Below are 243252 nucleotides of genomic sequence, written 5' to 3'. Positions count from 1 at the left end.
TTTTTTTCATAAAAAAACACGACCATGTATAGTAAGCCGTTTTTGTTTCCCTTTTTTTTTTTAAATTTTTTTTTTTTCATAAAAAAACACGACCATGTATAGTAAGGCGTTTTTTTTTCCCTTTTTTTTTTCCCCCGTTTTTTTCATAAAAAACCCGACCATGTATAGTAAGGCGTTTTTGTTTCCCTTTTTTTTTTTAAATTTTTTTTTTCATAAAAAAACACGACCATGTATAGTAAGGCGTTTTTGTTTCCTTTTTTTTTTTTTAAAAAAAATTTTCATAAAAAAACACGACCATGTATAGTAAGGCGTTTTTGTTTCCCTTTTTTTTTTTTTTATTTTTTTTTTTCTTCGTTTTTTTCATAAAAAAACACGACCATGTATAGTAAGGCTTTTTTGTTTCCCTTTTTTTTTTTTTTCCGTTTTTTTCATAAAAAAACACGACCATGTATAGTAAGGCTTTTTTGTTTCCCTTTTTTTTTTTTCTCGTTTTTTTCATAAAAAACATGACCATGTATAGTAAGGCTTTTTTGTTTCCCTTTTTTTTTTTTCTCGTTTTTTTCATAAAAAACATGACCATGTATAGTAAGCTGTTTTTGTTTCCCTTTTTTTTTTTTAATTTTTTTCTTCGTTTTTTTCATAAAAAAACACGACCATGTATAGTAAGGCGTTTTTTTTCCCTTTTTCCCCCCCCCCCCCGTTTTTTTCATAAAAAACCCGACCATGTATAGTAAGGCGTTTTTTTCCCCGTTTTTTTCATAAAAAACCCGACCATGTATATATAGTAAGGCGTTTTTGTTTCCCTTTTTTTTTTAAATTTTTTTCTTCGTTTTTTTCATAAAAAAACACGACCATGTATAGTAAGCCGTTTTTGTTTCCCTTTTTTTTTTTAAATTTTTTTTTTTTCATAAAAAAACACGACCATGTATAGTAAGGCGTTTTTTTTTCCCTTTTTTTTTTCCCCCGTTTTTTTCATAAAAAACCCGACCATGTATAGTAAGGCGTTTTTGTTTCCCTTTTTTTTTTTAAAATTTTTTTTCTTCGTTTTTTTCATAAAAAAACACGACCATGTATAGTAAGGCGTTTTTTTTCCCTTTTTTTCCCCCCCGCCGTTTTTTTCATAAAAAACCCGACCATGTATAGTAAGGCGTTTTTTTCCCCTTTTTTTTTTTTCCCCGTTCTTTTCATAAAAAACCCGACCATGTATAGTAAGGCGTTTTTGTTTCCCTTTTTTTTTTAAATTTTTTTTTTTTCATAAAAAAACACGACCATGTATATATAGTAAGGCGTTTTTGTTTCCTTTTTTTTTTTTTTTTTAAATTTTCATAAAAAAACACGACCATGTATAGTAAGGCGTTTTTGTTTCCCTTTTTTTTTTATTTTTTATTTTTTTCTTCGTTTTTTTCATAAAAAAACACGACCATGTATAGTAAGGCTTTTTTGTTTCCCTTTTTTTTTTTTCCCCGTTTTTTTCATAAAAAAACACGACCATGTATAGTAAGGCTTTTTTGTTTCCCTTTTTTTTTTTTCTCGTTTTTTTCATAAAAAACATGACCATGTATAGTAAGCCGTTTTTGTTTCCCTTTTTTTTTTTTTTTTTTTCTTCGTTTTTTTCATAAAAAAACACGACCATGTATAGTAAGCCGTTTTTGTTTCCCTTTTTTTTTTTTTTTTTTTTTTCATAAAAAAACACGACCATGTATAGTAAGGCGTTTTTTTTTTTCCCCGTTTTTTTCATAAAAAACCCGACCATGTATAGTAAGCCGTTTTTGTTTCCCTTTTTTTTTTTTAATTTTTTTTTTTTCATAAAAAAACACGACCATGTATAGTAAGGCGTTTTTGTTTCCCTTTTTTTTTTTCTCTCGATTTTTTCATAAAAAACATGACCATGTATAGTAAGGCGTTTTTGTTTCCCTTTTTTTTTTTTTTTTTTTCTTCGTTTTTTTCATAAAAAAACACGACCATGTACAGTAAGCTGTTTTTGTTTCCCTTTTTTTTTATTTTTTTTTTGTTTTCATAAAAAAACACGACCATGTATAGTAAGGCGTTTTTTTTTCCCTTTTTTTTTTGTCGTTTTTTTCATAAAAAACACGACCATGTATAGTAAGGCTTTTTTGTTTCCCTTTTTTTTTTTCCCCATTTTTTTCATAAAAAAACACGACCATGTATAGTAAGCCGTTTTTGTTTCCCTTTTTTTTTTTAATTTTTTTTTTTTTTCATAAAAAAACACGACCATGTATAGTAAGGCGTTTTTTTTCCCCTTTTTTTTTCCCCCCGTTTTTTTCATAAAAAAACCGACCATGTATAGTAAGCCGTTTTTGTTTCCCTTTTTTTTTTTTTTTTTCATAAAAAAACACGACCATGTATATATAGTAAGGCGTTTTTTTTTCCCTTTTTTTTTTCCCCCGTTTTTTTCATAAAAAACCCGACCATGTATAGTAAGGCGTTTTTGTTTCCCTTTTTTTTTTTCTCGTTTTTTTCATAAAAAACATGACCATGTATAGTAAGCCGTTTTTGTTTCCCTTTTTTTTTTTTTTTTTCCTTCGTTTTTTTCATAAAAAAACACGACCATGTATAGTAAGCCGTTTTTGTTTCCCTTTTTTTTATTTTATTTTTTTTTTTCATAAAAAAACACGACCATGTATAGTAAGGCGTTTTTTTTTCCCTTTTTTTTTGAATTTTTTTTTAAATGACCATGTATATAGTAAGGCGTTTTTTTCATAAAAAAACACGACCATGTATAGTAAGGCGTTTTTGTTTCCCTTTTTTTTTTTTTTTCATAAAAAACGCGACCATGTATAGTAAGCCGTTTTTGTTTCCCTTTTTTTTTTTAATTTTTTTTTTCATAAAAAAACACGACCATGTATAGTAAGGCGTTTTTTTCCCCTTTTTTTTCCCCCCCGTTTTTTTCATAAAAAACCCGACCATGTATAGTAAGCCGTTTTTGTTTCCCTTTTTTTTTTCCTTCGTTTTTTTCATAAAAAAACACGACCATGTATAGTAAGCCGTTTTTGTTTCCCTTTTTTTTTTTTTTTTTTTTTTTTCATAAAAAAACACGACCATGTATAGTAAGGCGTTTTTTTTTCCCTTTTTTTTTTTTCCCCGTTTTTTTTTCATAAAAAACCCGACCATGTATAGTAAGGCGTTTTTTTTTCCCTTTTTTTTTGAATTTTTTTTTAAATGACCATGTATATAGTAAGGCGTTTTTTTCATAAAAAAACACGACCATGTATAGTAAGGCGTTTTTGTTTCCCTTTTTTTTTTTTTTTCATAAAAAACGCGACCATGTATAGTAAGCCGTTTTTGTTTCCCTTTTTTTTTTTAATTTTTTTTTTTCATAAAAAAACACGACCATGTATAGTAGCGTTTTTTTTCCCTTTTTTTTTTTTCCCCGTTTTTTTTTCATAAAAAACGCGACCATGTATAGTAAGCCGTTTTTGTTTCCCTTTTTTTTTTTAATTTTTTTTTTTCATAAAAAAACACGACCATGTATAGTAGCGTTTTTTTTTCCCTTTTTTTTTTTTCCCCGTTTTTTTTTCATAAAAAACCCGACCATGTATAGTAAGGCGTTTTTTTCCCCTTTTTTTTTGAATTTTTTTTTAAATGACCATGTATATAGTAAGGCGTTTTTTTCATAAAAAAACACGACCATGTATAGTAAGGCGTTTTTGTTTCCCTTTTTTTTTTTTTTTTCATAAAAAACGCGACCATGTATAGTAAGCCGTTTTTGTTTCCCTTCTTTTTTTTTTCCCCGTTTTTTTCATAAAAAACACGACCATGTATAGTAAGCCGTTTTTTTTTCCCTTTTTTTTTAAATTTTTATTTATTTAAATGACCATGTATAGTAAGGCGTTTTTTTCATAAAAAACACGACCATGTAAAAGAAAATTTTTTTTTTAAAAAAGGAAACAAAATCGCCTTACTATACATGGTCGTGTTTTTTTATGAAAAAAACGAAAAAAAAAAATTAAAAAAAAGGGAAACAAAAACGGCTTACTATACATGGTTGTGTTTTTTATGAAAAAAAAAAAAAAAGAAAAGAAAAGGGAAACAAAAACGCCTTACTATACATGGTCGTGTTTTTTTATGAAAAAAACGAGAAAAAAAATTTAAAAAAAAGGGAAACAAAAACGGCTTACTATACATGGTTGTGTTTTTTATGAAAAAAAAAAAGAAAAAAAAAGAAAAGGGAAACAAAAACGCCTTACTATACATGGTCGTGTTTTTTTATGAAAAAAACGAGAAAAAAAATTTTAAAAAAAAGGGAAACAAAAACGGCTTACTATACATGGTCGTGTTTTTTTATGAAAAAAACGCCTTACTATATACATGGTCATTTTAAAAAAAAATCAAAAAAAAAGGGAAAAAACCGCCTGGTCGCGTTTTTTATGAAAAAAAAAAAAAAAAAGGGAAACAAAAACGCCTTACTATACATGGTCATGTTTTTTATGAAAAAAACATAAAAAAAATAAAAAATAAAAAAGGGAAACAAAAACGGCTTACTATATACATGGTCGTGTTTTTTATGAAAAAAACGGGGGAAAAAAAAGGGAAAAAAAAACGCCTTACTATACATGGTCGTTTTTTTATGAAAAAAACGCCTTACTATACATGGTCGTGTTTTTTATGAAAAAAAAAAAAAAAGAAAAGAAAAGGGAAACAAAAACGCCTTACTATACATGGTCGTGTTTTTTTATGAAAAAAACGAGAAAAAAAATTTAAAAAAAAGGGAAACAAAAACGGCTTACTATACATGGTTGTGTTTTTTATGAAAAAAAAAAAGAAAAAAAAAGAAAAGGGAAACAAAAACGCCTTACTATACATGGTCGTGTTTTTTTATGAAAAAAACGAGAAAAAAAATTTTAAAAAAAAGGGAAACAAAAACGGCTTACTATACATGGTTGTGTTTTTTATGAAAAAAACGAAAAAAAAAAAAAAGGGAAACAAAAACGCCTTACTATACATGGTCGTGTTTTTTTGTGAAAAAAATTAAAAAAAAATAAAAAAATAAAAAAAAGGGAAACAAAAACGGCTTACTATACATGGTCGTGTTTTTTTATGAAAAAAACGCCTTACTATATACATGGTCATTTTAAAAAAAAATCAAAAAAAAAGGGAAAAAACCGCCTGGTCGCGTTTTTTATGAAAAAAAAAAAAAAAAAGGGAAACAAAAACGCCTTACTATACATGGTCATGTTTTTTATGAAAAAAACATAAAAAAAATAAAAAATAAAAAAGGGAAACAAAAACGGCTTACTATATACATGGTCGTGTTTTTTATGAAAAAAACGGGGGAAAAAAAAGGGAAAAAAAAAACGCCTTACTATACATGGTCGTTTTTTTATGAAAAAAACGCCTTACTATACATGGTCGTGTTTTTTTATGAAAAAAACGAAAAAAAAAATTTAAAAAAAAGGGAAACAAAAACGGCTTACTATACATGGTTGTGTTTTTTATGAAAAAAAAAAAAAAAAAAAAGAAAAGGGAAACAAAAACGCCTTACTATACATGGTCGTGTTTTTTTATGAAAAAAACGAGAAAAAAAATTTAAAAAAAAGGGAAACAAAAACGGCTTACTATACATGGTTGTGTTTTTTATGAAAAAAACGAAAAAAAAAAAAAGGGAAACAAAAACGCCTTACTATACATGGTCGTGTTTTTTATGAAAAAAACGACAAAAAAAAAAAGGGAAACAAAAACGGCTTACTATACATGGTCGTGTTTTTTTGTGAAAAAAATTAAAAAAAAATAAAAAAATAAAAAAAAGGGAAACAAAAACGGCTTACTATACATGGTCGTGTTTTTTTATGAAAAAAACGCCTTACTATATACATGGTCATTTTAAAAAAAAATCAAAAAAAAAGGGAAAAAACCGCCTGGTCGCGTTTTTTATGAAAAAAAAAAAAAAAAGGGAAACAAAAACGCCTTACTATACATGGTCATGTTTTTTATGAAAACATAAAAAAAAAATAAAATAAAAAAGGGAAAAAAAAACGCCTTACTATACATGGTCGTGTTTTTTATGAAAAAAACGGAAAAAAAAAAAAAAAGGAAACAAAAAAGCCTTACTATACATGGTCGTGTTTTTTATGAAAAAAACGGGGGAAAAAAAGGGAAAAAAAAACGCCTTACTATACATGGTCGTTTTTTTATGAAAAAAACGCCTTACTATATACATGGTCATTTAAAAAAAAATTCAAAAAAAAAGGGGAAAAAACGCCTTACTATACATGGTCGTGGTTTTTTTTGAAAAAAAAAAGGGAAACAAAAACGGCTTACTATACATGGTCGTGTTTTTTTATGAAAAAAAAAAATTAAAATAAAAAAAGGGAAACAAAAACGGCTTACTATACATGGTCGTGTTTTTTATGAAAAAAAACGGAGAAAAAAAGAAAAAGAAGGGAAACAAAAAAGCCTTACTATACATGGTCATGTTTTTTATGAAAAAAACGAAAAAAAAAAAAAAAAAAGGAAACAAAAAAGCCTTACTATACATGGTCGTGTTTTTTATGAAAAAAACGGGGGAAAAAAAAGGGAAAAAAAAACGCCTTACTATACATGGTCGTTTTTTTATGAAAAAAACGCCTTACTATATACATGGTCATTTAAAAAAAAATTCAAAAAAAAAGGGGAAAAAAAAAACACCTTACTATACATGGTCGTGTTTTTTTATGAAAAAAAAAAAAATTTAAATAAAAAAAGGGAAACAAAAACGGCTTACTATACATGGTCGTGTTTTTTATGAAAAAAAACGAAAAAAAAAAAAAGGGAAACAAAAACGCCTTACTATACATGGGCGCGTTTTTTTATGAAAAAAAACGAAAAAAAAATAAAAAAGGGAAACAAAAACGGCTTACTATACATGGTCGTGTTTTTTATGAAAAAAACGGGAAAAAAAAGAAAAAAAAGGGAAACAAAAAAGCCTTACTATACATGGTCGTGTTTTTTTATGAAAATAACGAAAAAAAAAAAAAAAAGGAAACAAAAACGCCTTACTATACATGGTCGTGTTTTTTTATGAAAAAAAAAAAAAAAGGGAAACAAAAACGGCTTACTATACATGGTCGTGTTTTTTTATGAAAAAAAAAAAAAAGGGAAACAAAAACGCCTTACTATACATGGTCGTGTTTTTTTTATGAAAAAAACGAAGAAAATGTTTTAAAAAAAAAAGGGAAACAAAAACGCCATACTATACATGGTCGTTTTTTTATGAAAAAAAGGGGGAAAAAAAAAAAGGGAAACAAAAACGCCTTACTATACATGGTCGTGTTTTTTATGAAAAAATACATACATGGTCGTTAAAAAAAAAAAAAAAAGGGAAACAACAACGCCTTACTATATATACATGGTCGTGTTTTTTTTAAAAAAAAAAACGCCTTACTACATGTTCATTTAAAAAAAAAACTAAAAAAAACACCTTAGTACATGGTTGTTTTTAATAAAAAAACACAAAAACGCCTTATTATACATGGTCGTTTTTATAAATAAAATAAAAAAAAACTTTATAAAAATAAACAGCTTACGTGGTGTTTTTTTATAAAAAAAAAAAACGCATTACATGGTCGTTTAAAAAAAAAATAATCGCCTTACTACATGGTTGTTTTTCCACCAAATGAACGTGATGATGATCAAGTTCCACAAAACAGGAAGTTGGTGTTAGAAGAGGAATGTGTTTATTATGATGACATCACTTCCTGCTACTGAGAACTCCCACAGAGAGCTGTCAGGAAGGACGTGGTGATAATCCAAAATTGTCAAATAAAAAACTACAGCAGTGACTTGAGACACAAGTTGAATTTCTTTCATGGACACACTCCTCAATGAAAGCGCACACATTGCCAATGAGCCTTCCCCACTAAAATGAATGCAAATGCCATCAAGTGGTTCCAACCTCCCCCAAAAAGTTTCTAGGAAGTTTATTTTGGGACGATATAATATCATTTATGAAAACATACAGTAATAAAACTATTAAATAGATCAAGAGTTTTTGTCCCACTTGGTTCGAATGGGGCCGTTTACGATATTCAACGCTGCAAGACGATAGATGCTAATTGTTAGCCCGCTTGCCTATGGAGTTTCCCGTTCTATGTTAGCATCAAGCACGCGACGGCTATGCCAAGCTGCCAATCATCTGCTGAACGATGACACGACTCGGCCTTCTCCGGCCACGTCGCATCTCCAACCAATCCCAAAGCGGAAGGAAAGTTGAGCGAGGCGTCACAAACCCACAGAAAATTCCTGGTGCAGCAGGAAGCGGATCAGTCTCCCGGGAAGCGCCAAGTGCTTCAAGCGCCGCCGCCCCACCAGCTGCACGATCTGGATGCGGCACAACTGCAGCAGGCACCGCGGCAACGCTGCGCACAAAATCACAAAATGCATTTTCCTTTTCATTTTCCTAATTTTGCAATTTCAGCTTTCGTTCTTTGGTTAGTTTTCGTTAACTACCGCTGATTCTTAACTCTTTGACTGCCAAAGACGTTAAATAACGTTTAGTAAAATCCTATGGAGGAGTGCCAAAGACGTTAAAAGACGTTTGTTTCAAAACAGAGGTGAAACTAACCATTTTCTATTGTGGATTACTGAAAAACGGAATAAGGTAGAAACAAACTTTTTTTTCCTGATGAAAGATGAGAGTCCAATCTTTTTTTGGTAGTATGTGTGTTTCCATAGTCCAAACACATACTTTTCTATGGACCTTGAAAGATCAGTCAAAATGCTTAAAATCGGCTGGCACCCACGGCATCCCTTTTCTGAAAACGTCTGGCAGTCAAAGAGTTAACAGCTGTCAATCATTGTTCAAGCGTGGCGTTTGCCGTTTACTCAAAGCGGCAGATGCATTTCCTATTCTACCAAAATGGTTGCGCAAACGGCCATTTTGGGACACGTGACGTCGACATCAGGATCTCTATTGGTGGCAGGCTTGAAGAAATGCTGAGCCAGCGCAGTGCGCGCGCTCCTGCCTGCTTCCATTGCTATTCTTTGACCACTAGATGGCGCTGGGGACCACTGAATGTCCCTTTAAAGAAGTTGAAAGAAAAGGCAAAGTGCGACGGCACGGTGCATTATGGGTAGCGGCGTCGTGCATTGTGGGTACGCTAAACTACCATACGGTCATTGAAAATGAAATGGATGCAAAATGACATTGCAGCCGCTGATGTGATGGATTTCAGTGTCGGCAGATTGAGGATGAGCAACATTATCAGTGAAAGAGTGGAGGGGAGAAGGGAAGTGCAGGGAGTTGATGGAGAGGAACAAGTGGTGAAGGAGGGCAAGAAGCGCAGTAAAGAGAAGAGGAAAAAAATCAGTAAGTCCTCCTCGCCAGTAGTTGGCGCCATATCGCGGCAGCTTGGACACAGCGAGGGTTCGTCTGTTTTCCGGCGGCTCACCGGCTTTGTCTTTGATGACGCTCCAGTCGTCGTAGCTGTCCAAATGCTCCACGAGTCGCGAGCAGAGCGTCACGTGACCCACGTAGTCCAGCAGCACGTCGATGATCGGCCCCGCCCACCGACTGATGCTGGGCGCGGAGATCACTTCGCAGAACTGCGGGAACGCACACGTACGACACTTGCTTGCTTGACTGCTGAGGTCGATACCAATACTGGAAATCTTTTTTTTTGCGTTCCAAAAAAATTTGCTGACTGCAGAAATCAGACATTTACAGTTGAGAGATTGAAATGGCAAGATTTGGACAATTTGAAATCCAACAATGGCTCAAAGGTTTTAAACAATTAAATGATGACAGGCCTTTAATTAAGACCCCCTTTATCGAGTCTAAGTTAAGTCTGAGTCACAAAGGACCGAGTTTACAAGGTCTGAGTCCAAATCACATTTCAATCACAATCACAAAAACATTTTTGGAGTCCGGACTGAACTCCAGCCTGGATTGATGATCAAAGTAGTCATCAATTGATTCGATCATGAATTAGTTGTGCATTCATCAATGAATTGTTGCAAGTCAAGATAGCGGCCTAAGAAGGTTTTCCCACCCCCATCACCTGAACACCTGTTGTGACGCCACCAGCCGGCCGCCGTTCTTCAGAGTATTCCAGGTGGCCCGGGTGCGACCTGCTGGTTTGAAGCGGCGGATGCGGGCCGCTCCCGTACACGCACTGGAAGCAGGAGAGGGCGTCGCCGCCGTTGTCCAGCAGGTACTTGAACATGGGGAGGTACTTCATGGAGAACATGAAGATGGCGGGGAAGGTGGTGGGGTGGGTGGCGATGCGGGCGTTGATGTCGGCGCCGTGCTCCACCAGCAGCGTCACGCTCTCGATGCAGCCCTGCCTCGCCGCCAGCAGCAGCGGCCCAAACACGTCCAGGTTGGGATCGGCGCCGGCGTGCAGCAGCGAGCGGACGTTGTCCACGTTGTAGTTGGCCACGGCCAAGTAGAGCGCCGTGCTGCGCCGGTCCTCGTACAGCCGGCGCCGCTCCTCGCACAGCTGGGCGTTGACGTCGAAGCCCGCCCGGATCAGCGTCTCCAGCACGCCGTCGCGGTTGTGCTCCGACGCCACGTGGAGCGGACTGATGCCGGTGCGGCGGACTCTGGCCTTGCTGGTGGCCGGGATCAACATGGACACGATGCTGGGAAAGAAAGAAAACAGGAAGTTGCCGGACGGACATTGGCAACTTCTTCCCGCCATCTGCTACGAAGGGCTGATGTTTATTGATCTTTTGGGGCCAATGCACTTCCTTTTAATGATTATTATCCTGGCCCACCATTTTTTTTTGCGGGACTAGTCAGGGTTCGGGTAATCCAAAAACATAACCCAACGGTGTGTCCTGCGCAGGCTCACGTCTCGTTTTCTTTGCGTGCGGCGACGTGAAGCGGCAACAGTCCGGCTTTTCCTGTAATGTTGGCGTCCGCTTTCTGGGAAAGGAGGAAGTCCACGATTTCCACGTGCCCGTTTTTAGCGGCTTCGTGAAGAGCCGTCGCTCCGTCGGCGGCTTGGCTGTTGATGTCTGCACCTGGGGTCAAGGGGTCAAAGGGTGAAGCGGGACACGTTGGTCCGCCGTGGTCCGAGGGACTTACCGTGTCTGAGCAGGAGGCGAAGCGGCGCCACTTGGCCGCTCTGAGCGGCGATGAACAACGGCGTGATGCCGTATTTATCCACGGGGCTGTGTTTTCCCGCGGCCTTCAACAGCATCTGGCAGATCTCCACGTTGCGGGACGCCGCCTCGTGCAGCGCCGTCCAGCCCTGGAAGCATTTGGTGTTGACCGCCGCTCCGTGATTGAGCAAGAGCGCCACCAGCGCGGGGTTGTCCCGCTCGCAGGCTGCCGTAGCAAGCGATCAATGAATACCATTGATTTGGGTCAGTCATAAAAGAAGGGGGGAAAAAAGAGCACACACAGGGCCGTCATAAAAAAGAAAACACACACAGACCGAAAAGGAAGAAGCTCGCGCTTATTTTCGACTTTTCACAAGATCAAAGCGATGAACTCAAATATCACATAAAAGATAAGAAAAACAAAACAAGATCCAAAAAATTTACATTTGCATATTTTTCAGTAACTTTACTTTTGTTGGATCAAAAATAACCCAAATTGGGTCAAAAATGGACTGACCCAATGTTTTGAGTTATTAAACAAATTAAATGAATAAATGATTAAAATACAATAATAATAATAAAAATAATCCACAAAACAACCTTTTTGTGTGTGCTTGTTTTGTGGGTTATTCATTTGACCCAACTTTTGGGATTAATTGAATATCCCAACTGAATTTGGTCAAAAATGAACCGACCAAACTTTTTGAGTTATTTAATCCAAACGTTGGATCAAATTAAATAATAACCCACAAAGCAACCCATATTGTTGTTTTTTTGTGGGTTATTAATATTTGAGTTGACCCAAACTTTTGGGGTAAATTAAATATCCCAAATGAATTGGATGAAAAATGAACTGACACAACTTTTTGAATTATTTAGCCCAAAAAGTTGGCTAATATTAAATGAATAACCCACCAAGCAACCCAATTTGGGGGTTATTGTGTAGGAGTAAAAGTAAGACGACAACCGACGAGACGGCTGTTTCCGTACCTTTGTAGAGCGGAGTCTCGTGATCCCGATTGGGGGCGTCGGGGTCGGCGCCATTTTCCAGCAGAAGTCGAGCGCACGGCAGAAGCTCCCTGTCGACCGCCAGCAGCAGCGCCGTCTCGGCGTGCTCGGTCCGCTTGTTGACCAAACCCGGCTGGGCTGAGTTGCGCCCACGCGGAGTCGCCGGCCCATCGGGAACACAAACAAAATAGCTTAGCTGGCTAGCATGTTAACTTTTAGCATCGTACAGCTGGCTAGCATGTTAGCTCTTAGCATCGTAAAGCTCCTTCATTGTCGATGTTTTTTTCGTGGTCAAAAATAAAGGCACCGACTCCAGTCCGTTTGTTTTGGCTCTATCTCCACCGGTTCTCTTCAGTTCTGCTCCGAATGTCAACCAATCAGTGACTGCCGTCAAGTCCAGCTGTGTCTGTTTCTTTCAGTGGGTCCTGATTTGTCGTCTTACGTCCAATGTCAAGTCACGTGGCGTTGCCTGCTGTCCGCGGCGGTGAGCGCGTTACCCGCCAGGAGGACCCTCAGGCAGGCCTCCTGATCCAACCACGTCGCCTGATGGATGGCGAGCCAGCCGGGCTTGCTGGGCGGCATCAGGTCGGTTCGAGAAGACGCGATGAGAGCCTTGAGGCGGCCCACGTCGCCCGCGCGGATCGCTTGGAACAGGGGCTCCTCCTCCCTGACCGGCACAGCAAACAGATGCACACGTGACCCCTGACTTCCCATGACCCCACCTGATCTGATTAGGGATTAAGAGTTAGGGCGCTATCTAAGGAGAAGATTCGGGTTAGGGTGCAGGAGCAGGCAGAGTCCTCAAATTGGGACTCGGTGGCCAGGGTTAGGGTGCAGGTTTAGGTTGAAGGGTCGGTGTAGGGTTAGGGTACAGGAGCAGACATACTCCTGAAGTTCTGGCGTGACGTGGACCAAAGTGCCGTCCCATTTGCGATAAGCCAACATCTTCTTCCCAGCGCCGGACGTGAAACGGCTGACGCTGCCCTCAAAAGTTTGTCTGCAACTCAACACACCACAGGAGAGCCTGGCTTAGTCCTGCTCTACTTTTGGTGGCTTTGGGCCGAAGCCGGGTGCGAGCCATCCAGCCCCAAACTGCGACCGAGCCATCATGCACTTTGGCGCGTAGACATCATCACATCCCTTCACATTTGCTGATGACATCACGGAGAGCAAGCGTGCAGCGCGCCGAAAGGGCGGGTGGGGGCGGGCCCTACACTCTAAAAAATGCTTGGCTCAAAAATAAGACAAATTGAGCTTTTTGAGTTATTAAACAAATTTTTTTCAAACTTTTTTTTGTGAGTTATTTTATTTGACCCAACTTTTTGGATAAATTGAATAACCCAAATGAATTGGCCGAAAAATGAACCAACCTAACTTTTGGAGTTATTTAACCCAAAACGTTGAGTCAAACTAAATAATAAGCCACAAAGCAACCCAATTTGTTGTTTTTTGGGGGGGTTATTAATATTTTATTTGACCCAACCTTTTGGGTAAATTGAATAACCTAAATGAATTAGGTGAAAATGAGCTTACCCCAAAAAAAATTATTTAGCCAAAAAGTTGAGTAAAATGAAATGAATAACCCACAAAGCAACCCGATTTGTGCTTATTTTGTGGGTTATCAATTTGAGCCAAGTTTTGGGGTTAATTGAACAACCCAAAAAGTTTTTGACCTAATTTGGGTTATTTTGGACCCAACTGTTTTTAGAGCTGCAGTGGTTCCTTGCTATATGAGTACATTTTGTTTTCTGACCAAGAACACTCAAATGATGTTCAGGGTTTTGTTTCTTTGAACCTTGAGTTTTTGATGACTTTCTTAATTTAGAATTCTTCATTTTCAAGATTCCTCCCTGCGCTCGGGTCCTCCACTAATCTGATGGAACGAACCAACAGAGGTTGAAGGAAAGCAAGGAAACAAACTCTAAAATTAAAATTAAATCTAAACCAAACAAAGTCAGCAAAAACACAAAATAGAATGCATTTTTTTTTAAGATGAATTTTCTTTGAATTCCTCATTCTGGAGTGAAATGACTTTTTGGTTTGTTTTTTTTAAAGGGCAACAGAAAAAAATGTTTTATGACGTTTGTGTGGCAGGTGGCGATACGTACACTTCAGGAGTCTTTTGGCGCGGCGGGTTTGGCGAGCTGTAGTGGGCGGGGCCTGGCTGCTCGGGTGCAGCTTGCTGAACTTTGCTGACCTTTAGGTGGGGAGGTTGCGGGCCGCGCCGGCCTGCGTCGGCCGCCGAGTCGGCCAGACTGCGCTGGACGGCGAGCTGCAGCAGCTCGTCGTCAGTCAGGTCGCCGTACTCCGAATAATCGTCCAGTCCCGCCGTGTCGGCCGCCATGATGGCGCTGAGACCCGTAAAGAACCATCCAACAAGTTCAACCTTGTGACGCGCACACAAAATGTCAAGAGGAGAACATTTCTCACCGTTGTTTCAACGTTGTTGTTGAGAGTCGTGTGTCGTCTGCGAGCGGCGCCGTTCTTTTTTTAGCAGCCGCTTCTCGTCTTACAGCACGTGACCTTTTGCCCCGGGTCGCGTACGCCCCCTTCGAGCACACTTCAGTATTGGACAGTCATCATGACGAGGAAAACGGAAGTCTTCCGGAGCCTTGAAAGCGCAACAATGTGTCTTTGATGTCGGCATCTCGCCAACCGTTTTTAACACTGACAAGTTATTTCTTGGGTGCTGAGTAAGGAAGGACTACCGCTATGATTATTTTTTATTATTATTATTATTACACATCCATATTCAGGGTTTCTGCAAGTCTAATTGAATGCTGTTTTAATGCAACTTCAAACAAATGTAATGCCTACGTCGTACACACGCACACACATACGGTTTGTAAATTAGGGCTGTGAGTTGATTATAATTTTTAAATCGGAATTTATCGCATGATTTCCATAGTTAAGTCACGATTAATCGCAAATGAATCCCATGTAATATCTGTTCTTAATGTACAATAAAAAAAAATAGACGTTTTTTATACTCTTGGTAATTAACATAAAAGTGGACATATTGTTACTAAATACAAACGTGGTTGTGTCTTTTCAACCACGGTTGCAGTAATTTCATAATAATTAATAAAGTTATTTGAAGTTAAAAAACTAAACAGTTAAAAAGGAGTGTAAAACATTGAGTCATACATTTTTGTTTCTGCCACTAGGCGGCATTAGTGTTTCATGTTGAACGTTGGTGACAAGAACAGCACATTTTTCTCTTCAAATTCAGAGCAACATGAAGCAACTTGTGGACTTCAGGCCATTTTGTTCATTGTCAATTACAACTAGTCACCAGTACCCACAAACAAATATTTTTCCAATCACATTTAATACATGGATTTATTTGCACAACATTGAATGTCAAATAAAGCATAAACAACGGTATTAGATTTTTGAATGCCTCTGGACATGGTGTCGAATGCTTTTGAACGCCATTCAAAGATATTAGAGAGGATTTCACCACAAATGAAGTTGTCTGATTCGCTTAAAAATCACTTTATCGACCTGTAACAGACTTGTACTTATTATTCTTTACGCATGCGCATTATTGACAAAAGCACAAAGAGTTGTTGAGCTGCACGTTCGCTGCAGAATCCTCTCTAATACCTTAAGACCTTCATTGGAGTCAAATCCAGTTCATGACTTTTAACGCTTTTTTAATGGACTGCAGAAACCCTCATACTGCTCACAGCCACCAGGGGGCGTATTTGCATGGGATCTGAAGATGGTGGTTATAATAACCCTCCATAAATATGTTAACTTAGTTAGCTGAAGGAAATCCAAACGGACTCTGGCTTTGAACTTCATTCACGTGACACCATCCGTGTTAATGTTTATTACAGAAAGTTCAGCACAATAATACTTTTTTTTAAGACAACATCATCTGGAATCACGCGGAAGGTGACGCGCTGCAAAAGGGGCCGGCGTGTTGTGCCGGAGATATTCCCAATAAAGTGGTTACGATAGCGAAGCATGCAGAGAGCACACAAATGGCTCCGCCCCTCTGGACACTTTGGATACTGCGTGCGTCGGATAAATAACGGAGCTTAGCAACGACGAGCCGTTTTCTTGGTGAGCCGCAAAGATTGAACGGAGGCAACTGAGGACGTTTCAGCTTCAATCCAGAAAGCGTCTCAGAAATGTGAAGGGAGAAAAAATGGATTCTTTCTCAGCTTATGGACCGGACTCAATGCTTTGGTCTGCTGACTTGGGGAAGCCCTTCTCCAATTGGCTAACAAGTTTCAGTTCAAAATCTCCGCCAATAAGCTTGGAAGGGCCGAAATTGCGCCGGGTTCCACCGTGTCTCGAATGAAAAATGGATTTGATAGGGAGGAATTTTGAGGCCTGGAAAGTTTACTAGCCGTCCTCTCTTTGCACAATTTGGACGTCTTCATAGGACCGAATCAGCGGCTGACTACGGACCCGAAGAACCCGCCCTCCTACGTCGTTCCGAGCGCTTGTGTGAGGGTTTCCAGATGTTTGCCGTCCTCACGCACAACATTACTCACGTCACTCTGAGGGAGTTTGAAAAAAAAGAAAAAAAGAGGTCGCTACGTTACGTTCGGAGTCCAGTTGCCTCGATTCAACCTTTGCCGATGACGGCAAATCCACGCGGGCTTATTTCTTGGTGGGGTCGCGCAGTCGTCCCATCAGGAAGGGGGCGCCGCTGGTCTGATGGTAGACCACGAAGAGGAACGGCCGGTTGACGGTCAGTCGAGGAGGAGGACTGGAGAAGACGCTGGCTCCGCCTCCCGAGGCGTCTCCTTGGCTGCTCTCGTCCATCGCCGCCACGGCTTTGTGAAGAACCTGTGGACGGACGGCAGCCATTTTAGGATGGTGGCACGTTTGGCTTAGGGGTGTCGAAATCTGCGCCTGGACTGGCGGAATTCCAGCCGCAACGCAGAAGACGCGCGTCCACGGCGACGTTTTGCAGCAAGAAATGTCATCGTAATGCAAATATTTGTGGAGGCTGCGGTCAAGTTGCATTCGACCATTTTTAAAATGTGACTTCACGTTAAAGATTAGGCAGCTCTTAAAGCGATACTTGACTCATTTTCTGGAGCAAAAAGTTCAGATTTTGTCCAGAATCAATTTGGTAACTTCATATTTTTTCATGCTTAAATGCCTCATTTTTCCACTTGCTGTCGACTGAAGATGACGTCACCGTGCTGAGGACGCAGGTAACGACCAATCGTGAATCAGTTTGCTGACCGATCAAACCCAGAAAACAGGTGAGCCATGATTGGTCGTTACCTGCTTCCTCAGCACGGGTGACATCATCTTCAGTTGACAGCAAGTGGAAACATTTGCTTTTAAAGTTATTAATTGTACAAGAGAAATAATGAAGTCATCAAATTCATTTTGGAGAAAATATGAACTTTTTACTGCTGAAATTGGCTCAACGAGTCAAGTATGTCTTTAATATGAAAAGAAAAATGCACTGAGCTGTCACCAATGTCTTACAAATGCAATTATGCCATCTAGTGGCAGAAAAATGACATCAACACAAAATCAATGTCACACTCGTTTTTACAGTACAGTACATCGTTTTAATTTTAACTCAATTATATGAATTCTTATGAAATGACTGTGCCGATGACTAAAAGAAAATATTTCATTGTACGTTTAGAATTGATATAAAATTTGGAGTTAACTATTGAATACTTGACCTGTGACACTTTGGTGCCTTGAGGGACGCCCATGTCGCTGAGCTCGGCGTCATCCTGGAAGATCTGGACCACGCCCAGAGTCCGCAGGACGTCCCTCAGCGAGTAGGAACGATCCAGGAAGAAGCGCGGCAGCTGCACCTCCAGCTTCCTGTTCCGCAAACATCAACATTTGCCCACAAGTGGCTCGAGCTCAATCAGGGTTCGGTCCAACCTGCGGAACTCACGTCTTCTTGAGCTGCCTGATCCAGGCCCGGATCTTTTCCGAGGTCACTTCCTCCTCCAGCGTGCCGATGTCCGCATCTTCGTCGGGCAGCACCAGCAACATGGCCGTCCCGTCCGTCATGGGCAGCTTGAGCACGCCCGATTTGAGCGAGCGGTCGTAGGCCAGGAAGTACTTGTCGGCCCGGAACATCATGGGGACCGTCACCACCTGGTACTTGTTCACGTAGAAGCGCTCGTCCTGAGTCACGCTGGCGTTGAACGCTTGACTGAAGCGGCCTGCGGAGAACGCCGACGCCGCGTCACAATTTTTTGGATAAATGAACAATTAATTGATTATCAAATTAATTAGCACCTATTTTGATCATAAATTAATTGACATCGATTCTGATAATAAATGGAGAACTATTTAGATTAACTAATCAACAACTCATTAAATATCAAATTAACAACTATTGTTATAGTTAATTGACAATAAATCAAAATAAGACATTTTCCAACATCTCCTTTTACTTTAAAAAACAATGACTAACAATTTTCAGATTTTCTGACAGATGTTGGCGTTACGGTTCAAACATCATCAATTGATATTTGGTTTTATTTGCTATCATGTCTTGTATTTTTGGGGGGGGAAAGTCACCTTGGTAGGAGGCAGCAGTGGCGAGGAGCAACTTTGTCTGAGGGTCCACATCGGCCACAGTATCCTGAACCTGATCTGCGGTTTGCAGGCGGACCCACGCGTTGACCGCGTCCCGCGCCGCGTCCACGGCCACCGTCTTCACACTGCCGCCGTAGTCGCGCTGGAGAAGCTCGGCGAACGCCGCGGACGGCTGCGCGCTGGCGTCGCCAAACACGGCCACGCCCTGCTTCAGGTTGCTCGTCGACGGCACATCTGAGGAAGGCGAGGTACAAAAAGCGCAATTGCTTCTGTGACCTTGCTCAGAACTCAAAAGACACGCGTGCTTGTTAGCGTCACACACCTGGGATGTTCTGAGGGTCCAGTCCGGCGAGTCCGAGGGCCGTCTGCAGCTGTTCTCGCGTCGTGCCGCCGCTGGCGCCGAGCAACGCCGCCAGGCCGCGCCAAACCGACACAGTGGATACCAAGACGTTATCATCGGTGCGGCTCGCAAGCGCTCGATACAAACGCACTGAAAAGTCCGAGCTCCTGCTGATCAGGTCAGCGGCGGGCTGACAGCTGAGCGGAACCGCCAGGCCAAGGACCACCAACACAGTCAGAGGGATGGACGACATTGTGCTACCAAACAAAGAAATAAAAAACACTTTGTTGAGTGGTTTTTTTTTTTTAAATAGACATTTTATGCAAACCAAATAACAATAATAAAATAAAAATAAAAGAGCCAATCAAAATTCAGAACTCATTCACTGTAATTTGCCAGTTAAGTGTTAAAGCTCATTTGGGTGCAAAATGAGTCAACAGCTTCAGTTGAAAAAAATATTGCTTACGAATTAGAAGTATTTTGATGTCCACATTTGTAAGGCAGGGGGACAACTGTCTTGTAATGTTCAACTATATGGTCTGCTCTTCCAAAAATGTTGCTGCCGGAATTCTGGAACGACTCATATGTTCTAAAACGCTTCACATAGTAAAGCTTGACGCCACTTAATGGCCGAAAACTGCAATTGATCGTTAGCAAAATGTGTACAAATCTAGTGATGCCCTCTTCCACTTCTGAACATATTCAAAAGATCGTCCCAATATTTTGGATTTTATGGACAAAAGTTTTATCAAGCAACATTAATCATTTTTATTTTATTTCTTTACGCTTACGTTGAGCTCTCAGCCGCTAGGAGGCAAAATGACGCCGCTAATATGTGCTGCTGCAATGTACGTTTAAAAAATAAAAGATTTATGAACGCTTCGATGTACGTTCGATCACCGTTCGTTTACAATCGGTGACGTCACTATGCTTAATTCCTATTTACATCCTGGCTCTTGTGTATTTTTTTTAGAACGGTTATCGAACATAGATGAATACAAAGATCAGGTAGACCAATTTAAATGCTCACAAAATGATATACAAACAAAAGTAAATCACATCAGCCTGGCTCTTGTGTAATGGAAGCGAACGGATGATGGATGAGACCATCGAAGTGCCGACGGATCAAAACATCCTTCGGCTGCCGGAAGTCAACAAAGAAACGAGCGACACACCTTGGAGAGGGTTTTTCTTCTCCTTCGTTTTGTTCAGATAAACAGCCAACGCCGATAGCGGATCTTCAGGGTGTTTGTTCGTCCGTTAAAAACTGCGTATCATCGCCAAAGAGCGTACACCGGAAATAGCCGCGTCTTTTCCGGTGTGCCTTTCCAAATAAAAGCTAATCTACATAAGGTGGCCAAACTAAGTGCGAAAATTCGAGCTGACCAGGCTGACTCCCATATATACAGTAACTGTACATATCTTGTAATTGATATTGATATTCATACATGTAACATAATCAATGCGATCACTTTATAATGGCGAACAAAACCCAAGATGTCAAAGATTCTGCTTACCAGATATTGTTTACATTAATCTGCAAAGTTGAAACATTTAAAACATTGCATCTGGCGCCGCTATTTCTAAAGTTAACTTTGTGAGAATGTGACACCAATTCTTGTCTTATTTACTAAAAAAAATATGCTGCTATATATTCTACTTCATAACTACAATCGGAAACGCGGTCATTTACAAATTGTGAGCCCAGGTTGATGTACGTTTTTAATTAATTAACACGTTTAAAACTTATTCCACAAATGCAATATTCATTAAAGTACATTTGATGTTTTTTAACACTGAAGTTGTAATGTGAGATTGAGAATAAGTGACAAAGTCAAAAAGTCCAGCTCAACTGTTTGTTTTGAGCATTCATGATATATCAAATATAAAGTTGTTTGTGTGTTTGATATGACATGACAACACACCGTCAGCTGAGCGACACGTCGGCGCCCTCCAGTCCTCGGACGCCCTCCCTCCACACTGCGGCGTCTCGTCCCGCTCGGGCTAGGTGAGGCGCGAAAACCACCTCTAACCTGCGGAGGGCGCTGTCCTGCTCGCCCCTGGTCACCGTCCCGCCAAGGCGCCGCATCATCAGTCGAACCATCACCTGATTGGCCCAGGCCAAGCCCAGCGCCGGACACACACTCGAGGACGAAGGACTGGTGGACACAAGCGAATCGGCGTTAGATGTTAGCTAGCTTAATTGCTAGCTGGTAGGGCCCAAGCGATTCATTGGTTAGCCCATTTGAACCCTTTTTAAAATAATCCGAATTGGCCAGATTTGTGCTGATATTCTTAATTTCCCATGAAGGAGTAAATGCTGTCAAATCTTCTGCCGAATGCTGTCCTTGCACTGTTTGTCCACTAGAGGGCATAGAGCATATCCCTCATGTTCTTAAATTCACATCAATAAAACTGAAGGACAAAGTACTGTAAAACAGTCAAATATTTTGTAAGTGCATGTTAAGAGGCAAAAAAAAAGTTATTTTATCATTTTCATCCAAGTAATCAGTTATCAGAATTTTTTCTGCAAATATCAGAAGACATCCATATCGGCTCATAGCTAGCTTGTATGCTACAAAATGTGACGTTACCCCGTATATTCTTGTGAGCCGCTGAAGATGTCGGTCACCTGCAACACACACGTTTTTGGTTAATGTAAATTCTGAGTGTTTGCGTGCATGTGTGCGCGAGTTACCTGGTTGACGCAGAGCACAGCAGAATTAAACTGCTGGCAAAGGTGGTGCAGCGTCGACGAGAGCGACAGCAGCTGCTTGGTTCTCTCCAGCCAATCGGCGAGCCCGAACTCCGACCTGAACAGCGACGCCACCGAGTCGATGGCCACGAAGCGGACGAGACGGCGAGCCAGCAGGAGTCGGACGCGGCGCCTCAGGCACGACTGTAGGGACGTCTGACCACAGAAAAAAACAAAAAACATTCCAATACAGATCAAATGAGTAATAACAGTACATTGAAGCAGTGGTAGAAAATACAAATATTAATAAGAAAATAAATATTTTTTTAGTTAGTTAATGATAAGTCAAATTGTTGTCTTCCTCTCTGTTGTCTGATTCTGGTCTGCTCGCAGTAGTTCCTCTTCAAAGCAACAGATAGGACCAAGCAACACAACAATCGAGTCAAGTTGTAGAGGAACTCAAACGTTACGTTCCCCCTTCATTTGCCGATTAGCCTGGGTCTTAAACATACGTGGCCAAAACATGCCTAATTCAAACTGAACTGCACTAATAACCTTACCACCAGAGGGTGCTGAAACTGCACAAATGGAAACCAACAGACGACGATGATATGGCAATCTTAATTGCGATATTGTCGTTATGACACGGCCCATACGCAGTCGGGGCACCCACCAGATCAGCGGCGTGCTCGACGTAAATCCGGTCACCGAAGCAAAGGTCGCTGGTGACGTGCGGAGGGACATCGGCGCGAAGACGCGATTGTTCACGGATCAGCTGCTGCAGACGTTTGCTGGGAAAAACGTCTTCCGTGCACACAAACACAGCTCCTAAACCAAAATAAAGAACACATTCATTGTCATTTTTTCATCTAAGTAACTGTTGTTGCTAACTATTGCTAAATGACGTGAAATTTGCTGCTAGTCAGGATTTGTCCCCTGATAATTGAGCCACTTGTGAAGACTAAAAGATGGCAAGTTTCAGGAGAACTGACCTGAGTCCAGCCCGCCATGACAGACCGGGTACTGTACAGACAGACATAGCTGCAGAGCCAGCTGAGTCTTCCCCACGCCGCTCTCTCCAGACAGCTCGGTGACGGCCCCGACAGGAAGGCCGCCTCTCAGTAGCCCGTCCAACACGGGGCAGCCCAGGCTCAGCGTGAGCCCGGACTCGTCCGTGGCCAGAACTGCGCACGCACACACGACTGACTCAGTTAGCGTTCCGCAAGTGGTGGCCTTTCCGGAAGAGGTCGGAGGTCACCTGGTAGCGGGCGGAAAGGCCTGCAGAGCATAGCGGCGGCCGTCAGGAGCCGCCGGACGTCGGTGGCTGACAAGGAGGTGAGCCTCTGCAGGTCTGGACCCGACATGCACAGCACGTGGCTGACGGATCGGATGCCAGCTGGGGGAGAAGCAGCATCACGTTAAGCGCACAGTAAACGTCACAAGTTACAAGAAGGGCTGGGTTGGTTGTAGAGGTCTAACAATTCATCCATAACTATTTGAAAATCGATTAATCGGTTGGCAGACTTAAAATTGTCCAAATTCCCAGATTTCAGCCTTCACTAGTAAATATTCTAGACCAAGATGATGTGCTTGTGTAACTCAATCAATCTCTGAAACTAAACATTCGACCTCTGACCCTACAATCGCCCCGTGTGTGATGATCATTTATTTCAATGTGGTGAAATATAAAAATGTGTTCACCTTTGTCGATGGCGCTGATGATCCTCGGGTGAAGATCCAGCTGCCGCCACAAGGACATAATGTCATTCTTTACAAGTTTGCCATGGTTTGCGACTCCCAAAGTTTATTTTCTCTGCAAAAAAATCCCCCGCGCGACCCTACGTCATCATCTTGCGCCATTTGGAATGTTCCATTTGAGCTTGTGGGAAATGGGTGAGGGCTGTCGTATCAAACAGTCCCGATTAAAAAATAAATAAAAACGCGTTTTCTTGCTAGCAGTCCTGCATAGATATATTCGGTTAGTTGTTAGATGAAGAGAATGATGATTTAACTTAAAAGCGACGAGTTTAAGCAACTGTTTCAATCCCTCATTACTATCGTCAATAAACACAACCAGGAAGATATGACGTCATCAATTCGCGAATCAGGAAGGCGGAAAAAAAGCCCAAACGTTGATCGCTTTTCTTTTTCACAAGTAAATAAAATGTGAAATCATTAAATTTGAAGAAAAGTCAGGAGTTCAAATGAAGTCTTGAACGCGTTGAGCGAAAATGACGACGGAATCTCGAAGGGATCGCTGATGTGTATCAGCGCCAATTTACACTCTTGTTGCAGTTCGACATTAGTAGTGAGTCAATAAGATGTCTTTGTTAGAATTCGACCAGATGGAATGAACATAAACCGTTTACATTTGTTTTGTTTATTGTACGGCTTTGTATCCGGCCAGTAAAGTAATACAGTGTGTTTATTGGGTAGTCGGAACCGCCGATTTAGTTCAGTGGGTATGATCCGGTTTAAGATATCGGAGGAGTGCGGTTCGAGCCCAACTGCAAATGAAGTGTAGCAGTTTCGTGTAATGCGTTTTTTTTGCATTTATTCTGCAGTATACTTGTGTTTTGACAGCGTGCACAATATCAAGACATGAAAATATGCTTGCACCAGATTTATCGATCTGTAGTCCAGACAATAAATAAAACAAATTGTGGTGCAAAACATCTAAAATACTCATAAGTATGAAATAAAAAGCGAAACATACAGTGCAAGGATAATGACGTTTAAAAAAAAAAAAAGGAAAATAGCAAGTTTAACATGTAGCAACATTTACATTGTTACAGATTCCATGTAAATACCAACCTTTGCAATTCAGTTTTAGAAAATTTAGAATTAGAGAATATTTTTTAAATACCAGAACTAGCAATTCCCGGCAACTTGATTGTTTTTCGCACTTGAAATAACACTGGCATCTTCATTTCCGTCATGTTCCGATGTCCTGATGCTCACCCGCTCCCACCTTTGTGACCTTTGACCTCACCTTAGCACAATGAGCTCCAGGCTGTGCAGGACCTGCGGGGGGGCGGACATCGATGTGGACCAGGCTCGGGGCAGCGCCGTGTGCACGGGCTGCGGTTCGGTTCTGGAGGACAACATCATCGTCTCCGAGGTCCAGTTTGTGGAAGGCAGTGGAGGCGTGTCCTCCGCTGTGGGACAGTTCGTCTCGACTGATGGTGAGCAAAAAAAAATAAAAAAATCACACCTTTCCTAAACATTTCATGTTAAAGGCCAACATGAATATTATGCTGCCACAGACTTAAGTTCACCAAAAACACTAAGTTTCTCCACAATGCTGAATCTGCATCAATTGGCAACTTCAACTTGTGGACCTCGTTTCATCGTCCACAAAAAAAATAAAATCCTTTGTAGTGCTTGCTGAATAAGGAATGAGCGACGATTGTGAACGCACCCAAACACTAACGTTTGCAATCAGTCATTTCAACTCCCGAATTTGCAACATGCAAGTTTTCCAATCTCAAAGTCTGTGGAAAAAGTTGGATTAGTTTGGAACAGCCACTTGAACTGGAGTAAAATGCACCAAAGTTTGAAAATTGGTTCTGGAGAGGGGAAAAAAAAGAAAAAAAAAGCGTTTAAGTATTGAGTGTCGTTAAAGGGAAGCCTTCTCCAATTGGGTGACAAACCTCAATTCAAAATATCCACCAATCAACTCATACGAACCGAAATGCAGTTTCAACATAACATTTCACACTGCGTTGCGTGCCTTCAAAACTGTAATAGCGCAAGGTCTTCAACCTGCATAATGTAAAGTTTTGTCTTGGCTCAGCACAAGCAAAAGACAGACACTTGAACTTCAGCACAACTTTGCTTTTATTGAAACTGGACAAGACTGCTTGAGAAAAATCACAATTTGCAGACGTCATCTTAACGTTGCATTTTCGAAGACAGCCTGCTGTTTTCAGCAGTCGCACGTTCAAATCCTTCCATGGCTCGTATGATTCCCTGGTGAACGCTTGTTCCGTGCTGAGCCGCCAGTCCGCGACAGTCTCTTTGGTCGGAGGTCCTCGAGTCGACACCCTTTGCACCTGGTTGGGAACCAGTGGACCCGATGTTACCTTCCATGGCGTCCATGTAGCGAGTGGGTAATTCTTGGTCGCTGAATTCTGGACCACTCAGGGACGACATCCTGTCAGACCATCTGGGTGCTGGTGGCAAGAATCCTCCATGAGCAGGTTCAGTCATACTTTGAGATGGACCTGGTGGGAGAAGGAACCGTTAATGAGCAACGTTTGAAGAATTTCTAATCATTGGGGAGTAGGGAACGATTGGTTCATTAATCCTCAATCACAACAGTTCCCTAAAAATCCCCGTCTATGTCAGGCGTGGGCAATCCTGGTCCTCAAGGGCTGAAGTCCTGTAAGTTTTAAGGAGTTTGCCTCCAACACACCTGATTAACGATTGGGACCATTATCTGGCTTCTGATCATATGAATCAGTTGTGTTCAAGGAGGAAAACTCTTAAAACCGTCCCTCGAGGACTGGATTGTCCACCAGATGCAACTTTTTCAGCCTTCTGATAAATTTGAGTTCATACCTGCTACTTGGATGACGTTCATGTTGGGAGACTTCCTCCCTGGACTGTTGCGGGTCTCAGCCAAGCGTTGCCAGTTTGCTGGTTGGTCGAACAGTTTTGTACCTTCTGGATCTTGCGTCTGGTGCTTTGCATTGCCGACAACAGTTTGACCGGAGCTTTGTGAATAAATTCTCTGGTTGGGATTTTGAAAAGTTAGTCTTCTGTGTGGTTTAATTCGGATATTTTGAACAGACTGGTCATGGGCCAATGGTTTGTTTGGGGGTTGGATGGATTCTGCAGGGATTTGGGAGACTGGAATCCTTTTAGAAGAATAAATATGAGGAGTATTGCCAGGTCTCCTGTGTTGGTTTATGTCTGTGTGAAACGGGCCCTGTTGAGACACACTTGGTTCCTTTAAGGACCACTGGGGCTCATTTAGCTTAATAAGCTCTGATTGGCTTACAGGAGACCAGTTCCGTATGGGAGCAGAGTCTTCCACACGTTTGACATTGGAAACAGAGTCGCCGTACAACTTTTTCGCGACATTCAAACCGTAAATCTGCTGCGATGGCTGAAAACGGCTGTAATATGTCGAGTCGTCATATTTCAGATGAAATCCATCCTCGAGTTGGCCTTGAGGCGAGACTGTGGTCTGAATGGGAGGCGTTGGAACGTACTCATTGCGCTTTGTAGCAGTTTGCTGGTTTTGGGAGTTGACGTCCATCTCGTTTGTGTGTCCTGGTACTGAAACAGAATGGCTTGGTCCTGGCGTGGCCAAGGACCCAGCTTTCCCCGGTCCCTGGGTTTGTTCAGTTTCTGATGGGATCATTTCAATTCTAGAAACATGCGGTAAACAGTCAGGGGGCAGATTCTTTGGATCTGTGGAGAGAGAAAAAAAAATATATATTTTTTTAAGACAATTGAATTTAATATTCATAAGTGTACACATGCACAAAATGCTGACCTGTGAGGCTTCCGAAAACGTCGATTGAACCAAATCCAGGAGTTTCTGCTCTGGAGACCCGATCCGCCGTTAGTCTGTTGATTCCGCTCAGTGGATAGAAGCACCTAACAGTTAACCTTTGGAGGGGAAAAAACAAAAACGTTTTAATCCCAGATCTTTGAAGGGACTATAGTACTTGTGTCTTCCTTTACTTGAACTGAGAATCTCTGGAGATGAAATTTGGTCCATCTGCAATGAGCTGCCTGTCATGAAGGATCTCGTTCTCATAAACCATGTAGTCTCCAACCTGTAGAGCAATACAAACTTTGGTTGATAGCAGGGTACTCTTAATCCATGAACAAGTTCTTGAGTTATACCATGGTCCTGGTCCCACAAGAGTCCAGCTTAAATTCGAAAAGGACCCGAGTGGCGTCAGTCTGTTTGGGTCGACAAGTGGGGTCCAGTAGACTGGTACTTTCCGGCTGTACTTTGGGCCAGGTTGCCGTAGGTGTTGTCACCACAGTTATGGTTCCATCTGCGGAACAGACTGACCACCACAGAAAGACCCACAACATCAATTTACATTTAGAACATCCTTGGCTGTCAAGTCAAGCAAACTTTTGTTGCTACCTTACCTATCAGGTCTTCAGTTTTGAAGAGACAGTGTTTTGATGTGGAGGTCTGAACCTCCAGAGTTCTGGCATCTCGAAGAAGTAGCTTGAACGTGCCATAAAAGTTTGACAGGTTAATGTCCTGAAACAAGGCCCAAAAAACCCCCAGAAGGTTAAGAGACATTTCACTCACTGCATTTGGGCGTTCGTAGCTCCTGGACTACCACAGTCACTTACTTCGTACGAGTATCCTATGGAAAACACCGGAACCTCCAAGCTGATTTCCTGACTGTCGTTGAGACGTTTGTACCCTCTCTGATCCGCCAATTGTGTTGTCAGCGGTTGACTGTCAACGCCCACCTCCCAAAGTGACTCTGCTCCGGGGGGCATGACGACACTGAAGAGGATTCCTCGGTCTAAACACTGAGCTGTGATCTTTGGTGGATCTTAAGATAGTGGTATAAAAAAAAAAAAATTAAAAAAAGAGAAAAGGTGGATACATTTTCAGGAACGTGACTAGGTACCGTCGACATGGTCTTACAAGCACTGAAGACTTGAGCTGTGATCAAGGTGTTATGATAGTAGGAGTCTGTCTGGGGCATCCTGGTCAAAGTGAAGTTGACATCAATGGAGTACTGGACCACACCTGCACCCATGTACTGTTGGAAGACAATTTTCAGGCGCTTCCATATGTGATCTCTGTGCAAAAACTCAAAGTGCCAGAATCCTTACCGTCCTTTGGACTACGGCATCTGAAAACGGAAGCCGGAGTTTGTAAGCTCGGCTGCCGTTCAGGTGGACGACAGGTGTGACGATTAATCCACTTCCTGTTGCCTCCAGGAGTTCCTTCTTATTAACTTTGACTTCTTTCAAAACAACATCACTTGGAATGTTTCCCAGGTAGAAGCTGAATACCTCCTCGTCACTGTTGGTCTCTACAGGAAGAAATGTATGACTTGGCGCTTACCAAAGGAATCAACGAATTAGACTTGCAACGTTACATTAGACCAGTGGTGTCCAAACTCGGTCCTCGGGGCCGGTAGTCCCGCAGGTTTTGGATATTTCTCTCCTCCAACACAGCTGAAGCTCATCAGCAAGCTCTACTAAGCCTGATAACAATCCTGTTGATTGAAACAGGTGCGTTGGAGCAGGGAAACCTCCAAAACCTGCGTGACTACTGGCCCCCGAGGACCGAGTTTGGACACCACTGCATTAGACCCACAGTTCAGCTGGTCCAGTAACATGCTCATGAAAAAAAACATTTCACTTATATCATACGTCCCAAACTCTGGTCCTCAAGGGTCACAGTTCTGCATGTTTTAGGTTCCCCTCCTCCCACACACCAGATTCAAATGATCAGCAAGCTCTGCAGGAAACTGATAATCTTTTGAATCTGGGGATCCTAAAACATGCAGGACTGCCCCTCAAGGACCAGAGTTTGGGACCTATGACCCTGCAACAAATTGTACAAGCACGACTGGACTTTAACTTGACAGACGTACGGTCAATGCTGAAGGGTGGCCGACAGATCAGTGGAGTTTGGAGAACCCTGAGAATTCGAAGTTTGGTTTCAACACTGCTACCATCTTGATACGTCACTGAGAAGCGGTGCTCATACAGCAGAGAAATCACAAACGTCTCCTTGTACACGTTGTTCACCACCAAACTCTGGAAGAAAATATAGACGTCACAAGTCTTTGACAAACGGTAACTGGTCCTAGTCTGAAACTTTGATTTTACCTCTCTGTAGCCGCCCTCTGCCCCAAAGGGTACCAAGATTTGGACCAGTTTCTCTTGTCGGACCAAATTGAAACCCTTAGCAGCAGCGCTCTGCTCATCCAGCATCACGCCTGCCACCTCCAGACGATGCTTCAGACTTTGGACCGCTGCGTCCTCGTCAAGGAGAGGCCTCAGCACTCTGGGGACATCCCAGACCAGCTGCTCTCCGTCATAAGAAGCAGAATCTGAAAAAAAGGGGACAAATACAATAGTCGGTTCCACGTAGCAGCCAGACGCTGCCCGCCCTGTTTTGACGAGAACTTACTGACGGTGCAGGCCATGGACATGTCGATCATTGTCACTATCAGATGCCGCTTGTAGAACAAAAAAACGCTAACAACTACTACAGGGACGCCATCCACCTGGGGATTCAAGAAAGGGAGCCGAAAATTGAACCAAAATCAAGTGGAATCCTTAAAATCCAATACTCTTAAAACAGTCGAGTCTCCTCAATCCACGTCAGGCGTGTGAATGAGTTTGTTTTAGCGCAATGTGACGTGCGCCGCGACCTACTTGGATCAGCTGTGCAGCCGCAGCTTTGTAGGGAGCTCGAAGCACCGCCCTCCCGGCAGTCAGGGTCAAACTGTAACCTCTACTCTCGGCCTCCGTAATCGACACCGGGGTCAGTTGTCCATCTCCCTGCAGGAACATCAGCTGAGAAGCCGTGCTGGCCGCCTTTAGAGCCTGAAGCACACAAAAATGGTAAACATAAGCCAGCCGCCGTCGCTTTGAGTATCTGGCAAAGTTTCAGTTCCAGCTGAAGACAAGTTACCTGCGCCACTTTTCCAGCTGGTCCCGGCTGAACTGCGCACGAAGCCTCCCGTTGGACGTTCACCTGACAAAAGAACCGAACACTCGTGAGGTGCACACCCAAGCTTTGACCAGAGCGCCTTCTTACCTCCATGTAGTCTTCCTCGCACACGATCTCTCGGTGGACCAAACTCAGACCAGAACACACGGCTGAAACCGGTTGGCTCACCCACTCTGAACCGCCGTCACTCACCATCACGTTAAATTGGAAGGTGAACACCTGGTCATCCTGAAAACAAAAGGAAAATTCAACCTGGCGCACCAAGTACCAGAGTCCCGATCTTGATGCGCGGCGCTACCTGGATCACAGTGAAGCAGGAGTAGTACGAAGCCCTGAAGGTGCTGTAGCCACTCTCCTTGAAGGCACTGACGGTGTAGCCACAGCGCGAGGCCACCGAATTGCTGATGGGGTGCACGCCATTGGGATCTACAGCACAAAGGTCACGAGGTCAACCTTGGCGCTGGCGCAATCGGGTCAATGTGTGACCTGACCTATGGCCTCAAACTGGACCGTCTCTTTGGAGATCACATGAATCCACAGGTAACGATCCCGACAGGCCCACTCAACTAGGTTCACAGGAAATTCAAAGGTTAGGGCTGCAACAACAACAAAAACGAAGACCAGCAAACATTTGCCACGCTAACAAATGTTAATTTCATGTCAGGGTTCATTTAAGGTCACGGCGTTTGCTAAACCGTCTTATTGGGTAAAGGAACTTTTCAAAATTTCCTTGCAACAATAAAGACCGTTAAGACCATTTAGGAAGATCGATTAGAGAATGTTTAGGAAACGCTGCGACCTTGAACAAACCCTGATGCGGGCGCAACATTTGTTAGCATCATAAATGTTGGATTATTTTTAATTTTAATCAATGAACCAGATTTAAAAAACAACAAATAAATTTTTAAACTTCTCCTCCATGTAAAATGATAGGACTTCATAAACCAGAAGATTTACCGTCGTGAGACTGACAACTTCAGGCTTCAAACCATTAACATAACAAGTCGCGGCGAAATAAAAATTAAAAAAATTTAAGCAGCGGTGTCCCAACTGGGTCCACCAGGGCCGGAGTCGTGCAGGTTTTGGATGCTTCCCTGCTCCGATGGACGGGATCGTCATCAGGCTCGCTGATGAGCTTCAGGTGTGTTGGAGAAGACAAACATCCAAAACCTGCAGCAGTCCAGTCCTCCAGGATCAGGTTTGGACACGACTACCTCATACGGTCATCATTAGTCAGGCTTTACACGTTCAAAAGGGACCAGGAAGAAGAAGAAGAAAAAAAAAAAAAAAGCCAATTCATTGTTGCACCACGGAAACAACAAAGCGGTTTTACCTTCAACCCTTCCATCGGCCAAGCACAGGAAAGTGACAAAAGTGATCCTGGAAACAAAAGCAGTCACTTCAGTTTGTACGCTTTCTGTTTGGAATGGAAACAAAAGGTTGCAAACTCACCCGAGCAAGGCAGCGGCAGCCGTCCTCATCTTGCAATGAACTCAACTCGTGTTGAGCCAAATTGACGCTTGGGCCGTCAGGTGGGCTAATAAGCAGGTGCTAACGAGCCAGGCAGCCACACCTGCCACTGATTGCGCTGGGGAGTGAGTGTGTGTGTGCATGTTCCTGTCATCTTGTGAGGACAATATTACGGGGTTTTACACTCATTGTGGGGACCACCGGTGCGTTTTGGCCGGTCCACAACTCAAGACCTCTTTTTGAGGGTTAAGACTTAAAACTTTTAGAGTTTAGGGTTGAATTGGGTTTTGCGTTTGAGTCAGGTTTATGATCAGGCAATCAGTTGTGATGGTTGAGGTTCGGGAAATGCATGATGTCAATGAGATGTCCCCACTAGAAATGTAGACCCAACATATGTGTGTGTGTGTGTGTCTCAGGTCCAGCGAAGACTCCTCTGCTTGGTTCTGGTTTCCACACGAGTGTCGGGAAAGAGTCGCGAGCGCAGGCGCTGCAAAATGGTGAGCTTTTTTCTTTCTTTTTTTTTGGGGGGGGGGAGTCAAAGGTCGTTGACCTCTCCTGCGTGTGCGCGTGTCAGGGAGACGTCAGATCCATCACCTTGGCAACCAGCTGCAGCTCAACCAGCACTGCCTGGACACGGCCTTCAACTTCTTCAAGATGGTGGTCAGCCGACATCTGACGCGCGGCCGCAAAACCGAACACATCATCGCCGCCTGCCTCTACCTGGTGTGCCGCACCGAGGGGACGCCACGTATCCCATCATGCCTTGCGTGTGTTGTTGTGGTGTGATTTGCTGCTGATGTTTCTTGAACCGCTTGCCAGACATGTTGCTGGACCTGAGCGACCTGCTGCAGGTAAAAGTAGCAGAAGAAGAAGGAAACATCCGAATAGGTTCACTTTTTGAAAATGTTTTTTTAAATTTTACATGACGCGTGCAGGTGAATGTTTACATCCTGGGGAAGACGTTCTTGCTGTTGGCGCGGGAACTCTGCATCAACGCTCCCGCCATCGGTGAGAATGGATTTACAAACGATCTTCTCGCTGCTCGGGTGCAAATTTCATCATGACCAACATTTAAAATACAAACATGTCGTGTTTAGTCTATTAACCGACAGTTGTAATGTGTAAAAAACAATCTTTGAAAATCGGCGAGCCGATTAATTGGTTGGGCCCAAGGATTTCGTATTTTGAATGTTGGCAATTGGTTCTCAATACATAATTAAAAAACAACAACATATAAACAGTATATGTATTGTGAGATTGCTTAATTTCCTAAGCTTCGGTTTTGGTGCTTCTTTTTTAAACTACTTTTTTTTTACATTTGTAACTTTTTGTAATTGGTTGAAATGGACATTTTTATTTTTCCTACTGGAAAGTTTGTTTGTATTTGATTGAGTAATTCTTTGACGTACCACTAGGGGTCCTCAGACCTCACTTTGCAAATGACTGATTAGCGGGTCCTGATCTCGTGAGCTTCTGGACTACGTTCTTGTATCATCCCAGTTCTCTGGTGTTGTTATATTTGTCCCGTTTGTGTTGTTTTGTTGAGATCCGTGTCTGCTGATCCCTCGTTTTGCGCACATGTTGGAATTCGGCTTGAAGACTCACGACGTGTCCATGACGGCCCTTCGTCTGGTCCAGAGGATGAAGCGGGACTGGATGCACACGGGCCGACGGCCCTCGGGACTCTGCGGCGCCGGTACGAGCTTGTCCAGCTTTGTGGAGAACGATACTCCCTCCCTCTTCTCAGTGCGCAACTGCTCGCCCCTCCCCTCTCGCCTTCAGCCCTGCTGGTGGCGGCCCGCATGCACAAGTTCCGTCGCTCGGTGAAGGACGTGATCGGGGTGGTCAAAGTGTGCCAGGCCACGCTGAGGAAGAGGTGAGACGTCCGGCTCGGGCGACGCTCGTCCACATCCTTTTGGAGACGGCTCATCTGGTCTCGCAGGCTCGTGGAGTTCGAGGACACGCCCACCAGTCAGCTGACCATCGACGAGTTCATGAAGGTGGATCTGGAGCAGGAATGCGACCCGCCCTCTTTTATTGCCGCTCAGCACAAGACCAAGATGCAGCAGGTACGCCGACATCCGTTTTGGGCTCCGCCCACGACGTCCTTCATTCTGCTTTTCCTCGACAGCTGGAACGAGAGCTGACCAAGAAGTTGAACGAGGTTGAAGGTCGGACCCGAGTTCTGCAGCAAAAGTGGGCGTGACCCCGAAGTCCTGCTGATGTTTTGGTCTCATCCCTCAGGAGAGATCACTTGCTACCAAGACCAGATCGAGAGCGAGCTGGAGAAGAGTCGACCCAAACTCCGAGGAATCTACGCCGCCTACGTGGACAAAATGGGTGAGAACAAAAAAAGCCCAGTCCTGGTCTTGGAGGGTATGTTGGTGGACGGAAACATCTCAAACCTGCAGGACTCTGGCCCTCGAAGAACAGGATTGGGGAAGCCTCAGGATTTCGAACAGGGCTCCCCAATTCCGGTCCTCGAGGTCCGGAGTTTTGCAGGTTTTAGATGTTTCCGCCTACCAACACACGTGAAACTAAAGATTAGTTGATTAAAAATGAAAATAGTGACAGTGCTACTGATGAGCTGATTATAGGAATCAGGTGTGCTAGTGGGCGGAAACATCTTGAGGACCGGAATTGGTGAACCCTGATTTAGAAGAACCTTCCTTCTCTTGGTAGACCTTCAGGGCGAGGAAATCCCGAATGACTTGACCGCTGACCCTGAAGACTGCGACCTCCATAGCGCCGCCCGTCACCTGACGCAGAACTTCCTGTGCCGAGTGATGCAAGAAGAAGAGGAAGGCTGGAGCCCGAAGGACGGTGAAGAAGCGGAGGCGGCGCCGAAGGAGTCCGAGGCGGCGCCGCCTTTGCGGCAACCGCCCTCCGTTGCCGCCCTTCTGAAAAGTTCTGCCGCTTTGGACCTGCAGCAAAGCTTCCAGATCTTCAGCAAGGACAACGTGGACCGGGACGTGTCGGGTGAGCTGAGCGAGCGCTCGCTGTTGTCGCGGACCTCACACGGTTATTACCTTTGGCTTCTTCTCGTTGTTTTTGACAGAAGACGAGAATTCGGAGGGCGGCGAACTGGATCTGGACGGTATCGATGAGCTGGAGATCGATAAGGTGAGTTGAGCAGAGCGAGCAGTCAAAGCGGGAAGTCGGATTGTTTGTCTCCATTCCTGCTTGTCTCCTTCAGTACATCCTGAGTGACAAGGAAGTCCAAGTGAAGACTCAACTGTGGATCCAGCAGAACCAAGAATACCTGCAAGAGCAGAAAGGTTCTCCTCACACACAAACCCTCAACAAAAGACGACCGGCCATGGATTGACGGATTGATTTGTACCTTTCAGAAAAAGAAGCCCGGATTCAAAAAGAGAAGGAACAGGGGACCTACAAGGAGGTTTGTGTCCCGCGGCGCCGAGCACCCGCCGCTCCCGCCATTTGACGGCTCGTCTCTTTGCAGCCCAAGACGCCCAAGAAGAAGAAGAAGAAGAAGAAAGACAGCCTGCAGGCGTCCACGGCGGGCGAAGCCATCAAGAAGATGTTGGAGAAGAAGAAGATCTCCGCCAAGATCAACTACGACGTCCTCAAAGACCTCAACGGCGGGCAGGCGGGAAGCCAGGGCGGCGGAGGTCCCGAAAAGACCGCCCCCGAGTCGCCCATCAGACCTTCCAGGAAAAGACGGCGCCGCAAGAAGACGGACAGCGACGTCATCGTCAACATGGCCGCAAAGACCACCATCATGGGGAAGAGGTGACGTCAAAAAAGAAACGTTGCCGTCATTGTCATATCATTCAGAGCTCGTGTCCAACATGAAACACTAATGCCATCTAGTGGCGGGAACAAAATGACCTGACAAATCTAGAACTCCATTTGGACTGTTTGGTGTCGCTTTCATTTTTGCCGGTACCTGCAGAAAGCCTGTGAATGTAAAAAAAAACAATGGAGGGCACATGGTCACATGACTCGCGAGCTCATGATTGGCATTTTTTTATGTTTTATTGAACAACTGTTGCAATCTGACAAGTTCAACGGCAGAATTCTTTTGTTGAGTCGTCGGTCACGCGAGCGTGTTCCGTATTTGTTGCAGGCTGGGCCCGTTCTTCTTGGGACCACCAAAGAAGAAAAGTCCGCTCAAGGTGAGTTGGGATAAATTTAGGGATTTGCTGCAAGCAAAGCCAACATTCTTATTTTTTGATACGTGTCACAAATGGGGGAAAAAAAGAAACCAATACAAATCAGAATTGAGCTGCCAAAAACGAACTTGACCTCGCAGGTTGTTTCCGTGACGACGGACAGCACACCGGCAGAACCGGAGCCCGAACCCGAAACCGAAGTGCAGTCCGGCTGCAGCCCCGGCCAGGTGGCGAGGGCGAACGAGGACAAGGGAGAAGATGATGAAGAGGAGGAGGAGGAAAAGGATGAAGATGAGGAGTGTGTCAGCGCTCTGCAGCTTGTTCAACGTCAGCTTGAACGTCACTTCGAACCTCAAATTCTCAAACTTTGGCCACTCGTTGATTGACGTTTGTTTTGTTGTTTTTGTATTCTAGATTTGAACTGTTTGGCGGACGAAGAGGAGGAGATCTTCTAGCTCGCTTCTTCCTTGGCTTTTTAAAACTTTTGATCTGTCTTTTGAATGATGTAAGTATGAAATGTTGTCGATTTGGAGCGCAAGGTCGCAAGTTGAAGACCCGCCGAGGACGCGCCGCTTGATCACGTTTGTTGTCAATGTCTTGTAAAGAAAAGCGGTGTGCTCACCTGTTGGGAATGAAATGAAGTGAATCCACTCTGTCTGAAAATGTGTCTCGGTGGTCTGTTGATTACGTCATCAGCGACTCAACCCAACCAATCAGCTTGTAGAAGCTTTCCTACCGCCTCCGATTTGGAAAGGCTAGTCACGTGACACCCACTCGTACTCGACTTGCAGCTGGCAGGAGAACGTTTCACATGTGGCGCCCCCTGGTGGACAAAATACTTTAGGTAGCCAAAGTGAACATCCGGTTTGGAACAGGGTTTTAAAAGGTTTGGATTTTTCATTATAGTTAGTTTTTATTTAATTTTTACTTTTGCTGTTTATTTTATTTATTTTTAAAGTTAGAATTTTTGTTAGTTCTTATCAGTTTTTTTTAATGCTTTGTTTTAGTTTAGTTTTTATTACTTGGAGTATATGTCAAATGTAAAACAATATTTTGGAATAAAGTAAGCTTAAACTACAATTCTCACAGATAAATGTGTTATTGTTATTATTATTACAGCAGTACCAAAATAAATGTATAACATTCTTTGACAAGGACGAAAATGTAGAACATATTCGCTAGAATTTTGATAAACGTTTGATTTGTTTATGTTTTATTTAAAGAAAATATCTGCTCTCGTGTGTACTGAAATAGTGAAAGTTTAGACTCTTATTTTGAAAGGAGCCTGACGGTGAGTGCGTTTCTTAGTTACGTGAACGTGAATGACTACATTTCCCGGCAGCCTCCGCGTGCGGCCGCAACCTCCTCACACCGGAAACGCAGCTGCTGCCCACTTCTTTTTTTTTGCTCCCCAAAACACCTTTTGAGGTCCCCGTCAAGTTGTCATAGAACGCAACGTTTGCCACTTCCTGTCCTGAAGTCGGGATTTGTGCGGACGTGAAAGCAAACGCGACGCTTGCTAGCGTGCTAACCAGTTAGCTTGCTGGTTTGTTTTTCTTTGGCCAGAAATGATGAAGAGTCGAACAGATGAGGAAGACTACTGGAACACGTCCAAGTTTAAAGCTTTCACCTTCGACGATGAAGACGACGAGGTGAACCTGTTCAATTTAATCATCGTTGCCTCTTATCATGTGTTAAATATATAAATATTCACAGCGGACACAATCACTCACGTAAATTCCCAACATCCGGGCATTTCGGATATTTCCGCAATGCAACACAATGCACATGCTTTGTTTATCAAATCAAAAATAATCCTCAGCGATCCAAAGTCCAATGCTTTTCAATGAGTGGAGAGCGTCCTTTCACCGAGGATACATGCTGCATTCGTGGACAGTGGGAAATCGGAATGATCCCACTCGGATTGTGTCAGTTCCGACCAAATGTAAATACAAGACATATATTCACCTGACACGACCTGTTTTGGAATGAGTGCGTTAGTCAGCCATCTTTGTTTACATTTTCCTCAAACGCTTTGAGGGCGGAAACTGGGACACTTTGAGTGGGATCGATTTGATTTCAAACCTTCCTCGAATGCAGCATAAGATGTCATTTCCATTCATTTATAATGCGATTTTGAAGTTCAGGCAAATCTAATCGTATCTTGCCGTCCAAACAAAATAAAAGATGTGGTCAGCATCCGTTTGGCGTGAAAGAATCGAAAGTTTCCAACTTTTGTCACCTGCAGTTGAAAGAATCCAAAGCGGCGGTGAAGAACCTCCCGCAGCTGCTGGACGAAGACGAGCCAGACGAGGTGGAGAAGGTCAGCTGGAGCGGCGAGCCCGTCGGAAGTGAGAACCCGGGGCCTTCCTTCTTTTCTTGTCGTCCGTGGTGACTCACACCCTTCCTCACGTCCGTCCGTCCATTCGTCCGTCCGTCCTCCTCAGGCATCTCGTGGTCCGTCCGAGAGACGGCGGCGTCCGATCGCAGGGTGGACGGCGATGCCTCCTTCCCAGCCCGGATCCACACGGACGCCCCCAACCTGGTCAAGGTCAACTCGGGCTACTCGCTCAGCTTGCTCTTTAAAGGTCAGACGGGTGCAAAGGTCAGAAGGTTGCGTGATTGCGCGTGACTGACTCTTTGTCCGTCTTGTCAGCAGGAAGAAAAAGCGCAAATGTTGCAACGTTTCCTGACGGTGAGTCGCACACGTGATTAGACGTGCAAGAACAAATTGATGATCAAATTCATTTATTATTTTACTATGTTTTGAATTGTGAGCGCAGACTTGAGATACGAGCGCTTTATAGTGCCAGTTACCTCAAGCAGCACTTTAGCAGATTGATCCAAACAGACCTGGCCTGGCTAGCTTAATGTTAATTAGCATCTATGCTTCCACTCTGTCATGTATTCTTTATCCTCTGCGTAGAACGTCCAATATTAGAGTAAAGTCAAATTTAGGAAAAGCTTAAGGTTGAACAATCGTGTTTTTTTTTAAGCTTTATGCGATCCGTCAGGCAGAATCGTGGCTCCGGAAATCCAAAAACCCAAAAGTGAAAAGCAGGTACGCCACCGTCCAATCACGGCTCGATCTAACGAGCTTGTCGATCGCGCTCGTGACGATGTCGTTTGCCGTCAGGATCTGGTTGGCGACTGGTCGCCGCAAGAAGCCGTCAACAGGATGCAGCAAGGAAAAGTGTGTGTGCATGTGTGTGTCTTGTGTGCGTGTGTGTGTGTGTGTATCCTCATTGTGTGTGTTTGTGTGTCAGGCGGCGTCCCTGGAGCGCTTCCGATGCCTGCAGGACAAAATGCGCCTTCTGGATTCGTCCGTCGGAACTCACGATGGGAACGTCATCACGGCTGTAACGATCGGCGCATTTTCAAAAGTTTGTGCCATCGCGGAACTTGATTAACGGCAAACTTTGCTTTGCAGGTTTTAATTTATCTGAAGAAAAGTTTGAGCAAAGGTGAGTCAAAACACATTCCAGAGAGCAAGAAAAGTTGCGGAGACCAGAAATGAGGATTAAGAATTGCGGATATTTGAGATGTTTGTTTTGAATCGGCAAAAGTGATGGATTTTGTGTGTGTGCGCGTGTCAGAGGTTTTGTTTGGCGAGCTGGCGTCGCGGCAGACGGCGCTGAGACATTTCATCAACTACTTGAGCGAAAGCCGCGAGGACGTCCTGCTCATGGACGTCTACAGGTGATCGCTTAACATCACGTCCGCCACCTATGCGGGACCGAGTGGCGACATTTCAGCAATTTGCGCTTACAGATCCGTTACCGATTTAAAAGCGCCACATAAGATGCTATTTGTTAGCCTGTCTTAGCATTAAGCTAGCAGATTTCAGTAAAGGGGCTTGTTGTCATTCTCTTTTTGTTTACCGTCATTTTCAAGTCAACTTCAGTTGGAATTAAGGAAGAAAAAAACAATCGCTTGAGGCCTTTTTCCAAGAATTGTTACAAAGCTAGCTAAAATATTCAGGTTAGCATTAATAGCATCCAGTCAGTATCTTAACGGACAACTTTTTTTTTTTTTCTCCCTTCCTCAGAACTCTCGGACGTACGGAGGACGCTGCGGTAAACTTGATCAAACGCGCCAATCAACAACTGTTACAGGTACTCACCTTGTGTGCTTTTGTCTCCACGGCAACAGCTGCTTCAGTACAAACAGCACCTGAGCATCTCGGATGAAAAAAAGAGGCGGGACTTCCTCAAGAGCTGCCTCAGGTGATTGACAGCTTGCGGTGGGCGGGCTTCTCACAAAACTGGCAGGAAGTTCATCTTGGATTGAAAATGAGATTTTTTTTTTTCTTCTTCTAGTCTTCAGTTTTCTCCCGAAGACCAGGTCCAGGTCCAGGACCAGGTGTCTCTGCTGGAGCGGCAGATGGTCATCGAGGTTTGACCGCCATTTTGGACTTTTCTCAATCTGATGATGGGTCGCCGTACTGATTGGACTTGCGCTGGCTCGCCAGTCGACGGACCGGCAGGCCGAGCAAGGCGGGAAGGTGGAGATCTTCCACAGGTTCCCGCGCAGGGCTTCCGTCCTCCACATGCCGCTCGTCACCACCTTGTACTACTGCTGCTTCTACCACTACGGACAACCTGAGGTCAGCTCGCGCCCGTCCGGACGAGGGCGAGACGATGGCGGAACACAACTGAATACATTACAAATAAAAACATAAATAAATTAAAGTAAAAAAATATAATTGAAAAAAATAAATAGAAATGGGGCGGGTGTATGACAGCGCGTCTGCAGCATGATATCAATGGGAGAGCGGAGTGTTTTTATTGATTGTTTAATTCTATTTCTACATTTATTTTTGTATTTATTTCTACATTTATTTTTATTTTTTGAATTTTATTTTGTATTTATTTTTTGCTTTTGTTAATTCATTCATTTATATAGTTTTTATTTCCAACTATATTTTTTGTATTTAATTTCTTAATTTTTTTAATATCCGTTTTTAATTTTTACTTCTATTTATTTTTTTATATCTATTTGAATTTTTTGAATCTCGTTTTTTTTTTGTATGGATTTTTTTATTATTAGATTTTTTATTTATGACTATCTATTTCTTTTTGAATGTAGGCAGTTTTGGTCCTCCGCAGTCGACCAGTTACGTGTCAGGCTGAAAATCAACCTTTGACGTCGCTCGCCGTCTGTGGCAGCGAATGTGTTGAAAGTCCCGAGAAAAGTACTGAGATGACATTTTGTCCACAGGGGAACTTCAGCAGCCCGTTGAACGTCCGGCAGAGCTTCAAGGTGAGCGCCGTCCCCTCGGATGGACGCGTCGGGGGGGGGGGTTCCCGCGCTCTGATTGACGGCCGCGCGTGTCGCAGATATCGGAGAAGCAGTTCTTCGTGACGGCGCTGAGCGCGCGGGCCAAGCAGAAGTCGTGGAGCGACGTGGACGCGCTCTTCACCAGTCGCAGCTGGTTGGGCTTCACCAGGAAGAAATCGCCGCTCGCCTTCCAAAAGGTCGTCGACATCCTGCAGAGAAACTCCGCCCCCGTGCAGGTGAGTAACTTCCCGTTGCCGGCCAACGGGACTCCTTCCATTTCGGTCTTTCTGACGCAGATTTTGCATTTTTGGATTTGCCCGTCGACCGGCAGGTGCTGCAAGATTACGTGAGCCTGGTGGACGACGGCGAGGCCAAGATGGCGCTGGCCCACAAACACAAATGTCACGACCTCGTCATCAACGTGAGAGCTTTCACGTCAGTCCGTTTGATGTGTGGCGACCTCACGTGACCCCTCTCTCTCCTCCAATCAGACGTACCGAGACCTAAAAGACCGGCGACTGCTGCAAGGATACCGAGAGAAGGTGGAGGCGGGTTCGGCGGCGGAGAGGAAGATCGACGAGCTGCTCAGCAATTCGGTGAGGAAGACGAGGAGTTCATCTTCATCCCGTGGCAGCTTTTCAATTTTTCTTCTTCTTTCAGCAAATCCGGTGGAAAAATTGATGGCCAACTTTCATGCCGTCAACATTTTCATATCTCAACGTACTTCAAATAATAAAATGAACATTTGTAAACTTGTCTTTGATGTTCCTCCGCCACATTCCAGAAACTTTGCTGTCAAATGTGAAAGCTCGTTTCCCTAGCAACGCGTCCAGCAAGTAACTCCGCCCCCGCCCTCAAGACAATGAGCAGGTGGATCATTCAAATTCAATGAATTCAAAATCAAAGTTTGCCTACCATCAGGTGTTTAGTGGCTGGACGTCAACTTTGATTGGCTCAGCTGTTTCCAGGCAGACTGAGCGCTAGTTGGTGTAGTTGGTAACCCAGCAAAGACGTGAGGATTAAAAATAAGGTCCAACACATTCGATTACATTTTGGGAGACTGACTCTAATATTAAAAAAATGTTGTTTTTTTAATGGTTACAATACTTTCCTTGTTGGACCAATAAAGTTGTAAAATGATGTCAGAACGCTGCTTATTAGATTGAATGGAGTCAGAGCGCCCTCTTGTGGACAAATGGCGCAAGGACATCATTTTTGCAGGAAACCATTTCATAAGAAAGAATACATTGCCAATTCTGCAGAGGTGGCAAATCCAGGCCCAGAAAGTAAAAACCCTGAACTTTAGCCCCAGGTGCTAGCTAGCTAGCTAGCTCCCTAGCAGGTAAACAAACACCCGAGGAGCTCGCTATAGCTAGCAACTGGGGCTAAAGTTAACTGTGACAGTTTTCACTTTCTGGACCTGGATTTGCCACCTCTGAAATTCTGATTGTTTAAAAAAAAAAAAAAGCTCATTATCGGCTGACATAATCAAACCAATCCTAGTTAAGAATCCGGCATCTGATTGGTTCGCGGGTCAAGGCAGCGTAAAAGTTGGACCTGTCAATCAAACAGCTTACACTATCAGTAGATTCTTTTATTGTTTGTCATCATTACAAAGTCGTTTTTTTTCTGGTGATTCTGGGAAGAAAAAATTCAACAGTAGTGTTTGCCTGACCTGAGAGGTCAAAGGTTAAGGGGCGGGACCCGGTGCAAGAGGATAAATGACAACAATGTGCAACTTGGATACAGTGTTTTTCTTTCTGTCGTTTGTTTTCTTTGTTCGCGCCAAAGTCAAACAGGAAATGATTTCATGAGTACAAATTAGTGATTGACGGCCTCGAGTCAAAGGTCAAAAGAGGTCGCCGTGTTTCCTAGCAACAAAAGACTTAAAACTCCGATAAAAGCAGGAAGCTCACTCACACCGCCACAATAAAAGGGGATTAAAATGCAAAAGCACCCGACGGGCCTCGTGCCTGCGTGCGTTTAGTGTTTGCGTGTGTGCGCGCACGCAGTGAGAGCTCGGCTGCAAAAATCAATCAATCAATCAGCGGAGGTGTCCGAAGACAAATCGATACACGACTCCACGGTCGGCGTCACCTCTCGCTCCGAGTCCGGCTCCGCCTCCTGAGTGCTGACGGGTGAAGCTCCTCTCCCAAAGTCTACCCCAAAAAAAAAAAGACGAGACCAATCACAGCCAAGCTAGCAGGCTACGTTCTCATCTTGCTAGCCGCTCGGAGGCAAATGTTAGCGAGGCTAAAGTGAAGCTTACCTGAGGCCGTGCGCGTCATGTGTGTTTTACTCCTTCGGGAGATGCTCGACAGTGGGCGGGGCTTGTCTTTGACCGCATCCTCTTGAGAGGACGACAACACGCCCTGCACACACGCACACGCGCACGCGCAGGTCAAATGACCGGACGACAACACAGTATGCGTACATACGATATGACCGACATGAGCCACCATTTTGGAAAAAGGTCATGCATAGACAGCACCCACCAATAAGTAAACAATATCAATTATTTGACATTTTCAAGCTTCATGCAGTTAATACCAACATAAACCCACGTGAAGTGCAGTCGTGATTTTTGTCCACTTGAGGTCGCCATTAGTCCCGTCGAATCTTTTTTTAAATCGATTCTCTGATCGTTATTCCATCGATTAAGCAGCCATTTTGACTGAAGCAACCCCCTTCGCTCCCGGCTGTTTGACTGGATTTGGACTGATTTTGCCAGGCCCACAGACTATTGTGTTCGATTGCTAAAAGAAAGGTTCGAGCCTCTTCTTTCCTCGGGAAGAAAAAAGTATACTTTGATCTGTTTCAGCTTTGCAGCAATTAGCATTAGAATATGGCGAAGTTTTATTGTTATTTACAAATCTGTTGAAAACAGTGGGCGAAAGAGCTTTTTGCAACATGGCCCTGGTTGATTTCTCATACTCTGCTGCCACCTTCTGGCCGTTTTAGTAATAACTACCATTACTCCAACCGTTCTCTGCAGTTGAGAAGACAAAAAAGACGTTTTTGGGACCATGCTAATATTTGAAATAGAACGGCAGCAAAAATGAGTTCATTGTCGGGCATTATTTTGTGATTTAAAAAACAACTAAACAATTCAGAGCATTTGGACAATTTGAAGTTCCCGAAACGATGACTCGAACATGAACTCATTCACGGCCAGCCCAGTAAAAATCCATCTTTGACGTCTACGGCAGTGAATGTGTTGTCGATGACCTTGATAATCGATTAGTTGTTGATTGATTAATTGTGTGTGCATATGTTTGGGGGTGGGGTCATTATTACCCTTCCCAGAGAGCAGATGGAGGGAGAGGAAGAGGAGGAGGAGGAAGGCTGCAGGAGGCTCTGCTGGGAGGAGGACGAGGCCGAGTCTTTCAGCAAGAAGACGCCGGCCGACGACGACGTCATGTGATACACGTGTTCAAAGTTGGAGGGCGAGGAGATGAGGGTGTGACGGGAGGTGGACGAGGAGGGGGAGGGGGACGGGGACGGGGAGGGGGAGGGGGGAGGCACATCACCGACCTGGAAGTCAGGGAAGGACAGGAGCAGCGGAGGACGACAAGAGACCACCAGTCAGTCCGAGGAACGGGAAGGAGGACCGCATGCAGGTGAGGTGGAGGAGGAGGACGACCGCATGCAGGCGGGAGGAGGACGAGGAGGACGAGGAGGACATGCAGACAGGGAGGAGGGGCTCTTACCAGGGGGAGGTCCATAAGGACTTGCATGCCGTCTCCTGGTCCCATGTGAGCCACGTGGTTGAAGTTGGTGGGATTGGAGATCATCCTGGACCTCAGTTCAGGATCTCGGAGCATCTCCCTAAAGGGGCGACACGAAACCTTGAGGAATCCGGATGAGGGTCACGGCAGGGGCGGAGTCAGGGTGGGGGCGACTGCGCTTGACCTGCGCTGCAGAACTCGTTCTTCCTCGGGAACTTTGAAGAGGAACTTCCTCTTACTCCGAGTGCGAACCATCAACTTCCTGCTGTGCTCGGACATCTCCGGGATGGTCAGGTCTCCCTCTGAGGACGGCGGGAGATAAACCGGGGTCAAAAGGGGCGTGGCCTACGAGAGTCACGGCATCCGGCCTCACCCGACGACGCGTTGCTGAAGTAAATGAGGCGAGGGGCTTCTGAGGTGAGCAGGTTGAGGGTCCCTTCCACATTCAGCGGTCGGATCTGAGGAGGGACACGCGGGTCACGTGCGGCGGCGCTTCGGGGGCGCGGCGACGTTACCTTGCAGAAGGAGATGGTCTGCACCCACTCGGCCGTGTGGATGTCGAAGACGTCCACGCCGTACTCGCTGTAGACCGTCAGGTGGGAGGAGTTGGAACCTACGGCCAAATGTGCTCGTTAGGGGATAACGTGGGGGGGGTTTTGTACAATGTGGGTTGTGGGCAAGCAGACGTACTGCACGCCAGCGGCGTGGCGGGCCACATCAGCTCCTGCGTCCGCGAGCGGCGTCCCTGCCCGTCCACGAAGACGCCCAGCTGGCTGAAGCACAGCAGCACCTCGGCCGATCCCACCTCCAGCGCGTGCAGGGCGTCCAGCGGCTGCTGGGCCAGGAAGGCCAGCGAGGGGTCGGCCGGGCTCACCAGGCTGACGGGCGACGAGTCGCCCTGGAGCGCCAGCAGCGCGAAGCCCGACGGGTAACCCATGCACAGGCGCTCGCGGACCATCCCCAGCCACTGCACCGTCCCCGGGGCTTGCACCTCCCACAGACGTCTGTAGTGCGGTTTGGCTCGGGTGACCTCGAAACACAGGACCTGCGAGGGAGACCAGCCGGCGGTCAGAAGGCGGAGACAGAGAGGACGGAAGACCGAGAGGACGGAAGACCGAGAGGACGAGGAGCGCGGCGCCGCCCCGAGCGGCTGACCTGACGTTTGACGGCGGCGATCAGGCAGGCGGGCCCGCCGGGCCGCAGCAGGCCGGCCGTCAGGGCTTGGCATCCTTTGGTTTCCGTCAGCTTGATGTCAAAGGTGGCCTCGCTGCCGTCCAGCAGCCCCCACGGGTGAAGATGCACCGTGCGGTTCCGCCCGCACACCAGCGCCAGCATCTTCTCCTTGGGGATGAGCTCAATCTGGTGAACTTTCCTGCTGTCCGCCGCACGCACGATCACTTCAAGACAAAGCCGGCAAATCTGTCAGCAGGGGGACGTCCGAGTGGGATACGTCCCGGCGGGATACACCTGATCGAGCGCCAACTCACCGTCTCGGATGACCTCCACCACAAACAGTCCGTCCTCGGTTCCCAGGGCAATACGCTCCCGGTCTGCAAAAGCAAACACGCGACCTTGACTTCATTCCCTAAATAAGCTCCCACCTCAAGGTACGAGTATTTCAGGAAAAGAAGAAGAAAGAAAAAGGAGAAGAAGAAAAAGCGCTAAAGAATGCAAATGTGTCGAAGAAGAAGCGTCCGGACCCAGCACGGCTCCGGAGAGCGTGGACTTGATGATGGGCAGCGAGGCGTCGTAGGCCTCATGCAGGATGTGGACTTGCTGATTCTTCAGCGCGTTCTTGGCCACGATGCTCTGCAGACCCTCCAGGATGCGGACCCACTTCCTCTTCTCCGCCTCGCTCTCGGCCAGAACCAGCAGCGACACGCAGCACAGCAGCGAGCTCAGCTGCGACGACGTCACCTGGACACAAGCGCCACATCGGCGTCATGGCGGGCTTCCGCTGCGAGATGGGGACGGGGACGGGCCGTCCTACCCGGAAGATGCACGGGACGTCCTTCCTGGAGGCGTGGATGACATCCGACGCCAACACGGAGCTGACGGAAAACTCTTCGTCCCTGCGAGGAAACGTTTACGTGCCGCGGACAAACCGGCGGTCGTTTGCACGGCTGCGATGTTGGTGCGGGTTTTACCTGAGATCCAGAACCAGACTGGCCACCACGCCGGGCTGCGTGGTCTTCCCCTCTGGGACGTCGTAAAGAAAAAGCTTACAGTCCGAGACCACGGCGAAAGCTCGCTGCCAGCCTTTCTTCACGCCGCTGGGCTTCGGAATCTGATGGGACGAGAAAGACGTGAAGAAGACGTGAAGAAGACGTGAACGCAGCATCATGAACGCGGCATCATCAGCAAAGCAAAACCGCAAACTGAAAGTCTTGCCAAGTTCTCACACTGGGCCAGATGTGAAAGCGTTAAACCCAAAGTGGGGAATCTACGATTGATGTGAACCCACGTCAGTGATGGGGCTCGTTCGGATCCGGTTCTGTAACTGTACAAAAACGTGCTTCCTTTTAAACGAGTCTCTTCTCGTTGTTCTGGTTGTGTGAAGTGGACCTCCGTGAATTTTTGTGTCCTGGGAGCTTACAAAAACTGTTTGATGTGGTCTCTCTATATTGCGGATTTTCGGGCAGCGCCGGCAATGCGGGTTGCCTCGAAGCTGCCACCAGGCGTCGCGCGTAAGGTGGCAAAGTCCCCCGTGAGCGTCTTGTGTGCTCGTACCCGGACGTATCCTTTATAGGCAGTGCCGATGCCTCTTTGGACGTCGATGCCCTGCGGTCTCTTTGCTTGCTCCGCCGGAATCGGGCACACCAGGGGGGCGTAGTCTTTGCAGGCCACGTGACAGATGAAGGAGCAGACTGCGGAGACGGAAATGACATCACAAGCGTGCGAGCGAGCGGCGGCCGGACCGAGCGGCGGCGGCGGCGGACTTTGACGTACCTTCGCAGGCGTACCCCTGCCGCATGAGGCCCACCATGAGGGACGTGCAGTGGGTGCACTGCGTGGGACTGGAGAAGGTCTTGATGCTGAGCTGGTGAGCTTTGAGCTGCAAAGGCATCGCACCAATGAGACGCAAGACAGCAGGCCCACCCGGACCTTCTTGTTCGGTTCCCGGCGACGTACCTTCAGCGAGCTCATTGAGGGACTTTGGTAGGTGGACGAGGGGCTCATCGGGAACGACAAGGACTTCAAGTCCTAAAGACAAACACAGCGGGTGTCAAGATGGAGATCTCGGCGTTCTTGGTCGTCGTGGGAGGCTTACCTCGTTCTCCGAGGCAGATGAGGGCGGCGTACTTTGGGATCTCAAGGGGGTGCCCTCGAGGTCGGAGGTCTGCAGGTCAAACACATCCAGGACATGAAGTTCACTTCCTTGATGACATTCACCAAGTGCACCACCTTGACGAGCTACCGATCTCCAAACTTTGTTTACTAAAAAGTTGCCCGACTATTTACAGGAGGGGCGGGATTAAAGTCTGGGCGTAACCTACAGATGCGGTAACTGTGTTCTTGGGTCTGTTCTAAAAATAGTCTGACACCTGAGAGACATCATGTGACCTTGTTCCCAGTCACTGTTTGGAAGGATCAGACGAACGAATGGACAGACAAACTCACTCTGAAGGTCAGGTCAGGCGCCAGCGGGGACGTGTTGAAGTATTCGAAGATGGAGTCCTGGAAGTCCGGAAGGTTCAGTGCTGCACACAAAGTGAAAAGGTCCAAGTAGGTCAAGACTATGCTACGCTGCTAATGTTAGCTACCAGCAAGTAGGAGGAGTCACCAGGTGTTCTCACCTTTGTCCGAGCGTGATCGTCCGTCCTCCATTTCCTTTTTCAGATTGTCAATCTGGGACGCCATCTCGCCGCTTCGCTCCTCCGAATCCTTCAGCTTACTGCGCATGAGCACCGCGCAGGCGACAACCAAACCACGGGAAAGGGGACCGAGGAGAAGGGACAAAGAGCGAGACGGCTTCTGTTAGCCGGCATCGATCCGACATGACGACGACGGCTGAAGAACAAATGGTGACCTCTCCAGCGCTACGTTGGCGGCCTTGATCTTGCGCAGTTCTTGGTGGACCATCTGCTTGGCTCGGATCTCGGCATCCAGGGCCGACTGAAGCTCCAGGCGGGCCGACATGTCCAACTTCTGACTGCGGCGCACCTTCCACAGGGGGTCCTGCTGGATACGTCGGATCCGAGGGACGGGTGAGTCCCGATAGAAGCCAAGACCCTTACGGAGCGCTCTTGTGCGTCACATACCGCGGTTCTGCTCCCCAGGTTGGAGGTGCGGAGCGTCTCCAGCTCGTCCGTCATCTTGGTGGCCAACGCTTGCAGGTAACCGCGAGCGTCTTTCTCGTCGCTCACCCTGAACACGCTCGTGGTGAGAGAGCGCCCCCCAGTGGTCATCGGCGGGTGACGGCTGCCGGCCACTCACCACTGAATGATCTCGGCGATCTGCGCCTCCCAGTGAGCCACGCTCTCCTTCTTGGAGGACGCGTCCTGGAGCTCGTCTTCCAGCTGGCGATTCTGAGCGGTCAACTTGTCCACAAATGAACACAACTGGCGGAGGACGTTCAGGAACGCGGTTAGCAACACGCCGGAGCGGCACGCGAAGGCAAAGCCAAACTCGGCGAGTCACCGACCTTGTCACTTTCCGTCAGCAGTTTTCGGTTTTCTTCCATCAGGAGGTTTTTCTCCCGCTCGTGTTTGTCCTTCAGGACGCTGACCGCTTCGTCCATTTCCGCTTGTCTGCGCAAAAAAAGAGGCAGAGCGTCAACGCCGCGAGTCCAGCAGACCGCGTGCCGGTCTGAGCCGACTCACCTGTGCCGCTTGTCCTTGTCCAGCTTGTCCTTGAGCTGCAGGATCTCCTTGTTGGCGGCCTGCTGCAACGTCTCAGAGTCGCGCAGGTCTTTCCTCATCTTCTTCAATTCGGACGAGTGCGCAGAGTCCCTCCTCAGCATTTCCTCCTCGTAGAAGACAACTTTCTTGTCCAGCTCCGCCTTCAGGCGGGACAGCTCCTGCTGAGACTCCACCCCCACTGTTGCCGCTCCTCGTCCCTGTTGAGACTGAAAGCAGGACCACCGTGACTGCCTCACGCGACGCCTTTTCCGGTTGAAGACGTTGACCCGTGTTGGTAACTTTGTGACCTCTGACCTTGAAGCACTGGAGCTCGTCCTCCAGCTGCTTGGCGTAGACTTCGCTGTTCTCCTTCAGCTTCTTCTCCTTGGACGCTTCTGCAGTCACTTGGTCCAGCTGAGCCTCCAGCTGAGACGAAAAGCACCGAGACATTCACGTGACCCGATCCAGGCCCTCCAGCGGCGCAAAGGCTCCTCCCTCACCTCTTTGCGGTTCTTCTCGGTCTTGCGGATGTCCTGTCGCATGACCTCCATCTTCTGAAGGAGGGCGTCCGTCTCCTCCTCTTTGTCCCGCAGCTGGCGAGACAGACGCTGCTTGGAGGAGCTCAGCTCGGCCGTCTTTTCCGACAGCTCCGAGAACTCCTGCAGGGCCGATCGTCTCTGGGAATGCGCCTCCTTCAGTTCCTTGGACTGTGTCCTCAGGCGCTCCAGGGCCTCCACCATTTGCTGCTCACAGGATCAACAGACATTTTTTTTTTTTAGCAATGCCCGTCACTTCCCAAATAAATCTGGACTCGCTGGACAGCGCTCACCTTGTGGACGTCATCCTTCTCCAGTTTAAGGGTCTTCACCTGCCTCTCCAGGTTCTTCAGCTTGGAGGCGGAGCTGTCGTAGTCCTGCCGCAGAGTGACCGCCTCCTCCAGCTGGTGCTCCAACCTATCGGAGTCTAGCAGAGCGGAAGGGGCGTGGTCAGCCGCGATGACGTCATCCCGCCAAGACGAGCGCTCCTTTTCTCACCTTCCAGCTTTTTCTTCAGACGCTCGATCTCCTCGTTCAGCTTCTTGATCTCTTTGTCCCGACTCAGCGTTCCTCCTGAAGGCGGGGCCTGTAAGGCCTGTGTGGACTCTAAATGCGGTTGGACGATGTCATCGATTAATTCAGAGCAAATGCTTTCATGTCGGATCTTAAAAAGACAGCAATAGCAAAGAGTGTAAATAATTGAGTCGTACATTTGCGTTGACATTTTCTGCCACTAGTGACATTAGTGTTTCATGTTAGGCGTTGGTGACGGAAACAGTTTTCAAATTCAAAGCAATTAGTATTTGGAACATGAAACTGGTGGACTCCGGGCCATCGTAAATCACAACTCGTCACCAGTCGCCATCTCATTGCGCATTTTTTTTTTTTTTTTGAGAATCGAATTGAGACGCCGGCCACTCGTCAGGTCGCCGTCACAAAGTCTGGTGAGCGCCGAGTCACCTTGCAGTCTGCGGTTGAGTTCCTGCTTCTCCTGCTCCAGACTGCGGATCCTCCTCTCGAAGGCCTCCACATCGCGGCCGGCGCCCGCCTCCCGCGGAGCGCCGGCGGCGCGGTCCGAGAAGGAGCTGTCGGTGGTGTAGGTGAAGCCCACGAAGGGGAGGTGCTGGCCGGTGAAGCCGCTGTGAGACATGGGCGGGCTGATGTCCTAAAGACAGCCACGACCGGCGGGACCGCGTTAGATCGTTAGCTAGATCGGCTTCAGCAACCGCTGTGGTAAACATGACCCATTTTAGCGAATCGGAATGTGATGGACGGAGGACGCCTCACCGTCTTGAGGACGTCGTCGTCCACGTCAAAGTTGGAGGTGTCGGTGGGCGAGGACACGTCGGGGATGTACGGCGCCTCGGCCGTGCGGATGTTGTCCCAGTCGATGCCGCTGAAGAACGGGTGCGACTTGAAGTCCGAGATGCCTTTGGAGCCCAGACGCTGCTCTCGGGAGCACAGCAGCCGCTGGATCAGGTCCTTGGCCGCGTCCGACACGTCCCCCACGTGGGACGGGAACTGGAAACGCTCCTGCGGGACAAACCTGGTCACAATCTCACTGCACGGCAGCGTCAGGTTGCGTTCTAAGAGCAAAACGGATCGTCTCAAAGATTTCAAATCAACCATTATTTACAAGTTTCATCACAAAGGGCTCCTATTTGTAGTTCTATAACTTGAAAATGTCCCACTGGGTCAAATTGACCCGGGCTATGTTACAAAAGCATTCCGATGAACATTTCATTGAAAATATGCCAATGTGAACCACTTTAATAGATGAGAAATTTCATAGCAAAAAAACAAAACTCATTTGTATCTTTAATTTTAAAATGGGTCAATTTGACCCGGTCTCTGTTTAATGTTACATAAGCATTCCGATAAACATATTATTGAAAAAAAAATGTAAGGTGAAACATAGAATTGATTTGATGGTAGGTTTCATAGCAAGAAATTTTATTTTTATTTTAAAATGGGTCAATTTGACCCGGGCTTTGTTTACGGTTCCAAAATCACACCCATAAGCACTAGTAACTGTTTTCATTTAAAAAAAATATCAAAGTGAAGCATCTTAATTGATGACAAGTTTCATAGCAAATAACTACCCACTCGTCTCTTCAACTTTAAAATGGGTCAATTTGACCCGAGACATGTTTAACATTCCAAAAGCATTCTGATAAAGACTTACTTGAAAAATATGTCAATGTGAACCGTTTTGAATGTATGTTGATAAGACGTTTGCTAAAAATATTTCTACTCTTTCACTCTTAAAATGGGTCACTTTGACCCGGATTGTTTAATATTCCAAATTAAAAGCAGCCCAATAAACATTGTTTCTAGCTTAAGTGTTTTCATTGCACATACATCAAACTTCACCACTTCTTCTGTTGATGTCACGTTTCAAAGCAAAAAGACTGTCGGGTCAATTTGACCCGCTATTTGCTCTTTCTTTCAAAAGTGTTTTCTTTGCAAATATGTCCAAATGAAACTTTTTATTTTATTTATTGTCTGTTGTTTGATCGTGAAAAGCTAACATTTGTTCTTCAACGATGAAGTGGGTCATTCTGACCCACAACATAACTGAACGATTTCGCAACTTTCGATCCTGGTCTTTTATTGGGTCGTGCAAGCGGATGAAACAAAATGGAGGCCGCTTCCAATTTAGAAACGAGGACACGAGGAAGAAATGAGGACGCGAGCCCGGGGACGCGCGCAGGACAAAACGCGAACGGCGCAAAGCCTCCGATTGCTGACCTCGTGGTTCATGATCTTGCCGTAAGTTTCCACCAGCGACTCGGCGTAGAAGGGCGTCTCGCCGTACAGCATCTCGTACACGCACACGCCCAGAGACCACCAGTCGCACTCGGGACCGTAGCGGCCCATCCCGTCCTCCATGGCCTGCAGGATCTCGGGAGAAATGTAGTCCGGGGTGCCCACCGCCACTGACGACTGCACCTGCGCAACAGACGATGCGTGCGCTCGCACCTCTCGCCACGACGTGTGTGTGTGCGTGCGTGCGTGCGTGCGTGTTACCGTGCCATCCTGCAGCATACGCAGACAAGATCCAAAGTCAGCCAGACGAATGTGGCCATTGACGTCCAGTAAGATGTTGTCGGGTTTGATGTCTCTGGAAGCAAAAATAAAAAAAATGATGGACGGCTTTCTAATGGAATCCCCATCTTGCTGAAACGATTCATCCAATTCTCTCCAATCACTTTTTAGGAGGTATCGGATGCATCGTTTAAGCCCGAGAGTTCACTATAAAGGACTACATAAAATCCCTGTGTAGTGATTGGACAGTATTAGAAAAATCGTTTCAGGTCTAGAGTCAACGATATCAAAATCCCCATATGGTGTTTAGGGAGCATTCGATTAATCGTTTCAGGCCTACTATATAAAAAGCCCCCCACATGGTGATTAGCGAGTGCTCGATTAATCGTTTCAGACAGAGTCAACTACGTATATAAAATCCCTGTGTAATGATTGGACAGTTTTCGATGAATGGTTTCGGGTCTCGAGTCAACGATAAACAAATCCTTGAAGTCCACTCTGGATGACCGTTTTTCCCAAGCCGCCCTCGAAAGTGGGCCACGCCACGGTTTTGCCGAGCGGTCGCGCGCCGTTCAGTATGGCGCTCGTACCTGTGGATGTAGCGCTGCTGGTGGATGGAGTGCACGGCCAGAACCATCTCGGCCACGTAGAACCTGGCCATGTCCTCCGGCAGACGGTCCTCAAACTTGCTGAGCAGCGTCAGCAAGTCTCCGCCCACGTAGTAATCCATCACTAGGTACTGCAGAGGTGGGCGTGGCCCAGATGAAGGGGAATCAGCACAAGTCAAAGGGTAGTAGAAGAAGAAGAAAGGTGCGCGACTCACAAGGAAGTTGTCATCCTGGAAGGCGAAGTGCAGCGTGGTGATCCACTGGCTGTCTCCTCGCACCAGCACGTCTCGCTCCTCGCGGAAACACGCCGTCTGCGCACACGTCAAAATCAGCCAGCGCTGAGGACGCGCCGCTCACGTGACCCCGCGACCCCGTTACCTCGGCCCGCTTCAACATCTCCCACTTGCTGAGGATCTTCATGGCGTAAACGCGCTCCGTTTGCTTCATCTTCACCACGGCAACCTGAGCCACAAACAAAAGCGCGACGTCAGCAATCGGCGCGCGGGCTGCCGCGTCCGTCGCAGCGGCCAATCGGAGAAGGGCTTTCTCAAGGGGCTGGCCAAACCAAAAGGGCGTGTTGAAGAAGTGAGGGCAGCAGTAAGAATCCAATTGGATTTTCAGCGCATCAAAACAAAACCAATCAAATCCTTCCACTTGACTCCAACGTCCTCCTTCTTAGAACCACGTCAATATCGTAAGGACTGCAGCGAACCATGATTTCAGTCGATAAGTCGATTATTTTTCGATTCATTGGTGAATCTGTTAACCGACGATTACTTCAGTGATTGTTAATAAGCCGATTATTTTTCAATTCATCAATGAATCTAATATGTTGATTATTTTTCCGCTCTGCCAAACATTGACGATTGTAAATACTACGGATTTTTGGGAGGATTTGGACAACTTAATGTTCTGTAAAGGAATCAAAACTATTCATTGAAAATCAAAATGCTTGTCAGCGGACATTTTGGGGAAGCAACCAGGTCAACAAGCTCATCAAAACATTCCTGCAGGCGTCTACCCACGATGCATCACGCCCTCCTCGCGAGGGTGTGTGCGCGCGTGTGTGTGTGTGTGTTGGTGCCCCGAGGCCGCGAGAAGGTGTGGCGGCGCACCCGCCCAAAAGGTATGCGCCGAAAAAGTACAGACGCCAAACGTCATTATGATGGCAAAGGCAGACGGCTCCCGCCTGCGTTTGTTTGTTTGTGGAATGTCGGGCTCGGCCCCGCCCACAAAAGTCAAAGACGGGAAGCTGCCAGCCGCAAACAGGAAATGCGCTGGAAAGGCTCGCTGTGGCTCAGGAAGTGTGCGCGTGCGTGCGCACGCACAGAAAAGATCCCAAAGAGGAATGGTTACCTCGCCAAAAGCTCCGCGTCCGATCACCTTCAACATCTCAAAGTCGTCTCGGTGCAGTCGCAGCTCTTTGATGGTCGACGTGAACGGTTTCACTGCACGCGCACACACACAAACACACATTGTCATTGATTAGTGGCATTTTCATAAGGCTGCAAATTGCAATTATTTTAATAATCGATTCATCTCCATTTTTTGTCAATTAATCAGATTTGAAAAAACTAATTTTCATTTCCATCCACCTTCTTCAAAAATACAAAAACACAACATCATTAATAGCATTTTATTAGAGCTGCAACTAAAAAATAACTTTAATAAATCGATTAATCTTGATTATTTTAATAATAATAATGCATAGCGCTTTTCTGAACACTCAAAGACGCTTTATAGCAGGATACATTATTCATTCATCGTTTAAGTAATCGATTATCAAATGAATCAACAACTATTTTAATAACCGAGTAATCATTTGGAGACATTTTTAATTCAAAATGGTCAAAATCCTCTGATTTCAGCATTTCAACAGTCATTTCTGTAGTCCTTGATGAAAGAAGACTGATTAATCTTCTGTGCTGAATCCAAATAAGACATTTGCAAACATCTGTTTTTACTTACTTACTGAATCGGCAACATCAATCCCCCAGTTTTTTTTTAAGCACTATACGGATACGAAGTACAAAATAACCACCAATCACTGGTTAATAAACAGTAATCAGGGAAACAAATGCTTTTGTAATACACTTCGATGCAAAATTCAAATGAATCCGATTAGTCGATGAATCGAGTGAATAATCAATAGATGAATCGATTCTAAAACGATTCGATAGAGACACAGCCATAATTCACGCACTCACACTTTGACACTCGGGTGACGGCAAACTACGCAAGTGGTCGCCACCGCTGCCCCAGGGCCGAGGCGGGAAGCGTGGCTGCCAGTGTGCACCTACGGCACCACCAAACATTCGCACCTCACACAGTTGTCAATTAATCATTGCAATTCGACATGTCAATATATCGTCCGGTAATCAACAGACAAAGTCAGACGTTCATACACAAACAAAGTCATTGTTGTAACAATCGAGTGGCAACTAATCGAGGACTTCAAATTTCCGCATCTTGAGCGGAAATTTCTGCCAATTTTCTGTCCTGTTTGATAAACTCAAGATTTTTTTTTTTTTAAATGGAAAACAATGATCAACATTTTTCCAATTTCTCAAATCATCAACTTATGTTTTCTCGTGGTCTGTTCTCTTTTTTGTTATCCAATTCATCAATTCTAAATCGACAGATTAGTCGATGATTAGAATCATTGTTCGTGGCAAGCCTAGAATCGATCAGAACTCAATTTTGGGTCATGTGGCTTTGTTATTGATGATCTTGAACGGGATCAATCAACCCATGAGGATTTCATTGCAAGCTTCAAAGACTTCTTTGACGAGCCTCGTCAAGGTTCGAAAGACGCTCGCTCGTCAGCTGGCCGCGCCCCGGCTGCTTCCCAAGCGTGCATCTTGGGTTCGGTTGGGTTCGGTTCTTACCCCAGTCGAGGAAGTCCGTGACGTGCTTCTCCCTCTTGAGCGGGCAGTTGGAGCACTCGCTGGTCACGCAGACGAGGAGGTCCAGCAGGGTCTCGACGCTCAGGCAGCCCGGTACCGTGCGCTCCACAAGCATCTCCTCCAGACGTTTGAGGCGGACCGGGGCCGCCTGAGCCTTCTGGGCCTCCGACATGCTCGCTCGCAGGCGGTTCTGGCCCGGCCCGGCCTGGCCTGGCTCAAAGGCTAACAAGGTTCGCTGCTAAGCTCCGCTAGCTCGTTAGCTCCCAGCAAACATTCCCGAGCGCTTCGCTCGCTCGCTCGTCTTGTGTGAGTGTGTGTGGGTCCGGTTCTGTCAGCCCGGTTCCGCCAGTCGCACGTCGCAGACGTCAGCTTTTGCTCCACATCGGCTTTAATCCCGAGCCGAATGTCCCGTCGTCACGTTCGCCTGCGCCGGCGCTCCATGCTCGCCGCCGGCGGCCTTATCAAGCTCGGGACCTCGTCCGGCGGAAACGGCACCCACCAAACGACCGACCGGACCGAACCGAATCGCTTGGCGCCTCAACCTGGGACGATTAGGGAGCGTTTTTCGGATCTTCTCGACGGGAAGACGGCGACGCCAGAATCCAGGTCGCCTCCCTCGCAGCAAGTTAGCTGCACTAACTACCACTTCCGCTTTCGCAAGGAAAGTTTTCCTTTTTTTTTTCTTTTTGCACGCGGGAAATAACTAGCTCTATCGGAGTAACGACTACCACTTACATACTATCCGTTAAATAGTCATCTTCAATCATCTTAAGTAAAGCATGTAAATCTGTAGCTACGACCTGCGTCGATGCACGTTACGCTTTTGTTTTGAAATACAAAGCGAAAACTCCCGGAAGTCGTCCCCTCTATGCCGCTGCCCAGCGATGAGCCGGGATCACAGGCTCCGCCTTCCCTGTGGGAAACGACATGGAGACGTGACGTCACGTCATCGGCCCTCGGGGAGCCAGGAGGAGACAGGAACGTGACGTCATCACAGCCAGCGGGCAACTGGAGCCTACGTCACGGGGGTGACGTCCCCTGAACGGACGCCTTACAACAAACAGCGTTAGACAACAATCACAAAGGGCCCCGCTCGCAATGCATGCTGGGAAGAGGGAAGGAAGGAAGGAGGCGAAGAGATTACATAAGGAAATGGACAATTCCGAGAGTTTACGCCTCAAATCAAAATGGCAGTTTTATGCTGCATTCGAGGACGGTTTGAAGTCGGATTTATCACACTTGAAATGTCTCAGTTCCGCCCTCACAGTGTTTGAGGAAATGTGAACAACAAACATGTCTGATAAGTTGATTGTTGTTCTGGTTAACGCAGTCGTTCCAAATCACGCTGTGTCATGTCAACATATGTCGTGTATTTACATTTGCCTCGAATGCTTTGAGGTCGGAACTGAGACAATCCGAGTGGGATAAATCCCACTTTCCTCGAGTGCAGCATTTTTCCTCGGCGAAAGGACGCTCTTCACTCAATTACAAATTGTAATTTGATGTGTGAGGATTATTTTGATGAGAAAATGTGATACAATATTATTTGACTACTATAACAATATGCCAGGCTGGTTTGTATGCTATAAATGCAGGCAAAAGCAATACAATGCGGCATGGAAATGAATGCAATCAACATTTTTAATGTCTCAAGTGTCACAAACTGGCTGTGTGACGATGAATGCCTCAACAAACAGGCTGTTTTGTTGTTGTTTTTTGGTCATTTGTTTTTGGCTTTTCTTTTGGAGATGTGACGATTCCGCCTCACACCAGCAATTGTTCACATGGGCATGGAAGTACACTTTTAAAAACTTACCTCCAAATATCACGTTTTTAAAAAAAATCTTTTCAACTATTAAACGGCAGGTCAACATTTTCTTTATAATAATACATTCCCCCACTCGTCTAAAGAGCTTAAAGTGAATGTCACATGACCAAACCCAGAAAACAGGTGATTCGTGATTGGCTGCTACCTCAGCCCTGTGATGTCATTTCAAAATGGCCGCCCCTGAGATGGATAAAACGGGTGGATTTTGCTGATTCATTCATATTCTGCAAACGTAATATTCACCAGAATGTCGTGTTTGGACAAGCGTGGCCACATTATTGTAAAGAAAATATTTTCATATTCATTTTGCATTTACATGCAATCTCGCCAATAAATATGCTAAATCTCATTGCTTCATTTCTCCACTAGGCAGTGACACACACACACACTCACAGCATGACAGCAACGACCAATCACCAAGCAGCTGGTTGTCATAGTAACAGTCACATGGTCCTTTCTGTCCCAAATTACCTCCTCGCCCCCACCTCGCTTTAATCCCCGCCCCCTTTGTCTCTTGATTGCTTAGTTGTTGCGTCCGGCTTCCTTCCTTCCTCCTTAACAGCCAATCAGCATCACTTGATCGCCAAGGGGCGGGGCCTAGCCTGGCTCGGAAGCCATTTGATTGTGTATGATTGAGTGTGCGAGCTTGTTGGCTGGTTGTCATGGCGACAAAAATGAAATGGGGTCAGACTGATGCTGGCTAAATGTCCCACAATGCACCTGTCTGTCAGCCACTTACATAACCACCAAGCGACCAATCTGAACAGAGAGGCTGCAAGAACACACACGCACACACGCACACAACAAAAACTGCTTTCTTCATCATCCTCATCCTCATCTTCATCTCCATCATGGATTGTATCCTTCCTTCATCCTCCTCTTCCTCCCCAAGGAGATTAGTTTTGTGTACCTAAACTGCCTATTAGCAGCCCAGGAGGTCAGCTTATGTAACACACACACACACACACACGCTTGCTTGCTTGTGGCTTTTGTTGCAAGTTTGTTAATATTCACAAGGCAAGCGCAGACTGCTGAAAGGGGAAAGGTCACCTATTGAGAAAGTCATCAAGTGATGGAGGCCCAGCCAGCGTGAGGAGGAGGGGAACGAGGCCTGTGATTGGCTGAGAGCGGAGACGTTTGCTGTGTCACCCCCCCAAAAAAAATGGAGGATGAAGATGATGCAGCCGCCAGAAGGCGTTGCCAAGGAGACGTGTGCCGGACATTCCCCGCGGCAAACGCACGCAAAGATCGAACCGATCGAAGCTGAGTGAGGAGGTTCCGACTCAGCTCGGTTCTTCGTGCCAAGTGACGTCACGTGACAGGAGCGAGAAGCAGCTTACCGTCCAATTGAATGAATGGACCGCAAATAGGAACCAATGGGCTGCGAGGGGCGGGTATAAATAGGTGGACGCGCTCTAATCCGCTGCCGCCGCAGCAGCAGAACCGAACCGGACCGGACGGGTTTCCTTATCGCACCGCATCGCTCCACCGGAACTGACCGCAGGTAAGGACTAAACATCCTCACCATCTTCCAAACATCTCATCAGTGCTGTCAAACAAACAAAAAACCCTCATGCGTACACGATGTACCCCCCGTCCCCACCCCCCGCCCCATCTCCCCCCGTGTCACCCCCGTCAAGTTACGTCACCACGGGTGGGGGGCGGCCAGAACAAAGAGCCGCTATTTACGCTTCTTTTCTGCCATTTCCTGTTGATTTCTTTACGCTTATTTTCATTCTCCTTCGACGCGCATCGAGATGGCGTGTGCGCCTCGCGCGCGCGCGCGCTTTCGCGTGCAGGTGCTGCGCAGTCAGCGCAACTGCGCGCGGCGGACGCGCGCATCGCCGCTAATCGTCTTTGCGCGCACGCACTTTTGGCAGCCGCCAGCACATCGCGTGACGTGTCCGGCTGCACGTGAGAAGGTCAGAGGTGAAGGTGAACAAGGTGAGGGGGGGAGAGGCCCGCACGGATGCTCGTGCGCACGCACGCGCGCGCTGCTGCGTCACTGCGCATTTAAGCTCAGCTCGCTGTGACCTTCAGCACACACGCAAGCGATCAATCAATTGTGGGATCGATCAAGGAGGACAGCAGGTGCACTGCAAGCGAAATGGGACTTGGGGCCTCGATTTCGGGCAATAATATTAATGATTGATCGTTGAATTTGCCCTTGACTGATGAAGAGGGGAATAAATTCGGCTACATTTCCAACATTCCCAATTCATAAAGCACGAAGAATGAATATAATATTGACGAGAAGAATTTATGTGAAACAATTCAAGTTATGCATTAAGAAAGTCATAATAATACAATAAAAATAAACATAAAATAGTTATTATGATGGAAGAACACAACAAGGTTTTAAGCAATTAAGTCAAAATAATACAGGAAAAAAGCCCAAAAAATATTCAAGACAAAAGATGGAATACTAGAAGAAATATTTATTTTTAAAAATAGAAAAAGAGAAAAAAATATATAATACATTAAAAACATTTGTCATTTATCAAAATATATTTAAAAAAAGTAATTTGACAGGCATAAAGTCAAAAAAATTAGTAATGTGTCAAACTGTCGCTTAAAATGTTTTGCATGTAAAAAATATTGAAATGATGAAAATGAAAAAAGTACAAAAATTGTACCAAAATAAAAGGTTAAAACCAAACACTTCTTAAAGAGGAAATACAAACGTCTTGAATTTCAAAGAGAAATACAACTGAAACTACTTGGGCAGTGATTCATTTGTGGACCACTAGAGGGAGCAAAACTTATCAAGGCCTACTAAAAGTCATAAAAACGACATAGAATACGTTGCTGCAATTACAGTACGCGTCATATGCTTCTTTTTGTGTGTGTGTGTGTGTGTGGGGGGGGGGGGTTAAGAATATACTGCAATGCGCAAAAAAATACTAATCAATAATGAATTACCTGAAAAAAAGTGACACAAAATGATTTCAATCAACAAATACTAAATTGGAGGCTTTGAAAACGTGCGTTTGAAAAAAATCCAAACTTTCCCTGCTCTTCCCAACTCAAAGCGGGAATCGAACCCGCACCGTCTACATAAATAGCAGCAGCTTGCGCCGCAAAAAATCAATACATCAAAAATCAGTTTATGTTTAAGTACTTAATTAACTAGAAACATTTCCGCCGAAATTAATAATAATGAAATACTACTCCAGGCTCTGTGACCGTTGACTGCTCTCAGATGCCCCCTAGTGGTTGAGCGGCAGGTGCTCGGGTGTGATGCGTGTCGGTGTGTGTTCAGCAGCAGTCGCCATGCCTTTCGGGAACACGCACAACAAGATGAAGATGAACTACTCATCGGAGCAGGAGTTCCCCGACCTGAGCCAGCACAACAACCACATGGCCAAGGTTCTGACGCCCGACATGTACGCCCAACTGCGGGAGAAGGAGACGCCCAGCGGCTTCACCCTGGACGACATCATCCAGACCGGCGTGGACAATCCAGGTAAACGCCGGCCCCTCCCTGGCCCTGCCCCCAAAACCCAAATGAACTCGCTTGACTCAACTCAAACCGTTGGGCCGATTAGAAACTTTAATTGGATCCGCGGCTTTATCGCCGCTTTTTGCCTCTTAATTGGACTCCAACGGATCTACCTGGAAATAAGTCCTTTGGCGATGTCCTCTGAATTGGCCAAGAACCGTATTCAACAGCAAGAATGATTTTGGCTACTCAGGTCATCCCTTCATCATGACGGTGGGCTGCGTGGCGGGAGACGAGGAGACCTACGAGGTGTTCCGGGACCTCATGGACCCCATCATCGAAGACCGCCACGGGGGCTACAAACCCGATGACAAGCACAAGACCGACCTGGACCCGGAGAACCTGCAGGTAACCCACCGCTAAAGTCAACAACAACACAAACGAAACAAACAACAGGGCTATTCCAGACGCGGGTTCGACACACGTGTGGTCTAAACCTAAGCTCTTTGTGGACTTCCTCTGAGATGGAAAACTGAATATCCAGCTGATGAGTTCAATCCTTCCAGACGGATTCCAGTTTTCAAACTCACAACTCGTGCCCATTGAGGTCGAGAAAACTGCTCATTGGATGCTGGCAATGACCCCAGGGAGGGCCGGATGAAGTCGGGGTCCCGCCCCGTTCTCCGCATCCGACATCTGACTCCTTAACCCATTGATTGGCAGCCAATTGGGCTGAAGCAACCCCCTTCGCTCCCGGCTGTTTTACTGGATTTGAACTGATTTAGCACGGCCCACAAAATATTGTGTTCCATTGCTATAAAAACATGGAACTTAGCAAAAGAAAGATTAGAGTCTCTTCTTTCATCAGGAAAAGTATATTTGCAGCACTTAGCGTTAGGGTATAGCTAAGTTTAATTATTATTCACAAATCTGTTTAAAATACTGTCAAAAAGAGCTTGTTGCAACATGGCCCTGGTTGATCTCTTATACTCTGCTGCCACCTGCTGGCCGTTTTTGTAATAACTACCATTTTTCAAGTATTCGCTTTAGTTGAGAGGCTGAATCAAAGCCTTCTGTATGCTCTAGCATAAAAAAAACCAAAAACATAATACACGTATAAATACGTCTTTGGGAGCATGGTAATATTTCAAATGCTGCGTTGCGGCAACGTCCCCAGCAGTAAGATGAGGCTTTGGACTTGAACTCACCTCAAGGTTTTTCACCTAATCTGCTTTGTGGAATATCGCCCAGCCAGGAGACCACACTTGTTTCTCTCTTTAGTCTCTTCTGTCTTGACTCGCATTCACTGAGGTTTGGTTCTTCGGCTTGTTTCAGGGCGGAGACGATCTGGATCCAAACTACGTTCTGAGCTCTCGGGTTCGGACCGGCCGGAGCATCCGCGGTTTCTGCTTGCCGCCTCACTGCAGCCGCGGAGAACGCCGTGCCATCGAGGACCTCTCCATCCAAAGTCTGACATCACTTCCTATGCGCCGTCTGCGGCGCCCCCTGCTGGGCAAATAGATCATTTTGTGCTTGTGATGACTTTGCAGGTCTGGACGTCTTGGACGGCGATTTGAAAGGTCACTACTACGCCCTGAAGAACATGTCCGAGGAGGAACAGCAGCAGCTGATCGACGACCACTTCCTGTTCGACAAACCCGTGTCACCGCTGCTGCTGGCGTCCGGCATGGCTCGCGATTGGCCCGACGGTCGCGGCATCTGGTCAGGACGCCTCCGACTTTTTCCCGCCGGCTCCAAAGTGTCGCCACCGCCTTGACGTTGACATGCGCTTGCAGGCACAATGACAACAAGACCTTCCTGGTGTGGGTCAACGAGGAAGACCACCTGCGTGTCATTAGCATGCAGAAAGGCGGCAACATGAAGGAAGTTTTCAACAGATTCTGCACCGGACTCACCAAGGTCAGTTAGTCCAGTCCGAAGTCAAAATGAAAACAGAGTGATTAAAGTATGCTGATCTTTATCAGATGCTCGAATCATTTTGATAATCTTCCATTAAACTGGCCAGAATTCTCAGGTAATACCAAACCATTTCCATTTATGATTCCCAATCTGGGGTATGTCCAACATTGCCCAAATCAAATTCCCACGGAAATTTGCCATAAACTTTCCAAACAAAATACAGCGTGTCAGTAAAACTGATTGACTGAAATATGTGACAAGCAAAGCTGACTAAAGGCCTCGACCACACGACTCAGAGAAACTCATGCGCCCGTCTCCGTTTTGTTTTTGTTGCCTAGATCGAGTCCCTGTTCAAGGACCGAGGTCACGAGTTCATGTGGAACGAGCACCTGGGCTACGTCCTCACTTGCCCGTCCAACCTGGGGACCGGCTTGCGTGCCGGCGTCCACGTCAAACTCCCCAACCTCAGCAAGCACGAGATCTTCGGCGAAGTCCTCAAACGTCTCAGGCTGCAGAAGAGGGGCACAGGTAGGACCTCGGTCGGGGGGGATGGAGCTGAGGGGGTCTTGAGGAGGAACCTTTGGCGGGGGGGCCCTTTGTGCAGTCTGCTTAGCCTGAGGATCTTTGGTGGGGGAACTCGGCTGGGGTACCTTTGGTGGGGGGACTGTTGGTGAGGGTACGTCTGCGGGGCCAACTCAGTGGGATCGTTTTGGTGAGTGACCTCAGCAGGTACAACTTCAGTGGGAAGGAACTCAGCTAGCAGACCTTTGATGGGCGGGGGACCTTTGGTTGGGGAAGTCAACTTTCAGACCTTTGGCGAGGGGACTTTGGGGTGAGGGCCTCTGAAGGGACGTTGGACAGGACCTTTGGTGAGGGCACCTTGGCAGGCAGACCTTTGGTTGGGGAACTCAGCTAAGGGACCTTTTGGGGGATGACCTTTGACTTTGGCGGCAGGGACCTTTAGTGGGGGGATCTCGGCTGAAAGTCCTTTGGTGGGGGAACTGTAAGGGGCCTTTGGTGAAAAAACCTTGGCAGGGGGAGTTTTGCTGAGGTCCTCAGGGGGGGTATCACGTAGTGGGGACCTTTTTTGGCTAGAGTACTCCCTGCCAGCTCAAGCACACTTATGTTTTTGTTCAGGGGGCGTGGACACTGCAGCGGTGGGTGGAGTCTTTGACATCTCCAATGCAGATCGATTGGGTTTCTCCGAAGTGGAGCTGGTCCAGATGGTGGTGGACGGCGTCAACCTTCTGGTGGACATGGAGAAGCGCCTGGAGGCCGGAGACGCCATCGACGACCTGATGCCCGAGCAGAAGTGAACCTTTCGCCTCTGACACCTCGCACCCCTCACGTAATCTCTCGCACCCGTAACCACACCGACCCCTCGACCATTCCCGCCCTACACCGCCGCACTACTGACGCCACCCTCCCCCACATAAAGAAGACGCCGTCTTACGGGACGGGATGTTAGTGAGCCACGTAGATGTCTGACACCTCCTCGATTTTCTAGTTCCTGTTTGGAGCAGCTGAAACATCCCATAATAATAATGATGATGATGATAATAATAATAACGATGATAACAATAAAGTCTGTGAAACACCTCTAAGTCTTTATTACACACGCACGCACCCACAAGCACTTTGCTCACTAAGTAGACCGCGTGAAGTACCTTGAACGGCGAAGTGCATTTAAATCCCAACTCATAAATTCTGCATGATGCCTTCAATGCTTATATTAATAATAATAATAATAAAAAGCCATCTGTCTATCACACACATTTTGTGCTGTCAAAAATCATCTTTGAAATTGGAAGCAATCAAGTTGCATCAGTTGGAGTGGCCGTGGTTCTGACCCATTTGCCGCCTTTGAGCCCGGAGAAGAGCGCCGACCTCTGATTGGTGGAGGTCCGTTCCTCCGACACGCCGCGCCTGACGGAGCGAACGTCAGCGGCCGAGATCTCCGACTTGAGGGCGAGCAGTGCCGATAGCACCGGGTCACTGGGGGGGAAGAAGCGCACACCTTGTTTGTCGTCACGTTGTCACGGTAACCAGGTGTCGCACCGTCTAGTTTGATTGGCCAATGAGAAGAGGAGCACACCTGAAGTCTGGGAACTTCCTGGCGAAGGCGAGCATTTCTTCCCGAATGCTTCCTGCTCGGCGCGGACGGATCATGTCGGCCACATGGCGAAGCATCGGCCCGAAGCGTGAGCGCTCACCGCCGCCCTGACCGCAACCGCGTCGTCACGTCACACTTCCGAACTCCCAATCGACTCGACATATCACGCGATAGGACACGGTCTCACCGTCGCCGCGTGGAAGAAGTCGTCCATCTTGCCAGCGTCCTCCGCCACCCGCTCGGCCGCTTGCTCCTCGCCGCCGCTCTTCAGGCGGCTCTTGGACATCCTCCTCACGTACGCCGACACCAACTCCCGCTGGAACGTGCGCACCAAGCTCTGCCCACAAACACGTGACGGACGGACAGATGACGGCGTGGACAGACAAACGGACGGCAAACAGAAAAGTGGGAGGCGAGACTGACGTGTCTGCAGGACGCTTTGAGGTGACGCAGCCGAAGTTCGAATAGTTCCGACAAAGAATCCAGCAGCAAGTCCATGACAGGAAGTGAGCCGTCCAACCAGCCGAGCGTCCACAGCTGCCTGCGATATACCTGAGCACGTGCACGTGTGTGCACGTGTGTGCGCAATTGCCCACCGCAAACGCGAGCTCGCTTTCCTACCTTGAGGTGTCCGTGGATGGGACGAGTAAAAGTGGAGTAGACAAACTCCCTCAGCGCATCCAAAATGGCCTCACAGCTTCCCTTTTGAGGTCTTGCTTGACTTCCTGTTTGACTTCCCAGTCGACTTGCTGATTGGCTCTCCAATTGACTCTCTGTTTGACCTCCTGGTTGACCTCTGATGTAATCTCTGTGGATGTTACAATTCATCAGTCAACTTTGGCTGCATCTCAACTTGTTCAGTTCATTCAGGCTTCCCCAATCCTGGTCCTCGAGGGGCGGAGTCCGGCAGGTTTGAGATGTTTCTGTCCTCCAACACACCTGATTCTAAAGATCAGGCTCGTTACCAGGCTTCTGCAGAGCTTGCTGATGAGCTGATTATATGAATCAGGTGTGTTGGAGGACAGAAACATCTCAAACCTGCAGGACTCCGGCCCTCAAGGACCAGGATTCTGGAAGCATGAGTTCATCGATCATGTCATGTGAATCCTGAGAATTCATCAACCACACGTCAAAATGTTTATTGGCGGTGACGGGATTACCGGAGTTGCTCTTCGCAGGCCAAGTGCGCCTTCATCCACGTTGACGCGTGCTCGTCCTTCCTCTGCGACAACTTCTCCAAAGACTTCTTGTATCTGAAACACGCCCCTTTCAATGTGTTGCAACGTTTGTCATCCCGCATCCAGCATCGGTCGTAGCGTACCTGAGGAGGAAGCTCTCCAGGTGAGTTTGGACCCTGTGAGATTTGGTGTCGTCGTCGCCGATGAGGCAGCTCAAGTCCGCCAGAAATCCGTCCGTCACCTGAAAGGACATCAAGGACGGTTGGCAGACGAAAGCGTGAGACACGCGTGGCGAGCGGCCGCCACCTGAATGACATCGACGGCCAGCGGACAGAAGAAGTAGTCATCCAGGACTTCCGGCATGTTGGTGCCGGTCCAGTTTTCTTCTTCTCTCTGCAGGACTTTATGCAGCCACAGGGACACCTGCGCCTGGTCAGGAAACAAACGCTGACTCCAGGCTAATTGCCGGGTCTTACTGACGGGCTTTTTGGTGCTGACCTCCTTGTTGTTCACGTGCTGCTCCTCCAGCTGCCGCACCTGATCCTGCTGCAGCAGACCACCCAGACACCCCGTCTTTAACTTCCCACGCAGTTCTTCATGCTGCAGGACTTCCCTGCACGTGTCCGGTTTGTGAGTTGGAGGTTTTGAACGCCATCAAACGACGACATCCTTACTGTGGGTAGAACGTGTTGACCCAGAAGAGCAGGTAGGCGGAATCGTGGGCTTCCAGCCCGCCTTGGATGATGCGGCCCAGTCGGGCCGAGAACCAACGCTGACACAAACCGGCGTAAATGTTGAGCACGTCCACGTCGTCCACGTCGTCCCCGTAACACGGCCGCAGCACGCGCACGCACCGCAGCAAGTCCGCCTTCACGCGCTTGCCCACGCGGCACACCTGCGCGCACACGCGACGACAATCACCAGAACCTTCCAGTCTGGGGACAGGAAGTGATGTCACACCCTCACCTGCCTCTTGATGGGTGTGGAGAGCCCGCCGGCCCCGTCCTGGTCCCCGTCCTGGTCTCCGTCCCGGGCGGCCTCCTCCAGCCTGGACTCAACCACGTCGGCAAGCAGCGTGTTGTGAGAGCCCAGACATTTGAGAGGTCGCCAGCGTGGCCCGCTGCCACCCGCCCAGCGCCGGTCCCGTCTCTCCTGCAGCTGCATGGCAGCCACAGCGCTCGTCAGACCGCTGCCGAGGTCATCCGAAGTCAAGCTGTGCTGGACAACCATCAGGACCCGCAGCTTCAGGACTTCCAGGTCTCGCTGAAGCTGGTCCACATCCTCCTCACTGGGCTGGGCCTGACTCAGGAGCGCCTCCTCTTGGACAGACAACTTCCTGCTGGTCTCCTCCAGGTTGTCCTCCGTCTCTGACAATTTCCTGTCGCTGTCCTCTGACTCTGCGTCAAATGACAAATTCTCTGTGGTACTCTTCTGCGACGCGTGTTCCGGTTCTCCAAGTCCACGTGCTGCCTGACCTGTTTTTTGCTCTTGCGGCCTGATGTTCTTCCGGAACCTTGACGGGAACTTCATCCACTTTCTGCTTTCTGGCTTGTCCTCCATGACAAAACTTCTTTCTCCTGAAGATCTCGTTACATTGGTCAGAAAGGAATTAGCTTGTTGCCGTTCAATTAGAAGTACAATTTATTATTTTGTGCAAATTGAATTAAAACCGACAAGGGTTCTGAGGTCAGCAGACTCGGGGTCAATTAGGGGAGCCCAAGGTTCAAAGCAAACATGGTGAATCAGCATTTAGCTGGTATGCTGCACACAAATGGAATAAGTTGCCAACAGAACTGAAGTTAGACCCAAATATAAATACTTTTAAATCCAGTTTTTCCCTATAAATTTGATGAAGGTCTACAAGCATATAAAATTTCTCCCAAATCTTGTTTTCTCTCTCTGTCATTTTAGTAAACTACTTTTGCATTTGTGCACTTTGTTTTTAAAACTCCTTCAATCCCAGGGACATATTTGTATGTTTTATAAATAAAGTTGCCTTCCTTGCCATGTAAATGTAATGTGTGACGCACACACGTTACTGGTGTCATGTCACGAAAGCTGCGACACAACGACATCACATGATCAACTTTTCAACTTACGTGAGGAGGCAGTGACGCGTCGTCTTCAAAGTTTTCCCTTCTTGGGAGCAAGCGGTTGAGAAAATGGATGCAAGTTTTTCCTTCAAACGTCTGGTGAGTGACAAAAAGTCCCTTCAGAATTAAAGACAGCGGCGGGGGTGGGGCCGGCAGGTGGAGTCGTGTAACTGAAACTTGAGCCTCAAAAGCACAACAAAAACGACACGACACCTTTCGCAACGGGGCTCCCGACACACAAAACTCTTCAAGAGCACACACGCAAAACAGATGTGAACATCGGGAAAGTCAGAAAACACATTTCAGGCTGCCCAATTTGAGGAATTGGAATTTACAACTAACGCGTAACATCATCATCATCATTTGGCGTCCATTTTGTTTACATGAAGACTTTGTACACATTTTTTGTTTGTTTTTGTTCCGTTTTTAATTGTAATCAATGACACTGAAGAACATTCATTTGATTTCATTTCATTCTGACGTCACAGCATTCAAGTCGCACATCAAGTAATTGCACCAATCGGCAGCCGGGGGCGTGGCTTGATGGAAGTCCGACAACGAGCTTGCTAACAAAAGCGTGGCTGTCGCCGCAGCGACCGAGTGACGACGATAACATCGACACCAAATGAGGAAGCGTTTGATTAACAAAAGCGTTTTGTCAAATGATCGCTCACCACAACAGACACAATCGGCGGCCGACAGTACGTTGGCACGGCGTACTTCCACACACAGACACAGGGGGCGCCGTCTCACACTGGAGCTAATTGGCATATTCCTCTTGCTACTTTTGTGCACACAATTAGGAACACGTTTCAGCATTTTCACAGCATGTGGTGCCGCGTTTTCTGGGCCACGCCGTTTTGTTTGCCGCCACCGGCGCCTTTCTTTTCCTTGGAAGAGGTCCGAGGACTTTGGCCGGCGGCCTGAAGAGTCCCGGCCGGATCCACCACCCAGTTGATGACTGCGGACACACACAGCCAGCAAACACTGCAACATCCACTTGTCAAAGTGGAATGAATGAAAACGAAAAAGCGCTTGAGCGCAAGACGGTGGACCTCAGGGCTCTGTCGCGGGTCCGTGATCATTTTGATGTGAGGGCCGGCGCATGGACCTGCCAAGCCTTGGCAAAGGTCAAGTGTGTCATAAAATAGTCACCCCGTCTATATCGTGCTCGATCGTTCACGGTGTCACCAATTTTGAAATGAAAACTATACATTTTAAAGACGTGGTCGCTCTATACTGTAGATTGTTTAATTCACTAATTTAATTCACCACACCCTAGTTTTTTAATGATAAAAACTAGAAATATAAATAAACTTAGGTTTAAGAAATATTTCGAAATGAATATATAATAAAATGAATAATAAACTAAGAGTAAATTACCATAATCAAATTAAAACCAATGAAAAGGAAAATGTAACATTTTTCATAACATTTTTAATGATAAAACATGAAAAACATAGTATAAATTTAACTCATTTCATGAAAGTGACGATGGATTTAATGCTGCAATCCAATTGATTGCGCTGCTCCTTCTGGTGTGCTCGCCTTAGCCAACAGGGGGCACTACATTTATTTGAAGAAGTATAAATAAATAAATAAAGAATAAACAGACTTCTTCTTCTACTACTGTAAGTGAATTACTTTGATGCTGTAATATTAGTGTGAGTATTGTTAGCATGTACGCAGACTGTGACTATTGATGCTAACCATTAGCATGTCATTAGCGCTCTACATTGTTTGTTAGCATTAAGCTAAATTTACCTTTCAAAATGCACTTTCGGTTCAGTTTTCTGGTAAACAAAAACAATTTCAAGTCTCTTTTTTGATGAAGAGTTGACTAATTCTATGTAGTTGACTGCTCGTATCTCAAGTTTAAACAATTCTAAGCATTAAAAAATATATCTATATATATTTACCTTCCAACTGTCTTTGGACTCTTGTGAGTTCGGTGACGATGGACGAGATCTCCTGCAACGCAAAGAAAGCCAACATGAGCAACCGACTCGTGAAGTTTGCTCTTTTATCTGCTCGCGAGTGCGCGCGCCACCTGACTGGACGTCTGAAGGGCGGGAATTTCGCCGTCCGCTTTGATCTTCTTGTCAATCTCCTCCCACACGTCTTCTTTGTTGTGGAACATCAGCCTGAACGCAAACGACAGCACGCTTTGAGACTTTTTGGGAAAGAGGAAAAAAAAACCTCCAAGAAGCAAGCGGGCGGATCGAACGTCTGACTTGAGTTTGGCGGCCAGCTGCTCCGTGTTGTCCCGGATGGCGTGCGACAGATGCCGCAGCGGGCTCAGCGGCTGCGCGTCCTGCAACGCCACAGACACCGTCAACACCGGCAATGAGGCGCGGCCACAGAAGCCGTCGAGTCAAATGAGGCCAAGCAAGCGGAAGAAAGAAAACAAAAGAGACTCAAATCAAAATCAAGTAACGGAAACGTCGCATAATCCACATTGACATTTTCATTCCGCTGGAGTTGATTAGCAAATAGGATGACAACATCTCGTCAATCAGTCAGTCCATCCGCCAACCAATGAATCAATCGATCAGTGAATGGTGAGAAGAAAAGTAGGCGTGGCTTAAGAGGAATAAAAGCGCGACCTCGCCACAGTCGCACTCGGCCCGATTCATGTTTGCGTCCAGTCGGGAGCCGGGACGGTTCCGGAGGCTGCGCGTGTCGTCGGGGACCGGTTGGAGCAGCTGCAAACACAACACAAGCGCACAACTACACAAACCTCAGCACTCTGCTTGCATGCGGCGCTGCCCCGTGTCTGCCGTTTGACACCCGTGCTAATTTCTTGTAGCCTGTCGATGAGGTTTTGCATTCTATGTTAGCCGAAAGCTAGCAGACGAGTTCGGCAAATTGAGTTGCTATTTCAGAGGCTAAAAGAAAATGACGTGAAATTCTTTGGTGAGGAAAATCCTTGAAATTGCTACAAATGCTTCAGGACCGAGACCTTGACAAGCGAAGGGGGAGGTATCGACTTCCTGAAACACTCGGCGCCACGACACGTCGTGCTTTGTTGCGTGGTCGTGTTTTGTGTGGTTTTGGGCTCACCTCCTCGCTGGCAGATGCGGCGGAGGCTGACGTGTCCAGCACGGAGCCGGGCGTGGCGGCGGCGGTGGCGGCGGCGGCGGGAGAGGGGCCGGCACAGTCGCCGTCTCCGGCGACGTCGTGGATTTCTTTGGCCAAGATGGCCAAGTCTTTGGCCAAGTCGTGACTGAGCCTGTGGAGGACGAAAAGCACGTCAGGCAAGACCGATCAATCACTCCAAAAAAAATTGACGTTTTTGTTTTCCCCTAAATAGCCCCCCCATCCCCGCCCACCCGTACTTGGCAATCTCGGCACTGTGCGTGGACCAGTTCTGGTACGGGTCGCTCCGGTCCTCGTCCTCCTCCGTCTCAAGTGAGACGGATTTGGAGCGGCCGGCGGCCGTCCTGCTGCCCCGAGGAGTCTGGGCGGAGCGTTTGGCTTTCGTAACGTTAGCGCCGCTTTTGTAGTCTTCGTCCGATGAAGAAGAAAAGTCGGAGTTTCTGTGCTTGGGGTGGACACCTGGAAAGGTTGACAAAAATCATCTTTATTGATCGTTGTTGTGGTCGGATGAAAGGACGGTTGTTTTCAGTGTGAACATTTTAAGGTTGTGTCTCTTGCAATATGCATATGTTTTTTTTTAGAGATCCACAGGAAACCACAGGAGGGGGACTAAAAAGCCACATGCGGTTCCAGAGCCGCAGGTTGCAGACCCTGCCGTAGCTGGTAATACAAATGGTTGGCCTTCAAGTGACGGCACGTAACTGGAAAAACTCCACTGAAACCGGATGTCTGCGGATACTTTAGTTGCACAAAGAAAAACTACTCAGACTAGATAGTTCAGTGTAAAACTACAAGGAGAAGAAAGGACCACACCCAAAAACTGTGTTCCTTCTGGGTTGGGTCCGATGTGAAACTCACCACTGTTTGGATACTTGGCTCCGCTGGAGCGGGTGCGGCTCAGCGTATTCTTGCCCGGACCGCCTCCCACTCTGCCAGCAGCCTGGCGGGTGTCGCTCACCGACGACTTCCTGGCAGTGGGGACCGAATCGACGTTCCGATTGGAGAAACCGGAGCGGCCAACGGAGGGTGAGGTCTCGTTGTCGCTGGGGGCCGTAAAAGAACCGGTCCTCTTCCTGGGCAGCGCCAAGATGTCCAGTCTGGACAGCTTCTTGGCCTCTGCCGCCGTTTTTGGCACCGCAGTGGCATGGTCAGAACTTTGGGAGGCCCGGTCGGTCTCGGCGCCTTCGTTATCCGAAGCTTCTCCCAGGCGCGCTCGCCGCAACATGGACGCTCGAGTGGGACGCGGCGCCGACAAGCTGTTGGAGCGAGTCAGGACCTGCGTCTTGCCGTTGTCCTCCTTTTGAAGCGAGCTCACCTTTTTACCGCGGCCGGATGATGTTTGGGTGGCTTCTTGATCCGAAAATGTGGTTCCGGAAGCCTGCTGGCCCTCAGAGGAAAGATCCAAAGATCCGCGGCTGCCGGCGCTGCGGCGCATCTGAAAGCGCTTGGCCGCCTCCGCCTTGTTTGCGGGGGTGACGGTGGCCTGGTTTCGCCGTTTCTCCGAAAGTCGCTCGCGAGCCGAGAGCTGTCGAGCCTTCTGCTGACCGGAACCGGAGGAGGTCTTCTCCTTTTGGAGACCCCCGTTGGGCCGTTTTTTGGCAGTGGAAGTGACAGACATGTTTTTGCTGCTCACCTGGCTGACGGTGCTGGCCGTGTCCACGTCGGACTCTCCAGAAAGAGAATCGTCAACGTGGCTGGATGAGCCGCCTTTCTTGGCCGGGAACTTGCCGGCGACCTGGAGGAAGGGCTCCGCGTCCAGAAACTTTTCCGTCCTGTGTTCCAGGTCTCTGATAGACGGGTGACTGGAAATGTGGGGAAGCTTCTTGACTTGGTCATTTTGGCCAGGCCCGGTTTTGGTGAAACTCTCCTGCCGTACGAGGGACGAGGTGTCTTTCGTTGGGACGCAATCTTTGCTCGATGTTTGGAGGTTTGGTGCGGAGCTGTTTGGTTTCATGCCCCCCCTTCGTGGTTCCTGGCTGCCGAGATGTCGGATCAGGACGGTGGTCGGGGGAGTTTTGGTGTGGGAGTCCGGGCTCCTCTGAAACTGGGCCGAGAATCTAGCTGGCTCAGGTTTGGTTGGGTTTTTAGTTGGATCTTCAGAGCCGATGTAGAAAATGGTGGATTTTGTGGAACCTTTTGAAGGAGCCGAAGTTTTCAAAGCAGCTTGATGGTTCTTGGCTTGCTTCAAACTGGGTCCGTCTTCTGAGCGGCTGGCGTCACTCAGACTGTCTGGATCCAGTTCATCCTGGACAGACAGGCACTGCGCCGAGTCCTGTTGGCGTCGGGGAGAACGAGGAGCTCTGTCGGTCCGCTCCTGGTCTTGGGAAGATTCGTGTCGTAGAAGAAGGCCGGGTAGGGCACCGTCCAGTTTTTCGGGGGGAACCTGGGGCAGAAGCCTTCTTGTCCTGGAGCTGTGGCTGGACTCCGACTCTGAATGGTCGTAGCTGTGACCTTCAGTCGGATGGATTGGTTTGTGCGTGTCTACAAAGGTGTTAAATATTCATTTCAGTCCATGTGTTACTTGATTTTTCTCAATTGGTGCTCATTGGTAGTACTTTTTTCAAAATCAAATCGTGTCTCATGAAAAGTACCTTCTTGAGGTGGTGTGGAACCAGTCGCAGCAGAGCTGTCTGCCAGACTGGCCCAACGGGAAACCCACTTTGGTCCTTCTGGACCTAGAGCCTGAATGGACACAATGATACGAATGTTTTGATGTCATCTACTCATTAATGTGCAGTAAAGGTGATACTGTGCTGGTTTTTACCTGCGAGGGGATCACCGTGCTCGCAGCCAGACCAAAGTCATGCAAAATCATGCAACAGCTCGTAACGTTAGCATGCTCATCCTGGCTCTCGTCTATCACAGGCCTCGGCGTTCCCGGGCTCAGCCCAGCGTACTCCGGAGAGTCCAAGACCCCGAAGACCTGCCGAAGATGTTGACAAGTTTGTGAGTGACATTGGCGGCGGAGGACAAAAGACAAGGTCACCTGGTCGATCATGCTGCGAGCGTCGTCCACTTCCTGGTCGTGAGCGTCCATGTCGATGGTGTAGGTGCCGGCCTCGCTCACGCTGTCGTCCTCCTCGTTCCTCAGCAGCCTCTGGCACCCTTTGGGCTCTCCCCCAGGAAAGCTCAAGGGCGGCGGGGCGGGTCCCGAGGAAGGTGGAACGGGTCCCGAGGAAGGTGGAACGGGTCCCGAGGAAGGTGGAACCGTCACGGACGGGGCTGACGGTTCCGGCGGCGAAGGAGGTGACACCATTACCGGTGGCGCCGACATGGGGGGAGGTGAAATTTGCTCCCTGGAAGGAAAGGAGTCCGGACTAGAATCCTTGAGGAATTCTGCGGCAAACTCCTGAACGTATTCTTGAACCAGTTTGGACTTCTTCCCAACGCTCCCAAAAGGACGAACAAAGATGGCCGAAGTGGAACGAGAGGTCTCTGCGTCTGCCGGTTCCCGCTTCAGAGAACTCGATCTCTGTGGGACTCCGTGGCCACCGGGACCTTTGAGCGGCACCGTGACCTGCTGGGTCGGGGCCACGTGGCCGTGAACGGACGCCGGACGCTCGCCGCCTTTGCGGCGCTCCAGCTTGGTCTTGAGGGCGGAGTACGAGTCAGCGTGGGCGGGGTTATGAGTAAAGGACTGCGAACGCTTCTTACGAGGGTTGTCGTCAAAGAACTCGATGACAAAGGCCTGCTGGCTCAGGCGCTCGGGGGGACCCGGCTTGGATGGGTCCGTGACGGGCGAACGGGCCCGAGGGGGGCGTTCCGGAGCAATGGGGGAGGCCGGGGACGTGGGTTCGGGTTGAGTCCAGGTTTCAGAATGCTGAGATTTACCCCCCCGTCCTTTGAGTGCCGGGTCCTCAGAGTCGCTTTGCGTTCCGTCGTCATGGTGATGACCTGCAAACAGGAAGCGCTCACATGCTAATAAAAGCAGCATGATAGCATTATCTCGCTAATTTGCAAATGCAGTGTTTGTTGTGTTTGTGTGTTTCAGCGTGTTGACTGTCTCGTGTGTGTGTGTGTGGGGGGGGAGTGTCCTAGTCACCTTTCAGCGATTTGATGTTAATGGCGAGGTCGCTTTTGGTGCTGTAAACATCATCGCAGGTGGGCCGCTTCCTCATCATGCTGACGTCGCTGTGGACCAGCCAATCGGCCACTTTGCTCTGCGATGACATCACGTCTGGGGGCGTGGTCTTGGAAGGGGGCGGAGTCTTTCTGTGGCGGGAGGAGAACTTGGTCACGTGGTCTTTGATTTTGATTTTGCCCGGTGTGCAGTCGTCAAACTCGATGGTGAAGGAGGCGTGGCTCTGGACGGCGGGCGGGGTCTCGGTAGGAGTGGGGGGCGTGTCCTTGGTGGGGATCACTTGTAGCTCCGCCTCCACCGACTTGGGGAGTTGCAGGTCCTTGGTGGGAATCTCGAAGTAGCTGGCCTCGCGCTGGTATGCTGCGAATACGGTTTTCGTTTGGGGACTGGAAAGGCAATCGGGGTAATCCGGATCCACAGACGTAGCTTCTTTCGACGCTTCTGAGCAAAAACACAAAGTGAAGCTGAGGAGGGACTTTCTAGAACTGAACTGATGTAGTCAAAGTCACCTGGTTCTCGGATCGTGAGTTCGAGGCTGAAATTGAGAAGGTTTCTGAGATTTTACCTGAGCGAGGGTGATCTCTGTGCGGGTCGTCTTTCTGAGGTTCATCTCTGCCATCCACTCGACTCCCACAATCCTCCTCTCCCCACCAAGATGGCTGCCCATACAGCGGAGTGGGCCGTGGAGCTGGAACCTCTGCGACTAACAAACACAAATGGACACCGCACATCAAAATTCTGCAGTCCGTCAACTGGTTTGGTTACGTACCTTGCGTCAGACTCTTGTTACTGGTGTTCTTCTCCAGTTCTGCTTTCTTCCCCTGAGACGCCTTCAGGCTGATCTGCAATTGGCTGGTGTACTTCTCATGCTGCAACAACAGAGGGCGCTAATACTCAGTATCGACTTTTCAATGACTTCTTTGCCAAGCTCATTGACGTCCCGTGGCTCAAGAATCAGTCGCAGAGGTGGCAAATCCAGGTCCAGAAAGTAGAAACCCTGCCACAGTTTGGCTTTAGCTCCTGGTGCTAGCGAGCTAAGTAGCTCCCTAGCAGGTAAACGAGCACCATGGGAGCTAGCTAGGGAACCAGCTAACTAGCACCTGAGGCTAAATCCAAATTGTGGCGGGGTTTTTACTTTCTGGACCTGGATTTGCCACCACCGGAGTCGTTAGTACTCTTGACCTAACCCCACCTTTCCTCCACGTTCACAGGGACACTGACGCCGTCTAAAAACTGCGCGGCAGAGACGCTAGCTACTCGTCCACAGTGCCTCGTGTTTCGAACGCGCCGACACGAAAAAGCACTGACCTTCAGAGCCTCTTCGGGGACTTTGTGTTGACTCTTCTCAAGAACGTAGACGTGAGAATGTGCGTGCAGGTTAAGGAAAGAGAAAAAAAAAGAGGAACCAATGACTAGTGCACACGTGCTTCAATATACTGTAGTCATGTAACAAATGATTCGATGAACATTTGAAACTAATGCCACTACATTTGTTGAAGGAAAACAGCTTGTAAGTTCTTCTTGGCAAAAACGGTGCTGTTAGGCATTCCACGTTTTCTTATCGGTCTGTTTCTGTGATGCACTTTTCGTGGCAGGAGTCATTCAAATCAACAACAAAGTCAAGACGACGACATCAGTTTTTCCATAGAACTTTCTCAACACACGCTGGCAAGATTTTGATCCACTTGTTGGACTGCCTCGCATTTGCGCCCAAATTCTTTGCAGGGGTTTCGGCACTGTGGCTGTCCTGCTCCAACCTGTCCTGTTCCCCCTTTAAACGCAAGACTTTCAAAAGTCAAGAGTTGCTGTTGTAGTTTAAATGTGCAAATCTTATTGGCTGTTAAAGCTACTAAATATTTGGTAGGTGTGCAGCAATTATTTTCATTCATCGACAACTGAATTGTTCATAGAAATTGTCCAAATTCTCAGAATTCTCTCTACTTCTGTAATACTCCATGAAAGCAGACTAGTTATCATTGTGTGTGTTTTAAAGACAAAATCTGCCCATTCTCTGGAAAACAAGGATCAAGATTTTCCCCACTTGTTTGTCAGTAAGTGAATCCGAATCAATTTGTTTTTTGAATTTACTGCTGCGTCAATTTGTGGCCGCAGCAAAGGATATCGTATCCGAAGCGAAGGATGTCGGACACTTTCAGCGTCATGTAGGTCTGGTCGGGAATCCTCAGGTCGTTGACGAACGTCTGCAAGAAATCCGCCATTAGAAGTCAGCTGTGACAATGACGGCGCTCCCGACAGAGAGCCTCTCACCCCGTTCAAGCTGCCCAAGTCCTTGACCAGGTGCTGGTCCGTGGTGGCGTTGTAATTGATAACGGCATGCTGCTTGTCCACGCTGCGAGACTGCCACGGGGAAACCGTTGTCGTCGTCAACATCGTCATCAGGTGTGGACAGGATGAGGGTTGGGGAGGGGGGGGGGTGCGGGTTCTGACTCACCTGCAGCATGAGCTCGCAGTCCTCCCGGCCCACGAAGATCATTTCCCTGGGGAGGCGGTGGCGCGTGCCGGAGCTGCTCACCAGGAACCACGACGTCACGCTCATCTCGTCAGGCGCAAAGCATTCTGGGAGGTACAGCATTATCATCATCATCATCACCTTCACCGAGCCCCACCCACAGGACACACGCGTGCCTCATGAGACAACCTGGCGCAGTAGACGTCAAACTGACAGCGTCCGGCACGCAATGTGATGAACAGCTGGTCTTAACCGAGCAGCTGAGCTGACAGTCAGGCCAGTCCTTCCCTCCCGAACCCCCCTCCTCCACGCCCCGGCCCAGCCCAGCCGCTCTCACCTCGGCTCGACAGGATGCTGAGCGAGGACCTTCGTCTCCTTTTCCGGAACGGAAGCGCAAGTGTGTCGGTAGGAAGGCTGATGCTGCTGACGATGATGATGATGACGATGATGATGATGAAGACGCTGCCGTGGCACCTGACGCACAAGACCGAGACCAGCAACAGAAACAGAACCAGAGCAGACGCCACCCGCCCGCTGCGTCAAGACGCAGCGTGTAAGCCACAAGCAGGAACAAACACTGCTAGGCCTTCACAATAAAATAAAGAAGGTCTTCTCGTCTTGATTTGACCGAAGAAATGTGTCGAAAATGACCTCAGTGAATACCTACAATAAATTAATTTTCTGTGAACTAAATGCGCACTTCTTGCTTTCACACGTTGCAGATTTGAATGATGAGTAAGCTTTTATTATGAAAGTGCGCCGATTTCCGGCGCATCTTCAACCTGCTGCAACACACGCACGCACGCGCGCGTCCACTGCTTCTTAGCTTGTAGCTCCGACATGCTAACAAAAACGCTCACGTGACCCTCATTTTGACAGACAAGCGCGTGCATGAGGTTGAGTGAAGTCATTTGCATTTGTAGAGCCAAGTCAGTGTTTTATTTGTCAAATAAATATTTAGTGCTGTACAGTTAACATAAATAACATAATGATGATGACGTCATGTAGTAATGGCCTATGAATGTTACCCAAACTAATCTATTCTATCGGTATAAAAATACTAATTTGCATAAGAAAATAAAAGTCATGACCGTAAATGGACGTTAATGTACTTGTTTGCTGTTGCCATGGAGACGAGGCCATTGTGGCCTCCAGTCACATGATATCGTCATGACATTGGAGTATTTATTTAGCCTGCTAGTTTCCATTCAGAAATCAATTTACCCACTGACAGATTTATCCTACTAGTGCACTGAATTGTTATGTACAAGCACTAGTAGAACTACTTGTTAACAACATGTTACTAGTAAGGCAAACAATGCACAAATTTACCTCTACGTGATCTACTAGTTCATCTAGCACTTCACTAGTAGCACACAGATGTCAATTAGTGCAGTTTTGTCTCACTAGTAACATGTAGTGTCCTACTAGTGAGGACAGCGTGTACAAGTACATTGACCTCAAACTGCATATCCTTGATAAGTTTGCTACTAGTGCATGACAAATGCCTACTAGTTGAGCCCAGTAGAGTTACAAGCTCAGCAAAGTGGTTTACTACTAGTGGTTAATTCTGTACAAGTAAGCCAAAAGTGGCACTGTAGTGGTAAAAATGTTAGGAGTGCACCCGAGTCGTTCTACTAGTGCACCTAATCATCAAAGTGTGTCCTAGTTCATGAACAATTCAGCACACTAGTGGGATATGTAATCATGCTGCGGCACGTTACATCAGAATTTTCATTTTCTGCTTGAGTGGTTTTAGGAGTTGAGCTTCTGGAACTTTTCTCGGAGATTTTTCACTAAGTTTTGCTGTCCGGCCGCCTGGATTTGGTTTCTGGCGGACAAAGTTTGAACATTGTCATCGGCAGTTTGGAAGTGGTCTCCCGAGGACAAGGTGGTCTTCAAGCTGTCTTGAGACTTGGCCGACTGGCTTCTCTGTTTGTACTCATCCGACTCTTGGTAGGCCCGGCAGCGGTCCATGACGGCCAGGATGGAAATCTTCTCCCGACTCGTCGGCGATCGGATCTCCACGTAAGCATCGTCGTCGTCAGCTGCTTCGGGTTCTGGCGAAAGCTTCCCCGTGGCCAGGAGGTGCCGCGGGGGGAGCTTCTCTCGCGGTGCCTCGGCCGTGATTGGATTACCGCCACCGTATTCGGCCCACTGCTCTCGGCTCGCGCTATGCCAAGGGTCCAGAGAACGAGCTCTGTGAAGCCCCTTGCGGGATTTAAGGTGGCCGGCGCTCCAGGTGGCGTAGGACCGGCGGGGCGGGGCCTCATTCAAGGAACGCCGCCTCGACGCCACGTCAAACACCTGCTCCGCGCAATATGAACTACGGTCCGCTGCGCTCCGGTCTGAGTACTTGGACCGCAGTTCTTGCACGTCAGGCCAGTGAAAGCCTTCGGGAGGAGCGCCAACGGGACTGCGAGATCGAATGCAACCCAGAGAGACGCTGGCAGGCTCGCAACTCTGCGACGGCACCTGATCCACTGTTGGACCTGCAAAACAATTCGAGCAAGAAACATGAGCCACCTTTGTAAATATGCTAATAGATACAACATTTTTTTTTGTATTTTTCCAAATGGTAACTATCCCACGGTAATGTTCTACAGCAGGGTTCACCAATTCCGGTCCTGGAGGTCCAGAGTCCTGCAGGTTTTAGATGTTTCCGCCTACCAACACCATCTTATCAACACTTGATAAGATCAGGATCGTTATCAGGCGTGAGCTGATGATATGAATCAGGTGTGCTAGTGGGCGAAAACATCTCAAACTTGCAGGACTCCGGACCTCCAGGACCGGAATTGGTGGACCCTGTTCTATAGGTTGACACAGGTCTGTGCCTGGTCCAGGAGCTAAGCAAAGCCCAAGCTTTTCTTACCACTGAGTGGGCTTTCCTCCAGCACACAAGACAAAGTCTTCTTAAAGGTCAGGTTTCCGCAACTTTGCTGTCTGCCGAGCGGTTTGACGCTTTTGATGCGCTGGCTGTACTGTCGAGCGAGATGGCGGACCTTGCTGTCCACTTTGTCCCCCGGCAGATTTGTGTACTCGTCTGTAGTTTGCGTCCCAAGTTGGGCACCTTGAAGAAGCTGAGCTCTGTGGACACGGGGAGGAAGGCTCAGATTTCCGTCACGGATGACGCCGCCGGGCTTTTGTCTGCGGCGTGAAACTAGGGCGGTCTCCTCTGAAATGCTGTCCAGGTCCGACTGGGCTCGATCCTCTTGAAGTCTTCTGTTTGTGACGTCAGAAAGGTAGGACGTCCCGCCGAACTGCTGCTCCATCACCTGCCAGACTTTGAGCATTTCGCTGGACGGTTGGAACTCGTCATCCTCTGCATTCTGTTGCTTCTGCGGTCCAGACCTGGAGAACCCTTTGGCACTCAACCCAGAATCTTTGGGATCTGCGTTTCCCTGAGTGGCCTTTTGACCAGCCATAGAATCAGTGGAGACCACGAGGCCTTTGGAATTTAGTGGCAGGGAACGCGAGTCCACATTGGCGGGCGTGGGGTCCACCTGGTCTGGGATGCTGTTGAGGCGGCTGATGGAGGTTTTCACGAGGCCCGCCGGGATGTACGTCAGACTCTCCCTGCGCTGGAGGCCGAAGACGGCATTCTGGTTCTCCGAGTTCTCATAGTAAGTCTTGATCTTCCCAATGAGAAGTTGGTCCCTGCTGGAGAGGGTGGAGTCTCGTCTCCGCAGGCCGCCTCGTTCCTCATCAAAGTCAGCGTTGCCCCGAGGAGACAAGAGCATCCGGTCGGGTTCGCCGAGATCCGAGCCGACGCTGTTGAGCGGCGACGACGGTCCAGGTCCGGCGTGTCTGCCGCTGAAACTGAGTCGGCCACCGCTCGCGACGAGTAAGCGCGGCGAAGCCCCCGGGGAGCAGACGTCGTCCGAGACCGGAGCGCCTCGCTTCACGCTGCTGAAGTGCTGAGCGATGGCGCCCGCTTTATCCAAGACGGACGAAGGAAGGATGCTGCCGTTCCCGTCCGCTTCCTTGCCGCCATCCTCATCTTCAGATGATTCGCCGCTGCTTCCAGGTTTGGATTGCGACTCTGGAGTGGCGGGCGCCGGCTCCTCCGTGGGGTGCTGGGCAGGTTTCAGGACCTTTGACACGGCTGGCTCAGACAACGGGCGGGACTCAGGAGGGAGTAGAGAAGACAACACGTCCTTTTCTGTGGACATCTGCAAAGGAAAGACGGAATTCCTTGAAGCGGGTAACGAGAGGAGTCAAGTGAAAGCCTGAACACCAGATGTGAGTGACTTCAGTTGCATGAATTGACTCAAGTCAGACTGAAGTTGGCAATCTTAGGACTTGGACCGTTCTTGGCTGAAACTTATTCAAGACTTTTCTTCTACATGGAAATAAAAATCTGCATTTTCAAGGTCTATTTGTTTTGTTTTGCTACAAATGGACTTGCTTGATTTTTGCCACCGAAATTTAGACCTGGCTTGAAACGAAGACTTGAGACTTCCTCCCACCTCTGCTGGACATTGGAGGTCTGCTTGGACTTGAACTGACCTGCTCACAAGCTGCTTCGGGTCCTCCTGACTCCTCCTCTTCACCGAGGCCACTTTCTTCGTTGGAATCGTTGAGGGAAACGTCACTTCTGTCCGTCTCCTTCAACAAGTCGATGAGTTCATTAGTTGCCGTGACGACCTCAAAACTCCCAAAACACAAAAGCTCTCAAGTGGAACTCTCAAAAATCCTCCCACGTTCAGCATCTCAATTCATCTTTTAATGCAATCATCAATCACTCAACAACAACAATCAGCAAAGGTGGGAGTAAGTCACATTTGTGCAAGTCGCAATTAGATCCCAAGTCAAGTCATGACTCGGGTCACGCAAGTCATAAGGTCAGTCCACAAGTTTTAGAGAAGCACGTCTCAAGTCACATGACGCGAAGACTCACACATCTGCAAATCAGCCCTCAGAACAAGAATGGAGGCGGGGTTAGCCTCCTTTAGCACAGAGGCTACACTGTTGTTAGCTTAGCTTTGCATTGATTTGAGAGTAGGGAAGATTTTGAGTAACTAGGGTTAGGGTTAGGGTCCAACAAGTCGAGATTGCCAATCCAAGCAGAGATTTTGATGAAATCTTCTCATGTGGCTATCGCGCGCTTAGCTTGGCAGACTCAGCAGACACTGCTAGCCTAGCATAGCACGTAGATGGAAGGCCAAATGTCAGTTGCTTACATGTTGTTGATTACATGAACAATGGATCGAAATGACTTTTAGCATTAGATGCTAAAGTTAAACAATATAAAAACGGCACGGTCCAGTTAGCGGCAACCAACATTAGCGGTGTAGCATTTAGCGTGTTTGTTACATTGTTAAATTGGCACACGTTTGCTCAGGTTGGAGAGCCGCACTCACCACGTAGCGCCAGCAAGATAAGGCGCCCAGCACAGAGCTAGCAAAGTCGGGCGACGAGCTAACGTCGACCTCACTTTCGCCGTCATCGTCGGAAAGCTGCGGAAAGACCTGACCTTTGACCTCGTAAAAACGTGCACTCTCAAACTGCCACCGGAATGCCGTGATTTTGAAAATCCGAATGTCACCCCAATTTACCCTCATCGATATTTCAATCAATCATTACAAATTCCACACCAAGGCGAGATACGCAGTGGAGCCTTGAGATACAAGCTAAATACATTCTGCCACTACACTCGCAGCTCAAAACGCTCGCCATTAATCTGTTCCAGCCACCGCCCACACAAAAATGACAAATATTCTTCTACTTTGTATTTTAATGAGGAAAACTATCAGTCCAGAACTCATTCAGTGCCATTGACGGCAATAGACGTCAAAAATCCAATCGAAGTGGTCTGGCAGGAAATGAGTTCATAATGTAGAGGCTTCTCTGCCTTTGAGTTTCATTCTGTTGTCAACAATTCTAATTTGACCTTTCCACGATTTTCATGTGCTTCTTACCTTGAAGACGATGTCCACTTGTTCTGCAAACAACAACAAGCCGATGATGATATGACGATGGCGACACGTATGATCAATAAACAATAAAAGGCTTTTTTTTTACCTTTGGCGTTCAGCTCGATGACCTCGTTCACGTCTGAAACGGAAATGTCGGCATCAAGCATGTCGTCGCTCATCCGTCACTGATCACGTCCTACACGTGCGTGTGCGCTTACCTGCCGAGCGCGGACGCGGGAAGTCGTCCGACGGACAGGAAGGAACTTTTTGGAGCCTGTCAGGACAGTAGCGATACCTGCGAGGATCTACAGGGGGCGACATCAGCCACGTTATCTCAACTTACCAGGTCAAACCAGCTCAACTCACATCTGGAATTCAAGATGGTGTCTTTGGCCTGCAACACACAACGGGAGAACTTTGTTGACGTCGCATCAAAGCGTGAAGCGTGAAGGCGGCGTTGAAGGCGGTCGTGACCTTCTGCGGGATGATGGCGTGGTGGTTTTCCAGAATGACGCGTTTGATGTGCTGGGCCCACATCTTCCTCTCCTCCACAGTCTTGGCCTGAGAAATAGGGCGACGGGTGGTCAGGTGATGCGGTGAAGCCCCGCCCCCCGGTGACGGCGCCCGCTGACCTGCACGGTGTGCGGCTGCTTGGGTTGCTTGTAGTGCGTCACGCTGAAGCTCAGACTGTCTTTGGTGCTCTCGATCAGCATCAACGTGGAGCACTGACACCAGCACAACAAGCAAGCACATTCCATTTGTGTTGGATGTCTCATTAAGGGGTGTGGCCTAGCGAGTCGCCAGGCCTTCGCATTTCACATCTCGCCGATCTCACCGAGATGTGCGCCTTGTAGACGTAGTGCTCGCCGCGCCGTTTGGTGATGAGCAGCACGCGCTCCAGCAGGAAGAGCGTGCGCTCGTTCTTGGCCCGGTGGACCTTAAAGTTGCCCTCCAGGACCAGCTCGCCGTACGTGGTCAGGTCCGGACCTTTCCAGTTCAACAGCAGAGACTGCACTTCCTGCAAAAGCACAGACGGCGAGTACAAAGCGCTCGAAAAGGTCAACTGCTTCTGACAAATGTGAGACGATCGAGTCGCAGCGTCGCAAGAAGACAAGATCGGGTCGTGCGACGAAAAACATGCACAGGAGTCGTCGGACTCGTCGGAATTTGAACCTTCATCAGCACATGCGGGGGACAAAGTCAGTAAACACGGAGGCCCGCATGGAGACAAACGCCGCTGCGGGATGACTTCAGAAAGAAAGAAAGGAAGATGAGGGAAACAAAAAGACAGAAATAAACAAACAGAGAAGGAAAGAGAAAACGAAAGACAGAACGTAAGCGAGCGAAAGAGAGAAAAAAAGATGAAAAAAGAAACAAAGACAGAAAAGAAGGACAGAAAGAAAGAGAGAGTGTAAAAAAGAAAGTTGTATTTTAATTCTTCTCAGTAAGTCACAGTGTCCCATCATTGGTGAGCTATTTTTAGAACAGACTCATAGGCCATTAAAGTTGTCCTTGAGGCTAACTAGTAGCCGCTGGCACTGTTTTTTTTCTCTCTTTTTTTTTTTTTAAGTGGAAGTCATCTAAAAAATGTTCATGTCCAAATGTTTTATGTGTCTAAACACGGCTTTCTGGTATTTGTGGAGGAACCGTTTTCAAGCAACTCAAGGGGCGGCCATTTTGCCAATCAGTGCTCAGATAATGACCAATTGTGGTTCAGCTTCAGAAAGCAGGCGAGCTGCGATTGGTTGTTACCTGAGCAACTGTGACGCCATTTTCAGTCGGAAGCGAGTGGCAAAATGGCCGCCATGCTCTTGCCTTTTGTCCCGCCTCCCCTCTGCTGCCCCCTGCTGGGGAAAATGCGGCCGTTTATCCCCGCCTGACCTGCAGTCTGACGGCGTGCTCGTGCTTTCGCTTCATGTCGTTGATGTACCAGGCCACGCCCGTCATGGTGACGATGGCCTCGTCCACCATCTCGTAACCTTCCTCCTCGGGGTCAAAGTGCTTGGCGATTTCCTAGAGACAAACACATTGAAGTTCCCGCGGCGCCACGGCAGCTGTGTGAGGACACGCGTGCCGTCACCTGTAGCAGCAGGTGGTACTTGAGGATCCTCTGGACGGGTTTGAGCAGGTAGGAGCCCAAAGGCAGCGGTCGCTTCAAGGTGGCCTGCCGCTCCCGGAAGAAGACGGCCAAATTCTTGTCTTGCATGCAGTCCGTCAGCGCCGCCACCGAGCTGTAACCGAGCGCACGGGTCAGCGCTGGGTCAAAGGTCAACACGGGCACCGAGGCTGGACTCACTTTGGGTAGTTGGTGCAGTACTGAGTGTAGATGTCAAAGTAGTCGCTCTGAAAGAAAAGCCAGCACATGTTTGACATTCCCCAAAAAAAAAACAAGCCGCGAGACTCACCTTGATCACGAAGCACCTGGCCACCCCCACCGCGTCACGCTGGCACAGGTCCAGATCCTGAAGCAGCTCGCTGACCCACGACAAAAAAACACGGCGTAAGACGACGACAAGCCAGTGACGCCTTTCGTCCGTCCTCACCTGTTGAACTCGTAAATGTCCTCAATGTTCCCGAACAGGAAGCACACCTGCTCCGGGCGGATGCTCAGGTCCGCTTGGTCGATGATCTGCGCCAGGTAGTCCTAACGGAACCCAACAGGAATGAATGGCGTTGAAATCCCCCAAAATCCAAACACCCTCATGTCGCTCACCTCCACGATCATCCGCAGGTCTCGCACGTACGTCCTCTCGGTCTCGATGATCTCCGAGACCACGCGGTCCAGGTACGTCAGCGCCATGACGGCGCTCAGGTGACGTCTTGTCGGCTGGCTCCGCCCCTTCTAGTCACATGGATCGCGTTTGTCCGGCACTCGGCTTGGGATGGTCCGACCCGAGGACAGCGAGGAGATCAGGCTGATGGAGAAGGATCACTGGCGCCCCCTGTTGTTAACCTATATAAGTCTGCAACAATTTTTCCTCCTGTTTTTTTTTTAATGACAGAAAAAAATATCCAGTAAAAAAAAAATACACAAAAAACAAAGCTCCGCAAAAAAAAAAAAAATTGTCAGAAAAACAGGATTCTTTTCCCCAAGTGAATGCAATATACTTTGGTAGATATTAGTTTTGTTTTCATGGGAAACAAAACATAACATCACAAAAAATGGAAAGAAAGAAGGAAGGAAAGAAGAAAGAAAAAACATAAAACTGCCGGCTATGCAAATGGAAACATTTGGAGGCCCGGAAGTGTGCCCTGAGGAATCCCTTGCCACAGAAGCCGTCCTCAAGCGCACAACGTCGATTAGCCGGTTAGCCTCCACACCACTGGGGGGCGCCGACATGCACATCGTCCTGCAGAAGGAGCTTGGCGTGACATAACCCACTTAGCATGGGCCGGTTTCCATGGTGACTAAGAGTCTGCTCGTGTCCCCTCCTGAGATTATCGGCCTCCCATTCAATCCATGCTGACCGACCGACGGACAAAAACTCAAGCACGGTACTTGACAAAAATCCACGTCAGCCCAGTGAGCAAATATTTGCATTTTGAGAATTCAAAAGCGACACGTGGAAGCTCCGACTGTAACTTTTCCATCTCCAGATGCAAATCAGGCGCAGGCAAGGACGAGACGCCGCGGAAGCTCACGCGCGTCGCACGAGCAACACGGCAAGCGGAAAAATACAAAAAATGAGCAGGATGGCAACATTATTTGTGTGCTTTTCTTACCGTCAGGGCGGTCGGAGAAGCGAGCGGGAAGCAGATGGAAGACGAAGTGTCAGCCTGACGCTGATCCAATTAGACGCAAAGTCGCCGTGAGACGCAAAGTCGCCGCGAGACGCCGCCGCCTGCCGGACGCTCGCTTGCTGCCAAAATCGAATGCCATTTGCATTTGGAACTCACCTTAACATCAAAACATGTAAACACATGCGAGTGTCATCGGCAGGTTGACGGGGAGACTGGAAGAGTGACAGAAAGGAATCCAAGCGGTCCACCTTGCAAATGCCAGCCCCAAAATTTGCTTTTCAGCCGCACGGTTGATTTTGTGGACACACAGACAAGCGTTCTCTAGACACACTGGCGTCCATTGTGCATTGTGAGGGATGCCGGCGGCCGCCGCTTTCACCGCCAACCGCCCGCCTTCGCCGCCACCCGCCCGCCGCTCCACAACAACAACACCGACTGACTACATTCGTTTTGGTTGCCATTAAGTGTGCTTGTGTTTGCACAAAAAACAAAACCTTTTGCTGACTTCATGACCTTTAAGTTCAAGCCAACTGTCATTGTTGCCCTTTAACCCAACGTGCCTCCCACATCGACAAAGCACGACTTGAACGCATGCGGATGTCAGCAAAGGAACTCCAGCTTCCTTCAGGCCTCACCTGTACAAACACAAGTTCGATTGTGTCAATGGAGCTGATTTGAAGTTTTGGCCACGCCCACCCCACCGACCTGCGAGATGCGGTTGCCATGGTAACGGGCGTCCCGTTCTGGCCTGCCATGGGAACCGTGGCCCACAGGTACTCTGTCGTCATCAAGTCGACTGACAAAACCAGTTTACTGACGTCATCGAGCATTGTTTCGAAAAGATGCTAAAGTTGATTTCAACTTGGCCAAATTGCAACATTTTTCATGTCAGACACGTTTCAAAGTTCTTCTGGTTCTTGTTCTTTGCGCGGTCACACCTTGTGTAAACTTTTGGCTGACAAGTTCCAGCTTGAACTTTTGACGCAAAGCGACAAAAGTTCAACACTTCCTGATTTCCGTGTTGACTGACGGCAAACATCGTCGACAACCACATTTTCTTTTGCCAAGTCTTTGTTTTGAAATGACTTTAGAAACAAACTGTGCGTTCGGGACTCACCCTGGCGGAGGTCACGGAAGAAGCAAGTCGGCAAAGTTGGCCAAAGTTGTCGCGCTTGAATTTGTTCACGTCGAAGGAGTGCTTGAAGCGCCGCCACCCCTGCGCATGCGCACATTTAAAAAGCCCGTTCAAATCAAAATTCTCATAGCGGGAAGTGCACTACTCACGCTCGCCAGTAGGGGGCGGCGCAGCCTCACAAACTTCATGTCAAATCACGTTTTCATAATCACAAGAAAGCTTCTTTTTTTTAATTAGTATTATTATTATTATTCAGAGGGGGTGTTCCTTGGGGGAGGGCTGCGAATTTCAGGATCAAAAAATGAGCTAAACATCAATCAGTTTTGGCAAGGCAAGCCAGTTTATTGATATATTTCATACACAAGGCCACTTGTGCTTCACATAAAACAACATTTAAAAACATTTACAAAAAAAAGAATTTAAGACCAAAAAAAAGAATTTAAGACCAAAAAAAAGCAACGCTTAAGTTATGATTTTAAAGAAATATCAAGCTTGGAGGAAATAAAGTTGATTTCTTCCTACTCCTTTTCAAATATGTACAATCTAACTTTCACCGAGTTGACCGCCATTTTGACTTGTGACGTCATCTCGGAATTGTCAATTAATCCATAACGTGTAATAACGTCATGCACACTTTGAACGCTTCATTTAGTGATTCTGTCGCGTACCACTGGAGGAAGCCCGTGTAGTGCATGTGGTACCGATAGTTTCTTTGGTGATTATTATTTTTTGAACTGCTTTATTAACAATAACAAGGTATATGAACAGTAAGAGTGACTTCTTTGGTGATTCTTTATGGCACAATTTTGATTGCATAGATGTCCACTGTCCAGTCGTGGATGATGTGGACGTTTAACGTTTTACATTTGATCACGCTCGTATCTATCAAAGTTTGCAAAAGTGCCGAGCAAAGTAGCCACGCACCTCGTGACTGCAAATAGCAGATGGAAAGTGAGCGAGAAAGCGACCTCGAACCCAGATGATCATCTGGCCAAAGTCACACATCTGGATGACGTTGCTATTTGTCGATTCAACTCATTCTTACACTCACTCAGCGACGCCTTCCACCAGTTTATCAAGCAGGAAAAAATGTGATGAGGATGTCAATCGTCGCCCAGCTGGAGACGGACGGTGGCATTACAAAGGTTTGGTGGTGCTGTTATAGACGAGCGTGTCCTGCTCCGACGCCACCTGGTGGGCGGCGGGGGCGTCCGCGCGGCCACCCGAGCTCTTCTTCCGCTTTTTCAGGAAGCAGTAGCCCAGGATGGCCAGCAACGCCAAGATGGCCACCGACAGAATCACCGCCAGCGCCACGTTACCTGCAGCGAGGTCAGCGAGGTCACTTCCTGTCCCCAGACTGGCTCGGGTTCGGGACTTTGGCACTTACCCGAGCTGCTTTCTTCCGCTTCTTTGTCCTCGAAGCGTTCAAACATTCCTTTGGCGAACACGTCGTGCTCTGCGATGGGAGATGACATCATCAGCGCCGTGTGCAGTATGCGGGCATGTGCGCGTGCGTGTGGGACGAGTTTTAATTCATTTGATAACGTCACAGAAAAACCGGAACATTTGCTTTATTTCATCACTGTCAACAAATCATGCGAGTGATTTGCTGTTGCAACATCTAATTTTATTGGACAAACCAAAATCATTTATCATTCTATTATCTCAAAATAAGAAATAAAAAAAATACAGAAAAGTTTTTAAAATATTTTAATTTTTTTAATCGTTGCGATGTCTAATTTTATTGGATAAACCAGAAAAAAAAGTTATTTTGAAATTTCAAAATAAAAAATTTTAGAACAAATTTTTAGAAACATTTTAAAATGTATTTTATTTTATTTTTTTATTGTTGCGATGCCAAATTTTAAAAACATTGGAAAAATTTTTTTTAAATTGTTGGGATCTCTAATTTTATTGGCCAAACCCAAATCTTTATTTATTCGATAAATTAAAAATGAAAAACATTTTAAAATGTATTTTTCATTTTTTATGTAGATTTTTTAAAATGTTACAATTCTTGCTTGGTGCGTGAGAGGCCCCGTGTTTAGATGGCCGGCCAATGTTCTGACCAGCTCTGCTGCACTTTTCCACACTTTTGTTTGTTTAACTTTAAAGAGTTCATATTGAATTGCTCATATTGCAGTTTAATATGAAGCATTTGTCTTGATATTTATTCCAATTGACTTGAAAAGTAAGATTTATTCGTAAAACTGAATTGTACTGATAGTGAAGGTGAAATTTGGCGCCCCCTAGAGTCCACGGTGCCCTTCGCATTTGCCTGCGCGCGTACCGCGTACCTGTGACTCCGTGGCAGGATGCGGCGCACTGCGTCTCGGCTGCAAAGTTGTTGTCGTTTCCGTGGCAACCGCCGTACGTGAAGCGCTGGCAGTGCGTGTTGAGCGGGTCGTAGTACCAGCGCTCGTGGCTGGCGCGGCACGGGCCAGTGAAGGGGGGCTCCGTGCAGCGTGCTGTCGGGGGCGGGGCCATGTTAGCGCGCAAATGATTAGCTGCATGCTAACTCACACGCGCATGCAGACAGCGCAGTCTCACCTTTTCTCTGGTTGACGTCGATCTCCAGAAGCCGAGAGAACGTCTCGTTAACTGCGGGGGGGGAAAAAAGAACGAGGATGACCCGTGTCACTGCAAGCGTGTGCGCGTGCGCTTACGTTGGTTGCAGTGCGTCTCGTCAGCGCCGGAACTGCATTGCGTGATGCCGTCGCACTCCAAACTTGGGTCCACACAGCAGGCGTTGCCGCAATTGAGCTGAGGGTGAACACATACACCACCGCATACCTCTGAACACGCGCACGCACGCACACACACACACATACACACTCAACATGGCATCCAGGGGATGTGAAGAGGTGCATTGAGAGACTGACCGCCAGCTGGCAGAGCGTTGCGCTGAAGTGCTGATGACGTCACTGCAAGGAATCAAGCACAACATCTTGCTGCGTGTGAACGTGTGTGCGTGTGAAGAATGTGCGTGTGAAGAATGTGCGTGAGATTGCGCGCGTGTTACCCGTGACTCCGGCGCAGGCCTCGTCGCACTCTCCCTCGGACAGGAAGTTGTTGAGGTTTCCTTTACATCCCCCGAAGATGAACTGCCGACAACGTCGCTCGCTGGCGTCGTAAAGCCAGCGAGGGAAGGCGGCGCGGCACGGACCCACTTTGGCCTCCGGAAAGCAGTAATCTTAAAACGTCGTCACCACAAAAGTTTGGTCACAAACGGCAATAACGTTTCTTGCGCGCACCAAACACTTTTTGTGACACTCAAAAAGTTGGCTGCCTGTAGATCCCTCCAAAAAATGAGTAGAATTTAAGATTTTTTTTTTACATGTTTAAACTTTTAAGATAACGTATTCTTTAAATGAATTAATGATTTACATGTTTAAAATATATATATTCCCAAAATGTCAGAGTCCAAATTTGTAAACGTCAGAGAGACAAAAAGTCGATGAAAAAGTTTTTGGGGGGGCTCGAAATGTACAAAAAGGAAGAGGAAAAGCAAAAAAATTACCATATGATGTACACAAAATCGTCACCAAAAAAAGTGAGAATTTTTTTTTAAAGATAGAAAAAAGTTCAAAAAAAGATGGCAAAAATTGACCATAAAATGTCCTCAAATTGCTCCAAAAAGTGAGAAAATTCTTTCTTTCTTTTTTAAAGAAAAAATGTTCAAAAAGTATTAAAATGTCCAGACACAAAAGAAGAAATCCCCCCAAAATTAGCATTAAATTTTCACACAATTGCCCCCCAAAAAAGTCAGAAAATTGATTTTCAAAAAAAAAGGCAGGAAAAAATGTGTATAAAGGAGCCATAAAATGTCGACAAACAAAAGAAGAAATCCCCAAAACGACCATAAAATGTCCAGAAATTTAACAGCAAACAAGGCAGGGAAAAAAATCCAAAATGAGGAAGAAGAGCAACAGGAAATTCACATATGTCCATAAAATTGCCAAAAATGTCAGAAATTTGACAGAAAGACGGAAAAGTCTGCAAATGTATGAAAAATGAAGTCCGGAAAATTACCCCCGTCAGAAAAGGCATCCTGAAAAGACTTCAACGCCCTGAGAAGGTCTCACGAATGACCTTGAGAGCAGGTGTGTTCAATGTGCATCTTTTTTCTTCCAATAAAGTCCCAAACACGAAGGAATGTGCGTCAATCCCGGCGAGCACTCACGCGCGGTCAACTCGGTGCTCAGGACGAGCACTTGGACATCGGCGCTCTGCGACAGCTGGTTGGAGTCGGTGACGGAGAGACGGAAGACGTAGCGTCCCGCCTCCAGGTTGGACACTTGCACCTGCTCGGGCAGCAGCGTCTTCTGTAACGAGACGTCACAAGCTGATGACATCATCGACCTTCCATCAGCAAGCGTTCATAAACATCACTAAGCGTGCCCGGAAGAAGACAAAAAAAAAAAAAAAAGATTTGATAGTGACAGCACTATTTCGTGCTATATATTTGTGGATTTTTTTTCTTCTTGTTTTTCAATATTTTTTTTCACATTTTCAATGTTTTCCCGTTTTTCTAAGAGATTTTTATTCGCATTTCCTCCCATTTGTTGTGGAAAACATGCATTGAATGTTCATCGGTGTTTTTTTGCTGAATATTTTGGGCTTGAAAAAAAAAACACCCCCCAAAAAAAATCAATGGAGCCGTTTATTTTGGCCGATGTTTGAAGGGCCATGGGCCCCTACTGTGCTCCTGAAAAATGGGAACCAAAACAAGTGTTGTTTCTGTTTTGTCTTGTTCGGCCCATCACCTCGATGACGACACTGGCGTTCCCGCTCTGCAGTGACCAATCGTAGTCGACGACGCTGGCGTCGCCAATGGCCAAACTCTGGATGCCGTCGAGCGTGACCTTGGCGCCGGGCTGCACCACCTTGTCCACACCCGCGATGGCGATGGGCGGGGCCAGCTCATCTGCGGAAGCACGTGCTCGTTACCTGTCGAGTTTCGACCATAGTGTACTGTATCGCAAGCGGGAAAAAAATCACCAAACTTGATATTTTTCACGACAATCATTTTTGAAGTGAATTGAAAAATATGTATTTCTTCATCAAGATGACACTACCTTTTGAGTGAAGTGAGCAAAACTGTAGCTTACTAATGCTAGCTGAACTATGCTAGAAGAAACAGCTTATATTTCATGTGCACTTCAAACACTTTCAGGTCAGCATGCAGGAACAGTAAGACAAAAGTTTGACACATTTTTCATTTTTGGTTTACAGCACATGACAGAACACTTCCAAAAAGCACTCAAAACTGGGGGGGGGGGGCTACAACAAGTCAGAAAGAGCCTACTAGAACATCTGATTAGGGTTTATGGTGAGTTTATAGAATGTGTTCAAATTATTTTATTTTTGATATCAGAAAAACGTGGCATTCGAACAGGGGTGTGCGGACTTTTCCTACCCACCTGCATCCTGCGGCCCTTGCATGTACTTCCGGTACTCCAAGTTCCTGATGAGGCTTTGGTATCCGGGCCGGCGGAGGAAGCGGCACACGAATTTGTTTCGGGGCGCGCAGTCGAAGAGCGTGCACGTCAAGGTGGCGTCCATCTGCGCGATGTTGCATCGCGGGTGCGCGCAGCAGGCGTCCTCGCACATGCGTATGTGGCTCACGTCGGCCACGGCCAAGAGAACCGCGCCCTCCTTCACGGCGTCCTCCACGTCCACCACGAAGTCCTCCTGGCCGGACCGGAAGCCGCCGTAGCAATCGGTGTCCGCGCGCGCGCCGCCAGGACGCGCCACGAGCAATAGGATGAAAAAGCGGAAGAGCGGCGACATGTTCACTTCCGTCGGACACGCGAAACTCGAATCCCAGCCGTTGTGGCTCTTCTCACCTTTCCGGTTTCTTTCACCTGTTCGCGAACAGGAAAAGAAACAAGACGCTGGCCCCGCCTAGTTCTCTGACGTCACGCAGGTGATTCACCTGAGCTGAAGGTCGTTCGTTTTTGTTTGTTTCCTTCGAGAATACTGACAAACAATGTCATTAATGGTTCCAGACAAACAGACTGGTCGCCAAACAACATTATAGAGAAGAATTTCCTCGAGGCCAAATCTTGATCTTCAATGAAGCTAGCATGTTTTTAGGAATGTGGGAAGATGAATCCTGATACTCAAAACAGTGTTGCCTTAACATAAGCGTTTATTTGGTAGCAAGACATGTAAAACATTTTTGACGATGTATTAGGACCACGTATAAAATATATATTTAGAGAGGGGGGGTAATATCCCCCCTCCCCAAAAAAACTAAGAAATTTATGAGGTAAAAACTCAAATATTCACATTATAAAGTGGAAAATTTGCAAGATAAAAACTCTCTGAAAATATATTTATACGTGGCTACTCCGTCATTCATACCTGGTTTTAAAAAAAAGAAAGAAAAAAAAGAGTGGTTACAGACTGTACGCACTTTGGCCACATGGGGGCAGCATACAATCAGGTATGTGCAAGTTTTGTCAAACAGATTCAATAATCTGCATGTGTATGGTTTGTTTATGGGTTTGCAATTTGTTATTCTGTTGATGGCGTTTTGTATTATTTGCTAGCATGAAGCTTTTCGACATGGTCAGGGCGCCACGTGTCAAACAAGTTTATCCTTCAAGAACACAACAATGGTGACAAAACGTTCAAAGTTTAATTAACAAAGTTTAATTAACAAAGTCAACAACATGTTGGTGCGCGCGTGCGTTCAGTGTGTGGAGAACTTGGGCAGCTGGTTCCCCAGGATGACGCGTCTGTCCACGCCCTCCTCGGAAATGGTGGCCATCCGGATGACGCCGCCGCTGGAGCCGTCGCGCTCCATGGCCAGCGACAACGCTGACGGTCAGAAAAAAACGCCGTTGAGCGTGATGTTGTCATTTGGGGATTTTGCCTGAGCACTGGCTCGTACCTGCGGTCGTCAGCTCCAAACATTGCTCTTTGTTGAGTCCCACCTTGTAGTTGGAGTCCATGAAGCCGTAAATGTAGGAGCTGCCGCTGCCGCCGACCGACACCGGCTGCCTCACCAGCATGCCGCCGATCGGAACGCAGTACACCTGAGACGCGCGTCACAATGACAAATTCTCATCAAATGACTTCAATTCGAACCAATTCCTGGTGAGTTTGGCTGATTGGGACGTTTTGAAAGGTTACCTGCCCGCCCTTCCGGCGGTCCCAGCCGGCCACGATGATGCCGGCGGTCAGATCCTCTCTGTAGCGGTAGCAGCTGGCTCGGAACAGATTGGCGGCCGTCTCCACCAACGGGGGCTCGTTCAGCTCGATGCTGGGACGACGGGACGGGACCAGAGCGGGAAAATAGTTTTCAGGTGGAAAAACGCTCGTTTGTTCAATTCACAGGAACAACAAATCATTAGCAACATCAATTTGGATTTATAACGACGGTGCATCGATCATAAAACGGCCGTGCAATTCATGCAAATTCAATTACAATTATTACACTCCACAATTACAAAATCAGCATAATCGTAAACAAAAATTAAAGATTATTAATACAAATTATGAGTCGTTTAAATGTATATATTTTTTTATATTTTAAAATGACTAATTTAATCAATCTTGTTTAGTCCAAAGGAAACTTTCATAATTATAGTGTTTCAAAGAAATGGATTTGTCTCTATTAATTTTTTTTACACGTTTAACATTTTCTTGTTTTGTACCAAAAAACAAATGATTGTCCTAATCGTCATTTCAATTATTACTGTGATTAATATTCTCTTCATAATCAAGCAGCCGTACATAAAACACAACTGGATACGTTTGAAAATGCAACGATTCAATTCAGTTCAATTAAAACAAAAGCCATTTTTCAATTCTCTCTGTCACCATCCTTGCGCTAGGCTAACCATCCTTGCGCTAAATCCTACATAGGCCGATTTTCCCACCTGTGAAACCCGAGCTGATAGGTGACCACGTCAGCAATGGCCTGAGTGTCGGCAGCTGATCCAGATCTGCAACACAAGCACACACACGTTAGGAAGAAGAAGGTGAGGATGGGCGGAGCCTTGAAGAAGAACAGGAAGTGGCCTTCACTGACCTGCAGCAGAAGATGCGATCGTGGATGGGCGTCAGTTTGTCCGTCACTCTGTTGGCAATGTACGCTCTGACAGACGACACAGATGATACAGTTGGCACTTTTCTATGCATACGCACGCACACTTGACCAAGAAACACAACAAGATGGTCACCCAGTGGTGGTACGGGAGTCGGCGCCGATGACCACACCGCCGTCGTACTCCACCGCCATGATGGTGGTCTGCCACACAAACAAGGGACAATATACTAATGGCACAAACACAAAAAAAGTATTTAAAAAAAGAAGAAGACATTATTATTCTGCTATATGACTACTACACGTACACACACACACATACATATATATATATATATATATATAACGCCAGTGTTTCCGCCGCTATTTCACGTTTCATCGTTTCCATTTCAAGTATTTTTCCCACAACAAAATGGTGAACATTTTGTGACTACTGTAGTCGTTACTTCTAAATGATTAGGCCACGAAATGTAGCCTGCGCGCCCCACTCATGTGGTACACGAAATCTAATTTGTTTCGTAATATTTGAAAAGGTTGAAGACGTGCAGAAGCCTGAAAAAAGGTTGACCGAATGAAGTTTGACATTCGCTCCATTGCGCTTGTAGCATCGTCAGCCTCGCTAGCTGCTCAACATTTGCTGTCTCATCCAGCCGCCGTCCAGTATTAAATTATCCTCCGCTGAAAATGGACGACGTTAGGATTCAGGTGGAACAATAATTATATATACTGACCCCGGTGCTGACTTCTTTGCCAGTCCAGTCTGGAATTTGTTGAGTTTGTGGGTAAAAATTTTGCTCGAAACGCCGCATAGCTGTTGATGCTGCCGCCATCTTGCTCCTACTCGCTTCCTTCCTCATGAAGAAAGCAACGGCTGCCTGTTAATACCGAAACATTTGTTATGCAATTGGCCAATTTTTTGTTTGTTAAGTACTTTTATTTTACCTACACAGTTTCATTAAATTCATTTTATATTCATGCGTCTATTTTGATACGATACAATGGTACATTTACTTGACTTTTGACACTTTTATTTCAGGCATATTGACGGACGTCTCTAGGGGGGGGACTTGCTGCTGTCCCGGGACTCTTATGCCCGAAAACGAATCTACTGTACAGCATAATAAGAAATATCCACGTTATATACATAATCTATTATCTACAAAGATAACATATTTCTTTAAATGCAAACAATGTGATCAGACGACGTTGTATTTCTGTGGGGCGGAAAAGTTCATGAAACTTGTACTGATTTTATTTGTCCAGAAGCGGTAGTAGCGAGCACAATAGCATCCACACCGCGCTGTATTTAGAAGAAGAAGAAGACCCGCCTGACTTCAAAATTTTGAATTCGCCTGATTTTGACTTTGAACAGTCTCAGGTGAGGGAAAAGGGATATTTTCTATTTGATGCGCTGCATGTTGTGTTGAACTTAATTCTCCTGAAATCTCACTGGCGCAACGTTATTAGTAATTAGGTAAACGATATACGTTTACATGCCAATGGAGTAGATTAATCTGATAGTAATCTGATTTAACGAACTTGTTTTCCTTACTACAGTTGTAAAGATGTTTTAACAATGACACGCTGGAATCTCCTAGGGTGATCAAACGTGTCCTCTTTTGGGACAGACCATTTTCTTCCGTCCTGTTCGGGCGTCCGTTAAAAAAATAAATAAAATAAAAACATGAAAATGTCCGGCTGGCATTGGATGACTAATAGGAGGTGAAGTAGACTGTGTAACTGCGACTGGTACCACTTGACTTGTGACAGGATGTCAGAGGCGGAGCTAAGCGCCAACCATGGAGCTGGTCTCGGAGGTGCCACGGCTTTGCCTGAGCGCACTCAGGTGCGTCTGAAACTGAAGCGTGTGGTAAACTGAAGCACGTCCTCACAAAATGTCTCCATCTTCTTTCATAGCTTTTCAACCGCGGGCCGGACGTGATCCAAGACCAGGACGTGTTCAGTCGCACCCAGGAAGTCAGCTTCAGCCGCCGAGGTGAGACTCCAACAGGGGTTCCTTGACCTACAAGTGCCCCCAATTAAAAAATAAATAAATCACGCACCCTAACTCGCAAGAGGAATTTTCTAAGGCTTCAGCATAAATAGCGGTATTTATTTTCAATGGAAGATGAGCACTTGCCATTTGGAACGCTGCCATGTTTCTTCAGTGGGCGTCTGCAGACCATGGACCATGGATCCCTGCAACTTGGACCTACGGCAGCAGCTGGTGGAGCGTAGTGACATCACTTCCTGTGCCGAATACCACGCGAAAGCACAACCTCTGCCGGACATCGGAGAACATGCCATCGTGTGGCTTGGTACGTTGCTCCCTCCTCGCTTGTCACAGGACAATCTGGACCAGTTTTTGGGATTGTGGTGATTGCAATGACGGCGATCAAACAATTGTGACGACATTGTTGACGGTTGTGAGTTTTTGTCTGCAGGCGGCAAGTGCTACTCTACGTGGTCCCGCTTCTTTGAGAAGAGCGGCGTGTTGGCCTACGAAGGTTTACAAGGAAACATCCCGGTCATCATCAAGGTGACGCCGTCAACTTCCCACAGTCTCCGTGGCAACCCTCGTGACTTCCTGTTTGACTTTCAGGTGGACCGCTGCCCTCTTGCGTGGGATTTTTACATGTTCAGACGTCTGACCGGAAACTCACCCACCGCCGACCTGCCCGTGGTCCGATGTTTTCAGTTCCAGGATGGCTGCGTGACGGTCTACGTGGCCCCACCTGAGCACATGTTCTCAGTCCGTTGCTTCCACTGATCTGAATATGTGACTCTGATAGCCGATAGGCCAAGACTTTTGAAGTCGCGAGGCCGCCATATTGCTCCTCCCAAGAAACGTTTCTCAGCATACGATCCTATACATTTACAGTATGGAAATTGGAGAACATTTGAGACAGTATACTTAAATTTTTAAGTATACTGTAACATAAACAAGAGGACTTCAGACATTTTACAACTTTTTAGATAGGAGGAGCAAGATGGCCGCCCAGCGGCTTCAACGGCTTGCACGGGCGTGTACGGGCTATCGGCTATCCAGTCATATATTCAGATCAGTGGTTTCTTCCCGTTGGCACGTATCTGTCATGTAACCGTCAAGTGACCGTGGCTGTGTCATGTGACCTTCAGAAGCTGCCTGATTGTGTGCTGAGCGAGGATTCGGCGGTGGAGGTGGCGCGTTCCTTACTGAATTTGACGTCGGCATTGCAAGCTTGCGACGTGGCGCATGCGGCGCTGCGGCCGGACGTGCTCGTCTCTTGCCACAGGTAAGCCGATTTTGTGGGCGGAGGTGGGTTTGGTCGGCGCTCCCATCAAGTGGATGCTTTGACGTTAGTGTGAGAGTGTCGGGGGATTCCAATTGGCTGTTTCCCGTGGACTGGCATACGGCTGTGGATGTGCGGGAGGATGTCGTGTCGCTCAAGAATCTACATGTAGCCGGTGACATCATGCAGCTCGTCGGCATCGGCCTCTTGGACGACGACGCTCCTCCGCAACTGGTATGTCACCGCCAAGCCCGCCGTCAGACATCCAATTGGCTCATCCTGACGCTTCGTTCTTCTTCTCGTTAATCAGCTGGACCTGTTGGGCGTGGCCCAAACGCTCAATCTCCTGCTGGCCAAAAGAAAAATGGTGCCTGTTCGAGATGCTGGAGGCTGGACGGCAGAAGGCTTCCAGCAAGTCAAACCTGGGTAACTCTTCTGCTTGAGATGCGAGTGACCCGACTTGACTTAATGATGTGATGTGCCTGCAGGGCTTTGATGGGCAACTTGTGGGGTGACGTGTTGCGCTCGCTGCTCAACGCCGACGCCAGCTCGTGGATGGCGGTGACGTCGGAGCAGTTGGAGTCGTTGGCCGCATTCCACAGATAATTTTGTGTTCATTTTTCTTTCTTTTAATAACTGTACACTTTGTTCAATAAAAGGTTTCCTTATACAATCTTTCGATTCCGACTCTTAACTGTTGGATTGCGCGGACTGTTTCACGCAATAATCATATTTTATACTCACTCTCAAGCACATTCATATCTATATTATATGCGCAGGGTCTTGTGACTGGCTTTGATGGCTATACGCTCTAAAAAAACGTTGGACTGACAACTTCTTGAGTTACTCAATTACAGTGAAAAGTTGGGTCAAATAAATAACCCACAAAACAACCTTAAAATCCGGGTTATTTTGTGGGTTATTCATTTAAATCAGTGGTGAGCAAACTCTGCATAAGCCTGATAACCACCCTGTTGATTGGAATCAGCTGCGTTGGCGCAGGGAAACATCCAAAACCTGCAGGACTCTGGCCCTTGGGGACCGAGTTTGGACACCACTGATTTAAATGGACCCAACTTTTTGGGTTAGTTGAATAATTAAGAAATACCCCCCCCCCCCCCCGCTAACAGACAGCAAAGGTTTCAAATTATAATATGAGTGAATACCAATTGGATTGGAAAATTTAATAAAATAAAACAACGCGTATTTTGTAGCGAGAACCGGAAGTAGTACGAAGAGTGAGCAGCAGCCCGTGGAAAACACTTGCGAAAACCCCGTACGTCGTGGAGGCCTGCGGCGGCGCCATTTTTTTTCGTCCGAAGTGAAGAAAGAAGCTGGTCGTCGGCATCAAGCAAACTTCTTCACAATTTCTTTCGCCTTTTCCTCAAGCGCGCTCCTTCCGGCGGATCCGCATCGTGTCGAACGCCTGTGGTTGGTTCTCTCTTCTGCTTCGACTCTGGCTGTTGAAGCCGCTTTGATGCACAGCGACATGGGATACGTGCTAGCATGTGTCGTGCGTTGCTAGCCGGCATTTTGTAGACGAAGCAGGCCCGCCCGGCCGCCATCTGATTATTAAACGCTCAAATCGCGTGGGCCATAAATACTTAGGTATCGGTGAGCATTAGGAATGTGTTTGAATTCATAGGCCGACCGCTCTGAAGCCTTTGTGACAACCTTAAAGCGATCTGTAGCTAAGAAGCATGTTTGCTAGCAGAGGCGTGGTGGATGTCCAATCGGCATGTGTGGGAAAACTTCAAAAACGAGTTGATTGACTTGAAACCAGCATTATGGAATGGAATGCATCTTTTATAGACGATTTCGGTGTTGGAGGGAAAAAATGCCAACAGGAGGAGTCTGGGGACGATGTCGAGCATGACCTGCGTTACTTTGAGAATTCAACAGCAGAAGAGTAGACTACTTAACGTCAGTTCATGCGTTGAAAGTGTAAACAAGGTTGTGCCTGTATTTGCGAAGTTATATTCTTGTGCGCGTCTGTGAATTAAAATATGGAGATTGATTACAAACGCTCCATGGGTTCGCAAATTTAGAATAAACCTAGTTGGCACTTTAGATGTAAGTCTTGATTCAAGTGTTTTTTTTTTCTTTTTCTGTCGCCCTTCTGGTTCAACCGTGTAGTTGGTTGAGGATTGATTCACCGGCGCCAGCCAGCATACTTCATTTTTTGTCGACTATCTGCTAAGTTGCTGTAATATTGCAGATATCCGGGACATGGCCTCTGATCACGTCAACGGGAACGGAACAGAGGAACCGATGGAGACGGCGGCGGCAACAGCAACAGCCTCGCGCTCAGAACATTTCCAGGCCTTGTTGGAAGCTGACTTGCCTCAGAAAGTGGCCGAGAAGCTCGATGAGCTCTACATTGCAGGTGACCACGCACACGTGCGCGCATGCACACGCACACACAGTGCGCTTGCTGACGATTAAGATACAATGAAATAATATGTGAAAAGTATGGCAGCCACTAGTCACATTGCTGCAGTAAGAGAAGCTTAAGAAATCTCATCAAAACAATTACTTTTACGATTGGTGTAACGTGCTCCCGCCATGTGGGTTGGACGTGGTCATTATTGCGCTGTCCTCCCCCAGGTCTGGTCGCACACAGCGACCTGGACGAAAGAGCCATCGAGGCTCTCAAGGAGTTCAATGAGGAAGGAGCCCTGCAGGTTCTGCTCCAGTTTAAAGAGAGCGACCTGTCCCACGTTCAGGTAGGCCTTTGAAGCAGGACCAATTTGGACCTCGCCGCCCCGTTTACATGTTTTTGTGTCCAGAACAAAAGTGCCTACCTGTGCGGAGTGATGAAGACGTACAGGCAGCGCGAGAAACAAGGGGCCAAGGTCGCCGATGCTACCAAAGGACCCGATGAGGCCAAAATCAAAGAACTCTTGGACAGAACCTTATACACTCTCGATGTGACAACGGGCCAGCGCAAGTATGGCGGACCTCCGCCCGAGTCTGTGTACACGGGGGTTCAACCCACCGTGGGAACAGAGGTACACCACGCACTCCATTTATGGCGGTCTTGAAACAGGAAGTTGGCCGTCTTCAATGTTGGCTGCGTGTCTTGTAGATATTTGTGGGCAAGATCCCCCGAGACCTATTTGAAGATGAGCTGGTTCCTCGCTTTGAGAAGGCGGGGCCCATCTGGGACCTTCGGCTCATGATGGACCCTCTGAGCGGCCTGAACCGAGGCTACGCTTTTGTGACATTCTGCACCAAGGAGGCCGCACAGGAGGCTGTCAAGCTGGTAAGTGAACGGCGTGTTGTAGTGACACTTTGGGGTTATTCCGATGCACCTGTAATGGTGGAAGGCGTGTGATTGCTTAGTTGCCGAATGACTCACTTGATCTTTCCAACCTCTTCCGCAGTGCAACAATTGCGAGATCCGCCCCGGCAAGCACATCGGCGTGTGCATCTCGGTGGCCAACAACCGCCTGTTTGTGGGCTCCATCCCCAAAAGCAAAACCAAGGAGCAGATCGAGGAAGAGTTCTCCAAGGTCACAGGTCAGTCGTCACTCGCGCTCCCGGTCTACGTCTCGTTGTGCGACCAATCACGCGTCCGTCTCGTCTGCCGTTCATCCAGAGGGCCTCAGCGACGTCATCCTGTACCATCAGGCCGACGACAAGAAGAAGAATCGAGGTTTCTGCTTCTTGGAGTACGAAGACCACAAAACGGCCGCTCAGGCCAGGCGCCGCCTGATGAGCGGAAAGGTGAAGGTTTGGAACAACGTGGTGACGGTGGAGTGGGCCGACCCCATCGAGGACCCGGACCCCGAAGTCATGGCTAAGGTAGCGGCCCGAACACTCCAATCTGCTCTTTGACACCGATGGAATGTTGCGGTCTGACGGCGGCCATTCCTTTGCAGGTGAAAGTGTTGTTTGTGCGCAATCTGGCTAACAGCGTCACCGAGGAGATCCTGGAGACGAGCTTCAGTCAATTTGGAAAAGTAGATCGAGTGAAAAAGCTCAAAGACTACGCTTTTGTTCACTTTGAAGAGCGCGACGGCGCCGTCAAGGTACGGGTGCCGCCAGCGTCCAAAAACACGATGCACGCTTTGTACAGACGTGTGCTGCTTTCAGGCGCTGGCTGAGATGAACGGCAAGGAGCTGGAAGGAGAGCCCGTCGAAATCGTCTTTGCCAAGCCGCCGGATCAGAAGAGGAAGGAACGCAAAGTTCAGCGGCAAGCGGCCAAGATGCAAATGTAAGCAAGCGAGTCTTCCGTACAGAAGCCGTCGCTCGCGATTCATGAATCGGCCCCAGCTTTTGAGCCGTGCGGGTGCTAACACAAGTCCTGAATCTCCAAATGTTTCTGGCTGTTTTGGGCACTAGAGACACAGACGGGAACTCGGGTCCAATTGCGGCTGATATAAAAAAACAAAACAGACATGTAGTGCTGTCACTGCCAAATATTTTTTAGAATCGATGTTACACCGATTTGATCATTGCTTTCCAAAGGTATGGTTCCATCTACTTGTTTTTGATGACCCTTTTCTGTCCTCAGGTATGACGACTATTATTATTACTCCCCCCCGCAACACATGCCGCCTCCCGGCAGAGGAAGGGGCCGAGGCGGCAGACGTGGTGTCGGCAGCTACATGTACACACCCGACTACTACGGCTACGAGGACTACTACGACTACTATGGCTACGATTACAACAACTACCGCGGCGGCGGTTACGATGACCCCTACTACGGCTACGACGAGTTCCAGGCCCCCGCCCGGGGCCGCGGCGGCAGCAGCAGGGGCGCCAGGGGCGGCGCCTCCCCGGGACGAGGGCGCGGCGGCGAAGCTGGCCCTCCCCGAGGCCGAGCCGGCTTCTCTCAACGCGGCGGGTTGGGACCCGGACCTGTCCGCGGATGCCGCGGCGCCAGAGGCTCCGTGCAGCCGCGAGGGCGAGGAGGGGTACGTGGTGCGCGGGGCGTCCGCGGTGCAAATGTAGGAGGAGCGAAGCGCAAAGCCGACGGGTACAACCAACCCGATTCCAAGCGGCGCCAGACCAATAATCACAACTGGGGCTCCCAGCCCATCGCTCAGCAACCGCTCCAGGGTGGCGACCACTCTAACTATTCCGGCTACAAATCTGACAACCAGGAATTTTATCAGGATTCTTTCGGGCAGCAGTGGAAGTAGACCGCCACTAGGCTTTTTCTTTGGCTTTCTTCTCATCCTTAGAGACGTGTCCCCATTGGCTCCAAATTGGTGACATCTGGCAAGAGATCTTTTTGTACATATTTTAATATTCCTCAGTAGTCACACTCGGTGTTTTTTTTCCTTCCTTTTATAAATGCTTCGTTTTAGCTGGTCATTTAGCTTCTAGCGTTTGTCTGTTTTTACACCCTCTGCTTGCCATGTTATACTGAAAATGAAATACAATTTGTACTGTCACAAAGTAATGCGTGTCTTGTTATTGGAGAAAAAGAAGAAAAAAAAAAAGGTCCGCCGTTGCGGTCCAAACTTTTGGCTTGTATTCTCTGCTGTTTGTCTGCTTTAATAAACGTGCACACACACGTGCACAAAACCAACCGTTGTGTTGCCAATTCCTCCAATTGAACCAAATTCTCTGTTCAAATTGCCCGCCGTCCGTCCGTCAAAGGTTTGCCAGTGGTGTCACCTCGCATGCAGTCCAACCAAATCACCCTCAGGTGCTCATCGTCATGTCTCGTCCAATCCGATGCAGCGGCCGCCGCTCCGATGCGGACTTAAATGTTGCATGTGTGTTTGCATGCGTGACGTGTTGTCCGCTTGAGCCGAGCTGCTGTTGTGAGACGCCGTGCCCTTTCCTTGTCTAATTGCGTCCTTTTGTCACGACTAGCAGGGGGAAGGCGTCTGGGCCGACGACGATGCGTCGCCGTGATGACCGTGCCGCTGCGGGACGCCGTGGTAAGGTCACATGACTCACTGCTCCAATGCCGAGACTACTTGATTGGTCCTTCCCGTGACATGTGACTGACGTCCGTGGAGGACGAAGCTACCTCACGCTCTCCAGCTTGTTTGTTCTTCCGGACCACGTACGCTCCATCGCAGCTTTGCCGGCTGAAGAAGCGCTGGCGAATGTGACGAGCGGAGGTTGACGTGCTGTTTGCAAGGTCCGCGACCGGTCGCTCTCAGGACGCCACGTTCCCTTCACGTTCGACGAGGTGTCGCTTCAACGTTTGTTTTAATCGACTGGTCGCCGTCCATCTTCTCTAGCCATCAGTCGGCTGTCGATCACCAGCATATATATGCATTTGAGGGCGTGGTGGGAAATTTTGATTTAAAATTGCCAAATGGTCACACATGACATTTCAGGGGGGGGGGGGGGGGGTCTGGATTGAGCAGCTTGCTTTTGATTCCTTTGTAAAGGCTGTCTTTTTTCTTTCTTTTTTTGTCAAAGAAAACATCTCTTTGCAAATTTGTACTGTACAATAACTTCTACCTATTTTTTCTAATAAATATGTGGCGGAAAACCAACAAACTCCTTATTTTTCTTTTTCATGGCAGCAAAAACTGCGTTACAAGTGAAGATTTTGCAAATATATGAGTGAAACTTGTGTCCTTGAGTACCTTATTGAACTTGTCACGATGAGAGGAAGTGACGTAATGAAATGTTGGTTGCCATGTCTGGACATGTAAGTCTTCCTTTCTCTTGATCCTGTATGGAAATATTGGAAGGCAAAGAGTTAAACAACGGCAAATTGTTATCATTTATATTTGACAACACAACGTTAGCTGAATCTCGCGTATGGTGGGTGATAATCTGAAGCAACCGGTTGATATGATTGGACTCGATTTGGCAACCCAACGGGAAGCAAGAAAACATTCCGTCTGTCAAAGAAGTCTCTTAAGGACGAACTTGGAAAATGTTTCAACGTTTAGGAGGCTCTAATGAAGAAAATGCTTTTTGTTTTTTTGTGACGAAACACGACGCTTCTTAAGTCGCTGTAAGTGTGCTTAGCCTTAGCGAACTCCCTTTTTAACTTTTGTGTTTTACTGACGTTGTTTTCCAAAATATTTCCTGCTCGTACTAATTGTCGTTTTCACTCGTGAGCTCGTACTTTATGTGTGATGTTGTTTTAGGGGCGAGGATGGCTGTTTTGTCGGCTTTTTTGCGAGCTCTGCGGCTGGACGCGTTCTTCGCTTCGGCTCGTCAGTATCCGCTCGCCTGCTGCCTCCTCGCCGCCATGTTGGCCGCCACAATCCTGCTCCACAGGTCAGCGTGCTTACGTCACAGCATACTTACGGACGTTAAATAAATATAGTTGTCACAATGGGTCCAGCAATACATGGAGCGATCAATCAAGTATTTGGTGTTATTCATTTTCAAGTTTAATGCGTTCACTTCAACATAATGTTAACTTGAGATGCAAAACATCCGGGTATTTCTGACATTTCCGCAATGCTAATACCTGTACTTCCTTTACACTGCGACAACTAACAGCGTATTGTTTTGCCCGTGACTAGCATACAAACAAACCAGGCAGATTGGTATAGTAGTCAACGACATTTTATCACATTTTGAAATAAAAATTAATCCTAACAAATCAAATGACAACTATTCACAGTCCAATGCTTTTCAATGAGTGGAGAACTTCCTTTCACCGAGGAAGACTGCCATTTTGACTTGTGACGTAAGATCGGTACTGATTTTACTTGGGGTCACCATAGTATCTAATATCTATGGCTATATTCCGTTAGCTAACGGCTGCAAGGACATTCCGTCAATTAGCTGTACTGTAAAATTTTAAAACTTGGCAATGCAGTGTGAGCGACTACAGTTTTGTAACAAGTTGTTCCCATGCTGCTTGCAGGTACCTCCACATCCTGATTGGCTTGTGGTCCTTCCTGGTGGGTGTGGTCACTTTCTATTGGGCTCTGGAACCCGACTCGCTGCTCCCAAATGTCTTGTTTGCTAGCATCGTGCCACGCAAGGTGAGGCGCGTCGACATTGCCGAAGATGATGCTCATAATAACGATGACGTGTTTGTATGACAGCGTCAGGCACCCGAGTTGTTCCCTTCAGGTCGCAGCTGTGCCGTGTGTGGGAAGGTGAAATGCAAGCGGCATCGGTATGTTTGTGTGACAACACCAGCGCCACCTAGTGGGCATCTATCACATCTCCACTTCATCGTAACGCTCGACAAGTCGCACTGCGTTTTCTGCCCAGTGAACTTGTGCTTTATCGCACTTCAGTGTAGCTTCACGTTGTTGTGTAATCGTTGTGACGTTCAGCCCGACGTTGCTGTTGGAGAACTACCAGCCGTGGTTGGGCCTCAAGATTCACTCCAAGGTGGACGCTTCCATTGCAGAGGTGAAAACTTGCTGGCAAATTTCACCTTCGTCATCACCGTATTCATCTTCACCGTTTCTTCTGTTTGTGGTGGGAAGATGTTCGAGCTGGTTCTGGAGAACTTTGTTTATCCGTGGTACCGGTGAGTCCCTCGGCGTTCCTTCTTCTTCTAACAAACGCGACGCGTTGACCTCCTTTGTGGACCGCAGGGACATCACGGATGACGAGGCGTGCGTGGACGAGCTCCGTTTGAGCTTCCGCTTCTTGGCGTCCGTGTTGGTCCGCCGAGCTCAGAAGGTGGCGCCGCGCTCACGTCGGCTTGCCGCTCGTCGAGATGGCGCGTGCACCGCGGTATTGAAGGTAGCTTGTGTCTTCAGGTGGACCTTCCCGCCGTCTTCGCTGACCGCGTGATGAAGGCGGCCGTCAAGCACGTGGAGGTTCTCGCTAAAGCCAGCGCTCGAGGTGAGATGGCGTCGGCGTGCCCAAATGTTGCCGCGTTTCATCTTGACTCTTTTCAGTCCGTCAAGGCCAGACGCTGCAGCAGGCGGCTCTGGAGGAGTACGGCGGCGACCTCCACGTGGCCGTGTGCAGCCGGCAGGAGGAGCTGCTTTACCTCAGGAAGCTGACCGAGATGCTCTTCCCCTACTTGATGCCGCCAAAAGCGAGCGAGTGCAGGTACGCCGCAGCGCTCGGCCCAGCGTCGTCTTCCTCCACACCCGCTCTGCTCAAGTGCCTGTCGGGTGGTGTGGGCGTGTCCCGCGTGCGTGCAGGTCGCTGGCGCTGCTGCTGCGGGAGGTCATGTCGGGTTCCGTCATGCTGCCAACCATGGACTTCGTGGCCGACCCGGTGAGTCGGGCTCAAGCCGCAGCTGCCGTCAGCTTGTCTCTCTTTTGACGCCGACCTGCTTTTCATCCATTTTTCAAGGACACGGTCAACTTGATGGTGCTCAAATTTGTCGACGACACTCCAGTAAGTACAAATAAACCATGAAAAACCAGTGAACTCGGGCTGTACTTTAACCTTGAAGTTCTGTACAGCCCACTTTTGGGCTGTTATTATTATTCCAAAATAGAAGCTGCCACTCGGTTTTAGGTGTTCATCACTTAACCAGTAGAGGGCAGTCGTGCACTAATTGTTCCCAGAAGAAGACAAGAACAGGAAGTTATTGAGCTCATTATAGCTAAGACAAGCATCTTCACTTGTTTTCCCATGGATTATTGTTGAAGCACCATCTGGAAATCGATGGCGTAATAGATTTGACAAAAAGATTATTAAGATAGAACACAGCGACGGCATGATTGGCAGCTAGTTTTTTTCGATATGCAAATCCTCCACGTCGTTACCAATTGTCAACTGTGGGCTTTTGAACCCCTTTGAGACTAAATGAATAAACATGACTTGTCAGCTCCAATGGAGGTGCCCTTGAGCAAGGCTTAGCTCACCCTATTGCCGAGAGATGTTGGTGGCCATTCACAGGACTCGACGGTGTTTGTTTGCAGCCCGAAGCCGCCTCTGACCCGCCGTCTGCCGTCGTACCTTTCCTGCACAAATACGCAGACTGCAGCAGCGACAAGCCCTCAGTCAGTACTTGTAACCGCTCCACAGCGTTGGGCTCGTAGGTCTACGTTACCCACAATGCAACGGTGTGTCTTCCGAGCAGGTTCTCAAGTTGGAGTTGAGGGTGATCCGAGAGCAGCAGGACCTTCTGTTCCGCTTCATGAACTTCCTCAAGCAGGAGGGCGCCGTGCACGTCCTTCAGTTCTGCCTGGCCGTGGGTGAGTTTGAGGGCGCGCGCCGACGGCGTTGAGCCGCCAACGTGACGCTGGCGTTCCTCCAGAGGAGCTCAACGACAAGATCTTGAGTCCGGAGCTGTGCGACGCGGAGCTGCGCCGCCTGCACGGCGAGGTGGTGCACATCTACCAGACGTACTGCGTGGACGACAGCATGGACAAGATCAACTTGGACCGCGCCACGGTGGACGACATCAGGAACGGTAAAGCCGGCCCAATAACGCAACCGTTGATTGTTTTGTCACGTGACGAGACCTCCCGTCATCAGTGGCCGCCGGTCCGTACGCCGCCGTGGTCAAGCTGCAGACCATGCGCTGCCTCTTTGAGGCGTACGAGCACGTCCTGTCGCTCCTGGAGGACGTCTTCACGCCAATGTTCTGCCACAGCGACGAGGTAAGGCGGCATCCTCGCACCCTGCGTCCTGACTGGAAGGTGACCGACTGTGTGTGCGCTCAGTACTTCAGACACCTGCTGAAAGGAGCCGAGTCGCCAGCAAGGAGCTCACGAGTTAGCAGGTTTGTCACCACATCTCAAACCCAACTAGTGCCGTCAAACCCATCCTCCTTTTGACCGTGTACCGCCGGTCCATTTTTGTCGACTGATCCGACTTTCCCCCCTAAACTCAACCATTGAATCACAACTCAACCCCGGCTGATAACGTGTCCAGGAACACCTCCAAGCGCGGCGAGTCATTTGGGATCGGCAGGATTGGCAGTAAAATCAAAGGCGTGTTCAGGAGCACCACCATGGAGGGCGCCATCTTGCCACCCAGCGCCATGACGGACACTGACGACGACGCGGTGAGCAATCTCGTTGTCGGTGGTTCGAAAGCACAAGTCGTATCCACCAACAATTTATACAAATGAATGGAAGGAAATAAAGTTTTTTTTAAATGCAATCAAGCCAAACGACACAATCAGTCAAATTTGTGTTGTTTGCATTTGAACTCGTCTGACACGCGACCATTTTGCCGCGTTACTAAAACTCTGACGTAAAAGTGAACGTAACACGTCTGTGATTGTACATGAACAGAACATTATGAAATATAAAAGAACAGGTAACAAGAAACATTTAACTTTAACACTTGGAACTCCCAGAAGGCTTTGCGGCAGTTAGTTTTAATCAAGTGGGCGGAGCTTAGTTTGATTCATTCTGTAGAGTTTAACATCTGATAAATCAACAAAACACTTTTTAGATCAGTGTTTAAAAAATAATACAATTTGGGGGTCTTGGACTTGCGCACCAGCATTTTGATGGGAAAATATTTTTCAAATGTATTTTGTGTTGTTTGGCAACCATAGCCAGCAATCTTGGTGGGCGTGGCCTCCCTGTAGCGAGCTGGTCATGTGACCGAGCCACTGTCATCCAGGTGGAAGAGGCCACGGTGGTGCTGGAGGACGACTCTCCTGCCGCGCCCGTCTCGGCAGCCGGCAGCCTGAGGAAGCTGTCGGCCTGGACCATCGCCATCCCCAACGTGGACTTCTACGAGGACGACGCCAAGCGGGAGAAGATTCCCGTTTTCTGCATCGACGTGCAGCGCAACGACAGGAAGGACGGTAAGCGGGTCCCGTGGAGACGTTCCATTTTCCATTCTGCTTTATCGGATCCGATTTCAGCTTCATTGCCATTAAGGGACTGAAGTAAGACGTGATGAATCACTTGATCAAACAAGCGACCATTAAATCCCAAAAAATCTAACCATTTTTCAAATTGCTATCCTGCGCAGTTGGTCACGACCCCGAACGTTGGTCCGTGTACAGAAGATATTTGGAGTTCTACGTTTTGGAGTCCAAGCTCACAGAGTTTCACGGTAATGCCTGCTTGCGGCCTGCGCTTGCGTTCAGCTTGGTTTGCCGGCAAATCTCTTGACGATGGCGCGTGCGCAGGCGCTTTTGCTGACACGCAGCTGCCCCCCAAACGCATCCTGGGACCCAAGAACCATGAATTCCTCACCTCCAAGAGGGAAGACTTTGAGGACTACTTACAGGTGAGACCCCGCAGGTGCAAGCGCGTGATTAACAACATAACGTGGTTTGCGCGTGCGCAGAAACTCCTGCGCTATTCGGAGCTGAGCAACAGTCAGCTGCTGGCCGACTTCCTGTCCCCTCACAGCGCGGGGTCTCAGTTTGAGGACAGGATGCTTCCGGACGTCAACTTGGGTACTTCCAGCAGGGAATCAATCCCCGGGCCACTATTGATTGCATTGATTTCATCCCAATCTTTATCCGCCTGCAGGCAAGATTTTCAAGTCCGTTCCAGGGAAGTTGATGAAGGAGGTGAGTGTCGTCTTTCCAAAGATGCTGTTCCTCTTGTGGCCAAAAGGGGGCACTGCATGCATCCAAACAACATGCACGTGACTTGTTTTTCCAGAAAGGTCAGAACCTGGAGCCATTCATCCAGTCCTTCTTCAACTCTTGCGAGTCTCCCAAAGCCAAACCCAGTCGTCCCGAGCTGACCATCCTCAGCCCCAGCGCCAACGCCAACAAGCGGGTACCGACGGGTCGTGTGATTTGATGGCGCTTATCATGCCGGCGATGTGACATCATTGTGGCCATCTTTGCGTGCAGCTCCTCAACAAGATCTTCACAAATGAGCTCAACACGCCAGTGAAGGCGGAGAGGCCGGACGGCCGCCATTGCTTCGTGGAGGTCGGCGTGGACGGCATCTACGACTACCTGATGCACATCGGTAAGTTGCCGCGCTCTCGTCAAGCGGTGGCAAAAGCGTTTGCTCCAAAACGGTTGGGGCAAGAATGAACCGACCCAAAAAGTTGGATCAGATTAAATTCATGACTAACAAAGCAACCCCATTTTGGAGGGTTGTTTGGTTTGTCATAACTTTTTGCTTAATTGAATAACCCAATTCAGCTTGGCCAAAAACTTTTGGAGTTTTTTATAAGCCAAAAGGTTGAGTCAAATTACATGAATAACCTACAAAGCAACCCATTGTTGGGTTATTTTTGACCCAACTGTTTATACAATGGCTCAGCACAGCCCAAAATTAGCACCAAAAACAAAGCAATGCAACCCCCCCCCCCCCCCCCCCGTTTGACTTTAGGCCGTCTGGTGTTCCATATGCCGCGCTGGCTGGATCACTTCCTGTCGGCTGCCAGGATCTTCCTGAAGAGCACCTTTGAGGCCTACATGGAGCAGCACATGCGCGCCAAGATGGACGCCATCCTGCAAGAGCACCGTCTGGTCTCGCTCATAACGCAGCTACGAGGTCGCGCCACAAAACGCACCACAGACATTTTCGCCAAACAAATGACATCTTTCCAGATTGTACACAAATCGCAATATTTCGAACGGTCCGATTGAGCCCGTTGCCAATTTCAACATTTTGGAACGTCACCTTCAACCCTTCCTGAATGCAACTTGTTCCCACAGACGCCATCTTCTACGAAAGCGTGGAGGAGCGCAGCAGCCTGGCCAAGAAAGCGCGAGCCAAGCAGACTTTTGAGGCGATGGTCGGATATCTGCCTGGTAAGATTTTAACTTTTTTTTTTTTTTGGGAAAGACTTTTGAGTCACGTGACATCAGCAAAGATGGAGGCCTTTGATGGCGCTTTGTGTGACATCAGACGTGGTCGGGAAGTGCATCTGCGAGGAGGCCAAACGTGAGGGGGTCCGGCTCATCTTTGAGGGTCTTCAGCAGCCTCTCCTCAACAAGCAGGTCCAAAAATAAGTCCCAGCTGATGACTGATGTCTCGTTGAGCAGACCTTGATTTCTCTTTTGTGTGTTCAGATGTCGTACGTGCTGCTGGACATCGCCGCGCTGGAGCTTTTCCCTGAACTGCGCCAATAAGCCACGCTGCCGATGTACGCAAAACGTTTCCTCCGATGCACGGAAGGATTTAGCAAGCCGAGCACAAGCTCTGCCGTCAGTGGCCACTTTGAGCGCGTTTTGGGAACAATTTTGCTGAGAGTGAAGTGGACCAAATAGTTGCCAATCGTAGCTAATCGGCGGGTGAACAAGTTGGAACATGTTTTATTTAAAAGCCTCTTTGATATATTTATAGTTTGTTTGAAATATTGAGCAGATAGCATTCAGATTGTCTTCCGAAAATAAAACACATTTTGAATTGAAGTTGTCATTTGTGTATTGACTGAAAAAATGGCCGATTTTTAGGAATGGTCTGTAGCAGAAGATGACAGGTTTGACGACGCGGCTAGCATGGCCACTCGCCACACGGTGACGGCAAAGAGCGGAAATTCATGCCAAAGGGCAAACATTTGCTGTTGTAAGCGCCGCAGGCTCGCCATCTGCTCGGACTTCACCTCTTGCCGCCATGACAGCGGCGAGTCGCTCAGCAGTTCCTCCAGAATACTCAGCAAGCGCAGAGCGTTGTGGTACTCGTCCACGGGAACCTCGTCCACGCTGGCGTTCTCCTGGAGACCAAGGCCACAAAAACGGGTTTCAGTCGAAAGAATGCGTGAACCAAGCGTGATTGAAAGGCAAGACAGTCAAAAATGAATTCAACTTTAATCTCTCAAGGCACCAAAGAAATGATCCAAACCCAAAAGTTGCATTTCTATTTCCCACCCTCGCTCCAATGGAGGATCTGTGAAAAGCTCATTTTACAAACAGATTTTGGAAAAGATGATGAATAAAAATGAAGAAATCCATTTTAGCCAGAAACATCCCAAGAGTCCTTTTTGTATGGCGTGTGTGCGCGTGTGCAATTACACGGATTACGCGGCACAGTTGATCAGCCAGCACGCTGACCTCGGACAGGATGTGACCCACCAGGAAGGACTTTGCCATGCGACTCCTCCCCAACGCCACCAAGCACTCTGCCAGCAGGTCAACCGTCTGGAAGAAGACGCGCATGGTTTGCATGGGTTGCGAGGGCGAAGGGGTCATATTCGCCCAGATTCTCATCAATTGAACTCACGGGCTGCCGCCGTCTGGCGTGTAGCAACATGGCGGTGAGCTCCCTCAGAGAGGCCTTGAGGCACGACGTCAGGCGGGCGGGGGGCATGCTCCGCAAGGAGAACATGTCCGTTGCGCGGCTGGACGCCTGGCAGGCCTTCAAGGCGAGTTGGCTCGTTCCCACGCCAAGCCAGCGGTGGCGGAATGTGGCCACCAGCCCGTCCAGGAGCTCACACAACGCGTCCTCAGAAATGTCGCCGTCTCGTCCCGGCCCGAGCGGCGGCGGGTCGGCTCGCTGGAGGGCGCACAGCGAGTGTAGGATGTGCTCGTGGGGAAGCCCCGCCCTCTGCTGAGCATCCCGTTGCTGATTGAAGGGTAGCGGCGGCGGGGGCGGAACAAGCTGAAAGAGTTCCGGAGTGTCCGAGTCGCTGCCTGGAGCGCACTCGCTCTCCGTGGTCACATTGTGACCTGACAAACAGACACGTGCTATGATGCTCCACTTAACTGGTGACTATTACGGCATCCCAGCTGTCGTCACCTGCGCTTGCTGTCGCCGTGGCGACGAGCAGGGCCTGTCGTAGCCCGAGCACTTCCCGCTGCAGCTCTTCCGCTTTGCTCCTCCACGTCTGGTCGCGCTCCTTCAGCCTCGCCGCCAAAGCCTCAACGTGCTGGCTGACGCTCGCGCCCTCCGGCCTGCTCCGGATCACCGACATCGCCACGGCCACGCTCACTTTGGCCAAAAAGCACTCTGATACGCACAACATTTCAACCGTCAATAGTTGTGGGGTTCGATCACAAAAATGACCCCCAAGCGCAAGCCCCCGCTGCTGCTCAGTAGATGCGGAGAACAAATTCTAGCCCACTTAGACAGCCGTGACAATCGGCAGTACTTTAAGTACCGGCCAAATGTTGAAGTCTGCATTAATGCCTCACTGAATGCCTCTAAAAATGGCCACTCAATGAGCCGCACTAACGTGAAGGCTGGATTTGAGTGACGGCAGAAGCGTTGTTTTCGCGCTTTTCATCCTACCACTATAACCCACGAATGATGACATACAACAGGCGCGCTAGTTTCAACCACAACTTTCTCAAAGGATCAAGTACACACGGTTCAAAACTCGGTCAGCGTTCTCCAAATGTGTACCCCCTGCAAAAACTTCAAATCCAAATATTGCACATGTTTATTATATATATTTTTTTCTCTGTTCCTGACAAATTGATCAACTTACACATTTTGGGGGGTTTCAGTTTACCGGCGGTCCGGGTCCCTTTGTGATAATGCTCGGACTCATATTTTATCCGCTCACATTTTCCATTCATTTTTAGTGCTAATTTCATTATTATTTTTGGCGAACTTTAAATGCCTCTAAATTTTTTGATTAGATTTATGCCCCTTAACAATATTTATTCTTTATGATGTATATTAATTTGTGGAGTTTGTTCATTATCAACTCTTAAGATTTTTTTATGCATGGCATTACATAAAAAAAAAAGACATAGCAATAACAGAAATGGTTTTGCTTCATTTGCTGTGTTCATATTATAAGTGCATGATTATTACTTTACATTTGTACATATTTACAGAAAGGAGACTTTAAATGATTCTATGTTGAAAATGTCAATGTAATATGCATTGTAGTTTTCAAATGATTGTTTTTGCTACACCTACTGTTTCACATAGTGACTAGAATGATTTGATTATCTAATTATGAATTAGAAATAATGAACATCATTATTTGTTGTCTGTTTCTGTGTTTAGCAAAAGCATTTGTCTTTAGAAAATAGGATGAAGAACGTTACGGACGTTTGAAACTTCATCATACAGTAAATTGATATCACTGGAATCATCTTGGCTTGACGAAGATGTCCAAATACCATAACGTTGCTTGTGAAGTAGTTGAACAAGGTGTAAATTTCAAGCAATTGTTTGAAATTACCTTCCAGACGTCTTTGGTGGCGCTCCATTCGACAAGCTAACGATGCTAATTGATGCTAGCTTTAGCCCACATTCATCGACGTCTACATTGAACGTTTACACAGAACGTTAAGCGTACGACACTCTTTGTTCAAGTGATGGACTGTAAATTAAAACAACTTACTTTCAATCGACGTGTCATAAATACAAAACAAATTTGAAATGTTTGAAAGCAACAGCTGAATGGGTGGAACACTAAATGGGTGTGACGTCACGTCGCTGAGTGACCGCCATGTCGACCGCTTTTTTTCCCCCCGGTGAAACTTTATTGAACACACAACGCGTGTCCTCGAGGGGCAGCCATCTTACGTTGCCAACTTTTGTTAATGAGAGCCAAATGAGCCATCTAAAGGAAAGGTAAATGTCAATACAGATCAATATCCCATGTCTTGAACGTGAATGGATTTGTGGCATACAACGTGGAATGGCTTCCTTCAAAGTTTCAAAAGCTGTCTCAGAAAAGATATATATATATATATATATATATATATTTTTTTTTTAAATGAATGGCTGAATTTGAGGCCCAGTACATCCCTGCCATGGATGCATGTGTTGGCTTTTTGCTGAACTTGAGAAAAGCACAAAACAACAGAAAATTCTCTTGCGGCCGACTGCCACCATGTTGCGCGTGAGGTCATCAGAGTGGCGAGGGAGTACGAATGTAGTGACGGTGTACAAACATGTGATGTTTGTGTGGTCCAGACGTCGCCACCCGCACATTACTCTTAGTCTTCAGCTTAAACGCGGAGAAAATTAACAGGATTATCAGCGTCGGCGCCTGGATTTGATCGCAGCGCGCGCACAAACACACAAACACACACACACACACCGAAATAGCCCAACACTGAAATTGAACTTTTCCGGTAGTATCTTGCTCCAAGCGCTTTGACGCCGTCTCCTCATTCCACCGACTGATGACACAGCGTCAGGAGAAAACTGGGGGTCAGTAACTTGCTCAAGGACACATCAACACGGGAATTGAACCGAGAACCTCTGGGTTGGGAGACGACCACTCTGCCACCTGAGGTATACTGCCCCGGTTAGCAGGTAGCCTTGAGCATAAACATTACGGCGATTCCAGGGAATGTTGGCCTGAAGAGTTTGTAATGATTCCAAGAAATCTTGAACAGGAAACATGAAAGTGATTGCGGGCAATCTTGAGCAAAGATTTTGCAGTGGTTCTATCGAATCTCGAAGAGGAACGTCAGCGTGATTCCGCAGCGTGTTAAACAGGACTATTGCGGTGATTCTGGGGTTCGCGTTGCTGTGATTTCGGAGCACGTTGAGCGGCAACGTCGCAGTGATCCCGGGGCATCTTCCTGGCTGGGGGTCCAGCTGGTGCAGCGGGTGAAATCCACTAACAGGATGAGGGCAGCGAGCTGCGATGCTAAAGCGGGATTATGTCTGAGCAGCAGATAAACAGATTATTCCCAAAACAGAGTCTACTTTTTTTAACCCCGTGGCCGTCCCACAATTCCTTTGGGGCGGAGCAAGCGGCACTTTCCCTCCGCCGCCGCCGGCCCATCCCACAAGTCCTGAGGAGGCTTCAGACGGCGGACGCTCATCGGCCTTCATGTGACGTCCGCCAGCGGAGCAGAGCACCTCGCTGTCCGCCTACGTTCACATTTTCCACAATGCTCGGGTTCGGGGTTTTGGGACTGCTGCTGCTCATCACCTGGCAAGTCCAAGGTAAGTCATTCTTTTGCGTTTGTGGAGATTGCTGACATTGATGAGGAAGACAAAGACTCTGGAGACTTTTTGAACTGGGAAAGCTCATTAGGATTGCGTAAGTAATCCTTCATCCCGCTCAAACACGATGCACAAACACTGACGGGAATCTTAAGTGCAATTCACACTCCTGCCATGTTGCTGCTGCGAAAAGGGACTTCATTGGCGGACGGCTCACGCTCCTCATGATGGACTCCTCTGGACTTGGGTCCAACATACCCATACAGGTGTCCTGAAGGACAGTCTGGGCAATTGCTTGGTGTAAACAAGACAACAAAATATGTGAGCCTTTTGCCACTTCAAGCATTATGAATATAAAATGCTATCTGATCTCCATTGAAGTCTTCAGTATGAAGACCCTGAGAACGGCTTGACCCCCTTGGCAGTAATAAATTCACCCAGGCACTTCCTGTCATTTTGGATCAGGCTGACACATCGTTGAGCAGGATTTTTGTTGGCCCTTTCTTCCTAGCACAACTGCTTCATATTCTTTGGACGTCTTCACGCCAATCCAGAGCATCTCATTTGGGTTGAGGTCTGGCCTCTGGGTTGGCCGTCCAAAAGTTGGAATAGATTTTTGTGAAGCCATTCAGTTGTGGACTGCTGCTGTGTTGGGTCAGGGTATGGTAGAGTTGGGTAGCCTATTTCCAGCCTCGGTGTTGTTCCCCACTGCAGGCAGGGTTGCCCCGCTGGACTTGGGTGCGAAGGAGGAGGTGGTCTTGCCGTCCGCTCCCTCGGCAACATTCTTTAAGTCGCAGCCGTCGCGCGCCAGAGGGTGGCCATCAGAGCTCGGCAGGCGCCGATCCAAGAGGTCGGTTTTCCTGCACACCGGAGTGAGGATCTGCCCTCAGGAGAGCGTCAGCGAGGTTCTGGCCAGCCATCGAGCGTACTACCAGCTCCGAGGTGCGCCGGTCCACACCTTGATCGGTTCTTCGTTTGTCAATCCTCATTTTTGTCTTCGTTCTGTGCCAGTGTGCCAGGAGGCCGTGTGGGAAGCCTACAGAATCTTCTTAGACAGGATTCCCGGGACCACCGAGTACCAGCAGTGGGTTCACGCGTGTCAGCAGGAGTCGCTGTGCATCGCAGACATCGCCAGAAATTTCAGCAACTCCGAGGAGCACCTGGACTTGATCTACAGGGTGAAGGCCGCCAACAGCAACGGCATCGTCGTACACGCTAGCAAAGCACACGCACGTTTCAAGTGAAATTGAAAATAAATGTCATGTATCATACAAAAGAGCGTCACAAACCATCCTGCCAAATCTGAACGATTAAAAAAAAACGAAAACGTCCAAGTATGTAAAATGAGGTCAAAAATGAACCCTTCTGCTCTTCAATGCTGTGGTCGAGTCCACTCAACTTGAAACGGTCAAATATCACACAAATCGAATCCTACATGGAAGACAGTTGTACAGTAATGCTTGACTGTATTTATTATCATTTCATATGTACAGCACTTGGTGTAAAGGAAGGCAAGTTTTTAAAGGGGCATTTATGCCCAAAACAAAGTGAGTCATAAGGAATTTATAGACCCCGCCCCCTTTTTTTTTTGCATGTTTTCAGTAATTATCTTCAAGTGTTTAAAGTAGAAAAAACTGAATTGACTCGGCAGTGTTTTTAAAAATGTTGCCTTCTCAGCACAAGATTAAAAGATAGAAGCTCGCTTGATGAAAATGTCATCTAAGCATAAGTAGTAGTCAGCAGCAAGTAATCGACTTGGCATGAAAATGAAAAGTTGATTGCGCTAATCCGCATTTGCCGACGACGTGCGTGACAACATTTGGCAAACGTGACTCACTCGGTCGTTGGGGTGTTTTGTGTGTTTGTGCAGAGGATGAAGCGCCTCCGATTCGAGCGGCCGCCATCAGGGTAAGCGGCGACGCCCTTTCTCTACCACGTCATCGTCTCGTTTTCATATCTTTATGACATCATCTGTTCATAACCAACGTATTCTTCCGCAGAGGTTGGCTGACTCCAAGTCCCGCCTCTTCTGACATACCAGGTAGAAGAACTTCACTCCTACTACTTCTTCTTCTTGCCACGACCAACAGCTGTGGTGGCTCTGACCCGTTTTCTGTTGGTTACAGAAGTTCTGACCACCAGCGCCCTCCCCAGCCAGGCCACTTCCTCGCCAAGCGCTCCCCCTGATCAACAGTGGACAACCACGGTGCAAGTCGAGGAGGTCGGCGCAAAACTAATTCTGGAACTAGTGTTCGGTCTTTCTGGACTTGGGTATTAAAATTGTCTTCTCGCTCTCTTTTATGGCAAAGGACTCTGACATTCCTAATGTTGTCCCGGAGAGTCCAGCGGAGCAGAGGGTGGAGTTCAGCATTGACCTCGTGGATCCGGGATATAGAGAACTGCTGGATGACCCCGACTCTCCCCAGTACATCGACCTGGCCCACCACCTACAGGACCAGGTGGGTTCCATAGAACTTGAAAATAAGTTCTGAAGAACTTCCAGAGACTAAGATAAGATAAGATTCACTGATTGTCACACCCACCGAAGTGGGGCGAAATTCGTTCTCCGCATTTGACCCACCCCCTGAGTGAGCGGTGAGCAGCAGCAGCAGCAGCCGCGCCCGGGAATCATATGGTGATCATTGCTGAGTGTCAAGCAGAGCGGCAATGGGTCCCATTTTTTATAGTCTTTGGTATGACCCGGCCGGGAATTGAACCCACGACCCCCCAGTCTCAGGGCGGACACTGTACCACTAGGCCACTGAGCTGGCTGAACTACAGAGCTTCTGGAGAATTTCTGTATCAATTTCTGAAGATAGGGTCTCATTTTCTTCCTGACTTCATCCCAGATGTTTGTCCCCGTGAAGTGTTTTCAAACGTCTTCTTTACACCTTCAAGTTTTCTTAACACGATAGCTTGAAGGCAAAATCTCATCTCTACACACCAAATGTGCATCGGCGCCGCTGAACAGCAGCCATGTTGTCCTTTGTTGTCCTCATTCTGATGACAGAAGAAGTGCTTGGAATCGATAAGAGTCACATCAGGTCCAATCACAGCAGGAAGTCAGCTGATTACGTTCCAAAGAACATTACGTCACACCAGATTCCAGCTGGCCAAAGATAGACGGCGGCCATTCATGTTCTTCCACATGTTGGCGCCGTGCCACGTGATTAGCGAAGGCACCGGAGACCTTGAAGATGCTCAGCGTTGGCGTTTCTTCCACAGATGCAGCATGTTTTTGACAAACTTCCGGGATTCAAGAGCATCCAGGTTCTGCGGATCAGGTAGGGCCCGCCCACTGTTTGTGGCTTTGTGTCTGATAAAATGTCAACAGCGGTTTGATGAATTTCTTTGTTCCCGATGCAAGTGAGACACGGGAAGCTGACAGGTAATTTGTTTACCGCTCGTCTTTCTGGTGGTTTGTGTGTTTTTACAACTGAAGTCGTCGTGCTTCCTGTTCAGTGTTGGCGGAATCACGGTCCACTACTCCCTGGTCTTTGAAACCACTTTGCCGGAAACGCGCCCTGCCGCGGCGGATGCCGCCGCTACTGCCACAGCCGACTCAAAGCTGAGAGAGCTGGTGAGAACAGCTTTGCGTGAGGAGGCGTCTCTTCCGGTTGACCTGGAATCATTGAACTTTGACCCTGGTACGGCGGAGGTTGAACCGCGTGAGTAAAATGTGGAACAAGTCAAGCGGATAACTGCGATTGCTTTTTTAGTGGCAGAGGAGGTCCTTCCAGCGCCGATGTGGTCCTCCTCGCAGGAAGCTGGCATCGAGGTATTTAGTAAAACGGGTGAAGATGGACCAGGTGGGAAAAGATGGCGTCTGATGATTGGCATGTGACTTCTCAGGCCAGTGAACCCGACTCCCACAACGAATTCGAAGTGTTCCTGGATGACCCGGAGGTGGAGAAGCTCCGCCCAGTGGTGCCCCTGACCCCCTTGGAGAAAGAGAACGCGCTGGTCACGCTACTGGATCCCACGGATGAGGATGAAGAGGACCTGAGGTTCGAGCCAGATGCACTGGAGGCATCCGATGAAGAAGAGGAGTTGATCATTTCTCATAAAATTGAGACCTTTCATCATACTGAAACTGGACAACTTGTCCGGGATTACACACCAAGCCCGCCAACAATGGCCGAGCTGGACCTAAGTTCTGAGGACAGCCGGACGCTCACCATGCGGGTTTCACTGACCTCGTCTCCTGCTGACGAGGAACTTTTGAACTCGGGTCTTATCGCCACGATGCGGTCTCCTGCCACAGGCCACGTGTCCACTGAGACGATGCAGGTTCTTGCAAAAGGTCATTCCCGACCAGACCCGGGTCTTCCACAACTTCATTCACCCAGTGAGGGCAGTTTGGAATTAGAGGCGGAGTCAGCAACACCACAGAAAGAGATCGCAGCCACGCCTACTCAAGAATTCCTTCCGATTTTGGACCAGACGTCCGCACCAACTGAGGTTTCTAAGCCGGTCGGAGAGAACGATGACAAGCCAGATGAGGAGATGACGGGAGGAAATCAGGAAGCTGTGGTGGATGCTGAACAAGCAGAATTAGGTTTCGATGGCCCAGAAATAGGGGACAAGGAACGTGAAAATTTAAAGCCACAAGGAGGTTCAGATGATGTCGTGGAACAGGACGGGAAGGCAGCAGAACCGCATGGAGATATGGAAGAAGGAGAAAGATTTCCCGTGACAGAAGAAGCACACGAGCAAGATGTCGGACCTCAAAACGTGATTTCAGAGGAAACAACAACTGCTCCTGTTAAAGAACCACCAACTGCTTTTTCAGAAGAACATTTAGAAGCACAAAACATTGCAAATGAAACATTCAATTCAGAAGAACTCTTGCCTGACGTTTCAGTGGAAACAGCGACAGTTTCAGAGGAAGCGGCGCCAACAGGTTTCACAACACGTATGGAGCAAACCACTGATGTTTCAAAAGCAGTTGAAGAAGAAGAGCTTGCTGGCGTTCCAACTCCAAAGGACTCATTCGGTGATTCAGAGGAGCCACTTGTTGACCATCCTTCAGCGTCTCAACCACAACCAGAGACAAATGCAAGGGAGGAGAATGGAACCGATGAGGAGGAAGTTGCTGAATTGCAAACACACGCGGGAGTTTCAGAACTCAGTGGCGGAGTTCAAGTGGGTGTTGGACTTGACCCGGGAGATCCTGTCAAAGCTGAGGAAGAGACAGAAGACGTTCCTGAGTCGGAAGCAGAGGAAGAAATTGACACTTCAATTCAAGTCGTCGAAACAGGAGAGACTGAAGTTCCAGAAGAAACGGAGGGTGAAGCGCTGGTCGACACGGCAGATCGAGAAGAGGAAACAATCGAAAGTCCTCATGCAAATGCAGAGGAACCATTTGACGTTTCAGAACCAGTCCCGGAGCATGGCACCACTGAACCACAAGCCGAATCCATTAAGGTGTTTGCACCGTTTGACGGGGAAATAGATCTCTTCGGCGAAAATAATGGACCAGACCAGGGGCCTCTGGAGGAGGATCATTTGCCCGTCATTCCGGCTGGGGAGGACGTCGGTGGAGCGGACAATCCAATCATTGACAACTTGCTTTCTGAAAAGGATGGTGTAGACTATCAGGCGGGGCAAGACATCAACTCGGCAGAATCAGCCAAGACTGATGACGAGCCAGCAGGTGAGTGACACAACTTGGAACCTTGGAAAGATTGATGTTCTGATTTCAGTTAAACCAGCCTTTTCTCCCCATCATTTCAAAGCCACAAATCTTCCAGATGGGGGTTCTGCGCCAGAGGAGGACTTTGTGGTGGAGGCTGAAGAAGAAGATTCCTCCCTAGAAGGTGCTGCCAACGACCCAACGGTGGACTCTGGACTCTTTGAGGTGGCGGGACCTCACGAACAAAGTGCACCGTCCGTAATCATCATTGAGGAGGACATGAAAGAAGCTGAAAAGCAGATGAGCAGACCCGTCACCGCAGAGGACGAGGCTGTCAGGGACCTGGCGGAGGAATTGGGTCCAACCATCCCAGTGACCACGGATCCACCGGACGAAGGGAGCGGCTTTTTGGAGGAGCGCACGTCAGACAGCGTCACGGTCACGCCCACTGCGAGGTACATGACCACGCCCACCATGACAACCGCCAGTCACGGCAGGGAGCTGGTGGTCTTCTTCAGCCTACGCGTCACCAACTTTGACTTCTCGGAGGACCTCTTCAACAAGACGTCGCCTGAGTACAGGTCCCTGGAGAACACCTTCCTTAACGTGGTAAGTCACAACTATTGTGGAAAACGGAGTGAGCCGCCTCTCGTTGAGTCCAAGAAGATCGTTGAAGAACATAACCGCTGAATGGAAGATCTTTCATTTTTTCCAAACCCCCCCCCACACTTTTTGTTCATTATCGTTGTCTTTATGTGGTCTCAAGATGCTACCGTACTTGCAAGCCAACCTGACAGGATTCCGCAATTTGGAGATCCTGAACTTCCGCAAAGGCAGCGTGGTGGTTAACAGCAGGATGAAGTTGGCCAAGTCGGTGCCGTACAACATCACAGAGGCCGTCCAGTGCGTCCTGCAAGATTTCTGCTCCACTGCTGAGGCACACCTGCACATCAACATTGACAGCCGCTCACTGGACGTTGAGCCAGGTGACCCCCGTCCGTCTCGCTTAAGTAGTTTCCTACTTCTGATATCAATTTGTAAGCAGGTGAGCGGGACCTTACAGTTATTCCAGCAATATCCCGTAGTTAAGGTCTTTTTTTTTTTTTTTTCATCAGTAGCGCTATCGCTAGTCTGCCTTAATTTCATTTATGTTAATTAGCACAGGCAGGAAGTACTCAAGTGATGTTACGTCCGCATGAAGAATATAAAATGTTACTCACGCGATCTTGCGACTGGTCCCCCGCAGCGGACCAGGCTGACCCCTGCAAGTTCCTGGGCTGCGGGAATGGTTCTCGCTGCGTCCTGGAGCCAAAGAGTTCTGCGAGGTCCAAGGAGGCCCGGTGCCAGTGCGAACCGGGCTTCCTGTCCATGGACGGCCTTCCGTGTCGGAGCGTCTGTGAGCTTCAGCCCAGACGATGTGGAAATGACGCGGCGTGTCACGTGGAACCCGGACGAGGCGCCGTGTGCAGGTGATCGAGAATGTCTATGCTAGTTTCCGTTAGCTCATCTATGGCACTTCAAATTGGACGTTAGCAAGAAGCTAGCAGACTTTCATCGTTATAGCCTACTGCATGTTATGTTGTGGGTCAAAATGACCCACTTTCAGGTGAAAGAACAAATGCTAGCTTTTCGCTATCAAACCTAGCATCAACAGACAATTAAAAAAATTTTTTTATTTCAATACATTTGCAATGAAAACAGTTAAGACACTTTCGAAAAATCGAGTATACAGGACGCTTTTAGAACATTCAATATAGCCTGGGTCAAATTGACCCATTTCAAAGTGAAAGCAGTATTTCAAGATGAAACTTAACTCTTTGACTGCCAGACGTTTTCAGAAAAGGGATGCCGTGGGTGCCAGCCGATTTTAAGCATTTTGGCTGATCTTTCAAGGTCCACAGAAAATTATGTGTTTGGACTATGGAAACACACACACTACCAAATGAAAGATTGGACTGTCATCTTTCATCAGAAAAAAAAGTTTGTTTCTACCTTATTCTGTTTTTGAGTAATCAACAATAGAAAATGGTTAGTTTCACCTCTGTTTTGAAAAAAAAAAAACGTCTTTTAACGTCTTTGGCACTCCTCCATAGGATTTTACTAAACGTTATTTAACGTTTTTGGCAGTCAAAGAGTTAAAATATTTGCAATGCCAGCAGTTCATCTTTATTGGGATGCATTTTTTTTTAATCATTTAACACCTGGGTCAAATTGACCCGGGACCATTACTGCTGTTCCTAAGAAACCAACTTAACAGGAGGGTTAAGTTAAAAAGTGCTTCGATAAGTTGAAATGTTTTTTTTAAAGCGCGTAAACCTTCTTCATTAATATGGTCCGTCTTGGACTTTCACCTGCCAAGGATTCTAATTCATTTTATTCCCCGCCATAAAATGGTATCATTTAATTGGCCCATCTTCTCTCCAAATCCTCTTTGAGGCGATCTTGCCCATTGACTCAAAACGTCTCCAGTAGGTGTCAGCACAGCTCCGCCCTTACCTGACGCCGCACGGCTTCCCCCTCCTGAAATGTCCGACAGTGGAGCAGAATGTCCTCAAACTCCTCCCACTCCCTCGTCTTTGCCTCAGCAAACACATTCGCCGCATTCGCTTTTGCGTGTCACGGCATGGAACCAAAAGCCACTCCGACTCAAGTGTCTCCAAAAGCCAGCCGCCACTGGGGACGTGCTTGAAGTCGGCGTTCCTGGTGGACTGGACTCTGCTAGGAGTTCCCTGCAGAGACTCACAAATATGTGGCTGAACTGTACAAACATACAAACATCTGTTTTTTTTTTTGTTGTGTCGTCGCGCAGATCCAAAGGCGGCGAGCGCCTCCTGGCGGCTTAAAACTTCAGACCTCCTGAAAGTCCTGATCTCATGACAGCAGGTGAACTTTGACTTTTGTTTTCATTTCGGGTTCCCTTGAGAATTCAAGATGGAACTTTTTTGTCTCCGGCAGACTCGGCGCCTCCTGGACTCGCTGCTTTCAATCAAGGTTTATCATCTCAAGCGGACCCAGGACCCCGGACCCCCCCCCAGAACCAACAAAGCCGGCCGGCCGAAAATATCACCAAAAGAAAAACGCTGGTCGGAGCAGGACGGTGGCGCCGTTGTACCGCCCTCTTCAAGCAAAACTCATCTCAAGAGCATTCTAGGCGGGAAAAAGAGAAAGTTACACTTTGTAGTTCTGCTGCTTTTTTTTGTCTTTCTTGTTCAACTTTTCCATTTGACAAAACAAAATGTCTCGTCTTTTTTGTCTTACTGCTCACCTGGTTTGCTTCGGTCAACCCTCAAAAAACACGCGTAACCACGTTCACAGACGCTTTCAAGAACACGTCCACATGCTCAACAAAGACAAACGCATGCGGACACGTCCACAAGGTCAAAGACTCGCTCACAGGCGTCTCCTATTACTGTAAACCGAGTGTAACGCTCGACTGCAGGACATCAAAGAGTGCTTATCGTCACAGCGCCATGCGAAGACATGCAAAGACGACACATTTGAGGACTTGTCCAAAGACATGCAAAGACGACACATTTGAGGACTTGTCCAAAGACATGCAAAGACGACACATTTGAGGACTTGTCCAAAGACATGCAAAGACGACACATTTGAGGACTTGTCCAAAGACATGCTGACATGCTTCGGGACTTGATGTTCCGGACGCCGCATGTTCAAAGACCCACTGCAAAGACACTCAAAGACACGTTGAACGGCTGGAGTCAGGTGACACACGAGTTCGTTTATTGAGTGTTGAGGAGAGACGTGACATCCGTAGGGACGAAACCTGCATTCACGGTTGACATTTTCCACTGGCAGTCCAGAAGAATTATCGTGGAGCGAAAAGGTGTTGGGATCGGGCGGGGACGCACTTCCCGCGTGCCAAACCGCTGACGTTGTTGGCGAGTACGGCTCAGTGGCGTCACGTTGACGCGCGTGCGGCTTCCGGTAACGTCGCCGCTCGCAGAGGCTTCTTCCCCCCAAAAAAGTTGTAGAAAAAAGATCCAGTGTGGTAGCGAGTTTCCAGTTCAAAAATGGCTTACAAGGTCACCTGACGAAATCATCAACGTTTGATTGGTCGTTCAATCAATCACATTAGCAAAAGATTAAACGGCGTTCCACACCTGACATGAGCAGGCCACAGCTAGCCAGTTGTAAGCTTGCCATCAAAATGTGACGCTAATGCAGCTAGCCACTAGCCCAGCAGCTCCATACGCTAATGTAGCTAGCGGCTACGGTCGCTTGAACACGGCCGGCTGCTAGCGCGGCGGCAGGAAGAGCATCGACGTGCTAATGTTAGCGTGGCGCCTGTATGGCTAATGTTGCTGGCAAATGCATAGTTGTGGCGACAAACAAAAAGAGAAAACATGGTCATTATTGGTCATTAATTCACATTTGCAGGCGAGATCACGAAACGCGATTCATTAGTGTCCACGTTCAGGCATCATTAATCGCACGCAAGGGAAACGAGAATCACCGCGTTAATAGGTCGAACCTGATGTTTCCGAGCACGTGAACTGGGGTGTGAGGAGGGGGCGGGACAAGCGCTCGTTCCGAACGCTCATTAGGAGGACGTCGGTCCCAACAGACTTAAGGCCTCGTCGTTAAGCCCCCGTGGAAAAGCAGAACAAAAAAAAAGGAAGAGGAGGAGGGGAAAAGAGGGAAAGAAGAAGAAAAAGGGGATTCCCTGCCAACCGGTCTTGGTGGTCCGCTCTCACTTGAAGGTGGCCTGCAGCATGGCGGTGGCGTAGGTGGGCCGCGCCTGCCGGTTCTGGATGGCACTGCGCAGGTACTGGATGCCGCCGCAGCGCTCCCAGATCTCCTCAAACTGCCGGGGCAGGATCTCGGCACCCCTTTTGCGCGACAGGCCCGTCTCGTCCAGACTCAGCTCGCACATCTCCATGTCGTCTTTGCCTGAGGGCAAAAAGAGCGGTTTCAGCGTTTAGTCCATATCGGACTTGCGAGAACCCTCCAAGTGACTCGTTTAACTCTTTGACTGCCAAAAACGTTAAATAACGTTTAGTGAAATCCTATGGAGTACCAAAGACGTTAAAAGACGTTTGTTTCAAAACAGAGGTGAAACTAACCATTTTCTATTGTTGATTACTGAAAAACGGAATAAGGTAGAAACAAACTTTTTTTTTCTGATGAAAGATGAGAGTCCAATCTTTCATTTGGTAGTACGTGTGTTTCCATAGTCCAAACACATAATTTTCTGTGGACCTTGAAAGATCAGTCAAAATGCTTAAATCGGCTGGCACTGGCGAAATCCCGTTTCTGAAAACGTCTGGCAGTTAAAGACTTAAGGACACTTTTATGCTCCAGTGTTTGTGACGGTGCCTTTCCGTGCTTACCGGCCACGAGGATGATGGGGTGCTTGTCGGGGTGCAGCTCCATCTGCCGAGCGATCCAGGGCCCGTCAAAGTGGGCGTACCACCAGCCCTTCTTCTTACCCTGCGGGTCTTTGTATTGGTCGCCCGGCCGGATGAAAGGAATGCGGAAGAAACGCTGCTGCCGGTTGAGGGACACTTCATACTGGCGGGCCGGCACAGGGGGGACCGCGTTCTGCTGGGCTGTGGGGGGGGGGCACACGAGGGAGAGGCATGAGAGTGGGTGGCGGCGGCTTTTTGGGGATCAGCAGAACACATTCTGGGACGGCCCCTCTGTCATCACTTTGCCTGCGGGAAACCCACAAGTTACCCGCTAGCTCGTGACTACGAGTCTGCCTGTGAGTGTCTACACGAGAGTCCATGAACTTGTCCAGGAGTTTCCCGCACGCAAGTCTGTCTACGAGTCACCCAAGGGCTGTCCAAGTTGAACACAAATCGCCCGCGGGTGTCTGCAGGCGTATCTTTTCATGAGTGCTAAATTACTTTTTCCAATTTGGGCTTCACTGCAGACGGATTCCCACAAAGCATTTCACCCGCCCAGTCTAAAATGATTGCGATTGCCGTTTCATTGGACGTCTTCCGTCCAACTACCCTGCCAATCAAACTATTCATTAGTCCCACATTGAAAGAGCGCCATAAGATAAAGCTGCCACAACACACGGAAGACGGAAGGACGTGGCACACTTCTCAACGCAACATTCCACAAGGAGCTAACGGGAGCAGCAAGTTGAGCAACCATACAAACTAAAAACAGGAAAAGTGCAAACTTGGAATGGCGGAACATCAATCAGGAGAAGTCCGAGTGTGGACAAAAACAAGATGAGAATGTATTTTGTCTCTTTTGACTGACAGCCAATTTGACCTTCCCAATTATAATAAAAATAGGAGTTGGTTCTTGAATTTTTCTTCCTTTCTTTTTTAACGCAGGAATGTGACATGACCCTCCTGAACCAGTGGCCAGACCTTCCTTAACTCTTTGACTGCCAAAAACGTTAAATAACGTTTAGTAAAATCCTACGGAGGGGTGCCAAAGACGTTAAAAGACGTTTTTTTTCCAAAACAGAGGTGAAACTAACCATTTTCTATTGTTGATTACTGAAAAATGGAATAAGGTAGAAACAAAGTTTTTTTTCTGATGAAAGATGAGAGTCCAATCTTTCATTTGGTAGTACGTGTGTTTCCATAGTCCAAACACAACATTTTCTGTGGACCTTGAAAGATCAGTCAAAAATGCTTAAATCGGCTGGCACCCAACGGCATCCCTTTTCTGAAAACGTCTGGCGGTCAAAGACTTAAGGATATCTTGCAGGTCATGAGTTAAAAGGTTCGAGTAAGCTTAATAAAAATCTACTGTCAGACCATCCGGGCCAGGAGACTTGTGGCCCCTCAGAAGGAGAAAAAAGGGGAAGTCAAGTCCAAAACTTGCTCTCCTTTCTGGTGCCTGTCTCGCCTTTCCCATCCAAAAAGTCGTCTTGTGTCCGTCTCTCTCTGATTGCTGTGGCTCAAGCGGTCCAGTCTTGTGGAAGCCCGGCCTGCCCATCCACAGCCTGTCTCACTATTTTGACTCCAAATATATTTGCTCAATAAAATCTCATTCTTGACGCTGTCTTACTTTACCAAGTTCTTTTCTGTTAAGACACAAATATGACTACTTGAGACGGGGCTGCTTGGCGGACGTCCGTTCCTGCACAAGATAAACTGCCAGTGGGCATTCAACTCCAAAATGCTTTCAATCTATGGAGGGCCAAAAAATGCCAAAATAAATAAATAAAAGTGAAAATGAAAACAGATCTAAAAAAAAATAATGAAAAAATTAAATACAAAAAATATATACACCGATAAATGGAAAACAACCAAAATATACATAAAAGTAAACAGAAATAAAAAAAATAAAAAAAGAGATTCAAAAAATACAAATAAATATATAAATAGAATTAAATATCAATCAATAAATAAAAACGCTCTGGTCTCATTTATTTCATGCTGCAGACGCTGTCAGCATGAAATGCGTCAGGAAATGATATTCAAATAAGAGGGCGGTCCTAAGTGTGTCGTGTTTATTTTTATTTTTTGAATCTCGTTTTTTATTTTGGTATTTCAAGGTAAAAACGTGGCAAGCACAGACACGCACACACTCACACGCTGGTATCAGCACAAGCAGGTTACCATGGAAACCCTCACCTTCCATAAAAGAACCCATAACAATAATAATAAAAAAAAAATCCCAGTAGCACAGTGGGAGCAGACACCATGAAGGGGCGGGGTCAGTGTGGGGAGGCAGGGGCGTGGTTAGTAGTGCTACGCGCTAAATGCTAAAACAAACTTACACGTACGGCCTTTAATCACAGGTGGTGCACCACCTGAAAATAAATATGGCGTTAAACACACACGCGCACGTACATGCGTGCACCAATGGCAGGAAGTGAGGAAATACACAGACACAGGAAATGGAGGACGTGTCAACTTCCTGTCAATTTAAGAGCTTCTGCGACATGAAATCGAAATGACGGGCTTTGGTGGCAAGTCAAGCCAGACTGTCACCATGGCAACAGCGACATAACAAAGGTCATGAGCGGTCGCTAGGATACGCGGTCATGTCACGAGCGTACCGTAGTCGGTGACTGATTTGGGTGCCCGCTGCTCCGTGTCTGCATTCCTTTTTTTGTTCTTGGACTTCCAGGCGTGGTAGACCTTCAGCCGGCGGTGGAACTCCTCGCGGCACGCCGCCAGCAGCTCGATGTCTACGGGACGCGTGCAGGCGTCAACACGCACGCAACACTGCATACACGCGCACCCACATGGAGGCGCCATCTTACCACAGGAAGTGTTGATAGCGTCCCTGAGTTCGGCGTACTTCCACTTGCTAAGTTGATGTTTGCCGTTTGCGCCGCTGGCCGCTTTGCTCGCCTGAACTTGAGGACCTCTGACGACGAGGACAACGAGGACACAGGAAAGACACAAAAAAAGATGTCAGCGCAAAACAGAAACCTCAAAACGCGCCGAGCCCGGAGTCAAAGCTGTGAAACAGGAAGAGGAAGACGACGGCCGGAGCCGACGGAGGACGTCAAGTTCCGCTGACAGGAAGTCACTTCACACACTCAAGTCACTTCCTGTTCTGGCAACCGTCACCATCACCATTCGTGATTCAGTGGATTTCAAAATAAAAGCATTGGACGCTTGATTGATGACAAAATAATCAATATGTGATCAATGTGACAGCTCGAGTGGCTTTGCAAATCACTGGCCGGCCAATCAGTAAGCGAGACCACACCCACCAGAGACCAATCGGGTGAGAGCAGCTGATCAACACAAAGCCCGAGACGTTAGCACGCACCTCGCCAGAAGCTCGCTCATTTCCTTCGCCATCTCCTCCCTACAAGGTTTCATCATCATCATCATCATTCAACAAAATGGCCGACTAACAGTTCAGGGTGCACGTTTTTTTGTTTTTGTTTGTTTGTTACCTACATGCTCAAATTGGACACTTTGGGCTCAGCAGAACCGCTGAAAACACAAAATCAGACCGCCGTCACACAAACACAACTGACGTGAGCATGTGACCCTCGGGTCCAATCAGAAGACACTTCCTGTCGGACTCCACGGCATGCAAGGGTCAGAGGTTAAGAGGGTTGTGGGAGTTGTAATGCGAGTTCAAAGTTCTTACGCTGCTCGTTCAGGAGACGACGGAAGCGACGACTCGGTGCTGCCGGGAGGAGAACAACGAGACGTTAAAAACAACGCCCATGCTCACTTGCGCTAGCCCGTCGATGGCGTTGGACATGACATGCTAGCATTAAGCTAGCAGCTGATGTTCTGGCACGGGGATGCTTTTACCTGCGCAGTGCGGCGTCGTTGGGCGACTCGTCCGGTATGAGTTCGGCTTCGCTCTGCGCGATCCTCAGCGCCAGCTCTCGGTCCCGCCTTTCCTGCTCCAGAACCGCCTGCCGCGCGATTTCCTCCTCGCGATCCGCCTCGAGCTGCTTCCCGATTTCCAGCTACACGCACACACAACGTGACGTTGTCTCGTGAGCCTCCGGCGCTAGCCCCAGCCAAGCATGTCAGGAAGGGCCCACTAGAACAGCTGAAGTTGATACGGGCGAGGCATTTGAAGACACACCTGCAACCTCTTCTCCTCCTCTTCCCTCCGCTTCCTCTCCTCCTCTTCCTGCTTCCTCTTCACCTCCATCTCAGCTTTGCTGCAGGGAAAAAACAAAAACATTGTCTTTGTGTGTTTATTTTTTTGTTTTGTTTTGTAGGGTTCATTTCGGAGAGCTAGCGAAAGGTTTTAGTGAGGGTGTATGTGGCTTTTTCTCTCTTCACGTGATCTGGAGACTTACGCGCGTCTCTCGTCTTCCTCCTCCTGGCGGCGGCGCTCTTCCTCCTCCCTCCTCTTCCTCTCCTTCTCCATCTCCTCCTGTATGTGGCGCAGACGCTCGCGCTCTTCCTCCTCCTTCTTCTTGTTCTGCATGTCGGTCAGCAGCTGCTCCGAGCGCACCACCAGGGCGTCGTATTCGTGCTGGATGTCCATGCGCCGCATCTCGGTGGCCTGGCGGCGCCGAGCGCAACGGGGGGCCGGGTTGACGTGGCAGTCGAGTCGGGTTATCGGGCTGGACTTCGGCGACCCACCTTGATTTTGAGCATGAGGGCGTGGATGTCGGCGTCCAGCCGCTCCACCTGAGCGCTCATCTCCTCTTTGCCTTCCTTGAGTCCCGCCACCACCTCGTTGAAGAGCTCCATCCTCTTCTTCAGGTGGCGCACCTTGACCAGCCCGTCGATCCTGAACACACACGCAAGTTGCACACGCATTACACACGCGCTGCGCGTGGCTCAGGGTCAGAGCGCCGATTGGCGCTCATAAGCGGTGGACGTTGAAGAGGAAGATAATGACGGTGAAGAGGAACAAAAAGTCGCGGGGGCGTTGAAGAATAACGCAGAGGGGGAAGATGACGACGGGACGTCTTGGGGCGGAGCGGAAGAAGACGACGCGGGTGCGAGGATGAGGACGGCGAAGGTCCACGAAGCGACAGGAGCGAGCCACCCACCGCGGTTTGTGCTTCCTCTTGCACAGCCACATGCGCACCGTCTTCTGCATGACGATGCACGCGCCGCGCCGGTACAGCAGCTTGTTCTTCACTGCACACAGACACACAACAGCACACGTCAACGACACACGGGCCGCGTTCTGCGACGTCCGGGACGAGGACGAGGAGGCGCAGCCTGACGCGGTTTGGACTTTTGGTCAAAACTGCGGATGAGAGGAGGCCTCCTTGGACAAGAAAAGGGCTCAAGGAGGAAGAGGAGAAGTCTGAGAAGGCCAAAGGGAAGCTAGATGAGGAGGAAGAGTCGGAGAATGAGGCGAAGGATGAAGATGAGGAAGCTGAAGACGACAACAAGGATGGCGAGGAGGACAAGAATGTTGGCGAGGAAGCGGACGAGGACACTGAGGAGGTCAAGAAAGTGGATAATGTTGAGGACAACATTGACGAGGCCTAAGAGATCGAGGACGCCGACGACAAGCGACGATGGCGAAGGTGTAAAGCGTTGCCATCAAACTCAATTTGTTGCTACGGCAACAAGAAATATCAAAGCCGCAACACGCGCACGTGCGCGCATACGTACGCTTGATGACGGACAGCGCGCACCACTGGACCTTCTTCCAGCGGCTGTGGATGATCCAGGTGTTGACACGCTGCACCAGTTCCGCCAGGTGATCCGGGTCCGACTTCATAATCTGGTCAAACTCGGCAAACTAAAAACGCAAGCGAGGCAAAAGAGGAAACGCGTCAAAGTGAGACGACGCTTTTTCTCCTCGTCGGCATGCGGCGCCGCCAACCTTGCCGGGTCGGAAGAACACCCGAGTCAATCCAAACTTGTAGTCCTTCTCGTTCAGTCCCAACGCTTTGAACAAGGCCTGAAAGAGAAAGCAGAAAATCATGTCTGCTACGGGACCGAATGTCAGCAGCGACTCCTGCTGGCCAAGAGTGCAACAACAAGTGTCTGAAAATGATGTGAGCAGGAAAAAAAAAAAAAAAACGTGCGCGGTCAACGTGCGACTCGGGATGCCCTCAAGTCTCTTGTGGTCTGGACCGGTTGGAGGACTGACCTTGCAGAAGAGGCGCGGGTCCAGACGTGCCAGTTTGGGCGGCATGTACTTCTTGTACATGTTGTAGAGTTCGTGGAAAGGAGCCCTGGAGGGGAAGCCGCCCTGCATCAGGTCCAGCACAGACACCATACCTGCTCGACAAGGATCATCCGGACCGTCAACACTCCAATTTTTTGAATCATTCAAAATGGTCTCTTGTCTGTGGCGTGCCAAATTTCACAGTCAAGCACAATATGAATGCAATTGATGAGGCCACCCGTGGCGCTTTTCACATCCTGCTGATGGCAGCCTGCCCTCAGTATGAAGAGCGTGCGCGCCCAGCAGGGGGCGCTCTAAGCCGTGCGGTGCCATTACGGACCTGAGCACTGCAGCTGGGAGAGGATCTGCGCGCCTTCAAACTTGTGACTGACCATCTTCAAGTTGGGCTTGATGCAGCGGATGAAACTGGAACCCTGAGGCCCGAACGACAGCAGCGGCGTGAGGTCACGTGGGGCCGAGGGTTAAGGTTAAAAGGTCATGAGCGCTACTGACCGTACTGCGCAGCTTTTCCAGCAGAATATTCAGCTGAGTCTGCGTAAAGAACAAACGCACAACTTTAGCGGCATCAACGTGTTGCCCGAGTTACAAAGTGGCTGCAACGGATCACAAAAATCACAGATGGGGTCACGATTTGGAGTCACAGATCGGATTGGAATTTTTTCCGATCAGCAAAACAAAAAAAATCCAAAGATAAATAGAACTTTGTCTTCATTTATTTTATATAATTTATAAAATTGCCCATTAAATAAAAAAATAAAAAAACATTTAAAACTTAACTCAAAATGTCTAATATGACCGTTTCGATTTTAGGAACACAACTTTAAGAGCAATATAAGGCAGAATGCATTCTTATTTTATATATGGTCCATGTATAAAATAAGGAATCCTGTCTTTAGTTACATATAATGCATCTAAAGTTGCGTTCCTAAAATCGAAACGGTCATATTAGACATTTTGAGTTTTTGTCATTATTTAATGGGAAAAAGTGTTTTAACTTTGTTTTTTTCTGCTCGGAATGAAAAAGGCCTTAAAGTGCAATTTCAAGCACATTCTATTCTTTTACCTCATTCACTCCCAGCAGCCATTTTCACGGAAGTAACCCCCTTCGCTCCCGGCCGTCTTACTGGATTTGGACTGATTTTGCAAGGCCCACGGAATATTGTGTTCTATTGCTATAAAAACATGGAGCCTACCCCAAAAAAAGATTAAGAGTCTCTTCTTTCATCAAGAAAAAAAAGTATATTTGTATCTATTTCCGTTTTGCGGCAATTAGCATTACAATATAGCTAAGTTTCATCATTATTCACAAATCTGTGGGAAAAGAGCTTTTTTGCAACATGGCCCGGGTTGATCTCTCATACTCTGGCGCCACCTGCTGGCCGTTATCTGTAATAACTACGATTGCTTTAAGTGTCCTCTTCAGGTCAGAGACGGCATCAAAGCCTTTTTATATGCTCTAGCATAAAAAAAAACATTTAAATAAGTTTTTGAGAAGTGGCAATTTATTTTTTATTTTTTACATGTTTTTGTGAGCAAATGAGTTAAACACGGAGAATGAATTACAAAGTAGCCTCGGTCCACAAAATTGAAAAAAAAAGTCAAGAAAATGTGAGATGAAATAAGCGGCGTGTAACCTTGAACTTGTTTCCCACGCTGATGAATCCGAGTTTTCCGGCCCTCTGCTTGGCGTCGTTGGCGTTGTTGGCGTTGTTGAAGAGTTCTCGGATGAATCGGTCGCTGGACTCGCTCAGCAGACATTCCAGCGAGGTGTGCAGGGCGTCGTTGTTCTTCTCCACAAACTTGTTCTGAGGGCCGACAACGCAACGTGTCACTCGGCGGCGGACGTCTCGCTTTCTCGATGGATTTTGACGCCGGCCGCAAACGCACGGTCTCGTAGCAGACGGCGCCTGCGAAGTGCCTGATGATGAATCCTTCGTCGTCCCTCACGTTTCTGTGGACCGTCAGCTTGGACTTCCTCGGTATCTGACGCACACACGCACACGCACATGCAATCCCACGCAAATGCCAAAGTTTTTGTGAGGAGGCCCCAGAAAACTTACGGTCAAGCGGAAGTGGTTCTTGTGCTTGTTGTGGACCGTGTCGGTGAAGTGCTGGTCGCTGGGCTGCGGCAGCCGGTTTTCCTCATCCAGGATGTCCAAGATCCCCAGCACTTTGGCCTCCACCAGGTCTGCAAGGCAGAGAGGTGCACGTCTCCGGGTCTGCAGTCTCAAGTCAAGAATCTTGGAGACGCGCTTTTCCTACCGATGCAGTCCTGGTTGTCCACGTAGTGAACCTCGTTGACTCCCAGACCCTCCCTCTGGTACAGTTCTTGTTCCTGCGGGTCAATACTGGATTTTAGTTCAAATGTTTCAGTCACTTGGAAAGGTGCTGACGTCACAAATGTCTCAGCTTGAAACACGGCGCCTCGAGAACCCGGCACGGAAAGTCTTTGGAGGCTTTTTAAAGGGGACGTCAACCCCCGAAAAAATGATCCGCACAAATATGTTCTACGCAGCCCCACAAGTCTAAATATTAATAGAATAGAGTCAAGCAGCAAAATCCGGCAGTTTTGATCAATATCAGAAGGCGGCCATTTTGCCACTTGCTGTCCAGTGAAAATGACATCACGGTTGCAACCACCAATCACAGCTCAGCTTCAGAAAACAGGTGAGCTGTGATTGACAGCAAGTGGCAAAATGGCCGCCCCCTCACGTGGATTAAAAACAGATGGATTTTGCTGCATATTCTACAAATGTAATATTAATCAGAATCATGTTTGGACTGGTGAAGTCACATGTAACATATTATTGTCAAGAAATGTTTAAGGCCAACTTCTTCTTTAAAAAATAGACCAATTGAAAGCAGGTCTAAGTTGTGGCGCAGGCAGGTTTTTATAGTTTTGAGTACTTTTTTAAATATTTTTTTTAGTTCGTTTTGATTAGTTTAAACTCCCTTTAAAGTCCAGTGAACAGCAAACTGTCACATTTTAATAGATTTCAATTAGCCTGTTTACACTGAAAAGTTTTTTTTTAGAAAATGAGGATTTTGCGAAACCTCGCACGTCGAAGAGAACCCAAGGCAGCGCTCCCACTAATCACAACAAGTCCATTCGGCGGACGGTGACTCTGAATTTGTTTCTCTGCCAGCCGGTCCAAATCGTTGCGTTGTTGTCTGACCTCTTTGAGGATGCGCTCGTTGAAGAACTGCTGCAACTTCTCGTTGCAGTAGTTGATGCAGAACTGCTCGAAGCTGTTGTGCTCAAAGTACTCTGCGGGGGAACAGGAAGCGCAAGAGGTCAGCGGCAGGGCGCCGGCAGTGGACGGCGAGCGCGTCCACGTACCAAAGCCGGCGATGTCCAAGACGCCGATGAAGTTGGCAGACGACTGGAAAGGGAAGCACTGGTTGACCCTGGTGACCACGTGGTCGAAGAGCCGGCTGTAGACCGCCTTGGCCAAAGCGTCGCGGGCGTTGTTGGCCTGCTCCACTTTCAACGGAACCCTGACACACACGCGGGTCAAAGCGACGATCAGCGCTAATTGACAGCGCGCACGCACGCGCGCACTCGGCCGCCTACTTGATGACGGTTCCTTTGGCGCCCCCTGCTGTGGTGAGCATGACCCTGGAGGTGAGACTTCCTTGCAGGTCCAGCTGGTCCAGACCCAGCAGCTCAGCGCACTGTTGCAGCGTTTGACCCGACTGCTTCTTGATGCTGCAGCCGCCTGACACAAAACATCCATGGAGACACCATTGGAGGAGTGGGCTGTCCAACATGTGGCTGGGGGGCCATTTGCAGCCCGCCGTCCGTTTTTTTTCAGCACGTACCAGAAATGACATACGATGAGGCAGCCCACAAGAAAAATTAAAGTGAAGAGTGAAAAGTGAGGGTGGCGGAAAAAAAAAAATAGATGCCACTATTACTTGCTTTTCTATATATTGTCAAAATTATTTTCATTTTTTACATTTTTACATTTGAAACGTGTGAAACTGAAGGCATTGCAGACACGCCAAAAATGTAAAAAAAAAAATATATATATTTTTTAAAATCTATAATAGCTAAACAATTAAGAAATGCTTTCTTTATTGATTTATTTTATTATAAGTCAAAGCAGGCCTTGGATTCTTCCTTTTTCCTGGATTCGGCCCCCAAATGAAAAAGTTTGGCCATCCATGCAAGCAGAATCACGAGTCCCCCGTGCCCTCTGACCTACAGTACTACCTAAAGTAGCTAACGTGCTAACACTCCACGATCTAATGCCACGTGACACGGTGGCCATGTTGCTGCAGTGTAGCCCCGCCCCCCTCACCTGAGGTGCTTCCCGCCTCCTCAAAGTCGATGTTGCCGAGGTGCAGCACGCCGGCCACCACGCGGAACAAGTCCAGCTTCTCCGCGTCGTCCAGGCCGATCTTCTTCATGGCCACCAGCATGCGCTGGAAGTCGCCGTGGTCGTCCAGCAGGGGGTCCTTCAGCGGGCCCGCCTTCACGTGCTGTGGCGGCGACACGCGCGCGCGTGGAGGTCAAGGGAGCGGGACACAACCACAGGAGAGTCACAAAATGGACGCTACCTCCGAACTCTTGCGGTTCTCCAGGATCTGCTTGTCCGTCTCCTTGGATGCGAAGAAGCGAGTGCATCCTCTGTTCAGATACTAAAACGGATAAGCAAGAGACCATCAGCGGCGCCGTCAGCTCGCTGCCGCTCACGCCAGCTGAGCCGCCGGGGGTCATCGGGGGGGTCACGCCGACGACTGTCCTCACCCTGAACGTATCCGGCGAGCTGAGGTGAAACTTGAGGCGAATGTCCTCGGGCGCTCCGGCGCAAAGGCGGTAGAAGATGTGGTAGTTCCTCTCCTCGCCGCTCTGGCGGCAGATGCGAGACTTCTCCAGAAGGTAGTGCGACACGAAACCGCCAACCACCGCGTTCTGAACGCACACACGCAGGGAATCAACGCTACTGGAAAGAGCACCTGTAAATGGACGCATACTAGCAAAACGCTACGCATACTTGAATGCTGCTTGAATTTATTTTGAGGGTTTCAGGCGATTCATTTTTTTTTCCCGGAATTAATCACATGACTTCAATAATTAACTCACGATTCATCACAAATTCGATATCTGTTCTAAATGCACAATAAAAAAAGTTTTCGCTCTTATTAACATAAAAGTGGAAAAAATGATAAACTAATGGAACCATGGCTGCAACTTAGTCATTGACGCAGTCATTCCATAATCAAATTTGAGTTGACTAAGAAGATATTCTGTACTGTAAAAAACGAGTGTGGCATTAACTAGTAACTAACTAGTAACTTTTGAAACATTTTTCAAATTGTCAAATCGATTGCTGGCAAATTCTGAGTGGAATTCCCCCAGTTCAGGCTTTCCAAGTAAGCGGCGGCCATGAATCGCATTAAAACTAATTTGTGTCGTTAAAGGAACTTGAAATGAACTGAAAATGAAGGCACTCATTTTCACACCCGAAATGTCTTCACTCATGTCGTATGTAAATGAAGTCAAGTTGTGACGTCACACCTTTTCATTGAAGTGTATTTCCACAAACTTCCCAAAGCGGCTGCTGTTGTTGTTCCGAACCGTCTTGGCGTTCCCGAAGGCTTCCAACAAAGGGTTTGCTGATCCAGAAAAGCAAAAAAAAAAGAAGTCAGAACGTCGACGGAAGCGAGATCAGCTGCCAAAGTCCCGTACCCTCAACAATCCTCTCGTCGATGTCCTGACCCGTCCCGTACGACGACGTCAAGTACCTGTCACGGGAACGGCAACCATCATCACCGCTGCCAGGCTTCCGCCGCCGCCGCCGCCGCGCGCGCTTTGGGCCTCACCTGAGCACAAACTTGGTGTTTTCCGTCTTGCCGGCGCCGGACTCCCCCGACACCACGATGGACTGACTCAGCTTCAGAACCTTCATGTCCCTGTAGGCCTTGTCGGCTGCGGGTCAAGCACACCCAAACGGACGCTTGTTAGCGGCGAGTGGCGCCCGGCGACGGCGCCATCTCTCACCGATAGCGTAGACGTGCGGCGGGAGCGTCCCCAGCGAGCGTCCGCGGTACTGCTGGATGGTCTGCTGCGAGTACAGCTTGGGGATGTCGTAGTACGGGTTGACGGCGATCAGGATGTTGGCCACGAAGGTCTGAGCGCGAGCGCAAAAGTTGTCACGGTTAGCGGCGGGTGCGCCGCAACATCATCCACCCGACATCCTTTAAAGGCTCACTTCAACACACTTCATTTTTCCACGCACACATTTCGGACATTTTTGGCACTTTTTGGGACTTGTGGTCATTTTATGCCTCTCTTCTTTTTGGACTTTATTTCCTGCCTTTATTTATCGATCATTTTTCTGACATTTGTGGACATGATGTGGTCATTTTCGGGCTTTCTTATTTTGTTTTTGGACTGCCCTTAAAAAAAAATCTGGCTTTTTGGGCAATTTGGGGGACATTTTATGGTCATTTTCATGAATTCTTCTTTTGCTTTTTGACATTTCTTGAACATTTTATTTTCTAACTTTAAAAAAATAATAATTTTCTGACATTTTTTTGTGTGTGTAATTTTCTGCCTATCTTCTTTTGCTTTTGGACATTTTATGTGTACTTTTAAAAAAGTTTTCCCCCCTGCCTATTTCAAATAAATGTTCAAACTTTTTTGTTAAATAGTAATTTTCTGCTTTTCCTTTTTGGACATTTTATGGTCACCTTTTGGACATTTTCAGGTATTTTTAACGTTTCATCTACCTTTCCTTTCTCTTTACTTACACATTTGAACTATTTTGAACTTTTTATTTTAATCTTAATCATGAATTCATTTACAGAATATCTAATCTAAAAAATAAGTATGTAAAAAATAGATTATTATTTTTTTAAAATATACAGGAAGCCACAGGAGAGGGACTTAAGAGCCCCACATGGCTCCAGAGCCGCAAGTTGCACACCCCTGGACTAGTTGACTATTACTCCACGATGACTTTTAGAGCTTAAAGTTGTTGCCATGGAAACGGTGTCTCTGGAATGTCTCTGTGCACAGCTTCCGAGCTGTCTCAGGCCCAAGATCATCATCATCATCATCATCATCATCATCGAAAAAGAGTCAAATGGAACTCACGTAGATTTTGTCTTTGCTGTATCGGACGCGCACGTTGTTGAGCAGCGTGGCTTCGTTGAGGTACATCAAAGAACCTGAGCAAGGACACGCCCACGCGTCGTCATCACAACATTCAAACCCGGGCCGCGTCGCCAGAGAGGCAAACTCACAGTTGTCCTCGACGTGTTTGTCCACGTCATCCTCGGCGGGGAACACTTGATTGACGGCAGCCACGAACGTCTGCGCCGAAACATCAAAACAGCAGAAATGCTTACAGGCCGCTTTTGGCAGCCGGCGCACTTGCTGGGCGGGGCCAGACGGCGCCGGAGGGCAAATCTTTAGAAACATCGAGCAGCCCCACCCAGACGCAAAATGTTTTTCTCTCGCTCGGCCTCATTCCAGATGTGAAGTGCAAAAAGAGGGACGAGCGACAAGTGTGAGGGAAGGACCGCCGCCCATGTTGCCGATTAAGTGAATCATCATCAATTTATGTTTGCATATTTGAAATAATGTCTTGTTTTTGAAGAACGTTGAATCAAAAAAATTATCGACAGATGAAGCGATCATACAAATAATCATGAGTTAAGATGACTTGATGGGTTCATGCTTGTCGATGCTTGATGATCCTCTTTGTTGTTTCTAAGTGCCGAACTCTGACCTTGCCATCGCGCTTGAGGGGCTGGACGGTGAGGCTGTCGGCGCCGATGTCCACGATGGTTCCCAGCTGGAAGCCGTCGGTGGCGTGCGGCGCCCACACGGGCTTGCTGTCCTCCATCTTGAGTCTGGAAAACAACAGCGACACGGCTTAGCCTTCGCCAGGACGAGCCGGCGGCTGCTCACGTCAACGCCCCCAAGTCTTCGCTGTTTCCCCAAAAGTTTTCTCACGCCGGCTGCCACATTACGGCGCAACTTTTTCAAAAACGTATATGGCGGCGACGCCGCGTGCCGGAAGAACAACTGAAGGTTTTTTTTGCGCAAGTCTTTGAGCTCGTCGACAGACGCGATGTAGCCCTTCCTTGCTCCTGCACGGAGCACATCCCGTCACATGACCTTCACGGCAAACCAATCAGATGCGTATCGATCGGCAGCCCGCGGCACGGCCATGGCGACCGTGCAACCTTAGGGGACGAGGACGCACGTGACCGCCCTCATCTGCTCGATCATATCATATCAACGCTGACCATCTCTGTGACATCACTGGCAGATGACATCACTGACAGACGATGTCATTCGCGTCAGTGGAAGACAACGCCGACCTGCCAAATATGGATGGAGGACATCCGTGACGTACGTCATCGCTAATGAATATTCAGCACGTATGACATCACTGATGAACGACATCAGTGACAAATATGACATCACTGAAATGACGTCATTCATGTATGACATCATCTACGTCCGCTCTTCTCTCGTTGTTAAAGCAGAAGTTTAAAGGTTCTACATTTTTCGCCGCCTCGAGGACACCTAAAGCCGGACGTCTTGTCAAGGCGCACACGACCTTTGGCCTCTGCTCATCTCTCTTATCTTTACGCCCGGCGTGACCACGCCTGCCCTCATTTCCTCTTCAAACTCCACTTGGATGCTTTTGGTTGGGTGGCCCGCCAGCGAGTCATCCGCACATCCCATAAAGCGCGTTAAACATTAACATCTGTCATAAACGACAATCATCTGCGCAGCGGTTGCCACTTTCTGTGTCACCAGCGAAAAACGCACTTTGGCCCTCGCCACTCACGTGACTTTTGTGACAGGTCACATGACTGACTTCTTGCCTTTTTCGCTCGTCTTCGTTGAGTCACCACAGGTGCAAAGTAACAGAGTACAAATACTTTTTTACTGTATTGACTTCTCACGTCTCCATACTTTACGTGAGTCATTTTTTTACAGACACATTTGGGCCATCTGTGTCATTTTGCTCACCTGTGTCATTATTGCCATCTGTGTCACATGCTAAACGTGCGCGCGCATCCGTGAAAAGAGAGCCTGGCTGTCTCACGCACGCGCTTTTCAAGGCAGTTGGCGTTGAGAAACCCACAAAGTTTCAACTTAACTTAGTTTGCAGCCGCACACCGAAACCCCCCCAAAAGGTTCCGTCACGTGTTCGGATGCCGAAACCTCCCATGTACAATTCGGCGTCGACATTCTACGTTTGTGTTGGACTGAAGGTTCCGAATGAAACCGGGCTCCTTTGAGACGGACTTGTCGTTCGAGCTCTAAGCTTCACTCTGACAGCGCGTCCAAGTTGACGCTGTTTCCAGAAGAAGCTCGAACCGCTCGCTTCATTAGGCGGATGCCGAATGTCACACAGGTCACATATTTAGCCAAAGGTGTGCCCCAAATGCTAGGCTGCTGTTAGAAAACGCTTCCAACAAAGCGTGAAGCGTAAATACGCGTTCTCTTGAAGGCGGTCTGGTATGTAGCAAACAATGTTGCCTTTGTCATGAACGACACGCTCCAACGCGAGCCATAATGGCAGCAGTGTTACAACTCGACAAGAAAGCATACAACAAAGCGTGAATAGTGCGCGAGGAGGCCGGTGGCTCGGCCGGCGGTTCGGCCGGCGGCTTGGTCGGCGGCGTCCGCCTCCCCCGACCCGGCCGCCCGTCGTCGGCGTTAGCTAACTACGTCGCTCGCTCACCGGGCCGGCGGGCGGCTCATTGTCTCACCTTCTGGTGTCCGGAGGGCCGCGTCGATTCCCGACTAAATCCTCCTGGAGCGAGGCCGGAAGTGCAGGTGAGTCAACCGAGGCAGCCGCTGCCTGCGTGGCCTCCGCGTGATAGCCGTGCAGTCGCCGAGTGTGCGGCCGCCCTCGTCGCCTCCCAGTCCCGCAGCCAGCCTGGGAAAGTGGCCGCGTGACGTCACGGGCCGGGAACACGTTGCGGCTCGGCTCTCGGCCTCTGGGGGGCGCTGTGTGGCAAAAGCAGAGCCTGGAGTCCCAGCGGCGTCACCAGGCCACTTTTGCTGGGCTGCAGGCACCCCCAAATTTCGGCTTAATACAGAACAAATGCCACCTGATAACTATTCAATCATGTTCAACTAGATTCACATTCCGTTATATTTTCAACTCCATTTGATATATTCCAGCCAATGAATGTAACAGGTGTCAGAAATATCCCCCCCGGTAGGAAAAATGTGCAGACAGACCACCATGGCAACATTAACGCTGGACTTTTATTCATACAAAGTAAAAGGTGTTGTTGGAGGGAGATTGGGAAGCAGATGCATGTCAGCAGCGTACAATCCAAGTCCAGAAGGGGTGTCGGCTGAGTTCAGGGGCTGAGCGGAAGGTTCGTGTTGACATGAGTGGAAGTCTCTTCAATGTCGGCCTCTTCCGAGGAAGCGGACGTGGCTTCCAGCTGCTTGTCCGCTTCCTGTCGTGTTTGGATGCTTAGGATGAGGTTGGTGATCTCCTGCCGTTTGCTCTTCATCCTCTGCTGAGGGAACCACTCGGACAGGTTGACGGGCAGATGGAAGTTTGTGATGGGATTCTGCGTGGGGAAAAAGTTCATGTGTTCAAAAACCAAAGAGAGGAAATTGCTGTATAAGTGGTCACATGACAAGTTTCAAAGTTCTCTCAAATATCTTTGTAGCGATTCCGGAGTGGACAGAAAATGTGTTCAAATTCAGTCAAACCTGATTATTTCTCCTCAACCCTTTGGTTTGGTCTGCTTTTTGAGGATGCCCTTCCCTGATTGGCTGACAAGTTTCAGTTCAAAATATCCACTAAAATGACATGCGGAAATTCCAATGGGTTCTCCAAGTTGACGTGTCAAAATGAGCTTAAAGTTCCGGTAAACGTTGTCACTTGTCCTTAACAATCGGCCTAAATTGCAGGAATGGAACCTCATTAGTTGTAATATTTATTTTATGTTTGCAGATTTGTTCACGGTGGACGATTTTGGAGGCCCCTGAAGTGCTCATTCCACGTTTTGTTTTGAACAAGGAAAAGTCAAAAGTTCCTCAACATGCTGAGGGGGTGATTCTCAACCACTGATTTTTGCCATTTTCCAATTTGACTAAATTGCTGTAAAAGACCCTGACCCTAAAGCACAAGCTTTTTCACCTGCATGCAATATGAACGAGGGAGTCTTGTCGATGGACAGACGTCGTCTCCGCAAGGCTCAACAACAGTCATTTTGCATTTCAAGAGCATGATAGCACTCGTGGTCGGGGGTGTGCCTCCAACTGTGAGCACGGGTGAGAAGCGGCCATGAAATGTTCACCTCGAAGAAGCTCTCGACGTACTGCAGGATGTAAACGCCGCAGTCGCTGAAGTTGTCCTGCTGAGGCACACGAGGACTGGAACCTTTCATGACGTCTTTCCCGAACGTACGCTGGCTGCCTTTGCGCACTTCCCACTCCACTTCCAGGTACCTAAAAGCCAAGTGGAGTTCAAACCGCGGCGTCCATCTCAGGTGCGTCCGGCTTAAGCGGGCTCACTTACTCTCTCAGGGTTTTGACCACCGTGGACCTGGTGGGACCGCGCAGGGAATCCATGATGAGGATGCAGGGCCTGCGGACGGACGGACAAGTGTTACAGCAGCACCACCTGCAGGCCAACGCGCGCCAACGCACACTCCGGCCACTTACTGTTTGCAGCGGTTGGCTTTCCAAGCCCAAGTGGACGCGTCGGAGGCCGAAGCCAAGTCCGAGGCGTCGGAAGCCGAGGCGTCTTCTGCCGGCGCGCCGCCGTCATCGCTTAACTCGTCCTGCGAGGTCACAATGTTAACCTGGTGTAGCGACGTGACCCTTGACCCCCCCCCCCGATCGTCAAGTGCAATGCAGAAGAGGCGACCGCCAGTACCTGGCTCGTGCTTTGCTCGTCAGACGTCGAAGCGTTGTCGTCGTCTGCGTAATTCATCCGGATTTTCTGCAACTCGCCTGCAACACACACAGAGCGACAAAAGTCAACTTGGTGACAAAATCGGGCAAAAAAAAAAATGCTGAGTCAGGTTCGAACGGCTACTTCAACTACTGGACTTCGGTGGTTCCTAAAATGTCCACTAAAAGTCAAGTAGCCCTGACGCAGAGCGCAGTTCGAGGTGTGCCGCCACGCGAGGTGGACTTTTTTTTGACTTTTTGAGTTTGACTCCACCCATATGGATTTTACAAAATGGTTTAAACCATTTTTTTTTAATCAACAAAAATTGCAGATTTTTATAATGTGCTGTATTATCTTTTTTTTAATGCATTATGGAGCATCGAAAATGACACAAACTTAACCCTCAGTCAGTTGGGGCGGCGCTAACTAAATATGTTATGATGAACATTTGGGATCCAAGACGATTTCACATCAACTTTTCTCTTATCTTTTGGATGAAAAACAACTTGACTTGTATCAACAAGTGGCTAATACTGTGTCCATTTTTGAAGTGAAGTACATTTTCATCTCTTCATTAGTTCACGAAAATGCACACTGATTGAGTCCCAGTTATTGTTTACTAATCAGGGTTTTAGTCAAGTTTGAGTCCGGTGAAAAATGCGCATTGAAGAAATTATTTTTGTTCAGTTTTCGTTGACAAAATGAACAGTAAATGGTAGTTGTTGCCGCAGAGGACTGACTGGTGTAGTGCAGCTCAGCCTGCCCCCTGGTGGTGGCAGTGGAGTCATGCGATGGCATGTGCTGCTCGGACGGGGCATCATGCGGTGTAGGGTCTCCAGGAGGGGTCGGATCCCGTTGGGGTCCGTCCAGCATGTCTGTGTCCGGGGACAGCGGGCGGCAGTGGTCCGGGAGCTCCTCGAGCGCGGGCTCGATTCCCGGGAAGCAGATGACCGCCAGGTACCAGTGAGCCCTTGCGGGGGACGAGAAATGAAATGAGCGCACATGAGATGTCGCCCCCTGCTGGTCCGGAGGCCGCAACTCACGACTCGTTGATGGGAACGAAGACGAAGTCCTTCTCGAACAGGTCCACGTGCCGCGTCCACGTCTTCACTCTGTTGTGCTTGCGTTTGTGGATCCTGTGGAAGCAAGCGGCCGACAATTGAGGGAAACATTTTCTACTGTCCTGCGGGAGCGCTCGCATGCAGGCACTGACGGGAGGTTGTTGCTCCTATCGGGAACGCTCCCCTTCTCCCTTTGGGTGAGACGCTTGTAGAAGAAAGAGCTGAACACGTGGATTCTTTGGGCATCCTCTTTCTTCAGTTTCTCCAAAACTAAATATCTACACACACACACACACACTAAAGCATTACAAATAAGAACGAGGGAATGCAAATTATGTAGAAATTTCATGTGAATGTTAAAAAATGATGGCGATCTGAAATGTAAAAAGTAAATTCCTGAAATGTAGATTGTGAGATTGGTCCTGAGATTAGAGACTGACCCTTTTTTTTTTTTTGGGTGGGAAAAGTGTGAATTTTTACAATGTGTAAACTCATTCCAAACACGTCTTGAATTTTCTGAATAGCTTGAATGTGGAACGAGAAACGTGCGAAGCAGGCTTACTTACTTTAAATAAAAATCTATGATAACATCATTAAGGAACTCTCCGTCGATAAGGCAGTGGAGGTCTTCGTTGGTGACTAGGATGCCCCCTTTGGCCGGAGGAGGCGGGTACACCATCAACCTGCAAGACAAGCGCGCATCAGCAACAGCGTCGGGCCAGAGGCGTCGACTCGGGCGCACTCACTTGACCACCGGCCCGGTGAAGGTGGGCTGCAGGTCGGCCACGTCCTGGTGCTCGTGCTCGATGAAGCTCGGCGCGTTCAAAGTCCTGCCGAGCTGCGGGCACCGAGATGCGGCCGGGACGCCCTTCGACTGCACGCAGGACACACGACTTTTGGAAACATGCTTCTTCTACCCTTTGGAGATCCCTCAACTTTGTTTGATTTTTAAAGAGGTCTAGTGACTGTTTTTTTTAAAACTCTAATACTCAACAACCCTAAAAGTAGTTCAATAAACATATTCTTAAAACATGCACGCACATACACCAAAAAAAAATACAAAAATATATATATATATATTAAAAAAAGAAAAAAGGAGAGCAATGATGATGACATGTCAAATCGGTAAAATTACTGAATGAACAATACTGAGCTCTCCAGAAAAAAAAACAAACAAAAAAAAAAAACATTCTTAACTCTTTGACTGCCAGACGTTTTCAGAAAAGGGATGCCGTGGGTGCCAGCCGATTTTAAGCATTTTGTCTGATCTTTCAAGGTCCACAGAAAATTATGTGTTTGGACTATGGAAACACACATACTGCCAAAACAAGATTGGACTCTCATCTTCCATCAGAAAAAAAAAAGTTAGTTTCTACCTTATTCCGTTTTTGAGTAATCAACAATAGAAAATGGTTAGTTTCACCTGTTTTGGAAAAAAACGTCTTTTAACGTCTTTGGCACTCCATAGGATTTTACGAAACGTTATTTAACGTTTTTGGCAGTCAAAGAGTTAAAAATTTAAAAAATGTAAGAGCTGGAGTTTGTATTTTTTCAAATTTTGATGCCAATATTTTTCCTTTTAGAAAATGAATATCGGCATCAAATATTGTTTCTCGGCCGTGACAAAACCCTCCCGACCTCTCTAGCAAACGCGACCCACCTTTTTGCTTATTGCTGCGGACGGCACCTTCGCCTGCTTCTGCTTGTTGGCCTTGTTGAAGTTGACCAGGCGAATGTTGGCCTCCTCAAAGGGCAACTTGGCGGGAAAGTTGCTGATGTTGTTGTTGTGTCCGATCTCGACCAAGATGTCCTCCAGGATCATGTGCTCCTTCATATCCAGGCCGTCCACGAAGATGAGCACGATGTACTTCTCGTCCGATTCTGAGCACACGTTAGCAACGTTGTGGGCTCCTCACTTCCGCAACAATCGGGAGGCGGAGCCACGGCGGCACTCACGTTGTCCCGCGCAGTCGTACCACTGCCCGCCGTGGTCTTGCGTCATGTTGAGCTGCGTGCGCAAACGGACGCACTCGTCCTGCGTGGTCTGGAAGAACAAGACGGGCAGCTTGCGGACGCTGCACCACTCGCAGCTGACGAGCTCCGACGCCCGCAGGGACACGTTCTCCACCGTGTTGTGCTCCGGCCCTGCCGCAGCAAAGACGCTTACATGAACGGGTTCCGAGAACGGGTCCCGAGACAAAACCGGGAGAGGAGCGGCGTACCTTCCGTTTCCAGCAGGATGTGCTCTACGGAAAACTGCAAAAAAAAAAAAGAGAGCGACGATGACATCAAATGTTTTTCTTACGTTGCGTAAAAAAAAAAAGACTGACCACCACGGGCTTGGTCACCATCCTGCGCAGCGTCCCCACACGGACACTCCGACACTGCAGGATGATGCTGCTGCACTTGCCCGACTCCACTTTGGAACGCTTGCTTCTGGGAGAACTTGGCTGCTTTCCAAACTAAAGCACATTCAATAATAAAAAAAAAAAAAAAAAAAAAGAAAGAAAAAGTGACTCACTTGTCAGTTATTGGTACGACGGCATATTAGAGCCATGTAGAAATATAAAAATGATCACCTGGTCCTTCATTCTTCCCCGGCGCGGGATGACGATCTTCATGTTAATGTCCTCAAAGAAGTCGAGGCTGAGCTCTTCCTGCTCGCCGCCACTTTTAACGGCCGCCTCCACTCTGCCGCCGCACGGCGCCGGCGACGAGTGCGCCGAGTCGGCGGGCTGCGGCGAGACGCTGTCGAGTCGGCCCGCGCTCGCCGCGCTGCCATCGTTGGCCTCGTCGTCGCTGGACAAGACGACTGCGGGAAAGCACAGCGAGATTCTCGTCCTTCCTTCACTTTCATCAGGACTGAATTCTACCGCGACTGCGTTGACCGCCACAGACTCACTGGGGTGGTTGATCTTGTTCTGCTGGGCCACGACCTTCCGCCTCCCTCGGGGCGACTTACGGTTGCCGTAGCAGCAAGACGCGCTAGCCAGCGGAGGAGATCGACCGTTGGCGCCCGTGAGCCCGGCGGGCAGAGCGTCTGCGCGGGGGGGTTTGCCGCTGCCGCTGCCGCCGGTCCTGCAGAAGCCCTGCAGGCCGCACGCTTGAGATCGGAGGGGGGCTCGGTGCAACGGGGGCAAGAGACAAGCTTCCTGCTGACGCGGCAGACACGCCGGACTGTTCCCGCAGTGGCGGCACTCGTTGCTATCTTCGCACGGCCTGCTGCACTTGCCGCACACCGTCTGGTAGACGGGCGCCGTCTGAGCGGCAACAAATGACAAAGGATTTTGTCACTTCAACAGAAATCCATCGTCAACTTGGATGCTGGCCAGACTTTCGTTAAGCAAGAGATTGAAATTTCCAGTAAGCGTTATAAAATTCTACTGGTACGCCATCCGGGCCAGGAGCCTTGCGGCCCTGAAAAAAAATGTATTTGTAGGAAAATGCATTTGCAAATGGAAAGAGAAAGGTGTATGAGAAATAAGAACAAGAGGAAGATTTGTGAATTATTTAACATCATAAATGGCAAAAGGTGGAACACGAGGGAAGAGGAAAAACAATTGTCCCAAAATCACAATTTAGAAAAGACGTTAAAAAACAAGAAAAAGAAGGGTCCAAAAACACTATTTACAACAATAAAAAAAACAATTCAACAAGGAGGAGAATTGAGAAAGAAGAACAAAAAGGACGAAAGGAAGACAATTTTTATTTTTAGAAACACTACTTAAATAAGAACATTTAAAAAGAGGAAGAAGGAAGTGGGGAAAGGAAAAAGAGGAAGGCGAGAAAAGGACGAGAAAGGAAAAAGAACATTTTTAATTAAAAAAAAAAAACTATTTACTTACAAAAGAAAATTCAAAAGAGGAGGAAGAAGGAGGAGGACAAGGAGTAAGAAGAAGTGGAAGAGCGCGGCTGGTATTCAAGCGGCGCCCCCTGCTGGCTAGTTGGCTCTTACCTCCGACGCTTTCCTCTTCTGCTGGGCAAGACGATTGATGTTCAAGCTGTCGTCATCTGAAAGCACACAAACCAACATTATTTTGGATCGGAAAAACTAACATCACATTGACGCCTCCAAACCCGACGGGGTTCTTCAGCATTAGCAAAAAATGAATAAAAGACGCATTAGCGTTGTGTTGTCATTTCATTTCATTTCCAACGCTTGAAATTGCTTGGAATAATAACAGACTCATGTAGGAAGTGACCAATCGCATGAATTTGTAAAAACAAAACTTCGTTAATAGAGCTAAAACTAGATCCAAAACACGAAGCCAAACGAACGCAACGAGTCATGTGAGCGATGCAAACAAACCTGACTCGTCGACGCAGGTGAGCACGATGTTGTCCACTTCCGCCACCTTCTGCTCGCCTCCACTCGAGTTGTTCCTGTGGAGGAACAAAAACACGGGTTTGTCATCGGTCCTTCCGCTAAAGCTCATCTTCACGATGATGACGACGACATCGTCCATGAAGTCAACTCATGCGGAAAAGGTCAGTCACCTTTGGATGGGCTTGCTGAGAGCAGAGGTCACCTGCGCGTGCTGAAAATGGCGCCCCTGCAGGACCAGCCCTTGCGAAGGGGCGGGGCTTATAATCAAATAGTTGCTTGCAGTGACCGAGGACGGAACTAAACTGCAAGGACAGAAAAACGGACAATTTGCCTTAATCAAGGACACGATATTGCGTTTGACTGGCAAATGTTGTATAGGCCGTCGCAGCATGACGTGAACCCGGGTGGCAGAGACCCGAGCCGGCTTCACGCGCTGACAAAGCCTTCGAAATAACGCTAACTTGGACAAGTCTGTGAATTTCAAACCCCAAAGAAGTCGCTCGACATGCGGACTTATGAGCAGGTGAGCCAGTCAACAGCTGATGCTGACACCCACGTCACTCACCAGGCCAGGCAAAACTAAATGCAAAATATATCTATTCATTCAGCCCACAATATAAACGGCTGTGCAACCCCAAACAACAGCTTTTTGGTTTGACTTCAGGTCAGCAGTTGTCGATGACTTTTTTTTCTCAATTGCGGCATTTCCACACATGATGAAAATTGTGAGGGGGGGGGGGGGGCCCGTACCTGAGCCTTTTGGGCCTCCCGACAGTGCTTGAGTGCTTGTCATATGTCTTCACGGGGTCAGCGGAGGTCAAGTGCCTCAAAGAGGGAGCCTGTGTAAACGCACATCAAATCAAGTCGAGACAGAACGCCAGTAAAGGACAAAATGTGAAATAAGAGACGCGAGACGGACATTTACCTTGCTTGCATCCGAGGACGCGGACGCTTGCTTTTCCGTCTCCTGCGTGGTCATCACGCCGGCGCTGAGGAGGCAAGCCAGCGCGTCAACGTTCCGAAAGGCAACAAGATCTGGGAAAAGGCTGCGGCACAAACAAGCCGATGCTTACTAGCGCTCGTCCTCATCTTCGTGGCCGGCGTGCGTCGGGAAGCTCCACTTGTGCTTGTAGCCGGCGTCCGGACGAGACTCGGATCTTTCTAGAGCTTGACGTCCATCACAAACACAAAAAGCTCATTTCATGACTCATGACAATTCAATCATCCGGTAGTTATCGATGACCCTTCGGTCGTCTGTGAATCCTTTCAATGAAGTGAGATGTATTTGCTGTCGGATGTCGTCTCTCAGCGAGCCACATTCTTGACCTTGCAGTTTGAGTTGCCACTGAATCCTCGGATGAGATTTTAGAGCTCACAAACGCCCCTCAAAGACTTCAAGGTGGGTAAACGCATTATTTCAATCCATACGCGCATCTTCGTTTTCCACGTCAGCAAAATTGGATGCAACTTGATGGTTCCGCAGATACATTTTTGGAGCTCGCCGGCGTCCAGGTGCCGGCGTGAAGGTGCCGGCATGAAGGTTCCTTTGCTCCCAATGTCAATTTCATGAATTTCCGTCCATTTTCTTTTGCTTGTCGTATTTGACCAACTTATGGAGAATCTATTCATTCTTCACTTTTACATTCTGTTTGAGTGCTAAATTAAAGCACATAATTGCCTGAGCGCCATCTCCAAACTGTTTGGCTCTTGACCAATATTTGTAAATTTGGTGTAAACCTGAGCACTTGGCGTTCTACAATTACTTGAACTTGTCCATTTTTTTTCTGTTTCTGTGTTTATCAAGCTTACCAATGATACAGACAGGCCTTCTGAAAAATAGGACAAAAATGTTTGAAACTAGGAAACAACAAAAAAAAGGTCACATATCAAATAACTTGTTAAATTGCTGTATTTCCATCTCTTCCAAAGAGTCATAACGCTCTTAATAGCTGTCACAGGGAAATTAGATACAGTATGTGACTGGAATCGTCACATTCGTTTTGTTTTTTTTTCCAAATAAACATACCGACAACTTCAGCAGCAGCTACGTGACATAAAACGACTCTTGCTTATTGTTTGTGTGCATTAAAATGAGCACGTTTGTGTTTATTGTAAGCTTAAAATGTTATCTCTTAAGACGAGCACGCGAAGGCCTCCACAAGTCCAATCTGCAACAGCGCAGCTAGCTTACACTTGCTAGCTCGTATTGCTCTCCAAGTCCGGCGAACAGGGCCGGACCAGGTCGGGCAGGACCATGTTTCGTGTCCAACTCAGTCAGGCCGAGGCAGTCGGCGAGCCTTGGTCAGCTTTTGGGCTTTACGGCGTTCAGGCAAGCGAGGCTAACGTTGTCCACTTAGCTGCTGCTGCTGCTCATATTTTGTTTGGACTGACGAGGTGACACCGGCGGACGAAATGTGTCTCGTCCAGCTCGAACATGACGACTCAGGCTGTTGTGAGCTTACCGTGTAAGAATTGGCCTGTGTTGTGGGCCATGTTTAGTCCACCTTCTTCTTGTTCATTTCTTCGATTGTGTTTGCTTTTTTTCCTCTCTACTCTCTTCTCTTCTTCACGGCTTCAGCTTGGATGCGCTAAGCAAGTTAGCGGTACAATTGCTCTCATCGCCGGAAACCAAAAACACTTGCACTTCACAATAAAAGTACTTCGGCGTTTTGGGTTTGCGATTGAGAGAGCTGCTCGGCTTCAGTGACTTTTTATGCCCCCAGCAGCAACGCTAACAGGTCATATCAAATGTTTTATGGTATTGTTTTATAACTGTACTTGTTTTTGAATGAGCACGCCTGGTGTCTTGGCACGTTGATGAACAACGAATATCTACTTCCTGTACCGACATCCAAACTTTTGGTGGAACTTGACGTTTCCCAGTGCTGTGGTTAATCAAATAAAATTGTTTACGCAGTCTTCTTATCATGTTCAAACATACCGAATAATATATGTTTCCAAAATAAGGAGAAGCCTGGATAAATTAATTGTATCAATTTGCGCCACAACAGTTTTGTATATGGACAAGACCAGAATAAATGGACGATTTCTCTTTTCACCAAATTAACTGTAATAAATATCTAAAGCTTTCTTAAATTCAACAGATATACATTGGTTAGGTAAAATCTATTCATATGAAATCTCTTTAATTTTGTTTGCAATTAAAAATGTATGTGGCAAGCCAGGTGAGGCAACTTGATAGGTGCGCTCACCGTCTCCGTTATATGACGTCTTAGTGCCAACTTCCGGAATCTCCTTAGAATATTCTCACGTCCTATTGTTGCCTGGCAACTTCTAATTTAGAGCTGAACAATCAAGAAATCATCAGTTATCAAAGATTAATAAAGACTTTGCACATTCTGCCTGTAGGGGTCGCTCAAGCACAGATATACAGTCTGCTGAGAAATGACTTGGCAGACATAAAGATAAGACAAAAAAAAGGAGGATGGGTGGGGTGTGGTCAGGGTGACAGTGGGCGTGGTTAAATGTTTGTAAATGCTGTTGTGTGACTGGAAACTTCAGGAGCTGTTTGGACTTGCTTTCACTACTTTGACACCATCAAGACCAATCAGGACACTTTTTTAATTTTCATTTTTTAAACATGTGACCAACAACATCAGGACATCAACAAGCAGGTAAGATAAAAGACAGTAAGTCCTCTGACAGACAGACAGAAAAATAGAGCAATGAAGAAGATGGAAGTGATGTCAGCAACCTGACCAAAGTTTGCAAGGAAATCCTGATGAATGGCAGAACCCGAGGATGGCGCTTTAGACATCAAATGAACGAGTCGAGAGAGAGAGAGAGAGAGAGAGAGAGAGAATGGAGTGCAGGTACTTTTGCCAGCCCCCAAAAATGATTTCTTCACGTTGACAGCGACGGGGCAACGTGTTGTCATAGTAACAGCAAAGTTGTTTGGTGTTGGGGAGCGGACACACAAATAAAAATAGGAATAGCTCCTCTTGAGCAGCGCCCCTGACCAGTTATTAATAACCAACATGGTTGCTGCCGCTCAACTGGCAGGATTCTCCGAGTCTGAGTCACCAGCTGCTTTCATCCACAACATCAGCACAAGCCCCCAACGCCCTGAACCCGGGACCACTCGCGATGCCGTCATTGTATATCATTTGGATGACGGCATGTCAGCAGCAAAAGACTTACTGACACATTTCTGATGATCGATCCCGCAGGTCAGCATGCGATCCAGGACATGTACCATGGACAGCCAAGACGATGGACCCAAGAAGCCAAAATCCAAAGGCTCGGCGAGACCGGAGGAGGAAACAACAGCAGAGTCTTCCAGAAAGAGGAAGGCCAAAGTCCAGCGAGAGGAGAAGGACAGAAAGTCGGAGCAGAAAAGTCCAAACGTCAACTTGTCCAAAAAGAAGGATTTGCTCCAGCTGCTGGGAATCATGGAAGGTGAAGTCCAGGTGGGGCTCGTCTCAAGGAATGCCTGCAATGTTGACCAGAGTGAAGGAAACCGTGTGTGTGTGTGTGTGCACGCTCAGGCCCGAGAGGATGTCATCAGCCTGTTGTGGTCTGAGACAAGTGGACCAGAGAAGCTGGAGTCCCGCTACGGATGGTCCGTCCCCTCCAAAGTGCTGCGGGCCCTGCAGAGGGACGACTACGCGGTCGCCCGTCACAGCCGCCCGACGGACGACGTGTACGAGAAGCCCATGGCCGAGGTGAGCGCGTCCTCCGGAAAGACGTTCTGCCGACATGTCGCCCATGCTCGTAATCGTCCGACCCGTCCCTAGTCACTACCCCAGGCATGTGGACCCTGGTCTTTATCCCGTACAAGACTACATTTTCCGTCCCTTCAGTATTCATTCCTATTACTTAGCGACACCTTTTGGTTATTTAATACAATTTCATGGAACAAATATTAGAATGACGGCTTCAAATGTTGTCCAACGCTTTATGCCAAACGTTTGTGGTCAGCTGGAGCGTCTGGAGGACAAACAGAGGGAGACGTACCGCCGCATGCTGGAGCAGCTCCTGCTGGCCGAGAAATGTCACCGCCGCACGGTCATGGAGTTGGACAGCGAGAAGAGCAAACATGCCGACTTCATCAATAAAAGCGACGACTTCACCAACCTGCTGGAGCAGGAGAGGGAGAGGTGAGTCCGCGCACAAAGACCTGGATGGGAGATGGTGCCGGCAGGTTCCTGATGGCATGCGCTTTGTTTTCAGACTGAAAAAACTGTTGGCGCAGGAAGAGGCCTACCAGGGCCGCAAGGACAAAGAGCACAGCAGGCGGCTGGAGAAGCTCCGAGCCCAGTTGGTCAAGCTCAAGTCCTTTGCCCTTTTGTTGGTGGATGAGCAGCAGGCGCACACCGAGCAACTGGACCTGCAGACCCAAAAGGTTCGAGAGTTGACTCACAAGTTGCAGGACAAAGAGCAGCGCTTAGCCGACATCACCAACGTGGCAAAGCAGGACGCCCAGAAGGTCCTCAAGCTGGAGGCCGAGCTGGAGCACAGGGTGGCAACTTCCATCCTGGAGCAAGGGGAGATGACGGCCAAAGTGTCCGAGCAAGAGTCCCAAAGCCGGCAGCTGAGACTGAGGCTGGCCGGACTCGCAACCCAGATGGAAGAACTGCAGAAGAGCAACACGCGGCTGCAGCAATCGGATGAGGAACTGCAGGATCTGCGGCAAAAGATCAGCAAAGGCGAGTGCGGGAACTCCTCCCTCATGGCTGAGCTGGAAAGCCTCCGCAAGAAGGCCCTGGAGATGGAAGGCAAGGATGAGGAGATAACCAAGACCGAGACTCGCTGCCGGGAGCTCGCAAAGAGGCTGCAGGACCAGGAGAACGTCAGCGACGAGCTGAGGCTGGAGATGGACACGCTGCAGAAGAAAATGGCTGATTTGGAGAAACTGGAGATGGCTTTCGGCAAGAGTCAGACGGAATGTTTGCAGCTTCACGCCAAGCTGGAGACAGAAAAGCAACTTGCCAGCAACCTGGAAGGTGAGCTGGAGACGCTGAAAAGACAACTTAAAGACCTGGAGTCCCTGGAGGCAAAGCTGGAGAGGGCAGAGATGATCCTGAAAGATGATCTCATGAAGCTCAAATCCTTCACCGTCATCCTGGTGGACGAAAGGAAGAACATGGCGGAGAGGCAGAAACAGGAAGAGGAGAAAAGTGAAGAGTTGACCCGCAAGTTGAAAGCCGAGGAATGCAAAGTGACCCAAGTCACGGAGAAGCTGATCGACGAGAGCAAGAAACTCCTCAGATTCAAATCTGAAACGGAGGCCAAAGTGACGAGAGCCAGTGAGGAGAACGAGGACTTGAAAGGTCAACATCGGAGAGAGCAGGCGCGAGGTTGCCGGCTCGACGCCGACCTGCGCGAGATGAAAGCCACGATGGAGGAGATGCGAAAGGCAAAGACAAACCAGGAAGGTCACATGAAAGAGCTCACACTGGAAACGGAGAAGCTCAGGAGTCGACTCCAGCGGCTGGAGGTCGTGGAGGGGGATTTGATGAAGACCGAGGATCAGTACGAAGTGCTGGAGAAAAAGTTCAGGACGGAACAAGAGAAAGCCAATTCCCTCGCCAAGCTCGTGGAAGAAATGAGCAGAAAGACAAGCCAGCAGGCCAAAATGGAGGAGGCCAAAAGCAGAGATCTGGAAGCGCACATTCAGGCTTTGAAGGAGAAGATCCACCAGCTGATGGCCAAGGAGGACCAGTTGTCGCAGCTTCAGGACGAGTTTTCTGTCCTCCAGCAGAGCTTTCTGGAGGAGGAAGAACGGAGGAAGAGTGCCAGTCAGGAGGCGGCCAACCTGAGCCAGGAGCTGGAAGCCAGTCGGCGCCACGGCCGCGCCTTGAGGCCCGGCGTCACCGGGCGGAGAATGTCGGACGCTCGGCTCACGTCCACAGCGGTGCAGACCGACGCCTCCGCCGGGTGTTCTGCGGACGATTTCATTCGCGAGTCTGTCCTGGAGGAGAAGCACCTCATGAGCAACCTCAGGCAGCGCGGTCTCAAAAAGCCCGCCGTTCTCCAACGCTACCCGCCTGCAATGGCAGAACCCGAGGCCGCCAGGATAAGGAAGACCCCTGAGAGGGGGCAACTTCGCCCCCCGGAAGTGTCCATTTCCCACAAGCCGGGCCAAGCACTTCACATCCGGGTGACGCCTGACCCCACCGACAGCACCGCTACGGTGGAGATCGCCGGCCCGCGAGCCCACGACTTCTTTTCCAGCACCACCGTCATCCCGACGCTGGGCCTTCGCCAACCTCGCATCACCATCGTCCCCAAGGCCGCCGCCTTCAACGCAAAAGGCAAAGCGTGCCACCTGACGGATCGGGTCCAATCCCCGGTTACGATAACCACCATCTCCAGAACGTCAAGTCCCCGCAGGAGCGATAGTCACCCGACGCCACTTTCCATCGTTACGGTCAGCACCGGCCCGGCGGCCTGCGCGCGAGCCTCACCCCAACTTTTGCCGGAACCTCTCCAAGGAACCGCGGCCCCCATTTTCAGCGGCAACGTGGTCACGACAGAGGACAAGAAGATTCACATCCGCCTGAGGACCCTCGACAAGCAGGACAACGAAAGCGTCCCGAAAGCCTCGGGTTCGAAGATGACCGAAGCCGCCGGCAAAATGAGCAGCAGCTTAACCATCACGCCCGTCACCGCCGCCACGTGCAGGTCAACCGCGTCTGTGGTGAGAACAAAGCTAGCTGTTCCCAAAGCTTTCCCAATGTTTTGCTAACTTGGCTAAACGGTATTTCCCGCTGCAGACCAGCTGGGCGTCGAGCACGCGCATCCCCGTGTCCAAGATGGCCGACAAGCCCGCGACAGAACCCCGCGAGAGTCAAGTGCTGAAAATCGAACTGAGAAAGTCGCCTCCGGCTTCTTCCGCGCCGTCGGGCCACAGCTGAAGCGTCCGCACGTTGCCGTGGCAACCGATCCACGGGACGACACAACTGCGGCACTCGTTCTTGTGTCAAGTGCGTGTTCGAAAGATTGATCAAATGGATTTCACCATTCGCTCGTTAATGCTTCATTAAACGTTGCGTTTCTTGTGAGTGTTTAAACAAAGCTCCTGAAAGTATTTCTTGCAGCAGGCGGGGCATCGTATCCATGGCGACAGTCAGTCATGTGAGACTTCGCTGACAAATACTTCATCAAGCACATTCGCGTGCGTGTGTGCGTGTGTTTGTGCACGCACAACAAAAGCATATTGATTCCAATATTCTTCTTCTATTTTGTTGCCTAGCAACCCAGTCCATTTTTGACGTCTATAGTCGTCAATGGCAGTGAATGAGTCTCAATCTATGAAGAGTTTGGATTTATTTCACTGGCAAATTGCATACATTTGATCTTTTTTTTTTTTTTTTGCCAAAATGTTGCCGGTATATGCATTTATTTCTTTTTACCCTTTTATTCCCACATATTTCCTTAAAAACTGACCTCTACGGTTCATTTAAAAGTTTTTATTTGAAATGATTTTAAATACAAATAATATACTTTTTTTTTTTTTTAGTTCATTTACAATGACAGTTCATTTTGTAAACAAGAGTGGCTGATAGAAGACGAGGAGTTGTTATCGTTGGGGTATTTTTGATTGAATACAGGAAGTCGGTGGCGGTTGAAGGAGAGAAAAGTCAGAAAGCCGTTTCAACATCGCTTCCAAAAACACGACTAGTGCGCGCAATTGTTCTACTGGTAAGGACAAGTCGTGTACTAGTCAAATAAACGTTCAGACGGCTTTCTGTACGCGGCGTCGCTGCACGCTTGTCCAGCCGGCATTTAAAAGTTATTATTTGACATAATACAAATAATATACTTTTTTTTGTTTGTTTTGTTTCAAAAATCCATTTACAATGACAGTTCATTTTGTAAACAAGTGGCGGATAGAAGAGGGGGAGTAGTTGGGGTACTTCGAATACAGGAAGTCTGTCGCTACGAGGGGCTCTCGCTCCCATACCCGACGAGTGTGTGGAATTCTTCTACTAGTCACGAGCGTGCGAGTACAAAGCCATGAGAGAAACGCTCAAAACGGTTTTCCCGACGAGGCTTTGCAGCACATTTGTCCGCCCGCCGTCACATCACCGACGCGACATTCTATCGGCAGGCCGCGCGTACGTACGCACTACACTATCAGCGTATGTGCCACCTCCTCGGTGGGTTGTATATGCTGGAGACCCCCCCCCCCCAAAAAAAAGAAATAAGGTGCCCATCCCCGTTTTCAACACAGCTTTGAAGAGAACCAAAAAAAGAAGAGCCTAACTGTGTGGTATCCATGTTGACACTAATTAGCATTGAAAAGAAAATCACGCAGACAGGGGGCGCTAAAGTCTAACTACGCTAACTCCCCCCCAAAAAAAATTAAAAGAAAAAAATACTGCCGAGCCGAGAAGAATGGCGAGTGCATGGCACCCAAGTGGACTTTATTTTTTTCCATTTTTGATTTTTTCCTCACACTGCTCATATTTGTAAGGCTTCTCAGGGCGGCGGCGACGACACGCTGGAATGTGCTGCGACAAAACCGGACCGGACCGGACCGGACCGGACCGGCTGGCTGTGTACTAAGTCGAGACGCAACAGAAGGACTCGATGAGCTGATGAGAAAAATTCTAACGGTGACACTTCCGCATTTGTTGTGAAGGCGTTGCCGAGCGATTGCGACAACTGGAGGCCAAAAGACACAATTTAGTCGCCGCACGCGCAAGATGGCCGCTGCGCAAGATGGCCGCTGCGCTCCCCACTCGATCGCACCTACCTGCACACATTCTCGCCAGGTTAGAAAGACGAGCGCACGTAGAAAAGAGGCCAGCCGGCATGTCGGCGAGGACGTGGAGGGAGCAGCGTGTACAAAAATGTCCGCGTGTGTTGAGGAAGTAAGGGGGCGGGGCCGTGATGTGGGGGGGAGGGGGCGGGGCGCGGACAGATGGCCTGTTTCAGTCGTTGTCGTCGTCGTCTTCGCTCTCCTCGATGCCGTCGCTGTCCTCTTGCTCCTCGTCCTCCTCCTCCGTGTCGGGGATGTCCCACTGGGGGTGGTTGTCCAGCATGGCCTTGGCCTCGTGCACCTCCAGCTGCCACGTGCACACGCACGCACACGCGTTAACAGCGCGCTCACATCGTTTTCACACCAAAACACGGAGGGGGAAAAAAACGGCCTCACTCACCCTCTCACATTTATTCATTCATTGTCAACTGCCACGCATTCGCTCACTCACCCTGCCACAATCATTCATTCATCCACTCATCTAACTCACTTTAACCACATTCACTCAATCATTTACTAAATCACGTATCATTTTGTCATATATTCATTAACTCACTTGCGCAATCATTCCTTCCTTCACTCATTCGTTCGTCCGTCCGTTTGTTTGTTTGTTCACCTTGAGCGGTTTGATCTGGTCCAGTCCCAAGTAGGAATCCGAGCGCATGATGACGGAATATTGATAGTTGCCCGTTTTGGAAGGTGCCGGAAACTTCAGCTCCACCTGGACAACAAAGCGAGGCAAACATTTGTCTGGCGTGGGCCCGCTCGCCTCACGACAGCGTTGGGGCAAATGGCGGCGGCTTGCCCACGCCGGACAACAACTTCCTTACAGAACGCGCACGCGTCCATCGCGCTAACGAGGCGCTCGGCCACATCGGGAACGCGACATGCCGCATGCCAAAGCGCTGCTACGTGAATGACTTCCTTTTTGATGTATTATTATTATTGTTGTCTTTGTTTAACTTCCAATTTTGCTTTAGGTCTTAGGGTCCATTTCTAGGTGTCTCTCAACCAACCAACAATGACTCGAGACTTGGTCTAACGGTTACCAAGCACGCCAGACAAAGACAGGAAGCATCAAATTGCACGAAGCTAATCGTCTCAATTCTCTTTTTGTGTCCATTTTGCGACAAACGGGGGACGTTTCTTATGATGATGATGATTATTGAGGCCCCACCTCCTCGGTGTCCTTGAGCGTGCAGACGTGGTAGGGCATGGAGACGAGCGTCTGGTCCCGCCGGTCGGCGATGTAGAGCCACCACCACTCCTGCTTCTCTTCGGGGTAGTAGAGGCTGTAGGCGGCGTGCGTCACCTTGGACTTGGTCTCCAGCAGGGCGCGCTCTCGCCGCTGGATGCTCTGCTGCAGCGCCTCCCACTCCTTGCAAGGGTCGCACGGAGATGGTCTGGGTCACTGACAAGGTTAGGGGGCATTCCAGGACCGTCTGGTCAAGGACCGTCCGTTGCCAAGGGGTAGGGTGGAGTCTAGGATCATCTATTGTTCAGCTAAAGGTGGATTCTAAAATAATGTATTGCTAAGGTTAGGGTGTATTTTAACTCTTTGACTGCCAAAAACGTTAAATAACGTTTAGTAAAATCCTACGGAGGAGCGCCAAAGACGTTAAAAGACGTTCACCAAGTTTTTTTTTTTGTTTTTTTTTAAACGGGTGGAGGAAAGCAAAACAGAGCATTTGGGTGAAACTAACCATTTTCTATTGTTGATTACTGAAGAACGGAATAAGGTAGAAACAAACTTTTTTTTCTGATGAAAGATGTGAGTCCAATCTTTCATTTGGTAGTATGTGTGTTTTTAACTCTTTGACTGCCAAAAACGTTAAATAACGTTTAGTAAAATCCTATGGAGGAGTGCCAAAGACGTTAAAAGACGTTTTTTTCAAAACAGAGGTGAAACTAACCATTTTCTATTGTTGATTACTGAAGAACGGAATAAGGTAGACACAAACTTTTTTTTTCTGATGAAAGATGTGAGTCCAATCTTTCATTTGGTAGTATGTGTGTGTTCTATAGTCCAAACACAACATTTTCTGTGGACCTTGAAAGATCAGCCAAAATGCTTAAATGGGCTGGCACCCTCGGCATCCCGTTTCTGAAAACGTCTGGCAGTCAAAGACTTAAGAGAGTTGAACTATGATTAGAGCGGATCTTAGGCTAAGGTTATGGCGTCTTTAGACGCACATTTGGGCTTATCCTAGTCTCGTGCCATCACTAGGGTGCAGTTTAGGATAGCACATTTCATTGCCAAGGTAAAGTTTGAGTCTATTCTGGGATAGTCGAGCACACAGCTACGATTCGGTCGCATTTTAGCATCATCTTGTCTTGCATTCTAGAGTCGTTTGTTGCCAAGGTTAAGATGTGTTGTAGGATCATCTAATGCTCGCTTCAAGGTGTTTTCTAGGGTAACCTATTGCTAAGGTGAAGGTCTATTCTAGGATGGCTGCATTTACTTTTAGGGTTTGGGTATATTACGGTTAAGCTTAGATAATATCAGGTGTGATATAAGACAGGTATGGTGAGGGTGCATTCTAGGAGAGCGGAGTCGTTTTTGGTCATGGCAGGCGTGTGGCGCTTTCCCAACCTCCTCGTCGTCTCCCGCCATCTCGTCCACCTCGGTGTCGCTCTGCTTGTCGCTGTCGTCGTCTCTCTCGCTGGGAGAGTCTTTGTTGGTCTCGCCCTCGTCCGACTCGCTGCCCTTGTCCGAGATCTCCTCCTCGGGCGCCGACGCCACTTCCTGCCACGTGCGCAACAGCCGCATTATAGCCGCGGTCATTTCTCGAGGCGCGATCGGACGACTTACGTTTCCCGCCACGCTGCCGTTGGCCTGCTTGCTTTTCGCCGCCGTGGGCGTGGCCTTTTTCTTGGTGAGCTTTTTCTTTTTGGATTTTGCTGTCTTCTTGGTGCTTTTGCTCTTGTTTTGCCACACTTGCTTGGATTTTGCTTTACTTGCATCTCCCTGCTGTAAAAATAAATTAAAAAAAACCTCACTAAATGCTCAAGTGGCTTCTGAAATGCATCGCTAGTTGGTCCTTACCACTTCCTCGGTGGGGGCGGCTTCGTCTCCTGGGCATGTTTGGGGATCCTGCTCCTTTTCAAACACGTCCTACAACAAGTACAGGCACAGTTAATGCACTTTTACATGGCAAATGGGCGACAGCGCCCTCTGGTGTTCATCTGGACAAATGCTCATGTGTCTCAAAAAGAAGTTTTGTGTGTGACTTACAACAAATGACACCTTTTTGTTCAGCAAAAAGTTGTACTTGTGGGTTAGACTTTGTCCCATTCAATAATTGCGCCTTTTTTTTTTCTTCCTTTCTCAAATTGTCAAAAAAAAAAAAAGTATGTTTCCATTACCATCATTCGCTTCCTGGTCAACGTGACGGTAACCGTGACGATGGAGCCCGCCGTGATGTTGTTGCTGTCTTCGTCGTCGAGGACTGCAGAGGACGCGGACGGAGAGGAAGTCAGCGGGCCGTCAATCATCCCACGAGACGCGCGCGCATGTGGCGGCCCCCCCCACCTTGTAGTTTGGTGTCCATGGTGATGTGCGGGAAGCTGCCCAGCACGGCCATGACCTCGTCGTACTTCTCCTCGCCCAGGAAGCGCAGCATGCTGCGCCGGTCCGAGTCCTTGAGACTGACCAGGTCCTGCAGACTGCGGACTTTGTACTTCTTGGAGATGCAGTAGCGCAGGTGCTCCTCCTCAAAGTGGGGCAGCTGCAGCAGCGGCGACTTGGACTCCTGCAGGCCCTGCACGATCATCTGGGTCAGCTTCATGCAGTTCTCGATGGTGACCAGACGAGGGGCGTGGAAACCTGGACAAACATTGCTCACATTTCACTCTTGACTTGAGGCCATTTGATCCTCCCACGTGAGCGAAATATATCGATCGTGCATGCGTGCGTGCGTGCGTGCGTGCGTGCGTGCGTGCGTGCGTGCGTGCGTGCGTGCGTGCGTGCGTGCTGACCTCCTCTGCTGTTGGCCATCATGGTGAGCTGACAGCCCACGTTGATCATCTCCTGGAGGAGAGCCGGACTCTTCCTCGCCACAAATCTCTGATCTGAAGCCAAACACACGCCTCGTCCGGGTTAAAGGTTGCTTTCCAAGGCCACGGCGTCTCCTTGACATGTACACAAAGGTCGGACCTTCCTCCAGCTCCTCAGACACGTCCATGCGCGCCATGTGAGCGAGGACCAACACTCTGGCCTTCAGACTGTACGGGTAGCAGAAGGGGGGCTCCTTTTTCTTCACGTTGATGTTGCCCAGCTCGCGAATCAACTACAAGATGGGGGAAAAAGAAGGCGGCGTCTTTCATTCAACATATCCTATTTTATTTTTCAATAAAGAAGGGTTCTGTGATTTTGCACGGGTCGAAGGGAAAGTCAACCGTAAACATTTCTTGACAATAATATTTTATATGTGACCTCACTAGTCGAAACAACATTCTGATTAATATTACATTTGTGGAATTTGAGTCACGAAGCAAAACCCAGTCATTTTTATCCGTCTCAGGGGGCGGCCATTTTGCCACTTGCTGTCGATTGAAGATGACATCACAGTTGCACAGGGCTCAGGCAACGGCCAATCACAGCTCACCCGTTTGTTTTTTTGCTGTGCTGTGATTGGTTGTTACCTGAGCAACATTGATGTCATCTTTTAGTCGACAGAATTTTTTGGGGTGTTGACTTCCCTTTTAAGAACTGATTTTAACTCTTTGACTGCCAAAAACGTTAAATAACGTTTAGTAAAATCCTATGGAGGAGTGCCAAAGACGTTAAAAGACGTTTTATTTTAAAACAGAGGTGAAACTAACCATTTTCTATTGTTGATTACTGAAAAACGGAATAAGGTAGAAACAAACTTTTTTTTCTGATGAAAGATGAGAGTCCAATCTTTCATTTGGTAGTATGTGTGTTTCCATAGTCCAAACACAAAATTTTCTGTGGACCTTGAAAGATCAGTCAAAATGCTTAAATCGACTGGCACCCACGGCATCCCTTTTCTGAAAACGTCTGGCAGTCAAAGAGTTAAAACACAGCGCTTTTTTATTTGAAGGGGTTTGAGCGACACACTGAAAAAAAGAATGAAAGAGTTGTAACCTGTGGCACTTCAATGTTGTCGGTGGGTCGGATGGTTGCTTCTTTGTTGCTGCGAGGGTCAAACTCGAACGCGGCTGTTAGCACCATGCCCAAGCCTGAAATGACCCCAAAAATAAAATCTTCTACTTGCAAATGATAAATGTTGTATTTTGATGCTGTTTTAATTATATTCTTGTGCGTGCATGTCATCTGACACAACAAAGTGTTGATAGCGTACTTCTGCATATTATTGCCAACATTTGCAACTTTTCGCGCCGACTCAAGAAAGAAACGTACGCTTCATGTTCATGTTGGGTGTCTTGTACATGAAATGCATGAAGAGCTGAGTGGTGTTGATGAGGATCTGGTCGCCGCTGTATCGGATGGAGCGGTACCACCACGTGCCCTGCGCCACACAAACATCAGTACAGAAGAAGAAGAAGAAAAACCTTTCTTGCGACACTCACCACCACAACCGGGAGGATCACCATAAAGGCCAGCCCATACACCAACAGCACCTGCAAGACCACAAACGGGGGCTCATTGTTACGTCGACTGACGCGTTTCATGACCTCAGCGCTTTGACATGATGAAGAAGATAAAACACCAGCATGGAGTTCTTCTGGTCCACAATCCAGGCAGGCAGAGCGATGCCAAAACTGGTTGCTGCAAACACAACGAGGTTTTTGAAAAGCAGCCAACGGATTGACTCAAATTGTTTTGTCGTCGGACCAGGACGCAAACTCACCGCCTGGACCGTCCGGGTTGCCGTACATTTCCCAGTTCTTCCGCGACTGTTCATTGGTGAGCCTGCCAGCAAACAACGGACACTACGTCAAAGCGGAAGCCGCATTTGCCGAGCGTGACGATGCGGACGGACGGGCGGGCGAGCGAGAGAGAGAGAGACGTACGCGGCGTAAGCTTTGGCGATCCTCATGAAGGTGGCCTCGTCGCCGCGTCGGTCCGGATGATATTTGAGCGACAGCACGTGGTACCGCTTCTTGATTTCCGACGCCGACGACCCCTGGACAACAACATCAGCGAGTTCAGCATTTCACAGGTGAAAAGTTGAATTCTGAATTTGATGTGAACATTTTGTACTTCATTAAAAAACAAAACAAAATTGTTTTTTCCATGATTAGTCTAAAGTGTGATATTTGCGAATAAATGATCATGCCACTTAAGTTTTAATTTAAACAATTTCAAAAAGTCTTCATTTCAATATCATAAGGATGAAGAAATTTACCTGAAAAAAGACGCAATTTCATGAATTTTTTTTTACATGAAAATCCCAAAACTTTACTAGTAAAAATGAGCAATTAGACAAGATTTTTTTTTTTGTGAATGTCAGGAGGATGTTGTAAAAATGTAAAGAAAATGTCGTAATTGTGCTTTTGACAATCTTTACGTGGATGAAGTTTTAATATGAGGGGAAAAAAAAGGTAATTTAGCAAAAATGTCACAATTTTATAAGGAATCAAAATTGTAAAAAGTCCAGTTTATTTGTAGCATAAAAAGTTGCTATGTTACAAGAAAGTCATTTGAATTTTACATTTCACGTAATGGCACTAAATTACTGTGAGATGAGACAGAATGTACTTGCCCAAATAAGTCAAGCCCGCTTTTCGAAAGTGTTTGACAAAGTGTATGCAAAAGTACCGGGTCCAAGTTGAGGACTTCGTAAGGATTGTACTCCTGGTACTCCCGGTCCAACTTGGACACTTTGTATGCAAGCAGCAGGAACACGACCCAGCCAAGTAACAAGGCAGCTTTCCTGAAAACACACACACACACACACACACGCGTGCACACACGCAGCTTGTTCACGTGTTACAGAAAGCGTGACACTTGTAAACATGAACGTTTGCGCAGCATCAACTAAACGCGGCCATCAACAGGAAATTCTATTTAAATGGTTGGATGGAGATTGTTGAGACTTTACAGAACAAAAAAAAAATCATGTTATGCTATCAGGAAAAAGTTGTAATGGCATAAAAATTAAGTCAAAATTTTGGAATAAAGTTCAAAAACATACCAGTTGAGATATGAGGAAAAAAGTTCCAAAATTCAAGTCGTAGTATTATGCAACTTTTTTGGTAGCCAATCAAAAGTGAGCGTTATCTTGTAAAGGTCGAACATTGAAAACATTTCTTGCGTAGGCTCCTGATGGAAATAATGCGGCTGGATGTAGCATCTTCCAGGTTTGAGACTTTTGGCATCCTTGCGTGGAAGTTGAACTTGTTTCCATGACAATAGCAAAGCCCGCAGGCCTGCGCTGCATCAGCATCTGTTGCCATGACGACCCGTCCTCCGCTTCAGGCCAGTTGCAACAAAAACAAAACCCTGACGGACCAAAGCCAGAAACGGTGACGCGGCCGCTCGAAGCAGACGGACGCCGTCGTCGGCCGCTTCGTGAAAGACATTTCGCGCCGCCGGCACGCGGCGGGAACATTTTGGTGGGACGAGACTGGGGCGGGAGGGGACGTGTAAGGATAAACCGATCAACAGCATGACAAAGGAATACTGAACGCCAGCCCACTGGGGGAATCGCGCTCCTGTCCTGACGCAAGCAAATCCTAGTCCTAATGTTAGGGGGGTCATCAAGAAAAAAAAAAAGTTACAGAAAACTACAAGTTGCAGTGTCTTTGATTTTTTGTGAATAAAGTGCCAAATACAAGAATAAAGAAAACAAACATGGCACAGCTACATGAATTGTTTTCATTTCAAGCAAGTCGAAATATGAGGGGGAAAAAAAAAGTCAAGTTAAAAAGTTGGAATGTTACAAGGTAAGGTTTTGCAACATTGTAAGGATAAGGTTGTAAAATTAAGAGGGGGAAAAAAAAACTGGAAAATTAAGTCATACATGTCCAGCACAAAATTCCATAAGGAAAAAAAATGATTTGGTCAAGGAAAAGTTGTCATTTTACAAGAAAACATAAAATGCCATAAAATTTAAAAAGTCAGTGTTAAAACAAGTTTGTTTGTTTTCAGAGAAAAAAAGTCCTAACTTGTCGTTATAATTTTCTGAGACTCGACACAATTGTATGAGAACGAATACTGCAAAAGGACGCGAAAAATACGTAATGTCGTTAATACAACAAGAAATGTCGTACAACCATAAATAGAAGAAATGCACGCCATTCAAGTCCAAATTTATAGAACACATCTTTTTTTCTGGTAATCATTCTCATGCTCCCGTACTGATCATCGCGTCGTATCTTCTTGTCAGCTTCCTCGTCCCGAAATAGCGACACACGCATCTAATTTTAGAGCGCCGTCTTTTTGTAGCGCAGCACCGCGAGCGTTCAAAAAAAAGGGGGGATGTGAGGCCGGGACATTTTGAAAAATGATTCAAGATCGTCTACTGTGCGATTCCCCTGAAGAGGATGTGCAAACGCTCACTTGAGTGTGGGGACGACGCTCTGCTGAGACTTCATCAGTCGCAGTCGGTACCACAGGCACCTGCCGTGCACCCTCCGCAGGCTCTTCAGGCGCAATTGTTCTGCAAAACACACATCAACATCGTTTCAGTAAGCAAATACCCACACCTGACTTGTAACAACGTTACTAGTTACGTATCTGCTGCCTGTGATGACACGGCAAGAATGCCAGTCAAGCTTGGTGGGATATGTTGCAAAAAGGCCGGAAAAGGAGGGCCCATTTTGTTGACAAGCCCTTATCAGAGTGATAAAGCCGGCTGTTACGCAAATGGACCAAACGCCACCTCCCGAATCACTACCTTTTCGTAAACCTATAGATAGTAGACTAAAAAGTCACTATGGCGTAATTCGAGAATCACACATTTTACTAACATAAAAGTGGACACTTATTGTTACCAAATACAAATGTGCTTATATTTTAGTTCATTGATTCAGTAATATTGAGTCCATAGTTATTTGAAATGAAAAAGATATACTAAACAGTTGAAAGGAACGTGAAACATTGAGTCATTGATTTGTGTTGAAGTAATTTTCTGCCACTAGGTAGCATTTGTGTTTCATGTTGGACATTAGTGACAGGAGCAGTACGTTTTTCTTTTCAAATTCAGACCAATTGGTATTTGGAACATGAAGCAACTCATTGTGAAGTACAACTAGTCATCCGTCCCCACAAATATTTTTGGAGTCACATTTATTATTAATAAATCGTATTCTATTGATTGATTTGCACAAGGCTGTGTGTATAATAAAGCATGACAAACAATGTATTTACATCCAATTGTACTTAAATATTTACTTCCAATGGACTTTGTAGTTCTTCTTAGTAGCAATTTAAGGCCTTGATTTGAGCAAAATCCAGTCAATTACTTTTAATGACCCGCATAATACAATTCGTATGGGTTTAAGCCATTTGGAAAAATATGAACATTAACGAAGGACAGGTTCCATCATGTCCTTTAAAAAAAGAAAAAGAGGATAGCGAGTGATTCGAAATGCAGCCTTTGCTTCAAGTAGTCGCTTCGTTAGCCAGTAGGATTACATGTGTGAATTAACTGGGATGACAACACGTTAACAAGCGGTAAATATGACTTTATTGTAAAGTTGACGGGCTATGTGTCGGTAAAATCAAAATCAAGTGTCTGCCAACGATACTTTCCCTTCGCACTAGTTATATGGCGAGTATGTCTTAAGAGAACATCAAGAATACGACACATGACATGACACAATTCTACGTGTTAACAACACATCGAGTACGACTAGTTGCGTGCAGAAGTCAACTAGTGCGCAATCCTGCCTCACTAGTCGCATGTCTTGGTGATAAGCACAAATGTCACACAGTAGCTTTGTGTAAAGCGATACTAGTGCGGACAAAGAGCGTCCTAGCGCACGGAGCTTAAGCTTAATTAAGGCCAGCGAATAAAAGCACAAGCTGCTTTGGGGACACTTGTCGAAGTAAGGGACGCCTTAGCTCAGCTCAAGTTAGCAACCGAGCCCGACGTCGGTCGGGGCCTTACCAGCATTCTGATCCCGGGGCCAGAGGTAGTAGGTGGCCGGGATCACAATGAGTCCCACGAACGACGTGAGGAAGTAGAAAAACGTGTTGCCGCTGTCGTCGTACTGGAACTGCTGGCCGGCCATTTCGTCAGTCGCGGCCGTCCGGCGGGTGTCCAAGCGTCGTTCGCCGCCGCGGCACGTCCCCCCGTCGCTGCTGCTGCTGCTGCTGCTGCTGCTGCTGCTGCCGCTGCTGTTGCTTCTGCCGTTGAGTGGCGTTAGCTAGCCGGCCAGCTAGCTAGCAAGCAGACAGATGAGTTAGAAGCATACGTGGTGTACGCATGCGCAATCGGATCTTTCTTCTTCGTTGGTGCGCGTCTCGCTCTGCTCCTTCTGTTGTCTTGACCACCCCCAGCAGGTTAAACTGCGCACAAGATGGCGAAAAACACCCATTCCTCCAAATCTTAGAATGCAAAAGCAATAATATGATAACGATACAATAACTGTAATTGTCATTGTGAAAAAATACGATCATAAAAATAGTCTGTTTAAAAATGTGTATTTAGAGTTTTGTAGCGATAATGGACGCACACTTCACACCGCGCTTTGTAAATACAGAGGTTGTTGCCTTTATTTGCTGTAGCCCAAGTATTTGATGATGATAGACAAAGACCAAAGGACATCTCAGATTAAAGGGCACGGTGGGTTTTGGCTGACAGCTGAAGACTAGTTTGTTGATAGGTGTGAATGTAAGAATGAATAAAGGACACAAAATAGACATTTCTGTTCATAAATCTTTCATTCCGTTTTGGGATTTCTTCCCTCAAATGTGCACCAAGATGTCGTGCAGTGGTTTGCGCTTGAGGTCAGGCACGGTGGCGTCCTTGGCGGGGTAGCCGACGGGAAGCAGCATGAGCAGCTTCTCGTTGGCCGGTCGCTTGAGCAGCAGCCTGAGTCTTGGGCCGCAGTTGAGAGGCGTCGACGTCACAGTGACAAGACCCGCGTTCTGAGAACACGAAACAGTCAACTCCATGTTTGCACAAAATGGCAAGGCATCAATCATAAACCAAGTTAGCGCCTTTTCTCGAAATGACACTTGATTATTCAACACAAAATTACTTTTTTGTCCTGTAAATATTTATTATTTATTTTCATTTAAAAAATTGTACATTTATTCTCTCATAAATATTTTTGTAATATTCCACTGTTTTTTTCTCATAAAAAAAAATCGTATGCTCTTTTTTTCCACATCTTTTTAATCAGAAAATTTGAAATTCTGATTAGAAAATATTATTTTTTCCCTTGATGAAGATGACCACTTTTTAGAACAAAAATACAGCCCTGATTTGGGTACAATGTTTTAAATTCCATAGAAGAAAATTATTCGTAACTCAGAAAAAAAACTCATGTGAAATTAAATAAAAATACAGTAGATGCAATATTACGACTTTACTCCTAATTCATTTTCATAAACGTTTGTTTTCATAAATGTTTTTTTTTTCTTGAGAAAAAAAGCATGTCGCTGTTGCTAGGTCGACTTCAAACGGCCACTTAACTGTTTGGTCAGTCATGTCCTGGTTAGTCAACCAGGGGCTCTGTATTCAATATAAAATTGCAGCGCCGTGTTATTTGACCTGCAGTGCGGCCAGCAGGATGCCGCATGCGATGGACACGCTGATCTCATTGTAGTAGTGCGTCATCTTCTTGCTATCTGGTAGGTTTCCGTACACCTGCTTGAAGACCAGGATGAGGTACGGAGCCACGTCCAAGTACTCTTTGATCCAGTTTGTCCTACGGCGGACAAATAGCAATCGTCACATGTGAGGACTCGTCGCGTACGACCGATTAACGTCAACAACGGCGCGTGCTCACTTTAACGGCGCCAAGTCGTTGACCCACTTGTCTCCCATTCGCTGCCGGTAGTTGACCTCCTCTTCTTCCTCCACAATCAGCCGGACGCGGTGCTTGATGTCCGGGTTGGAGACCACCACGAAGGTCCAGGGTTCGGTGTGCGCGCCGCTCGGTGCGGTACCTTCCCGGGTCCGTTGAAAATGTCTGACTTTGTTGTCAGGTTTTTTTTTTTTTACCAAATGCAAACAAGTGGCAGGCTTACCTGCGGTGCGTACGACGTTATGGATGACTTCCCGCGGCACCGGCTCCGGGCTGAAGAAGCGGACCGACCTGCGCTGGTTCATCAGCGCGTAGAAGCGCTGAGATCGGTGCAGCATCTGCTCCTCGTCGTGGCGCTCAAGCGAGAAGGGCAAATGCGCAACATCTTCCTGCGTGCTCAAGTCCATCCACTCGCCTTCGCCTGGAACACATCCAGCCAGGAAAGCGTAAAACGGTGAAGTTGCCAGTCGGGGGAGACCGGGGCTAATTTTATCAAGGGGAAGTTGTCACATTGCAATTGTCTTCCCCACCAGAGGGCGTAACAAAAAAGTACTCAAAATACTCGTTTCTTTGTATAAACGGTCACGGGTTGCATACTGTCTGAGAAGTGGCAGTTATCTGTTTTGCACAACCCAAAGACACATTTTTCAACGTCATATATTTTGAAACGGACGTCGTACATCGACAAAATCTAGCAGCAAATCATGTGGACTCGTTAAGAGGAGAGATTGAGCCATCATGTCATGAAGCTAACTTTAAACTAGAGCAAGAACTTGCCAACATGGTAGCTTGGGGCAAATTGGGGCAACTTGTCTCTGTCGTTTGGGGCTTTGTTGTCACATATGCAAAGAATGGGCCAATGAAAAACGCACCTCTGGCAACCCGGTTTACGTATGCCAGAATTGCCCTTCAGATGATGAGTCTGAAATGCTTGCTAGATTTTGTATCATTGTTTAAAAAAACTACAGTATGCCCACATGGCAGGACTGGTTTAAGTTTTATGATGAACCATCTATCCATTTACCGATGGACTATGACCTACATGCCAGCAATTCCTAAGAACTTTCATCTCTTTCATAATATTTTATGTAATAGGCGGCTCAATGACTACGGTCAAGTTTTTAGTTATGTAAAAACAGACAAAAACAAAACAGGAGAACAAGGATCATTTTGTCCTTGTTTTATTAGTTGCAAAATCCAGTGTGACATCTTACCCCATATAGTGTGACAACTTACACAGTGGTGGGGCAACATGTCACATGTTCACTCCCTCTTTTTGACTCTGCACTGACACAAAATATTAGAATAACATGAATACAAAAATATACCGAAGACTTTTCGTGTTCCAAGAAATACATAAAAGTCTCAAAAGTGACACAATTAGCCCCGGTCTCCTTAATTGAGCAGCAAAGGGTGAATCAAGGCAAGAAGTATATGATCACAAAATAGCCGATTTTCATATCATTGCAAAGTTATTTTCCAACATTACCCTTAAAAAATGAATTGAACATGAGGCTAAACTTAGCTCCTCCCCATCAGTAGAAACGTATCCCTTCATGATACGTACATCCTTGACACCAATTACACTTGGACATGTTCCAAGCCTCCGACTCACTTGACTAGCTGTCCGCGACCGACCACTTGAGAATCACTAGCTTTGCAATAGACTGCCATGAAACTCGACTATCTTTACCGTCATGGCCTAAAATGTTATGTAACTTTTTGAAAACAGGATTTGAGCAAAAAACATAAAACCCCCAAAAAAGTGTCTTTAGCGTTCGATAATGAAATGTCCCAAAGCATACCATTGTCTTTTGTCTTGGCTTGGCTGTCATCCTGCAGGTCCTGGTCCACCCAAGGTTTGCTTTGTCCCCCGTGTGGATCGGCGCCGGTCTCGGTCTCGGTCTCCCGACTCCTGAGCGCCAGGAAGCCGATCAGCAGGCACAGCAGCGACACCAGGACCGGCGTGAGGAAGGACATGGCGAGCATGACTGGACTCGCACGGCGGGCCGCTCGGCCGCTCAGAAAGAAGCTTCGGCTGAATTGGCGTCACGGCAAAGCGGGAGCTGCTTGGGTCGGAAAATGTCCAATCAGCTGGCAAAAGCTTGTTGAACTGAAATAAGAGAAGACCGCTCAGGTCCAAAGTTCACAACGTACTAGTTACTGTACTGCGACAGAACAAATGAAATGAGGAAGTCAAGGCACTACTGACTGAACCTAAAAGAATAAAGTGAAGGGATAGAGGAATTTTGTCCTCCTTGCGTGTTCAAAAATGAGGAAGAGTTTGCTGTAAGAAGAATACATCTTTGCAAAAATGATTTTGAATCAATCAGAGATCTCTGGGACAAACAACAGTTCCAATTACATCACTTAAAAACGTGGCATTTCAGAGCGTCAGAAATGTCTCCCTCTTCCGGGGTTGCTGCGGCTTATATAATTTTTTGGGAACCTCCCCTCGATCGTTTGGAGATTAAACATCCCTCAGTAATTTTCCAGAGCAGGTGAATCAACAAGGTCGGATTTCGGCGCGTGTTCTTCTGGGATGCAGTTGAAGGATCTAATTTTTTTCCCCATAACAACATCTCATAAACAAGTTGAATCAAATTTACGGTGACCGTGACTGATGAAGAAAGTAATAAGTGTGTCTGTGTGTTATTTCAAAACTAATTCTGTTTTCATGACCGAGACGTGCGCGTACAAATAAAACAAGGAAATTTTGGACCAATCAGTGTGTAGCAGATTCGAGGGCTCAATGTGTTTTCCGCACAAAAAGTGCTGAGAAGGAACTTTTTAGACTAAACAGTATGTCCCAGTTTAAGGCCAGAGCAAACGAGGTCAACATCATGTGCTCTGCTCAGGACACAAGACACTTCGACAAGGTTAATATGAAGAATTAAAATGTTCATGATGTGTAACAATAGTTAATATATGAAATTAGGTATTAAAAATGTTATAATATCTTTATACAGAGAAAAGTCATATTTGGAAAAAAAAAGTTTGCAAAGTTATGAATTTAGTTTTGTAGTTTAATGCTATGAGTTGTTGTATCAGGTTGCTTGCTGTGATAAGAACAAAATGAAAAAATTCATAACTCATAATGTCGACGTAAAAAGAGTTAATCTGCTCATTTTAAATATTAGGAAATAATTTTGCGCTTTTATTTTTTCAATGTTCATTGTGATATTACGAAAAAAAAAGCTTACAAAAAAAAGCTCATATTTTGAAATAATCATCAAATATTATCAATTATCCGAATGTTTATGTGTGATAATTTTTGCTTGATTCAAAGTACGAGTAAAGTATAAACGTTTAAAATGTAAAAGTTATTTTAAAATGATTGTTCTTTGAATCGGCCAAAAGGTGGCGCCACTGACTCAAGACAAGTATCGACATACAGTAGTACTGCCGTTAAATCGTTGTGTTCAATAAAATGATTGATTGGCCCAAAAACATAAACGCCTGCAACACGAACACTGAGCGAGATAAAGATACGAAGTGCAATCAGAAGATACTAAGCACAATCAGACAAGCAATTGTTTTGAAAGTCCACAAATGCAAAACACTTCATTGGAATCGATAGACTTGTAAGGAGATGAAATGGATCAACATTTCTAAAGACACTCATTCGTCACGGCCATTCGACGATTAATATCTCTCTTAAATTGATTGGAATATCAATTCCTCGCGGTGCAAGCCCCGCCCCCTCGAACCGTCTGCGCTTTAAATAGCAGCTGTTCAAAAACCCCACGTCCACTCCACAGTCTGCTGCAGTCGACGCGCTGTGACCGAACCGAACCGAACCGAATCGAGCCGAACCGAATCGAGCCGAGACGAGACGAGACGAGACCGAGAGCCATGTCGGCCGCCAGCACCGAGACGAGCGCCCCGCCGCTGAACGCCGCCGCCGCCGCCGGCCGCGTCTTCTTCCAGGCCGCTCCCGGCGTGGGCTGCGCCGGCTCGGCCCCGATCGGCGTCGTCGGCGGCGGCGGTTCGGACGACCCGGTGCAGAAGCGGCAGGGCAAAGTCACCGTCAAGTACGACCGCAAGGAGCTCCGGAAGCGGCTCGTGCTCGAGGAGTGGATCATCGAGCAGCTCAGCGAACTCTACGACTGCGAGGTCAGACCACAAAACAAACAAAAACAAACAAAAACGCTTTCTTTGGGTTTTACATTTTAAATTGGAGTTCGTGAGGTCGTCCGTTTGAAGTCCTCCCAAGAGGATTCGAAAAAAATACATTGAATTCAATGTTTATTATTGTCCTACATATTATAATAGAAAAAAAAATACACAATACAAAGAATGAAGTCTCAATATAACCTAAACTTACAAGTTAAATTCATCTCACGACCATGCTCGTTAGTCAAGTCGTTTGTAAGTCAAATCATGTTTCCCCACACAAATGAGAAAAAAGGCCAATCATTCGTTCCAGTCTTGCAAAAGCACACCCTGAATTGCTTGCAATATAGTTTTAAAGCAAATAATAAATAAGCGGGTGATCAAAAAAAAACACGCACACCAAAAAGCAGGGAGAATCGTTTTGAATCATTTTCCCAAGAGGATAAAGAACGTATGCCTGTGAGTGTTGCTATATGCACTGTCTGCATGTTTGCACTGCTTTGTTCAACTCTCAGCTGTAACTATTGTGGGAGTGATGCTAATTTTGTTAGCACATCAGGCATTAAAAACAAGCAGGAGAAGTGTGCGCGTGTGTACACGTGTGTGTACACGTGTGTGTGTGTTGCGTGTGATGCCACACGCTGCCAGAGCTATGCAAAGAGACAAAAAAGTGGCGTTGATTTTTTTGGGGGGGGGGGGGGGGGGGGCGATGAAAAGAAGGTCAGTGGGTTAAGGACGTGCTGATGCTGCGACCGGTCCCCTCGCCAGCCGCCGGAGAGCGTGCGCGCTGGCAAACGCGGCGTGTGAGCGTTGGTCGCCCGACGCGCCGCATGCAGATGATTGACGCCTTCTGTAGCGCGTGTGAGTGTGTTTTGATGTCATCGAGTAGTTTGCAAAGTTAACGTTCGATCAAAAGACCCTTAACGCTTGCCCAGTGTTTCTATTTTACAGCCTCATTTGCAAGTTTGCACACTTTTAGTGCTACTAAATAAATATATAATAATAACAATTTTGGCCGTCTCTCTAGTCAAGATTTTGCCATCAAGTGCTGGTTGACTCCAAAGTCGCAGTTTTAGGGTTATACACTCACGGTCTACACTGTAGTATCTGTGACTTTGAAAGCGTGTGGCTTTAAAATGCTGGGCCAAGCCTGGTGAGTGACGTGGGAGCCGGCGATTGAGAGTGGAGACGTGGACGTTTTGCTGAGATTATTTGTTCCATAATCACGTTTTTGAGTTCTTTGAATGATGTGTGACAAGCAAAACTGAACTGTAGCAGGAATTGTGTCTTAAATCTCAAACGCCCGTTTGAGCAGCTTCCCGTTTGCGCGCCTGTCACGGTCGCTTGGCGCTCACGTGGCGTCCGTTGGGATTTCGCCTTCACCTGCCCAGCCTTTTATTTCAGCGTTGGATGAAAGTGCCCTCGCTTGCGTGACTTCCCGTGTATCCCTTTTGTGCCTTTTCTTTGACATTTTCTGTAATTTTCTCACTGAATAATTCATGATTTTGTAATGACGAAAATCAGCCGTGGGTGGTGTTGCAGTTGGCGCTGATTCAAATTAGGATTAGGGCCTTGGTGGAGGTCAACGCGCTGCAGTTTTAATTAAAGTTCAGGTTCAGTGGCAGGCCGTATCATGCATCAGTTCGAAATGATGTGGACAAAACCAGTGACGCCTTGAGATATGAGCGGCCTGACTTGAGAGTTTTTCAAGACACAATGGAGCAGGTTAAATGTTCATCTAATAACATGACAAAAACAAATACTTTGTACATTCTACTCACTAGAGATGCTGATTATTGTGTTATTTCATAATCGATTAATTTGATTATTTTCTAGGACTTTTAAAAACATGTTTTCATTTCCATCCCGGGGACATTATTTCAAATTGACATTGTAGAAAATGGACAAACATCAAATTAGTTATGATTGAGTTCATGCTTTGGTCCATAACGTCAGAAAATTGGCAAAAATGATTATCGTTGTAAACACAAATGTTTCATTTGGATTCAACACTACAGAAAGCGGAAAATATTTACCGTTGAGAAGCTGAAATGCCAATGATTTAGATTATTTTAAATTTTAAAAGATATCCAAAACGATGAATCGCTTGTCAAAAATAATTATCGATTAGTTGTCGATGAAACGTTGCACCTCTAATGCCGATTACGAAAAGTAGCGTGCGCGGGGATCGCTCCAAATGTGTTCGAGCAATCAGAGGACACAAACATGACGACATCATCAAAGCCGGAGACGAATCCGAAATCCGATTGGATAAAACAAACAGTCCCAGACAGAACTACTTATTCTGAAGGCCCCGCATGGTTTGATTTTTGGATCTCGGGTTCGATGCTGAGATTGTGCAGGATAGAGTGTCCCTAATATTGTGGCCAGTAGGGAGAATCTCTCGACACGTTGGTGACAAGTGAGGCTCACTTTCATCCCTCTGTCGTAGCGACGTGCGAGATGACGGCCTTGTTTGAGCAGGTGGCCTTTTAACGCCTCACACACACACACACACACACACACACAAATAGTGCTGATGTTTGGTCACATGGTTGTAAAGAGGAAGTTGCACTGCCGCCACGCTCGTTAGCACCTCACTGCTGGCTCCTAAATTAGACAGGATGTGTGTGTGTGTGTGTGTGTGTGGGGCGCTGACGTAAAGGTCAAGCAGGCTATCAGTTTCCCGTGCAAAGCTAATAGAGCACAAGAGACGCTCATTGACGTCCGTTTATGTGTAAACGTGTATTAATGCTGCCGACTGTCAAACTAAACAATGACAAAATGAGAAAACCACACCACTATTTAAAACAATCAGTCTGCTAGCTTAATGCTAATTAGCATCACTCTTGCGGTGCTACTCAAGCAACGGATTGAGCACACACAAACGTAGAAAGTTCTCTGCAGTGATATTCTTCATCCTCTGCGAAGAGCGACCGTACTGACGCCCGCGATGATGAAGCTGAGGACGTTTTGACACAAATGGATGGAGGGCTTCCTCCGGAAGTGTGAGTCGGTGCGTGCGTGCAAGTCGCGCGGGGAACAGTAGACGCTGACGTGTCCTACTTTTTCATGGCGGGAACGTCAATAGAGTCTCGCTCGCAATGAAACGTCGTCACGGGTGCACGCACTCGCACCACAAAAAATGGCGACTGCTAAAAATAAAATGTAGAAATTGGAAAATCATTTTTTTAAGCATGAGTAAGCATGGATATACCACCTAATAAGCATTTTTCACCCAAAAGGGGGGCTGGTCCCCCCCCCCCCAAAAAAAAATATATAGAAAATTTTACTTTTTTTGGGGGGAGATTGGAACAGATGAAAGACATTCCAATGTATTGTTTCGATTCAGAAATAAACGAGTGTACTATAAAATGGAGCTGACTCTGACGGCGAGCACTTCTGCCTCCTCGCAAGGTTGAAGGTATTGCTGGTGGGCTATCGAGCGTTTTCTAACGATTTGGCGCCGTTTTACTCGTCCTGTGTGACGGCGCCGGGTTCACATAACACGCCCATGTCGGCCTTTCCTCCAGTCAAAGATAGAAAAATGCGGGAAAGGCGAGCACGGGAACAATCGACAAGGTCACGGGGGAAGTTGGGGTGGGGGGTCGCGTCAGGAGATAGATAGCGATATCTGGAGTGGAAAAACACATGAGAGGGGTGCGAGAGGGGAGGGGCTGCCCACAAGTATTGCCTGGAGACGAATGCTTGATCCATAAAGCTTCATGCCTGATTGTCAACGAATAGATGCTCTTCTCATGGCATTTGCTCCAGTTGCTTTCAATACAAACTTTTGTGCTCAATGCTCATTTGCTTTTTCAATCAGGTGACGTAAAAAAAAATAATAATTTTTTTTTTAAACGTCAAAATTTGTTTGTCCAAATATGGTCAAAATATTTTTTCACAAATCAATATTATTGCTTTGTCTCCACATCGTCTTATTTTCATGCATTATTAACGCATTCACTGGCAGCCATTTTGACTGAAGCAACCCCCTTCGCTCCCATCTGTTCTACTGGATTTGGACTGATTTTTGCAAGGCCCACAGAATATTGTGTTCTACTGCTATCAAAATATGGAACCTACCAAAAGAAAGATTAGAGTCTCTTCTTTCATCAGGAAAAAAAAGTATATTTGTATTTGTTTCCGTTTTGTAGCAATTAGCAATAAGAATATAGCAAAATTTCATTATTATTCACATTCCTGGTGAAAAGAGTAGGCAAATCAGCTTGTTTGCAACATGGTTGATCTTTTATACTCTGCTGCCACCTGCTGGCCTTTACCATTGCTTTAAGCCACCTCTTCATGTCAGAAGCTGCACCAATGCCTTCTGTATGGTCAGGCATAAAAAAATATATAAAAAATGTATAAATAGGTTTTTGGGTGTGAAGGATAACGTATTTAAAAAAACATATTTATACGTTTTTGGGTTCAAAAGAGTTAAGAAATGATGAAGAATTAAAAGTAGCCTACATTTGATCGATCCGACTTCATCGTCCAGTCACAAGGGTTTACTTCACATTGGCAGATCCACGTTTCTGTAACAAAATAAAGCCAAAATGTCGTTGCGCTTTCAATTGCTGCCTGCCAGTTCTGCTTGTGGCTGGAATTTGAAGTTGAAATCAAATATTGTGCATGCTGGCCTCGAAAGAAACCTTGCCATGAGATGGACCAGCTAATATTCCAAAACTTCATGGCCCGCGTGACTTAAACGTGAAATGATTGAGCGAGGCTGACAGAGGCGCTCGCTGGCAGGTTCAAGCGGTCGATGGGCCCGTCCGTCCCCAAATGACCTTCATCTGTTTATGGATCGGACACGGGGAAGGTTATGGTTTGTGTGCGGAAGGCAAATCGTTCTCTGGCTGTCGTTTGAATTGCTTTTGCATGATTGCGTTCAAAGAAGCGCGTCGGTGTGTGTTGACACGTTTCACGTGGCACCTGCGGACGCGTTCGGACGCGTGCGGACGCGTGCGTCTGCCGCCCAACAAATCAAGCGGCCGACAGCTGTTGAAGTGCTTCCAAGCACATAACAGAAGCCTCAATTATTATTCGATTAAACCGAGGGTAAAGGTAGCAAATGTAACAGTAATTTTTTGTTGTTGTTTTTTTTTTCTCCTATTTTTTGGGACATCCGGAATTGCTGCATGTTCATCCAAAACATTTCCTATTTTCTAGTACACCATCCCAGAAAGGAAATTTTTAGCGCCCCCGACACTCTGCCGTGACTATAAATAGTATCGTTTATCTATTTAATTAAGTACACTTCTACATACCATTGTATCCTTACTAACATGAAAGAAAACAAAAAGATAAAATATAAAACGTCACTAACATTGTTTCTAATCCCTGCGCACACTCTGAGCGCACCACTGCCCCCTACTGTAGTGGATGTGCAATTACACCTCCTTATAGTATGGCAAAAAACTGTGTTCCGTGGCTTGGCTGTGTCAACACGGCAGCGTGGCAGTCGTGTTGGCAGATGTGAATGCCAACTTCACAGGGACCGAAATTGTCGGCATGCTCGGCAAGCGCATGACACGGCTCAAAAAGTGAACGGGTTGGAGCAGCTGCGTGCGCACCCGTCGGGACGGCGGCACTGAAAAGCGCGATGTGCCCTCTCATTGGCAGACAACGATGGCGTCTGGCACGGCGCTCGTTGTGGAGCGGGGGGGGGGGTCGGCCGGGTCTGATCAATCGGAGCGTGCCGTGTGCAAACACTGGCTGCTTGTTGATGGTGTGAAAACACTGCCGTCATTCACGCGGCGAGGGCGCCGGAAGGAAGGAGAACGCTTCAAGCGCAAAGGCCATTTGGACTGTTTGGGCCTTTTCACCCACTAGCATTTTGATAGAATAAACGACAATGTCAAGAAAGAAAACTGGTTTCATAAAGTGGATTGACTGCAAGTACTGTAATATTTGTGTGTTGGATGTGTGCCTGTGAGGGGCGTGGCCTAGCAAGTGAGCTGGAGAAAGGTTATCCGGTTGGACTGCATGTGAGTTGTGGTCTACATTTGGTGTTTTTTAGACTGCTACGCGTGCATCGGGAATTGTGGCTCTCCTTGCCCACATGCGAGTGCTGACATTGCTGCTTTTTTGTTTCACTTAACTTGCAAGTTACATTTTGGCTCATAACACAAAGCCCAAAAATCCACCGAGCAGCAGCTCATAAGTCAAGGCGCCCCCACGCCGGAGTTACTTGCTAACGTGTGACTGTTTATCCTTCGCACCCGGCGCCCACATGGGGATAAATCCATGTGATGTGGATGACTGTTGATAGGAAGTGCCCCGGGGTCCTGTTGGTGATTGAATGCAGGTCTGCTCTGGCGAGGGCAAAAGTCCAAACGGGCTCCCAGCTGTCGATACGTTACACTTCAATATCCAGTCAAACTGGTCACGTTCATAAATGCCGTCCATTTTTGGATGGTCAGGAATTGCGCTCGGTCACGTCAACGAGGGTCGCGGCTTTCTTCAGACGCTCAAAGTCGGCAGGATTAGTGAAATGAGGCTACATTCGAGAGATTTTCAAGCCGCAAACTCCCCCTTTAATTGTTTTAATCCGTTTAAATGTGTTTAAAGAGTAGGAGTGGCAAAAAACGAGTTAAATGGGCTCATTATAGCAGATTTTTATAAGCAAGCTAACTTTAAAATAAACATTATCGTACCCTATAATATATGGGCATCAATGCCTAGGTATGCTTTTATTTTGAAGTTTTTCCCGGCAGCCACCGATGTGCGACGTCGTCCTGAAATCAACTTCAATTGCTAACAATGCTAAAAAAAAAAACACGGCTCAAAAACAACAACTTAATTATGCTGACATTTTAGTGGTGGCGCTAGCGTTAGCTGCTAGCCGCTAAGCAAGTACACCATATAGAATGGCGAATCCAATGAATCGATGAAAATGACCGCATAGTTTGATGTCGACAGTCTGATCACGTAAACCAGACTTACTCAAATGTGCTGTTTTAGCCAGCAACATCTCGACGTGTTTCTGACGTCACTTTGTCTCCTGGGCTAAAATCTACGGGGAGAGATTTTGCTCAAATCTCAAATCTCTCTAGTGTTGTCATTTTTGGTAGGATATCTGAATAGCAAAAAATGTGAATTTATCGTAAAGGAGATTTAAAATGTGGCTCAAGTGTTGTCTGGCCAATTTCCAGAGCTTCCAAAGAGCAGGCTTTCATCGAAATCATCTTTCTAAGGGTTGTAACAGGTCACATCAATTAGGAGTGCTCTCTGGCGGTGTACGACTAATATGCATAAAAATGTTCCTCGGCGGGCATTTTGTTCTTTGTAGTCCTCCTCAGCGAGCGTGTGATGTAAGGTGTCCTCTGGAGTCGCGCTGAATCAGCGTGGGAAAGATTTCTTGCCGCAGCCGGCTACAACTTTATCCAGTAAATTCATCTGCGCTGCCTGCTACCAGCAAAGCGGAACGCCAGAGGGAGGGAGCGAGGAGGGAGGGAAGCAGCAAGGGGTAGAGGGACGCTCGTCCATACCTTATTAGCAAGCGCGCTATTTGACAAGAGGCCTCCCGAGTTAAGCTCGGGTTCGCCATCCGATTCCCCGCGTGGCAGTCGGTCTCCGAGGGTGAATTCATCCTACCTTCAGCTCCTCCACACTTTGATGCAAAAGCGAAGACAGCCGAGCTGTGAGCTGTTCTCGGTTGCGCAATCCCTGTCTTCCTCATGAGCGACCCACTTATCAGGGCTCGTCCCCGAGTCATTCAATCCGACGTTGGCCTCCAAGTCGTTCCTCTCGAGCGCACTGCTTTATTTTTTCACTTGCCTTTTGCAAAATGCTAGCCACGCGTACAGTTATGAGTAATTCGTTACGCTGATAGTAATCATTTTCCATCTTAGCGTTAGCGTTAAGCTAACCAGGCTAAAGGCTAAGGCAAGCGATTGATGTAATTCTCTCCGTTTTGTGTCAAAGCGAGAAGTCGGCCAAACGACGGCTCGCATCTCGGGTCACTCGGATCTTGAGGCACTAGCGTAGTTTGTAAGGGCAAAAACGGACGTCCAAGGTTTATCGAAACTAGTCAGCAACAGAACACAATTCGATCTGTAAAAGCGGGTCCATTTCTTGAGATTTCTTATGCATTTCCACTAAGGGTACCAAAACAAGCAACCGATACCATCCCTTGACACCTTTCAGCACGGCACCGGGTACAGTACCTAAAAGGGTGCCGATCCAGTCCAATGATTGGTTGACAGAAAATGAGGTGGAAACAAAGCTTGCCATTTTCCCGTGTAGTATAAAAACTGTCGGCGATTGTTGTCTTTTGTTCCACTCCTGTGTTTGCGGCTATGTTGTCACGCTATTTCACGAACAAAAGCAGCTCAAGCCAAGCCTGCCTACACACCCCGTGTTAGAAAAACAGGCTCGGTTAGGGGTTTTACCGTACCTGGACCGCTGTGGTGAAATGTTATCGTCACAAAAGCGCTTTCAAAATGACCTCCTGCAGAACAACTTTTAATTGTACGCAGGTCATGTTCCATTCACTGTGAACGACGACAAGAAGGTGACGACTGGTTTGAGCGTTTAATTCTGTCTGAATCGAGTTTATGAGTCAGCGTGTCGGGCCGCGTGCGCTAGCATGCCGTCACCTCAAAGCAGACCAAGCAGACAAACTGCTGCCGGCTGCTCAGCTGTTAGCGTAAACACGACTGACACACGCTTGGCAAATGCGCCGGCCGGGCGTTCGGCCCGTTTGACATTTTTTTGCATATATTGTGTCTCGTGCATACGCAAATGAATTCATTCAATGAGCACTTTGGTTCTTTGCGAGGGAAACGCCCTTATTTAACAAGTACTATGGTAACTCTGTTTGTTTACAACCAGTTTTTGCTTCCCTCCTGACCTGATAGCCTCAGTCCTAACTATGCAGCTCAAATGAAAACAAACCAATTTTCTGGCCGCGTTCCCGTTTGTCAGGTTCGGTTTGGTTGAAACAAACTCTCGTGAGATGCGTCCGATGGTACAGTTGAAGTTGGCTAAATGAGAAGAAGTGATATCGGTTGACTTGCAAGAAACTCTGATTGTTTGCACAAGTACAAAAAAAGATTTCTTCTGAATCCCGATGCACACCAAACAACCGAACCAAGAACCCAGGAAGAGTTTGTCTGAAATCAGGCACATACGAGGTGAGCAAGAAGATCCAGGCCACTAGAAAAGGTGCTCTCCGTTCATTTGCTGACCAACACAAATGTGAACTCTGGATCACAACAAACAAGTGGACCCGAGACCACTAGAAAAAGGTGGTAACAGGCCAGCTCAGTGGCCTCGTGGTAGAGTGGCCGCCCTGAGATTGGGAGGTTGTGGGTTTAATTCCCGGCTGGGTCAAAGACCATAAAAATGGGACCCATTTGCCTCCCTGCTTGCCACTCGCCATTAAGGATTGGAATTGGGGGGTTCGATCAGCAAATTATTTCCGAACGCAATCCCTGCTGTTCACCGCTCCTTCGGGGACGGGTCAAATGCGGAGAATGAATTTCACCCCACTTAGTTGGATGTGACAACCAGTGGCACTTCAAATTTAACAGACCAAAACAAGTCATCTGAACAAAAGTCCGAAGGCGCCTGGCAACGGGTGTGGTTGATTTCAAATGATATATTATGCATACAATGCATCATTTCGTGTACGCAAAGAAATGTCTTGCGTGATCAGGAGAGACTCAACATCTCCTGGAATGATTCCAACTTCAAACAACCTTCGCCCAGCTTGTCGTCGCGCCGTCAGTGAATCACGTGCTTTTGCATGAGTTTCGTGCAGACGTTTCAAGCGGGCAGCTTTTGCCGGTGACAAGTTGCAAAATCATTTTCCTGCGGGTTGCTGCGACCGCATCTATTTGAGGCTCCTAATCAGCGGCAGTTTTATCTGCATGCTGATTTCCATTCCGAAGCACCGCCTCCTTCTTGTGGAGCTGGATTGGCACGCAAAGCCGCCGCGGACGACATCACCCTGCGGAAGACCGCTGGCAGCGCCGGCCGCGCGTGTGCGTACGTGTCATTGGCAAGAGCCAGTGGGCCACACGCGGCCCGGGCCCGCCTGCCCCACTTGTCAACAATGACTGCGCCAGAGGCTGACAGACTGCCTGCTGACACGTGCGATCGTCTCGCACGTCACACAACACTGACAGGCGGACACAGTTTGAGTGCCATATTTTCCCTTTCGTTTTGGAGGCGCGATTGTGGTCGCCATCCGTGTGGTTTCTGTCGCAAATTCAGCAGATCAAGTCTTGACTCTATAAATATGCGATTAAGTCTATGCATTAATGAATTGTCTTTCCTCCTCACTTTGAAATGGCTCATCCATCTCTCCTGTCTCGTGTTTTGCATGTCCGCCTATGCACACTAATAAGATGACAGGCTATTTCATTCAAAGTGCTTGGGGGAGGGAGGGGGTTGGAGGGAGGGGGGGGGGGTGCTTGTGTGCAGAAAGCACGACATGCTTCAAAACGCCTCAACAGATTAGTATGGAGGGGCTTGAAAAACCTAATAGTGAAATTAAATATCTTGTAACTTTGACACACCACAGAGAGATATGTTGTGCCCCGTCCACAAGTTCAGCTTCACGTCAGATGTGCGTGTACTCATGGCCAACGACGATGCACTCTATAGCAGCAACACCAACCCAAAGCCCCTGTCAGGGTATGACTTAAAAAAAAAAAAAATCTCTAAATTCACTTTTTGGTCTTTATGCCAGATCATCTCTCGAAGAATCTAGTTACCATAAAAAAAAAAAACATCTAGAAAGGAGAGTGACGTGTACAAATGTTCTTTTGCCTACCTTGTCATATCAAAAGCTGTAATTGGAAGCTATTTCTGAGCGCACTCACTTTAGCTTTAGCTTTAAAGCTGAGAGGGAAAATACAAAATCGTGTCCCTCCATCCTCGCTCCCCATGAGCTCGAATACCAACGACGGCCGCAGGCTAACGCACAGCCCAAAAGTCATCTGAGTCGCGAGATGCCACTTGCATTTGCAGAAGCCACAAACGGCGCTAATATCGGACTGACGCGTTTCCATGAAACAAAAACGCCGGTTTTTTTTCTCTCCACATTTGAAAGCAGTTTTGAAAGCAGTCAGGCATCAAAGCATGCGATTTTTCGTCTTACACAGAATTGTGCCCGAATCGTAAGCGCCACCAAGCGGGCCGAGCCAGCGCGGCCGGCGATGACATTTCCGAGCCTCTTTGGCATTTGAAGCAAAACGCGGAGACTGATTTGCGCTATTTTGCAGGAGGAAGAGATGCCCGAGGTGGAGATCGACATTGACGACCTTTTGGAGGTCAACAGTGATGACGAGAGAGCCGTCAAACTGCAGGTACGCCGACACCACTTCATATTTGACCTTTTTAGACGTTTTGCTTGGTCACATTTTTTTTATTTCTTGAGTGAAAATAGAATTCAAAAGAAAACACAGGACTATTATAGGCAGAATGGCCATAGCGTAAGTCCTGTACCTTTCTCGGAACATATACAACATGTTTGGCATGTCAGTTGTTTAGAAATTTGAGAAAGATTTATTCACTGTAGACAACTATAGGAAGCTCTGATGTTTACCTGTTTAAGTTTTTATTTAATTTTTTAAGACAAGCATGGGCCTGAGAGCTCCTTGAGGTTTTTGTTAGAATTTTAAAACAAAGATGTCTATTGTCTAAGAAGTGGCACTCTGAAAATATTTCGAAAAAAGCAGACTTTGAAAATTTTTGAGTGGCACTCTGAAAATATTTCGAAAAAAGTTGCTAAGATTTAAAAAATAAAAAAAACCCACACATTTTGCAAATCAGAAAATGTATTCAATAAACATATGTTTTAAGCCATGTCAACAAAGTTAACAGATAGAATTTGTATTTTAAAAAATGTATTTTCCCTTCCCCCCCTTTTACTGAAAACGAATATCGGTTCTAAATATCGATTATCGGATTCCTTGACTACCAATAATTAGTAATGGCTAAAAAAAACAAAAAACAAAAAAAACATATTGGTCTATCTCCAACCTGAAACTGAAAAGGTTGAAAATCTTCCATCTTTTTTTGTGTTCTGGAGTCATCTGAATATATCCCTTAACAATGATTTTTGTCTTTTTCCACACACAGGAATCGTTAATAGACTGTTACAAACCAACAGAGGTGAGTGTCTTTCATGTGCACGTACAGGAAATCGCTCGTTATCTGTGACCTACTGTAAATGTTGGTGACATGACATTATTGATCCTCACGTGACCCGCGTGCGCTTTCAAGCATCATATCCAGGAAGTCTGTGGTCAACACACACACACACACACACGCAGTGATGACGTACGTGTGTAAATTGACTACTTGAATGTGAAAGTGTGCACGTAAGGTTGTCGCGAGCCACGATAGCGATTAAAAGGTCGGGCGGGCCAATCACGTGAGCGTTTCCCGTCTGTCGCTTGCATATTGGGTGTGCGTTTATTACGCATGTGGCATTAGGTCAGCCGGCAGGCGCTACAAGGTCGCCTGTCACATGCGCTGCCAGGTTGACGGATCGCATAGTACATCTAAGCTCTCGCACGCACACACACACACACACACACAGCATAATCCTCTGAGAATGGAGAAGCGCAGATGCCATTTTGAACGCAATCCCAGCAAGAAGGCAGCAGAGCTCACACAGACGGCAAATTATATTAAAAAAAAAAAAGAACAGGGGGTGCTGATGTAGAACAAAATGGGGACGGAAAAAACTGAGGGATACCAAATGAAAGAACTCAAATCATTTGGAATCAATCAATGGAAATGATTTGAGGTCACTTTTACAGCGAGAAAAAAACACAAGCTTTTGTTGAATTCATGATTAAAAATTGGACAGCCTGAAAAAAAAAAAAAAGAGTTGACCCGTAAGAGTAACGACCTCATCAGCACAGAAACACATTTAGAGCTAAGTCATTATTCATAACAAATAATTATGACCGTAAGTGGGCAGAAAATGACCTGCACCTCACATGCATATTTTGTATTGGTATTGTATTAGGAATAAAAGCAATTAAAATATCTGAATAATAAACCAAATACTTGATATGGTTTGATATTTTCATCTCTAAAAAGGGCCTAGAGTAGATTGTAATGGATTCCTTCTTGGCTCATTGAAATCGCTGAAGTCATTTTTGTCCTAACAAATCTTGCTTATGTTTTTCATGCTTACTGGAGGGAAGCTCACTCAAACATATGTTACTTGACCCCAATGCAAGTGGACTGTATCAGGTTAATCCTCGGCTTTCTCTGTATCATGGAACTTGTTCACGTACTTTTGCATAATCCAATCGAAATGGCATCTTGCCTTATGCTTTTCATGCTCAGCATGTTATTTTAATGCCAAGCTGTCGACTGCAATGTTCTCGGGACGAGGAATGGAAAATGAACGTAAAAGGAGGAGGAACAGGCACAGAGGGAGACGTCATAAATGAGGTCCCGAGCGCAAAGTGTCACCTTGATCTAGCGAGGCGGATTATATTCCGCCACGCCGTCCTTGCGCTCGCCTTCGCACGCTTGGATGTCTTTTGCTTACTGAATGATTGCAATCTTTTTGTTTGTCCAAAAGTCGTGCCGCCACATCTGCAAGGAGTCGTTAAATGGAAGGGTGGCTCATTTTCACTCTACTTGAATTAATTTGTCAGGCTGGACCGTGACGCCGGGATCATGCCGCCTTGCCTCGGATGTCACTCAAAGCAAAGAGGGGAAAAAAGCAACAATTGTGTGAATGTTTGGCCAAATGGTCAAATAATCGAAGGTCGGCTCAACCGCTATATTTTTCTGCTTTTCATTGAACCCTTTTATGTTTATGGCCTACAAGCATTTTAACACAAATAATGATGACTCTTCTTCTGTTCTGCTTTCGCGTAAGTTAGTGATGGAACAGAAGTGTCGTAAACTGGACTTTCTGTAAAAAGCGGTGTTCCACAAGGCTCTATACCAGATCCACATAATTTCATGCTATTTTCTATGGAAGTCCCGATTATTTGCTGTTACAGTGAAAAACTGAGTAGTGAATTCATGATATCAGCAAATATTGGATGACAAAAACACTTGTAGGCCAACATTCAAATCAAAAACCAAAAGTACGAGGGTAACTTTCTAATTAACTCTTTCACTCCCCAAAACGTATTTACACGTTGTTTGTGTGTTTTTTTTTTTTAATGCAAGAACATTCAGCTTCGGAAATAATGAGGTGTCTTAAAGCAATGATAATTATTTAATAAAACGGCCAGCAGGTGGCAGCAGAGTATAAGAGATCAGCCAGGGCCATGTTGCAACAAGCTCTTTTTGTCAGTGTTTTCACCAAGAATGGAAATATTGATCAAACTTAGCTATATTCTAATGCTAATTGCTGAAAAATGAAAACCGATACAAATATACTTTTTTTTTCCCCTGATAAAAGAAGAGACTCTAATCTTTCTTTTTCCAAGTTTGTATAGCAATAGAACACAATATTCTGTGGGCCTTGCAAAATCGGTCCAAATCCAGTAAAACAGCTGGGAGAAAAGTGGGTTGCTTCAGTGAAAATGTCTGCAAGTGAATGAGTTAATTCTTAGACCATTTGCCAGTCCTAATCTCAGAAATGAAGACTCCTTGTGTGTGTGGATGCTGTACAGTATGTGTAAAATGCTCTGCATATTTTTTCTGCAGCGTCATTTGAATAAAAAGAAATATGTATTCCACGAGTGAATGTGCGTGCGTGAACGAGCGCTGCTTTCTAATGATAATTTTCTCTGTATTGTGTTCTAACAGGATTTTGTCCGCGACTTGCTGGGCAGGATAAGAGGAATGAGGAAGCTCAGCGCTCCATCTAAGAAGGGTCTATAATGTCGGGGGCCCGTGACGTCGCCTCATCTACACGCAGCTTTTGAGCCCCCCCCCCCCCCCCCCTCCCTCACCACGACACTTCAGTAACTCATGCGAACATAAGCCGCATCACTTCTGCAACCATCCGTACATACCACACGCTCGCTACACACACACAATATGTACATTACTGGACTGTTAAGAGTGTTGGTAGCAAACGGCGTCGCCTACTTTTCACATTTGCTCGTTTCAAGCCCCCGACAGCCATAGAGATGGAAAATCTCAACCACAAACAAACAAAAAAAGGGAGGAGCTAAGTCTGTATTGCATTTGCTGTGAAATTAGCTGTAGCACTATGTGTGCTTCACCATTTTGTTTTTTACGGAGGAGTTTTTTGCTGTTGCTGCCATTTTTTGTTCATGTGAAATTGTTTCCTGCTCATAATCCTTACACTGTAACTTATTCTTGCTTGAATAATGTCAAGTTTTTAATTTAATACAGTTAGAATGAATGAGGGATTTTTTTTTCCATTTAAATAATGTGGGGATGTTGCCATTCACCCGCTGTTTTGATGTGCTTTTCACCGCAGCAAGGCATGATGGGTATTGTAGTTTGCAACTACAAACCTGATGATTGGCAGCCTTTCGCTCATGTTTCACCCATTTTTTTTGAAAACACATATCAGCTGGTTATTTAAATACGGTGAACTCATTTTTTGGTGACGAGGGCTTGCCTTTTAAGGACTTTCAGGATGTCGTTTGACTATTTCTCAGCGCTGAACCTTAACCGTACGGACGACCGAGGGGCAAAGAAGTCTGTGGACAACTTGAAATGTTTACACTTGCCAAATGTAAATTAGAAATAGCGAACGGCAGGACGGGCGCGCTACTTTTTAAGGTATCCAAAACGTGAACGGTGACATTTTGTTGTGGCGAAGTTGCAGAATCGCAGGTCTAACAGATGGATTGGTGATTATTTATTTACACCTGCGTTCCAATTGAGAGCCACTTACATGAGCAAGCATTCAGTCATGAATAAATCGCAATGGACAAGATGTGACAGAATCCCCCTTATCGGCCAAAGACATACAAGCAGGGCGACGGTTGATTTTTTTCCCTTTAGAACACAAAGTACCCGTCTTGCATGCGAACAACTAAACGCTGATAGAGTATCGATATAAGTAAATTATAATCAAGAAACATTTACCTTTGCTTCTTAACTTTGTAGGACTTTTATTTAGAATTGGCGTGTCGTCACACGTCAGAGAGAAACCAGGAGAACTTGTGAAAAAAAAAATGGTGCTGTTTTTAATGTCCTTCCCAGGTAGTGGCTGTATGAAAAAAAACAAAAACAAAGAAAAAACGTTTTCACTGTGTGATGCCGGACTACAAGGCATCGGCCTTGTCGGGAGGACGCGACACGTTGAGGGCCTATTATGAATTTTTCCTCCACTGAGAAGCAGTTCAGGGGCAATAGGCTAATATTTTATAATTTATGAGGGAGTATTTTAAAAGTGTCCATATAGGAAGCTTTGCATGTATTTTTAAAGTAGCATGTGGGAGGAGACGACGGGGACATTTGTCGGCCCAGAGGTTTTTATTTCATAAAACACGTTCCTTTTTATACCTTTTATTAAGATGACAATTGATTATTTTTTTTTCAGCTGCTGTTTTTTTCCCCCTTCTGTACATCCACAATAAGCAATCTTGTTTTTAAAAAAAAAAATGTCATGTGTAAGGTGTGTGTGGTGTGTTTTTTCTTGCTGATAATAAAAATGCAGACAACTCTGCGCTGTTTTAAGAAAGCAGATGTGGTTTCGTGGATAAAAAGGTGCTGTCGGGGTTGGTTTAGTAGGCCAGCCCGTCTGATTGTGTGTAGAGTTCACCAGAGTATGACTTTATTGCTCACTTTGCGCATGAGTAACCTTTCTCTGCTGCCAGTCTGGCCCCATATGACTAACCTAGTGCCCTACTGTACGCTGTTGCTAGGCAGAATATCGCCCTCTAGGGTGCCACATGGGGGGGGGAGTCAAGCGAAAGAATGCAATGCTTACAAGGGCCGTCTTTGGATTGACACGCATTCCCAAGCAGCCTTGCGGACGGCACTGCGGGAGTCGCACGGACGGCTGCGAGTCAAGATGGGGGTGCGGCGAGGACGCCAGAAGCTGAGCGTGCGCCTTTAAATTCCGTGACCCACTTTTCACAGCTGGGGCTGGCTGGCAGGGAATGCTCGCGCATGCTGCCTTGAATAATTGGGACTGCAAGGTGAATGTGAGCAGAATAGCTAAGGATGGGAGCCCCCCCCCCCCCCCCCCCCCCTCGTCCCCCACTCCTTACCCTTGCTTCTCCCTTTCAGCATGTTTTTCAGTCAGCTGGCTGCGCACCAGCACATCTCACACCAGCAGAGTCCTCCAGTCATTTCCTGGGACATCAGAAGCGATAGAGAGACGACGTGGTTTAAAAAAAAAAAAAAAACGATCAGTGAGAAAATGGCAACCCGGCAGACGGCCTTTGTGAAATGGTCCTAGCAATCCTACTGTATATTTTCTGTCCCCCCCCATACCATCCCCCCCATGCATTTGCCATTCGCTCTCCCTGCTAGATTCAGCGATCCATCACACCTCACAGGGATGAAAGGGGGGAGGGGCAAGCTGATGGGAAATAGAAAAAAGACACAATGACACGGTGAACGTCCTGGCTGCTGAGGACAGACATGAGAGACATCATCTCAAGCGCCACTCCACTTCTTTTCGAATGGAAGACTGATTCCAACTTTCTCTGTGTTTTATTTTTAGTGTGGTGGTAAACTTCAGATGGGACTGGCAAAAAAAAAATGGTCTGAAATGTCTTTTTTGGGGGCGATTTGTTCGCTTGTGTCACTGCCTCGATACAATCCTCATATCACAATTTTCTGCTTTTTGCTTTTAATACATTTATACGACAGTTAAGAATGTGAAAATGTGATTTAAAACATCATCCATCCTTTAATTCGGAAGTTCTTATGACTGGCAGAACTATTATTATTATTATTATTTCCATTTCCACAGTTGTTTTCCAATATTCAAGTTTCCACTCGCTGTGACAAGATGGCTTACGAATCCTTAACTGAATATTTCATTCCACGGGTCCAATTTAATCCACTGAGCAGCCCCTTCATGACTTCATAAATACTACATTAACATGCATGTCTCACTAAACAATGTGTGTGTGTGTGTGCCCTTGATTGTGAGTTCTGAAATGTCTTGAATTTCACTACAGGGAGTCCCATTCAACTTTCCAGCGCGCCAGACATAAATGTTACAACTGCTGCACTTCAAGCATAAAATATGTAGGCGACGGCGTGTACTACGTTGCACGGGATTTCTTACCAATGACAAACATTTGACATTACTACTACTACAGTCCAGCGACAATCAGTCGCGTTTTAACCCTCCAGTAAAAATGGTCATAGGTTCCAAGTTGCCTTGTGTCACTACTTGCTCATTAATACAGTACAGAACAGTGGTGCCTTGAGATACGAGCGACCCGATTTGCGAGTTTTTTTTTTGACGTCGTTTCATATACAGGTCCACAAGTAGAACCTCGTGGATGATAAATGGTAAACACTGCTGTCAAGTAGACAATCGAAATTGAGCCTCAGAGGGATTAATAGGCGGGATTTAAGGATGAATTGAACTATTTACTCAGGCCACGTCGCCATATGCCTGCTGGCTTGTTTGTGTATCAAGTGCTTGTTTTTGGCTTTGCTCTGCAGTGATTGGTCCTGTCGGCGGATAACGTACAGCGCACAAAATGTGACCAGGCCTATTTAGATGACAATGAAGGGGTGTGGTTATGTCCTGGTGGCGGGGGATCAGTCAATCGACAGGGGGTGAATTCAGATCATTCGACCTCACGCCATCTGTTTGGGGTGAAACGCGTAGACGCACGACGGCGGGCTTTGTCTGTTCCGAGCAAAAAAAAAATAAATGCAATTAACTGCAATTATTTGCCATTACTTGCCAACAGTGTTAACAGAAGTGTCATAGCAGAAGGCTTTGTTGCTATGGAGGTGGTCCTGACTGCGGCCGGAGAGGTAACGTGAGGATAAAGGGAGGGGGCAAAAAAAGTCTACATGATGCGAGTCAGTCCTGAAGTGAATGAGCAAAAAAAATGAAATAAATCAAAAGGAAGATCAAAAAGTAGCATGCAGCAAAGTCCCTGCAGTTATTTATGTGAAAACATTGCACTGGAAGCCATTTTAGTTGGCAACAATTGGATGAAAAATGACCCCCCTCCCCCAAGCCGTTTGTGTTTCCTTGGTTGATCACGATTAACAAACTAGTCATCGAGTGTGCAAAGCCGTGAACCAGATGAGGTTCTGAAAATCCTCCAAATCAATCAGCTGCTGGACGTGCTTGCTCCCCCAGCCGCCCATGCAGACTATTCAAAATACTCAACACACCAAAATGGACGTTCTTGGCACCCATGTCAATGTTCTCATTTCCAAACACCAGAAATTCAATATAAACTGCTGAGTGTGTCCATTCCTCAGTAATGTATTGATGAGCCATCGAAGCTTTGAGTCTGGGCAGGGGGAAGAGTCCCAAAATATCTAATCTCCTGGGAGCTAATTAGAGACAAATTTGGTTTTGAAAATAAGTTAGACGTGCGACCTTGAGATTCACCTCAATTTCTTGCAGTCATTTAGACAAACAAAGAAGAACAGACTTGGTATTACTATGTGTTTTCATGCAGTACAATACTGAAGAGTGCATTTTTTTCTCATGTTAAAAAATGCCTGTTTGTGATTTGTGATTTTACTGCCCCTAGTGGCCAAGTCTCACTCACCATAAGAAGCTATATATATATATATATATATATTTTTTTTTTTAAAGTACAATATTGTAGAGTGCTATTTCCCTTATTAAAAAAAACACATAATAAACATGAACATCACAGTCTCAAGGCCTCACTGTTCACTGGAGGGCTGCGTAAGGCCCAGGCTCCCTCGCTTTCCCAAACGCGGCGTCTGTACCTGCAGGCCAATTTCGCCTCCCCGCGTCTGCCTCCGTGGCTGGAATTGCCAAAACAGCTGGTTGCCATGGTTTCCGTCTGGCCGCCCTCCAATCAGTGGCGGTCTCACAGGCGGGTTCACGGGAGGGTAAGCCTACACAGTCGAGCGTCGATATGGGAGATTAGCATACATTCAGCCAGGCAGGCGAGAAAGAACGCTAAAGCCTGACTCAATTACACTGGGCTTAGGTAGAACGGCTACTCGCTTTTGATGAGCTCCCTCAATTTACCCTCATATAGAACAATGTCATTAGGTATGAATTTTTTTTTTTTTCCCCCCTTAACGTCCTTGGCGGCCCTCCATAGGTTTTTACTAAACGTCATTTAACGTTTTTGGCAGTCAAAGAGTTAATAACACAAGTTGCATATTTAGATTGGTTCATTGGGGGCAATATATGCCCAAAAAAAAAGGATGAAAACGACTAAATAATATACATAATTAGGTATAAACAAACCCTTCCAGTGCAGTTTTCAATTTTAACAAGTAAGCATGGTAAACATGACTAAAATGAATGATTAGCAATAGCTTCTCATTTTGTGAACTATCAGCAGTTGAATTGACTTCAAAACAAAGGTTACAGTACCCTCTGCTGGAAGATTTAAAAATGAAATCAATCTGATTTAAAGTCTGGACAGTAGCGTGCAGTTGTTGAGTTTTATTTTATTCTTTACGGTTTAAAAATATCAAAGTATAATGTTTTATATTCTATAAACAAAGTGTTTTTTGTTTACCTCAACATTTAACCATTTCCTGAAATCACAACTGTTGCAACCCAAAAAAAAACAAATCCATTGAATCCTAACGAAACCTAACTAAGGGTAGCAACAAAACAGCCAATCACAGCACAGCCTTCATTTACCACGCCCCCTCACAAAACTAAATGAGCGGCCAAACAGATGCAATACCAGCTATATGCCAGTAGATGTCAGCGTCACAACAGTAAATACAACAGGTAGTTTCCTCCGAACACCTTTCCCAAATACCCTGCTAACAAAACGACCATTTTCAAAGACGAGCGGTCGACAAGTTGTGAAAGTTATTTACCACGAGTGTTACGGAGCGTCCAAAAGTCATTAAATGCGCCGTGTATCCCCTCCTACCTGCCGGTTTTGAGGGAGGCGGGGAGTCGAGTCCTGTCGATCCTCCCGGCAGGTTCTCCGGGTGACGTAGGAGAAATGGCGGACCAGGATGGCAGCGACGCATCTCCTCCGGCGTCCCAAGGTGAGTCCCCGTGAGCCTTAAACTTCGAAAAACTCCCCGAAAGAGCGTCGACTGTCGTCTTAAAAGTTAATATTGGGGGAAAGGCCGGACCTCCGCGTGTTTTGGTCGCGTTTGAACACGAAGAAGAAGAGGCAAAAGTACAGTTAGTTGTCCGCCGCCGGGTGGCTGGTCACGAGAGAAGGATTAAAAAGAAAAAACAACCTGCCTACGAGACCGGTTGCTTCTACGTCGATGAAAACAACTCTTGTGGTTTTAAAAGGTTAAAATGTGCTCGGTTGACTTTGTGAGCGCCACTGTTGATATTTTAAGCTATCCCGGCCGGAGCTGCTCGCACACACCTGCCGCTGACAGTTCGACTGCAGTGAGTCGAGTAGTGACTCGGCTCCAAGTGACAGGTGGAGCCGCCAACAATTGTTGAAATTTAACACGCAGCCTTTTTAGTGAAAACTGCTTTAAAAGTTCACGCGTGCCATTTGCTGGCTATTTTAAATCGGAGAATGCCCTTTAAACCCGGATATGAGCATAAGTTTACCCACGGTGTATTATTTTTATTCTTATTATTTTTATCCACAGGTGACATCTAGGGTTAAGTATTTTTATCGTCGTCGCGAAGCTTAACATTTTTCGTATGATTAACAGTTTATTATTATTATTATGAGTTTTCAACTTGGTAAAATAATGTATATTGGCTCAATTTGGCTGTATGCATTGCTGTCTATCACCGGATATGTGCAATTACCACTTATCACCAAAAGTGTCGCCAAACTCACCCAAACAACATGGCTGTTTAATTCAGTGGGTCCTCAATTTACAATGAATTTGTACGCAAGTCGGCGCGGTAGTGGTGGTAGTTACTATACAGCAAGGAATTAAATAAATAAATAAATAAAGTGAACTATGACCCATTCTTAAACCCATTATATCGCTTACTTGTGCAGTTATTTTCATTAAAATAAGCTAAATTGTCACAATATTATCCAGTGTATCATTTCTACTTACTGCTAGGGCAACTACAGCTGTTCTTCGTAGCAGTGATGTTATTTTAATTGCCTTTTTTGTTGTTGTGCCTTTTTGCCCAGCATGATTACATGAAATTGTTGTACTGTATTCTTCAGGCTTCTACACGCTCAAAAGGTGTGATGAAGAAGGTGTGTGTAGTTAGTGTGTGCAGCCGGGCCTATCTGGTTTAAAGCCCGAGTGTAGGATTACCGCCACTGAATCCTGCGAGGGCCACGAGCAGATTGGCTCATAGAATATTGAAATACGATGAAGCCTCCAAAGTTTAACAGTTGTGACTTTGGAGGTTTATTAAACTCTTTTATTGACAGAAATGTTCAAATCAGAGTTCTGATCTTTCAAGACCCACAGAAGATTTTGTTCAATGACAAGTACTAAACATGCCAAAAAGAAGAGAATTTCTTTTCACCAGAAGCTTTTTTTAGTTCTTTCGCAGTCAGCAATGGAACATGGGTTGGGTTACACCTAAAGCAGCAGTTCCCGACCAAAAATCAGAAAAAATAAGCTTCTTCACAGAACGGTGTCTTTTAACACAATTTATTTTGTTTTGTAACACTTCAAGCCACAGTATATAAACCGCCAAAACAAGCCCTGCAGCAGGTTTTTGATAGCAAAAATAATAATTTATTTACAGGTTTGCAAGCAAAAAACTCACTCTCAGCAACGCCGACTGACCACATGGCTCGGGTTGAACATCAGCGGCTTTTTTGCAAAACCGAGTTTCAGGCTTGTTGTCGAGAACGATGTGAAGTTATCAAGACGGCACTCGATAATCGTTATGTCGGGTTGCGGTTATTTCAAAACTGTGTGGTGTTGACGTTAAGACGTCGAGCTGGCTGCTTAATCTTCATGTTTTCTTTTGCTGGGTGTGAGTTTAGTGTGTGGCGCATGCACACGCCAATACAAATAGTCTTAATGTTTGCAGTACCGTCGGCCACTACGAACACACGTGGCGATAACGTTGCAACCTTTTGGTTCCTATTCTTTTGCATTTCTCACTTTTTGTTCACCTGCCTCCAGTCCAGGAAAGTTTGCACTTGCATTGTCGGTGACATAATGTGCAAATTTCACACATGGTTCAGCTACTGCAACAACCCTGCCCCTCGTTTATAAATATTGAATGTGACTTCAGTTGATTGGTAGACTTGATTCCGTTATGGAGTAATGAGAGCCAACTTCACTGTTTGCATCGACCGTTCAGGTATTCAGTATTGTGAATTTTTTACTGAAAACTTTGTCCCGATGTGTTTTACTTTAATTTCATTGTTGATGGTTCTGACAACATAATGCAGACAGATCTTTGAGTAACGCTACCTTATAAGAGAAACATTAAAATCCCAATCATACTGATGAAATGTGCATCTCACGTTTCTCCCCGACTTATTGGTACAACCGTATGCCACAAATTGGCATTATTTTCCGTAGTGACAGAAAATAAAGTGAAAATGCCGCCGAGAAATCAATGTATTCAAGTTTGGCGGTCTTAGCGAGTGGCAACGTAAGATGGCCGCCGGCCATGGCAAATGGTGCTGGTGGGACTACAGGCATCCCGAGAAAAGGGAAGAAGTAAAAAGAAACAAGTTTCTTTAGCTTGTGGATTAAGCCTGACTGCAAGAGCTCATCCTCGGCGAGACTGGCCCACTCTCTAGTTCTTTCTCTCTCTCGCTCTCTCGTCTTGCCTGACTGAGGATGGACGTCGCACAGCCTGCAGTTTGTCTCTCGTCACACGCTGTACTTTGCTCCTTTGCCCGTCCTCTGCATGTGTTTATTCGGAGACGGTGTCTCTCGCTCTTCCTGCTGCCTCGGGCCAAAGTGCAGCAACGTGCAGCCCGGGGAAAGGGCTCGTAGCGTTAGCTGCTCCGCATCCATCCTTTCAATGAGGAGCCTTTTAGAGGTGAAACATCATCATCATCATCATCATCATCGTCATCCTCCATTCAACGGCTACCACAACTCAGTCATTGCACGGCCTGGGATGGCTTGAAGGCTGAGATGCCACGTAGTAAAGGGAGAAGACCGGGAAGCGGCGAGGACTCCAAAACGGGTCCGAGGAAGGGAGGCAGCCGCTCGGCCATCCCGGCGCTCTTCACCATCACTGAAGAAGAGGAGGGAAACAAACGGAGAGATGGCACCAGGAGGAAGACCAAAGGTACGAGTGGAAATGAAGATTTGTGTGTGACCACTCAAATCTGGGTCAAGGAAGTCCAGAGAGTCCCACCAATAAAAAGAAGGGGTTAGCCCAAGTATTTTTTGGAGGGCGTACTTTTTGCTCTTGCAATTGTTGTCTACCGTTCCGATCGTTTGCCGGGATGGCAGGCTGGTAGCTGACAGGCAGAGATCGTAAACGGGAGTTGTAACCTGCATGCTGGCGTGGCAAGACTGAAAGGGTCAACGCAAGGGCGGCGGATTCACACGGCTTTGCGGAAGGAGTTTGTCAGCAAGCAGAGTTGCCAATGTTTTCTTATTGAATTTCTTTCATTTCCAGGAACCACCGAGAACCGTTCTACGGAGTTACAAGGAGTCGGGACGCTACTGTATGCGTTTTATATGTGGTGTAGTATTTCTTTGACTGACTGTCAACAGTGGAGTTCATTGCGGGTTTATTGACGACCGCGCAACCGACTGACTGAGGTTATAACAGGTCCGAGTTGAAAACTCTGTGTCCGTATGCCTGAGAGCGCAGAAAGAATATGATGCGTGTTTGAAAATAAATAAATGCGTAAGACATGCTGCTAATGGTTTGGCTGCGGCCACACTGGAGGAAGTCTTCACGTGCAGCTCACTTCAAACATAAATAATAGACGAGAGTCGACAGAGAGACTTCAGAGCTGCTTTTTCCGTATTTATTTAACAAGACGAAGAAGAAGAAGGAGGTCCTCGGTTTTCCATGTAGTTCAGTTCCTAGGTTGGCAACCTTACCCGAATTTACAAGTTGGAAGGCTTTGGATTGCTCACCTTTGCTAGAGCAATAGAAAAGTCATCAGCATATACGAGTCATAAATATGAATCCCATTTAGAAAACTGGACTGCTCTGTTTGCCTTAGAAGTCGTTTCATCTCTCATCCGAGTAGGCTTCATCAGTCATGCAACTGCGCCAGCCTAAAAAGTGAAGGGCCAATCCGTATCATGCGTCCTCCTCGGCTTCGATGGCCATCTTGAGGCTGAAAAGGAAGATTCTCCCGTTACCGTTCTCTTCCCGCTTCTATGTTGACCGGAGCTCCCGTCTTTTATTTTAGCATTAGCTTGGGCTAATCCCCTCGCGGGACCGGCAGGAGCCACGCAGTGCGCTTGCTCGCTAGCCGCCGGCCTGGACGACGCGGCATTAATCGCTCGCTCTTACCGTTTAATCTGACCGCCAGTGAATGAGGGGATATGAGGGGAGGGGGTTGGGATGCGCACACACGAGGGGAGGGAGGGCCAGATTAAACTCTTCCAATGTCTTCCATTGGTACAAAACACACAGTGGTGCGGGACAAAGGCTTTGGAGAGTTGCCACAAACTCCCAACGACTGTGACCGTCATCTCAGCTGACTTGCCTCCATCTTTCCGATTGGCTTTCGAGTTGCTTCTCCTTCCCCTGCTTTTTGGAATTCCTGACTTTTTGCCATCATTGTCCTGTGTCCTAACCTTGTCGCACCATGGACTCTGGATGCACAACCATCGTCACTTGTTTAGCATGCTCGCGGGAAGCACGGATGTTGATATTCACCCTCCAGTCTGAATAGTAACAACTTCATCAAGTCTTTTTACACGTCATACCTCTGTAATCAGGATGCAGAATCCAGGTAAAAGCATTTTTGGGTTCACTGAGGATGTCGTTTGTATTGTTTGTTCATATAGAGCCAATGATCTTTACATTGGAATTGGACTGTCTGGACATAATTATGATCTTGCCATATTCGCTTGTTTCCAGATAATACTTGAGATTCATTGTGGATTGTTGGGTGCCTATTCCTCAATCGGATCATTTTGTGTGATTCCCATCTTCCAAGTTGAGGAGAAAGCCTCTGTTCCAAGCACCATAACAGAGAGTCCTGCTACTAAAGCAAAGTTGACACTCAAAAGCTCTTTATTGGGTGTGTGATGTCGTCGCAAAAATTCTCAGCCGGATTCATTCACTGGAAGCCAAACATCTGCTGCTGGCAGATTTAGGCTTTCGAAATGGACGAAAGTATTGGAACGATTGGTTGCTGCCTTTTCCATTAGCAAGACCAGCTGACAGAGTACTGGGCTAGAAACCGGACCTGGTCAGTCGCAGTTTCAAGCATGGTGAGCCAATGCGGGCGATGCTGGTCACGTATTGGTCCAGCAGACTTGTCGACATGTAACATCTGAGCATAAGAAGCTAGCTCGAAGTTACAAAAATAAGCACATGCTAGTGTTACCTCTGCTTTAGCTCTGGATGCTGTAGCACTTTTTTAATCCTCCATTATCTCCTCTTTGCTGCAGCAGACCATGAGTAAATGTGAGCCTCAGTAAAGTTCTACACTACTGGAAAACAATAATAATAATAAACAGTGTTGAATGACGGGTGTCAATCGAAACAGCATGTTAGCCTTGTAAAGAGATCATTTTTTTTTTCAATACCGCTCTCATATTGGGTGTCATTGTATTGTCACATTCTGTGGGCATTCAGAACTTTGTGATTCATTCATTTTTGTAGTGTCCGGTGCGGCGTAAGCCGGCGGCACACATTGCACTGCCGACACGTCGAGCCAATCTTTTGTTTGAAGAAAACGATTTGAGAATAGGATGACGAGATATCGTTGTCACTCGGCCCAGCCCAACCATTCCTGTTTTACCAAAAGCCAACAGGAAACCGGTTCCAGTGCTGAGCAAGCACCCGAGGCGCTGTTGACGTGTTCATACTCACCTCGCTCCACGTTCCGCAGACGGCGCCACTCAATACCTTCGCATCTTTGTCCACGACGACCTTCAGGGAATTAAACATTAGAATGCGTGAGGGCGGAGTTGTGCGATGTGTGAACTTGTACGTTTGCGTTTAGTTGCGTTAGCAAGTGGCGGTGTACGTGGCCGTAGGTAGATTGCGATAACGTGCCGCTGAAGTGATAAAGAACCTTTGTAGAAAAGATATGGAACAGGGTGAAGTCCATTTGTTGAAGTGTGTCAGTTGAGGGATTTCATTTAACTTTCTGGGACAGATTAGTTTCTCTGACGGCCGGCCTCTCTCACGCTTTGACACAAACACGCTGGATTTAATTTTCACCGTGCTGCAAGTTTTTTTTTTTTAAATACTTGTGGACATGGCCTGACATGCATAGTTAAAAATAAAAAAAAACATGTGAAATGAAGGGACAAGTTTATTTATATAGACATTAATCACACACATGAAAGAATCTCAAAGGTATTAAACCCCATCCGGGCACAGAAGAACTCTAAAAACCCATTTTGGGGGAAAAATAGGAAGAAATCCTCGGAAGGGAGAAATTCCTCATCACGCTTGAAGTGTTCTTCGTTCTCACTGACGCTCTCGTTGCAGCGTCCTTCTATAAATCGGACGATGGCAGAGTGTCTTCACCCGCCCGGCCCAGCTCGTCGCTCTCCGGACACGTCTATTCTCCCACGCTGACCTCCACCCCCACTCCCACCCCCACCGCCACCAGCAGCAGCCCCAACAACAACACGGCTGCACCCAAAACAGGCAAGACTTTACCTGCTTTGAAAACCGAATTACTTTTTCTGATGATTTTTTTCTTAAACTCAATTTTGTAACCACTGTTAGAAACTGTGTGACCTTCGAAGTTCTAAAAGTAGACGGTTTTACTTGCAAAAGTAAATTTTGCTGTTCTAGCGAATCAATGTGAGTGTGATCATTTGAGCCACCATTCGTTTCATGGAACATAAAAGTATCCCTCCCTCACTTTATATTTACTACAGGGATGTGATTTTTCCGCTAATTCGCGCAATTCCGCTTTTTTTATCTCCCCCCCCCCCCAAAAAAAAAATCCGATTATTTTATTTATTTATTTATTTTTTTGTAGTAGTAGTAGTTCATTGTGTATGCACATGACTCCGACAGATAACATCTTCTGCTATAACAAAGACATTTGTGGTATGCTCTAATATGAGTTACTTTTCATTTGGTCATGATACAATTATTTGTTCATGAAATTCGAACTCTTCAACATTATTTATGTGTTAACTTAGTAATCACATTAGTTAGATATGATGATATTCTCAGTGATAGTTTTTAAAAGCAAAGACAGTCCAATGTTTTTGAATGTGACTGATTTTGAGTTGACTAAAACTGCCATTTTATATGGGATAGTTCAATATACATTGAAAATTTATGCTGTTGTTTTGTCTATTTCTTTGTCATGTGAGTGCATTGAAAGTATGAGCTACGCCCCCCGTGTCCCCCCACCAGGGCACTGCCCTGGACCTAGCTGGGTGCCAGCGGCCCCCAGACCCCCGGCTAAATTTTCAGATAATTTCACTTTGGTCAAATCACATCCCTGTTCCTAATTTTTCTGTCAGTTGAAACAGTCAAGTTTTACTGTCTGTTTATTTTCCCACTTTTGTGAATGGGGTGCAAAGTCAATTGGAAACGAATTTGCCAATCGCTGGTCGCAAGTCGGCCATTCTAATTGAACCAGAATATTTATCAGTTGTGAATTTTGAACAGTTGGACACTTTTGTTTTAAATACAAACAAAAATAGCTCTGACTGAATTTTTATTTATTTAATGGACACATTATGAGCCGTCTAAGAATACAGAAGTTCCACAACGACAAACTCGCAACAATGAAAGAGCCTTGGCAGAGGTAGCGCGTCAGCAGACGGTCACACTTTCGCTCCAACTGTTTGCGTTCCAGACTCGTTGCTCTTCAACAAAACCGACGAGAGGCTGAGGCTGGCCCGAGAGCGTCGAGAGGAACGCGAGAAGCAGAACGGTGTGTATTGTTGCCGGCTATACTTTTGTCTATTATTCATCTGCAGCAGATGGTGGGGATCGATTATAATTTACAATGCATGTGGAGTTTAAAACAGAGCAAAGCCCACGATTACAGAAACGTCAAGACAAGAGTCAGACCTCACAAGGCATGAATGAGAAATGGAACATAAACATGGACAAAGGCAAACACTTAGACTGGAGACGATTAGAATTCTAAAGACGCCAACACCCCATAAAACAAGAATATCTTCAAAGGGAACTTGCTTAGAACAACATAAACATACACTTGAAGTCCTCTGGGATGACTGTTGATGTCTTTGGTTGTTTAAGTGCTGCTGTTTTGGTTAGCAACAGATCGGCGAATGAACCGTACCTCTTAAATCACAGGTGTCAAGTCAAAGTCTGGTCCTCGAGGGCCTGAGTCCTGCATGTTTTCGAGGTTTCCGTACTCCAACACACCTGATTCAATGATCATTATCAGGCTCCTGCAGAGCTTGTTGATGAGCTTGAATATGAATCAGCTGTGTTGGACGTGGGAAACCTCTAAAACATGCAGGACTCTGACCCTCGAGGACCGGACTTTGACGCCGCTGTCTTAACTGAAGGGACACATTTTCAGATTATAATCTGAAAATGCAACCGAAAGCCAGGCGTATAACATAACGCGTCGGGAGGTGCTGATGTTTGGACGTGTTTGATGCTCGTGTGGTTTTTGTCGGGCGTTAGCGTACACGGGACAAACCGCGAGAGATGCGTGGCATGTTTGCGTTTGAGTGACTCGTGTAATTGCATTTGTTGTCGTAAATATTGGACGGCGGTCCGTTCGCTGAGGGAGACGAAGGGATTTGCTGCGCGCTAAAGCCAAGTCACATGATCGGCAGCTGACCCATGACACGGACGCTTTAAGCCTGTGCGGCATGCGCGTCTGGTTTTGGTGCCCTTGCGTGATTTCATCTCTCTTTTTTTTTTTTGTGTCGCCGCGGCACGTGCCAGCCGCCAAGGAGGCCCAGTGGCAGGCGCGGGAGGAGCGCGCCAGGCAGCATTACGAGAAGCACCTGGAGGAGAGGAAGAGGAAGCTGGAGGAGCAGCGGATGAAGGAGGATCAGAGACGCTTGGCTGTGGAGGAGAAGCGACGGCAGAAGATGGAGGATGACAAGGTGATCAGGAGAACTCAGGGCTGGACTGGCCATCTGGCATTGGGGCAGATGCCCGGTGGGCCGGCCTCTTTTGGGGCCGATGCGGTGCTTTATCATTATTATTTTCCTACATTTTACCTTTAGAAACTGGCCCACAATTTAGAGGGACCAGTCTGTTAATCCAGTTTGAATATAGGGGCAGGCCAGTGGCCTAAGTCAAAATGCCCGGGCCGATTTGTTTTGTTTTTTGGTGCCAGTCCAGCCTCGGGAGCCCTACACGTTTGAATGCTGACAATAAATGCTATATTTCCTCCAATAGTGGCCTCCGAGTTAATAGTTGTCATGCCTCAAGTACAGTGAACCCCAATCCATAATATTTTTGCTAGTTTTACCCCTCCCAAATGCTATATACACACACTTATATTTATTACAGCAGCCACTCTTTTCTCTACTCTGTGGGAACTAGTGCAATAACAAGAACACTTTTTATTTGGTCTGCGTAATTTGTGCGTGCACTCATGGCAGACAACGAGGCACTCTGAAGCAGTCACACTAGCGCATTATCCGAAGTGAAGATGCTTTTTTGGTGCGCAGGTATAGCAAGCTAGCTAACTGTCAAATAAAGGCACTCAAGTTTTTATATACAGTAATGCGGCAAGGGTGATTCATGCCATATCCTGCACTTCAAAAAATCGGTCAAATGATCTTAAAACATGCACGTAGAATGCATTTAGTAACAAATCTCAACTGCAGTACGAGTAATAGTGAGACGGCATTAAAATGTTCCAAAATAAATCTCCATGGTGCTTGTGACGAAGGTTCGTCATGAGGCGGTGATGAGGCGGACTATGGAGCGGGGTCAGGTGGCCAGACCGAAGGCCAACCGCTGGTCCTGGGGCGGCCCTCTGCATCCCAACAGCCCCAGCACGCCAACCGGTACGTACGCTCCCTGGCATCAGCCATCACAATGTTGACTCACAATGTTGACTTGAAGGTGCCCCTGAGAGCTCTGACATTTTTCTCCACTTTTCCTGTGGTTGAGGTGTTTAGTTTGAACCAACAATGTCCTTTGTTGCCAGTATTGTTCTGCCATGTTTATATTTGAATTTGACATATCCGCCGTCTCTGAATCACTTTCTTTCTGCCTCCCCACCTGGCTCTCTCTCTCTCTCTCTCTCTCTCTCTCTCTCTCTCCCTTTGTTGTCGGCGTTGCATTGTCCTGCGCCTGGTCCAGGTTTTGTCGAGTCTGCTTTCCTCTACCCGCTCGACCTTGCTGGACTGGAGCACGTGCCGAGTGCTTTCAGTGTCCACCGTGGACACCCAATGAGATCCCAATGTGAATATTGTAGCGTCATGTCGGCGCGTAGGACTTTTCTGACGCATGCTTCTTAAGTGGGGTACACGCGTGCCAACGTCGAATGTCTTTCTTGACTAATCTTTTCAATGTGAGCGACCACACATGATGAGAATGCGATCACTATTTATCGCCAGACTCCTACCCAAAACCAAATGTCTGTCGTAATACCAAGACTGACCTGTAGGAGGCAGCATGGTGCCGCATGGCATTCATACTGCTATGGAATGCAAAGAAGAAGAATAAGGAGTAGCTAGGCTAACTTTTAGCTGATCTAGTTGTTAACTGTTCTTTGTCATTTTTAACATAATTAGGATCGGGTCTTTTTTCTTTCTCCGATTAATTACCTTGATATTTTCTGTTCATTTATCTCAAGGGAACAAAAATGATTGTTGGTATGTTTGTACCACACTTAAACATGCATGCGTTAATGTACACGTAGGAAAATGTTAGCGACTTAGCGCCACCACAGTTGATGTTTTTCTTACCATTCACTGTGAGACTTTTTATCCGGAGATAGTCCCTTAGCTGATAGATGACACGACAGCAGCGCTAATTCCACTTTTTCCCCCCCTTTAGAAACATTCCCTGCTCCAATTTTAGTCTAGTTGGCCAGAAAACCACCTCTTTGATCTTTTTTTTTCATCTTTTGAGTCTGACTTTATTTGGGTCGCTTGCAGATGCTGACAGAAGGTCGGTGTCCACGGTGAACTTATCCAAACAGCACGACGCCGTCATTACCAAGCGCCTGTCCTCGTCCTCCGCCACGCTCCTCCACTCACCTGACCGAGGTAAATCAAACGGCAAAAATGTGATTTTTGCTGACATTATTAATGAACTCAATAGTGTATTTTTTATCCCCGGGACAGGTGATAATGTCCTCGGTTTGGCTCCATTTTTTGTCCTCAAAAGATCATCTCATCCACAGAAAGCCCTTTTCTTCGTATGCTGGCCATGAGATTTGATATTGGCAATCACGATTTGATGCCAGTCTGTTGTTAGAGCAAACACATTTTGCCTGATGATAAGAATGCAATGAGATGCTGAACGGTTGGATTCAATGTCGATGTGCTACCGATACAGGATTACAGGCGAGAACAGCCTCCACCCCTGTCATAAACAAAGCTCAGTCCAAAACCCGTCTGTACCAGGGGACCACCACCCACGCCAGAAAAACAGGTGGTTAATGGAAATAAAAATAAAAAAGATGTGTAAAATATCTTGGGCTGGAAACTGTTGAGATCTCACCTATTGAAAGAAATTGAGATCAACAATCCTGTCACAACTCCAAAGTGGAATATATCGGATTGTTCCGACGGTAAGCCGTCGTTTTTTTTTCATAGTTTGGCTGGTCCTGCGACTTCTACTCATAAAATTAGAGCTGTGACTTGCACCCAAAATCCGTATTGACAGCAGCGAACAAGTTCCAGTTGGATTTGAAACTTCTTGACAATTTGGCGGAGGAACTGCTCAATTCAATTTGTTTTGATATCTGACCTGGTTAGTTATTGAAAGCTTTGTGGAATTGCGCTTTTCAAAGGTTATGGTACAATCTTGTGTATATTGAATGTAGAGTATGCATCAAAGGGGCCTCCCACCGCCACCTGACCCCTTTCGCTAATCCTCTGTTGGATAATCTTTTTGTTTTTGTGGAAACACTCTACGCCGTTTTGTTTTATCTGGACGGACGCCGCGCATTTTTGGCGTCGGTAAAATTCGTCACCAATTTGTCCAGTTTCCAGCCCGGGGTTGGTCTTGGCCTCCACACTTCAATCCGCAAGCCTTGAATACGAACCCAAGCTGCTCTGCGCTTTGTCCCACGCATGCGGCTAATCAGGCTAATTGCGTGCGCTATTCCGGAATGAGCCTCACAAGTCTCACAGTTGGGCTTACCTGCCTTCAAGTCACACTTTGTTGCTTTATATTTTTTGGCCCTCAGCACTTCCTTTCTGAACCCGCTTCCTTTGTTTGCTTTCGGGTTTTCGCTTCACTTCATGCTGGCGCACGCAGGTGAAGGTGTCGCACGGCAATCATCAGCACGCTGGCTTCATTTGGACATTAGATCATCTTTTTTTTGTTGGATGCAGAATTAAATGGTTGCATAGCAGCCAGTTGTCATCAAAACGTGTGTGTGTGTGTGTGTGTGTGTGTGTGTGTGTGTGTGTGTGTGTGTGCGCGCGCACACAGGTGCTCGCCGCCTCCCCCTGACGCCGTGGGAGAGCAACGTGGTGAACCGCCTGCAGCAGCCCACACACTCCTACCTGGCACGAAGTCGCAGCGCCATGAGTCTCTCCGGAGAGAAAACGGGTAAGACCGAAAGCCCCGCCCCCTTTCGTCACCAGCCAATTGGAAGTGCCTCATCGATCGGCGCAAGTGCTGCCGTCGTTAGGTTTGCTCTCTTGACCCGCATGCTTTTCTGTGTTAATCAGATTGGGTGCGACTTAAAGCATTAACACTGTCTGAAACTTCCTTCACCAGCCTGTATCAGGCACTCAGAGCGCGCGCACACACACACACACACACACACGTAAGCTATTCAGGATGTCATTCTCGACTCTTACATTGCCTCGTTTGCCAGTAAAAAACTGAATTCCAAGGAAAGTGTAAAGTCCAATACCTTTGGCCTTCTAGTTCCGAATATTATTAAAATAAACCCCAGAACATTGAGTTTAGTAGAAGGATTAACTGTTAACTCTGTGAGATTTTTTGTGTTTCATCTCAAAGTGAGTGCTAAGAGAAGTTATTTATTACATTTTTCCTATTAATATCTAAATATTAAGGAAAGGCAAGTACCAATGACCAGGTATTGGTATCGGCCTGATACCCGGCCTTATTTCAAGGTATCGGTACTCACGATGGCGGCCGATACCAGTATTGGCCGCCCTTTTGTGGGTGTTTTACAATCAGGAACTACAAAGTAGCATAATGGCAAATTGCTATAAATTTTATGCAATTTTAAGGCAAAATGTTATATTGGGAAACATAGGTCATTCTTTAAAATGAGATTGATATTGAAATCACAATTCATGATTTATTTCAAACGTAATATTTATTCAATTTCACAAAACTTGCACACAATCTGTGACGTTTCCCAAAAAAAAAAAGGCCCAACCCTCGTGTCATTGTTGCTTCTTGTCAACCGCACTAATGATCTTCCTTCCTCGCTTTCCTGTCCGTTTTCAGCTCCATGCCTGTTTGTTTATCTTTCCTGCATGTTGAACTAAAAGCATGACTGACTGAATTATTATCAGTAATGAGTGTCACTAACGCTTTTCATTTCCTCCAAACTTTTCTCCTTCCCTTCCTCTCACTCCTTCGCATTTCCATTCATATCTTCCCGCTCCCGGCCGTACGTACCCCGTTGCACCCCTCGCGCCCCCCCCCCCCCCCACCCGCTCCATCACCATAGCCATGCCTGTGTGTCCTCGCTCAGTGTCGTGCCACCCCGTGGGCCTCGCGTCATTCAGGACCCTTCAGGGCCGCCCGCTTTCTCACAGCCGCAGCCACGACCGCAGCCTCGGCAGGGAGGCGGCCCCGTTCGCGCCCGCGCGCAGGAGGACCACCGGGACGCCGCAGGTGGGTCGGACACTGTACCTTATTTCTTATTCTTTTCCAAAAGTAGCAGAATTCAGCGAGTGTGTTTCAGCGAATTGGCATTAGTATGGGGAATTTGCACCCCCTTGTGGGGACTTTTTTTTTTTATTATTAAATATTTTGCAAATAAAAGTCAGCGAAATGATATTACTTTCAAGGAAAAAATCTTTTTTCGGGTCAAAATCTTTTTTTTTGATTTGCTATTTTGTCACCCGCTCATCCAGACGCCGCAGAAAAACCGAGACTCTGTCAGGAAGTCATGGAGCAACCTGTCGGTGCCTTTGGGCCCTGCGCTTACCTTACCCCTCAAATTACGATCTTCGTCGCCTATCAAAAGGAACACAAAAGTAACAGCGCCCTTTCCTGGGAGGTAAGACAATAAATATACAATTTGAGGGGTTTTTTTTCTGATTGGACAAAAATGATCAAATGATACATATGTGTATGGAAGCAGCTCGTGCAACCAAAGGACTGTTGACAAGAAATACATCCAATTTCATGAAGAAATGTTAGAATAGATTTTGCATGTTAATGGAGAAGGTCTCGCTCACAGCGACTGTTCACCACTGCAAAAAAAAAAGAAAAAAAAGAAGTGTTTGTTTCCTGCAAACAGGCCCCCTCAGAAGATCACAGCACGCCCCCCAACCCCCAAGATGCTCAAGTCACCCGGGGCAGATGACCCCGGAAACCTGCGTCCTGCTGTGGTGTCGCCCTCAACGCCGCAGCCCTCAACGCCCGGCAAAAGCCAAGAAACGGAGGACGAGCAGGTCCTCGGTCCTCCCCAGCCAGCAGAACACAACAAGACGGAGCAGCAAACGACAAGAACGGCAACCGGCGGTGAGGTCTCGGTGGACTGAAATCTTCGTTTGACTTCAGATGCTTTTTAAAAGGGGAAGTCAACCCCAAAAGATTTTTAGGGGACAAATATATGTTCGATGCAGCCCCACTAGTCTAAATATTCTATTCTGTTTAATATTGCGTTAGTGGAATATGAGTAAAGCAGCAAAATCCAGCCGTTTTGATCCATCTCAGGGGGGCGGCCATTTTGCCACTTGCTGTCGACTGAAGATGACATCACAGTTGCTCAGGTCTCAGGTAGCAACCAATCACAGCGCAACTTCAGAAAACAGGTGAGCTGTGGTTGGTCGTTGCCTGAGCCACGAGTGACTGTGATGTCATCTTCAGTCGACAGCAAGTGGCAAAATGGCCGCCCCCTGAGATGGATAAAAATGGCTGGATTTTGCTTCATAACTCATATTCGAAAAATATAAGGTCACATATAACATGTCATTGTCAAGAAATGTTTAGGGTTGACTTCCACTTGTGGTTTCCTTTAGACCCAACCCTGAAGCCTTCTGCCGGGACGACAGATCGAGAGGAGGCTAGCCGCATCCTAGCTGAGAATCGGCGGCTGGTCCGCGAGCAGAGAGAACGGGAGGAAGAGGAACGAAGGCAGCAAGAGGAGCAGGCCAGGTACCAGACATTGAAGACATTCCCAAAACCCTTTGGAATGAACGTTTCCTGCTTTCTCTTCAGGTTCGCCAAGGAGGAGATGGCTCGTCGCAAGGCCGAGGAGCGAGCCAGGCGAGAGGAGGAGGCCCAGCGGCAAGCGGAGGAGAGGAGGCTGAAGGAAGAAGAGGAAGCACGGACGGAGGAGGAACGACTCCTGCAAGAGCGAGAGGAAACCGACAGAGCCCAGAAACAGGTCAGAGAAAGACGATTCCAAAAGCAAAACAAAAGACAACAAAAGGAGTAACGCTGTCCGCGCGGTCGTCAGCGAGAGGAGGAAGAGTCTCGGCAGAAGGAGGAGACGGAGCGACTGCGGCAGGAGAGGGACAAGCACTTCCAGAAAGAGGAGGCCGAGCGGCTGGAAAGGAAGAAGGTCAGGCGCCTCTTCAAGCATCCTCCCGACGGGATCCTCATCTGCGTCTAAAAGACACTTTTTTTCTTTTCGCCACAAGCGTCTGGAGGAGATCATGAAGAGGACACGACGCTCCGACACCACAGACAAGGTGACCCAACGAACGGCAAAACGGGCCACGGTCGACCTCCGCCAAGGCTCAAAAGTCATCCAAATGGCACTCTTGACTCGCAAAGCGTTTTGTTTCATGAATGCGCATTTACATTTGGGTGTCACGTTTCCAATTGAACTACTTCTAACATCTTCTCCACTGAGATGCACCGATTTCTTCTTTTCCATTTGTAGAAAGTGACGCCCGGCAAGAACACAGACGACCCAGGTAACTTCAACCCGGCCTCATTCCGTGTATTGGCGCGACAACGCGGCTCGCAGCGCGCGCCAACGTTTGCGTGCGTTTGCTTTTTGCCAGTGGCCGCCGCCTCGCCGGGCCCGTCCCACGGCAGCCCCACTCCGCACAGCAATGGCAACGGTTGCCAGGCCGACCCCACCTTGAACGCCAGCACTTCCGCGCACGACCCTCTGACGCAGAGGTAGACCTGCGCCCAACACATTTCCTCAAATAAAGACGAATAAAACACCTTAGCTCAAACGCACTCCCGTAGGGGCGGTGCAGGATGTCAACTCGGGAAATGGAATTCTGCCTATTTTCTTTTTGCTCACTTGCCAGGGAGAACGGCGAGTTTGAAGAGGTGCCTTCGCATTCCAGGTTGAAGGAAGACGAGCAGCAGGAGGAGCAGCAGGAGGAGGAGGGCAAGGGAGACGAGAGCGTTGCCGTCACGGCCTTCAGGGAGAACGGCCTCCTCAAGCCTGTCAGTGCTGGACTGGACGACATTACGGTACAACAGGGAGCAGGTTAGGTTGCTCGTTACTCAAAAACATTTTCTGTAATTGTATGAGATGTCAAAATAATAGTTTTAGGGAAGGGCCTGTAGCACACGATGATGACAAAATGATAACATTTGCACTTAACTCAAAAATGTCATTAAACCCAATAATGTAATAACAAATCCTGACTGATATTGTTGTGACGTAACAATAGTTTATTTTCACTCTCTGCAGCAGAGTTGGTTTAACGCTAAACAAATCAACTCCAACACTGACCTCCATTTAAATCAGAGACAGTTAAAAATAAATAAAAAATACACTGCTCGTAGCAATAATGAGTTTGATGTCATTTTCTCCCATGTTTAGACGTTGCCTGATGGCGTCGTTGGAACAGGATGACGCGGCCACGGACCACCAGGAAGGAGGACGCGTGGGTGCGGAGGATTGCGTGAAACCCAACAAAGGCTCTTAGAGCATCGTAGACGTGCTCTTGCGCCGCCTTCGGGACTCTTGCACAGAGACACCAACATCGTTTCCCCAAAGGCGGTAACTCCAAAGATCCAAAAATCTCAGGAGAGGATGCTTTCACTGAGGCAGTATGTTTTTTTTTTTTGTTTTTTTTTAAATTTTTTTGGTTTGGGCCCATCCCTCTTCGGAATCAACCACCGAAGCGGGAATATTTGAGATTGACTCCAGTGACGACAGCAAACCGAGATGAGTTGTAAAGTCTTTAATTGTGAAACGTGAGGTGTTTTTTCTCTCTCGCTTGTTTTGGCAGGCAGCGTCAGCAACGCGAGGTGGAAGAACAACTTACTTGTTTTCCACAGAAATGTTACAGGAGGAAAAAAAGGCGTCGGATGAGGTTTGTCGTCACTTAACATATTTAACTCATTCACTGCCATTGACGTTTATAGACGTTAAAAAAATCATTTTAACTCTTTCTATTAGTTTAACATTTTTTTTCTCCACTTTTGTTTACAAGAGTATGAAAACCTACATTTTTTTTACTGTAAAAAAATTTGTGATTTAATCGTGAGGAGTTAACTATTGAAGTCATGTAATTAATTACGAGTACAAATTTTAATAGCCTGACGCCCCTAATTTTTAATTAGCATCTCGTCAGGCGATTAACATTTTTAATTGTAATTAATTGCATGACTTCACTAGTTAACTCACGATTAATCACAAATTTTATATCTGTTCTGAATGTACAATAAAAAAAAAATCTAGGTTTTCATACTCTTGTTAGCAAAAGTGGGGAAAAAAGCTCAAACTAATAGAACTGTTCTAAATGTACATTTTCATAATCTTGTTAACAAAAGTGGAAAAAAAAAAGTTAAACTAATAGCAATAGTTCAATTTAATTTTTGACGTTTATAGCCGTCAATGGCAGTGAATGAGTTAAGATGCTCTCACAGTGTTTATATAATAAAATAAAGAGATTATTGGGGGCAAGGAGCTGGGTTGGACTACTACTGATTTTTTTGTTTTTGTTTATTTAATTGCTGTATGTATGAAACGTGATTGCTGTAACCCAATTTTTTGTTCAACATTCGCTTCGGACGAGCTCGCAGGACATTCTGCAGTCAATCTCATTCATTTGAATATTTTGGAATACGTGCTGCTCATTGTGTTTCGGACGCCTTACCACGTGTAAAATTAAGAGAATAATCGAAAGGTAACCTTTGCACTTGCGCCTCATGCAGTACTGCCAACGTGGATGTTGAAGATGAATTGAGTTTAGAGAAATGTGCATACTGCATTATAGCATCAAAGCCATTCTTTAAATAATATATGAAAGTCACTATATTTTACTAAGAATGAGCAGAGTCAAGAAAAGAGATCTATTCCAGCTGTATTATTTGAAAATAAATGTCTTTGACATGGTTCTTTCTGTTTGCTGCTTGTCTTTATAACGTCTCTGTAGCAGTTCTTCATGCAGTGGCAGGGGGCATTTACTCAACTGCAGAGAACCAGGCATCTGTTATTCAAGTGGATGATGCAGCCACCAGTTATTTGGGGTACAGGTGTCTGTGAGAACTCAATATGCGGACATCTAAATCCTCCTGATATGGTTGCCAGAGAGCGGCAGGTATTCATTCAGGGGGAGGCCTTTATTTGTACAAATGCACTTTAAAAATCTTATTTGAGGTCAGGAGTTTACTGAAGTGGGCAATGCACCTGGCAATTGATTTCAGGAGCACACAAATAAATATATAGATTACAATAATTTATTATTTTATAGGGAACCAGTTATTTTTCATTAGGGTTGGAAAAGTGGTTTATTTGAGGTAAGACATTCATTTATTCAATTGGGTTATGTGCATGGTAATTAATTGGGGCACATGTGCCAATTAGGCATTTGATTGTCTCAAATAAGACAATGCTTACGATGGCAAACATTTTATTTGAGGGGAGGTGTTTATTTTCACGTTCAATGTCCTGGCCATGCAGATACGATCAGGCATTAATTTGGGGGGAGGCCTTTATTTTTCACAAATGCATTTTTTTTTTTAAATGTGTGCAATTGTTTGATAAAATATGGATTACAGCTATACTGATGACCTCATTGTTTTTTTCCACGGTGGCAAAAGTTTTTGTGGCAAGGTGTTGTTTTTTTATGCACCTGATAACAACTCGGGGCTTTCGTCTATTAGCAAAATCCACAAGTGTTAACACCATCACATCAATTCTTGCTCTTGAGGAGAGGAGGGAAGGTTTATTTGAGGTGGGGCATTTATTTTATTGTGGATGCCTATTAGCAAAACCCACCAGCGCTTCTAACATATTAGTTGTTTCTTTTCGAGATGAAAGAAATATTTGAAGTGAGATGTTGATGGTCCATTTGAGGAAACAAAAGACACATGGGGGACAAACAAGAATGTTTAAAAATGTCAATCAAAACAAAAGCAAAAATATTTACATGATCCAAGTGTGCGGTTTTCAAGCCCCTTGAACAACATCAAACATCTGAATGAAATGTCTCGGCGCACGTTTGAAGCCGTGTGTCACCAGTAGAAGGTCCTGGTGAGGAACCCGGCGGCGGCGTTGAGCCAGCTGCCGCTGGCGTCATCCTTGGCGGCGGTCCGCGACACGGCGCGGTCCGCCGCCTCCTCCGGCTTCTCCTCTTCCTCGGGGAGGTAGTCCGGCAGGGCCGAGTCGCGTGGCGCCACCGCTCCCGAGGCGCTCAGGGGGACGAAGACCTAAAAGGGGGAGGGGGGAGCAAGAACCAATGTGAGTCGCGTGCCAAGTCATCCACTACTGATCGCTTTCACTTGCATCAACGGTGAAAAAAAGTGCAACTGACCTCATCTCCTGCCTCGTTCTTCACCACCTGTTGGGCCGACAACACTTTGGTGGCGGCGATGGCCGAGGCCAGACTCTGCCAAGGTACAAAGAAACATGAGTAATATTGCCATTGCAAGCAAAACCGTCAAAACGAAAGCCCTGAAGCGTCACCTCAGTGGGCAAATCGGAGCGAATGCGCACGGTGCATCTCTTGGTGGCCATTTGAAAAGTGAAGCTGATCACCCCTCGCACCTTCAGCAGCGCTTCCTCGCACAAGCCTCGCTGGTCCTACGTCACAAACACAATCAAACGCAATCACGCTGTCGTGTCTGACTTTGAATGCATGTGGCTCCAAAAGGAGGGGCATGGCCTGGTGAGTGACATGGGTGTCGGCGAATGAGAGTGCAGTAACTCTGCAACTGGGGCGCACGCGCAAGTCAAGGTACGACTGATGCGGACTCACAACGCTGTCCAGGCCCTGAATGTGCAAGGTGACACACTTTGCCTTCTTGTTGGATGAGTTGAGGAAGAACTGTGGCTTTTTTGTCGTCTCCCTTTCAGCTGAGCGATGGGCAGGAAGAGGAGGAGCCGTGAGAATTCCATACACCTCCTTCGCCAAATTAGTCATGTCAACAGACAGCTCGTCCCTACGTAAGCAAAGCATGTTTATTTCACTAAAAATGACAAACGATCCTAATAGTACCACAAGAAATGTATGATTGGCAACCAAATAAAATAAAAAGGATGCACTGTACTGTATATCCAGTTTGCCCTCCACCGTTTCAAACTGAATAAACTTTTCCCCACCTTTCAGATTCTGTTCAAAAATTTGGGGATTGCTGCCTGAATATTTTTCTAAGTTGTTGTTGTCCAATTAAAAGCATGTATTTATTTATATTTATTTATTTATTTTACATTTTTCACATTTAAAAAAAATCTCAAAATTTTGGATATATATTTTATTTTATTTTATAAATTTGCACACAGGCAAAAATAAATAAAATATGATTACCTCGACACAAGGTTTTCCAGGCTCACCATCATCCCCAGCTCGTTCTTCATGGTGGGAATGTTTGGGGACAACTCGGCCAAGTATCGGAGAGTCTGCAAGGACGAATTTAGACAAGTTGACATTACTTTGTAGCAACGCCATCTAATGTTCAGCAAGGATCGTTTTATCAATGACGCGGACCTGGAGAGTGGCAAGCAGCACTTCGGGGCTCTGGTGGTCCAGAAAGAGGACCAGCCCGGGGAGGCAGCCTTGGTCCTGCACGATGGCCTCTCGGTTCTGCGGCTCTGAGGCCAGATCCCGCAGCTGGCTCACCACCGACAACGCGTCCATCATCTTTTCAAAAAAACTTTAAAGACATTGAAATGATGCATCATTCGCACATTTCTTTATGAAGTGTATCAAACGATAAGGAAGGAGCATCGTGGCTAACAGACCAAGCTAACTATTTTAAACACTTACAAGAGCGGATTAACAACGTTCGTGATGATAAATCTGAACGTTACAAGCGATTAATAGTGGCGTGATGGCAATTGGTAGCGTTAAAAGATGATTTAAAGTGGACGTTTGTTATGTTTTCTTACCCAAGACAAACGCAGCTCGTGTAAGCGAATACAAATTTGGGAGGTGATCACAGGGGCGACACACGATTGGAGGAGCTACAACGTCAGCTCATTCTATTGGCTCTCGCACTCTTGACCAATCAAAGAGGCTTATACTCAATGAGATTTTTATTTGACTTTTGGAAGACTTCCGCAGTCAACCGAATAAGCGTGCCACAAGATTTGAGTTGATTTTTAGTTGCATTTTAATACGTATATATATTTTATGTTTTAAAATGAACGTTTTTAGCGAAGGCTAACGAGGGACGTTGTCATTAAAGAAAGAAAACACGGTGGGTTTTGTATTTTCGTATGTTTCCTGTTTTGTTTTTGGGTGCTTTTATGGCGATTATTTTCCCTCAATGATTAAATGCTACGTTCAATTGTCGGCATTTTTTTTTCATCTTAAACAGAATAAACCTAATTTCGGTGCATTTTAAGATGTTTAATCGAAGCATGGAAGCTCAATTAGAGGGCAGTTAGGTATGAGGGGGGAATGTACGGCTGTGCTGCGCCCGATGACATGTAGTTTTTACGCGATTCACGGGAAAATAGCTCTAGGGGGCGAGTTGCCGGTCACGGCAAAATATCCACTTCCTTATACAAAATGCCAAAAAGGCGACTGCGTGCCGGAAACACTACTAAAGTGTTTCTAAATGGCAATTTTGAATGATGATGATAAAAATGTGTGCGTATGACCACCGGGGGCAGTATAATGCGGTCATGCAGACACAAAAGAAGACTTTCACAACTGCTATAAGCCATGTGGTTACTAGTAGTAGTTACTAATAACAGCAGCAGCAGCAGTAGTAGTTTTTGCACAGGATAAAGAATATAATGCCTGTGCGTATCGTTATATTCTCCATCTACATCTTTTGTGATTTGTTAGCCCATCAATGGCATTTCCTGTTTTTATGTGTTAGCATAGCAATAACTTGGCAGAAGACTTGTTCTGCCAGCTTGTTGTGTCGCGAGCCAATTTAAGTCCCTGCCACCATTCCCTGCTCATATCTCAGGTCAAAGGCAAAGCAACGGCTGTCTTGAAAAACATCTGAATTGGGTCACTCGTATCTCAAGGCACCAGTTTATTGCGTGCGCTTCATCAGGAGTGACCAGTGTGACTTTGGATGTTACTAGTCGGCCGAAAAGGGGATCTACAATGTCTTTGCTTGAGGATGCACAATACGTGCTGCGCATGGTGCTGGGCTATTTTGGAGTGCCTCCAGAAATGGTGAGTTTAGATAATAATTGTTGATTGAAAATGAACAGTGGCAATTTGTTTTATATATATATGTAATAAATCATATTATTGTGTGTTGTTCTCCTGGTGTGCTTTTGGTGTAGCTGGTTCCAGTGTGGGACAGTCGGCTGTGTGGCCAGTATCGCAGTATCGTGAGAATGATCGGCTCCAACCTGCCTCTGCAGCCCATGCCACGGGTCTACCTTCAGGTGTGTGTCCTTGCATATTTTTCATTGATTTATCTTCTAATAAACACCTTACCTCTTATAATACTAAACATTTTTGAAACAATGGTTGTACGAATGAGACCTCCTCTCTAAACGAGGTTTACCTGTGCTAATAATGAATACTAGTTAATCATTTTTCATTTGTATGAATAAACGCCAGCTTGCTAACAAACAACTTGCCTCAAATAATAATAAATATGAATTTTAAAATGACTTTTATGGCTGTCTAAACACCATGTCTCTTATAACGTTTTTTAGAATTGAATTTCCAAATAAAGGCCTCCACTCAAATAAATGCTTTACCTGTACTAATAATGAATCATTTTTAATGTATTTGTAACGCCTTACCTCCAATGAGAAATATTATTCTCTCATAATAATAAATAAACATTGTGAAAAAAAATTGTCTGTGCAAATAAAGGCCTCATCTCCAATTAACACCTTACCTGTACTAATAAATATTTAAAATATCTTTGTGCAAATAAAAGCCTCCTTGCTTGTAAACACCTTGCCTCAAATAATAATATGAATTTTAAAATGGCCTTTAAAAGGCTCACTAATAAACACTATACCTCTTTATAGTAAAATGTTTAAAAATTCGAATGAATGCCTTCCAGTAAATCTTTTTTTGGATTGAAGGTCTCCTTGTTAATAAACACCTTACCTGTACCGAACTTCAATATTAATAAGCACAATTTATTTTTAAAATGGCTTTGTACTCATAATTGACATTTTATAACTTTGTGCAAATAAAAATCTCCCCTGGAATAAACACTGCGCTTTTATATGTAAATTATAACAAACCTCCATTTAAATATGTAATGTACATCAATTTCAAGTTTTGTGGTATGAATTTCCTTCCATTTCAGATGCCGCTCTACACCTCCAGGCCCCACACAAACGTGGACGTTGCCATGGAAACGCCCGCCATCCCATCATTCGCTGACATCTTGTGGGTACTTGAGGATGACGCGGACATTTTGGCCAAGACCAGGTGTGATCAATTGCGCAACGCAAACAAACCACTTGCTCTCATTTGTTGACCTCATGCATGTTTGTAGGAACCATCGCCCCCCGACGACGTTTGCCGACGGAAACGCCAGGAGGCGGCGGCGACCGGCGGGAGGACAGCAGACGCAGCCGGAAGCCCTGCTGAAGATCTCGGCGCTGGAGAGCGAGTTGCTCAAGCTGCGAGCTCAGATCGCCGCCATCGTCACCGCCGCAGAGGCCACCGGTACGAAAAATAGACGGCGGTTTGACATTCCTCATGAACGTGTCACGTTTTCAACCAACAATTTGGTCTCACCGCGTCCCATAATGCAGCTGGAACGCCAGTGATGTCGCCCGTCCCGGCGGCGGCTCTCACGTCCACGCCTCGATGTGCTCCCCGGACGGCGCCGCCGCCGCCGCCCGTTCCTCCGCCACCGCCGCCGTCGTGTCCCGGCGCGTCCTCCGTAACCGAGTTGATCCGACGACGCAAGGGCGCCGACAAGAAGCCGATCCAAGCGGTTCTGAGCCTGCCCTCCATGTTGGATGTGCTCAAAGACTTGAATCAAGTGAAGCTGCGAGCTGTCCAGAGGTCAAAACACGTTCAAAGCGTGATCAGCGACACGGGCGTGTTTGATGTCACACTTGGAAATGAATTTTTTTTTGGGGGTGTTGCAGATCGCCGGGGGGCACGCCCGTTCAGCGGCGGCGCAGCAAAGGGGGCGGGGCCACCGCCAAGGACCCGGCGGCTCTGATCGCCGAGGCTCTCAAGAGGAAGTTTGCGCAGAATCGACACAACAATTCCTCCGACAAGGAGAATTCCGTGGAAAGTTCGCCCTTCGGAAGTCCAGACACGCCCAAGGTTCGGCCAGCAATGATTTCTTTTCTCTTTTTTGTCACGTGAAAGGGAAACTTGACGCTTTGAGACATTTTCAGCAGTAAAACGTCATAGTTTTCATGTACAATTGATACCTTTTAAGAAGACGTTTTTTCACGCGCTGTCGACTGAAGAACCAATCACGGCTCACCTTTTTTCTGGGTTTGGTCAACTTCCTCAGCACAGGTGATGTCATCTACAGTCAGACAGCAAGTGGAAACATTTGTTTTGAAAGGCATTGATTGTTCATGAAAAATAATGAAGTCATCACCTTAATTATAAAATATTATCTTCTTACTGTTGAAAATGGCTCAATGAGTCAAGTATCGCTTTCAGTCCTCAATAGAGACAAAGTTCAAAATAAAATAGCAGAAAAAATACATTTTTGTATGAATTGATTTGTATCATGTATTTTATCATTTTTAGAAAGCCTCATAAATTCTTATTTTTTAGCTTTATTGGAAAAAAAATATTTTAGGGAAAAAATCACCAAAATCAATATTGTTAAAATATATTTCCGGAAGAAAAAAAAAATTCTTCAATATTTTTGATTTATTTGTCCTGAAGGAAAACAATGTGCAGTGATGCGGCACCCAGAGCAGTCACCACAAGTTGTCCAATATATTTCCCCAAAAATATTGCTTTCATCGAGCGCGTCTTAACGAATTTCATGAGATGTTGAAACCTGCGTGCATATTCTGGAATTTCTGTTGCAGATGTTCCACCACGCTGGACGCAGCCACACGCGTCTCCATTTGTGACGGCGTTGGCCCGGATTAGACGTCTGTTACCGAGTCTCGGACTCCCACGGGTTCAGGTTTTATTTTGACTTTTCACTTTGCACGAGCGGTCGCCTCAATCTTCGGTTGTGTGTCGAGTTTTACATGTCGTACGAAAAAGAGTCCTCGGGAGGATTCCGCAAAGTTTGTCCGTATTTTGGAGGCCGCGCTGGCCACGTTTTCGGGGTTGAAGTTGATGCTGTCAATCGTTGTAGGCTCAACTCTTATTTTGTGTGTTTATTTACCGGCTGAGATCAATTATTATAATATGAATTCATTGTTGGCCCCAAAATGCCTCGCGGCTATTTACGCGATGCTCTCTTGCTTTGTTTTACTCTATTGAAAGAGTTTCAAAATAAAAGTGATCCGTTATTCTTCAGTTGTTGTATTTGTCGAGTGCTGCTTTGACATACGAGCGTAATGCGTTCATTCTTTTCACACAGAACTTTAATGAGTTAAATATTCAGTACATACTTTGACTGTAAAGAAACTATTGGAACTTTCTGGTGCTGCTACACATTCTGAATGGGATAAAGTCACACGTGTTAGTTCGATTTGAAATGTCATTAATGCTGTTTTAAATATAAAGAACGCATTTTTTTTTTAGGTTTCAACATAAGACGATTTAGTATTCTTCAGTGTTGTCTCTGTCCTCATCTGGACCGCCGTCGTCCGCCGCACTGTAAGAAAGACAAAAGACGAGTCATTTTCTTGCACACTGTAGATTGGCGCCGTCGTCGACATTTTGCGAATGAATAGATTTGAAAAAGCTGAATATTATAAGAGATGATTGATGTCATTTTTTTTAATGACCTTCATTTTTCAATTTAAATATTTGACACAATTTATTTTATTTTTTTCTTGGAGAGAAATGAGAAGAAATGATGCAGAATTTTACAAAACATCCACTAGTAAAAGTAAAAAAAAATGTTCCACACTTTTTTTTGAGCACTATAAGCTTAAAATGGCAATTTTGCAGTGTAGCATGCTTTTTTTCATAAAAAAAATGCCACACCATTTTTTAAACTAAATTCAGTATATTTAAGACAAACAGTTAAAGAATACATATTGGACTTTACATCTATGGAACAAGCAACCAACTTCCTGCGTCCCCCATTAGGCCTGGAAATCAAATTTTATTGCCCTTGCACGACATAAGCAGCAAAGAAAATTCATTTTTCGATTTCAAGGAAGATAAAAAGACAGTGACGGAGGACTGACGGGTTGCTCAGCGGCGCCCCAAATCTTTAGATGACAAAAAGGGAGCACAAGTGGGAGGAGAGAAAAAACGGGGGGCTCAGTGTGGAATTTGGGGGGGGGGGGGGGGTCCGCAGAGTATTTACACACACCGTATGTGGAAATTATAAAACAAAACTTTGAAGGAATTGTGTGATAAGATCGTTGGTAAAAGTTATTTTTAAAAAAAGAGCTGTTTGTAATGGAGCATGTGCTATACGGGTATGCGTGTCCAGCACTTTTACCAGCAGTGTTGACCCCCTCCATGTTGTTGCCATCCTTTGAGCAGGTGTGCGAAAACAGACAACAGAGCTGTAAAAGCAACATCCGGTCAGTTGGCAGCGCTCGTGCATGACGACAGTAAATATTTCAAAAAGTGCGTGAAAGTCATCAATGGCGACGACCTGCTGCTGCGTCCGTCAGGCGTTCTCGGCGTCACCACCTGCGTCAACACCAACCCAGAATACGTGACCGACTTGCGTGATTTTCTTTCATTTCCAAACACACATTTGGGTGTGTTAGCACAACAAACGTTAGCATTTGTTCAATTCTGCTCGCAAATTGTGCCGGCATTGATTAGTTTGCAGCAGAAATAGCCGTCTAGCAACTGTTAGCGTGTTAGCATCTGATCAGTTTTCATTAGAAACAGCAACCAAAAGTCATTCATTTGAATTTGTCTTAAGAAGTTTTTGCGCTGCAGTTGCTGTCTTGCTACATGTTAGCATGCCAACTTGATTTAAGATTTGTGCCCCGAATCTCCTCATTGAGTTGTCCTTTGTGTGTTGTGGAGAAAGAAATCAGAAGTGTAACAACATTGATTAGTTGGCAACTCGTCGATTAACTATTTTGATGGATTAATCATTCATCAGTCATTGTTCAAATTGTCCCAAAACCTCTGACGACAGCCTCTCAATATGAAAGAAAATGTGTTTTTTGGATCAAAATTTGCAAATGTCTGCTTTTACATTGAAAAAAAAAAAATGTCGGACGCGTGTTACAGACCAAACCGGCGAGCAGTTTGTGCATTTTCTGTACAGTACTCTCAATTTGTTGTCATGTAGTAAAGGGATGGGCGAAATTGTTTGAATCCACTTCAGCAGTTTACTGCAGAAATAATTGACCGATTCATCAATGACCGAAATAATCCTGAATCGCAGTCCCGAAAGCATCTGATAGCTTGTTAGCATGTGATCAGTTCTCATTGAAACGAGCCGGCCAGAGAACATGTTGTAACATGTTCAATCTTCCCCACTCAAATTGCTATCTCGCTTCATTTAAAACATAACGACGGTTCATATTTTACAATTTGATCCAATCTCATTTGAAATTTCACCCAATAAAAAGTGCGTGATGCAAAGTCCTGATCGACGTTCTTTGTGTGCTTTAGCAATAGCATCTCTTAGCATTTTAGCATTTAAACAATTCAAAATAGTGCCTGAGTTTAAAGAGTGTGGCGTGAAATTGAAGTTGTGTCACACGGTTTGCAGTCGCAAGTCATCAAGTTAGCGACAACTTTGCACGTGCAAAATCTTACCATATCAAAAGTTTGATGTCCGTACACGATCACGCCGGGACGTCCGGACGGCTCGTCCACGCACTCGACGGAGAGCTAAAAAAAGAATGTGACTAAGCTTTCGTCGTCACTTTATGCAACACTTAATAATGCGTTGCATAAAGTGACGACATAATAATGAGTTGTATTTTGCGCATTCATACGAATCGGAATTGAATGACTCCGCTCACCTTTAGTGCTGGTTCGTGCGACATCTTTTTTTTTTTTCCTTTTTTTTTTTTTTTGCTCTATCACAAAAGGCCATTTCCGGAACACGCGCTTTCATCAGGTCACGTGTGACGCTATTAGGTATTAAGTATTGTTTTAATATTCTTTAGTGGTATAGAGTATATTCAAATAATACTGTCTATAAAAATGTCTAAATATATCACTTTTGTCTTTGTTTTATGTCATTTTCGATGCATTTTTACCACTTCAAAAATACAACGTCTCCATGTAACGTAACTCTAAACTGACGATGCTGTTCTGGCGTCATTAAAAAAATAAATAAAAACACTTGCCTGTCGTCTTGAGCCCCGAGTGAAGCACTTTCTCGCACGTCGATGGAGAAAAGTGGAAAAGTTAACATTCACCCTCGCCAGTCGGATGACAAATGTCAAGAGTTAAGTTTCCAGGAAGTGGTGTGCGATTATGCAAAGAATAAAGAAGAAGCAACACACTTGCAATGCTTGCACAATTTGCAAGACGGCTTCCTTCAACTTCCTGGCCACAAAATCTGAAAAAAAAAAAAATCTAGAATAACCTGCTCTACAAATCCACCTGGCACCACATGCCATTGCTAGATGGTACGATATCAACTTTTAGCATGCTAGCTTTTGAGCTCTTTAGAAACTAAAGCATGAGCAAATCCTTTATGTGCTTGAGCGCTTTTTGTGTTCAGGTGGTTTTGCCATCTTGCTTTGTCGTACCAAAAGTTAGCATTTGAACATTTTGTCAATTGTCATTAGAAACAAGAGGGTTAAAGCCTAGCATAGCAATTGGTATCATGTTAGTCTTATACATGAGCAAAGTGTTAGCATGCCAACTGCTACCTTGTTAGCATTTGATCAGTTCTCAGTAGAAATAGTACACGGCCAGGGGTCGTGATGTAAAATCCTTTACCAGTCTTCATTAATGTATTTTTGACCCAGATAGCTATTTTGCGATTATGTTAGCATACCAACTAATAGCATGTTAGCATTTCATCAAGTCTCTAGACTAGGTATTTGTCTCCTTTTTATATCAAGACAAGTAAAAACAGGCATTTAAACAGGGCGTGTGCAGACTTTTGACATCCACTGTCCATCATGGTTTTGTGTTAAAAGTTATAAGGCGAATGGTTAAAGATCTTTCAGGATTTCAGGCTGCCCCACAACCTTGTAAGTCACTAGAATAGTTCCGCCTCTGCCCTTACGAGCGCTTCACATTGTCCGGGGCTGTACTTTGGACAAAGGGCGTGTGACGTCACGCGCCACTTGCTTCTATAAATACTCGTTTTGTGAAATAAATAAATCAATAATCGTTTTGTCGAATGAGATGGCAAGTGAAGATTGGAGAAGAAAAAAAAGCTTTCTTGTAGTTCCCTGAGTAGAGCTGTAGGTGGCGTGAGATGAACATGGACGACAGAGCCGTATTTCTAGATACTCTTGATGGACGAAACTCATGCAACGTCTTCACGTTTGGCGTTCTAAATGCAAGTTATGAGCAAGTGCAAGTGTGCAGGCATGAATCAGGTTTCCCTAAATACGATAAGCTTGTCTAACGGATACCCTTGATTTCAACTCCAAAAGCGGGTTCCATCCACTGCCTTCTCACACGAGACGACGTTGCCTCACGGGTAAGTGTGTTCATTTGTGCTTTGTGGGACACCGAGAAGAATTTATTGCCTTGTTTGGTTGTTTTGGTTGTTTTGGTTGTTTAACATGCAACATTCAACCTCGTTTAACGACTGTTAGCAACATGTGGGGAATGTATGTATGGTTCACTTCTGCATTTCGCGCGCCACTCGTCTTTGGCTTTGTGACGTAAAATCCGGCGTACGACCGATTGGAAACATTGGTGACGTCACATCGTTCGACTTGATTATTCGTTTTATTTTATTTTATTAGTATTCGATTTGCATACAACCAAGCGTTGTTTTACTTAAATTTTGTACTAGATTTTTAAATAAAAATATGCAAATTCATTTTTTTAAACTTCCTTTGGCTTGGGGAATAAAATCTGTCTAAGCAGTTGTGTTTGTGCGCGTGTGGTTTGTTAGATAACATTGAGTGCACAGAGATGTTTATTGTAAGCAAAAATACGGACCGACACCCGCACCTTCAGTCTGTGCTCTTTTTCCAGATGCCCAGCACCAAATGTTAAACCACGATGATCATGGAGGGGCCACAATTTTCCATCGGTGCTTTTGGGGGCCACATAGGACCGTTCACGCACTTCCGAGACAGGTGTATGACAAAAAAAATGATATTTTAAATATGTGCAAAATATCTAAAAAATTTGGCATCTTGAATAAATCCTATGTCAAGTCGAGGCACCTCTGACATATATAATAATTGTTATTAGTGTGAAGTATGTCACCTGAATGTCATGATAATGATAAATATAGCAGCATTATTTAAATGTGCTTTTCTGGAACACTCGAACATGTTTACGCACACACTGATGATGGATAGAGCAATTCTGAACGCTTCTAAACAGCTGGCCTGGACCCCCCACCGGGACGCGTGGCGCGGCCCCCCCGTTTGGAACGAGCCTCGCTCGGGAACGTGGCTCAGCTGTGATCAAACCTGAGGCATCATCCATCATCTTTCAATTCTGACTCATTTGGCTGTTTTGGTACAAACTCAGATTTCAGGGGAAAATGGCTTCCAAAAAAACAACAACATCCAAATAAGAGTACGTGGAATGCTTGTGATTATCTGTGCTGCTCGTAGAGCAACATTGCCAGGTTGCTGCATGACCCAGTTTTTTTTTTTTTTTTTTTTTTTTTCCAGCCTCTCCGCCATGAACTTCACAGCTGGAACATCAGACGGCGCCGACGTGCACTGACAGATGGCAGCGCAAACAACAACAAACGGTTAGTTAAGGTTATTTCTGTTCTGGAACGCTGGTTGATGTCAAATAGGTGAAAACCCAATTGGGTCCAATTCGGAATCGGGTGTCTTGGGAGATGCTAATTTGCCTACGTGGTCTTATGTGGGCGGGGCATCATGCCAAAGCATTAACGATGATCTTTTTGGAACTGGAGGGGGAAAAAAAGTTAGACCTGGAACAAAAACAGGAAGTCGGCCATTTTGCTTTGAAGAAGCCATATTGGCCAAATTACACAACTGGTAGCAAATGCAGATTTAAAAAAAATTAATGCTCATCAATTGTATTTGTAATGCACTTTATATTTCAACAATCTCAAAGTGCTACAGATTAAAAACGTGAAAAAGTTGTTGGCGCCATCTAACGTGCGCGAGCATCGTGTCGGCGTCGGATGATCTTTTTCCACATTCAACTTTTCATGAGCCAAAAAATGTTCTCGTTCTTTCTTTTTGATGCAGCGATCAAATCGTTGCACTCCCAATTAGCGGCTTCATTTGAGCCTCTGAACTTCCTGACATTTGGAGCTGTTTGAATCGATGATGTGGACGCAGCCGCCAATAAACACGCGACTCTTCTTCGCATGCTGCCCCAACACGGCGGCCATCTTGTCGCCTTGTTTTGCAATCGTAAGGTTTGTTTGCTGTTTGTAGGCTGCGTTTCCCGTACTTGCGTGCGTGCGTGTGTTCTTTTTTTGCCCCGCGTGTGACTTTGCCATCTGAACGGAGCGTTTGAGCGTAAAAGACGCGCTGGTTACGGCAGCGTTCCCTTCTGTGATCATGTGCGTGTAAACGGGAACATGGCGTCCTCGCTCACGGACGTTCATAAGTTGCTTGTCGGTCACTTGACAGCAAATGACACACTGAGCCAAATAAAGAGGGAGTCTGCCATTTTGATGTGAAGCTGCCATTTTGGTCTCTATCCAAAGTCCTACTTGTGATTTTGAATGACTTTTTAGCAGACAAATTGCTTAACTTTTTTTTTTTTTTGTGCCTACGCCAGCTAATGTTTGGCGAAATGCAGTCATCCCTCGCCATGTCGCTGTGAACTCCACTTTTGCACTTTAATCTTTTTCCGGCTGAGAATGTCAACAAATCGGCGTCGTCACGCATGGCAACACGCAAGTCAGGATCGGTTGCTTATTTAGACGACAAAGGAGATTGAAAAACGGTGTTGTTATCAAAAATGGCGCCTGTGAGTATTCAAAGTTCAAATATGTGTTGCTTTAAAAGGTTACAACAAGGCCACATAGATGCTTTTCGTTAGATCATCCTTCGGAGCCATTTCACACTCTTAGCATTAGCATTAGCATTTAAGTTAGCGGACATAAAGGCTAAGATATGTTTGTTTGAAATAGTAGCTTAGTTTCAACTTCATCATTTCACGATAGGCTTTTTTTCCCTTTACCTTTTAAAAGCATGCGGGAGATCGTGATGGAGGAAGGGGGCGGCGGAGGGGGCGGGGCTTGCCGACTCCACCGTCGGCCGGGAGAGAAAATGCAGCAGAAGCCTCGAGCAGATGATCAGAGAGGGACACGGAGACGCATTTTCATGTCCTGTCTCACGTTTGACTTCCCCACATGGCTTCCTGATCGTCCTCACCTCCATCTCCTTCGCACCTCCTTCTTGTCGTGCTTTTTTAATCCTCTCCTTTTCCCGCACTTTAGTTTGGACCGGTCCACCGTCCAACCATGCCCGCGCTGGAGGGTCCGTGGAGTCCCGAGCTGGGCCAGGACGAAGCGCCCCGCCCCCGAGTCTGGGGACGTCTGAAGATGGCGCTGGCCCTGGAGCTTCAGGCGCTGGCCCTGGCGCGTCAGCTGCGGGCCGCCTGGCGGGCGCCAAACGGGAGGACCCGGACGTCCCACAAGTGTCAGGCGGGCGCTTGGGTTCAAGGCGACTACGGGGAGGACGAAGATGAAGACGAGCGAGCGAAGCGTGGAGACGCTGCGCATCTGGAAGGTAACGCGGATGATGTGGTTCTGGTTTTTGGTTACGTCAGGAGGATTATTTTAATGGAGAATCTGGGAATGTTCTGAACTTCTGCTTCATGCCGGTTCGACACGATTAGAAGGCAAAATGTCGGCTCCAATTTCATTTTTGGGAGATTCTTTCATTTGGCCAACGTGACCCCAGAAATGAAAGTCTGTTCGAAAACCAAAGCACTTTAGTGCCTTTTTGAGACTTGCCTTCTTGCTACCAAATGGAAAGTTTCTAAAAGACTGTCAGGCCACTTTATGAACGTCAAATTTGAACAAAAGTTCATCTTTGAAGGACCGCCGGGAATGTCCAAAAATGACCCTGCATTAGTTGCTTTAAACCGAAAAAAAGACTTCCCTTGTTTTTTTTTTTTGACTTTTTTTTGTGGGTCTGCTCAAGACCAAGGTGGCAATAAAATGGCTGCTTCAAACTGAAATGGAAGACTTCCTGTGTCTTTTTAGGCATGGCTTCTTCTTGAGACTTTTTTGTGAGTCGACTCAAATGGAATATTCTACGTTCAGCAGTTTTAATGATTTGGTCTTTATTGACCATTTTCGTAAAGTACAATATTTTCAAAGTAGTACTTTCCTCATCTAAATACGTTCCCCTAATTTTGGTTGTGTTTATTGTTTCACGATGGAACGGATTAATGGCGTTTGGATTCATTTCAATGGGGAAAGTTGATTTGAGATCCGAGTGGCCGCGCCATGAATTAAACTCGTATCTCAAGACGCCGCTCTACGGTTCGGAAAAGAACAACACATGTGGCCGTTTGGAACAAGACGTGCAACGTGCTGGAGCCACCCGGGACGTCGCGATGGCGTGCCGGAGCCACCCGGGACGTACCGACCGCTACGTCAACTCAAAGGAGTCAAAGGGCAAATTGTCGCCGCTGCTTTTCACAGACGCGACCGCTCGCTCTTCCAAATTGCCGAAGATTGTTTCGATGGTTTCAACGGATGTGTTGAGATGATTGGATAGCGGACGATGTCACAAGGTTTTGTGTCTTTGATGAAACAAATGGAAACGACGTGACGAGCTTCTCAAAGGATGAAAAGCTTCAAAGAGTCTCGTCTCGACGTTTGCGTGGAAAAAAAGATTGCGGGCCGACTGAGATGATCACAATCCAAGCGCGGCGGCGGCGGCGGCGGCGAGATGCAACTGGTATGCGCCCACTTTCGTACCCGTCCCACTTCCAAGCCATTGATTTTGTTTTTCATGGAAGCTGACCCAACTTAACGTGCCGTGAAAAGCTCAAGAAGTTGCTTTAGCAGATTTTCCAATTTTTCAAGCTCAAATGAGAAGCAGAATTTGCTGGCGTGTTTTTTTCCTCACGCTTGAAATGTGTCAAGTCTCGTTAGGGTGTTAAAAGCCGGGTTTGTTGATTGATGGCGTGCAGGTGCAAGTCGCTTCAGGCCGGGACGGCGGTCGTCTTTGCGACTGGGCAGTTTTTTTTTTTTGTTTTTTTATGCTTAACGTTCCGTGATTTTATTCTAGCGCGTTTCCGTCTTTCAAGGCCCTCAAAAGTGGCTTTTCTACTGATGACGCAGCGTCTGGACCAAAATGAGGGGGTTCAGAATCTTGTTCAAAGGGTACTTCCATGCGGTCACAATGGCCCGGGATCAAACCCGCGACCTCGGGGTCTGCGAGATCCCGCTGATCCACGCCCCCTTTTAGGACTCTTTATTGCAAAATTCCGAGGGGGGGAGGAGCTTCACCGGACCCGAGCTTCCTCACAACATTCCAATCAGTTTCAAGATTCAAAATTGTTCATAGGTGTGAAGTATAAAAAGAGTGAGGTGAGTATAAAAAGTCTACACACCCCTGCACAAATGCCCGTTTTTGTGATCTATTGGCTTCTTTTCCTCGACAGTCGACTCTTCCGATGCTACGCGTAGAAAGTAAACGTCCATAAACTGATGACAGCATCTTTTTTTTTTTTTTTTTTGCCAGGAGTAGGCACGCCAAACTCTTGCCTTGCTAACGTTCTGCTGGCTGAAAGACGAGGCTCGTACCCTTTGACTGACAAGCACATCGTTAAGGGTAAGTCAGCTCGTCATGGCGCGAGAATGAGGAGTGTTGGAATATCACAAGGAACGGAACACGCTACGGCAGGAACGTTTTATTTTGACAAATGTCACAATACGGTAAAAAAAAAGTTGCAGTTGGAGAAGAGACAGCAAGAAAAACAATTCTATTAAACGACTTTATACATTTGACAAGAACGAATTGTGATTTTTAAGGATGAAAGATGTCATGTGGCGGGAAAATTGTTGTATTGTGACCAAGATTTTAAGTTTAACGTGTGACAATTTTTTTTTTTTTAAATGTCACGAAAAAAAAATTGGGAATTTGGAAGTCGAAGATTGGCATAAAAAAATTGTCACGGGAAAAAAAATGGGGAAATCGTTGTTTTGGTCAAAATTTTAATGTATTGCAATATGACCCAAAAAATGTTGAAATGTTCCAGAAAAAAATTGGATGAGATGTTGAATTATGGCTCGAAAAAATGTAAATATCACATAAAAAAAGTCTGAATTTTTTTTTTTTTTTTTTTTTAAATACACCCAACTAATGTTGAAATGTTACAAACATAAATTCATGGAAATAATGTTATATATCAAAACATTTTTATTGGAATACTTACCCCCCTCCCCCCGCAGAATTGTACGTTTTTCTTTTCTCATATTGTAGTTCACAATTGATGACTTTTGTTCCATGAAAACATTTGTAATTTATTTTTTTTTCCAGCTCAGTATTGTTCATTCGGTAGTCGATTAAAGATGTCATCAGCATTGCTCTCTTTTCTTTTCTTTTTTTTAATTTTGACAATTGGCAGGAAGAAAAAAAAAAGTTTAATTCCAAATTTTTTTTTAAATTTCTCAATAAATTCCTTCATTATGGAGTGAATTGTTTGACTGATGACAAACGTTGTCTTTTGGACGTTTCCAGCCAGCGATTTGGACTCGTTGAGGAGGCGGCGCAAGTTGAAGACTTTGCTGAGCTTCCAGCGCTTCTGCCAGGCTTCGCGCCTCCTGATCGGGATTGTGCCGCCGAGTCCCGACTTCCTGCACCTGCTGGATTCCGACTACCTGGGCCAGGCCGCTGTAAGGAAACACCGCTTTCACCTTGACTTACAAGCCAAGGGGATGCAGCTTGTAAGTCAAGGTCCGAATGTCGTTTTTCCAAATCTGTTGCCACGGCAGCGCATGCTGTCCAAAGTGGGCTCGTGGGACTTTGACGTTTTCCTGTTCGAGCGGCTGACGAACGGTGAGCCGCCGTCCGCCAAAGGCGACCTCGTCCGCGCGGCTTCCCTTCCACCTCATCTGCGTTTTGTGTGCGCGTGCGTGTTGTAGGCAACAGCCTGGCGACGCTCGTGTGCCACCTCTTCAACGTCCTCGGTCTCGTTGCTCACCTCCGGCTGGATGTCGTCAAACTGCATCGCTTCCTCGGTACGTCCAAAACACACTAAATGGAAAATTCGCAAATGGAATGTTCTTGCCGGGGGGGGGGTCCAAACTACAGCCCGGGGGCCATTTGCGCTCCACCATCCATTTTTCAGTGGCCCCTAAGAGTGACATTTGACGCCATCTGTAAGCTTCATTAAAAAAAAGTGGCGAAAAAAAAGTTGGTGGATTGAAATGGGATTCGGCTGCAGGGCCGGATCTAGTCTAAGGGGATACAGGGCAGAGGCCACCCCAAAATCTTGGCAAATCCTCAATTAGAAAAAATGAAAATTTTAAACAAATTGCATATAATTTGAGTTTTGTGAGCAGCTCTTCCATCTTTCTGTATGTGCTCCTCAAATGAAAAATTTTGGTTTACATCACAGCTTTGGGCCCTCCAGGGCCAAAATCCTGCATTTTTCCAAGCTTTCCCTCCTCCAATATATGTGATTATTGATCAGGATTGTTGTCCGGCTCCTGCAGAACTTGGCTGAAGATCAGTTGATTCAGGTGTGTCGGAGGAGGGAAACCTTCACTCAGCCATTGGCTTCAAATAGTTCGGTTTGGAAAATAGTCGGATGGATGGAAGTCGGCACATTAAGATAACTTTCACACCAGAAAAAAAATGTTGTCACAAAAACTTATCTTAAGAATCTGGCCTGAAATTTCTCACCCACATCAAGTTCAATCAACAAAATAAGATTTTGCCGCATGTCCTGTTTTTTTTTGTTGTAGAAGACAACCAAGTCAGGTTGAAATTTATTGTTGCAAAGGGTGGCCACATGGCGGCGCTGTTGTCACATTAAGTCTGATTGAAATGATCCAGATGATGATTTGTAAAGCACCTCACCCGCCACCCGCCATCTTGAAATATGACCCGATGGGAATTCTCTTGGCGGCCTTTTTAGCGGCACCGGATATGGACACCGACCGTCAAGGCGCGGCTACAAGTCAGCCGTAATCCCGTAACGACCTTTGACCGCCTCTGTTGTCACGGAAACGAGACGCGGGCGACATTTCCGTTGACTTTTTGATGGCATCAACTTTTTTCTGTTTGTGTCGTCAGGCATGCTGCAACGCGACTACCACTCGCACAACCCGTACCACAACGCCGTGCACGCCGCCGACGTCACGCAGGCCATGTACTGCTACCTGCGGGAGGACAAGGTGGGCCGGCACGCGCGCAAATGGCTTTTTTTTTTTTAAAACCGTCCGCGCTCGTGGACGCCATTTTGTCACGGTGGAGTTTTCCGTCTGGACGTGAAAATCTGACGCCGCGCTTTTTTGTTTGCTAGCTAGCAGATGAGCTGAGCCCGCTGGACGTGTTCCTGGGCCTGATGGCGGCCGCCGCCCACGACGTGGGCCACCCGGGCGTCAACCAGCCCTTCCTCATCAAGACCCGACACCACCTGGCCTCCCTCTACCAGGTAGCACGCACGCACGCACGCACATTCAAAATGAAGCCGAAAAAGCTAAAGCGCTGCGCTGGTGATGTGCAGAACATGTCGGTGCTGGAGAGTCACCACTGGAGGTCCACGGTGGGAATCCTGCGAGAGTCGCGCCTCCTCTCGCACCTCCCTCGTCACCAGTCGTAAGAGCACGCGCGCACGCACACACTGCAGCGTGAACAGACGTCTGCCATGTTGTGTTTCAAATTTCAAAGCGTTTCATTTGGCTCCATCTTGATGTTTAGTATAAAAAAAAAAAAGCGTCATTTGCTGTGGTTGGCCACAAGGTGGTGCTGTTGTTGAAACATTACATTTACATCAGCCACATTGATTTGTAACGTCTCCCTCGTCTCTACAAAAGAATGATTGCTGAGACTTGAAAACTCCTCATCATCGCGACTTGAAATTTCTCAAATGAGTCCCAAGAAATTTCTCACCTATTTTTCCATTTGAAGGTACTGTAAATAAACTTGTAATTTGCCACATTTGAGGACGTTTTTGGGATCACGCCGGTTTGGACGAGCACAAAAGAAAATTGTCCCTGGCATTTTGATTTCGGCCCACCAGCTCAACATGTCGTTCTGCAACTCATGATGTAGAAACCATTTTGAATAGATTAGACCTTCTTCCGCATTGGGCAAACAAAGCTCTACAGATGACATCCAGCGAACAGTTCCACTGAGAATATGCCGTCTCCGGCTTGTTGTCGTGGGAACTTATCGCTTGCAAACGTTGTGCGAGCGTCTCGCGAGCGGCGTGCGTTTTTTGCGGCACAGGCACGAAATGGAGCAGCGCTTGGGTTCGCTCATCCTGGCCACCGACATCAGCAGACAAAGCCAGTTCCTGCTCAGCTTGCGGGCGCATCTGGACCAGCGGGACTTGGACCTGCGCTTGGCCTCGCACCGCCACTTTGTTTTGCAGGTAAGCCCGCTCCGCCCCCTCAGCGTCGGCCAAGCTCGAGAGCCACGTCGTCTTCTGTCCCCGTCCGCAGATCGGCCTCAAGTGCGCCGACGTTTGCAACCCGTGTCGCGATTGGTCGCTCAGCAAGCGCTGGAGCGAGAGAGTCTGCGAGGAGCTCTTCAGGCAAGGTCCGTCTTTCTCTTTGACGCTTCCTCGTACCTTACAATAAGGCCTGATGCCGATACCTGCTATCGATACTCGCCCATCCCTAGTTGCGTTGGCATTGTATTAAAAAAAAATGCAAATCAAGTCATTCGTTGCCATCGACGGCTAAAGATGTCCAAGATCCGACCGAGTTCATTTACTTTTTTTTTGTTTTTAATTAAATCCAATGAATTCAAACTTTTTGAATAGTATTTTATAAAACACAATGCAGATTTAATTATGTTCAAATATATTTTAAAAATTGCCATCTGTTTACATTTAAAAAATAAATATGAATAAGAAATATGTAAAAAAAAAAAAATCCCACATTTTCATGTATGAAAATACATGTTTTAAAAATCCACTTTTTTTTTTTGCTTTTCCCCCAAAAAAATCCCAATTTTTTTTCTCGTTTTTTTCTCGAGTATTGCAAATGAAAGGTAATAATGTCTTTTTCAAACGTTGACCTTCTAGGCGACCTGGAGAGGAAGTTCAACTTGGAGGTCAGCCCGCTGTGCGACCAGAAGGCCGACTCCATCCCGGCCATCCAGACTGGTGAGGGCGCCGAGCCGCAACCGCACGCGCGCACCTGCGATCGTGACGTTGCATAAGTGTGCACACCCTCTTATCACTTTTCCGTGTTGAGAATGAGCCAATCAAACTCGTGTCAAAATGGGTGTCGGCACACATTTGCCGCCATTTCAAGTCTCTCTGATGAAGCCTAAATAATGTGCAAGATGTTCTAGTAGGCTTTCCCTGACATTTTTTATGCTTTGAAAGTTTCGCGTAAAAGCCTCAAGGTTTCATGCTGACAAAAATCGCAGCCCACCTCTAAATTTCAATCAAAGGTTTGGCTGATTCCGCTTCAATTGGCTGACGGCCCAACGGGCTGGTTCCTCTAAATTGTGGGTTGGCTTCTAGAGAAAGGTGGGAAAGGCCCAAATTGGCCATCTGACGGCGCCGCTGTTTGTTCAGGCTTCATCTCGTACATCGTGGAGCCGCTTTTCACCGAGTGGCGCCGCTTCACGGGCCCGAGCGTCCTGAGCCGCGCCATGATGGCCCACCTGCGCCGCAACAAGGTCCGCTGGACCCGCCTGCTGCGCGACGCCCAAGCGGAGGAGGACGTCCCGTAAGGCGCCGCCGGCTGCCACATGATCGCATGAAACTTTTTTTTCACAACATGCAAATCGCAACATTGCTGCCAAATGTCGTTTATTTTTCAAGGTCAGTCCAAAAAGTGAAACTCATCAAGTCTTTAATTTGAGTCGATATGATTTCGATGATAACGTAACAGAAAACCCAAATTTCATCATCTTTGGAAAATAGTTGAAAGCAAGCATGCATCCAAAACTAAATCCAGGACAGGAAATATTTTGCTTTCAGTAGATTTAGTGCAATACATTTGAAGGAAATCTTCAAAACTATTTATTTTTATCTTTAAAGTATATATATATATATATATATATATATATATATATATATATATATATATATATATATATATTTTACCTTAAGCGAAATACTTGTTGTTCTTCGATTTTGTGACACTTTTGAAGATGAAACCTTCATTTCCGATTTTCCTAAAATGAGAGTTTCACTTTTTCACTGCTCAAATAAATGAACCTTTCTACAATATGCTAATGATGAGAGATGCACGACTGCATCTCATGCACTTATCATCGGATATGCTTATTTCTAAATATGTAAGTGCTCTTACATTTGACTGAAGAAACTAAAAGAAAAAAAAGTAGAAACTACTTACGACTAAAAGCATCAAATTTTTTTTTTTTTATACTTTTTTCCCCAAAAAAATCCACAACTAAAAAGCAATGCTACAAAACGTTGTAAGAAATATTGTATGATGTCGCTGTGCAATTAAAACAATCTTGAAATATTTCCATTAGATTTTTTTACTTCACTTTAGGCACGGCCGTTATTACGGATGAGGCCGCAAATTGACTAGAAATATTTATTATTATTATTATCAATTGCCCTCTGGGTACTGTGAACAATAAAAATATTTGCCTCAATATCATCTTTTCTTAACTCCCCCCTTTTTTTTTTTTAATCGTGCGCGCACGCGTGTGTGTGTGTGTGTGTGTGTGTGTGTGTGTGTGTGTGTGTGTGCGCGTGTGTGCGTGTGTGTGTGTGTGTGTGTGTGTGGCTGGCGCGAGTGGCCACCAGGTGGCAGCAAAGTTGAGTGAAAAAGATGCACGTGGTTAGGTTTAGGTTTGGGTTTGGGTTAACCCTAACTCAAACCAATTTGTCCCGAGATGGACAAGGTGGCTAATTGGTACAATTATAACATTTTAAGCACGAATGAATTTTTGATACTTTTGGAACATTAAACATGCCTCGGGTCAAATTGACCCTGAGACCTTGCGCTTTTGTCCTCAGGGATGATTTTTTTTTTATGTGTCTTATCATAGCAACAATGTATTTTCTCAAATGGATTAAAAAAAAAATCATCTTTCATCACAGGGTGCATTCAATATTGT

The 243252-nt window shown here is 46.8% G+C and overlaps 25 protein-coding genes and 2 long non-coding RNA genes across 87 annotated transcripts; 12 read left to right on the top strand and 15 right to left on the bottom strand.

Annotated features, from left to right (window-relative positions):
* Positions 1-7650: 7650 nt before the first annotated feature.
* Positions 7651-14402, bottom strand: LOC144039873 (ankyrin repeat and SOCS box protein 2-like). Of its 2 annotated transcripts, XM_077553599.1 has the most exons (9): positions 14160-14402; positions 12938-13048; positions 12549-12718; positions 12034-12189; positions 11027-11269; positions 10791-10962; positions 9996-10578; positions 9387-9540; positions 7651-8354 (listed from the first exon to the last, which is right to left on the bottom strand). In XM_077553599.1, the coding sequence occupies exons 1-9, from the start codon at positions 14393-14395 to the stop codon at positions 8218-8220; spliced, it is 1962 nt and encodes a 653-aa protein (XP_077409725.1). In that variant the 5' UTR covers positions 14396-14402; the 3' UTR covers positions 7651-8217. The 2 variants fall into 2 exon arrangements, with proteins under 2 accessions (XP_077409725.1, XP_077409724.1); XM_077553598.1 differs by lacking the exon at positions 14160-14402 and having other exon boundaries at positions 10004-10578; positions 12938-14114.
* A 961-nt stretch (positions 14403-15363) lies between these two features.
* Positions 15364-23503, bottom strand: LOC144039879 (DNA repair protein XRCC3-like). Of its 3 annotated transcripts, XM_077553613.1 has the most exons (8): positions 23337-23503; positions 22894-23031; positions 22628-22819; positions 22309-22463; positions 21639-21851; positions 21535-21572; positions 20866-21099; positions 19051-19197 (listed from the first exon to the last, which is right to left on the bottom strand). In XM_077553613.1, exons 1-7 carry the CDS (start codon positions 23392-23394, stop codon positions 20868-20870), a joined length of 1026 nt encoding a protein of 341 aa, XP_077409739.1. In that variant the 5' UTR covers positions 23395-23503; the 3' UTR covers positions 19051-19197; positions 20866-20867. The 3 variants fall into 3 exon arrangements, with proteins under 3 accessions (XP_077409738.1, XP_077409737.1, XP_077409739.1); XM_077553612.1 differs by lacking the exons at positions 21535-21572; positions 21639-21851; positions 22309-22463; ... (1 more) ...; positions 22894-23031; positions 23337-23503 and adding exons at positions 15364-16860; positions 17724-17871; positions 17948-18221; positions 18583-18834 and having other exon boundaries at positions 18923-19197; positions 20866-20994; XM_077553611.1 differs by lacking the exons at positions 20866-21099; positions 21535-21572; positions 21639-21851; ... (2 more) ...; positions 22894-23031; positions 23337-23503 and adding exons at positions 15364-16860; positions 17724-17871; positions 17948-18221; positions 18583-18834; positions 20116-20269 and having other exon boundaries at positions 18923-19197.
* Positions 23504-23703: 200 nt separating this feature from the next.
* On the top strand, positions 23704-37007 carry LOC144039869 (transcription factor IIIB 90 kDa subunit-like). Its single transcript, XM_077553591.1, has 19 exons — positions 23704-23943; positions 24633-24820; positions 32208-32288; positions 32366-32539; positions 32611-32642; positions 32727-32799; positions 33338-33487; positions 33574-33667; positions 33734-33860; positions 33923-33962; positions 34036-34131; positions 34474-34770; positions 34850-34914; positions 34988-35069; positions 35142-35191; positions 35255-35544; positions 35882-35930; positions 36068-36254; positions 36342-37007. Exons 2-19 carry the CDS (start codon positions 24637-24639, stop codon positions 36380-36382), a joined length of 2112 nt encoding a protein of 703 aa, XP_077409717.1. The 5' UTR covers positions 23704-23943; positions 24633-24636; the 3' UTR covers positions 36383-37007.
* LOC144039865 (uncharacterized) lies at positions 25458-31878 on the bottom strand. Its single transcript, XM_077553583.1, has 19 exons — positions 31774-31878; positions 31655-31701; positions 30813-30887; positions 30620-30747; positions 30409-30549; positions 30283-30345; positions 30024-30194; positions 29776-29872; positions 29472-29695; positions 29234-29399; positions 28464-28666; positions 28273-28390; positions 27969-28177; positions 27756-27873; positions 27498-27667; positions 27333-27427; positions 27142-27257; positions 26199-27056; positions 25458-25861 (listed from the first exon to the last, which is right to left on the bottom strand). Exons 1-19 carry the CDS (start codon positions 31800-31802, stop codon positions 25530-25532), a joined length of 3360 nt encoding a protein of 1119 aa, XP_077409709.1. The 5' UTR covers positions 31803-31878; the 3' UTR covers positions 25458-25529.
* A 149-nt stretch (positions 37008-37156) lies between the features above and the next one.
* vipas39 (VPS33B interacting protein, apical-basolateral polarity regulator, spe-39 homolog) lies at positions 37157-42238 on the top strand. Of its 6 annotated transcripts, none has more exons than XM_077553603.1 (18): positions 37157-37579; positions 38176-38278; positions 38375-38515; positions 38587-38622; positions 38924-38988; positions 39064-39120; positions 39194-39286; positions 39358-39391; positions 39524-39626; positions 39976-40003; positions 40080-40153; positions 40247-40322; positions 40399-40533; positions 41148-41189; positions 41267-41443; positions 41539-41628; positions 41699-41803; positions 41868-41959. In XM_077553603.1, the coding sequence occupies exons 1-18, from the start codon at positions 37496-37498 to the stop codon at positions 41886-41888; spliced, it is 1464 nt and encodes a 487-aa protein (XP_077409729.1). In that variant the 5' UTR covers positions 37157-37495; the 3' UTR covers positions 41889-41959. The 6 variants fall into 6 exon arrangements, with proteins under 6 accessions (XP_077409729.1, XP_077409728.1, XP_077409726.1 ...); XM_077553602.1 differs by having other exon boundaries at positions 38584-38622; XM_077553600.1 differs by having other exon boundaries at positions 38584-38622; positions 41699-42234.
* A 542-nt stretch (positions 42239-42780) lies between these two features.
* On the bottom strand, positions 42781-58409 carry cdc42bpb (CDC42 binding protein kinase beta (DMPK-like)). 6 transcript variants are annotated; one of them, XM_077553578.1, is made up of 37 exons: positions 56857-58407; positions 55325-55416; positions 54347-54430; positions 54184-54279; positions 53951-54099; positions 53343-53436; positions 53064-53264; positions 51600-51845; positions 51273-51477; positions 50811-50918; positions 50606-50739; positions 50277-50519; positions 50092-50202; positions 49759-50003; positions 49581-49686; positions 49373-49497; positions 49198-49303; positions 48966-49114; positions 48733-48830; positions 48557-48636; positions 48207-48275; positions 48068-48139; positions 47885-47990; positions 47666-47802; positions 47083-47222; positions 46926-47007; positions 46636-46852; positions 46423-46485; positions 46091-46332; positions 45626-45980; positions 45451-45548; positions 45309-45393; positions 45120-45237; positions 44918-45035; positions 44505-44741; positions 43477-43579; positions 42781-43366 (listed from the first exon to the last, which is right to left on the bottom strand). In XM_077553578.1, the coding sequence occupies exons 1-37, from the start codon at positions 57044-57046 to the stop codon at positions 43248-43250; spliced, it is 5223 nt and encodes a 1740-aa protein (XP_077409704.1). In that variant the 5' UTR covers positions 57047-58407; the 3' UTR covers positions 42781-43247. The 6 variants fall into 6 exon arrangements, with proteins under 6 accessions (XP_077409704.1, XP_077409703.1, XP_077409702.1 ...); XM_077553577.1 differs by having other exon boundaries at positions 48966-49117; positions 56857-58406; XM_077553576.1 differs by having other exon boundaries at positions 53064-53436; positions 56857-58409.
* A 1627-nt stretch (positions 58410-60036) lies between these two features.
* LOC144039071 (creatine kinase B-type) lies at positions 60037-65663 on the top strand. Of its 2 annotated transcripts, none has more exons than XM_077552003.1 (8): positions 60037-60206; positions 61968-62168; positions 62398-62552; positions 63480-63612; positions 63695-63866; positions 63941-64064; positions 64403-64592; positions 65202-65663. In XM_077552003.1, exons 2-8 carry the CDS (start codon positions 61976-61978, stop codon positions 65378-65380), a joined length of 1146 nt encoding a protein of 381 aa, XP_077408129.1. In that variant the 5' UTR covers positions 60037-60206; positions 61968-61975; the 3' UTR covers positions 65381-65663. The 2 variants fall into 2 exon arrangements, with proteins under 2 accessions (XP_077408129.1, XP_077408130.1); XM_077552004.1 differs by having other exon boundaries at positions 60044-60206; positions 61965-62168.
* Positions 65651-69613, bottom strand: LOC144039065 (tumor necrosis factor alpha-induced protein 2-like). 4 transcript variants are annotated; one of them, XM_077551986.1, is made up of 10 exons: positions 68322-69613; positions 68030-68250; positions 67662-67968; positions 67499-67596; positions 67338-67430; positions 66799-66985; positions 66601-66729; positions 66365-66514; positions 66160-66284; positions 65651-66059 (listed from the first exon to the last, which is right to left on the bottom strand). In XM_077551986.1, the coding sequence occupies exons 1-10, from the start codon at positions 68913-68915 to the stop codon at positions 65879-65881; spliced, it is 2085 nt and encodes a 694-aa protein (XP_077408112.1). In that variant the 5' UTR covers positions 68916-69613; the 3' UTR covers positions 65651-65878. The 4 variants fall into 4 exon arrangements, with proteins under 4 accessions (XP_077408112.1, XP_077408111.1, XP_077408113.1 ...); XM_077551985.1 differs by having other exon boundaries at positions 66601-66985; positions 67662-67784; positions 67854-67968; XM_077551987.1 differs by having other exon boundaries at positions 66601-66985; positions 68322-68752; positions 68831-69613.
* A 239-nt stretch (positions 69614-69852) lies between these two features.
* cep170bb (centrosomal protein 170Bb) lies at positions 69853-79877 on the bottom strand. Of its 3 annotated transcripts, none has more exons than XM_077551975.1 (19): positions 79436-79877; positions 79081-79205; positions 78897-78986; positions 78751-78829; positions 77937-77995; positions 77398-77497; positions 77194-77331; positions 76590-77069; positions 75534-76441; positions 75312-75470; positions 75139-75229; positions 73406-75028; positions 72787-73006; positions 72512-72680; positions 72055-72153; positions 71683-71762; positions 71499-71592; positions 71368-71419; positions 69853-70409 (listed from the first exon to the last, which is right to left on the bottom strand). In XM_077551975.1, the coding sequence occupies exons 2-19, from the start codon at positions 79183-79185 to the stop codon at positions 70270-70272; spliced, it is 4686 nt and encodes a 1561-aa protein (XP_077408101.1). In that variant the 5' UTR covers positions 79186-79205; positions 79436-79877; the 3' UTR covers positions 69853-70269. The 3 variants fall into 3 exon arrangements, with proteins under 3 accessions (XP_077408101.1, XP_077408102.1, XP_077408103.1); XM_077551976.1 differs by lacking the exon at positions 79436-79877 and adding an exon at positions 79288-79410; XM_077551977.1 differs by lacking the exon at positions 72055-72153 and having other exon boundaries at positions 69854-70409.
* Positions 79878-80008: 131 nt separating this feature from the next.
* LOC144039063 (pleckstrin homology domain-containing family G member 3-like) lies at positions 80009-89983 on the bottom strand. 4 transcript variants are annotated; one of them, XM_077551979.1, is made up of 19 exons: positions 89878-89970; positions 89009-89395; positions 88743-88916; positions 87733-88000; positions 87563-87663; positions 87425-87494; positions 87316-87362; positions 87100-87250; positions 86901-87032; positions 85855-86037; positions 85652-85744; positions 85494-85580; positions 85386-85413; positions 85238-85324; positions 85126-85158; positions 85023-85045; positions 83611-83709; positions 81974-83273; positions 80009-81590 (listed from the first exon to the last, which is right to left on the bottom strand). In XM_077551979.1, the coding sequence occupies exons 4-19, from the start codon at positions 87817-87819 to the stop codon at positions 80854-80856; spliced, it is 3258 nt and encodes a 1085-aa protein (XP_077408105.1). In that variant the 5' UTR covers positions 87820-88000; positions 88743-88916; positions 89009-89395; positions 89878-89970; the 3' UTR covers positions 80009-80853. The 4 variants fall into 4 exon arrangements, with proteins under 4 accessions (XP_077408105.1, XP_077408106.1, XP_077408104.1 ...); XM_077551980.1 differs by lacking the exons at positions 88743-88916; positions 89009-89395 and having other exon boundaries at positions 89878-89983; XM_077551978.1 differs by lacking the exon at positions 89878-89970 and having other exon boundaries at positions 88743-89815.
* A 229-nt stretch (positions 89984-90212) lies between these two features.
* LOC144039068 (kunitz-type protease inhibitor 1-like) lies at positions 90213-95782 on the bottom strand. Its single transcript, XM_077551992.1, has 10 exons — positions 95319-95782; positions 94662-94822; positions 94079-94220; positions 92918-93088; positions 92778-92819; positions 92562-92690; positions 92446-92496; positions 92193-92363; positions 91283-91351; positions 90213-91214 (listed from the first exon to the last, which is right to left on the bottom strand). The coding sequence occupies exons 1-10, from the start codon at positions 95686-95688 to the stop codon at positions 91033-91035; spliced, it is 1488 nt and encodes a 495-aa protein (XP_077408118.1). The 5' UTR covers positions 95689-95782; the 3' UTR covers positions 90213-91032.
* Positions 95783-96522: 740 nt separating this feature from the next.
* On the bottom strand, positions 96523-118392 carry psmb6 (proteasome 20S subunit beta 6). 13 transcript variants are annotated; one of them, XR_013289338.1, is made up of 10 exons: positions 118274-118392; positions 118112-118193; positions 116713-116922; positions 116197-116642; positions 115991-116114; positions 115580-115690; positions 107791-107878; positions 100095-100307; positions 98901-99977; positions 98732-98829 (listed from the first exon to the last, which is right to left on the bottom strand). XR_013289338.1 is itself a non-coding variant. In XM_077552002.1 (9 exons), the coding sequence occupies exons 3-9, from the start codon at positions 98809-98811 to the stop codon at positions 96596-96598; spliced, it is 729 nt and encodes a 242-aa protein (XP_077408128.1). In that variant the 5' UTR covers positions 98812-98829; positions 107791-107878; positions 108282-108391; the 3' UTR covers positions 96523-96595. The 13 variants fall into 13 exon arrangements, 9 of the variants coding, with proteins under 9 accessions (XP_077408128.1, XP_077408126.1, XP_077408127.1 ...); XM_077552002.1 differs by lacking the exons at positions 98901-99977; positions 100095-100307; positions 115580-115690; ... (3 more) ...; positions 118112-118193; positions 118274-118392 and adding exons at positions 96523-96723; positions 96797-96941; positions 97039-97168; ... (2 more) ...; positions 98091-98158; positions 108282-108391 and having other exon boundaries at positions 98686-98829; XM_077552000.1 differs by lacking the exons at positions 107791-107878; positions 115580-115690; positions 115991-116114; ... (2 more) ...; positions 118112-118193; positions 118274-118392 and adding exons at positions 96523-96723; positions 96797-96941; positions 97039-97168; ... (1 more) ...; positions 97940-98005; positions 98091-98158 and having other exon boundaries at positions 98686-98829; positions 99847-99977; positions 100095-100155.
* Positions 102488-107701, top strand: LOC144039067 (heterogeneous nuclear ribonucleoprotein Q-like). 4 transcript variants are annotated; one of them, XM_077551991.1, is made up of 11 exons: positions 102488-102657; positions 103445-103612; positions 103834-103952; positions 104016-104237; positions 104315-104491; positions 104613-104748; positions 104828-105033; positions 105111-105260; positions 105325-105446; positions 105747-106149; positions 107063-107701. In XM_077551991.1, exons 2-11 carry the CDS (start codon positions 103456-103458, stop codon positions 107099-107101), a joined length of 1731 nt encoding a protein of 576 aa, XP_077408117.1. In that variant the 5' UTR covers positions 102488-102657; positions 103445-103455; the 3' UTR covers positions 107102-107701. The 4 variants fall into 4 exon arrangements, with proteins under 4 accessions (XP_077408117.1, XP_077408116.1, XP_077408114.1 ...); XM_077551990.1 differs by having other exon boundaries at positions 107060-107701; XM_077551988.1 differs by lacking the exon at positions 107063-107701 and having other exon boundaries at positions 105747-106769.
* LOC144039064 (sorting nexin-14-like) lies at positions 107857-115388 on the top strand. 2 transcript variants are annotated; one of them, XM_077551983.1, is made up of 28 exons: positions 107858-108167; positions 108304-108436; positions 109035-109155; positions 109219-109292; positions 109456-109534; positions 109612-109655; positions 109723-109810; positions 109891-109975; positions 110032-110188; positions 110284-110359; positions 110438-110482; positions 111013-111093; positions 111174-111288; positions 111351-111506; positions 111572-111696; positions 111760-111818; positions 111971-112103; positions 112673-112859; positions 113030-113113; positions 113190-113290; positions 113351-113462; positions 113539-113579; positions 113674-113793; positions 113871-113991; positions 114361-114525; positions 114690-114785; positions 114883-114974; positions 115047-115388. In XM_077551983.1, exons 2-28 carry the CDS (start codon positions 108312-108314, stop codon positions 115104-115106), a joined length of 2742 nt encoding a protein of 913 aa, XP_077408109.1. In that variant the 5' UTR covers positions 107858-108167; positions 108304-108311; the 3' UTR covers positions 115107-115388. The 2 variants fall into 2 exon arrangements, with proteins under 2 accessions (XP_077408108.1, XP_077408109.1); XM_077551982.1 differs by having other exon boundaries at positions 107857-108167; positions 113190-113462.
* A 1045-nt stretch (positions 118393-119437) lies between the features above and the next one.
* On the top strand, positions 119438-128862 carry LOC144039496 (interphotoreceptor matrix proteoglycan 1-like). Of its 2 annotated transcripts, XM_077552891.1 has the most exons (17): positions 119439-119838; positions 120553-120780; positions 120850-121016; positions 121709-121746; positions 121839-121879; positions 121965-122059; positions 122148-122297; positions 123064-123122; positions 123206-123226; positions 123301-123485; positions 123558-123616; positions 123691-125494; positions 125577-126082; positions 126240-126459; positions 126720-126942; positions 128283-128356; positions 128429-128862. In XM_077552891.1, exons 1-16 carry the CDS (start codon positions 119550-119552, stop codon positions 128314-128316), a joined length of 4119 nt encoding a protein of 1372 aa, XP_077409017.1. In that variant the 5' UTR covers positions 119439-119549; the 3' UTR covers positions 128317-128356; positions 128429-128862. The 2 variants fall into 2 exon arrangements, with proteins under 2 accessions (XP_077409018.1, XP_077409017.1); XM_077552892.1 differs by lacking the exons at positions 128283-128356; positions 128429-128862 and having other exon boundaries at positions 119438-119838; positions 126720-126946.
* A 330-nt stretch (positions 128863-129192) lies between these two features.
* On the bottom strand, positions 129193-146952 carry LOC144039497 (unconventional myosin-VI-like). Of its 5 annotated transcripts, XM_077552893.1 has the most exons (36): positions 146750-146952; positions 144745-144868; positions 144257-144326; positions 144108-144181; positions 143010-143139; positions 142832-142937; positions 142698-142753; positions 142527-142624; positions 141756-141920; positions 141566-141646; positions 141307-141487; positions 140577-140721; positions 140343-140500; positions 140179-140270; positions 139265-139337; positions 139063-139190; positions 138890-138985; positions 138637-138807; positions 137495-137533; positions 137322-137415; positions 136964-137094; positions 136694-136771; positions 136480-136609; positions 135903-135993; positions 135487-135637; positions 135198-135406; positions 134978-135056; positions 134695-134855; positions 134525-134563; positions 134329-134364; positions 134195-134233; positions 133677-133783; positions 133470-133601; positions 133188-133220; positions 130825-131043; positions 129193-130384 (listed from the first exon to the last, which is right to left on the bottom strand). In XM_077552893.1, the coding sequence occupies exons 2-36, from the start codon at positions 144859-144861 to the stop codon at positions 130185-130187; spliced, it is 3909 nt and encodes a 1302-aa protein (XP_077409019.1). In that variant the 5' UTR covers positions 144862-144868; positions 146750-146952; the 3' UTR covers positions 129193-130184. The 5 variants fall into 5 exon arrangements, with proteins under 5 accessions (XP_077409019.1, XP_077409021.1, XP_077409022.1 ...); XM_077552895.1 differs by lacking the exon at positions 133188-133220 and having other exon boundaries at positions 146750-146951; XM_077552896.1 differs by lacking the exons at positions 134195-134233; positions 134329-134364 and having other exon boundaries at positions 146750-146951.
* Positions 146072-149048, top strand: LOC144039510 (uncharacterized). The gene is made up of 2 exons (XR_013289473.1): positions 146072-146816; positions 147961-149048. It is a non-coding gene; the product is annotated as an uncharacterized LOC144039510 (long non-coding RNA).
* Positions 147235-157032, bottom strand: senp6a (SUMO specific peptidase 6a). The gene is made up of 23 exons (XM_077552901.1): positions 156756-157032; positions 155367-155460; positions 155219-155282; positions 155044-155132; positions 154464-154595; positions 154276-154349; positions 153922-153977; positions 152869-153226; positions 152546-152778; positions 152297-152428; positions 152189-152222; positions 151923-152111; positions 151627-151847; positions 150713-150840; positions 150533-150649; positions 150119-150244; positions 149949-150041; positions 149646-149875; positions 148888-148964; positions 148674-148792; positions 148528-148596; positions 148307-148457; positions 147235-147571 (listed from the first exon to the last, which is right to left on the bottom strand). Exons 1-23 carry the CDS (start codon positions 156784-156786, stop codon positions 147353-147355), a joined length of 3036 nt encoding a protein of 1011 aa, XP_077409027.1. The 5' UTR covers positions 156787-157032; the 3' UTR covers positions 147235-147352.
* Positions 157033-157827: 795 nt separating this feature from the next.
* LOC144039498 (filamin-A-interacting protein 1-like) lies at positions 157828-162358 on the top strand. The gene is made up of 6 exons (XM_077552900.1): positions 157828-157928; positions 158484-158723; positions 158802-158978; positions 159235-159413; positions 159487-161956; positions 162033-162358. Exons 2-6 carry the CDS (start codon positions 158490-158492, stop codon positions 162171-162173), a joined length of 3201 nt encoding a protein of 1066 aa, XP_077409026.1. The 5' UTR covers positions 157828-157928; positions 158484-158489; the 3' UTR covers positions 162174-162358.
* A 355-nt stretch (positions 162359-162713) lies between these two features.
* Positions 162714-174445, bottom strand: sec63 (SEC63 homolog, protein translocation regulator). 2 transcript variants are annotated; one of them, XM_077552907.1, is made up of 19 exons: positions 174067-174433; positions 172515-172614; positions 170772-170886; positions 170024-170136; positions 169861-169922; positions 169720-169778; positions 169580-169630; positions 169410-169518; positions 169134-169228; positions 168180-168312; positions 168002-168094; positions 167556-167849; positions 167390-167472; positions 167070-167138; positions 166836-166994; positions 166617-166769; positions 165201-165401; positions 164640-164744; positions 162714-164330 (listed from the first exon to the last, which is right to left on the bottom strand). In XM_077552907.1, exons 1-19 carry the CDS (start codon positions 174188-174190, stop codon positions 164196-164198), a joined length of 2253 nt encoding a protein of 750 aa, XP_077409033.1. In that variant the 5' UTR covers positions 174191-174433; the 3' UTR covers positions 162714-164195. The 2 variants fall into 2 exon arrangements, with proteins under 2 accessions (XP_077409033.1, XP_077409032.1); XM_077552906.1 differs by having other exon boundaries at positions 166617-166994; positions 174067-174445.
* Positions 174446-174648: 203 nt separating this feature from the next.
* Positions 174649-201459, bottom strand: iyd (iodotyrosine deiodinase). Of its 2 annotated transcripts, XM_077552918.1 has the most exons (7): positions 201010-201459; positions 199871-200002; positions 177739-178046; positions 176157-176354; positions 175916-176075; positions 175678-175834; positions 174649-175049 (listed from the first exon to the last, which is right to left on the bottom strand). In XM_077552918.1, the coding sequence occupies exons 3-7, from the start codon at positions 177920-177922 to the stop codon at positions 174867-174869; spliced, it is 882 nt and encodes a 293-aa protein (XP_077409044.1). In that variant the 5' UTR covers positions 177923-178046; positions 199871-200002; positions 201010-201459; the 3' UTR covers positions 174649-174866. The 2 variants fall into 2 exon arrangements, 1 of the variants encoding a protein (XP_077409044.1); XR_013289467.1 differs by lacking the exons at positions 199871-200002; positions 201010-201459 and having other exon boundaries at positions 174824-175049; positions 175600-175834; positions 177739-178348.
* Positions 179656-196658, top strand: ppp1r14c (protein phosphatase 1, regulatory (inhibitor) subunit 14C). Its single transcript, XM_077552921.1, has 4 exons — positions 179656-180049; positions 191290-191373; positions 192149-192181; positions 194801-196658. The coding sequence occupies exons 1-4, from the start codon at positions 179789-179791 to the stop codon at positions 194873-194875; spliced, it is 453 nt and encodes a 150-aa protein (XP_077409047.1). The 5' UTR covers positions 179656-179788; the 3' UTR covers positions 194876-196658.
* A 2432-nt stretch (positions 201460-203891) lies between the features above and the next one.
* On the top strand, positions 203892-219782 carry map7b (microtubule-associated protein 7b). Of its 4 annotated transcripts, none has more exons than XM_077552902.1 (20): positions 203892-204296; positions 207648-207809; positions 208984-209061; positions 210057-210220; positions 211018-211135; positions 211434-211535; positions 212234-212344; positions 212637-212732; positions 213741-213860; positions 214963-215129; positions 215372-215517; positions 215761-215984; positions 216485-216620; positions 216684-216852; positions 216925-217029; positions 217109-217159; positions 217354-217387; positions 217478-217598; positions 217736-217904; positions 218260-219782. In XM_077552902.1, the coding sequence occupies exons 1-20, from the start codon at positions 204140-204142 to the stop codon at positions 218290-218292; spliced, it is 2463 nt and encodes an 820-aa protein (XP_077409028.1). In that variant the 5' UTR covers positions 203892-204139; the 3' UTR covers positions 218293-219782. The 4 variants fall into 4 exon arrangements, with proteins under 4 accessions (XP_077409028.1, XP_077409030.1, XP_077409029.1 ...); XM_077552904.1 differs by having other exon boundaries at positions 217736-217920; XM_077552903.1 differs by lacking the exon at positions 211434-211535 and having other exon boundaries at positions 203897-204296; positions 217736-217920.
* A 981-nt stretch (positions 219783-220763) lies between these two features.
* On the bottom strand, positions 220764-222899 carry armc1l (armadillo repeat containing 1, like). Of its 2 annotated transcripts, none has more exons than XM_077552919.1 (7): positions 222775-222899; positions 222374-222539; positions 222194-222285; positions 221645-221828; positions 221353-221469; positions 221201-221275; positions 220764-221096 (listed from the first exon to the last, which is right to left on the bottom strand). In XM_077552919.1, the coding sequence occupies exons 2-7, from the start codon at positions 222524-222526 to the stop codon at positions 220902-220904; spliced, it is 816 nt and encodes a 271-aa protein (XP_077409045.1). In that variant the 5' UTR covers positions 222527-222539; positions 222775-222899; the 3' UTR covers positions 220764-220901. The 2 variants fall into 2 exon arrangements, with proteins under 2 accessions (XP_077409045.1, XP_077409046.1); XM_077552920.1 differs by having other exon boundaries at positions 222653-222790.
* Positions 222811-227281, top strand: mtfr2 (mitochondrial fission regulator 2). Of its 2 annotated transcripts, none has more exons than XM_077552917.1 (8): positions 222811-223085; positions 223930-224023; positions 224137-224241; positions 225129-225253; positions 225321-225493; positions 225583-225838; positions 225925-226108; positions 226840-227281. In XM_077552917.1, the coding sequence occupies exons 2-8, from the start codon at positions 223952-223954 to the stop codon at positions 226882-226884; spliced, it is 960 nt and encodes a 319-aa protein (XP_077409043.1). In that variant the 5' UTR covers positions 222811-223085; positions 223930-223951; the 3' UTR covers positions 226885-227281. The 2 variants fall into 2 exon arrangements, with proteins under 2 accessions (XP_077409043.1, XP_077409042.1); XM_077552916.1 differs by having other exon boundaries at positions 222815-223085; positions 223809-224023.
* Positions 227282-227331: 50 nt separating this feature from the next.
* Positions 227332-231467, bottom strand: LOC144039509 (uncharacterized). Of its 5 annotated transcripts, none has more exons than XR_013289472.1 (5): positions 230212-231467; positions 229673-229747; positions 228543-228626; positions 228384-228450; positions 227332-227582 (listed from the first exon to the last, which is right to left on the bottom strand). It is a non-coding gene; the product is annotated as an uncharacterized LOC144039509 (long non-coding RNA). The 5 variants fall into 5 exon arrangements; XR_013289469.1 differs by having other exon boundaries at positions 228543-228580; positions 230212-230968; XR_013289468.1 differs by lacking the exon at positions 230212-231467 and adding an exon at positions 229882-230201 and having other exon boundaries at positions 228543-228580.
* LOC144039502 (3',5'-cyclic-AMP phosphodiesterase 7B-like) lies at positions 231207-242214 on the top strand. Of its 7 annotated transcripts, none has more exons than XM_077552912.1 (14): positions 231207-231527; positions 232034-232137; positions 232687-232769; positions 234447-234738; positions 236710-236799; positions 237709-237863; positions 237963-238026; positions 238113-238208; positions 239269-239369; positions 239498-239629; positions 239702-239793; positions 240427-240738; positions 241229-241309; positions 241730-242214. In XM_077552912.1, exons 4-14 carry the CDS (start codon positions 234471-234473, stop codon positions 242016-242018), a joined length of 1680 nt encoding a protein of 559 aa, XP_077409038.1. In that variant the 5' UTR covers positions 231207-231527; positions 232034-232137; positions 232687-232769; positions 234447-234470; the 3' UTR covers positions 242019-242214. The 7 variants fall into 7 exon arrangements, with proteins under 7 accessions (XP_077409038.1, XP_077409037.1, XP_077409040.1 ...); XM_077552911.1 differs by having other exon boundaries at positions 232034-232588; XM_077552914.1 differs by lacking the exons at positions 231207-231527; positions 232034-232137; positions 232687-232769 and adding an exon at positions 233599-233974 and having other exon boundaries at positions 240427-240571; positions 240642-240733.
* Positions 242215-243252: the final 1038 nt, after the last annotated feature.

This window comes from Vanacampus margaritifer, chromosome 19, assembly GCF_051991255.1.
Source record: "Vanacampus margaritifer isolate UIUO_Vmar chromosome 19, RoL_Vmar_1.0, whole genome shotgun sequence".
NCBI lineage: Eukaryota > Metazoa > Chordata > Actinopteri > Syngnathiformes > Syngnathidae > Vanacampus > Vanacampus margaritifer.
Note: the sequence above shows the minus strand (reverse complement) of the source record. Positions and strands in the feature narration are given on the sequence as shown.

Coding starts and splice junctions, on each gene's coding strand:
- LOC144039873 (XM_077553599.1), bottom strand. CDS start 14,395: ATGGCGGCCGACACGGCGGGACTGGACGATTATTCGGAGTACGGCGAC. Junction 12,190..12,548: donor CCTGAGGGTCCTCCTGGCGG/GTAACGCGCTCA, acceptor GGCGCAACTCAG/CCCAGCCGGGTTTGGTCAAC. Junction 11,270..12,033: donor CGAGACTCCGCTCTACAAAG/GTACGGAAACAG, acceptor TTGCTACGGCAG/CCTGCGAGCGGGACAACCCC.
- LOC144039879 (XM_077553612.1), bottom strand. CDS start 19,193: ATGTCGTCCATCCCTCTGACTGTGTTGGTGGTCCTTGGCCTGGCGGTT. Junction 18,835..18,922: donor GGACCCTCAGAACATCCCAG/GTGTGTGACGCT, acceptor CGCCTTCCTCAG/ATGTGCCGTCGACGAGCAAC. Junction 17,872..17,947: donor ATCAGGCAGCTCAAGAAGAC/GTGAGTTCCGCA, acceptor TTTGCGGAACAG/GAAGCTGGAGGTGCAGCTGC.
- LOC144039869 (XM_077553591.1), top strand. CDS start 24,637: ATGAGCTCCAGGCTGTGCAGGACCTGCGGGGGGGCGGACATCGATGTG. Junction 32,643..32,726: donor ACCTGAGCGACCTGCTGCAG/GTAAAAGTAGCA, acceptor TGACGCGTGCAG/GTGAATGTTTACATCCTGGG. Junction 33,963..34,035: donor GAAGTTGAACGAGGTTGAAG/GTCGGACCCGAG, acceptor CTCATCCCTCAG/GAGAGATCACTTGCTACCAA.
- LOC144039865 (XM_077553583.1), bottom strand. CDS start 31,802: ATGAGGACGGCTGCCGCTGCCTTGCTCGG. Junction 28,667..29,233: donor GCCACCCTTCAGCATTGACC/GTACGTCTGTCA, acceptor TTCTTCCTGTAG/AGACCAACAGTGACGAGGAG. Junction 28,178..28,272: donor AGCTCAAGTCTTCAGTGCTT/GTAAGACCATGT, acceptor CACTATCTTAAG/ATCCACCAAAGATCACAGCT.
- vipas39 (XM_077553600.1), top strand. CDS start 37,496: ATGATGAAGAGTCGAACAGATGAGGAAGACTACTGGAACACGTCCAAG. Junction 40,534..41,147: donor ACCACTACGGACAACCTGAG/GTCAGCTCGCGC, acceptor TTTTGTCCACAG/GGGAACTTCAGCAGCCCGTT. Junction 41,190..41,266: donor ACGTCCGGCAGAGCTTCAAG/GTGAGCGCCGTC, acceptor CGCGTGTCGCAG/ATATCGGAGAAGCAGTTCTT.
- cdc42bpb (XM_077553575.1), bottom strand. CDS start 57,046: ATGTCGGAGGCCCAGAAGGCTCAGGCGGCCCCGGTCCGCCTCAAACGT. Junction 54,100..54,183: donor TCCAGGATGACAACTTCCTT/GTGAGTCGCGCA, acceptor CCACCTCTGCAG/TACCTAGTGATGGATTACTA. Junction 48,831..48,965: donor GCCAACGTAGCGCTGGAGAG/GTCACCATTTGT, acceptor GCTCATGCGCAG/TAAGCTGAAGGATTCGGAGG.
- LOC144039071 (XM_077552003.1), top strand. CDS start 61,976: ATGCCTTTCGGGAACACGCACAACAAGATGAAGATGAACTACTCATCG. Junction 62,169..62,397: donor GACCGGCGTGGACAATCCAG/GTAAACGCCGGC, acceptor TTGGCTACTCAG/GTCATCCCTTCATCATGACG. Junction 62,553..63,479: donor TGGACCCGGAGAACCTGCAG/GTAACCCACCGC, acceptor GGCTTGTTTCAG/GGCGGAGACGATCTGGATCC.
- LOC144039065 (XM_077551984.1), bottom strand. CDS start 68,915: ATGGAGGACAAGCCAGAAAGCAGAAAGTGGATGAAGTTCCCGTCAAGG. Junction 66,986..67,337: donor GCCTGCGAAGAGCAACTCCG/GTAATCCCGTCA, acceptor TAACATCCACAG/AGATTACATCAGAGGTCAAC. Junction 66,060..66,159: donor AGGAAGTTCCCAGACTTCAG/GTGTGCTCCTCT, acceptor CTTCCCCCCCAG/TGACCCGGTGCTATCGGCAC.
- cep170bb (XM_077551975.1), bottom strand. CDS start 79,185: ATGAGCGTGACGTCGTGGTTCCTGGTGAGCAGCTCCGGCACGCGCCAC. Junction 77,070..77,193: donor CAGAGATCACCCTCGCTCAG/GTAAAATCTCAG, acceptor GTTTTTGCTCAG/AAGCGTCGAAAGAAGCTACG. Junction 73,007..73,405: donor AGCCAAGTATCCAAACAGTG/GTGAGTTTCACA, acceptor CAACCTTTCCAG/GTGTCCACCCCAAGCACAGA.
- LOC144039063 (XM_077551980.1), bottom strand. CDS start 87,819: ATGGCGCTGACGTACCTGGACCGCGTGGTCTCGGAGATCATCGAGACC. Junction 83,710..85,022: donor AAGTGGACATCGTCTTCAAG/GTAAGAAGCACA, acceptor GACTTGTTGAAG/GAGACGGACAGAAGTGACGT. Junction 81,591..81,973: donor GGAGGAAAGCCCACTCAGTG/GTAAGAAAAGCT, acceptor ATTGTTTTGCAG/GTCCAACAGTGGATCAGGTG.
- LOC144039068 (XM_077551992.1), bottom strand. CDS start 95,688: ATGTCGCCGCTCTTCCGCTTTTTCATCCTATTGCTCGTGGCGCGTCCT. Junction 92,691..92,777: donor CAACGCTCTGCCAGCTGGCG/GTCAGTCTCTCA, acceptor GCGCGTGTTCAG/AGGTATGCGGTGGTGTATGT. Junction 92,497..92,561: donor CGAGACGCACTGCAACCAAC/GTAAGCGCACGC, acceptor CCCCCCCCGCAG/TTAACGAGACGTTCTCTCGG.
- LOC144039067 (XM_077551988.1), top strand. CDS start 103,456: ATGGCCTCTGATCACGTCAACGGGAACGGAACAGAGGAACCGATGGAG. Junction 104,492..104,612: donor CACAGGAGGCTGTCAAGCTG/GTAAGTGAACGG, acceptor CCTCTTCCGCAG/TGCAACAATTGCGAGATCCG. Junction 104,749..104,827: donor AGAGTTCTCCAAGGTCACAG/GTCAGTCGTCAC, acceptor CCGTTCATCCAG/AGGGCCTCAGCGACGTCATC.
- LOC144039064 (XM_077551982.1), top strand. CDS start 108,312: ATGGCTGTTTTGTCGGCTTTTTTGCGAGCTCTGCGGCTGGACGCGTTC. Junction 109,293..109,455: donor GTGAAATGCAAGCGGCATCG/GTATGTTTGTGT, acceptor TGTGACGTTCAG/CCCGACGTTGCTGTTGGAGA. Junction 110,360..110,437: donor TGGACTTCGTGGCCGACCCG/GTGAGTCGGGCT, acceptor CCATTTTTCAAG/GACACGGTCAACTTGATGGT.
- psmb6 (XM_077551993.1), bottom strand. CDS start 118,139: ATGGAGCGCCACCAAAGACGTCTGGAAG. Junction 115,691..115,990: donor TCAACTGTGCCGCGTAATCC/GTGTAATTGCAC, acceptor CTTGGTCTCCAG/GAGAACGCCAGCGTGGACGA. Junction 107,879..115,579: donor CGCTGTCATGGCGGCAAGAG/GTGAAGTCCGAG, acceptor ATTTCCATACAG/GATCAAGAGAAAGGAAGACT.
- LOC144039496 (XM_077552891.1), top strand. CDS start 119,550: ATGTCTGAGCAGCAGATAAACAGATTATTCCCAAAACAGAGTCTACTT. Junction 120,781..120,849: donor AGCGTACTACCAGCTCCGAG/GTGCGCCGGTCC, acceptor GTTCTGTGCCAG/TGTGCCAGGAGGCCGTGTGG. Junction 122,060..122,147: donor CCACGGTGCAAGTCGAGGAG/GTCGGCGCAAAA, acceptor TTTATGGCAAAG/GACTCTGACATTCCTAATGT.
- LOC144039497 (XM_077552893.1), bottom strand. CDS start 144,861: ATGGAGGACAGCAAGCCCGTGTGGGCGCCGCACGCCACCGACGGCTTC. Junction 140,722..141,306: donor GGAGGCGGGAAGCACCTCAG/GTGAGGGGGGCG, acceptor GTTTTGTGTCAG/GCGGCTGCAGCATCAAGAAG. Junction 136,610..136,693: donor TGTTCTTCCGACCCGGCAAG/GTTGGCGGCGCC, acceptor TTGCGTTTTTAG/TTTGCCGAGTTTGACCAGAT.
- senp6a (XM_077552901.1), bottom strand. CDS start 156,786: ATGGCCCACAACACAGGCCAATTCTTACACG. Junction 150,245..150,532: donor ATCATAGATTTTTATTTAAA/GTAAGTAAGCCT, acceptor GTGTGTGTGTAG/ATATTTAGTTTTGGAGAAAC. Junction 148,965..149,645: donor GGCTGAGCTGCACTACACCA/GTCAGTCCTCTG, acceptor TGTGTGTTGCAG/GCGAGTTGCAGAAAATCCGG.
- LOC144039498 (XM_077552900.1), top strand. CDS start 158,490: ATGCGATCCAGGACATGTACCATGGACAGCCAAGACGATGGACCCAAG. Junction 159,414..159,486: donor CTGGAGCAGGAGAGGGAGAG/GTGAGTCCGCGC, acceptor CTTTGTTTTCAG/ACTGAAAAAACTGTTGGCGC. Junction 161,957..162,032: donor GCAGGTCAACCGCGTCTGTG/GTGAGAACAAAG, acceptor TTCCCGCTGCAG/ACCAGCTGGGCGTCGAGCAC.
- sec63 (XM_077552906.1), bottom strand. CDS start 174,190: ATGGCCGGCCAGCAGTTCCAGTACGACGACAGCGGCAACACGTTTTTC. Junction 169,229..169,409: donor ACCCAACATGAACATGAAGC/GTACGTTTCTTT, acceptor GGGTCATTTCAG/GCTTGGGCATGGTGCTAACA. Junction 166,995..167,069: donor CCGCCCCCACCGAGGAAGTG/GTAAGGACCAAC, acceptor TTATTTTTACAG/CAGGGAGATGCAAGTAAAGC.
- iyd (XM_077552918.1), bottom strand. CDS start 177,922: ATGCTCGCCATGTCCTTCCTCACGCCGGTCCTGGTGTCGCTGCTGTGC. Junction 176,076..176,156: donor TAACGTCGTACGCACCGCAG/GTAAGCCTGCCA, acceptor GGACCCGGGAAG/GTACCGCACCGAGCGGCGCG. Junction 175,835..175,915: donor AACGACTTGGCGCCGTTAAA/GTGAGCACGCGC, acceptor TGTCCGCCGTAG/GACAAACTGGATCAAAGAGT.
- ppp1r14c (XM_077552921.1), top strand. CDS start 179,789: ATGTCGGCCGCCAGCACCGAGACGAGCGCCCCGCCGCTGAACGCCGCC. Junction 191,374..192,148: donor AGAGAGCCGTCAAACTGCAG/GTACGCCGACAC, acceptor TTCCACACACAG/GAATCGTTAATAGACTGTTA. Junction 192,182..194,800: donor ACTGTTACAAACCAACAGAG/GTGAGTGTCTTT, acceptor GTGTTCTAACAG/GATTTTGTCCGCGACTTGCT.
- map7b (XM_077552902.1), top strand. CDS start 204,140: ATGCCACGTAGTAAAGGGAGAAGACCGGGAAGCGGCGAGGACTCCAAA. Junction 210,221..211,017: donor AGAAGATGGAGGATGACAAG/GTGATCAGGAGA, acceptor CTTGTGACGAAG/GTTCGTCATGAGGCGGTGAT. Junction 211,536..212,233: donor ACACCCAATGAGATCCCAAT/GTGAATATTGTA, acceptor GGTCGCTTGCAG/ATGCTGACAGAAGGTCGGTG.
- armc1l (XM_077552919.1), bottom strand. CDS start 222,526: ATGATGGACGCGTTGTCGGTGGTGAGCCAGCTGCGGGATCTGGCCTCA. Junction 222,286..222,373: donor TGCTGCTTGCCACTCTCCAG/GTCCGCGTCATT, acceptor TCGTCCTTGCAG/ACTCTCCGATACTTGGCCGA. Junction 221,097..221,200: donor AGAACGAGGCAGGAGATGAG/GTCAGTTGCACT, acceptor TCCCCCTTTTAG/GTCTTCGTCCCCCTGAGCGC.
- mtfr2 (XM_077552917.1), top strand. CDS start 223,952: ATGTCTTTGCTTGAGGATGCACAATACGTGCTGCGCATGGTGCTGGGC. Junction 224,242..225,128: donor TGCCACGGGTCTACCTTCAG/GTGTGTGTCCTT, acceptor CTTCCATTTCAG/ATGCCGCTCTACACCTCCAG. Junction 225,494..225,582: donor CACCGCCGCAGAGGCCACCG/GTACGAAAAATA, acceptor CCCATAATGCAG/CTGGAACGCCAGTGATGTCG.
- LOC144039502 (XM_077552908.1), top strand. Junction 238,027..238,112: donor GTTCGAGCGGCTGACGAACG/GTGAGCCGCCGT, acceptor TGCGTGTTGTAG/GCAACAGCCTGGCGACGCTC. Junction 241,310..241,729: donor CATCCCGGCCATCCAGACTG/GTGAGGGCGCCG, acceptor CTGTTTGTTCAG/GCTTCATCTCGTACATCGTG.